The 287,095-nt window shown below is 39.0% G+C and overlaps 21 protein-coding genes, 7 long non-coding RNA genes and 2 pseudogenes across 46 annotated transcripts; 15 read left to right on the top strand and 15 right to left on the bottom strand.

Moving 5' to 3' along the window:
- Positions 1 to 26,580: 26,580 nt before the first annotated feature.
- LOC133741956 (uncharacterized) lies at positions 26,581 to 27,766 on the bottom strand. Its single transcript, XR_009862270.1, has 2 exons — positions 26,832 to 27,766; positions 26,581 to 26,753 (listed from the first exon to the last, which is right to left on the bottom strand). It is a non-coding gene; the product is annotated as an uncharacterized LOC133741956 (long non-coding RNA).
- A 612-nt stretch (positions 27,767 to 28,378) lies between these two features.
- Positions 28,379 to 31,056, bottom strand: LOC133743984 (uncharacterized). Of its 3 annotated transcripts, none has more exons than XR_009863313.1 (5): positions 30,784 to 31,056; positions 30,217 to 30,543; positions 29,886 to 29,992; positions 29,562 to 29,611; positions 28,379 to 28,696 (listed from the first exon to the last, which is right to left on the bottom strand). XR_009863313.1 is itself a non-coding variant. In XM_062172086.1 (5 exons), exons 1-4 carry the CDS (start codon positions 30,880 to 30,882, stop codon positions 29,904 to 29,906), a joined length of 435 nt encoding a protein of 144 aa, XP_062028070.1. In that variant the 5' UTR covers positions 30,883 to 31,055; the 3' UTR covers positions 28,379 to 28,696; positions 29,886 to 29,903. The 3 variants fall into 3 exon arrangements, 1 of the variants encoding a protein (XP_062028070.1); XR_009863314.1 differs by lacking the exon at positions 29,562 to 29,611 and having other exon boundaries at positions 30,217 to 30,346; positions 30,420 to 30,543; positions 30,784 to 31,054; XM_062172086.1 differs by lacking the exon at positions 29,562 to 29,611 and having other exon boundaries at positions 30,217 to 30,339; positions 30,420 to 30,543; positions 30,784 to 31,055.
- Positions 31,057 to 31,177: 121 nt separating this feature from the next.
- On the top strand, positions 31,178 to 37,288 carry LOC133743985 (uncharacterized). Of its 12 annotated transcripts, XR_009863317.1 has the most exons (15): positions 31,178 to 31,534; positions 31,620 to 31,702; positions 31,813 to 31,973; positions 32,114 to 32,170; positions 32,696 to 32,740; positions 33,860 to 33,906; positions 34,112 to 34,272; positions 34,372 to 34,498; positions 34,611 to 34,706; positions 35,398 to 35,457; positions 35,555 to 35,660; positions 35,758 to 35,845; positions 36,030 to 36,088; positions 36,579 to 36,696; positions 36,825 to 37,288. It is a non-coding gene; the product is annotated as an uncharacterized LOC133743985 (long non-coding RNA). The 12 variants fall into 12 exon arrangements; XR_009863327.1 differs by lacking the exon at positions 32,696 to 32,740; XR_009863325.1 differs by lacking the exon at positions 33,860 to 33,906 and having other exon boundaries at positions 35,401 to 35,443.
- Positions 37,289 to 37,741: 453 nt separating this feature from the next.
- LOC133741829 (probable E3 ubiquitin-protein ligase RHC1A) lies at positions 37,742 to 39,146 on the bottom strand. Its single transcript, XM_062169548.1, has 2 exons — positions 38,220 to 39,146; positions 37,742 to 38,101 (listed from the first exon to the last, which is right to left on the bottom strand). The coding sequence occupies exons 1-2, from the start codon at positions 39,097 to 39,099 to the stop codon at positions 38,025 to 38,027; spliced, it is 957 nt and encodes a 318-aa protein (XP_062025532.1). The 5' UTR covers positions 39,100 to 39,146; the 3' UTR covers positions 37,742 to 38,024.
- A 17,126-nt stretch (positions 39,147 to 56,272) lies between these two features.
- On the bottom strand, positions 56,273 to 61,197 carry LOC133743980 (serine hydroxymethyltransferase 3, chloroplastic). Its single transcript, XM_062172080.1, has 12 exons — positions 61,039 to 61,197; positions 60,052 to 60,300; positions 59,540 to 59,735; positions 59,255 to 59,429; positions 59,048 to 59,165; positions 58,820 to 58,932; positions 58,539 to 58,661; positions 57,941 to 58,045; positions 57,768 to 57,854; positions 57,583 to 57,690; positions 56,932 to 57,004; positions 56,273 to 56,808 (listed from the first exon to the last, which is right to left on the bottom strand). Exons 2-12 carry the CDS (start codon positions 60,269 to 60,271, stop codon positions 56,534 to 56,536), a joined length of 1,593 nt encoding a protein of 530 aa, XP_062028064.1. The 5' UTR covers positions 60,272 to 60,300; positions 61,039 to 61,197; the 3' UTR covers positions 56,273 to 56,533.
- A 2,335-nt stretch (positions 61,198 to 63,532) lies between these two features.
- Positions 63,533 to 68,021, bottom strand: LOC133742439 (uncharacterized). The gene is made up of 7 exons (XM_062170095.1): positions 67,218 to 68,021; positions 67,027 to 67,089; positions 65,300 to 65,379; positions 65,148 to 65,190; positions 64,031 to 64,098; positions 63,887 to 63,923; positions 63,533 to 63,792 (listed from the first exon to the last, which is right to left on the bottom strand). Exons 1-7 carry the CDS (start codon positions 67,332 to 67,334, stop codon positions 63,655 to 63,657), a joined length of 546 nt encoding a protein of 181 aa, XP_062026079.1. The 5' UTR covers positions 67,335 to 68,021; the 3' UTR covers positions 63,533 to 63,654.
- Positions 68,022 to 71,975: 3,954 nt separating this feature from the next.
- LOC133742742 (uncharacterized) lies at positions 71,976 to 73,270 on the top strand. The gene is made up of 2 exons (XR_009862702.1): positions 71,976 to 72,162; positions 72,990 to 73,270. It is a non-coding gene; the product is annotated as an uncharacterized LOC133742742 (long non-coding RNA).
- A 9,191-nt stretch (positions 73,271 to 82,461) lies between these two features.
- Positions 82,462 to 85,690, top strand: LOC133741884 (uncharacterized). Its single transcript, XR_009862208.1, has 5 exons — positions 82,462 to 83,809; positions 84,313 to 84,407; positions 84,878 to 84,927; positions 85,254 to 85,360; positions 85,476 to 85,690. It is a non-coding gene; the product is annotated as an uncharacterized LOC133741884 (long non-coding RNA).
- Positions 85,691 to 103,035: 17,345 nt separating this feature from the next.
- On the top strand, positions 103,036 to 109,434 carry LOC133743320 (protein RETICULATA-RELATED 1, chloroplastic). The gene is made up of 8 exons (XM_062171203.1): positions 103,036 to 103,515; positions 104,834 to 104,998; positions 105,113 to 105,205; positions 105,325 to 105,440; positions 106,191 to 106,289; positions 106,374 to 106,679; positions 107,777 to 107,941; positions 108,771 to 109,434. Exons 1-8 carry the CDS (start codon positions 103,171 to 103,173, stop codon positions 109,048 to 109,050), a joined length of 1,569 nt encoding a protein of 522 aa, XP_062027187.1. The 5' UTR covers positions 103,036 to 103,170; the 3' UTR covers positions 109,051 to 109,434.
- Positions 109,435 to 110,700: 1,266 nt separating this feature from the next.
- Positions 110,701 to 111,836, top strand: LOC133745186 (elongation of fatty acids protein 3-like). Its single transcript, XM_062173204.1, has one exon. It carries the CDS (start codon positions 110,777 to 110,779, stop codon positions 111,554 to 111,556), a length of 780 nt encoding a protein of 259 aa, XP_062029188.1. The 5' UTR covers positions 110,701 to 110,776; the 3' UTR covers positions 111,557 to 111,836.
- A 21,225-nt stretch (positions 111,837 to 133,061) lies between these two features.
- LOC133746240 (uncharacterized) lies at positions 133,062 to 134,355 on the top strand. Its single transcript, XM_062174418.1, has one exon. The coding sequence runs from the start codon at positions 133,386 to 133,388 to the stop codon at positions 134,190 to 134,192; it is 807 nt and encodes a 268-aa protein (XP_062030402.1). The 5' UTR covers positions 133,062 to 133,385; the 3' UTR covers positions 134,193 to 134,355.
- Positions 134,356 to 147,544: 13,189 nt separating this feature from the next.
- Positions 147,545 to 157,535, bottom strand: LOC133743053 (uncharacterized). 4 transcript variants are annotated; one of them, XM_062170790.1, is made up of 12 exons: positions 157,141 to 157,535; positions 156,845 to 156,887; positions 156,092 to 156,320; positions 155,512 to 155,659; positions 154,873 to 154,971; positions 152,872 to 153,029; positions 152,076 to 152,241; positions 151,700 to 151,836; positions 150,584 to 151,286; positions 150,259 to 150,371; positions 149,015 to 149,270; positions 147,545 to 148,212 (listed from the first exon to the last, which is right to left on the bottom strand). In XM_062170790.1, exons 1-12 carry the CDS (start codon positions 157,279 to 157,281, stop codon positions 147,916 to 147,918), a joined length of 2,490 nt encoding a protein of 829 aa, XP_062026774.1. In that variant the 5' UTR covers positions 157,282 to 157,535; the 3' UTR covers positions 147,545 to 147,915. The 4 variants fall into 4 exon arrangements, with proteins under 4 accessions (XP_062026774.1, XP_062026775.1, XP_062026773.1 ...); XM_062170791.1 differs by having other exon boundaries at positions 156,845 to 156,884; XM_062170789.1 differs by lacking the exon at positions 156,845 to 156,887 and having other exon boundaries at positions 157,141 to 157,533.
- A 15,031-nt stretch (positions 157,536 to 172,566) lies between these two features.
- On the bottom strand, positions 172,567 to 176,713 carry LOC133744108 (uncharacterized). 2 transcript variants are annotated; one of them, XM_062172238.1, is made up of 4 exons: positions 176,542 to 176,713; positions 175,076 to 176,301; positions 173,731 to 173,885; positions 172,567 to 173,022 (listed from the first exon to the last, which is right to left on the bottom strand). In XM_062172238.1, the coding sequence occupies exons 2-3, from the start codon at positions 176,266 to 176,268 to the stop codon at positions 173,771 to 173,773; spliced, it is 1,308 nt and encodes a 435-aa protein (XP_062028222.1). In that variant the 5' UTR covers positions 176,269 to 176,301; positions 176,542 to 176,713; the 3' UTR covers positions 172,567 to 173,022; positions 173,731 to 173,770. The 2 variants fall into 2 exon arrangements, with proteins under 2 accessions (XP_062028222.1, XP_062028221.1); XM_062172237.1 differs by having other exon boundaries at positions 173,769 to 173,885; positions 176,542 to 176,712.
- A 2,021-nt stretch (positions 176,714 to 178,734) lies between these two features.
- On the bottom strand, positions 178,735 to 182,909 carry LOC133745656 (pentatricopeptide repeat-containing protein At5g64320, mitochondrial). 2 transcript variants are annotated; one of them, XM_062173762.1, is made up of 3 exons: positions 180,141 to 182,909; positions 179,012 to 179,107; positions 178,735 to 178,930 (listed from the first exon to the last, which is right to left on the bottom strand). In XM_062173762.1, exon 1 carries the CDS (start codon positions 182,572 to 182,574, stop codon positions 180,427 to 180,429), a length of 2,148 nt encoding a protein of 715 aa, XP_062029746.1. In that variant the 5' UTR covers positions 182,575 to 182,909; the 3' UTR covers positions 178,735 to 178,930; positions 179,012 to 179,107; positions 180,141 to 180,426. The 2 variants fall into 2 exon arrangements, with proteins under 2 accessions (XP_062029746.1, XP_062029747.1); XM_062173763.1 differs by lacking the exon at positions 179,012 to 179,107.
- Positions 182,910 to 188,833: 5,924 nt separating this feature from the next.
- Positions 188,834 to 190,901, bottom strand: LOC133707213 (uncharacterized). The gene is made up of 4 exons (XR_009845008.1): positions 190,776 to 190,901; positions 190,173 to 190,263; positions 190,011 to 190,065; positions 188,834 to 188,897 (listed from the first exon to the last, which is right to left on the bottom strand). It is a non-coding gene; the product is annotated as an uncharacterized LOC133707213 (long non-coding RNA).
- Positions 190,902 to 206,867: 15,966 nt separating this feature from the next.
- On the bottom strand, positions 206,868 to 208,813 carry LOC133745543 (uncharacterized). Its single transcript, XR_009863665.1, has 5 exons — positions 208,430 to 208,813; positions 208,279 to 208,339; positions 208,078 to 208,160; positions 207,656 to 207,722; positions 206,868 to 207,307 (listed from the first exon to the last, which is right to left on the bottom strand). It is a non-coding gene; the product is annotated as an uncharacterized LOC133745543 (long non-coding RNA).
- A 5,394-nt stretch (positions 208,814 to 214,207) lies between these two features.
- Positions 214,208 to 215,144, bottom strand: LOC133742059 (uncharacterized; annotated as a pseudogene).
- Positions 215,145 to 222,572: 7,428 nt separating this feature from the next.
- LOC133706412 (uncharacterized) lies at positions 222,573 to 223,482 on the top strand. Its single transcript, XM_062131940.1, has one exon. The coding sequence runs from the start codon at positions 222,708 to 222,710 to the stop codon at positions 223,344 to 223,346; it is 639 nt and encodes a 212-aa protein (XP_061987924.1). The 5' UTR covers positions 222,573 to 222,707; the 3' UTR covers positions 223,347 to 223,482.
- A 548-nt stretch (positions 223,483 to 224,030) lies between these two features.
- Positions 224,031 to 251,020, top strand: LOC133743869 (uncharacterized). The gene is made up of 3 exons (XR_009863292.1): positions 224,031 to 224,135; positions 224,214 to 224,285; positions 250,949 to 251,020. It is a non-coding gene; the product is annotated as an uncharacterized LOC133743869 (long non-coding RNA).
- Positions 224,486 to 225,351, bottom strand: LOC133743865 (uncharacterized). The gene has a single exon (XM_062171934.1). It carries the CDS (start codon positions 225,238 to 225,240, stop codon positions 224,605 to 224,607), a length of 636 nt encoding a protein of 211 aa, XP_062027918.1. The 5' UTR covers positions 225,241 to 225,351; the 3' UTR covers positions 224,486 to 224,604.
- On the top strand, positions 227,403 to 228,285 carry LOC133743868 (uncharacterized). The gene has a single exon (XM_062171937.1). It carries the CDS (start codon positions 227,523 to 227,525, stop codon positions 228,153 to 228,155), a length of 633 nt encoding a protein of 210 aa, XP_062027921.1. The 5' UTR covers positions 227,403 to 227,522; the 3' UTR covers positions 228,156 to 228,285.
- LOC133741883 (uncharacterized) lies at positions 233,651 to 234,673 on the top strand. Its single transcript, XM_062169596.1, has one exon. It carries the CDS (start codon positions 233,755 to 233,757, stop codon positions 234,391 to 234,393), a length of 639 nt encoding a protein of 212 aa, XP_062025580.1. The 5' UTR covers positions 233,651 to 233,754; the 3' UTR covers positions 234,394 to 234,673.
- On the top strand, positions 244,283 to 246,827 carry LOC133743864 (uncharacterized). Its single transcript, XM_062171933.1, has 3 exons — positions 244,283 to 244,299; positions 244,378 to 245,089; positions 245,503 to 246,827. The coding sequence occupies exons 2-3, from the start codon at positions 245,031 to 245,033 to the stop codon at positions 246,422 to 246,424; spliced, it is 981 nt and encodes a 326-aa protein (XP_062027917.1). The 5' UTR covers positions 244,283 to 244,299; positions 244,378 to 245,030; the 3' UTR covers positions 246,425 to 246,827.
- Positions 251,021 to 251,144: 124 nt separating the features above from the next.
- On the bottom strand, positions 251,145 to 252,132 carry LOC133743866 (uncharacterized). The gene has a single exon (XM_062171935.1). It carries the CDS (start codon positions 251,897 to 251,899, stop codon positions 251,264 to 251,266), a length of 636 nt encoding a protein of 211 aa, XP_062027919.1. The 5' UTR covers positions 251,900 to 252,132; the 3' UTR covers positions 251,145 to 251,263.
- Positions 252,133 to 252,469: 337 nt separating this feature from the next.
- LOC133745689 (uncharacterized) lies at positions 252,470 to 253,361 on the top strand. Its single transcript, XM_062173799.1, has one exon. It carries the CDS (start codon positions 252,587 to 252,589, stop codon positions 253,217 to 253,219), a length of 633 nt encoding a protein of 210 aa, XP_062029783.1. The 5' UTR covers positions 252,470 to 252,586; the 3' UTR covers positions 253,220 to 253,361.
- Positions 253,362 to 267,918: 14,557 nt separating this feature from the next.
- On the bottom strand, positions 267,919 to 268,860 carry LOC133742084 (uncharacterized; annotated as a pseudogene).
- Positions 268,861 to 269,406: 546 nt separating this feature from the next.
- Positions 269,407 to 270,403, top strand: LOC133706942 (uncharacterized). Its single transcript, XM_062132494.1, has one exon. It carries the CDS (start codon positions 269,629 to 269,631, stop codon positions 270,265 to 270,267), a length of 639 nt encoding a protein of 212 aa, XP_061988478.1. The 5' UTR covers positions 269,407 to 269,628; the 3' UTR covers positions 270,268 to 270,403.
- A 1,047-nt stretch (positions 270,404 to 271,450) lies between these two features.
- LOC133707532 (uncharacterized) lies at positions 271,451 to 272,315 on the bottom strand. Its single transcript, XM_062133181.1, has one exon. It carries the CDS (start codon positions 272,203 to 272,205, stop codon positions 271,570 to 271,572), a length of 636 nt encoding a protein of 211 aa, XP_061989165.1. The 5' UTR covers positions 272,206 to 272,315; the 3' UTR covers positions 271,451 to 271,569.
- A 449-nt stretch (positions 272,316 to 272,764) lies between these two features.
- On the top strand, positions 272,765 to 273,682 carry LOC133707533 (uncharacterized). Its single transcript, XM_062133182.1, has one exon. It carries the CDS (start codon positions 272,909 to 272,911, stop codon positions 273,539 to 273,541), a length of 633 nt encoding a protein of 210 aa, XP_061989166.1. The 5' UTR covers positions 272,765 to 272,908; the 3' UTR covers positions 273,542 to 273,682.
- Positions 273,683 to 281,765: 8,083 nt separating this feature from the next.
- Positions 281,766 to 286,669, top strand: LOC133745700 (probable plastid-lipid-associated protein 4, chloroplastic). Its single transcript, XM_062173817.1, has 6 exons — positions 281,766 to 282,108; positions 282,441 to 282,554; positions 283,557 to 283,652; positions 284,657 to 284,731; positions 285,766 to 285,833; positions 286,213 to 286,669. The coding sequence occupies exons 1-6, from the start codon at positions 281,794 to 281,796 to the stop codon at positions 286,283 to 286,285; spliced, it is 741 nt and encodes a 246-aa protein (XP_062029801.1). The 5' UTR covers positions 281,766 to 281,793; the 3' UTR covers positions 286,286 to 286,669.
- Positions 286,670 to 287,095: the final 426 nt, after the last annotated feature.

Raw genomic sequence — 287,095 nt, 5'->3', positions numbered from 1 at the left:
TGGCTATCATCAATGCAGAGACGGGGAAGGTGGAGAGAGTTTTCTCGATCAACATCGTATCAGTGATGTTCTGTCCACAGAATTCCATCATAGACTTGATACGAAGTGCTTCTGAATTGTAGTCAAGTACAGACTTGAAATCACAGAAGCGGAGGCTATGCCATCTCACTTCTAAGTCTGGAAGCAGGGAATCACGGACGTTGCCAAAACGCTGCTCGAGTTCTACCCATAGTCTTCTTGGGTCTTCCTCATTGAGGTACTCATTTTGGAGCGCGTCATTCATGTGCCTTGTCATGAGAATGATGGCTTTAGCTTCATTCGCCTCTCTCGTAGCTCTATTTGCTTCAAAAACAGCAGCTTGTTGAGGAGTACGCACGTCTTGACTTGGCTCTTGGATCGTACTCAGGATCCCATCAGCCTTAAGATGCTGGCGCACATTACGGACCCACTTGTGGTATCCAGCGCCTGTTGTCTCTAGTGGAGCGAAGCTCAACTTGTTCAGGTTACTCATCCTGAAAAACAACAAGAAAATAGGGTTAGTTTCGGAGCGAAGAAGGCTACCACGAAAAACTATAAAATTCTGAGCGGAGTCGCTTCCAAGAAATTAGGGATTTTTGGATTAGATCGAAATGACGATGTATGTGGTCGATCGTTTTCTTCTCAACAAACTCTAAGTTTGTAGGACTCTACAAGCTCCAAGCTTGGAGTGAGCACGAACCCCCACAGTTCGGCTATTGGTCTCCCCTATGAAGAAGAAAGGGGGGGTAGAAGAAGGGATGTTGGGAGTCCCCGAGAAAAACAAGAAGAAATTGAAAAACTTCAAAAACGGGAACTTTTAGAAAAGTTTACCTTGAAAAGATGCCGGAATTCTTGACCGGAAAAGAAGTTGGTTGGGCTGTGCAGTGATACTGTAGGGTCGCTGCGAGGATGTCGCGAGGACTCTACGGAGATGCCGCGAGGACAGTTATGGGGCCACTGCGGGGATGCGACTGTTGCGGGGATGTCGCGAGGACAGTTGCGGGGCCGATGGGGGGATGTCGCGAGGCCGCGAGGACAGTTGCAGGGATGTTGTGGGGATGCGACTGTTGCGGGGATGTCGCGAGGCCGCAAGGACAGTTGCGGGGATGCTGTGGAGATGCCGCGAGGCTGCTGGTGAGTCGCGGTCGCGAGGGTAGGCGAGCGCGCGCGAAGGTAGAAGGTAAGCAGTGCTTGCGGGCGCTACAGGGGCAGCGAGGCTAACCTGGTAGGGTTAGCGATGAGTTGCGACGCGGGGGCTGCGGGGGCAGTAGTAGCGCAGGCAAGGTAAATCTGGTGGAGCTTGATCAATTTCTGGGGTTTTGGTTTCTAAAGCTAGGGTTAGGGCTCGTGCTGATAACGTGTTTTAGAGAAACTGAAGTTGAGAGAAATTTTACTGTCTATTCTCATTGATAATAGGGGCCTCTTTATATAGAGTATTACAATTCATAGAATCTCAATCGTACAAGGAAAGTAATCGTACATTGAATAGGAATCTAGATCCTTCTAATTTAACCCTATTACCACTAGGTCAAGTAACCTAGAGTTTGGGCCAAACACAAATAGAGATATCCTTAAACAGGTTGTAGATTATTGGTCCAAAGTCAGAAAGAATACTAATATTATTAGAAGGCTTTTACGAGTACTCTAACAAGAGGAATGAAAAATAACTCTGAATCCTCATCAGCACTACTAAATCTTTTTTTTGACAAGAAGCACTACTAAATCTTGATCAGAAAGAATACTAAAAATCTTAAGACTCACCCAACTGCCGCGATCTATTTTTAAAGTAGCTTATGGCTACTGCTATTGCTCCGGTAAGATGGGGAAAAGCCAAGAATTGAAATATCTGACATATTTTTGATATATTTCCGATATCTTTTTTTTTTAAGGGATCGATATATCTTAAGGGGTTAATATTTTATCTTCTATCGTTTCATAGAAATTTCTCTAACATTGTCAAATATCTCGATATATTAGATATTTAGGATATAACCCTAATAAAATGAAGAAATATCTGTAAAATTTGATGGAAAAAAAATAATAAAAAAGAGAAAAATCTCAGTAATTCTCTAAATACAAATCTGTGTGAGGAGATATCTCTTCAAGGCGAATATGTATGAGGAGAGATCCTTAAGGCGAATCTGAATGAGGAGAAATACCCTCAATGTAATTCTAGGTGAGAAGTAATTCTCTAAATTCAAATCTGCGTGAGGATAGATCTCCTTAAGGCGAATATGGGTGAGGACAAATCTCCTCAAAGCGAATTTCGGTGAGGAGTATTCCCTTCGAGGGAAATCCAAGTGAGGATTGAAATCTAGGTGAGGAGAAATTCTTTGAAGACGAATCTGGACAAGATGAATTCATGATGAAGCAATTTCAAAAAGTAACTCATTCCTTCATCTTTCTCAATTATATGCGATCGCCCTTAATAATATTAAAGTTTCAGACAAAGATAACATACTATTAGGTTATAATCCGTACAAGAGTATAAAAAAATGGATTCAGATTTGCTCACCACTTTTATTTTGTGGTGATATCACCACCCTATTAAAATTTGTCACGTCATATAGAATTAATTTAATACTTAAAAAATATATATATTTTTAATAAAACATCATGATTAACTATAATTATGTTTTATAACATATGACAGTTTTATATTGAATGGTGGTATCACCACTAAAGTATTGGTGGTGAGCAAATTTGAATTTGAAAATATGCAGTGCAATTATATGAATCATTTGGTACTGTGTAGTATGTGACTCTATGTAGTTAATAGTTGAACAATAGAAAGAAGATAAAGGCTCAAAAATTATTCAAATGAGGCCAAGTGACTTTGCAGGAACCATATATAGAGATTCATCCTTATTATTCCATTATAAGGGAAACAGTCGGCACCTCTAAAGAAATTTATAACTATCATATTCATTATTAAAATTTGTTCTATATTCGTCATATGTTTTGGTCTGATTATTGCACTTTTGTAAACCAGCGAGCGACTTTTCAACCACCTAGAGTCTCTTTTTGGATGTGGATGAAGTTAATATTCCTATGTATTTATATGTAATTCCAATAAATTGACTATTTGAAAAAAGATACATTTTCCCATATATCCCCGATATTTCCGATATCTCCCTTTTTCAAAGTTCCGATAGATATGAAGATATAGATATTTTAAGCCTGATCTTATGAGTTTTTTTTTTTCCTTTTCTTCTTCGGCACCTTATTTATAGAAAGAGATTTTGTCACTTTATACTAATTCTAGGGATGTCTCAATAAAAAAAAATCTGGGGATGTTTTTTCTTCCTTACGCAACTCATTTATTAATAAGGGCCTTAACGCTCCCTTACAAAAAAAAAAAAAAACAGGATAAAACTACGTTAGCAAGCAATACTTTATGAACAGATTCCAAGGATTTGTTTGGTTATACAAGAGTAAAAACTTATTATTAGATAAAGCAAAAAGGAGGCGTATAGTACGTTGTTTTCTTTGACACTATATGATAAAAAACAAAAGAATTTGAAAATTGCAATAACGCATTTGGAATATCGGCATGTAGTAAAGGCCGCGTTTGGTAGAGTAGACAAGATTGGATTTAAGATTTCAAATTGGATTAGACTAGATTAGATTTGATAGGAGATGCTAACTCCAAACCAATCTTGCATTTGTGTAGTAAGATTGGGAACTGGATAACATTTAAAAAAAAAAAAAAATCTGGAGCACGACGATGACAATTTCAGAAACAACCGATCATTCACTTTGACAATTCTAGACCAAAATTGAATAGATCTGGATCATGATTATGCAGTCATTCATGGCGGCACTCGGGGAGGTGCTGTTGGTGGCGCTCACCGAGGTGGTGACAACGGCGATCAAGGAGGTGGTGGCGGAATATGATCGAACATCTACGAATCGATTAATTCCAAGAGAGATTTACCTGAGAGACAACAACAGGAGGTCAAATGGCCGCAGAGAGCCAGAGAATTGTGACCGAGCATAGGAAGGTGAAGGTTGCAGAGCAAGAGAGAAGTTCTATGTTGTCGATGAGGCTGAAAGACGAAGAAATAAGTAGTAGGATTTAATTTATCACACCATTTCAACAAGATTTTTTATCCATGTCTGATTGGATATAAAATTTCCGATCATAACACATCTAGGCATCCAAACATCTCAAGTGATCTGATTGGATATGTTTTTTCCTATCCAATCCTTATATGAGGCAAAACAAACGCGGCCAAAAAGTGAAGTATGTGGGACGAATGATAAGAAAGCCTAGACTAAAAGGATCCAATTCTTCTAAAAGGATACCAGATATCACAACGTCCGGCCAAAGCCTCAACATGGTCATGACTCATGATCATAACATTGCTATTCCCAAGAACTATTACTAATAAATAGGATCTTTGTCCATTTATCCTAGAGTCCGGATCAAGGGACACCATATTTTACACAAATTTTGACACACCTTATGAGTTATTAGATTTTAAAATATTCAATGGGTCAGATTTATTGTTTAAATAATGTCAACACAACACCAAAGGATGTGGAAAGGATATGACAATACATATTTCTAACCCAAAATTAAACTTTTCTTCATTAAAAGAAAAAACAAAATTAAAATTTAGAAGATCAAAATCAACAGTACACGATAAAAACTAAAAAGAAAAAAAAGAGGAAGAAAAATAATAGAATAACAAGGAGTACTGTTCTTATCAATACTGTGCACGATCAAAAGAAAAAAATAATACTAGAAGAATAAGGACGATGCCAAACGCCAAAAGGAACATCGTCTTCTCTAACTTCAAGCTCTCATCGTCTTTTACAACTCCAAGCTCTCATCTTCATCCTCCCAATTACATCGCTAATTGGAACTAAACAATACTTACAACAAGAATACAGGTACGTATTTATCTTGTTCTTTTGTCGACATCAAAGCAACTAAATTTAGGGTTTAATTAGGCCTAGAATTAGTTGTGAAGTTTATGGTTTTCAATTTCCTACAATTGTCTTCACTACTAGCAAAACAACAATTACCCATAGAATAAAATCTGTGGGTAATAAGACTTTCTCACACAGATTTCAGTGTGATGGCTTCTACCTACGGTACACGCACAGATTGAGTTATCGTGCGGTTTGGAGGGGAGGGGGTAATACTCATCTCACACGAATTATTTTGTCCGTGTGAATATTAGACGTGGGCCCCACTATCTTTCTATAAATATAAATTACCATAATGCAATGCAATCCGTTTGAACAACTCTATTTCACACGGATTTCTGTGCCAAATATGTAAACTCTATTTCATACTAATTTATGTGTAAAATGCAATTTATAATGATTTCTGTGTCAAAACCTATAACCTCATTGACACAGATTTCCGTGTGAAATCCCTATAACTCACACTGATTTCAGTGTGTAAGAGTGACAACATTTTAAAAAAAATTATTTTTACTAATTAATTTGCAACATGAACATAATAATACTTTTATTTCTCTACACTAAATATACTTCAAATATTTACAATAAAATGAACAAATCCCCAACTCATCGAAAATATTAAACTTTACATTCATAGCAAGATGTTCTTTACATTTCTAGCAAAATACATTTCGTATAAAAGTAAATTCTTGGATTACAAATAACAAGGCTGCTTTCTAGAATACATTGTTGTTGAATGTGGGATATCACTAAGATTTCCCCCCTTTAACAACATAATCCAGCAGTAGAAATGGTTCAGAAAACAGAAGGCATGACCGTATGTCATGATCCTATCCCAGCAGTAATACTAGACAGTATCAGATATCTGTCAAATGCAAATGCACCTCAAGTGATGTGGACCCTCCACAGGGGAATACTAATGCACCCTTTCGAAAAGAGATGTCATTTGCTTGGTTGACCTGAATATTGCTATGGCTGCGAACTTTGGTTGTGATAATTTTAAGCTCCACATAATTTTAATTTAGCTTAACCATCAAATATGGAAGGAAGCCAGTGAATAAATATTGATTTGTAACTGAAGCAACAATGAACTGGAAATATTGATTGGACTTGGATAGATCAACTAAACTATGGAGCATAACAACGACTGTTCAATGTAAATGTACTACAGGACAGTGGTATATGTGAATAAGACATGTCAACATTAAATTAATAAGTATGTTGCTCATTTTGATTACAACTAGCATTTTATAATAATTCAACTAAAGTATATAATATCTTAAAATGCAAGCTTGGAATTGTGCCTATAAACTTGAGGCAGAGTACCCAATTCTATGTCAATGGCAGCTGAAGAAACTAAAAAAACCAGAGGTTCCTGCCACTGATAGTGTTGCAGCCATTTTTGGGGCAATTGGGTTAGTTGGGAAAGTACTTGCCAGAAAGTTGATATCAAAACCCAAATGGAAGCTACAATAAATACCAATTAGTCACAATTAAAGGTCAGTCCCTTATTCCCTTCTGTAATGCAATGTATATCATACAAGTGTTTTCGACATAAGTTAACAAGTATAATCCAATAGCAAACGTAAAGTAGAATCCATGTTATTTCAAATTTTCCAAGATAAAGCATAGCAAAGTACCAACAATAACGACAACTGTGAGAACCTCCCCAATCCTTTTGATCACCAACACACCCTTCTTATACTACTTGAATCATCTTAGAGACGGGTCCGCTGCCAAGAGCTGCATAGTTAAACATCTCAGTGCCACACAATGCAAGCAGATAAGCAGAGCCAACTACATTATGAAAACCGCAACATACAGCGATGATGGGTAACCCAAAGAGAAGAGCTCCTAACCCAAATCCCCAGCTTTCCTCTTACTCAATGCTCCCACATTGACCGCAAATCTGCTAACTCCAAATCAAATTGCACATCCACTAAATCAAATTGAGCTTCCTCTATATCTCAGAATTTTCTCCCTCGTATATTTCTAATGCAAGTATCTTGCCACTAACAAAAGCTTCACCTCATACCAATTGATAACCTACAATTTCACCCCAGTAAATTAACCCACCAATTAAGTACAAAGAGGATTTGGGTTGTAGGAATTCAGAACAAAGAATGGTGCATGTTGAATTCAAATCAAGCATAGCAAGATAATCTATACTTCCAAATAAAAAACAAAATAAGAATATTACGGGTGTGGTCGCTGAGTAAAGACTTGCTCGGTAAGAGAAAGCTTCGAGATAGTAGCGACGATGAATTTAAGCCGCTTCTTGAACCGCGATTTCCTCTGGAATTGAAACCAAAACCTAATAGATATCCGTGTGAAATACATTTACATTTGCTATAGATATCCGTGTGTATTTATCTCAATAAACCAATAGCTGTTATGTTAGTTGTCATTCGATTATTTACACGGAAGTCTGTATCTAGTCTTTCTTTTCACACAGAATTCTGTAGTTGATTTTTCTTTTCACACGGATATCTGTGTTTTAATTTCACAAACATATTTTTGTATTACTCATTTCACACAGAAATCTGTATCGAAAACTGCTTGTCACGGAAATCCGTCATTTTATAATTCACATAACATAAAAAATTAACGATTTTTAAATAAACTAATTTATAATAATGTGAATTGACGTTCACACAGATAACCGTGTGAAAATGATTTAGTTTTACACAGACATCTATTACTGTTGTTTATTCACACAGATTTCCGTGTTAACATTTCACACAGGTATTCGTGTGTTACTCATTTTACACAGAATCTGTACCAAAAACTTACTGTAACGGAAATTTGTCCCTCCATAATTCACATAGCATAAAAAATTAATGATTTCTAAATAAATTAATTTATAATACGTACAGAAATCTGTGTGAATTGATATTCACACAGATAACCATGTGAAATTATTTTAGCTTTTACACAGATATCTGTTACTGTTGTTTATTCACACGGATTTCCGTGTTAACATTTCACACAGATATTCATGTGTTACTCATTTCACACAGAAATCTGTACCAAAAACTTATTGTAACAGAAATCTGTCCCTCCATAATTCACATAGAATAAAAAATTACTGATTTCTAAATAAATTAATTTATAATACATATAGAAATCAGTGTGAATTGATATTCACATAGATAACCGTGTGAAAATGTTTTAGTTGTTACACAGACATCTGTTACCGTTGTTTATTCACACGGATTTCCGTGTTAACATTTCACACAGATATTCGTGTGTTACTCATTTCACACAGAAATTTGTACCAAAAACTTATTGTAACGGAAATTTGTCCCTCCATAATTCACATAGCATAAATAATTAACGATTTCTAAATAAATTAATTTATAATACGTATAGAAATCTTTGTGAATTGATATTCACACAGATAACCATGTGAAATTATTTTAGCTTTTACACAGATATCTGTTACTGTTGTTTATTCACACAAATTTCCGTTGATGTTGTTATTGTATAAATTATTGTGGGCCCAATTATGCTCATTTAGCACGGTTATCTGTTAGTATTTCTGTTTCGCACGGATATCTGTGGTTTTTAAATACAGTAAATCCGTGTTATTATTTTGCTAGTAGTGCTTGCTAACCAAACTTGCGCCTGACATTGTTTTCTTAGCTTCTGCCTTTTTTTTTTTTTTTTCCTTTTTCGTGGCTGTTTATGCTCAAAGTCTGGCGGTAGCCAAACTTTCATTTAACGTGGGTCCGGTGGGCGGACCGCTACTCTGTGGATTTGGTGATCTTCGCTAGCTGTCAAACAAAAGACAGGGCGTCAGAGGGAGACCGCGTTGGGCGGTCTTCACTTCTCCGATGCCTAAGTCAGTCAATGCATATAGACAGCATAACAATAAATGAGTAGTAAATGCGTATTTAATGAGGAGAGAGGAGAGAACCTTTTATAGGTGAGGAGGAGGCTGATCTTCTCCTTGTTTTTGATGTGGGACTGATGTGCTTCAGTCCCCAACTTCAGGAGCTTCTGAAGCTATCTTGGCACAGCGCGTGGCGGCGCGTCGGCGGTGATTTGGGGGTGATCCGAGGCTCAGGCTGTAGCTCGCCTGGCTGTGTATATGTATGTTATTCCTTTGGCGGGAATTAGTATCTCTGGCGGTACAATGAGCGTAGCCCATTATAGCTAATTATGCTTGTAAATGTACATGTACGTACAAGTCCCCCAAGTCCCCAGTCAAGGAGGGCAATCTTGGTTGGGGAGTTGTTCAGCGGTTTGAAGCGTTATCTTCCGCTAGACTTGCAACAGCATAATTAGCGTCAGTGCGTTGTCAACCATGGATTTACTGAGCAAACGCTTTATACCCTTTCGGGTGGGCCCCTGCTAGGCCCTCCAGGGAGTCCCCCACTCCCCGGCTAAGATAGACCTCTAGATGGTCTGCAAATTGTTTGTTGAGGGGGAGCCGCACGGAGCAGAGGGTGTTGGGTAGCGAGCCTAATCTTTAGTACACAAGTGACGGGGGTCAACGTGCCTGATCAGGGCCGTCGTAGACTGTTGACAAGTCCCCATGTCCCGTAGGGACGGTCTGACCGTAACGCCGCGTGGCAGTCGTTGTCAGAGTGAGGCGTAGCCTCGGGATCCGCCGCTGGCGGATATCCCCCCGCTGACTGTAGCAGGTAGCAGCGTCCAGTAGACGTGCTTGACGGTATTTTATTGAGCGATATTGCGCTGAACAAAGTACGCAGCTTGCAAGATGAAAAGGGGGTTCCGCTAGAGGTGTGTAGCGGAAGACGCCCCGCTTGCAGGATGACAAGGGAGAAGTTCCGCTGGCGGAGACTCCGTCACTTGGAAGGTGACAGGGGAGAAGTCCCGCTGGCGGGGTTTCGCTCAACGCAGACTCCGTCACTTGGAAGGTGACAGGGGAGAAGTCCCGCTGGCGGGGTTTCGCTCAGCGGAGACTCCGTCACTTGGAAGGTGACAGGGGAGAAGTTCCCGCTGGCGGGGTTTCGTTCAGCGGAGACTTCGGACGGTTGGTGATTTCTTCCCAAGTGGTTACTTCCATTAGACGCTTCGTCTGATGGTGGTTGACACGTGGCCAACTCCTAGAGGGTTAGCGTCTGGAGGCATGTCTCCTAAGCCTGGCCGTCTTCTCGCCATTAATGCAAGTAATTATGGATTCCGTAACCGAGGCGACGCCTCGGTTAATCCGGAGAGTAAGTGGAGACGTGGGACACGTGTACGGCTGGTGTGCGATGTCGTTTTTCAGTGGACGGTTTAGATTTCTTTGACGTTGACATAAAAGGGGGGGAACACAGCGAGATTTGACACTTTGCTAAGGCTTCAAACTCTACTCGTCGTCTTCACGCTTTGCTCGTTCGAGACTGAAGAAAGAGGCTGCTGGAATTTCGTGGAGATATCGTTCCCGGAAAAACGAAGTTTTTCCCCATCGAAGACTATTGTTCACCATAACGCCGGAGTTTTCGCCATTAAGGTTGGTATCTTGATTCTCTTCCCTGTTTCATTGGATCTGTTGGTTTCTGGGTTTTGTTGTTTATGTTTTTGGGGTGCTATCTGCTCTTCTCCGGTGTGCTCTTAGGGTATGAAGTGAGATTTGGGGGTGGGTTATGGTGTTTGGCAGAGGGTTGGTGTTTAGGGATTTCCTCGATGGTCGAATCTGGGTTGAGTGTGTTTGCTCTTGTTTTGGCATTTTCTGGGTAACTGTTCTTGATGTTCTTGGCTATAACTGATGTAGGCGTAGGCTAGATCTTGTTTGCGCTAACTGATTTGGGTTTTAGGGTTTGGGTTGGCTAACGTCGTAGAGATTTCGAGCAGTGAGGATTCCGGGTCTGACGTGTCGTTCAGCGTGGCGGATAGAATATTTATTGACTCGTTGCGTCCGTTTGCCCATGCAGGAACCTCATCAGTCGCTGATAAGTTGCACCGGCGTTCTTCAGACCGAAAGGCATAACATTGTAGCAGTAGAGGCCCTTGTCGGTGGTGAAGGTGGTGCACTCCTGGTCGCCGGGATGCATCTTGATGTGATTATAGCCGGAAAAAGCGTCCATCATGCTAAGGAGCTCATGCCCGGCGGTTACATCAACCAGTTGATCAATGCGGGGTAGCGGGAAACTATCCTTTGGGCATGCCTTGTTGTGATTTTTCAAGTCGACACACATCCGCCACTTTCCGCTGGGCTTTTTTACCATGACCAAGTTGGAAATCCACTGGGGATAGATGACTTGGCGGATGAAGCCAATGCCCTGGAGCTTGGCAACCTCCTCTCCTATTGCCCGGTACTTTTCCTCATCAAAGGCCCTCCGCTTCTGTTTGATGGGATAAAAGGATGGTTTGATGGCCAACTTGTGTGTGATGATTTCAGGATTGATACCTGGCATGTCTGCGTATGACCATGCAAAGACGGTAGCATTGTCAGGTAGGAATTGAGTGAGTTCCGCCGCCACCTCTGGGTCTAGTTGGGCGCCTATGCGGACTGTCCGCTCAGGGTGCTCGTCCAAGATGCAGACAACCCTCAACGATGTTTCCGGGTTGACCGACTCCTTCTTTACATACTTCTTCTCCTCATCCCTAGGGTCCTCGAAGATATTTGGTGGCGGTGCCTGGTTACCCACCGTCAGGATTTCATGGCGGCGCGTTGACCGCGCTATAGTCGTTGAATAGCATTCTCGTGCCAACTGCTGACTTCCCCTCACATAGCCCGTGCCGTTGGGTGATAATGCATTTGAGCTTGTTGAGTGCCGGTCGTCCGATGATGGCGTTATACGAGCTGAAACAATCGACGACTATGAATTCTGTATGTACCTCCGCCATGCATGGACTAGTGCCAATAATCAGCTGCATGTAGTCCGAACCCAGCGGTTGTGTGACGTCACCGGAGAAGCTGAGCAGTGGTTCATGATCCTGGAGTAATTTCCTGTTCCGCTTGAGGTGGTTGTAGCAACCGCTGAAGATGACGTTGACAGTGAACCCGCTATCCACCAGGATTCTCCCCACTGAAAATCTGCCAAGAATGGCGTCGACCAAGAATGCGTCGTCATGGGGTAGATGCACTCCGCGCTCCTCCTCCTCTGAGAAGGTAATTGGTTCCCAACCTGACTTTGGGAGTTTGGCGGATCTCTCGTAGCGGATGTTGCAGACTTCTTTTGGGTGATTAGCGCGTGCATAGCGCTTCCTTGCCCTGTGAGACATGCTAGTGATTGGAGCACCGCCGTCGATGGTATTGATGCGGCCCAAGGTCTCAATGTTGGCGATCACAGGTGGCGGTTGGCGCACCTTGAACTGCTCCATCTTGCCATCACGGTACAAGCTGTTGGTATTGTGACCGCTGTCCTCGTGGTATTTACATCATTTGCCGGTGTTTCTTGGTTTTCCCGTTTTTGGGTATGTTGGTGGGGGTGGCAATGGGATCTGATCCTTGCACTGATTGTATATTTCCTCATACGAGGCTGTGAGGACTGTAAACACTGCATACCGCTGAGAGGACTCCGTTTGTTTGTTGCGGTTATCCCCATGGGATGGGCGGTTGCCCTTGTAGTGTTGGTCTTTCTGCCGCTTGTTCTGGTGGTGGCCCTGCTGCCACTCCCTCTTCTTGTCAGTTGACGGCGCTGCAAGGGTCTTGTTAGCGGTTTCCTGATGACTGGAGGATGGTTGTGTTGACTTTGTTGGTGTTGCTGGTGGCGGTGGGGTTTCTCCATATGTGATGAATTCCGCCTGGGCGTGAATGACCGCCTCACTCATGACGTGGTCATATGCCGCATTTGGATGATTGTAGTTGAGGTGATAGAGGAATGGCCCCTTGAGGAGTCCCTGCTTGAAGGCCGCCGATGCCATTGTTTTGTCTAGATCACGGCACTGAGATGCTGCCGCCCGCCATCTTGTGACGAATGCCTTCAGTGATTCGTCTGCCCCTTGCTTGACGCTGAACAGCTGACTTATGTTGTGATGTCCGGCGGACAATAAGATGAACCGAGAGAGGAAGGCGTGTGATAGTGCATGGAATGAGTCAATGGACCCCGGCGGACACTCAAAGAACCAGTTCATTGCCTCACCATCCAACGTTTCGCTAAACAAGTGGCACAGGGTGGCGTCGTCAAATCCCTTGTTGTTGGTGACCTTCTTGAAGGTGTCCATATGGACGAAGGGGTCAGACATGCCGCTGTAATGTGACATATTTGGGGTTTTTGCGTACGCTGGTCTGATAGCCTGCAGAATCGCAGCGGTGAAGGGCCCAGGTCTAGAAGCGAAAAGCGGATTTTGAGTTGGCGCTGGGGCGCTCGACTCCGCCCGGATTAACCTTTGCTCCAGTTGTTGCATGCTTTCCAGTATCTGGGCGGTTGCATTGCCGGCGGAACCAGCTTGGATATTCCGCTGGACCTGTCTGCGCCTTGGTGCAGGCGGATTGCCTTCAGTCCTCGCCCTAGCCTCTGAGCGGTTGGTGTGCGGCAGTGATTCCGCCTCCTGCTCCAACATTAGTTGGGGTATGGGCGGTGGTCCCTTCCCAAATAGCTCAGGTGGGTCCAGCGGTACCTGCATCTGTATGACAGGCCCTGGTATCAACGTGCCAGTGCCGGGCCGACTACGCCTGGTGCTGCGTGATTGCTCGCTCTGCGCTGGATTGGCGGTGGCTTCCAGCGTCCTCTTTAGTTCATCAAAACGTGACATCAGCGTAGCCACTTGTCTTTGGGCCTCGGCCTTTTCTCTGCGCTCCTCTTCACGCTCTCTGTTTGCCTTGTGAAGGTCCGCCAGTGCCAGCTCGTACATAGTGGTGAGATCTTGACCCAGTGGGCGGCTGCTGCTTGGATTTGCCTCACCGCCGGGGTTGGATGGGGTGTTGAATAGTGCGCGGTTAACGCCTACCGTTGGGTCGGAGGGTTGGGGAATGGCGGATTGGTCCGCCTGCTCTTCAGCGTTTCCCCCGCTACCGTTAGTCATGGTGATTGTGATGGGATGACCTTTTGTTCAAGGATTTCCCACAGACGGCGCCAATGTTAATGCTCAAAGTCTGGCGGTAGCTAAACTTTCGTTTAACGCGGGTCCGGTGGACGGACCGCTACTCTGTGGATTTGGTGATCTTCGCTAGCTGTCAAACGAAAGACAGGGCGTCAGAGGGAGACCGCGTTGGGCGGTCTTCACTTCTCCGATGCCTAAGTCAGTCAATGAATATAGACAGCATAACAATAAATGAGTAGTAAATGCGTATTTAATGAGGAGAGAGGAGATAACCTTTTATAGGTGAGGAGGAGGCTGATCTTCTCCATGTTTTCGATGTGGGACTGATGTGCTTCAGTCCCCAGCTTCAGGAGCTTCTGATGCTATCTTGGCACAGCGCGTGGCGGCGCGTCGGCCGTGATTTGTGGGTGATCCGAGGCTCAGGCTGTAGCTCGCCTGGCTGTGTATATGTATGTTATTCCTTTGGCGGGAATTAGTATCTCTGGCGGTACAATGAGCGTAGCCCATTATAGCTAATTATGCTTGTAAATTTACATGTATGTACAGTGGCAAATCTCCTACCTCAGGGTTGAAAACTTTGATCTTTCTTTCAAACGAGGAAGATTCAGACAGTTACATGAAGAATGTATTCAACTTTATATTAATTTTTTTTTCTCTTAATAACTACTGTTTCATTGAGGGAGTACTGGTTTGTTTTGTTGTTGTTCTTATAAGAGGATTAATTTAGACTGAGGCATATGATTTTTGTTTTTATAAGAGAATGGTATCAATTCATTCTTTGGTTTTCGTATTGAATGGTATCAATGGGAAAGTACGTGAAGCCATTTCAATATTCCAGAATCACATTAATCATGAATTCTGCAGCAGTATGTATATATCCTAATTGCTCAATGTTTTGTCAAGTCTCATAATTACCTTTTGTCTTGTCAGTTGTTACTATTAGTTAGAAATAGAACGACTTGGAGTTACATATAAAAGATGGATCTCGTCTGCAATGGGGAGAATGAAAAAGAAATGCCCCACTTTCATAGATTTCATGTTCACTAATAGAAAAGAGATGTTAATGGTGATACGAAAAGTAAGTTTTTCATCTCACTACTCTTGTGAGAATGAGGAGGAATATAATTGAAGGCCTCCAGAAGTATTATGGGAACTTATTCTTCTGCTCGTTCTTCTTCTTTTTTCTATTTAGTCTTTATCGTGTACAATAGATTTTGATTTTCTAAATTTTAATTTTGTTTTTCTTTTATTGAAGATGAGATTAATTTTAAATTAGAAATATGTAATGCCATGTCATTTTGACATCACTTGTTGTTTTGTTGACATCATTCAAACAATAATTTTGAACCATTGAATATTTTAAAATCTAATGGCTCACAAGGTGTGTCGAAACTTGTGTAAAATATGGTGTCCCTTGATCTGGATCCTTTACCCTAATTCTAGGGATTTTTTTTTCCCACTTATCCCATAAGTTTTTGAATTCCCTCTTTACCCATAAAGATTCTAATAAGGTCATTGTAAATACTAAAATACCCAATTAAGTTTTTTTTAGACTATATATTTAACCCTCACCTCTTTGTTACATAGAGAGAGAGAGAGAGAGAGAGAGAGAGAGAGAGAGAGAGAGAGAAGGCATAGGAGACTTCGCCGGATTCCAGCCATCGATCGCCACCTACCGGATTTTTCTGAATAAATCATTGGAGATCCCTAAAGAGGTCGTCCGAAAGGTTTATTACCCCTTAAATAGACCTCTATTGCCCCCCTAATATGCCTTTATTGGGGGAAAATAGAGGTTTATGAAACCTCGCCGAAAGTCTTCAAGGAGATTGTCGGATATCTCATATATTGATGGAGAGGTTTATTGCCCCCCAATAGACCTTTTAGTCGCTGGAATAGGGACTAAAATAATCATTTGCAGGTAACACATACCTCAAAGCATGACTTATTAGAGAACAATTCTGGAAATGCAAGTATGTACTCTGACAAAAGAAGACTTGATGGCCAAACTGAACACCTACATCAAACAAGCCAATACTAATTGCAGTTAGCATGCTTCATACAACTAAAGAAGAGAACCACTTAATAGATCTAACTAAAATGATTATTTATAAAAACAATGATCTCGGCACCCTAAAAAAAAAAAAATATGTGTCTTGTTGTAGAGAAATTGAAATTGAGAGGAATTTGCTGTATATTCTCATTGATAATAGGGGCCTCTTTATATAGAGGATTACAATGCATAGAATCTCAATCGTACAAGGAAAGTAATCGTACATTGAATAGGAATCTAGATCCTTCTAATTTAACCCTATTACCACTAGGTCAAGTAACCTAGATTTTGGGCCAGACACATAAAAGAGAGATTTCCTTAAACACTCCCCCTTGTGTTGCCCAAACGCGGTGCTTCTCTCGTTGCCTCGTTAAAAACCTTGCCGAGTAACAAAAACCCAGTGGGACAAAAATAACCTCGGTCGAAGGGGAAAAAGAGCACAACACACCCTTCACGTTTCGAGACCATACATGTAGACATCTCCCCCTGATGTCTGCATCTCCCCCTGATGACTACGGTCATGGGAGTTCGGATAACTTCCGTAAACGATGCTACCAACATGTTTCTCGAAAGTGGAATTTAGGCAATGACTTAGTGAGCCAGTCTGCCACACTGTCCTCAGATCGAACCTAGTTCATTTTGATCTTGAGGAGAGTTTGTTGTTACTGATTAAGCTTGGTGTTGTCGCTTTGATGTAGCCTTGCTTCATTTGTTCAAAAACAAGCTGCATTATCCTAAATGCTCGTAGGCTCATCTATGGTAGACTTCAGACCACAATCGTTCGAACATGCGTAATTATGGATCCAATCCATATACATTCACGAATCTCTTCGTGAAGAGCAATAGTCTCTGCATGGTCCGAAGATATAGCGACTAGGGTTTATTCTGTAGACCTCCAAGATATCACAGTCTTTACCCATGGTGAACACTTAACCAGTTTGGGAAGACTTTTGTGTGGGTCAGAGATACCCAGCATTAGCAAAACCTTCCAAAATGCTAACTTCGTTTTGGGATGGGGAGAGCGGACGCAGGCCGGTGTTGGCGGCGTTCCTGGTGTGTGATGGGTCCGAATCCATCATCTCTCTATAGGGATAGAACAAGCCCATATCAATCGTACATCTCAAGTACTGAAAGATATCTTTTACACCAATCCTAATGGCGTCGCGTTGGCGCAAAGCTATATCTTAGTTAACAAGCTTACTGCAAATGAGATTTCTGATCTTATGCATTTAGCTTAGTACAATAATGCGCCTATTGTACTAAGTAAGGCACTTCTGCCTCTAGCACATCTTCGTCATCATCCTTTCGACGAAGAGGATCCTTTTCAGGATCAAGACTACGAACGATCATGGGGGTGCTTGAAGGCTTGACCTTGTCAAAATTCCTAAGCATCTATCGACACGATGCTCAAGTTCCAAACCGAGGCATAATCGTGTTCTCCCAAAATCCTTCATCTCAAACTCGGATTTCAAATGTTCAGCGGTTTCCCTTAACTCTTTAAGGGCTTCTAATGAAGATCATGTCCAACATGAACCGCGATAGAATCCTAAACTTGTTATGGAAACGCGTGGGCATATCCCTTCCCAATCAAGTAGTCACTTTAGTGAGCATTTCAACCTTTTTGTAAACACGCTCCGTGGTCTAGAGCCACTTGACTTGGGTAAATGAAGTTCTCCATGAACCTTCATGTATATTCCGTATCTAGATCCCCATAGAGATACGTAGTGACCACATTTGTAAGCTGCATGTTCAGTTATTCGGAAACTACCAAACTGACAAGGTAGTGGAGTGCAATGACATCCATTACTAGAGAATATGTCTCATCGTAGTCGATTCCAGGGCGTTTTATGAGAAGCCTTGCGCCATAAGGTGAGATTACCATCTCTTTTTCTCACTACGCTTTCTAACGAAGACCCATTAGTCAATAGGTTTTATGTCAGGAGGTGTTGGCATCACTAGCTCAGAAAACCTTCCTATTCGTTAGAGAATCCATCTTAACCTGGATCGCATCTTTCCATTTAGGCCAAATCTCTCTACGTTGGCATTCATTCATCAACGGAGCGTGGTTCGATATCATCTAACTCAACAAACTCATGCGCATGCGCAACTACATCATCATTATGATGGAGTTTCTATCCCACATCTCATGTACACTAGTGTAAGTTTCATAGAGCTCTATATTCTCAGGAATAGGTTTTGACGTTGAGGCGTCCCCCAACGATAACCATAACCCGGAAGATACTCATGAGACGGATTTTGAGTGTCGATGATCAAAGGATCATTCTAACCCACGGGCCTCCCACGCATCCTAGCTGGGGCCATGGCCTGTAACGCCAAAGTGCCACTCTCTATGGCGTTGGCGCCATGCCTACCTCCGTGTAGGGTGGCGCAACGTCCTCTCGTAGGGACGTCCATCCTTGCAGGAATGTTTGCAGCATATTTGTGTGATCTCGTCACTTTAGTAGGGATCGAGATGAGACATAGTGGGGACAGGCCACGACAATTCCTGTCGTTCCTGCTGAACATCTGTGTTCTTATCTCCCCCTAACGACGGGAAGACTGTCTCATCAAAGTGACATCCGCAAATCTAGCGGTAAGGAGATCGCCATGCAAGGGCATTAAGTGGCGGACGATTGTTGGAGTCTCAAATCCAACTGAGTTGCTCATTCGTCTGTAAGGACCCATTATAGAGCGCTGTGGTGGCGCAATTGGCACATAAATGGCACACTCAAAGATGCATAAGTACGATACTTGTACCCAGTCACTAGCTGTAACGCAGAGATACATTGAGTGGCGGTTGGTCGTAGACGAATTAGCATAGCTGTATGCGATATTGCATCACCCCAAGCGGATATAAGGAGATTGGTGCGCATTACCAATGTCCGGACTACCATCGTAGTCATTTCCGCGAGACCATTTGGGTGTGCTCATGGGAATATGATGTCCAACATCAGTCCCAAATGCAATAACTATCGAAAGTCTTCGATGTAAACTCACTAGCATAGTCAAATCCAATTGACTGAATAGGATGATTTGGAGAGTGAGCCCGTTGTCATATGATGTGTGCTAGGAGTGTTTCATAAGCAGCATTACAAGTGGACAATGGCACAACACGTGACCAGCGTGTTTGCATATCAACCAACATCATGAGATATTTAAACGTCCGCAAGTTGGTGGAATCAGTCCACAGAATCCCTACGGATTCTATGTAAGAACATAATGAGTATTTTCATATCCTTTGCATAGGACGGTCTCAGTCCTAATTTTCCTAAGGAAGTGGCTTTGTAAAATGAGCGAGAGGCCTTAGAAGCAACCAAGGAGAGTTTTGGTTGGGCCTGAGCGTTTGGAACGCATATTGAAGCAAAGTTTGTGACTACATCACCCATCATGGTGTCATGACCATGGGAAGTGGCATCCATGGCGTTATAACCATGGGGATTGACATCCATGGCATCATGGCCATGGGTAGCGCCATATATGGCGTTGTCACAAGGGACTTGGGCGGCCATATGGCGCCCCAAGACAGCTGCAGCGCCAGATGCTGCAATTGTTGCGGTCTTACTAAGTCCAGGAACCAATTTTTGATTCTTGCTTCATTTCGCTCGAGGGTGTCCATGTGAAGTCTTTAGTAGACGGATCATCATATCATGACCAGGGTGACTTATCCTGTCGAGACAAAGCCAATATGTGTCTAAATCCAAGAGATTTTCTCTCATAACTTTATTGGATTTAATAGCTCGAATAGTGACATAGAGTCCACTAGAGAGACACATAAACTTCTCTAAGATGCGCCTTTGTTCGCAATCATTAGAGGTATTGCAAAGGAACTCGTTTCCGTTCTCTATATGCGTTTTCGCATGGAATCCGTTGGCTATAGGGTACCATTTGCCCTAAGAGCGTAGAGAGTTTCTGTGACAGTAATCAAGGTGCCATTTGGCAAGTGGAACTTGGGCTATTCCATGTCCTTGAATTAATACTGATGGTCCAGCCATCGTAGTCACAAAGTAACATGCTCATGAATCAAAATGGAGTCATAATGAAAAGAACTCAAAATTTTATTCATAAGCCAACGGAGTACATCATTGTCTCTTAACTATTAGGAGAATCTAATCCAAATGCTTAGCTACTGCAAAACAATGGTAGTCGTCTAACTTCTTTCGGTAATTCCAACGTAAATGTGACCAGGTGAGTAGGGAGATGTCGGTGGAGCAAAGCTCGCTTAATTACAACTTATCTCAAAACCTTCCTAGACGTACATCACATTTACATTGAGTATGCCTACTTTGAACAAAGACTAAACCATAGGCATCTACTACAAAAATAATATGGCAATTGCCTACATCTCTTGGAAAATAAAGACTTAAACAGAATTGGCGATCTATTGATCCCAGCCAGATTCGTAGTCTTCAACCCTTCACTCTAGATCATCTTCTTGATCTTCTTGTTCTACATAGTGAGCTTCTCTTGCTTCACAAATATGCTTTGTAGGCGGTGACAAGTTCTTCACGAGCTCTACAAATGTGTGCCCAATGATTAGACACTCCACATTGAGAACATACATCTCTTTGCTCAAACTCCATTGATTGAGGCGCTTTGAAAGCGTCATTAAGATGGCTCTTAGTGTTGGTGGAGCCACCAACATGGCCAGAGGCGTTGCCTCCCTCTCTCTTTCCACGTTGACCTCTTCGGTTCCATGTTCGCCTATTTTGGCGATTACCTTTCCAAGTAGAGCGATTATATGGACCAGAAAGTCCAGAAGTATCCCTAATGTTAGGGTTTTGCTCTTGGCTCCTTCTCTTAGGGGCACGACTATAATTGGATTCCGGAATATGCTCTATTTCCACGGATCTCGAATTATAGTTCTTCACAAGGATGTTGTCATGCTTTTTAGCGACATTCATAGTTCCAATGAGCTCATGAAACCTTGTGATCCGTCCTGCAGTAACATCAATTCGATAGTTCTTAGCAACCATCAATGCAGAAACGGGGAAGGTAGAGAGAGTCTTCTCAATCAACATCGCATTTGTGATCTCTTTACCACAGAATTCCATTAAGGATTTAATGCGAAGTGCTTCCGAGTTGTAGTCAAGAACTGACTTGAAATCATAGGAGCGGAGGCTATGTCATCTCACTTCTAGGTCAGGAAGCAAGGAAGGAGTCACGGACGTTGCCAAATCTTTCTTCGAGTGAGACCCACAGCCTTCTGGGGTCTTCTTCATTCATACACTCGTACTGGAGCGAATCATCCATATGACGAGTCATTAGGATGATGGCTTTCACCTTATTTGCCTCTAAGGCTGCTCTATTTGCTTCCAAAGCTTGAGCTTGCTCAACAGTTAGCACGTCCTGGCTAGGCTCGAGAATCGTATCCAGGATTCCATCGGCCTTGAGATGCTGGCGGACATCACGAACCCACTTGTGATATTCAGAGCCAGTTGTTCCCAATGGAGCAAAGTCCAATTTGTTCAGGTTACTCATCCTGAAAGAGAACAAGAAATTAGGGTTAGTTTCGGAGCGTGAAAGGCTACCACGAAAACATATAAAATTTCTGAGCGTAGTCGCTTCCAAGAAATTAGGAATTTCCGAGCGTAGTCGCTTCCAAGAAATTCGATTCCAAGAGGGGTTGGATTAGATCGAAACAATGATGTGTAGGGTCGATCGTTTTCTTCTCAACAAACTCTTAAGTTTGGAGGACTCTACAAGCTCCAAGCTTGGAGTGAGCACGAACCCCCACAGTTCGGCTTTTGGTCTCCCCTATGAAGAAGAAAGGGGGGTAGAAGAAGGGAGGTTGAAAGTCCCCGAGAAAAGAAGAGAAATTGAAAAACTTCAAAAACGGGAGCTTTTAGAAAAGTTTACCTTGAAAAGATGCCAGAATTCTTGACCGGAAAAGATGTTGGTTGGGCTGTGCAGTGATACTGCAGGGTCGCTGCGAGGATGTCGCGAGGACGCTACGGAGATGCCGCGAGGACTGTTGCGGGGCCACTGCGGGGAAGCGACTGCTGCGGGGATGTCGCGGGGACAGTTACGGGGCCGCTGCGGGGATGCGACTGCTGTGGGGATGTCGCGAGGCCGCGAGGACAGTTGCGGGGATGCTGTGGAGATGCCGCGAGGCCGCTGGTGAGTCGCAGTCGCGAGGGCAGGCGAGCCCGCGGGAAGGTAGAAGGCAAGCAGGGCTTGCGGGCGCTACAGGGGCAGCGAGGCTAACCTGGTAGGATTAGCGTTGAGTTGCGACGCGGGGGCTGCGGGGGCAGTAGTAGCGCAGGGAAGGCAAATCTGGTGGAGCTTGATCAATTTCTGGGGTTTTGGTTTCTAAAGCTAGGGTTAGGGCTCGTGCTGATAACGTGTTGTAGAGAAACTGAAATTGAGAGGAATTTGCTGTATATTCTCATTGATAATAGGGGCCTCTTTATATAGAGGATTACAATGCATAGAATCTCAATCGTACAAGGAAAGTAATCGTACATTGAATAGGAATCTAGATCTTTCTAATTTAACCCTATTACCACTAGGTCAAGTAACCTAGAGTTTGGGCCAGACACATAAAAGAGAGATTTCCTTAAACATGTCTTGCTTTATTGAGAAAAATGCAGGTTTCATATAGTGTTGACTGTTGAGGGTATATGCTAGTGAAATCTAACGCACCACAGTTTCAGTTAGAGTGTTAACTAAATAGAACTCATATGGTCAGCCCGAGAGTAAAATTTGTTGATCTATTGAACTGGAGCAACTAGTTCATCTTCAAGGGGATTTTTTTTTTTTTTTTTTGAGTAAGTTCACTTTGAGGTTTAGTATATCGGAGAGACAAAGATGGTCTGTCGGAAATCCGACCATAAAACTACCGAAATTTCAAAAAGAAAAACCATAAATAAAAAATAAAAAAAAGTATGTAAAAAATAATTTCATTGGTCGACGGGGATCCCACCCTCAGCGGCTCCGCCCCTGCTTCCTCATAAAGTCATTTTCTATATACTAAAGACGGGCATTGTCTGCAATGAACCAACTGAATTGTAGTCCAACAGATGCTGTCAGGATTTCCGTTAGATTGACCGCGTCAACTCACATAGAACAGGGAAGATGAAACTGTGATTCGAATTGTTACCAGAGGGGCTTTTAAGGGAGAAGGGGAAAGGCATGTGCATCTACAGGAGATCAGTTTGGAAGACTTGAGAAGTCTTCTGGGTCATCCTTCATCTCTACAAAATATCATTGAAGAAACCATAAATGTGCAAACAGAGCTTAGTTGGTGTCGTCGTCTGAAATCACAACACCCTCTCTGCGAGAACCTAGTTTCAGGAGAGCGTCTTCTGTGAACTGTCACCGGAGTCAAATCCTGCCTGTGAGCAACACGACACACCCCCTCACCAGGTTTAATTCCTGATAGTTGTCCAATATGTTAATTTTGCTGGGGTTTTTCTAGCAATTGTAATTCGGATTATCTTTTCCATCCTGGCATTGTTGCTTACTAGTCGTGCGTGCCATGAACCGGTCATGGTGGGTTTATATATTTTAGAATTGCTCTTGCAAAATTATATCCCATTCAATCAATTTCTTATCAACTATTGTCCTCTTATTTCCAACCATAGCATTCTACTTTTCCAAATGGGTTTAGCGACTCTAGCTTATATTTTACAAGTATTTACTATTTAATTATGTTCATTCTATTGCAGAAGTTCTTATCATGGTTGATTGAAGTTCTAGATCACCTTAAATTCATGAATATGAAGTCAACAATTTCAATTCACACCCAATCAAACAGCAATTGTACCCCAATCAATTCTTCCTCCTATCAGGCTATCACATAAGAAATTGATTCTAGCTCTTAAGAGAAATTATCTTTTGAAGATGGAGCTTTATATGTTGAAAACTGACGGAAGACATAGAAAGCTGCATGTATATTATGTTGCTAGAATGAGTGGAATCATTTGTCAACACAAGCTATGTTTTTTTCATTCATTTCTATCAGTTTCAGAACATTTTGTTTCTCCTCAAGTTCTACTTTAGTTAATACTTGGAATTGCACAAGTTAGTTCAAGTTTTCACTTTTCATTACCTGGAATTATACACAATTTAATCTGACCCATTTGTTCATTATACACAGGCTGCTAGAGTCTTTGAAAGTCTATTGGCAGAGTCTATCTTGGAAGGTGAGGACAACTTGCATTTCAAAAGCTTGCAACTACAACACTTGAAAAACTAATGCTGAGGATAGAAGGGAAGGGAACGTTTGATCAGGCAAGGTGGAGGCTAGTGTATGCACCACAGATACCTAGATTGCTTTCTGTTGATCCTACTGTGGATCCTCTCAAATCCCTGGCCAGTAGTATTTCGTTTGGTACAAAAGTTGAAGTCCAACTTGGGAAATGTCTTACAGGAATTCTTATTCTTGTTTTGCTGTTTGTTATTATTTAGAATATTGTGTCGCTAGCTTTAGCAAGGGAGTTGAGATGATTAATTAATTAACCTTTCAGAGGGTTACTTGTATAATATCTTTCATTGTCTTATGTGAACTGAGTTTAGTAGTAGTTTACCTTGTAATCCTATAGTGTGGGTAGAGAGAATGTTGAATAGATGAATACTAACTACATTTTTTCTGTCTTTAAATGATGTTGAACATAGACACTAAGGAGATATTGTTACTTTTTACCTTTGAATGTTGTTTATGATCCTATAGGAGATATTTGTCTCGTCCCGGCCTCAATTGTTCGACAAATGAAAGACTTGGAAATGGCAATGCTGTGGTGACCCGAGAGGGGGGTCCCACAGCGCCGCGACTCCGAGCCAATGAGGAATCGACATGTCACGAATGGCATCTCGATAGCTCATCAACCCGAAACCGCAAGGCCTTTTGAGTTTAGGTTGTTGGTTTACAAAACACTTTCTTGGACAAATCATTCTAGCAACCTAACAACACATTTTCAAAAGCGGAATTCGAAATGGGCTAAGAGTTTTGGGCTTGCAATCGGAGCCCAATTTGGAAAATAAAACTGATCTCTAAGTAACGACAAGTATGGGAGACGCGCCCCAGGGTTACGGGTCTCCCGGAATTTTTGTAAACGAGTAGGAAATAAATAAAAAGTAAATAAACAAGCTACTACAAAATCCGATTAAGGACCAAAACCTTCTTTTGATAAAACTAAAGAGAAATGCGCCAAGCCGTGTCATGTGCCTCCCCTGTACGCTTCCCGACCACATGCTCGAAACCTGCACACTATAGTAGGGGTGAGCTTTCGTCCTCGCATGCCCAGTAGGGGCCGACCCAACCATGCTAGGTTTGAAAAATAATATACTTGAAAATATTTACTACATAATATTGTGCACGTTTATCGAAAAATGCTTTAAGAAAAGTGGCAACCACAAACATTTGTTTTCTTTCATAAAACATGTGCAGTATGCTTCACACACTTGGAGCTCCGAGATACTTACCTGCCGGCTAAAATAATATAAATCAGTGACCGACCTGGTTCGTCCTGAGTACGAGAACCAGCCAACTACTCTGTAGTCTTTGTGACTACAAGTAGCGAAAGTGTCCATTTCCTGGCTCTGAGTCTCCTATGACTGGTTCACTGTCCGTATTTACCTTTCCCCGACAAACATAGGAGCACAGCCCCCTCCGGAGGTTCACGGTTATCGACACCGTGGGATCCCTAGGAATCAACGCGTCTAGGTCCCATTCACTTTCAGGTCACAAACATACAAAGGTACAGTATCTCAACATGCAAGTCTAGCCTCGGTTTTCGCAATCAACAATTATCAGCTCTGAAAACACATGTATCACGAGGCATCGACTGATGAACAACCAAAAACGTTCTTAACAGGCAACATACTATCTTAGTATAGCATTCCGCATATACTGAAAAGTCTCTAACAAGGAAGGGACAGCTCACCCTACCTGGAATTGGAGTGCTTGCCCACATTCGGGTTCGTTCCCGACTTTCGATCCTTTATCCAAATCCAAGTGCACACGCTCGGGTCCTTTATAATAAAATTAAACCAATAAGTAACTTGACTTTATTATAACTCAACTAACCGAGCAACCAAAACATTTACTTAATTTCCTTATAGTCCATCGGATTATCCTTTAATCGAAAAATGATCTAGAACTTGTGTTTATAGAATTTTCCTTTAGTTGATAAATTCTATTATCCATTCCCAAACAATCCAAATCCAAATGATATAGCATTTGAATCATTTAGGATATGGTGATTATACTTAGCACTTTCACCTTCATTTCTTTACCCTTTTTACCTTAAGAAAACAAATGGCAATTTCCATTCCCGAACAATTCATTTAACATAGTAAGCTCATTCGGGATATGGTGATCACACTTCTTCCCATACTAAAATTTCGGTCAACCGGTTTGACCTCATTTTATTTAGCCTTTAAACCCTAAGCTATTAAATAGCAACCACCATTCCCGAATAATTTCATTATACGATAATTCCGGGATATGGTAGGTTTGGAATATTTCTATTCACGGACCTTAAATTGAACATTCCACATATTAATTCACTTATCCAAAACCGGTCCATTCTTATTTATAATTTTTCTCATGCAATTAGCCAAATCACCGCTTTCATAATTAAATCAACAAGGACAATTTCCTATCAATTCCAATCCACTCAACAACATATCCATATCACCATTTTAACACTTTCCCATTCATGAGGCTACAAACAACAGATTACAACCACCACAGTTTCACCAACAATAGATTCAAAACCCAGACCCTTACCATTTCTTCTTTTCCAAACATGGATTCGATTCAAGCCAGCTGCTTTTTCCACCACCATCAATCCATTCAGATTCCCTAGTACGTACGCAAAAATAGGATCAATAATCCATTCTCAATCAATCCATATCCAAAACAAAGTCTCGAGTTTCTTACCAATTCCTCAATACAAATGGAACTGACCCAGCACTTCCCTTCTCCGAAAGCTTGCAGTTCCGCAGACCTCATTTCCTCCATAAAACAACATCCTTAATTAATTAACCTCAATGTCCCAACAACAGTCAAATTCAAAATTCGAAAGCCTGTGTTCCTTACCCATTCTGCCGAGACCACATCCTTCACTACGTGCTGCATCTTGCAGTCGCCATCATCTCTTCATCATTCCTTTAAGAACACATTCGAACTCAAGACCAGTAGCCTTTCCTTCTAATCTGTACTTCTCCGTCTCCTCCGTACCCAATGTTCAAATATCCCCAATCGAAGAACAAAGCATCAGAGACCCATTATTTCGAAATTGGAAACTCAATGGGACAAGGAAAGGGGGCCTCAGGTTGGCTTACCAGAAAGATTGGATATATCGGCGATGTACACGGCGGAGCTACGGCGGTGTGCGGCGGCTCTGGTTGGAGTCAAAGGTCTGGATTAGGGGTTTCGAAGGATAGTGTAGCTCTGACTCCGTTTATGGAAGTGTTGAAGCTCGATTCGAGCTGGAGATCGGAGAATGGAGACATGCAGAACCTCGAGTTCCGGCGAGCTTGCATGGCATTTTTCGGTGGTCGGAGTTTGAGGCTATGGTTCGGGTTTTGCTCTCTAGGGTTTGGTGCTTCAATTTCTGGCATTGGTGGCGTGAATCGGCGACTGGAAATCGGAGGATTAAGGAAAGCAGTGGTGTCGCGGTTTGGGGGCCGGAGGCAGTGCAGGTGGGTGATGAGGCTCGGGCTTGGGTCGGATTTGGATGCTGGTTCGAAGGGTGGAGGCGATGCCAGGAGGTGGTGGCCGGAACCGGTGTTTTCCGGTGGTTGCAGAGGGAAGAAGGGAGAGTGTGCGAGAAGGAGAAGTCGGGGAGAGAGAGAACGCGGCCGAGAGTGAGGGAGAGAAATGAGAGTTTTGGTTTTTAGGGTTTCCAAGTTTTCTATTTATACTTGTGTACGTGAAATACCAATTTTGCCCTTGCGACGAATTACGAAACTCTCCTAGCTAATTTTTTTCGGGTTTTGGGCTCGGGACTTTTCTTTCATTCGCTTTTCGTCTGAAACTTACTTAATTAATTCTTGACTTCATCCTAGGCCCAAAACGAGGAACTCTGGCCCGCACTTAAATCATGAGGCCCAAATCGTAATCTCGATACTAAAATAATTTTCAAAATAAATTCCTTCACTTAAATTACCTTGTGGAAAAATCTTATTGGCGAAAATTACCATCTAAAAATTAAACAAAAATTTTCGGGGGCTCACAAATGCAATGAACATTAATCTACTAGCTTACTAGCCGCATGCACGTTCAAAATGCCTCATTTTTGAATATTCTGCTACAACTTGGGATTAATCTGCTAGCCATTATACTTTTAGTTGTGAACCAGATTAAGTGTTCACTTGTAGATTTTAAATTTCCTCAACTGTCAATTGTACATATGACACTAATTGCTCAAAATTGAATCAGGCCCCTTTGTAAGTTCACAACGTTACTTTGTACATAGTTCAGTAAATCATCAATGAAAGGAGATTACCAATTCTAAGTTCCAATTGCAATACATCAATGACTTCTACTAAAAGGAAGCTCAAATTCTTGCATTTCATCTCTCTCTCTCTCTCTCTCTCTCTCTAAGTCAATGTTTGATTTCTCAGAAGCCCCAATAATGGGAGCCAAAATTTGAATGGTAATAGAATAAAGGTATACAAATTTCTAAAGTTTTGCACTAGTGGGACAATAAATCAAATACAGTCACCAAAATCTCCATGGATCCTTGAATAGAGGAACATAGTTTTCTGTGGGAGGGAGAAGGTGAAATGAATCTACAGTTTCTGCATCACAAAAAATTTCATCATTCATAAGTAACAGTAAATTCAATAGCTGCTTCATAAGTAAATTGGGCATTGGTCTATGTTAACATGTTTCCTCAAAAAATGCTGGAGTCATCAAGCCATAGTACAACAATTAATAATATGCTGCAAACAGAGAGGCTAATGGAGGGCATGACAAGTAAGGCTAACTGTGCATCAAGAACTGAACTCTCAGCCATATACTGAGTTTAGGTAACCCGCTGCAAGAAATTTTAACAGGGCACTGAAATCAGAACACTAGACTTTCGGAGAATAAGGTCAGGGATACCCTATAATGGCCATTGGCCAAGGTTCAGAAGATCACTATTGACATTAATTTTAGTCCTAGTTTAACTTTAAAAGGAAGGAAAAGTCTTCACAACACGATAATCACATCTGTTACTTGTACCATTTCATGTCCATTTCTATGTAGTCAAGAAAAGATGTACGTCTAGTTATCAGCCTTAAAACAAAATGCTTTTAGAAATAAGGTGGAACAACACCAATGTAGACTTGTCAGCCAAAACAGATCAGCAACATCTTTTGCAGTCCATGTACTATTGTCCGGTGATTTTATAATCTTTGAATTTGGGGACCTATCTAAACCAATCGAAACTAGCTACATTACAACCCTTCAATAAAGAACTAGAGAGGATTGCACTAAATAAATAGTGATCTTATCAGGAGTTAATGAAATGGAAATGATGAGATTTCGATAATGTCAACACGCTGAGAAACAATATGCAGGCATGCATCAGCTATATAACATATAAAACACGGTTCAGTAAGTATTAGCATAGGATCAATGTTCAAAGACTTCATTATTCAACTCACAAAGCTGACTTACGAGATAATGGTGCAGCTGATGAATATCATTCTGGCTTTCACAATTCCATCCTTAAATTAGATGAAAAGTGTCAGGTCTCTACACTATATGCCAGCAATAATGACAAGGAATGCAACTAGTTTTCTCTTGTTCTAACAAAAAGGAAACTGAGTCCAACTGAAAAACTCTTTATATCGGAGTTTGTTTCCAAGAAAATGGTAAATGATTCAAAAGGTTCTGAGCACAAATTACTAATTAATATTAAGTTTCCCTTCTTATTCATATTAGTTTCTCCACAACAACCATGCATACACCTTATCAAAATAAAAGGAAACAAATGCTTACCATTTGAAGATAACCTTTTTAGATTGCAGCTCCACTGGGTAAAGATAAATATATATATATTTCATCAGCACATGAAGCCATTTTGACATCTTCTTCTGCAAGGGACCCTGCAATGGTGGTTCACTTGACAATTGTTAATATAAAACGGTAACCTTTACCAAAATCCTTAAATTGTAAACATGTATACTAATTGCATGCAGCATAGTTCCAAAAACATAACAAAAATAAAAAAGATGAAAGATGAAATCTTTTCTATTTTCATGTTTTTTAAACCCCTCCAAAGGGTAAAATCATTCTCAGATTGACCAAAGAATGAAGTGAGAGAATATACCTGCAGATGGCAAAAATGTCAACAGCGGAGAAGAAAGGCCAAACAGCATCTCTTCTGCATATTTTGCAAATTGGGTTTTAAGCAAGTATCCGCTCTGCTCCTCATTTTCTCTGGTGTTCTGTTCTGCTCTCTGAGACACAATACTATATAATATAGGGAGATAAAGTAGAGATATAGAGAATAAGGTCAGGGACACAACAAACCTGGGACCTTCCAACCTGGGACACAACAAACATTTTCCTTTTGGCAACAAGACAGACTAGCATTACGAAGAGAGTTCTGGGATGGAGACTTTGCTATTGGGGATTTTGGGGATTCCGGACCATCCTAGCAAATGAGATAGTATAAAGACTAAGACAACATATTGAGTTACTGCTACCTATTGATGTTAAACCACAGAAGAATAAAAAAAAACTTCGATTTGAGTTTATTAGCTCTGAAATCGCCATCCCAAGAATACAACATTCGAAATCAATACTAACAAATTCCAGATAAATTAATTGATGAATCAATACATGCAATCATCCAAAAGGAAAGGAATTTAGAGAATATGGGGGGGGGGCGAACCCGTGTATCGACGAAATTGCTCTCTGGAATTAGAATGATCGAGAGGAGGTTCACCACATCATTGCATGCAAGGGGAAGGGGAGGTCGCTCGATTCGCATATTGGTCTGACTCGTAATTCACTTCTGACCCCGTCTGAAGCCCAGGGGAGGAGCTGCCAAACGCCCAAACCAGACAAAGTTTTCATGGTTTTGATGAAGAGGATGCCCAACCTAGCTGTAAACCTCATCCCAGATGCCAAAATACCATTAGCCCCCGCTTGTTTCACCATGACGGCAAAACATTTACAGTTAACGGTCAGTTCACGGTCAACACAAAGTAACCAATTCCTGAGGATGTAATCTGTCCACGTCACTGGGCCCCCTTGGTCTACATTTCGGTTGGTTCATTGCCGAGCCGGTCATGGATGAAAATACGATTTTGTCCCTGCTTCATCTCTGTTGCCCGACACCTGTCTACCGTCTCAAAACTCCCGCGTCTTTCTTCTCGACACCTGGTCTGCTGCTCAGTCCTATCGTGTCTTCGCTACTTCGCTGGACAGAGAGGTGGAGAAAGAGAGAGAGATAGCGAAGGAGGTGGTACTGTTTGTTGGCATCTACGATTCGGATTCAATCTTCCCTGTGTAAATCTGGAAGTCTCTATCTACACGGAGAGAGGCGTCTATCTACAGTAATATTTGCTGAGCCAGATTATCGGGTTTACTGATTGATCAAAGCTGGATAGAGTTTGGGTTCTTCTTGATTCATCGAGAAGGTATTAACTGTTGAACTGATCTAATTGAAAACATTGAAATTATATTCTTTCTTTTGTTTGATTCAAGATTTTGTGGGTGTTTCAGAAAGCGGACAGTTCAGCGAAAGAGCCCGGTTTCAATCCCAGTGGCTGCTCTTGACCTTGATAATGAAGAAACTACAAAAGAAGGTACAAACCACTTTGGGTTTTCTTGATTTCTTCCCTATTTTGAAATTTAAATGCTCAATTTTTTCTTTCATTGTTCTTTTTTACTGAAATTTGAGTATTTTGATGGGCAGAGAGTGAGAAAGAGAAGGTAGAGCCTGAAATTGTTGTTGTGAATGAAGAAAAGAAAACATGAGAAGATGAGAAGAAGGGTGAGAGGTCTGGTGCTTCGTGCTCAAGCTTGAATTTTCCTTGCATGGATAAGCTCAGGGATGAGCTTTCGCTTTCTTGAGAGGTATCGACTTATTTTTTTCAAAAAATTTCTTCAAAATTAGTGTAAACTTGATATGTCATTGATTTAGGATATGGGCTCAGAGGTTTTGATTAAACAGAGTATTGATTTTGCTGACAATTTCCATGTTTTTCTCTGACAAGAAATGAGGTTGGGTACTTGCATCTGAGGATTCTCGGCAACATTGGAATGGTTTCAAGGTAAGGTTCTGATCTTTGGCAATTTGAAAAACTTTCATCAAATTGTGTGCTATGTATAATTTTCTTATCAGTTATTGGAATTTTTTGGTTTTGATATGGGGAGGAAGGGGACGAGTTTGGGTGGTGGGTACGAATGATTTTCCGAGTCTCAGCTATTAATAATCTTCTGAAAACAAGGAATAAACTAATTTTTTTCTTGGTTAAATCGATCAAGGGTTGGCGTTTGAGCTTTGTTTTATTTTTAATTGGACATGAAAATATGATCTATGCTCTTTTTGCTTGACAGTGTTTTGATTTGGGAGGGAATGGAACGAATTTGGGTAGTCAGTACATCAGATAATGTGCGTGTATTTTTCTGAAAAGCATGATTTTCTAAATTGTTGGTATGCCTGTAGGTGAACTTATAGGGAGCAAATTTGTTCATAATTTTATCTGCTCACTACTATGATTTTTCATTAAATTCGGAACAAGAGATTGCCAACTTGACTTAGCCCACTGACTTTTATTTGAATGTTAATAATCTAGGTGGAGAGATTCCTCCTGAGATCGGAAAGATGGGTAGCTTGGAAGGTTAACTCTGTTTCTTTTAGCAAGTTTTTTTAATTTTATTTTTTTATTATTATTATTATTTTTTATGATTTTGATTTCTGTACGCATTTGATTAGTATGTTGTTGATTGTGTAGAATGACTTTATGAGCATTTTTATTTAGTTTATAAGCTTTTGTTGTGAAAAGATTTGAACTTTGTTTGTTAGACAAAAAGAGAGACTATTGGATAGTTTCAGAACAATTCAGTTTGCTTTGTTTGGACAATAGGACCTTTTTTTTTTTTTTTTTTGGTTTGTGTTTTCTAGAGAAAGCACAGTTGAGACAGAGAGAGAGAGAGAGAGAGAGAGCGAGAGAGAACCAGAGAGTGGTGATTCGGTTTTGCTGTGAGGAGAAGAAGATCTGCGTTTTGGATAGCTCTGCCGACTACATTTTCGGTTGGTTTTTGATTTGTGTTTTTTGGTTTATAGTTTTCGTTGGGTTTTTTGCTGGGGCTGGTTTTCAATTTACTTGGATTTTGTTTTTATAGGGGTATTGTTCGTGCTCCAGTTTAGGATTCTCTCCTGTTGGTTTCTCTCTTCCTCCCTTCTGCCTCTTTTTTAGCTTTCTCACTCTCTCGCTGTCCAGTTTGGATTTCGATTTTATACTCACCTTTGCTTTTTATTATCATGTGTTATGGATTTTCAGTTTCTCCTGGAAAGATTTTTGTTTTATGGTCAGTAATCAATCCTTTTCTCTTTCAATATGTTTTAAAATAATAAGGTTGATTTTGATAGGATGAGTAAAAAAATGAGATGGTCGACTCCAGCCTACATTTATCAAACTATTTTTGCATATGATAGGGGTAGATATTATCTGGATATTACAAGCTTATAAACAAAATTTATTCTCTTTGGTATTTTTGGATCTATACTTTGGTTATAGGATTCTGAAAAGTGATATATGTCTTTGGTTCCTTTATCAATGAACTTGGTGACTCTGAGCAAAGATATCTTGGAATTATTTCAGTTTCTTTTTACTATGTACTTATATGATGATTGGGGTTTAGTGATTGTAGATCATAGTTGAACCGGGTTATTACATTGTCTATCTTTTAGAAATTATTATTATGTTTAATTTATCTTCTCTATGTTTTTCTTGCAGCCTGGGCATTTCCAACGCAATGATCTGACATAGTATCCGCCTTTTAGGTATGCTTTCTAGGTTGTGGTTAGATTATGATTTTGGGGCTTATGTGTGTGTGTGTGTCCTCATTACCTACTTCATGAATAAGAATAATAGATGGAGACAACATAATCTATACATTTGGTGAAAGAGACTCAAAGGGTACTGTACTGTATATGAATATTTCTTGAAATGTAGTCACATGCTTCTTTTTCTTTATCTTGCTTCCAGATATGCCTGCAATATGCTTCGACAAGGAATGAAACAAATAATAATGAACTCAGAAACCCTTGAAGCTAAAGCGTTGGAGAAGGTGGAGGATAAGTCCAAATGAGAACTCTGAGGCGTTGGCTTTTATCACTGATTAGAGTTCACTCGGTTACACTTTAGAGGTATATGTAGAGCACCTCTTTTATCATTTGTTTGCTTGATCTTTTATAGTATATTGATTTGAGTTGAATTATTTACTGATCTTATATATTGTTATCAAGGCATAAGCGATGGAGGAGGTTTCAGAGAATCTTCAGAAACAATTGAACAAGTCAGTGCTCGATGATGAAATTAAACATCTCCTGTAAAAGATATCGTAAACAGACACAGCAAGGTGCTCCGATAGGGGTAAGTACTATACTTATTCCCCCAGTGAGTTGTATCTCTGCTTTTACTGAGACTCATAAACATTACAACATTTGTTGGCTTTTGATCTCATTACCAACATCATCTTTTGCAGGAAACTGAAGCATATGAGAAGCATAGATATCAACTCCAACTCGAGGAGGCCATTAGTAACAATGGCAACAAAACTTGCGCATTCTTAGCTTACAAGGTATGCCGATCTGTTTCTCTCTCTTCTCTATCCCTCTAGGTTTTCTGTGTCTTTTGATTGCTTTGCTTTTTGATGCGATTAGAAACTAGAACTTGAACAGAAGCTTGAATTTTTGGGTTTTTTTTATTGCTTGATTCAAATCACTATCGCTATCATTATTATCGGGTTCAAATAGTTTTGATTTTTAGGATTGTTTTCATTTGCTACGGCTTTATCTTCGATCTGAGGGATTTGATTGTGTGTGGAGCTCTGTTTGGTTAGTGAGGGAGTGAAATATGCTTCTAATATAGTCTTCTGGTTGTGTGTGTGAATATATTCTTCTTCTCTTAGTTTTGTTTGTGATGGGCTTTGTGGCAAGTAGACTTACAAGTATATGTTGTAATTAGAAGTTGACAGTACAGGGACACTGATGTATTATGTAATAATTGATTAGAAAGGAACATGTGAGCCAGGGATAGGTTTTGGGTGATAGATTTCACTTTTGGACAATAGATTTCGTTTGGACATCTGTAGCCTTTGGTTTGTGGCACAGTTTCTTGCTTTGAAGCAGCTAATATTCTCAATTTTCTTTTTCCTTTTTTATGGTCAGTGAGAATGTCTGTGATGCTATTTGCTATTTTCTGTGTTTATATAAGTATGTTTTTTTCTCATGGGAATTTAGTATGAGAATTGATTGTGCTTCAATTTGCAGCAGACCAGTGATTGAGCAAAGGAGAAGAGGAAGACTTTGGGCTTGGGTTTGTCAGTCATGGTTCCTCACTGAAGTTTTATTTTTTATTTTTTTTTACATACCCATTATTCCTTCTTTCTCTCTTTCTAATTCTGACTCTTTTATGTAAACTCTACAGGTATACAGAATTTCGTGGAGCAGTTCCTACTAGACTTGCACAGGACTTGGCATTTTCAGTTGCAAGGTTTATACAAAATGGTGGTTCTTTTGCCAACTACTACATGGTACTTATTCTCCTCTATATTTCAAAGCTAATTTTATCTTTGCTGATGTTGGTAAAATTATATGATTTAACCATCTTTTACTCTGATTTTGTTACAGTACCATGGAGGAACGAATTTTGGCCGAACAGCTGGCGGTCCCTTCATTGCAACTAGCTATGACTATGATGCACCTCTAGATGAATATGGTATGCAAATAGGGGATTAGGATCTTGACTAGGTTTGTAAATTTTGGCTCATAACCCTTGCTTTACACATTTAACATTTCCCTAATGTTAAATGTGTAAAGTAAGGGAATTGGTTATAAACCTAACATCATTTTACGTGAAGTCTATTACTTATCTAACACATGCTTCTTCCTATTTATTCCAGGACTACCAGGGAACCAAAATATAGCCATTTGAAATATCTGCACAAAGCCATCAAATTAGGTGAGCCAGGTTTAGTGGCTACTGATGAGCTAATAAAATTTATCTATGATAGGTATGTAATTAGCTGAGCCATTGTGGGATAAAGTCCTTTCACTGTTGAGGACTTTATCTCAGATGAGCTAATAAAATTTATCCATGATAGGTATGTAATTTGCTGCCCTTACTAAATGTTTTGGTTTCTTAGCATTAAGCTGCAACTCGGACATGGAATGTTTCATGGTTAATATAATGATCATGTCAACTATATTTTCTATACTTTTGAATTTAGTCCTTAAATAACATTGTGTTAGCTCCAAAACCCGCGGCAAAGCGTGGGCAAAATTTCTAGCTATATACTAAAGGAGAGTTGGTGTTCATGAGCACTGTTCCTAAGGTCCCGAAATGGAATGACACTTTTTCCCCTGGTCTTTGTTGTGAATTACAATTTGCCTATCAATTTAGTGTGTTGTTATTCGATTGTGCTTATCGTCAGGTTGTCATTTTGCAATAGAAGGGCGTGGATCAGCAGAGGAAGGCGGTACAGCTATTACATCGTTGGGATCATCACGGGGAGAAGGGAAGAGCTTGGTTTCTTCTTTCTGTGGATTGTGAAAGCTTTGACATCGAAGGTATTGTCTGGTACATTTCTAGGATTTTTTGGTTTCCCTGGGGGGTTTTTGTTGTTGTTCTGTGTTCAAGTAATTTTTTTTTTCTCATGAGAATTTAGTATGAGAATTGATTTTGCTTCAATTTGCAGCAGACTGGTGATTGAGCAAAGGAGAAAAGAACGGCTTTGGATCTGGGTTTGTGATTGAAATTATGTGCCTGTTAATTCAGACGTTGAATCGATCAGTACCTCAACGTGACATGAGCGTCAAAGCGTTCATCATTAGCAAGCAAACAAACCCGCGGCATCGCGCGGGAGGAATTGCCTAGTAATAAACGAGGAGCTAGTATTTAATTTATTTTATTTTATTCAGTTACACAGGTCAAGCCCCACGGTGCCCTAGCCTCTCCGGCTCTCCGGCATCCCATTAGCCGGTCAGAGTTGGCCACAGCAAACTGCAGGTGCCAAATGTCATCGCCTTGGTGGTCAGTGAGAGATGAGAGAACAGAAAAGTTCGGATATTAAAAAGTTATAAACGTCTCCTAACATTCTGCCCCCATGTAATATTTGGAAAGATCGGCAAAGCAGGGAATGGAAACACAATTTTTTTTTTTTTTTTGATCGGGTTAGTTGTTAGTAACTCACACACCCATGCAGTGGTATCCCAGCGCCAGAACACCTGCACCGACATTGCGGCGAAAGCCAGGCAAAGCCAGACTAATCCACTGCACCGCAGACGCACGAACCCAAAGGGTCCCTCAAATCTGCTGGCCACGGGATGGAGCTGGGATTCGAACGCTAGACCTGGGGGTTCCAGACTAGGCCATTCGACCAACACACCACACCACGTGGTTGGAAACACAATTGAGCAACGTGAAGATAAATTTTTATTTTTATTTTTCCTTTTTTCCATTGATCATTTATGTACAATGCCATTTGAGGGAAGAATTACAATCACAAATCTTTAATGAAAGAAAATCCATCAAACTAATATTAATTGCTCCAAATCGTTCTCATAAAACTGCATTAAAGATACAATGTGGTTAGCCCAAGGAGTGAAGGAAAAATAGAACATAATTAGATCCGAATAGAATAAACGGTAACACCGATTAATGTTAAACCATTCGTTTTAACCATATGCTCTTTAACATAGTTCCACATATATCAAAGATTGTACCCTTTCATGAAAGAAAAAAGAATTTGCATGTAGAACTGATCTAATAAGAAGAAGTACAATCTCTTTCCATTATGTTATAGAGATCATACCTGCAGTAGAACTTTAATGCATCTTTACCTGCCTATGGAGCAACCTTGTATAAAACAAAGCCAATATACATATACACATATTGCTTAATTTACATCACCACTTATTAATTGAGCTATAGAAGTAATAGAACGATCCAAGATCGGGGACCACCAGGTTCTATCTGCAAAACATGATCAATACCTTAATTAGTCAAGTAGGTAGGTTTAATTATAAGATAGAATAATACAATACAATTTGATCAAACAAGCAACAAACTAATATTTAAAGTTGATTATTACCTTGACGCCTTGCTTGGTTATCAAGGTAACTTTGTCTCCAATGAACTAATGCACGAAATGGCCAGAAGGAAAGAAACTGATTCCACCACCAATGTCGTGACGTCACCTCTTCTTCCTCCTCTGCGTAATAATTTTCATTACGATCTCCAAACTGATCGATCCCATTATTTAGTTCATATCGGCAAACTGGACAAGTATTGTGTAAGCTCAGCCAAGGGACTATGCAACCAGAATGATACACATGCTTGCATGGCATTTCTCTTACTTCTCCACCAACCACAAACCCTTCCTTGCAAACCGGGCAACCGGGTTCCTTCACCAACCCCTCTTCCGTGACTTTCACCGTAGGCAATCCATCGATTGCCCAACTGGGCGCTGGTGATGGCCCCCGACGCTCATTCGGAACCTCGTTTATTGTTCCCTCGAAAGTAGCAGCGTTATTAGTATGATCCTCGTCGAGGGTGGCATTTTGTGGTACGGGAACTACAAGTCTTGGCGGTCTCTCGAACTGGAGGGTGATCCAAGACCGTGGATGATCAACTGGCTCATTGTCGGTTTCGATTTGCCATCGAAGTCGTCCGTGGTGCCTCAGAGGGGAAGGATCGAGGACGAGAGCTAGGTTTTGAAGTAAGCGGGCAGCCGGGGAAGCTTCTAGGGCTTGAAGGTGGTTATTGATAGAGGCAGCAGGCCTCAATACATCGAGCTCATGATTGAGCTCATTGGAGCAATAGTGACATTGAAATCCATATGGGTTGGAAGAGGCAATTCTTACAGTATGTTGGCAATGGCGGCACCAGAAGAAACGAAAGGTTCTCATTCTTCTTATTCCATTGACCATAACACGAGGACGAGGACGAGGACGAACCAGTGACGACGACATTGATAAAACTGATGCCAATAAATATTGGCTAGGGTTTGATGATTTGATTTGTCTAGCTTTGGACCTTTTTTAGGAAGAAAACAAGTAAGACTCGTGTTTATATACATAAGTTTGATGAAGAGAAAAGGAGAAAAGGAGAAAAGGATGGCTTTGGGTTGTACAGTAAGAGATTCCTTTTCGCAAAACAGTAGTTTTGGTTTTCTTCTTTCTTCGTGACTTCCTCTTCTACTTTATCTTAACAAAAAAGCAAAGGATGATTGAAGCTTGATGCAAAGTTAAAATTAAGGAGGTATGGTACGTCTTTAACTAGCGACTAAACTTTGTATTAATTAAGCAAGATAGTCTTTTTGGTTGGATAGTAATTAAAAGAGTAAGTTGACCTTATATAAACTAAAGCGAGCCACATAGTCCGGAAATGCAAAAAAAAAAAAGGAAAAAATATCACAAATAGTCATTGAGGTATGACTCATTCGACACTTAACTCACTGTATTTTCAACAATATCACTTAACTCACTCACTTTTACATCCGTCTTTCACTTAACTCACTGTATTTTCAACAATATCACTTAACTCACTCACTTTTACATCCGTCTTTCACTTAACTCACTCACTTTTACATCCGTCTTTCACTTAACTCACTCACTTTTACATCCGTCTTTCACTTAACTCACTGTATTTTCAACAATATCACTTAACTCACTCACTTTTACATCCGTCTTTCACTTAACTCACAGTCGTTAATTCTACCGTTAAAAACCATTATTTGTCTAAACACTAAAAAAATGCATTTCTAACTTAAAAAAAAAATTTGAAAAAAATTGACAAATATTTATTTTCAAATTATATTTAAATTAAAATAAAATCCTTTTTTATTAGAAATTTCAGAAATTAAAAAAAAATTGAAATTTGTTGTAGAGAAACTAAAATTGAGAGAAATTCGCTGTGTATTCTCATTGATAATAGGGGCCTCTTTATATAGAGGATTACAATGCATAGAGTCTGAATCATACAAGGAAAGATAATCTCTAGATTCTTCTAATTAAACCCTATTACCACTAGGTCAAGTAATCTAGAGTTTGGGCCAAACACAAATTAGGGTTTTACTTGAACACTCCCCCTTATGTTGCCCAAACGCGGTGCTTCTCTCGTTGCCTCATTAAAAACCTTGCCGAGTAACAAAAACCCAGTGGGACAAAAATAACCTCGGTCGAAGTCGAAGGGGAAAAAGGGCACAACACACCCTTCACATTTCGAGACGAACATGTAGACATCTCCCCCTGATGTCTGCGCCTCCCCCTGATGACTACGATCATGGGAGTTCAGATAATTTCCGCAAGCCAATTCTTGCCACATGTTTCTCGAACGTGGATTTGGGCAATGACTTAGTAAACAAGTCTGCCACATTGTCCTCAAATCAAACCTGGTTCACTTTGATCTTGAGGAGGTTCTGTTGTTTCTGATTGTAGAAGAATTTGGGCGATATATGCTTGGTGTTGTCGCCTTTGATGTAGCCTTGCTTCATTTGTTCAATGCAAGCAGCATTATCCTCATAAATGCTTGTTGGCTCATCTGTGGTAGACTTCAAACCACAATTGCTTCGAACATGCGTAACTATGGATCGAAGCCATATACATTCACGAACTGCTTCGTGAAGAGCAATAATCTCTGCATGATTCGAAGAGGTAGCGACTAAGGTCTGCTTTGTAGACCTCCAAGATATCGCGGTCTTTCCCATGGTGAAAACATAACCAGTTTGGGAGCGACCTTTGTGTGGGTCAGAGAGGTACCCAGCATCAGCAAAACCTTCCAAAACACTTATATCGTTTTGGGATAGGGAAAGGGAGCGCAGTCCACCATGTGTGGCGTCCCTGGCACTTGATGGGTCCGAATCCATCTTCTCGTTGTAGGGATAGAACAAGCCCATATCGATCGTACTACTTAGGTATCGAAAGATATCTTTAACACCAGTCCAATGGCGTCGTGTAGGCGCAGAGCTATATCTAGCTAGCAAGTTCACAGCGAATGAGATATCCGGTTTTGTGCATTGTGCTAAGTACAATAATGCGCCTATTGCACTTAGGTAGGGCACTTCTGCCTCTAGCACTTCTTCATCGTCATCTTTTGGACGAAATTGATCCTTCCTTGGATCAAGACTACGGACGACCATTGGGGTGCTTGAAGGCTTAATCTTGTCAGTGTTGAAACGCCTAAGCATCTTTTGGGTATAAGCTGATTGATGAATCAGGATACCATCTCTACGGTGCTCAAGTTCTAAACCGAGACAAAACCGTATTTTCCCAAGATCTTTCATCTCAAACTCGGATTTCAAGTGTTCAGCGGTTTCCCTTAACTCTTTAAGGGTGCCAATTATGTTCATGTCATCGACATAAACCGCTACTATTGCAAATCCGGAACTTGTCCTTTTTATGAACACACATGGGCATAGTTCATTGTTGACATAACCCTTTCCAATCAAGTAGTCACTTAGACGGTTATACCACATCCGTCCGGATTGTTTCAATCCATATAGTGAGCGTTTCAATCTAATCGCAAACGCGCTCCGTGGTTTAGAGCCACTTGATTTGGGTAACTGAATTCCGTCTGGAATCTTCATGTATATCTCTGTATCTAGATCCCCATATAGATACGCAGTAACCACATCCATAAGCTGTATGTTCAGTTTTTTGGAAACTACCAAACTGATAAGGTAGCGGAACGTTATGACGTCCATTACGGGAGAATAGGTCTCCTCGTAGTCGATTCCAGGGCGTTGTGAGAAACCTTGCGCCATAAGGCGAGCTTTGTATCTTACAATCTCGTTTTTCTCATTACGCTTTCTAACGAATACCCATTTGTGACCAACTGGTTTGGTGTTGGGCGGTATTGGCACAACTGGTCCGAATACCTTTCTTTTCGCTAGAGAATCAAGTTCTGCCTGGATCGCATCTTTCCATTTTGGCCAATCATCTCTTCGTTGGCATTCATCAACGGAGCGTGGTTCGATGTCATCGGTCTCAATAATCTCACGCGCCGCTGAATACGCGAATACATCATCAATGATGATGGAGTTTCTTTCCCACGTCCCATGTACACTAGTGTAATTAACAGAGATCTCTATGTTCTCAGGGATAGGTTTTAACATTGAGGCGTCCCCCAACGATGTCTCTTGGACATAACCATAATCCGGAACATTCTCATGGGACAGATTTTGAGTATCGATGATTAAAGGATTTGTTTGTGCCTCATTCGCTTTCTTTCTAGGGCGAGTATCCTTCGAACCAATCGGTCTACCGCGTTTTCTTGCGGGACCTGCGTCCATGGATGCCACGTCATTGCCATATTGGGCAATGGAGCCATCTCCTGGTGTCACAGGAGTGGCGTGATGTCCAGTATTTGGGACATCGATCCTTGCAGGCACGTTTGCAGCAGGTATGTGTGATCTCGTCACTTTGGCAACATCAGAAAACGCATCAGGCAGAGTGTCTGCTACGTTCTGGAGCTCGATTATTCTTGGCACTTCAAGTTCGGACTGTGCGGTTCGGGGATCGAGATGAGACATAGTGGGGACAGACCACGACAATTCCTGTCGTTCCTGTTGAACATCTGTGTTCTTATCTCCCCCTAACGATGGGAAGACTGTCTCATCAAAGTGACAATCCGCAAATCTAGCGGTAAAGAGATCGCCTGTTAAGGGTTCAAGGTAGCGGACGATCGTTGGAGATTCATATCCAACATAAATGTCCATTCGTCGTTGTGGACCCATCTTAGTACGCTGTGGCGGCGTAATAGGCACATAAATGCACACCCAAAAATGCGTAGGTGCGAGATATCAGGCTCGTACTCAGTTACTAGCTGTAACACAGCGTAAGATTGGGTTGCAGTGGGTCATAGACGAATTAGCGTCGCTGCATGCAATATGGCATATCCCCAAGCAGAAACAGGGAGATTGGTGCGCATAACCAATGTCTGTGCTATCATCTGTAGTCGTTTGATAGCAGCTTCTGTGAGACCATTTTGGGTATGAACATGGGGAACTGGATGCTCTACATCAATCCCCAGTGACATGCAATAGTCATCGAATGTTTTCGATGTAAACTCCCCAGCATTATCAAGTCGAATTGACTTAATAGGATGGTCAGGGTAGTGAGCCCGTAGACGGATAATCTGGGCGAGGAGTTTATCATAAGCAGCATTTCGAGTGGACAACAGCGCGACATGTGACCAGCGTGTCGACGCATCAACCAATACCATAAAGTATTTAAAAGGTCCGCATGGTGGTTGAATTGGTCCACAGATATCCCCTTGGATTCTCTGTAAGAACAGAATGAGTATTTTGGGAGTATTATGGATTAAATACTTGTTACTCTTCATACTTTTCCCTGAAAAACAGTTTGGTCCCTCGACTTTTAAATTAAACTGAATAGTCCTTATTCTCTCAAATTCTCATATAACAAGTCCAAAATGATCCGAAATGACTATTATGCCCCTAATTTTCTATTTTTATTATTATTTTTATTTTTTTTCTCAATTTTTTTAATTTTTCTCCCCTTTTTTTATATTTTCTCTCTCCCTCGACCTCTCTTCTTCTTCTCTTCCTCTGCAACCACCGGAGAACACCATCTCCGGCCACCATTTCATCACCATCCAAAATTAAACAACACAATTAGGGATTCCTCGACATGAACACCTTCGTAGGTAATCAATCAATCAATCTTCTCTGCTTTTCAATTTTGGTTTGCATCAATCACACTAAGCAAGCTCCTCTCTCGATTCCGATCACAGGTGAGGCGTACGATCAGGTCAGCTTGAAGCCACCCCAGGTCATCTCACCGGTCGGCAAGCTTCCTCTCCTCATCTTCTTTCATCTCAGGTAAGCAATTTGCGTTGGGTAGCCTTGATTTGAGTAAATTTTTGGAGGAATACTGATCGGGGTTTGGAAAATTTCGACTGGGTTTTCGATTTCTGGCGGTCTCCGGCCGGAAATCCTTGTGATTTTGGTTCTTTGTGAAGTGTTAAACATATTTCCAACCTTGTTGATGATGAACAGTGGCGATGAACAGTGGCGATCCGATTTCTTGATTTTGAAGTGAAATTCCGGCTATTTCTGCTTAGAATTGGTAGTTGTTGCAGGTATATATTTTGTTGGGCTTACCTGACGACGAGGTCCTTGGCCACAGTAGGCTCGCTGCCGCTGCTCAAATTACTACTCCATCACTCAAATCACTATTCCACTTTCTTCCACCACTGAACCAAAACGTTTCCAGATTATCCACTTTCTTCCCTTGTCAATTTTTGAATTTGAAATCCACTTCGATCGCATTCTCTTCATCGTCGCTGCCCGCTTCGATTTGATCTTCTTGTTTCGAACTCGAAGCTCCCATTGCTGTTCTGGTTTCGATCATCTGTCTCAGTTGAATGTGTGAGTCGATTGAGACGGTGGCAGCAGGCTGATCGCCGATCTCACCTAACCGGAAGAGAGAACACGAATTGGTAGCCATAGATGGATTTATAGCCCTTTTTGAAAATCCCAATTCTTGATCGAGAAAATTGAATATCTAGATAGCAATTTTGGCTGAAAAGAAGGCGAAGATTAATACCCAGATGATGAATTTGACTGAAAGAAGGCTCGGATTTTGATCGGCTTGTTGCTTGGAGTGGGGAGAGAGAGAAAGTTGAGAGAGAGAAGCAAAAAAATAAGAAATGAAAAGAGAGAGAAAAATAGAAAAAGAGAGAAAATAATTTTAAAAATATAAAAAAGAGAAAGTGAGGGTATAATAGTCATTTTAGACCTGTTATGGACCTTTTTTGTGAGAATTGGAGAGAATAAGGACTATCCAGTTTAATTTAGAAGGCGAGGGACTAAACTGTTTTTCAGGGAAAAGTTTGAGGAGTAACAAGTATTTAATCCTATTATTATTATAGGTTTGAAGAAACAAAAAAATTTCGAGTTAAAATACCAAAGAGATAGAAGTAGAAGTGGTAAAAATCTGTTTTACTTCAAAAAAATAAAAAATAAAACCGAACTCGATCGAACCGAACCGGTCTGTTCGGTTTTTGGTTTCAACTTCCCAAAAACACAAAACTGAACCAAACCAAACCGAAGTCCAAGTTCGGTTCAGTTCTCAATTTCGGCCCAAAACCGAACCGAATCAAACCGAAGCCATCCCTACCAGCAACCAAACTCCTCTAAGGCGCTGGCAAGAACCACGTACCACAAGAAATCATTGAGAAGATTGTTCAACATCTCGACGCAAGTACTGATCGGATACCCTTAAGATTTGTCTCTAGGTCTTAGAGGTCAGTTGCTACTTAAAGAGGCGCTCCACAGCTCCCCTGGTTAGTACACCCTCATGCCCCTAATTCCAAGTTTTCTAGCCACTCCAATGGAAAAGTTCATTAGTTAAGGCTACTTAAGAAAATTCAAGGAGGGTGGTGCTTTGGGTCATCAAAAGGTTGGCTCATCATGGTCAAGGAAGAAGGACTAGACTCAGAAATATTTTTCCTAAATCCAATTTCAGGAGACATAAACAAGCTTCCATATTTCAAAGGGTTTGTTGAACTAACAGGACCTGATCATGAAGCAGGTCTTTTCTTTGATCACATTATATTATCTAGCTCTGATATTTCAAATTGTATGGTCATTGCAGTTATCAATTGTGAATTGGGTTTGTGCAGACCCGGAGACAAAAGCTGGAGTGTCTCCGATATCTTGGATGAAAATGAGTATTTTAGCAACGTATATCATGAAGTGGAATTGAAGTTGGTCTATGACAAGAAAGAAAAAATATGTATGGATCTCGATGACAAAGAACTTTTTATATGTCCTTTGTACAAGACATATTTTTTAGAATCAGCCACAATAAAATTTTGTTGGTCCATCGAGCTTTAGTGTATGGGATTAAGTCAATGATGATATGGAAGACAATGAGGGTGAAGATGAAGGCGACAACAACAATGAAGAAGAAGAAGAAGAGGAGGAGGAGGAGGAGGAGGAGGGTGGTATGGCAAACAATGAATTTTGGATAATAACATGGACATTGATGATGATGATGAGTATGGTAACGATGATGAGGAAAGTGGTAATAGTAATACTAACAATTGAGATATTAATGGGAGATAGGGAGGATGATAATGATGGCAACTATAGTAATGATAATTTACATCTCCCATTCTCCTCGGATTCAGCCCAAATTATACCACTAATACCAATTCGTTAATTTAAAGGTTCCAAAGCAGAACCGAGAGATATCCGACGGTCAGATTCTCGTAATTCGATAATCGAAACCCTAAACTTCAAAAATTCATAATTAATTCCAAGCTTCTCCAAAAATCACCAAACTTCACATACAAGCTCTACAACATTTATAGAATTTAATGGGCTAAAAACTGGAATTAAAACACTGCCCTACACGCCTCCACGCGCCACCCACAGTGGCGGCGCGTGGGGCTCACGCGCCACCCACAGTGGCGGCGCGTGGGGCTCACGCGCCACCCACAGTGGCGGCGCGTGGGGCTCACGCGCCACCCACAGTGGCGGCGCGTGGGGCTCACGCGCCGGTGACCACCACCTCCAATGGCCACCAAATTTTGGCAGCACCACCTACTCATCAGACCCAACGATTTTCATAACTACAACAAGTTCCAATTTTACCTTGAAGAGCTCCAATTCGGCCGGTGAAAAATTTCCAGAAAATTCAAAACCCTAGAATTTGGGTTTCGATCAATTCTCCATCTACACTGCAAATCGTGGCTCAAGGCTAGGGGCAAAATGATCCTTGGCAAAAACCGCGCCTTCGACGGTGGTTTGGTGGCCGGAAACGGTCGGAAATGGCTGAATCGCCGGAAAAGTTCAAACTGTCCCCGTGAGGTTCCTTGCTTCGATCCGGTGTTTTCCGGCCAAATCGCCGAACCACAAGGGCACTAGCGTCAAGAGGAGGAAGAGGCGATCACGTGGTGGCCGGTTGCCCACCGGTTAATGGCCGGACGGCGGCGAATCGAAGGAAAAAGGGCAGAGGGCCGACGCGGGGAAAGAGGGAAGGAGAGAGAAAATCTCGGGAGGGGGGGGGGGGGGGTAGGTTTCCGAAAATGGAAACCTACCACAGTAACTTTCCATATATATAGAAAGTTACCGTGAACAGTAACCATGAACGGTAACTTTAATCTTTCGCTTATAACTTTCGCATACGAACTCCGATTTTTACGTACCACATATGCACGCGCTCGGTTTAACGTCCTCTACAACTTCCATGAAGAACATTTTCCCAAATTTTGACCCGAACAAAAAGTCAACTTTTAGGGCTACTAAAGTTGCTGAAAAAGAGTAAAAGTAAAACAAATTACCGTTTACTGTCCAAATGACTAGTAAACCGGTGAATTTGGGTTCGGGACGTTACATGAGATTAGAACCTTAGTACCCTCCATAGAGACTAATAGATCTAGGATCCAAGATCCAAAATAGAATGGACAAGATTAAGAGGTGGAAACGAAACAAGATAAGATTTGGATGATCACGGCTTGTATGTCAATGAGGTAGTGAGGCAACATTAAATAGTGAAAAACATGAAAGAGGACATTTAGGGTTAGAAGACTATAATTGTAATTATATAAACAGATGTGTTAAAAAATCGTGGGGCCTGGTTCGTAATTTTCGCATTTTCGGCTTCCGTTAAAACAAACCTTAAATAGGTACATTTCCCCTTAATTGCCCTTATTAGGGTTAGTTGAATTCTCAAACATATAGTTTTAAAAAGATTAAATTGGTAATTAAATATCTATATTTTTTTAAATATCTATATAATAAGTAATAAATTTGGTTAATCACATCTCATTTCTATGGATACTCATTATAGAGTCACCTTAATTAGGTCATGTGATAGATTTCTATCGTCATTATTAGGTTTATAACAATTTCTTGAAACTGGATAAGACAACTTGTGGATGACAAAGAATGCAAGGATGATCAAATTTCTTCTTTACATCCCTAATGCTGCAAAAGTTCATATCCCCGCTCCATTCCCGTTTGGGGATAATGAGGATGTTCATCGTCATCCTAACTGAGGAGCGAATTCTCCTTGGGGACCTAAATTTTATGTAATTCTTTTATAATTCAAGTTGACTAGCTAGTTTGATATATGTGATACTATATATATATATATACACACACACACAGATCCTATCCAGAGTGTGGCCTCACTCTGGATAGGACGTGTGAGGTTGGAGTTTAGGGTCACTTTTCGGTCTCATATCTACATCTCAACCGTTCAATTTTTAGATACTAATGTATAAATCATCTTTGCAAAATTTCAGCCAAATTGATGATCTAACTCACTTAAACTAATGGACGAATTGAATCTGTCCACCCTGAACCGTACTAGCTTTCAGGTAGTTATCAATGTCTTAACGACCATCAATTTGACTGAAATTTTGTAAAGATAATCTATACATTAGTATCTAAAAACTGAACGGTCGAGATATGGATATGAGACCGAAAAGTGACCTTAAACTCCAACGTCACACGTTAATTTCAGAGTGAGGCCTCACTCTGGATAGGATCTGTATATCACACACACACACACACACACACACACACAGAGTAACGTTCCAAAGAGGACGTCCGTGAAAAACTTAATTTGCTGATGGAAGCTTCTCAGCCGTTGATTGCTTTAAATGAAAAACAATGGCTCAGATTGGATTCTTCCAAAAACAATCGCGGGTCGAAATACAAGACTCAAACTCCACTGTTGAGTCTCCACTCCCAGCGATGCAACCAAAGTCTCTGGTTCTCCACCCAAAATCCAGGTCTTCTCGTCTCCACGACAAAGCACTCTGATGAGTCTCTTCTCACCCAAAACCATTAACAGCACCGGAGTGATTCCACCGGCGACGCCCGATATCAGTCCCCGCCGAACCTCGTCATCTCCTTAATCCTCCTCACTGCTGCCGTTTGGGTTCGACAATGACGCGGTCACCAGAGTTCATCACTGGTGAAGACCCCAATGAAGTCCCCAAGTCACCATATAAGGTAAAGGTTTGAGTTTTATGAGTTTGAAGATTTGGAACTTTTCAGATTTTGCATCTGATTTGGTCCTTTTGAGGGTTATGGATTTTGTGGTGTGTTTGATTTTTCAAGTTTTGGATTTGCAAGATGATTTCAGGTTGGCTATTAGCTTTATTGATTAGCTTCTGTGCTGGTTTCGACATTGTTGAGAAATTATTGCTGTTATTGGTGATTTAGCTTATGAATTTTGTGGTGTGTTTGATTTTTTAGGATTTGGATTTGCAAGATGATTTCAGGTTGGCTATTAGCTTTGGATGCACCGGCAATGAGTGACGATTTCTATCTGAGCCAGGTGGATTGGTTGCTGCATAATGTATTGGCTGTGGGATAGGAAAACTGTGTTTATTTGTGGAATGCTTGTAGTAGTAAGGTGACCTCTTAACTTTACAAAATCAATGTATAGAACATGTGAATGTAATGTGCATTTGCACTTTGTACCTAGAGCTTTGCTCTTGCTATTCTGCAGAAGGTTCATTTGTTGTACTTCATAGTATTATAGAAGGAATGAAATCCATGTATGTTGTATATTGTATCTGATTAAGAAAGGTTGGTTGTATCAGCTTTGCTTTGGGAGCATTTTGTTTTATTGGTTGTGGTTGTTGTCTACTTTGGCAACATACATTTATTGGAAACAAGGTTGTTTACTTTGGCAATAGACATTTATTGGAACCATTTTGAGTCTAACATTGCATATAGCTCCAGAATTGAACTTTTGATCCCATGGTTCCTCATTCATTTTCTGGAATCATTACATATCAAGTCATGACAACTCTAGAAATTGTTGATGAGCTGATGAAAGAAGTTAAATCTCCCTGGAAACAAAAACAACAACTTTTGAGTATCCAATCTTCCAACAAGACTATCAACTTTTGACCATTCATAATTGAAACAATTACATACAAAATTGACTATCAACAAGACTGCCATATAATCTTGATATGAATTGTATGTCTTCCAAAACATTGAACCTGCAGAATCAAACAGACCACAAAATTCAAGATGTACATCATCAATCATAGCAACATTTTCTCAACAAACTCAAAACCACCACAGTAGCTAATCAATAAAGCAAATACCGAATCTGAAATCATCTTGCAAATCCAAAACCTGAGAAATCAAACGCACCACAAAATCCATAACCCTCAAAAGGACCAAATCATATGCAAAATCTGAAAAAGACCAAATCTTCAAACTCAGAAAACTCAAAGCTTACCTTAGAGAGTATGTTTGGTGATAGTTAACTAATCTGTTTGAGACATTATTCTGCGAAATAAGATGTCAACATGTTTCTGCGATCAGTTATAAAAATAAAACAACTAACCAATTAACCAATTATAAAGGTGTCAACATGTATTGATCAGTTCACCTGTTGATGAACAACTATCCTCATCCATACTAGTGGAACTTGAATCCCCATATTTATCAATAGCAGGTTTACATAAATAAGCAAAAATAAAGTGATAAATATCAATCGATAAAAATGTTGACATTGGACAATTTCTTTTGTCATGTGATTGACCAAATAGTCCACATCCATGGCATTGCCTACCTTGACTCTCCTTTACCTTAACTTTCCTCTTCTCTTTTCCTTTCTTCAACCTTCTCCCACACCCTTTTGCTCTCATTTGATCTGGTTCATTAAAAACATGCTGAATAGTAGCTGTCTTGGTCTCCAAACCTACTGCACTTTGTCCACTTTCATTACCAATTAATGGTTTAATATTCTCCAAAATAGCATCCAATGATTCCATAAAGAGCTGGGTAGCCTCATCACTCACCATTGCCTTATCAGTTGCATATGTAGCATGCCGAAATAGTTTAGTCCTCCTTGCAAGTAAAGCTTTGTTATCTTTTATCTCCATTCCATCAGAATCTAACACAACACTCTGTCTTGCAACTTTAGTCCATTTCTTCAAGATGTACTGAATAGGCAATTTATCAACATCTTGGATCTTAATTAAATATGACAAAACATGCCGACATGGGAGCCCTTCACTGTCAAACTTTCTACAGCTGCATGATGCAAAATCAGAATTCTTTTCGTAAGTTATTGAGTTCACGAGACTTGCAAGTATCAATGTTCTTTCGCATAACCTTAAACTGTGCTTGAGTGACATTTTTTCTTAGAAGTTCTAGTTTATATTTGAAGCTCTTTCTCAACTGTTCTTGAACTTCATAAAATAGTTTACGTGTATAAACCTTGGCCATATGATCTTCTATGTCAAGGGACATGACAGTTTTTGCCTTCTCATCAATATTAATATGATCCTCCTCTAACTCATAATGGCGTTGGTGAAGAAGTCCCCTCTTAAACTGAACCATAAATTCCACTTAGAAACATAATTGTTGAAGAAAGAATGTTGACTCTCTACTCTTTGACTACTTGACATTCCAGCTGAGAAAACATGATTGACATGTGCTGGTATCCATGATGAACGAATTTCGTATATTGACTCCAGCCACTTGTTATCACTCAACCCACTCTTCTCAATAATTTAAATCCATCTTGAGTCAAACTCATCTCTACTACTTGAATTCCATATGCAGCTATGAAAGTCTTGGTAGGAATCCCGATATTTAATCGCATCTAGCTTCTCAAAAAATTTAATAAGAATGTGCCAACTGCAATATCTATGAAATGTTTGTGGGGGTGCTTCTGAAATGGCTTTAGTCATAGCAGGATTTTGGTAAGTAATAATCATCTTGGGGGAATTTTCTGGTGCATCTCCTGGCATAGCATTTAGAAATTTATTAAGAAGAATCTTTTGTTTTCCTCATCTGACTCCATTATATAGAAAAAAGAAGAATCTTTTTCTTTCTCATTCTGAAAATGCATGTACAATAGATCTCCATCATGCCCCTTCTTCTCTTCACAACAAGTTCTTCCATAATTATATAGATCACGCTGTATAAAACCAATATTTTGAATGTCACCTGCCTGAACACCAAAGTATTCAAACTGTTTATGTTTCTGAACATTTACCAAGCTTAGTTGCTGTGATAGAACTGTATTAACTTCTGAAACACGACGGTGAAATCTCAACAAATGTACTCTAGGAAGGCTTGTTAATGGGTGGTTGTGACCCTCAACAAATACAGAGATTGTATATCTTCCAGACTCCTTTCTCACAACTGCAATTCTCGCTTTACAACCTACTTTTGGTAATACTCTCTTACGTTTTTCTCCTTGAATTTTGGAATCTCCTTGCTTATAACAGACATACTTCTTCCTCATAAGTTGGGAATTATCTTTGCTGGTCGCACTAGAATGACTTCTAATACTAAACCCTGCTTCTTTTGCATATCTGTTGTAGAAAGCAGCAACATCATCTATTGTTCCAAACTCTTCGTATAATTTAGGCATTAGCTTTGCCTTTACTTGAGGAATATAAACTTGATCATCCTCTGACTCCATTTAATTGAAACTGAAAAGCACACATACACCCAACTTATGACTAAAATTGAAAAAGATACATAATAAGACAATCAATGAAAACACCATAAGATCAACAAAAGAAAGAAAAAAGAAACCCAGAAACAGAAAGAAGAAAAGTCCCAAATATGGAAAAAAAAAAAAAAAAAACCCTAAATTTTGTAATTGGAAATCAAACAAATCAGAAAATAGAGAGAACCCATACTCTAGATGTGTTTCACTGCTTCCAAGTCTCCACCTTTTGGTGCGAAAACTCCAAGGGAGGTCGGGACCATAAGAGAACTACAATTTTCATGAGAGAAAGGAAAAAAATAAAGCTTCGCTTGCAACAATCGTGTAACCTGAGACGAGTTTCTAGTATCAATAACGAGAAGACCTGGATTTTGGGTGGAGAACCAGAGATTTTGGTTGCATCACTGGGAGTGGAAACTCAACAGTAGGGTTTGAGTCTTGTACTTCGACCCGCAATTGTTTTTGGAAGAATTCAATCTGAGCCATTGCTTTTCATTTAAAGCAATCAACGGCTGAGAAGCTTCTGTCTGCAAATTAAGTTTTTCACGGATGTCCTCTTTGGAACGTTGCTATATATATATATATATATATATATATAGAGAGAGAGAGAGAGAGAGAGAGAGAGAGAGAGAGGCCTTCTATGCTAAGGAGGTCCTTAACTTAGTTTAAGGAACGGATTAATTTCCATATTTTGACTAGTTTTCGGTCGCATTTTCACATCTTAACCGTTTAGTTTTTAGGTATATATGAGTAGATCACTCTGCAAATTTTCAGCCAAATTGATGATCGTTAAAACTGCAATTTACACGAACGGTTCAGGTTGGACAGATTCGGTTTGTTCGTGTAAATTGCAGTTTTGGATGCCTTAACGATCATCAATTTGACTGAAAATTTGCAGAAATGATCTAGAGAAAAATAGAGAGAGAATAGAGAGACGGAATTTATGAGGAAGGTAGAAGTCTGTTATTAATAAAGACATAACTAATTAGTATTTACGTGGACAGTCATATATATATATATATATATATATATATATAAATATATAAACCACGACTCATGTGATTGTTTCACTTTCTTGCCCCATTGCCCATTGATCATTTTGATACAGCCATTGGCTAAGTTCTTCTTATGTGATTACTGATTAGTAATCAAACTATTAGTAAGAAGCTCAAGCAATTTTTAATTATTCAGCTGACTCAAACATTCTAACAAGTGGAATCGGAAAGATCATAAAACTATAAAATGAAGGATTGGCCTTGTATGCTTTAATTTAATCAACTGGGTTGCAATACTCACTCAAAAGTTACTTCATTCTTCATGAAAATTCTCTTAGAAACTTCAGATCTAAAACTGCTCGTAAAAAAAGTGCTTTTCAAATTTTTGAAAAGCTCTTCTAACCCTCACAGGCAATCTCAAATAGGTCCTAAATCATTTAAAGTCAAATTCCTCTCTCTCTCTCTCTCAGACCCATTTCCTTTTTCCCGATCTCAACGGCTACATCTTCCTATCTAGATATATATCCTTGGGTATGATCTCTTCTCTACGTCCTTCATCTACTCACTTGGAGCTGTATTTGCTAGTTTCTCTTTGCTCTTGTAGGAGATCTCGCGAATGGTCTTTGTAGGGTTTGGGTGTCTATGATCCATATTGCTCCCAGTGGCGTTGAAGGGGATTTGATCGACAACAATCTCATGGTCTAAATGATTTATTGTGTTGTGACTCTGGTTCTCCACCTTTCTTTTGGCATGGGTGGTTGTGCAGCCAGTTCTATAACCAATTGCATGTGGTGGTCTGCATGCTAAAGTTTTGGTGTTGCATTGTTCTGGTTTGGTCGACCGGATCTCATGGGGGTCCAATGGTGAACTTGGCAGCGGTGGTCTGTGTGTCGATGTAGATTGGTCAAGTGACAGTCCTTTTGGTGTTGAAGTTCGGTCAGGTGCTAAGGTGGCATTCCGGGTGGTTATGCCACTAGCAGTGGTCTTTGTCTTTAGGTGTCTACTACCCAAGTTGCTTGAACAAATGGAATAGCTTGAACAAGGTTTTAGCTGGTCGGGTTAGAGAGTTTGCTTGGGTCAAGTCTTAATTTTTAGTCTTATGATTTATCGTAGCTTTGGACGAGCTCCTTAGGGTTTTTCTTATTTCCTCTAGTAGGAACGTCGCACAAAGTATGAGGCCCTGAGTTCACAACTTTTAGTATCAATTGAAGGGTTCTCACTCTTTTCAGAGTTCAGACACCATATTTTATAGTTTTACTGTCCTGTAATTAATCGAGTAGGTGCAATTATTTGTGAGTGACTATTTCTGAGCCATTTTTCATAACTTTTTTTTTTTTTTTTTTTTTTTGATCGGGTTAGCTGTTAGTAACTCACACACCCATGCAGTGGTATCCCAGCGCCAGGACACCTGCACCGACATTGCGGCGAAAGCCTGGCAAAGCCAAACTAATCCACTGCACCGCAGACGCACGAACCCAAAGGGTCCCTCAAATCTGCTGGCCACGGGATGGAGCTGGGATTCGAACGCTAGACCTGGGGGTTCCAGACTAGGCCATTCGACCAACACACCACACCACGTGGTTCATTTTTCATAACTTGGCCTCAATTTTTTCACTCAAAAATAAATATCTTTTGTTTTTTTAAGAGAAAAAGTTAAGATACACACCCTTAACTACTTAATACACATCCCTAATATTTTAAATCTCAATCAAATTTTATAGGTAGGTTAAATGACCACAACATACATCTTTTAATAGAAGAAAAAAAAAAGTCATATTTTTCTATTAGTATTCTTTAATTATGTATAAATAGTTAGATAAACAAAATAAAATTTTATACATGGCCTCGCCATTTTTTTTTTTTTTGAAAGTAAAGAATGAATAATGGCCCAGTACATCAGGGGGATAGGTGTCATTACACTTGAAATGGCCTCGCCATTTAATACAAGAATAAAATTAAAAACTATCTAATTAAATTTTTATTTAAGGAGTTGTAATTAAATAGGGTGAGAAATTATATAATTTAGAATTTCAGAATCAGTGGCATTAAATGTTTTTAAAATAGATCGCTTTACTCCCATTTTTTAGTTATTTTTTTTAAATTATGATTAGTCAATTTAATATCTAATATAAAGCAATAAAACAACACAGGTAAAAAACTTTGTAATTATTGATTTGTTTGGCCCATCCAATGACAACTTCGTAGTTCCGCAACTCTAGAGAAACTACTGATATAGTTCTCAATGATTAAAGATAAATGTTGCACAACAACATAAACAAATGCAGATTAGCTTTCCTAGAGGAACTAGGACTCCACCTGGATCTATGTGCACTTTGGAATGTTAAGTCCACATATTCTAACATTATAAGGAGAAATGTTGTACTATATTAATTTAGTTTTAAAATACAATTTAGGTGAAACTATCCAAACAGAAAACCATTCAAATGGATTTTTGAAGCACACGAACAAAAGCTACAACTGACAACTACAGAAAGCTCACTCCTTTGGACTCATCAGAAAAACATCTACCGTAAAACTGCCTCGTCCATCTATATACTGTTTCATGAACGGTAAATACTAGTAGAACTTTGAGCCCGGGGCCAAAGAAAACATCTACCTAAATGACTTGGATCATATGAATGTCAAAAGGGCCAAAGAGAAAGAAAAAAAAAAAGTCGAGGAGAAAGTAATCTGCTTACCATAACTATGTGAATGTTATTGGTCCAACAATGGACCTTTGCCTCATCTTCTTCATACAAAATAGAAGATTTTGTGCACACCAAACAGTGCATACAAGCAGTCTTTCACTCTGCCATGCCATACCAAAGTCAACATCCACCTACTATCTTTAAATAGTTATGCATACAAAACAAGCGACTAATCCTGCAATTCCATCCTCCAGATGAGAAGATTGACCTGCGTATAACTATACCGACTCATACTCCAGGCATCGGGAATTGGGTGGTAAGAGCTTCGACTTTTGTCCGCAGATCTGAAACTCGATCAATTAGAGGGAATTCAGGGGTTGCAACATGCTTTAAAAACTCCTGGAGCTTTGAGCCCGGGGCTTTGCTTTTAGCATCAATCGCTATCCGCACACCCTCGTGAATGTAGTCTGCAGTTGCTATGAAGTCTTTCTCAGTGAATCCTCGTGTCGTCATAGCAGGTGTTCCGATGCGAATACCACCAGGCATTAGAGCACTTTTATCACCTTTTCAAGAGACGTTACATTTTCAGATAAAACAACTTCACAAACACAAAAAGAACAATAGGACCTCACAGCTAGGTGAGCAGCCCTTAACCAAAAACATGGCTTTAAACTCTTAAGACTCACCGGGTACTGAATTCTTGTTAAGAGTAATAGAAGCCATGTCAAGAATTTTCTCCACCCGAGCACCATCAATGCCCTATTAACAAAGGAGAACATTTTCATACACAAAAAAGAAGACAAATAAAGGAATAGGATGTATTCCTTTTTATTAAAAAATAATAATAATGATAATAATAACCACACAAAAGGCACACAAGGGAAAAATGAAACAAGCGAGTCATAAGCCTCTTGGCATGAGCATGTCAATTTGGCTTTTATGTTTTTGGAGTGAAGTTGATTTGTCAGATTTTCAGTTGACTTTTTTCCAAAAGCTTTTTACTTTTTGCTGGGTAACTTTCATTTGGTTAGGAGCATTTTGTTTTTTCACTTTCTTTTCAATTCAAATAGACCCGCTAAAAACCTCCATGGCCACTTTGAAAAAACTTTAAATACATAGCATAATATTTTGAACTCTTGAGAACAAAAACACCTTGCCTTACACTTTGCCTATGAATACACTGATGTATGTGTGACACTATCTAAATGAAAACACTGATAAATGAAATATCTGTCAAATGAAACAGTAGCTAAATATGCCCAAATTTCAGCACAAATTCTCATATAAGGAACAACAGATATGTAATGAAGACTGTATACATAGAAGTATAAACTTACAAAGGGACGCAGATCGACAAGAACCAGGTGGTTATCGCTTCCACCAGAAACCAGTGTGTATTCAAGTTCAACCAATCGGCTTGCAAGAGCCCTGCAATTAGAGACCACCTACAAGAAGAGAGGCCACAAAACCTTCGGACATGACTTGAACCAATTTATACGTCAGGACAGTATAATATCAGTACCTGATTCTGGTAAGCCTTAAATTCTGCAGACTGAGCATGCTTCAAGCAAACTGCAAGGCCCCCAATAGTGTGGTTATGAGGACCACCCTGCATCAAGAAGTCAAGCCTTTTATGTCTACATTCAAAATATAAATGTTGCTTGGAGAGACAAATAACAGAAGAGTTGAACGAACCTGTAAGCCCGGGAATACAGCGTTGTTGATGGCAGTTTCTAAATCAACTCCAAGAACGGGATCCTTCTTGAAGAATATCATTCCACCTCTTGGACCCCTTAGAGACTGAAGAGAAATGTCTGAAATTGTCAGAACATTCGATTGTGGATAACAACAAAAAAAGTATGCGGTTTTCTATTTATGTCAGATTATTTATGAAGCATATCGAGTCTAGGAACAAAATGAAACATGTGTCTATAAACAAGTCTACTCCCATAAACTTTTCAATGTTGGATTAGTTTAGAGAAACTAGTCATTCTACACACATGCTCTGCATGTGCAAGTATTTTTTATTTTATTTTTTCAGAAATAAAAAAGAAAACTGTCATTACAGAGAGAAGATAGTGGGAGTAAAAAGTGGGTTCTGGGTTTTTTATTTTTATTTATTTTTTATAATAAAAGTATATTTTGTAAATGTCATAATTGTCCTTGTGATTTAATTAATTCTCAAAGTTTTTTAATCTTCTAAGGTCATTTCTGTCAAAATTTTTGATTTTGGCTAACAAACCCTCTTCTCTTAATAATAGTATAGATATATATGCATGAGTTTGAACCAGACCTTGTGGGTTGTTGTTGTCACAATATCACAGTAGTCAAAGGGATTGGCAACCACAGAAGCAGCAACAAGCCCACTTATGTGAGCCATATCCATCATAAGAAAAGCACCAGCAGCATCCGCAATCTTCCAATGCAAATTAGATATAATTCATCAGTTTTTATTTGGAAGGCAAAGTACTGTATCAGTTGCCAAAGAAAATCAGAGTACATATGAATGTAATGAATTTCATGTTATGTACTGTACATGAAATTCGTTTATATTAAAGACATCAAACTTCTAACCTTCCTCATGCGAGGATAGTCAAAATCTCGAGGATAAGCACTAGCCCCAACAATAATGAGTTTAGGTCGAAATAGGGTTGCTGTTTTCTCAAGCATGTCATAATCAACCAGACCTGGATATATATATATTTTTTTTGGTGGAAAAAAACAACATTCCAAGAGAATAAGCATTTTATCCTTAGTTAATCTGAAAGACAACATAGTCTAATGGGAAATGTAATGCAGAACCTGTAGATTCATCAAGTCGGTAAGGCATGGACTCAAAATAAATAGATGTTCCTGATACCCGTCTTTTAGGAGTCATGAACCCATGAGACAAATGTCCCCCGTGTGGCAAGTCCAAACCCTAAGTTGCATTCACATAGTGATAATTTAGCATTGCAAGACCAATCACACTTGTAAAAAGGAAAAAATGAAGCCAAGTGGACACCTTACCATGATACGATCATGAGGATTGAGAACTGCTGTATAAACCTCAAAATTAGCTGGAGAACCAGATAATGGTTGAACATTGACGCCCCACTTCTTTCCATCTAGGTGAAATGCATCCAGGGCCCTTTTTTGGCATAGTGTTTCAAGCTCATCAATGTGCTCATTTCCACCATAGTACCTGAAATGTGTATTTGGCTTGTACATCAACAGTAAATATTATAACTAAAGATATCAATTGCAGTTCATTACTCACATTAACGAAGAAAAAACATCACACAAGCTGTGTACCTTTTCCCAGGTAATCCTTCTGAATACTTGTTTGTGAGACATGAGCCAACTGCCTCCATTACTGCCCGTGAAGTGAAATTCTCTGAGGCAATAAGTTCAAGGCTTTTGAACTGCCGCTCTTTCTCCTTGTCAATAATAGCACGCACCTCAGGGTCAGCCTCACTTAAGCCATTATCTACAAAACTGCTTCCAATATCTGCATGGAAAATAATAAAATTGAAGAACAGATCATACACAAGTCCTGCTAGCAGCCATAACATTCAGTGTACACCTCTCACTAGATATCTTTAACCAAATGATGGCTTTGCTGCTTGAGAAGTGTGCTAAATAGAGTAAAATAAATTCACACCGGCTATGCAGAGCATCAAACTCAAGCAAGGTAATGGAAGAGAAAGAAAGTGAACCTGGCATTATAACCGAATTAAAAGTATTCCTACCAAACCGGGATTAAATTTCAATACAGTACCATACAAGAACAGATTATACTAGTTCAATCATTAAAGAACAATTACCTCCAAATTCAGGCACATGCACTGAAGCCGGAGAGGATGGCCTCCCAGCAACCAAGCTTCCTTGGATGTTAGAATAAGATCTAGCAGTCTTTGCAAAATTAAGGTTCACTTGATGTGGAAATCCACTAATGCTAAGTCGTCTATTTGGAAAAGCTGCTCCTCTAAGCCATGTGGGCTGTTGAACAGAACCCATAACTGCAGCTCCACTGCAAGCCTGCATCTTGGCTTTCAGATACTGTTACAAGCTTCCTACAGATTCCATAGAAAATTATGCACGGTGAGCAAAACTAGAAAAGGCGCCAAATACATACATACATGCTCATTATATACAAGTAACCAGCACACAAGCCATGCGTGTGCTTTCGGCATTTAAGCAAAGGTGTCTTAAAAGAAATTGCAAGCCATTATGAGCTTCATTTCTCACTTCCAGTCTGAGCCGGCTCTGAGATTTCCGTGGCTCTAGGCGGGTAAAAAAAAAAAAAAAAAAATGGGGCTCCCTACCTTCTAATATAATCACAATTTTTTTTATTTTTTTTTCAAAAACACAAGGGTAAGGGTTGGATTTGCACGAGCAAGCAATCAAGTTGCCGCTACCAAAGCCCCCATCTTCACCAGCAACAAACAAATTTGCTCACTCAGCCAACTCCAACAGCCAAACATGTTTATGAACAAACAACAATTATCCCACACCCACTTCTCTATCTATGACCCTCTTCTTTCCCAATTCTCTTCATCTTCAATTCCCTTCTCATCCACACTTGAACACCCAATTCTGATATTCCAAAAAAAAAATATATATATTCATTCGTTCGATTCTTTGGCTTTGATTAGTTCTTGGAAAGCTGAGCTCTCCGTTGTGGGTCTTGTTCAAATTCTGGTTTTGGGTTATAATTTATCGCTATATAAACCATCTGGGCTAGATAGATCATCTATCAGACTAGCACAAACAACAGTAACAAATCGAGATTAAAAGGATTTCTTAATTACCTGGACTGCAGACAGAGATTCGGCAGATGATGCTGAAGGAGGCGGCGAGACTGGGTTTGGGGTTTTCACAAGTTACTCCCGTCCCGCCCAACCCATTAAATTAAAGCTTTATTCTTCTATATTCTAGGGTTATTTCTGTCCGTTAACTCTGCCAAACAAAGATTTTGCCAAACAAAAAAATCAACAGAGAATGTGATTCTAACCTAAAACGACAGAGGCTGGTTTAGTCATCGAAGTCAAGTCACGTTGAAAATAAAGATTCTTTTTTTTTTTTTTTTTTTCTCGATTAGATATATTTACACCCCAAATCTAACATATAAAAGTTAATTTAACGTAAAATATATTTAACGGTTGTAATGAAATCTTTTTATTTATTTTTTTAAAGTAATTATTAATTAGTTAAAGTCAATATTATACCACACAACTGACACAAAAGTGAAATTATTATTATTCTAGCATCAGGGATGTATACAATTATGTTTCGCTCGTGTAGAGAGCCTTCTTACTGGATCACAATCTTGGTATATAAGTTTCCTTTGCCATTCTTTTCATTGATAGTTTAGGGTATGGCTTTTATATGTCACCAATGGTCTTTTGGCCGGATAGGCGGTTACAGTAATCAGAGTAAGGTTGTATCAGCGCATCTGTAATCTCTTAGGAACAGTAGTACAGTATGAAGCACCAAATGGAACATAGAACAACAACGTAATGTGGGATTAGTTTCATGGTCTCTTTCTAGTTAAGTGACGGCATTAGCCCCTCGTTTAAAGCCTTTGTTCTCAACTCTAAAGAAATGAAACAATATTGTAGATATCTCTACTAGCAAGGCCATTTGCTACATCACCAAGCATAATTAACACCCTCTTTGGGACACCCACAAGCCATGGTGAGGCCCAACCGAGACATGCATCTTGTAGCCCTATGTTCAAGCTACGCCACGCCACGGTATCCGGAAGTGGCAAATACGTCGCCGGGAAGCCACTTTTCCGGCCTTGCAAAATTACTTTCACAAACATGCTTTCTAGATTAGAATAGTGATTTCTACATCCCACATCTAAGAAAATGTAAAGGAGATGGCTTCCTTCACCTATAAAAGGAACTCTCCTCCCACTTAGAACAACACTCCATTGCATCTCATGTAATCCTCTTGGGCCGCAAGGCCCAAACACACTAGTTAAACATTCAAGTGGACGTAGTCTCCCGCTAAGGCGGGAGACGAACCACTATACTTCTTGTGTGTGTGTGTCTCTCTCTCTCTCTCTTTACTTATCGTTAATTAGATCCCCACGGATCCAAACGTTAACAAATATAAAAGAAGTTGTCAATTCATGATCTCGTCTAACTAGATTTCCTCTTGTCCAACCTTACGTCCATTACAGCTCATAGTTGCAGCAGGAATGGACCCGATTCTAGCTTTGAAGTGAACGATTGGGTGGGCCTATCCTGTCTATTGGGAGCATTGAGCCACAAACAAGAGGCATAGAAAATGAAGTTTCTCCATTATCAATTACTCAAGCCAAGAACAGAAATCCAATTTTTGAACCTTTATTATCAGCTTCACCCTATGCTACGTACACGAAGATCTTTTGGTTCAGGAACACCGTACCTTTTGATTTCTTTCAATCACAGTCCAGATTGTCCATGTCTAACTACTCAAAAAATTGCAAGGACAACTAAGGTTCCCAATAATTTTAGCTGGGAAAAGCTAACAGAACACATTATACGTCGGTGGCACATTTGAACTGTACTATATAATATATATAAGCATAACACCAAGGATTCAGTCACTGCAGCCTCAATTCAAAGAACCACTGACAGGATTAAGAGTTACATGTTCATATATGATCTAGAGCTTTCCGAATTGTTCACAATGTAAATGGAATCCAACACCATACCTCCATCTTGGAACTAAAACCAGACATCAAGCTTTTGTTCACTGCCATCAACCAATCATTTAGAGTAGTAATCTCCTTATATATATGGTACAAGATTAACCTACAAAATATCTAGAATGAAGGCTTACTAAACTAGATTAAAAGTACTTTAGATATAAAATATTTAGATAAGCTTAAGTGAAGCAAACAGTAACGCAAGTGGCTGAAAAATATCTACTCGCAGCTAAGTCTTTCATCGCATCAAAATCTTTCCCCGCAGCGAACTGCGACGAAGTATCCTAGATAGACCAAGAAAGCATTAATTCCAATAGCAGAGAAGTGATAAAAAAAAATTATTATTATTAGTTTTTTTTTTTTTAATTAGAGGTGAAGTTGAATATTTAAAACTACAAAATAGAGAGGTCCAAATACTAGATTTGGAGGTCCAAATACTAGATTTGGAGGTCTTAATTCCAATGCTCTTTTTTTTTAGAAGGAGAAGTGCTTTAAATTAAAGTCTAACGTTACAGAATATGGCCAAACAAAACCTAGATCATTAAGATAACCAAAACAAAAAAAAACAAAAAAGCATTTTCAATCAACTGATTCACCCTTTCACTTTTAACAAGTCCAACCAACAAGTCCTAACGCCTACATATTTTCGCTTGTTAACCTGAGACAAATACAGAATCTGATAACGTAAGACTGGAATACTGATAGGTAGTGATAATGTAACATTCAGTTATACCATCGCGTTATACCATCGCAAGTTACAAATTGTAGTCCCAATAGTAGTCCCAATAAAAAAGACTGAGGCCACCGAACATAATTTCGTCTGATTGTGTATGACTTCAACCTCAGCACCTAGTGCAGCAAGTTCCTGTTGTAAACATATACGTTATTAAAAGAATTCAATCTCTAAGCCAATGCAAACAAATAAAACATTTTTCATCAAGGATATTAATGGTCCTCACTTGACTTATTTTGTTGAATTTCTCGCCAATCTCATCTCTGGTTCAGTAACAAAATTATTAAAAAAACATAAGCCAAAAACACAGTAAAGAAATGATTGAAGCCTCTATAACAGATGAGTTCTTCGGATCGAAAGTTAGACATACCTGATCATGTTTTGGAAGTCTTTCTGAACCTTATCCGATTCAAATTCCATCTTTGAAAACTTATGCTCCTAGATTTATAGAATAAACAAAGTAATGATTCTTTTTTGGTCCCAGAAAAGGATTTACAGTAGAGAACTAGCCAAAACCATGCCACAATATGTCACTTCAAAAGTTCAAATATTGCAAAAAGAAAAAAACAATGCATGGGTTAGCACTTAGCAGGCTCTAACAACACCACAGTATCATTGATATAAATATGTATAAGAATTCAGGTCACGTACTGCTAATTAAAAAAATTTAATAGCTGGATACCTCAATTCTTATGATGGTACCACAAACATGGGTCTGGACTATGTTTCCAGCCGTTGAGTACATGGGGTGGGAATGTTGATTGGTTACAGCCTAGTACTGATGGGGAGTTTTATAACTGACATCTTTGAATATATAATCTACAAGAATTGAACTTGCTCCTCTCCACCCCTTGCAAATTGATTTTGGAATGGATGCACTCATTCTTAAATATATATAGCTAGACCTCGTTTCAATTTATTGAAAAGAAAGTAAAGAATTCAAATTTGTCTATAGACTATGCTGAGTTGCTGATACACACACAGAGAGTAAATTATGCACAGCCCCAACAGCACAAATTTAAATAAATAAAAAAAAAAAAAATTATCCTACCTAACAAACTTTCATTTCAAGATTCAGCCAGCAACCAAGAAAATAATAGTAAATGTTCCGCTGTTAGGGATTACTTACTATAATTGGATCTATAAAACTGATCAATTTTCAGGGTTTAGTCAAATATATAACAAAACTGAGTTACTGTGATCATGAGCAACAGTGCTCAATGAGATTTAGTCACTTGTTAATATATTTAATCTCAGTAATATTGCATGAAGGACTAATAAAAGGTAACAAAAGGAAGAAAAAAGTAGTTATAAAAAAAAAGGAAGAAAAAAGTTTAGAAGGCTCTAGAGACATGAACAGTACGTAAACTAATCTATAAAGACAAGAAAATACCTATAAAATACTTTAATGTACGTTTCAAAAGTGCAGTGAAATGATACATAGGTCATAATAACACTTCAGAGAATATGGATTTGAAAACGAGTACCTGTTGCCGACTTGTATTAGATTTCACTGACTCAGAAATGTGCCTGCAGAAGAACCAATTTTTAGACGTAGAGGATGTAATAGGGCTTTGCCAAAGTCCTAATTGAAGCATTCCCTAGCTAGAAATTGCCATGGATTCTTTAAAAGGCATACCTCACTAATTCACTGTGCATCTTCTTCATCTCAACCCGAAGCTTTTCATATTCAGTTTCCATCAATGAAAGAGGATGCTCCTGAACCCAATTGAGGATTAATAGAATTAAAAAGAAATGAAGGACTACTAGAAATACTAAACAAAACAAAATGATGAGCTATGATACCAAAACCGCCATACCGACTATAATAGATTTTACCAAATCCTACAACCATAATATGCATGTAGGACAATATTCAACTGAAAATCCATCAATATATTAAGGAAAGAAATGCAAGGAGTTAATTGTTCAATTCATTTGAAGTGGCAGTGCCATTGAATGAGCATATGCAAGTATTGCATATCTGGCACAGGAAATGGATACCATAAACTTGGTGCCTTTTAACCAGTATTAAAGTACTGAATGAACATTACTTTAGATCAAACTGAAGTACGTTCCACAGGAAACTAAATAGACAACACATCCCAGAAAGAGATGGTATAAAAAGTAAACAAAATAAAGGCAGAAAACTGTTACTCTAGAGAACTATGAAGTAATAATAATACAGCAAGCCAAATTCACAAACATGATGTGCTGATGGGTACCAGAGCATGATTTGCATTTGGTAAAAACTTGCTCCAGAAACTATCTGCAGTAAAACCCATTGTTATAGGGTGAACGTGCGCATAGAGGCCTAATTGGAACCCTAAAAGAAACAGGCATTTACAAAATCGCCATTGATCCCTATAATTTTTAGGAGGCACCAATCGACTCCAACAGTGAGTAAGTTTTTAAGCTCTTCTGAAACAAAGGTAAAAAGGGATAGAAGAGCCTAAAGACTGTTTTTTATACCCAATATGAGCCTCCCAAATTGAGGAAGTGAGAATCAGAAGCAGTCATCTAAATGCTAGCAACAACACCTCTATGCAGTGCTTATTCTCTGTTAGGAGCACCCCTGTTTATGATTGCTGCTATAAGTGTCTGTATAAATCAGATCCTTTAAAGATATGTTTGCATAAATCAGAAATAGCAGAGTCCATGAGTGAAAAGTAATCCGTAGCCTAGATTAACATGAGATGTTATTTGAACAGTAATGGCCCAATTTGGGATTTATGGGTCGCCCGCTCTAAATACTAAGTAGACCTATGATATAAACCATGGCTCACTTGTGTGGTAAGGCTAATAACCAAGCTAAGTTTAAATAATAATTCTGAACTCCATCCTTATAACTTCACAAAAATTCAGGATATTACAGTCCTTTTGGTCCATGAAGGAACTCAATAAGCAAAGGTTCTGAAACCACAATATGCCTCTCCAAACAAGTCCAGCTGAATCCTAAACCATAATAGAATGCAGAGAATTCATTCAACTCATTTAACGAAAAGGCAATGCACTTAGCTTTTGGGTTTCATAAGGTTAACCAAAATCCGCTTGTTTCGAAATCAATCAGCAGTTATGTGAAAGATAAAACATCATGATCAGCAATGATAAATGTGATTTTCTCACATCTTTACATGATAGCCACCAAAACCCTAACCCACTGCATCATAGCCTAAGTGCATGATCAAGTAATAAGAAAAAAAAAATAGGGGCATGAGACTACCACACTCCTTAAGCTATAAAATAGTGACATCATAATATATTTAATTGATAAAGTAATAGTACTCAGTGATTATGACCAAACAAACCAACTGATTAAAAACAATACCATCTTTTCAAAAATGACATGAACAATTTCATCAGTACCTGTGAACTTCCAGAAGCGGAGGTAGGTTTTAACGACCTTGATCCTCGAAGCCCTTCTTCAGACTGCAAATACCGGAAAAAAGAAAAAAAAAATTAGGCATCAAAATACATAGAAGAATGGCTCTGAATTGAGACCCTAGTCGGTATGAAATTAGTGTATTTGGCAAGGAAACAAGTGTTAAAGCGAGTACCAGAGCACGAGTTCCATGGAGTTTGAGCTGAGGAATCTGCTTGCTCAATAAGCCACTGCGAAACTTTGAACGAGCGCACAGGCCTGGAAGCTTAAGCACACACTTCTGCATTGCCATCGTCTCCTTCAATTCTTCTCACCGACAGAGAGAGAGAGAGGGAGAGGGAGAGAGATTTGTATTGAGGCTTTTGGAAAACGAAGAGACTCAGGAGTTATTGTGTGCCAAAGTTGCTTAACCTAGTTGTAATAGGGCTGATATTGTAGTAGGATTCTACGTACTTGTATTCCAAGCATACATCTATGCAATATCCTCTATATATATGAGAGGTGGACCTGACATGAGGCCTGTGAGTCGGCTGTCTTAGGCCCAGTGTCTCGTCTGGGCCTATTTTTTTTCTTTTTTTTTTTCTAAAAAAATTATTAAGTAAATAAAATATAAGTCTTTTACTAAACAATAAGATTTGTACGTTGCATTCCTTTCTTTTATGTTACTCTTAGCTTAACTTTGAATCCCATTCTGTGAAAGAAATTTAATGAAAGAAAGCATTACGTTAAATAAAGCATGCTTACGGAAAAATTTAACGGAAGTACCCCAGTCTTTTAAATGTGATGCTTTATTTAATTAATTCTATGCATCGTAAATTTTATTGATTCAAGCATGCTTTGTGAATTTCATTTACATTTTTATAATTTCAAAAGTTTGAGCATGTTTTGTAAATTTTATTTTTGCTTTATATATATAATTATGAAATTTTGAGCCTGCTATGTATATTTCATTATGAGAAAAATGCACCATCAGTGCCTTAACTCTTGTGCACCGGCCAGTTTGATACCCACTCTCAATGGTATCAATGTGATACCTGAACTTATATTTTGCTATCAACGGGGTACTTCCGTTAAATTTTTCCGACAGCGACGTGCACGTGGGCCTAAAAAAAAGAGCAAACACGTTTTTTTACCCAAAATGCATCCCTAATCGATCAAAACCTCCACTTTTCCCTCCATTCTCAGAAGCATCCAAAGCAACCAAGTCTTCCAATACCTATCTACACCAGCAAATCAAAAACCTTAGCAAACCCATCAGCAATGGCTCTCAGTCTCTTTAGCACCGACCGATGCAGCAACGTCTTCGACCCATTTTCCCTCGACATCTAGGACCCCTTCCAAGGCATAGGCTTTCTCGTCAACTCCTCCTCCACTGCCGGCGACACCTCCGCCTTCGCCCAGACCCGAATCTACTGGAAGGAGACCTCGGAGGCCCACATCTTCAAGGCGGACCTCCCCGGACTGAAGAAGGAAGAAGTGAAGGTTGAGCGGAGGAAGGGAATGTCCTTCAGATCAGCGGAGAGAGGAGTAGAGAGCATATGGGAACTTTGGATTGAGCGGGGAGTAGATGGGAACTTTGGATTAAGCCTAGCCTGCGAGTCGCCGGCGACGACGACCCAAGATCTGTTGAGTAAATCGGCGGCATCGAATCGGTTGAGCTTCTGGAAGGCGCGGGGGAGACAGAGGAGGAAAAAGTGTCCCAAGCCCAGGACTTGTGGTAATGGAGGGAATTGGGGGAGGGAGTGACGTCCCAAACGAGGTCGTGGAGGTGGGAGAGGCAGGAGTCGCGGCAGTTCTGGAAAACGACGACGGAGGAGAATGGGAAGTTTGGTTGGATTTCTGCTCATTACATGTGGTCTCTTCCAATTTGTTCTTCTAAAGCCATCAACGATTATGGCTTTATCAAAATCTGCGACCATGGCTTCCGATTTGTTCTTCCAAAGCCATCAAGATTTGCTTCATCAAAATCTGATTGATTCCAATTTGTTGGTCTAAAGCCATCAGCGATTATGCGCCGATCATAGTTTTTTTTTTTTTTCTGTCTCTTGCTCTCGTGTTTCCTTCACTAATTTTGTTTTCTTTCTTCCTTGTGGTCTTCCTTTCCTTCATACAGCCCTCTGGGTTGTACAAATTGCGCCATGAATTTACTAGTCATCAACACCAATATATACAAAAAGCAATTAATTGATCGAAGTGGATTTTGCTGTAATTTGGTAAGGAAGAAGGTTTGACTTTCTGAAATTAAAACAAAAAATTTTGGGGTCTTTTAAGTCATTTCATGGCATTTTTGGGGCCCACGTGCTTGCCACGTTAGACCTCTGACGGAGCCGTCAGCGAAATCTAATGGAAGTACCCCGTTGATAGCAAAATATGAGTTCAGGTATCACATTGATACCATTGAGAGTGTGGGTATCAAACTGGCCGGTGCACAAGAGTTGAGGCACTAATGGTGCATTTTTCTCTTTCATTATTGTTTATACTTTATAAACTTGTGAGATTTTGAGTCGAATTGTGGGGGCTCGTGCTACTCTGAATTTTAATTCGTTGAAGCATTGAACATTTTTGTTCCTGACCATTTATAAACATCATTATTTTGATTGGTCTAATCCAACAAATTCTTGGTAGCGATTTACGCTCAGAAATTTATTTTGTTTTTTTTGTGGAAACTTTTGAGCTCCAAAACTAACCAGTTCTTGTTTCCCTTTTCAGGATGTCAAACCTGAACAAGCTCGATTTTGCTCCATTAGACTCAACGGGTGTTGGATATCACAAGTGGGTTTGTAATGTGCAGAATCATTTGACTGCCTACGGGATCTTAGCATTGATCCAAGTGCCTAATCTTGATGTGATTGTGCAAAATGTCCCACAAAAAAATCCCTTCAACTTGAGTACATGAATGAGGATAGTGCTAGAAACCTATAGTTTGCGCTTGAAGAACGTTTTGGGAACGTTCGCGACTCCTTTCTTCCAAATTTGGAGGTGCCATGGCACAATCTCCGTTTTTCTGATTACAAGACTGTTATGGAGTTCAATTCGAAAGCACTCAGCATTAGAGCCTTGATGCACTTTTATACGTGGAAAGACTATCACAAAAGCTCAATTGATTGAGAAGACCCTCTCTAACTTCCCCGTCTCTACACTGATGATTTCTAAGAACTATCGGATTGAAATAAGTGCGAGACGGATCACAAGGTTTCATGAGTTGATCACAGCTATGTGTATTGCTAAAAAATATGACAACATCCTTGTGAAGAATAATAATTCCCAACCTGTTAGCACTAAGGCCATCCCGAAGTCGAATTATAATGGCGCCCTTAAGGAAGGCCGTCGCGAGCGAAACTCTAAACCCAAGGGTAATCAATTTGGACGTCCTAGTCCGTACGATCACTCAGCTCTGGAAGGAAATAGCCGAAATGACCAGAACAATAACCGCCGCCACCGTGGAGGCCGCCGCGAACAGAGAGGGGCTGTTAGCCATGGTGGAGCCACAACCAGTTATGATGGCGCTGCCGCCGCCGGCCCTAGGGGCCATGGTTCTTGCGCATTTGCTCATAATGAAGTGTGTATGCGATGTGGAATATCTTATCATTGGGCCAAAATTTGCAAAGCACCTAAGAATGTAGCTATTGCCTACAAGGCATATAGGACCGTAAGGGAAGCTCATCTCGTGGAATATAAAGATTAAGATGTCGAGCTGAAGGTTGACGACTTCAAATCTGGCAATGAGGGCATGGACATGAATGTTGCAGATTTTGATAAAAGTCTTTTTATTTTCCAAGAACTATTGTGATGGCATTTGCCATAATTTTTTTTAGTTGTCATTGGTATTAAGTATTAACTCTTCTTCAAATAACCTCATCCAAAGTGGATATGATGTTTAGGTTAGAGTTCAAACCAACTTAAGTGAGCCTTGATAGGAGCATTTCAATGCGATGTTTTAATAGTTAATTCCTCATATTTTGCTTAGTTATTTCCTTAACTAAATCAATTTTAACTTTGTTTCTATTTTTAGGTGCATTTGAGAAGATGAAGAAGAAATGAGCTTAAAAGAGCATGAGAAGCAAAGTAGATGTTGAAAATGACAAAGGCAAGGCACAAGGGATGCAGAAATGAGCTGAAATGAAGAAATTGAGTATTCCTGGTCTGACTAGGAATCTAGTCAAAATAGGAATCATGGGTCAACTAGGAAACATGTTTGGAGAAATAAAGAAAAATGGTGAAAAATGCAAAGTCCTAATTGGACTAGGAAACCTACTCCTACCAGGAAAAGAAATCCTAATGACACAAGGAGTCTCAGTTGAACTAGGAAAGCAAAAGAAGATTCTGGAAGGTTCAAGAACATTTCATGTGAAGAGTCCTTGTTTGACTAGGAGTCTTGATGGGGCTAGAAAACCTGAGAGCACTAGGAGACCATGTGACTTCAAGATTATTCAAGAATATTCTAGAAACTTACGATATTGCGGCAAATAAAGAGACCTAAGTATACTAGGGTTTCCTGGACACAAAAGGAAGGAATTTTAAGTAAAATAATTGTTTTTACCGTGAGATATACAAGGGGTTCTAGAAAGTGACATTTTTGGAGTTATCTTGGAGAATTTCAAGGGATTACAACATGCAGAAAGGATGAAATCAAGTCCAGATACATTCCTTGATGCTCGCACTTCTTCTTTGGCCAAAATAAAATAAAAAAATCAGAAAATATTCATGTAAATTCAGCAAAGATTATCTTCCTAGAATCAAGGTGTAATTTCAGAGGCTTCTTATTGGCTGGATGACACCACAATGATGACATGGAATTATTTGATTGGCTAAAATTATGTGGATCAATCAGATAATTCCTAGAAATTAAAAGAAGAATCCAGAAGGCCTAGATGTCTCCTATATATAGATGCATCCCTGGGACATTTCATTGACCAATTCTTTCATTATTTTCTTCACACAAAAATCAGTTCCATTCTCTAGTCTTCAGAAGTTCTGCATCTCAACCAAGGAGGAGAAGAAAAAGAAGCCGTGAGCAAGTCTAGCCACCATCATCCACTCTGTGCTGTATCCCTTGAGGAGCCTTGCTTTCAAGATCTTCAAAGCTTCAACGTCTACAAGTTCTTCATTCATTCCTTCAGGTTGTATTTCATCTTTTTCCTTGTAAACTTTTTAGTTTTTCTTTGGTTTGATTTGTAACTTATGAATTCTAGTTAACAAATAATGTTAAGGGCAAAGTTTAAAGCCCGTTTATATGTTTTGAAATAAAGTTGAAATTTCTTTATAGTTGATTTCTATGTTGCTTATGTGAGATTGCTTAATTGATTTTGAATTACAGAAAACTTTTGCATGTTTATGTTCTTTGTTGGCCAACTTAGGATATATGCATGTAATTGGAGCTAGATTTAGGTAAACAATTTACCTAATAGTTTTATGAACCTATTTCATAAGTAGTAAAGGGTTTGGACAAAAGTAGAAATCAATTAAGGAGGATTGCAAATAGATGAGCTTTCTCATACTAGGTTGTGCACATTGGTTGACATCCTTTCTTTGTTCTTCATACATTGAATGTGTTCTTGATTAGCTAGCTTTCTAGACTATGATTGCATGTTCATTATATAGGATTAATTTAGGTGCTTTCACTTAGATTAATTATTCAAGGAAAGTAAACTATGGGAAATCGTTTGCTTACTAATGTTTCACATGGTCAACTTCTTTCTCATGACATAGATAAACAACTATAAGAATTGTAACCGGATTTCTTGCATATAGATATGGTTTTGATCTTTGTTCCTTGCATTCCACCCTTGTATATGTGTTTGTACATTTTCTTTGTTTTATTTATTTTAATTTATTTTAATCCTAAAAACCCCCATTTACGATTTGTTTATTCTTTTATTCTTTGTTTTATTTTTGTAAATTATACCTTATACATATTTTAATTCTTTAATTGTTTATGCAATTATAGGTGTACCCTCAATCCCCGGCTTGAATGATCCCTACTTATTCTATACTGACAACTATATTTTACAAGGTTAAATTGTGTGCTATTTTTAGCATATCATGCCTCGCTCCACCAACATCTCTTCTTTCTTACCTGGTCGTATTTATCTTGGAGTTACCTAAAGAAGTTGAGTGACTATCTTTGTTTGCATTAATAGTTATTTTTGGATTAGATCTTTTTTTTTAATCAGAATCTTTGATGTAGTTTGTTGACTTATTAATAAAATTTGAGTTTTCTTTCCTCAATTTTATTGTAATCTCGAGTTTTACTCATTTTTGGAAATGTTGCCTACATATTCCTCTGTGACAATGATGGCATGACCATCTGACTTGTTAATTTCAAGGTCATGGAATAGCCCAATTCCCCTTGCCCAACGACACCTTGCTTATTGTCACATATGCCTTCTAGGCTCCTAGAGCTGGCAAAACCCTCTTGAGTTTTAGAGATATTTGAGCCAACGGATATCATGCGGAAACGCATAGTGAAAATGAGAATGAATTCCTTTGCATTACCTTTAATGATTACGGACCTAAACTCATCTTAGATGAACTTATGTGCCTCTCTAGTGGACTTAATGTGACCATTATTTGAGCCATTGAATCTAACAATGTCATAAGCGATGACCTATGGGAGTCGGACACATATGGGCTTTGGCGTGACCGATTGGGACATCTTGGTCGTGATATGATGATTCGTATTTTAAAGACTTCACACGGACATCCATTCTTTCAAGCTACGAGAAGCAAGTATCAAAAGTTGATCCAAGGGAGCTCTCAGACCACCACTGACGTAGTTGCCAACCCCCCTAGGGCTGTGGCCTAACTCCATTTTTGACGCCAAGGTTTGCATCCTCCTTACCTCATATGCTTCCAACGCCAGTAATGGCTTCCCAGCCCAACCAAAATCCTCATTGGTTGCTTCTCAGGCCCATTGCTTGTTCTGCAAATCCCGTTCTTTAGGGAAATTAGGACCGACTGATACCGTCCTTCGCAAAGGATGCTAAAGAACTTGTCCAATTTTCACATAGAATCCAAATAGATATTCGTGAACCTATTTAACCACCTTGCAGACCATTTAGATATTATGGTGTTGGTTGGCGCGTCGACACGCTAGTCACCTGTCGCTCTATTATCCACAGGTAATGCTGCATATGCTAAACTCCTAGCACAAACTATTTGGCTACGAGCTCACCACTCGGATCATCCTATTAAGTAACACGTCTTGACAATGCTGAAGAGTTTAAATCGAAAATTTTTGATGATTATTGCATGTCCATTAGGATCAATGTTAAGCATCTGGTTCCCATGTAACACTTTCAGAACAGTCCCCCTATTTCTACATGGGGTTATGCAATTTTGCACGAAGCTGTACTTATTCATCTACGATCGATCCACCGCCACTCAACCCTTTTCTACGTCATAGTTGATGACTGGTTACGAGGCAAATGTTTCGCACTTACGAATATTTGAGTGCACGGGTTATGTGCTAATTGCGCCTCCACATCACACCAAAATGGGTCCTCAACGACGAATGAGTATTTATGTGTGCTATGAATCTCCAACTATAGTCTGCTATATAGAACCCTTGACAATCGATCTCTTTACCGCTAAAACTTGCTGATTGTCACTTTGATGAGACAATCCTCCTGTCGTTAGGGGGAGACAAGAACGTCAACGTTAAGAATGATAGGAATTGTCGTGGTCTGTCCCCACTTTGTCTCATCTTGATCCCCGAACTGCACAGTTTGATATTGAAGAAGGATTATTGATCTTCAGAACGTAGCAGATGCACTGTCTGATGCGTTTTCTGACAACTACTAAAGCGACGATATCACATATACCTGATGCATTTTCTGACATTGCTAAAGTGACGAGATCACATATATCTGCTGCAAACGTGCCTACAAAGATTGATGTCCTTACAAGAAGACATGGCTCCGCCAGAGATGGTGCCATTGTGGCAACACAGGACACGGGTCCCGCTAGGAAGCATGAGAGACCCATAGGTTCGTGGATTCTTGCCCTAGGAAGAGAGCGAGTCTCGCACAACCCAATCCATTAACTTGAAATCCGTCTCATGCGAATATTCTGGATTATGGTATCATTGGGAACACTTTAACGTCAGAGCCAATTCCTAAGAATAAAGAGATTTCTGCTAATAACACTAGTGTACATGGGATGTGGGATAGAAACTCCATCATCCTTGATGATGTATTCGCGTATTCTGTTGCGCATGAGATTCTTAGTTCAAATGATATTCAACCTTGCTCCATTGATGATTGCCGACGTAGAGAAGGTTGGCCTAAATGGAAATATGTGATCCAGGCTGAATTGGATTCACTAGCAAAGAGGAAAGTTTTCAGGTTTTTGATGTCGACACCTCCTAATATAAAACTCGTTGGACATAAATGAGTCTTTGTTAGAAAGCGTAATGAGAAGAACGAGATTGTAAGCTCACCTAATGGTGTAAGGCTTCTCACAATGCCCTGGACAATACTACTAGGAGACGTAGTCTCCAGTAATGGACGTCATAATATTCCACTACTTTGTTAGCTTAATAGTTTCTGAAAAACTGAATATGCAGCTTATAAATGTGGTTACATCATATCTTTATGACGATCTAGATGCGAAAGTATATACGAAAGTTCCTGATAGACTTCAAATGCCTGAATCAAGTAGCTCTAGACCACGGAGCGCATTTTCAGTTAGATTAAGACGCTCACTATATGGATAAAAACAATCCGGCCGAATGTGGTATAACCGTCTAGGTGATTACTTGATTAGAAGAAGATATGTTAATAATGAATTATGCCTGTACGCGTTCATTAAGAAGACAAGTTCCGGATTTGAAATTGTTGCGGTATATGTCGATGACATTTACTTGATTGGAACTCTAGATGATTTAAAGGAAACCGCAAAGCAATTCAAGTCCCAATTTGAGATGAAGGATCTTGATAAAACACGATTTTGTCTCGGTTTAGAACTTGAGCAACATGGCAATGGAATTCTAAAAGATGCTTAGGTGCTTTAATAAAGATAAAGTCAAGCATGTTAACACTCCCATGGTCGTCCGTAATCTTGACCCTAAAAAGAATTCGTTTTGTCCCAAGGATGATGACGAATATGTATTTGAGGCTGAAGTGCCTTATCTAAGTGCAATAGGTGCATTATTGTACTTAGCACAATGCACAAAACCAGATATCTCATTCGCTATGAACTTGTTAACTAGATATAGCTTTGCGTCTATGCGACGTTATTGGACTGGTGTAAAAATTATCTTTCGATATCTAAAGGGTACGATAGATATGGGCTTATTCTATCCGTAAAGAGAAAAAACAAATGATGATATGATGAAATCGGACTCATCGTACCCTAGAAGTGTTGTCACCGCCATCGCCATGACCGCTGCAACTGCTGCCAGCACCACCATCTGGTGTCGTACTCCCTCTACCAAAATCCAAATGATGTTTCTGGTAAATTTCGCTAATGCTGAGTTCCTTTTTGACCATCATAAAGGTTGTTCCCAAATTGGTTATGTATTCACCATAGGAAATACCGCGATATTTTAGAGGTCTACAAAACAGACCATTGTCGCTACTTCCTCAAATTATGTAGAGATTATAACTCTTCACGAAGCTATTCGTGAATGTATGTGGCTCAGATCCATAATTACACATATTCGAAGTACATATGGTTTGAAGTCTACCACAGATGATGAACCTACGTGCATTTATGAGGATAATACCGTTTTCATTGAACAAATGAAGCAAGATTTCATCAAGGGCGATAACACCAAGCATATATCGCCTATCGCCAAAGTTATTCTACAATTAGCAATAACAATCTCTCCTCAAGTCCGATCTGAGGATGATGTGGTAGATTTATTTACTAAATCAATGCCTAAATCCACATTCAAGAAACATATCTACAGAAATTATTCGAACTTTCATGATTGTAGCAATCAGGGGAAGAAAGTGACATCGGGGGGAGGTTTGATGTCTACATGTTTTGATCTCGAAATGTGAAGGGGATGTTGTGCTCTTTTTCTCCTTCGACTAATGTTATCTTTGTCCCACTGGGTTTTTGACTTGACAAGGTTTTTAATGAGGCAACGTGAGGAGCGCCATCGACGGACATGACGTCATGTTTGGACGGCACAAGGGGGAGTGTTGCAGGAGTTCTAGTGTGCCTAGTTCAAACGAGGTTACTTAACCTAGTTGTAATATGGTTGGAATGTTCTCATAGATATCCTATAAATATCTTAGATTAATGGTAGTAGGATTCTATACTTGTATTCCAAGCAAACATCTATGTAATCCTCTATATATAGATGACCTTATTATGAATGCTTATACACAACAGTTTCTCCCCAAAACATATTCTTTTAAACACGAGGTAAAGAAAATGAAAGGGCCACAAATTCACTTTGTAACCCAAACGGATCCCAAACCAAACACCCACCACTCAAGGCTAGGGCAAAGAAACAATAAATGTTCAACTGATTCGGGAACTCCTTGCATATTGGACATAGAGGGGAATTAAAAACTTTCTTCCAAAACAGACTAGTCTAGTAAGCAGAGATTATTTAAACATGCTTTCCACATAAAATGCAATATTTTGGTAAAGACTTAATGTTCCATATCAATTTCCAAACTGTATTCAATAGAATGAGAACAATGAGGCTGTCGGAGAGAAGGCATAGCACTAACCTCATACAGTTTATGGTAGCCTGATCTCAAAGTGAAATGATTTCCCAGAAGGCCAGTCATCAGAAAAAGTTAATCAAACTAACCTATATAGGCTTTCAATTTTGTCATTTTCTCACTTGTACCTGAGGGTTAATGCTCTTTGGTGCAACGTCAATCAGACATGATGAGAAAATCTATTGTTCTGTTATAGATTCAGGAGAAGAATTCAAATATAGAAACATTAACAATCAAAATTCAAAACCAATCACACCATGACATGAAGGTTATACCAAAAGATAGGAAACTTATATCACTTTAATTTGTAAACAAAGTTAAAGCTCATGAATCATGATCATCGATCACCAACCAAGGTTCTATCGCTAAGCGCTAGTCGAGCGGTTCCTAGGGGACTAGTGCTCAGGCACCTAGTTAGACCATTAGGTGGCACCTAGGCGGTTTTTGTTCTTTTAAATTTTAATTTAACTTTACTTATAATAAACACAAATTGATGAAATAGTTCACATGTTTCTTGATAATTTAATGCCTTAGTTACATTTAAAACTCCATCAATCAAAAATTTCATTAATTACAATCCGTAGAAATTTATGAATGATGGAATCTTTAACTCCATTAACCAAAAATTCCATTAATTGCAATTTCTATTGTTTGGTTGTATCTATCTAGAATCTAGAACGTGTATGACAAAACCTAGCAGAGCCGCTCTGCTAGCTAGGGTTGGGAGTTTGCCACCGTTGGCCTGGCTTCTCAAGAACTGTCCCCCATCCTCGATGGGGCTTGTTTCCGATACCATCACTAGGATTGGATCATTTGTCCTCGTTGTCTGGCAATGCCATGCGAAAAGGGGTGGTCAAGAGATCGGGATTTGTGGATTGCGACCAGGTTTTGGTCAAGGATTGACGTCGCAGGCTGAGATCGGTCGGATCAGAACTTGGGCTGCACGACTGAGGCCTAATTTGAAGGGTACATACAGCGTCCGGCGGTGCCCCATTAAGGCAGTGGCAGATCAGAGTAGCACGGCGAGCGCGGCTTAAAGACAGGGGTGCCGCTCTATTCGACTTTGTGTAGAAGGATCTTTCCCTATGAGTGAAGGCGGTGTTTGCAGGCGACAGCAGTGCGGGTCTCTGGCTTGGGATGGTGAGAAGCCAGTCCGACGTAGATGACGGCTCATAGCGTCAAGCTGATGGGGTCGGAATGGATCTCCGCCAGCGAGAGATGGTAGGGTCGAGCACAACTCTTATCTGGATGCCTAATGGAAATGGGCTTGGGCCTTCGTGGGCTCATGAGGGGCATTTGTTTGGTTCTGGTTTCGTATTTGGGATCCAAGAGACTTATTCTGGGCCTATTTTTCTATTGCATTATGGAATTGGTTTTTCGGCTACTTAGGCTAGGTCAATGACGGAAGGTTACTCGCTACTCGACGCATTTTGATGTGTAGAGGGATGGTGCACCATATCGTTAGTACTTTTTTTAGTTTATTAAATAAGGTCGGTGACGGAAGGTTACCGCTACTCGACGATATATTTTTGGTGGAGGTATGGTGCACCATATCATCAGTATCTTTTTATATAGCCCGGGTTCTGTCCGGTGCTTCATCAAATGCTTAATTGCATATCTTTTTGTTGCTTTTCATACTTTTTTGGTATTTCTTAATTCGGTGTAGTTTCTACATCTATCGGTTGTAATACTTTTATTTAAGGATTAAATTTAGTTTACCCCCCTGAGGTTTGGGGGTAATTTCATGTTAGTCCCTGTCCTCTCAATTTAATCAGTTTACCCCTCAAGCTTTTCAATTTTCCTCAACCGTGTCCATTCCGTCCAATTTGGACGTTAAGTTTGACAAAAAAAGGTCCACTTTAAGGGCTAAAATTGTCATTTCAAGGAAAAAAAACACCATGACAAAAAAAAAACCATGATAAAAAAAATTCTTTTTTTTTTTGTCATGGTTTTTTTTATTTTTTTTATTTCTCTCTCATTGAAGAAGAAGAATTTTTTTTTGGTCATGGTTTTTTTTTTTTTTAATTCTCTCTTATTGAAGAAGAAGAATAATAATTTTTTTTTAGATTGTCATTTCAAGGAAAAAAAAAACACCATGACAAAAAAAAAATTATTTTGTCATGGTTTTTTTAATTTTTTAATTTCTCTCTCATTGAAGAAGAAGAATTTTTTTTTTGGTCATGGTTTTTTTTTTAATTCTCTCTCATTGAAGAAGAAGAAGAATAATAATTTTTTTTTGGTCATGGTTTTTTTTTTTTAATTCTCTTCTTCTTCTTCTTCAATAAGAGAGAATTAAAAAAAAAATTCTTCTTCTTCAATGAGAGAGAAATAAAAAATAAAAAAAAACCATGACCAAAAAAAAAAGAAGAAGAATTTTTTTTTTGTCATATTGTCTTTTTTCCTTGAAATGACAATTTAAAAAAAAAAAATTCTTCTTCTTCAATGAGAGAGAATTAAAAACGAAAACCATGACCAAAAAAAAAATTATTCTTCTTCAATGAGAGGGAAATAAAAAATAAAAAATAACCATGAAAAAAAAAAGAAGAATTTTTTTTGTCATGGTGTTTTTTTTTCCTTGAAATGACAATTTTAGCCCTTAAAGTGACTTTTTTTTTTCAGACTTAACGTCCAAATTGGACGGAATGGACACGGTTGAGGAGAATTGAAAAGCTCGAGGGGTAAACTGATTAAATTAAGAGGACAGAGACTAACATGAAATTACTCCCAAACCTCAAAGGGGTAAACTGAATTTAATCCTTTATTGTCAGTTTGTTTCAAAAAAAAAAAATCTAGAATGTTTAATAAATTAAGAAAGTTAAAAAAAAAACAAAAAAAAACCTTGTTTTGGAAATGAAAATTGAATACTGCAAAGGAATTCGTAAATGACACCTATTTTGGTGGAAATTGAAGTGAGGAATTTAAATAACGAATTCCTTCGTTTTTTTTCCACAGAGAAATTTAAAATTTCCAATCTGATAATGCCAAACGAGGGAATTGGCTTTTAGGAATTATGAAATCCTCACTTTCAATTAAATTCCATCATTTTTTCTCTCATCCAAACACACTCTTAAAGGAATTCGTAAATAACAGTTATTTTGGTGGAAATTGAAGTGGGGAATTTAAATAATGCATTTCTTCAATTCTTTTTCATAGAGAAATTAAAAAATTCCAATCTGACAATGCCGAACAAGGGAATTGGCTTTTAAGAATTATGAAATCCTCACTTTCAATTAAATCCATCACTTTTCCCCTCATCCAAACACACTCTAAAATAACTATTAAATATTATTAGATAATTATTAATCACCTAATAGTATGCATAACTTTTTCTTTTTTTTTAATCAAGGATTATCAGTATTGATAGAACAGCTCAAGGCTAATTATAATCAAATTAGAGGGCATCTAGAAAGCACTCAGGAGCATTCTGAAACCAATACAAATTCTGTCTATCTTCAAAAGCTATGATGGCTAGCCTATGTGCCACTCTATTATAATTTCTAGGAGCAAAAAAAAATTTGTACTCCTGGTATAGTTTTCATCGTATCCTGGATGTTAGCTACAATACCAGCAACATCCAACAGTTCAGAATTCGGATTTGCAATATTAGTTATGGCTTCTAAGTAGTCTGTTTCAATTAGGACATCATGAGCTTGGGAAAGCTGGAGCAGTTTCAATTTTTCTGTAGGAATTCAACCTGTTTAGGAGACGCTACATGATTCACTGATTGTGCAAAAGCATCTTTAAACTATCCAGCTCCATCTCTAAGCACTCCTCCCAGTCCTCCATTATAGTGATTTGGCAAAAAACTCCCATCAACATTTAGTTTCCATTTATTTCCATCAATTGGTTTCCAACTTTTTTTTAGTGGAAGCTTCCTGTTTGTTTTCTTGAGGCCTAGCCTTTCGAAACTCGTCCAACCAGGCACATGAGCTAAATAGAATATAAATAGCAGTTTGAGACGTACCTTGCCATAACATGTTATTTCTATTTCTCCAAATGGCGCACAACACCATGAACAATTTTTCAAACACATCTTGTTTGAGATGCACAACATGCTCAAGCATCCACTCTTTGAGATTAATATGAGGCAGTAAGCTGTTCTGCAATTCAATCAGAGGTGAAGAGAGTATGGCATGAGCAGTGGGGCATTTACAAAAGAGATGCACCCTATCCTCAAACCTGTGTGTACAAATTAGGCACTTTGTGTCTTTCACACTACTAGAAATCTGTTCATAGACATCGCATGTTTTAAATCGGTCAGACTTGCACACGATGTAAAAAAGTAATCTAACATCGTTTTACGAAAATACCGATTTAAATGTATATCATTAACCTCGGGTCTTAAAATGACCGGTGTTAAAAGTTTTGTTTGAAAATTTGCGGGAACCTACTTTTGCAAAACGCGCTAAGTCTTTTAAGTGAAATGAAGAAGCGGGTACTAAAACTCAAAACTTTCACACTTAGAAAAAAATTTGCGCCCGACCCCAAAACTGAAACAGATCGAAACCCTTGAGCTCAGTCTCGAGCTCCTCCCAAACTTGAGCTCCTCCTCCTCCTCCTCCTCCTCACCATCACAATCCTTCCTCCTCCATTTTTGGTGGAATCTAAAGAGCTGAGAGAGTCGAAGAAACCTAGATCCCAACAATGTCGAAGAAACCCGAGCTCCTTCTCGACCTTTCTTCGCCTCCGACTGAGATCAATTAGCTTAATTCTCATCTCATCTCAACGTCTCTCTCCAGATCAGTGTATGAATTTCTAAACCCAGCCCCCTTTTTCTTTTTCGCTCTTCGATGTTTTTTGCTAGTTGCTTTTATTCTATGGATTTGTGCGCTAGAGCCCGGCCTCACATATAAGGAGAATGAGTTATGGGTGAGTCTCAATTTCCTGCTCTTCTTCCACCATGACCGATAAAGTTGAATCGTTCGACCCGTAATCCCTCAGATCCAATTCCTCTTCTTTTCGATTTTGACCTAACTTTTTTGGTTTTCTGCAATCTTTAGGGGCGACACAATCGTCATCAAGGTGTGATTTTGATGTGGGTTTTGTTGGTTTATTCAGAATATTGTTGAAGAAAATTGATGGAATTTTGCTTAATTAGGTTTTGGGTAGTGAGTGAAGGATGGATTTGTAGTTGGGTTGATGGGTTTTGTGTGTTTTGTTTGAGATCTGGTGACTGGGTGTGTTTTGGTGTCCGAAAGTTGAGGTTTTGATGTAAAGTTTTATGCTTTTCTGCTGGCTCTGAACCCTTATACTCTTTTTTAGTTGTCTTAATCACCTTGTTTAAGTTGCACTCGTGTGGTTCCTAATTCTGACATTACAATGTTGTTTTGAATTGGTTCGACCCCGAAACCGATTGTGGTTTCTCCAACGACCGAGCTTCTTCGAGGACGATCGAACTCAGAATCGAGGATGGGGCACAACTGAAGCGCTATTTGATCCCCAAATCTAGAGTGAAATCTGAGAGAAGCAAAACGAAAAGCGAAATCAAAACCAGAGCAAGGTAAAGGTCTGATGCAATTTGATTTGATTATTATGGTGTTGATTATTGGTGAATTCAGTATAATGTGCGTACATAATGTGCTAGTTGCAATTTGAAGTATTATTGGAAAGCTGGACGTAGTACTATGGGATTGTTGTGGTTTTGTTTTTGGGTTGAGCTAAATGGGAAAGAAGAAAGGATGTTGCTTTTAATTTTCTTGTGTCAATTTCAAAACAAGTGATTCAAAACAGAGTTTTTACTTTGGTCCTTTTGAAGACGTAACTCAAAATAAGTTGAATCAATGGCCTCCAGAAGGTATAGAACAACTTTTTCAAATGTTAATTACGATACAAGGAAGACATGATATATTTCTGATACAGAGTGGCATTGTGTCACCTTGATGACGATTTACTTCCTAGCTTTCTATACATAGGTGGTAAAAATTGTTGTTCACCATTGATAATTTATAGTTGTTTACAGTTCCGCCAGGAAAAGATTAGTATCTCTGATTGCCCTGGCTTTGAACCTGGATGAGAATTTTTTTGAGAAAGTTGGGGATCTGAATGGCCACTTTTGCAATTCTTCACCTTTTGCACCATCCAGGTGAACTAGATAGTTCAGCTTCATAGCTGCCTTTTTTATGTTTTAATTACTAGTCTTGTTTATTATTAGTTTTTCCTTGCAGTCACTACTACAAAAACTGGATATAAGGACACCTAATAAGGACACATCTGTATTAAGGTGTCCTAAATAATTTTCAGTCCATTTCATTTCCTTATCAATTGATTCAATTTTGATTCATTCGATTTTTTTATGAACAAAAATCTGAGTTCAGAACTGGATTTTATAGGAGGTTAGGGGTTGAGTGCTCAACTTTGTCTACCTTCATAAGACAATTTTAGTTATTTCCTATCTATGGGTTCAATTTCTGAGTAAGTAGTGGGCCCCCCGGGGCGGGGGAGGTGGTTGTTGTTGTTGGATATATAGAACAAATACATTATCTGCACTAACATGCTTACTTTCCTACTTGTTGTAAAGATAAAAGATAAAAAAATAGGTAGCTATGCAGCTATGTTATTAACAAAGAGGACATACCAATGATGCAGAATTGGTGAATTCCGGTGCTGGATAGTTGGGGATTTAATGACCATTTCTATTGGTGATGCGGAATTGATGGCAAGCCCAGTCATGTTCTATGCAGGTTAGAGTTGTTTCATCATGTTTTGTTCAAATTATTTTATAGCAAGTGATTTATTTCTTATTCATCACTTTTCCTGTGTGTTTGTGGACGATAAACTTGAAAATGGAATCTCTAAACAGCAGCATGACACTGCCTTCATTTATCTGTATTATTTATTGTAGAGCTTTTTTCTCTACATTGGAAGTTTGCGTGTAAAATAGTTTTGTTGATTATTTTTCTTTTTTACTTTGTCTCATTTGTACTTGATAATTATCCCTACTTAATCATACACCTTAAAAGGATTCACGAGCTTAAGTGCTTAATAGAATTCCCTTATTTTTCACTCTTTTTACACTACTAGAATTCCCTTATTGTTGATATTTAAAGTTGAATGGGAAGTGGGGCTGGAAGTGAAATTGTTGACTTCAATATCTTGTTTGGTTTGCATGTAGTCCTCGATCTAAATAGCTCTTTGTAATGTGTGATTGCAGATTTTCCAGAAAGCAATATCAACTTCAAATGCTTACAATGATCAATTCAGGTATTCCTCTGAGTAATTAGATATTCTGTTTCAGGTTGATACAATGGTTGTTCAGGCCATTGTGAAGTGTGTTACTTGTTTTCTTGCTAGATTCTCGCTGCAAATCTTCATCTTCTTCCTCTAGCTTCCTCTAGTCCTTGAAGAATTAAGCTGTACACTTGAGGAGTAGAGATACTTGCTCTCTTTTTTACTAATGTTGTTGTGGGTTGATTGCATGTGTGTAGATTTAGTTATATTTTACTTGCGATTTTAGAAAATCAAATAGTTAATAGTTCATTTAGAGAAGATATGAGTAACATGTGCTCTTAATCTGTCGCCATTTCTAGGACCATAAGCCACAAGAGAGTTAAGCTTGCCAACCTTGGTCGCCGTGGATTAAAGAAAAAATTAAAGGAAGACAATTAAGGACCCCCTTAAGTCTTTCAGTGCTCAGGTTTACTTTAACTTCCTTTTTGCACTTATTTCTTCATGATTATACTTCATTCAGTAGGCAGAGACCAGAAGTTGCTAATTGATTATACTTTACCTACTCTTCTGATATGTTGCAGCTTATTTCCTGGAGGCCTACACCCTAGTGAGGAAGGGTGATCTCTGGATTGTGAGAGGAGGAATGAGGAGTGTCGAGTTCAAGGTTATTGAGACTGATCCTTCTTGAGTATTGTGTTGTTGCTCCAAACACTAAAATATTTCCAATAGGGTTTACTAAAGTGGCTACAGATAAGAATTCTAAAGCTGGATCAAATGTCTAGGCTAGCCTTTATAGGTTTTGAGGTTTTATTTTGTGAATTATGTTGAATCATGAATTTGAAAAGAAATTAATGGAAGCCTCAATTTTTGGATGATGGGAATGCATTTTTTTTCCCAACAGCAGCTAGATGCAAACTTTGCACATTATGCTTGTCAAAATGAAGTGAAGTATATAAAAGCATAACAAAACAGTAATGCCAAGGAAAACGAAGTCACTTGAGAGATTAGAAATCAGTATCAAAATGAAAATTGATGTCTTATGATTATTAATGTATCGAGTTGTGTCCGCAGAACCGATGTACTCAAAACCAGTGCACATCGATTTTACAAAACAAAAGAGATGTCTACAATGAAACAACACATCGGTTCTAGAAAAAGCAAGCGATGTACATAAAACCATTGAGCATCGTTTTGTTTAAATGAAAACGATGTGCTGTGTTAAATGAAACATCAGTCCTTAAAAAAAAACCGATGACGCCTAAAGATACAGACATCGTTCCTAAGAAAATAATGTGCCAAGCTAGGTTGGGACAGGGCTAGAGCGTAATGCTTTTGACGAGTGATCGCTGGAAAAGGACGATGCTGCAGGGCGGGTGTAAAACCGCAGAGGTAGGAGAACAAGTCTCCACTTAGGGCGGAGATCGGGATCGATCGCCAGATTAGAACTCCATAGCCCTGGCGGCTAGGTTTTGGAAAGAGCATTAGAGATTTTTGCAATTGTCGTCAGCTATTGATACTTCCTTAGAGTGTTTTGAGTAATCTTAAATTAAAAAAAAACTTAATGAGGTAAGTGAGAAAAAAATCCCTAAAAATAGGGTAAATAGACAAAAACCCTTTCTATTTTTTGTTAAGCTCTATGTACATGCCCATTGCCGACGTGTAGGCCTCATCAACGGGTCGGGCCGGGCTTTATTGTAAATCGAAGGATCCAAGCCCGTCCATATAAAGAGGGCCTTGCGGGCTTTTTCGGGCTTTTGCGGGCCGGGCCTTGCGGGCTTTATTTACAAATAAATCTTTAAAGATACTAATTTTTTTATAAACTTATATTTATATATCATACACTCCAAAGAGCAACGTCTATCAATTCAAATAAAATAAAAAAACTAACCGTTGGATGTGATCATTACAATAAATTATGAGTGTGGTAAAAAATTTAACCAATTTCACCATATTTTCTAATCCGATCGAATTGGTCAACCGTCGTCACTTCTATGTCTTCTTGGTTGACCGATGGCGTAACAACCGCGAAACGTGCTTATTTTTCTACATCACGTCTATAAATATTCCATTGATGGATATGCATGGACATAAGATACAAATTTCAATTTTAATTATAAAGACGTTGACGTATACCAATTTGCCTCCTAAAGTTGTATGACTTATATGTTGCATTTAAATTGTTGAGGTTCACTCTAAAGCAACTATGAAGTGGAAAATGAATTTAGAGAAGGGTTAGTTCCCGTTTACCCAGAAATCCTTAGTATTTTGCCCACTTGCACCAATAAGTTTGTATTGTGCCCATTTACACAAATCTTAAGGAAAAAGACTCATAAGGGTAGTCTTTTCTAGAGTAGTGTCTAATGTATCCTATGCTGACTTTTGGGTCTAAAATCTACTTTTTCTTAGAAAAACATGTTCAAACCCTTGAAAAAAAACAAAACTAGCCTTCAACATACCCAAGTTTTTCACCTAACGGTTACTTTAACAGGCGGAATCACTACTGCTTGTTTTTAACAAAAGCTGAGGCAGAGCTTTCTTCAAAACAGAAAATCTAGACCTTAGAGATAGTACAGGATTTTAGGCTAAAAACATAATATTCATAAGAACATAAAAACATATTAAACATATTGAAGTATTGACGAAGTGGATAGGCATTCTGAAATTATTTATTCAACCATAAATACAAACTAAAAATTCAGAGCCTCATTCTCAGGAAAACAGCTAAGAAGCTATTTAACAGCTAAGAAGCTATTTAGCTATCCATGAGAATGATTACAGATACTTACTTGAAGGAAAGCACACTACTTCACTCTTAGACAGGAAGGAAAGAGCACACAGCTACTATGGCTTTCTTACTTCTTGAGATAAGACTCTTCTGTTCAATTTTCTGATGCCTTACAACTGAAAGCTCTTTATATAGAGAGCGGAACTCAAACCAGAATTCAAAACATAAAAATGTACAGCACAACTCTATTATTTTCTGCTTCCGTGAGTGCTCCTAATGATGGAGGTCAAGTGGTGAAAAGAAGATTCTTTTAGGTAAAATATTTTTCACCTTGTTTTTCCTGAAAAGCAAAAGCATCTTTAGGAAAAGCCAAAGTTGCTTTCAGTGCTTTTTACACCTGCTGCTTCACATGTTTTCGTCTGTTTCCGAATTGTGGCCTAGGACAAGAGAGTTGTCATCCATCCTGGCTTTCACTTCATTATCTTCTACGTCTGTATCTGCATACATCTTATAGTGGTTGTCATTTTCAAGCTTCTGGATACAGTGCAAGCATGCCAACGTAGAGTCGATTTCCTTTCTCTTGAGAGATAGAAAAAGGTCACTGCTTACCACTTTAGGGTGATCATAGGCAGTGATTAAGATTTTTTCTCCTGCTGCCAGGAATGTATTTTCTTTATCTTCTTCGATGATCTTTTGGATATAGTCTAAGGACATGGCCTTCATCCAAGGGATGCTAGAGTTCGGCTGGCCATTGTATCCCACACATGCAGGTTGCAGATACCTTTCTTGGATAATCCTCACATAATGATATGGAGAAATATATTCAACTTCACCATTTCTATTTTAAATCCATTCTGGAGGCGTTGATCAGAACTTCAACCTGAGGATACAGTCATTCTTTCTGACATTGTTGACTGTATTGACTATGATCGGTGGTAATCCTTTGAGATCATCATTAGTTTTAGTCCAGAGATTATGGACAAAACCATTTTCAACAAGCCAAAACTTGTGTTCTTGAGGATGTTCAATCTGAACATTGACTACATACCTTCCAACATAAGGTCTAGGGACTATGAAGAGGGTTGGAGAGGAGAAGTCAGAATTATGACTTCCAATGAGATTATGAAAGTCAAACCAATCTGGTTCTGTTAGTGCTAAAACAGGGACTCTAGCACTTTCAGGATCTTCAAGATACTGAATTTTTTCATTCTGGACAGCACTCTGCTGTGTATTTTCATGAACTTCTTCAAACTGTGGTTTAGCATTTTCATGAAGCTCTTCAGCTAATGCAAACAGAGTTGGGAACATGATTCCACTATTTCTTTCCTGAAAAGAAAATAAGAGGTTATCTAAGATTGCCTTCTGGTGGTATGCTAGCCTCCTGCCAGTTCTGAACACAGGATCAGCGAAAGTTTTTAGTTCATAATTAAAAACATTTATAACTCCAATTGGAGTTGATTTGCTTTTTGGCAAAGCAACAGCCTTCAACGGTCTTGATGAGCCTTTACCGTCTGCCGTTTGAGATGGCTAGCCAATCCTTTACCCTGAGATTGATCAGTTGTGGCTAGTCCTTTTGGACCTAGCAGAAATCTTTTGAGGATTTTTTCTTTAGGATCCTCAGCAGTTTCATGTTCTTTCCCAGTTCTTCTGTTTCTGGGATTGCGACATTCGTCGTCATCTCTTTGGCTGAACATTGCCATTTCTCTGGTTAGGGCGTCTGGAAGATAATTCTTGTTTCCGGCAATTAATTCAACAGTATAATCATATTGGTTAAGAAATAATTGCCAGTTTGCTAATCTTTCTCTATCAGCAGCTTTATCAAGTTTAAAATTTTTAAAATTCTTTACTCTAGCACAATCGGTGCGTACAGTAAACGGTTTTCCAAGAAAAGCTGGAGAATTTAAAATCGTTTTTTTGACAGCCAAAATTTCTTTTTCTCCTGTAGGATAATTATGTTCTGCAGGGCTGAACTTGCCACTACAAAATTTGCAGATCTTTTCAATGTTAGTTCCAGGCGTTTTTGCCAGAACAACACTGGACTAGTAATTATCACTAGCATCTGTTTGGAGAATGATTTCATCATTTTCCTCTGGTTGTTGAAGAGGAGGGAGATTTTTGCAGAGAGCTTTTATCTGCTTCACAATTTTTTCAACATCTTCTGTAAAGTTCCATTTTCTTTTGGAACTAGTTTTAGGAGATAACATTGCTGTTAGTCCTGAGATTTTGGGAATGAAATCTCTCCCATAATTAATGACTCCTAAGAATCTTTCTAGACTCTTAGCATCTGGAATTTTATCTGGGAATTTCCAGATTTTCTCAAGGATGTGAGGTTGGAGTTTTACTATTCCATTCTTGATGTTTATTCCAAGGAAATCAACTTCATCTAGGATAAAGAAGATTTTCTTTTCTCCTAAGATGATTCCATGCTGAACTATCAGCTTTAGAACCTCATAGAGGTGTTTCATATGTTCTTCTCTGTTTTTGGAGAAGACAAGGATGTCATCAATGTAGACGATGCAGAATTCAGCAACATGTTTGAAGATGTCATCCATCTTTCTTTAGAAGATTGAAGGGGCTTGTTTTAGGCCAAAGGGCATTACTAACCATTCGTAATGTCCTTGTGGTGTTCCAAATGCAGTGAGAGGAACACTATCTGGATGCATCTTGACTTGCCAAAAACCCGACTTTGCATCGAATTTTGAAAAGACTTTAGCTCATCTGAGCTGGTTGATCAGTACTCTTACTTGAGCAATTTGATAACCGTCTTTAACGGTCTTCTTATTGACATCTCTGTAGTCAATTACCATTCTAGCTTTTCCTCTGAGATTTTCTGCATGATTTCTCACTTAGAATGCTGGAGCATGATGAGGGCTAGTGGATGGTTGAATTAATCTCTTGTTCAGGAGATCTTCAATGTCTTTTCTGAATTCCTTTTGGTCTTCCTCTTTGTACTGAGGAATGGCTTTGACATGACAGATGGAATTCATATCATGTAATCTCAATTCACAGACCACTGGGTCTTTTTCCCAAAATTTCTGAGGGTTTACGACGATATTTTGTTCGAGCATTTTCTTGATTTTCTCTAGAGTAGGAATTTTCTGAGACTCAAGCTTATTCTGAATGTGCTTGAGGTTATGCTCATAGATGAAACTAGCTTCTTCATCTTCACTAGTTTCTTCGATAAGCAATTCTTTTTGTTGCTTAATTTGAAGTACAGGTTCTAATTTGAGTTTGTAGGACTTATGATCACCATTATTTTGTTGCGATCTCTGATATTGAGTAGTAAAGTTTGGACCTACTACACTTTTTGCTTGAGTAAGCCGATCTGACCCGTTCTCCTTTTCTAAAGCCTATTGCTTCTTCATCTTGAATAAATCTCTATTGGAGAATAAAATCGTTTCCCAACAAGAAATCAGATCCTTGGCCTTCTGATTGCCAAAGAGTGTTGATAACAAACATTCCTCCACCAATGGTGATGCGAACATTTCTAGCTACTTTGTTCATGGTTAGATGGCTTCCATCAAATTGGACACCGGTAGCTGTTCTTTTCTTATCTTCTTTCCAAAGTTCTTCTGGAATTGCAAATCTCTTTGCAACAGTAAATCCCAATCCATTGTCTACAAATGCATGTAGATGATACTTCTTGTGATCAGGGAATTTTAATCCAATCTCTATGTAGTTGCTGTATCTACTAGTAGAGACGATTTTCGCTTGTTGAAGCTCTTTTTCTTGAGCTTGTTCTTGTGGTATGAATGGTTTGCATTCTTCAGGAATAATTTCTGGTGTTTCAACCAGTTCTATATTTTCATCTATGTTTTCTTCATTGATTTTTTCTTCCTTTATTTTTGAGGAAGAGGATTCTACAATTTCTTGGAACAGAGTTTCTACTTCTTTCTCTTTTTGTTCAGAGAAATATTCTTCATATTCTTGTTCTACCAATTGGCCGATAAGACAATTCTTGGTTTTTGTTCTTGCTTCAGCTATGAAGCATTCTTTGTGATAAGTCTTTTTTTACTCTTCACAAAACATAGGGAGTCCATTCTTTTCATGACATAAGCAGTAGTCACAAACGAATGTACCAGGGTTCACCTGATAGGAAGACATTATTGCTTCTGTCTTACTTTCTTCCCAGTTTTTGACTTTTAGAACATTCATCTGTCTAGATTCTAAATATTCTACTTCATAATCTATTTCAGAATCAGATGACTCTTCTTCTTCAAGCCAGGCAGAGTATATTGACCTGTCATTGTCTTCATCATCAGAATAGGCTATTTCGTAGCCCTTTATATTTGTTGTGTCTACTATTGGCTCATATTCCTCAAATAGAGCTTTAGTAGATCTTTTACCCTTTTCTGGGCATTCATTGGCATAGTGCCCTTCAGCTTTACATAACCAACATCTGCAAGTTTTCTTGCCTGGTTGTTTATTTTGGTGGTTGGATTGATGATTCTTCTTTTTTAGATCTTCATCTTGTTGTTTCCTGAAGTTGGAACTTTTATTGAATTTCCAATCTTTTTTCTTATTACTCTTTCTCGATCTTTTTGAGTAATATTTTTCCTTTCTTTTTCTGTGGAACTTGGATTCATGACATCCCCAGTTAGTTGGCATATCCAGTATTCCATAACAGAATTTTTCAACTCCTTTAAGTTGCTTCTTGGCCATTTTGGCTCTCAGATTTGCTTTGCATTGCTCTTTCAGTAATTGCCTGATTCTGTCGGCAATTCCTCCAACTGAAAATCTTTCAATTGGTTTTTCAGCTATGCTTTCTCTCACAGCTGTTCTCCATGGTTCAGGGAGTTTTCGGTGCAACAGGTTGACTAGATTAGTATTCTCTAGTTCACCTATCGTGCAGTAGTATTCTTGAAATTCGTTCAAGTATTCTTCAAAATATCTTATGTCACAAATTTTGAGAGCATAGATATTTGATTTGGCCGTTTCTTTAGCCTTTTCACTCAAATTTGAAAGATCTCCACAAAATTGATCGTACAGGGGTACTGCAAAATCATACGGAGATTTTGAATTTTTTATTTCTTCTAGCCAGTCTGTTCCTCTGGCAGTCTCCATGAAAGACAAATAGTACTTTTTAGCTACTCCGGTGAGAGTAGTTTCATAATACACCTGAAGATCTGGTGCTTCAAATTTTCCAACGGTAAGAGCAGAGGCCATCATCAGGCTATCTACCCATTGGTCAATAGCTTTTCTTTTATCTAGAGCTTTGTCTAGATTTAGCCATATACCATAGTTGGTGATTGGTACTCTAGGCATGTTGTCCTCTGGGACAAATCTTTGAGAATTTCTTTCTTCTTTTCTGCCTGTAGGGGCTTTCTGTATAAGGAGTTTCAGTTTTCCGTTTTCTCTAATGATGAAAGTTTTGGAGCTTTCTCCATCTTCCATTTCTATATCTTGATAAGGAAGGACTTTTCTTTCCATTCCTGGTTTGAAATTCTTCATTTCTTCGATTAGTTTTTCTAATCGTTCAGGATTTTCGCAGGATTCTGCTTCATCATAGAGTTCATAGAGCTTTGATGCTCTAAGCATATTTACTGGTCTGTTTAGATCAGCTTCTAATTCTTCTTCAGTAATAGGCTCTGTGTGGTGACTCGAGAGAGGGGTCCCACAGCGCCGCGACCCCGAGCCAATGAGAAACCGACATGTCCCGAAAGACATCTCGATAACTCATCAACCCGAAATCGCAAGGCCTTTTGGGTTTAGACTGTTGGTTTACAAAACACTTTCTTGGACAAATCGTTCTAGCAACCGAACAACATATTTTCAAAAGCGGAATTTAAAGTGGGCTAAAGAATTTGGGCTTACAATCGGAGCCCAATTTGGAAAACAAATCACTAAGTAACTAAAAGTGCGAGAGACGCGCCCCAAGGTTACGGGCCTCTCGAAGTTTTGGTAAACAAGTAGGAAATAAATGAAAAGTAAATAAATAAGCTACTTCAAAATCCAATAAGGGGTCAAATCAAAACCTTCTTTTAATAAAATTAAAGAAGAATGCGCCAAGCCGGGCCATGTGCCTCCTCCGTACGCTCCCCGACCACATGCTCGAAACCTGCACACTGTTGTAGGGGTGAGCTTTCGTCCTCGCATGCCCAGTAGGGGCCGACCCAACCATGCTAGGTTTGAAAGATAATATACTTGAAAATATTTACTACATAATATTGTGCACGTCTATCGAAAAATACTCTAAAAAGAGGCAACCACAAACATTTATTTTCTTTTATAAAACATATGCAATATGCTTCACACAACTTGGAGCTCCGAGATACTTACCTGCCGGCTAAACTCAAACAAATCAGTGACCGACTTGGTTCGTCATCATTCGAGAACCGGCCAACTACTCTGTAGTCCTTGTGACTACAAGTAGCGAAAGTGTCCATTTCCTGGCCCTGAGTCTCCTATGACTGGTTCACTGTCTGTACTCACCCTTCCTCAACAAACATAGGAGCACGGCCCCCTCCGGAGGTTCACTGTTATCGACACCGTGGGATCCCTAGGAGTCTACGCGTCTAGGTCCCATTCACTTTCAGGTCACAAGTACAAACATACAATGGGGTACAATATCTCAACAAACAAGTCTAGCCTCGGTTTTCGCAATCAGCAAATATCAGTTATGGAAACACAGGTATCACGAGGCATCTACTAATGAACAACCAAAAACGTATTTACAGGCAACGTACTATTTTACTAGTGCATTCCACACATAGAAAAGCCTCTAACAAGGAATGGACAGCTCACCCTACCTGGAATTGGAGTGCTCGCCCAAACTTAGCTTCGTTTCCGACTTTTGATACTTCTTCCAATTTCATGTGCACACGCTCGAGTCCTTTAACAAAAATTATATCCGATAAGTAACTAATTCATAACTCACTTTAAAATTCACCAAATAACCCATGATCGATACTTATTAATTAGAAACCATTCCCGAACAATTCACTTAGAATAGTAAGCTCATTCGGGATATGGTGATTATACTTCGTTCAATAATATAGTTCGGGTTAAATATTTGATGTCATTGTCTAGCATTCCTTGCTTAAGCAACAAATACACTTACCATTCCCAAATAATCCAAGTGATGTAACATTTGAATCATTTAGGATATGGTGACTATACTTGGCACTTTGACCAAAATTTGTTTAGCAGTTCTACCTTAAGAAAATAAATGACAATTACCATTTCCGTACGATTTCACCTCTCAAAATCATTTCGGGATATGGTAACATTAGAATACTTCGAGTTTCTAACCTTGTTTCATGAACCTCAATTGAATATACAAAATCCATTATTTTCATTATCGGTTTTTCCCCAACTTTGTTCACAACATAACTCATTTTCCATAAATGGTCCATTCTCAATTATCAATTTCTTTCTATGTCAAACATAACCAATCACACATACACCAACTCATTTGCACCAACTCATTCACATTCAACAGAGCACTATAAAGGTAAGCAACTATCCATTTCCGCTCACTTCTTTCGATTTTCAGGGGATACAATACAACCACAGTAAACAGTAACTCATTTCTTTCATCATGCCATTACCTTTCTCATAACCTCTCCAACTCCTTCCTTTGGTAGCCTCGGCTAACCTTCCTTGACCTGGGTATTCATCTCCACCTCAAGACAACATGCTCAATTAATCAATTCCAAAATCCCAACAAAGCTGAAATCATAAGTTTAAGGCTGGGATTTCTTACCCCATACCTGCTCTGCCGAGACCCAAAATCTCCATAACGTGCTACTCCTTGCAGTCCTCTGTGCTTCACCATCCCCTTACAAACTCAAATCGAAGCAATGACTAGAAGCTGCCCCTTTTTCTTCATAATCCCATCGTTTCTTCCATGTTCAACACTCAAGAACACCAACCAAAGAACTCAAAATTATCAACCCATTCCAATCTGGATCAATACTTAATCAATAAACCAAGAGGGCTTTGAGATCGTCTTACCGAAACAAGGAGGGGTTGTCGGCGATACTACACGGCGGCATTAGGGTGCCCACGCGCCAGCAGCGGCGCGTGCAGTGGCTCTGATCGGAGTCGGAGGTCGGGATTTGGGGCTGTGGGTTAAGGATAGGTGCTGACACCATTTATGGTGGTGGTTTCGCTCGTTTCGGACTGGAGATTGGAGAACGAAGGCATGCAGAGCCTCGAGCTCCGTCGATGTTCGTGTGGTGTCGTGTGTTGTCGATCGGTGATGGGATGTTCGGGGCTTGATGGTCGGCGCTCTCTAAGCATCGTTGGTGGGTTGAAATGACGGCCGAAAGTCGGTGAACACAGACGTCGTAGCGTCGTCATTTTCCAGGAGTGCATGCGGCGGTTTTGAGTTCTCGATCGGCGGCGAAATGGCTGGGCTTTGATCAGATATGGGTGCTGGTTCGAAGGGTGGAGGCAGTGTTGTAAGGTGGTGGCCGGAGATGGAGTTCTCCAATGATGGCAGAGAGAAGAAGAGAGAGTGAGGTCGGGGGAGAAAGAGAGAGATGGACGCGGCTGAGGGAGAAAAGGAGAGTTTAGGTTTTATAGGATTTCCAATTTCTTATTTATAGTAGTGTGTGAGAAATACCGAATTTACCCTTGTGACGAATTACTAAACTCTCCTAGCTAATTGCGTTCGGTTTTGGCCTCGTAACATTTTCTTTTATTCGCTTTTCGTCGGAAACTTCCTAAGTTATTTCTCGACTTCGTCCTAGGCCCAAAACTCGATCTCGTAAAAATCCAAAATCCAAAACTTTGTTACAACTCAATTTATCGTCTTCGAAACTTCAACAAACGGTCGCCTCACTAAACTTCTGTAACCTTCTAGGCCCAAATAAAGGAATCTCGGCCCAAACTTATTTCGAATAGCCCAATTGGTAGTCTTGACACCAAATTAATCTCCAAAGTCACTTCCTTCACGTAAATCACCTTGCAGAAAAATCTTATTGGCGAAAAATTACCTTCTAAAAATTAAAGAAAATTTTCGGGGGCTCACACTCTGCTGGTTCTTCCGAGTATTTAGTACCACTAACACTAGCTTCTCTAGTGCTGTAGCTTCTTCTAAGAAGATTTTTGTTTATCCTGATAATCTCAGGACAAGCATCACTTTTTCTGTGATTTTCAAAATTTAGACTGATTTCTCCAGTCTTTCTGCTTTCATAAAATTTTGCTTTCGTATTTTCTAGTGGTTTCTTCGGACTAGATAATTTCCATTCAATAGGAAAAGTTACTTCATTCCAAGTAACCTTATAAATTTGTTGTGAATGATTCTTCTGGCTAGTGAGGAATCCAGTAGTAAGACCTGGGATATTTGATATCCTTGTCTTAGGTTCTACTGTAGTACTCATCAGTTTATAGTATATTCTGTATACTATTGCGAGTTCTTGCATATCTTCTTTCATAGATGTGCCATCTGTCTTGACTCTCAGTCGTAGACAGTGAGCTACATCTTTCAAGCTAGTCGAAAAATTTGGGAAGCAATTGAAATATGCTACTTGGTTGCATAGAGATGCTTCAAGTGTTCCCAGCAGGCTGGCTTGAAAATCTGTCAGTCTATTGTCTTGTAAGACACATAGAACTGAACAGTTTATGCCTTCTCGGGCAAGAAGTTTTATGCCAACTTGGACTGCTCCAATGTGCATAAATTGATAATTCTTTGTTCTTGCTCTAGCAACTTCTGCAGGAGTGATCATCAAGAGATCGGTTTCTCCTGTTGTAGAAGGGGTTGTAAATTCCAATAATTTGAAGTGGTGGCTATCCATCAATTCAAATTTTCCCCTTTTGTAGATTTGTTTAAAATCTAACTTTGGGATTGCGGAGTTTTTTACCTCCTGTTCAATTTCATTGTATTCGAATTCTTCAGTATTTAGGAGTTGTACTCCTTTCTTTTTTCCAAAGATGCTCATCATCTTGACATCTCTTGTTACCAAGTGCTTTGGTTTTTCATACCTGATACTAGTCAGACTAGTAGAAGGTTCTGGAAAAATCATACTTGGCGTAGGATTCTTCTCAGGTTTCTCTAATGGTTTGAATCCATTAGATTTCTTTGGTTTTACTGGAGGCTTTTTCTTATCCTTCAGTATATCTTTCATAGAATCCAGCGTTTTTTGCTGTTCAGTGATTTTTCTGCCAACACTTGTTAGCTGTTCTTCTTCCTTTTTAGGAAGTTCTTTGATATAATCTATTTTGTGCTCCAATTTTTCTAATTGAGCGATTATATCTGGTACTTTTTCTAGATGATTTTGACATCTAGATACTTCGATCTTGTATCAGATTCTGATATTTGTCATCAGAATTTTTTAGTAGAGAATTTAACTTCTCTAATAGTAATTCAGACATTGTCCCCATTGAGGATTCCCTTTTTGAGCTCTTTACAAGCTCTGATACCAGTGATTTGCGGATCTAACCAATGCTCAAATAATTAAGAGGTTTTTGTTCCTCTCGGAGAATATATTCAAGATCTCCGATTGATTTTTCAACTTTATAGATTCTTTTTTGAACTATAAAGATAATATCCCAGTAGTCGGGAGTTTCTCTTTGAAGTCTTGACCGGTAATCTTTTAACTTTCTAAGCTATTCTTTTTCTTCAGCTAATTCTTTGCTTGTATTTTTGCAAATAGCAATCAATTCTAATCTATCTTTGATCGAAATTATAAATAGTAAAACTTATTGTTTTCCTTCGAATAGAGGGTGAATTTTAGCTGTAATTGACGCAGTCGGAATGATAACTAGGTTTACAAGTGATAAACCTAAACAAAGGGTTCTGGAGTCCACCAGAGAATAAAGAGAAAATTCTCTATTTGATTGATAAAAGATGAAAAGATAGGTTCTGCAGCTGCTTAAGGCTGCTTATATATGAGAAAAGAAACCCTAGGGCGACTAACAATGAAACCCTAAAGCCCACGGATTAAAACAAAACAAATCCAAAATAAACTAGAAAACCTAAAATAAAAAGAATGCAAAACTAGCCTAAAAAATATTAAATCACGAATCGGATGATTAAGACGATACATTTTGGCCTAAATCTGATAGGGCCCACTAAAGTGAGTCTTGAAGATCTCGTCGTTCCCATTCTGGAAAGGTATCATGCATCTCAAACGCACATTCTGGCAAAAAGTTAGTCAAATCTGATTCAAAATCAAAACCTGACTTTTTGCACGAGAAACCCGAAAAGTCCAAAACCAAATCTTCTTGAATATTCTAGCGGCTAGTAACCTGATTACGTGTGAGTTACCTATTTTCCAATAACTCTTCTTGATTCTACACCGCTTCTTTACTTTTATGGTTTTTCGGCTAAACTGGGTCAATTCTCGTCCTACATCATTCTCCTCCACTATGAAAGAACTCGCCCTCGAGTTCCTCTTGAATAAAGGACAAGAATATGGAGACAAAAGACCCGAGAAAAAATTAGACAATTGAACCTGTGAGCTATTGGCTTGATCCTCTGCAAACTTTGATGGCACAATCATGAACCCAACGCCAAAGATGAGTCTGTCATATGCATTTTGGCTTTCATAGGCAACCTTTGTAGATTCTTTTCGGCTCTCAAGGTTGCATTCTTGAATGACATCTGGTTCTGAATGATTTATTTCAGGCTCCAAAACTTCTTCATTATTAATAACCATGTCAACACGAGCAATTTCATATTTAATCTCTTCTTCATCATGGATGATTTCTTGTGGGGCTTCTTCTATTGAAAAATTTTCTATCTTCTCTTCAGTTAAACTATTATTCTCAACGGGTAAAGCAAACTCTTTGGACTTTAACTTCTTCTCAAAACTCTTAGGAGGATAATTCTTGAAACAAAAATCTCTAGGCAGAAATTTTCATTAAGAAGACCTTTCATCTTCCGCCATGTCTGAACAGGCACTTTTCTTTGCCTCTTTCTGGCTCCTTGCAATTCATCCCACCAAAAAGCAGCAGTGCTTTTAAGCTTTCGAGATACCATCTTGACTTGCTTATTCTCTGGAATCTCCATAATTTCGAAGAACCTATCCACCTCAACTTGCCAATCCAGAAAATCCTCTACACCCAAGTTGCTCGAAAAGAAAGGAATTTCAGCCTTGACTTTGTAATCCTGGTCAGCCTGTCCTTGTTGTTTAGGTTGCACAATTTCTTCTTCAGACTCAGATTCTGAAGTATTAACAACAACTTCACCACGTGGAGCCCTAATTCGCTGGCCTCCTTCCCCGCCTCTATGCCGATTGTTGTTGTTGTTGTGGTTGTTTCTTTCTCCCAACAGTCCACGAATTTCTCCAATCTGATTGTTCAACTGATTGTTCTGATTGTTCATGGTGTTGATGGCAGTGGTAAACGCTGCGGTAAGAGAAGCGGTAAGAGCATCAAGATCTGATTTCGTAACTTCACCCATTGCTACCAAGGTAAATAAAAGAGACAGGGAAGACTTGCTCTGATACCACCTGATGCAGTCGGAATGATAACTAGGTTTACAAGCGATAAACCTAAACAAAGGGTTCTGGAGTCCACAAGAGAATAAAGAGAAAATTGTCTATTTGATTGATAAAAGATGAAAAGATAGGTTCTGCAGCTGCTTAAGGCTGCTTATATATGAGAAAAGAAACCCTAGGGCGACTAATAATGAAACCCTAAAGCCCACGGATTAAAACAAAATAAATCCAAAATAAACTAGAAAACCTAAAATAAAAAGAATGCAAAACTAGCCTAAAAAATATTAAATCACGAATCGGATGATTAAGACGATACATTTTGGCCTAAATCTGATAGGGCCCACTAAAGTGAGTCTTGAAGATCTCGTCGTTCCCATTCTGGAAAGGTATCATGCGTCTCAAACGCACATTCTGGCCAAAAGTTAGTCAAATCTGATTCAAAATCAAAACCTGACTTTTTGCACGAGAAACCCAAAAAGTCCAAAACCAAATCTTCTTGAATATTCCAGCGGCTAGTAACCTGATTACGCGTGAGTTACCTATTTTCCAATCACTCTTCTTGATTCCACACCGCTTCTTTACTTTTATGGTTTTTCGGCTAAACTGGGTCCATTCTTGTCCTACATCAGTAATTATAGTCTAAACAAATAAATTTAAGATGGGTCCACCACGTTTCATCAAAAGAAAAAAAAAGGGGGAGAAGAATAGTAACTATTTTCAAAATTCTGAGAGAAAAAGGAAAGGAGGGTATTAAAGATATAAATAGTAAGTGGTTTTTTGAAAAGTTGGAAAAAGGTGAAAAGTTTTGTGTGAGTGGGAATAAAAATAAGTTATTGGGGTGTATGAGAAGTATTTTGGTGATTTTGGGGTGTATGAGCATTTCCCCTTTAGAGAAACCAACCGCTTGATAAAGAGATTGTAATGTTTTATGGTGGTTGTAAAAAATCCAGCCTATTTGGTTCTTGTTTCTAATTCAATCAACGAGGTCAAACTTAGTTACTCTTATAAACCTATATTTAGATATCATACACTCCAAAGAGCAACCCCGATCAATTCAATAAAAATGGAAAAACCGACCGTTGGATGAGATTATTACAATAAATTAGGATTAAATTCAGTTTACCCTCCTGAGGTTTGGGGGTAATTTCATGTTAGTCCCTGTCCTTTCAATTTAATCAGTTTACCCCCCAAGCTTGTCAATTCTCCTCAACTGTGTTCATTCCATCCAATTTGGAAGTTAAGTCTGACTTTTGAGAGTTAAAATGGTCATTTCAAGACAAAAAAAAAAGGAATTTTTTTTTATTTTATATATTTTTTTCTGTTTTTTTTTATTTTTATTTTTCATGTTTTTTCGTTTTTTAATTTTTTTCTTCTGTTTTTTCATTTTTTATTATTTTTTATTTTGTCTTCAACCTATACACCACAAGTTATAATATGTTTATAAGAACAAAAATATACTCTAGGTGGTTGAAAGCCGCTCGCTGATCTACGATATTTGTGATATATCTCCGATAAAGTGAAGAATTTTAGGAGATATCCCCAATAAAGTGAAGAAATATATGTAAAAAACGATTTTACACTTTATTTATAAATATCTGTAAAAAATGATTTTACACAGATATTTCTTCACGATTTTACACTTTATCTGTAAATATCTGTAAAAAATAATTTTACACAAACATTTCTTCATTTTATTGGGGATATATCCTAAAATTCTTCTCTTTATCGGAGATATATCATAAATATCGTAGATCAGCGAGAGACTTTCAACCACCTAGAGTATCTTTTTTTTTTTTTTATAAACCTATTATAACTGTGGTGTATAAGTTGAAGACAAAATTTATATATATAAAAAAAAGATGGAAACAAAAAATTTTAAAATGAAAAAAAAAAACAGAAAAAAAGAAAGAAGAAAAAACAGAAAAAAAAAACGAAAAAAAGAAAAAAAAATCCTTTTTTTTATAGTTTTTTTTTGTCTTGAAATGACCATTTTAGCCCTCAAAAGTCAGACTTAATGGTCCAAATTGGACGGAATAGTAGAAATTGGACACGGCTGATTGAAATTGGAAAGCTTGGGGGGTAAACTGATTAAATTGAAAGGACATGGACTAACATGAAATTACCCCCAAACCTTAGGGGGGTAAACTGAATTTAATCCAATAAATTATGAGTGTGATAAAAAATTTAGCCAATTTCACCATATTTTCGAATCCAATCGAATTGGTCAACCGTCGTCATGATATGTAGAATATATATGCACATATTCTATATAGAAGTATGAGAACTTCACACACACACACACACATATATATATATAAACATTCTTATAGATATATATATATATATATATATATATATATATATATATATATATATATATCTATAAGAATGTTTATATATATATATGTGTGTGTGTTTATATATGTGTGGAAGTTCTCATACTTTTATATAGAATATGTATATATATATATATATATATATGTATGTGTGTGTGTGAGTTTATAAATATATATACTTATATTGACATATGTGTGTTTATAAAAAAAAAAAAAAAAAAATATATATATATATATATATATATATATAACACATACATATATAATAGTTTACAGGATTTTAAGGGCCGGGCCTAGCGGGCTTTTGGCGGGCCGGGTTTTTGCGGGCTTTTTGACGGGCCAGCCCTCTACCCACCAAGGCGGGCTTTTTAACGGGCCGGGCCGGATTTTTGGCCCTGCAGGCCTCCATCGGCTCACTTGATCCGCGAGCTTTTTGATGAGGCCTACCCACATGCATAGTGATTGATGACCAACAGGTGATTAATAAGTATGACGAGCCGGTACGAGTCTGTCATCGAAGCAGTGACAACTAACAAGTTGTTAAACCAATCCCAGCAGGCCGGCCGAGTCAAAACCCTCCTTGTCAACTCACCTGGTCACAGCCTTATTTTAATAAATAAAAAAAAAAAAAAAAAAAAAAACTCGCTTTCGGATTGGGTTGTCGTCGGCTATCTCGTTCTCATCAAAACCCCCCAATTCATCTACCCTCTCTCTTCCTCGCTTCACTTCTCTCTCTCTCTCTCTAGCTGTAGAGAGAGAAAATCCGCAGAGAAGAATATCACAAATAAAATAGCAAAGGGTTAGGGTTTTTCTCACAGAGGCGAAAATGTCTCACGCAGTGTTCCACACCGCTCAATTCATGCCCATGAACACGCAGCTCCCCAAGAAGCCCAGGCTGGCGGGACCCTTACAGCCGATGATTGCTCAGCCGCTCAAGCTCCGGCGGGGTCTGGCGGTCAAGGCTTGCTGTGCGTCTCCGTCTACTTCCGACTCGGTGGAGGGGCAGTCGGCCACCTTGTTGGAGCGCTGCTTCGTGGCGCCGTCGTCGTCGCCGGCGGCGAGCCGTGAGTTCGGTCCGGTTATGAAGGGGCAGTACGGTGCTTTTGGTGCCGTGACGCTTGAGAAGGGGAAGCTGGATATGACTCAGAAGCAATCCAAGTCTAGCCCTGAGGTCAGTCTCACTCTCATCTCTTTCCTAAAATACTGAAGATACGCACAGTTTTTAAATTGTTAATTCGAATTCGGTGAGGTCTGGTTTGTAATTTGCTTTGGGATTACTCAAGTTTGATACTCTGGAACAGAAGTTGTGCTAGGATATTGAATATAGGATAGTTAAGTTCAGTGCCGGAAGAAAGGATTTACAAAAGTACCTCTAAGCTAATCTGTTTTCTCCAGTGAAAACGGAAGGAACTGATTAGTCCATTGGTGGCCAGGTGACTTATGAAATTCAGGAGTTTTGTTGTTTTCGTATCGAAATGATTTATGTGAAAACACTTTTTTTGCTGAAATTGGAATTTCAAATTGTTTTAAAGAGAGTTGAGTGTGCTGTGTGATTTAGAATAGAGAAAGAAGGGAGGGAAAAGCGAAACCAGAACACTTATCAGTAGGCAATTAAGTAAAGTTGTGGGAGGGCTATTGGGTGGGAAATACAGATGTCTGTAACTGTTTTCATCATTTATGCAGATTGTCCAATCTTCATAAGGCTCCCATTGTTAGGAGTATGCAGGTCCCCTGCTATCCATTCCATTGATTTAGGAGGCGTAGATTAAAAGGAGTATGATATTTAGGGACCTAGAGGTGAGGAGATAGCTTCTTGGATATGTTTGGGAATCACTTTGGGCGTCATTTTCTTCAGAGTTGGGATAGCTCTACTCAGGCCTTTTCTTCTAATTTCTTAATAAGTCTTTTAGTATAAAAGAACCAAGAACAAAATATCGTAAATATACTTGACACAACTAAAATAAGGCTTATAATGTATGGCTTATGATTAGATCCTCGTACCCTAACAAAGTAAAGAGGCCACTAATTCGTAGACAGAAGTACTTGTAGTTTGTCGCACTTATTAGGCACTGGTCTTCCAAAATTGTTGTTGCCTTCATCCAAAATTGTTGACTGGCATCGGACACTTGTGCGTATACTCTACTCCAGTTGAGGATCTGCTCTCATATAGCAATCTTACCATATATATAAAATGGTATGCATCATTTACTTCCATTTTTGTTGCCAGTCATTCATGGACCAAAACTTGTTGTTCTGTGTTCCACTTATTAGGCATTGGTTATCCAACATGTCTCCTTCCTATCATCCAAATTTGACTGTGTCAGATAGTTGGCTATCTACTTTCGTTCAGTTCAGGACTCTGCTTTGATTAAGCAATTCTTGCCATATCTAAACTGGCATTTGATTTACTTCCCTTTTTTGTGTATAGTTTTTGTTTGTTTGTTTTCGGTTATTTTGTTTTATGAGGATGCTAATGTTTGATTTTGCAGCTGCAAACTGGCGGAGGTGGTGGAGATATTGGAAAGAGGATAAATCATGGAGGTGGTGATGGAGGTGATGATGATGGCGATGATGATGATTATTTTGATGACTTTGATGACGGTGATGAGGGGGATGAGGGTGGCCTTTTTAGAAAACGCATGTTTCTTGAAGAGGTTGGGAATCTAATTTAAACAATATTTTCTCCCCTGCTGGTGTCAATTGAATTTTTTAGACGTACTGACGTCAATTGAATTTTTTAGATGTACTGATGTCAATCTTTTCGCCAGCTGTTTGATCGCAAATTTGTAGATGCAGTTTTGAACGAGTGGCAAAAGACAATGATGGATTTACCTGCCGGCTTTCGGCAAGCTTATGAAATGGTGCAGTATTTCTTATATCACTTTTGGTTGAAAAGATTTAAGCTAGACTATGTGCTACTAATACTTAATAGAAAAAGAAACACTTTCAGCTAAGATACTAACTCAAACATTGCCTCCAGGGATTGGTCAGCTCCGCTCAAATGGTAAGATTCTTAGCAACCAATGCCAGGCCAACCACTACTAGGTTCATTTCTCGTTCACTTCCTGATGGGGTATCAAGGGCATTCATTGGCAGGTGATTTTTGTTATGGCCTACATTCACTGAAATTGTATTGTTTCAATGTTTTTGCTGCCTAATTTTTATTTAGAATTTGGTAATCACTTTGAGCTACAGAATTTCAAGATTTATCTTCTTGGGCCAAATTCACTGATTGGAGGACCAGTTTCTGTTTATAATGTTTTGATTTACAATTTAGGTCCTACTTGTTGGACTAATTTATGTTGCTTATCTACTATAGTTTCAATGGGTGTACTGTTTCAGGTGACAACTTGTCCATTAGAAATTGTACTTAACGACCCGACATCTTTTTTGTTGTTTTACTTTGAACACATGCTTTAATTTTGGACATATAAAAGAAGGATTGTTCACACACCATAGGTATAACTATGGCATCATCTGTTTGGTTGTATTAATTGATATTATAATTGTAGTGTTTGATTTTTGTACTCTCTTAGTTTCACTCCAATAATATTTCGTTTATACAGTAAGCAACCTTGCGTGTATCATCATTTTGGTTGTATTACTTGATTCAAGGCATTCAAGTGAAAGATGGGTGCCTGGAGTTAACTTTCCCTATCAAAATTGTGATGACATTTACTGATTGATGAAATAAGTTTTAGATTATTTATTCAATGAAAATGTTATACCCATAATTCTTGATTTACTCCTAAGGTGCTTATCTTTGTACTGTCCATTGAATTCTTAATAACCATCTGTGGTTATTTTAGTCCTTAGAACTGATGCGTAAACTAATTTTATGTGCAGAATGCTTGCAGATCCTGCTTTCTTGTATAGGTTTCTGTTAGAGCAGGTTGGGACGATTGGTTGCTCAGTTTGGTGGGAAGTAAAGACTCGTAAGGAAAGGTGTGTGTTTGTGTTATGGCAAAGGCATGAAATTAGTTTGAAGCTTTTAAATACTTACTGATAGATTTATGTTCAATTTAATAGGATAAAGCAAGAATGGGATCTGGCACTTATAAATGTGCTCACAGTAGCAGCATGCAATGCTGTTGTTGTCTGGTCACTTGCTCCTTGTCGTTCATATGGGAACACATTCAGGTTTGATTTGCAAAATACATTGCAAAAGCTCCCCAACAATATATTTGAGAAGAGCTACCCAATGAGGGAATTCGACCTGCCAAGGAGAGTTCATTCTTTCTTCTATAAGGCTGCTGAGTTGTGTATGGTTGGACTATCTGCCGGAGCAGTTCAAGGCGCTTTATCAAACTTTTTATCCCATAAAAAGGAGGAAAGGTATGTAGAGGGTTTTGTCATCCATTATTGTTTTCATAACGAAATAAACAGAGATAAAGGAAAATCTGAGATTTTTCATCAAATACTAAAGTCTATAGTAAAGGTTTAACAATTTAGTTTGTTTAATTCATGCCACCTTTTTACCTGATATTTGGCACGTTTGTCTTATTTGTGTTTTTTTTTTTGGTCTTTTTTTTGCCTTTCAACCATTTAAACAGTAGAATCTGTACTATAAAAGCAGGTATAACCTGGTTATAGCTATTTAAATTCAATAAGTGGGTGATGAGCATGTTGAAATTACTTTGATTGAAAAAGAAGTTTCTTTATGAAATTATAAAATAATCCACTAAAAGAAAGTTTATATGACATAAAAAGAATGTAGTCTCAATACTTGGATGTATGGCTCGGTACTTGAGATATTTTTACTTTAGTAACATTGTATGTAATGGCTGCATCTTTTTCCTTTTTCGAAAAAAAGTCCTTGGTTTGAAAATTATTTGAACATTGTTATTTTTATTGCATCTGCAGTAAGAAAGTATCATTTTACAGCTTTTGATTTCGTTGTAAAATAGCTATTTAATTGCATTATGTTTTCTGTGCTGGGTAATTGGGTTCTGTTGCATGTATTGCTTTTTTAAACATGAGAATAAATCCATAAGTTTAGCATTTAAGGGTATGATTTCCAGCAATATATTTTGGGAGTTGCAGGAGTAATTTTTCACTATTATTTTCTATGGTTATAAGTATATATTTTGATTTCAATATAATATTCTCATTTGGAGTTATGGAAGTTTTCTTGTAATAGGTTGTTTAGGTGTTTCATACTCGTGAGAAAAAGTTTTGCAATACTTGGAGAGATATAATGATGTATACATATATTTTGTTTTGAATGGTGAAGGGGTCAGTGACCAAAAAAGATAGTAAAAGTGTTCCACTGAAAGAGTGATTGTTTATAAGAAAAATCCTCTTAAGATGTCCCTTCCCCTCCCTTCGTTTATAAATATTTGGCAGATTTAGAGTCTTAGTTTTCATATGCTTATGCTTTTACTTTTCTTTTTCATCTTTAGTTCCAATGCAATTGTCAACTTGTTTGACAGGTTATCGGTAACGATCCCTAGTGTGAAAGCAAATGCACTTGGTTATGGTGCCTTCCTAGGACTTTATGCGAATCTGAGATATCAGCTGTTATGTGGATTTGATAGAGCTGTGATGAACCATTTTGATGTTATTGGAGTGGCGCTGGTTCTAAGCACGGCATTCAGGTGTGCTTTTCTATATTCGGTACCTTGCATTTAAAGAGTGTTGTCCTTTCATACATAGACATTCTTCCAGTTTTTCATTAGTCTATCTGGCTAAGAAATGCTTTGCTAGAAGAATTTAGATGAGAAGTGCTAGATACTTTCCCTGTGTCCACTTCTACCTTTTTTTTTTCCCCGGACAATCCCTTGCTACCTTTTCCAATGTACTTAGAACTCGTCACTTATATTCTTGTGGCAGCACAAATTGATTAAATAATATTTTTGTTTCCTGTGGTGTTGAGTCTAATGACTCCCTTTTTGAAGAGGATCCCTCTTTCTAAGAAAAGAAATGGACAACATTGTTGTTGTCCACCCAATAATGTGGTCCAATAATATGCGCATTCACTGAATCCTTTATCGAAGTAGTTGACCAAATTATTAGCAGTAATTGTGAGTGTAGAAAATATATTGTTTGGATCATTGGACGCACTATGGAATTGTCCCATAACTGTTTTCAAGAAGTAAATATATATACCCTAGAAACATTCCGATTTTATTTTTTGACAGTGTTGGTGTGCTTTGCTTTGGAATTGATTAAAACTTGGATCATGTCATAGTCACGTTAGGATTCCTAGTTAATTGTGCAGCAATATTACACATGTTTTTTTTTTTTTCCTTCTTCTAATCCTTCCCTATATGCTTGCCCCATCATGAGGGCATCAAGATGAAATGTTTTATTTTGTTTATTTCAGTAATGTGTTTATTAGGTCTTTGCTTTACATTGTTGAATTGGCAAACATATGTCCAAGTATATTTGGTTTGTCATCTGACTCATACTGGGTAATGTACACAGGGTTTTGAATATTCAGTTAGGTGAGAGATCAAGGTTGGCTTGGCTTGGCGTGGAGGCTGATCCGCTGGTTCAGTCGGATGATCTTTTGAAGGCTTACAGTAGGCCTTCTGAGAGTGTTGATCGGTCCTCTCCAAAATGGTTTATATCAAAGAATGCTGTTGTATCTGGACTTGGGCTCCTCGGCATTAAACAAAGGAATGATGACTCTGTTGGTGAGGGGGAATCTTCAGCCCCCAAGACACGTAGAAAGAGGATTGTCCGGAAGAAGGTGGCTGCATAGTTTAACTAATGAATCACCATCAGAGCCCAATTTTGTTGCCTGAGGGGGACACAACAAGCTCGTCAAAGCTTTAAACAAGAGCGTGTAGGAGGTGTTGGTGCAGTGATTTATGACATCTCTGGCAGAGGATTGCTGAATGACGAATACAAGGAGACCGATTTCTCATTTTTGCTTCTATAGTTCCTCTTCATTTCATTGTAATGTGTTGACCTCAGAAGTTTAGTGAATCGCTATATTTCAGTTTTAGGTAGAAAATTTATTTTTGAAAATAAGTGAAATATTTGCAGTTTCTGATTTTAGTAGGGCCATTGTCATATTTCAGAATATCTTGATGACTCCAAATTTTGTGAAAATGGAAATTCGTATTTCCGAGGTGTTCAGTGAGACTGGGATTAATCTGTGCAAATATACTACATATGTGAAACTGGAAATTCATCTGAAACTCAGCTGAGGACAGGCGTGTGCTTTCTGGTTTGTTTTTGAGATCTTCCCTTCTTTTCTTGGAGCCAGAATTAGCAATATCGAAAGTAAAGCTCAAGATTTCTTACCCTACTTCAATCATATGATTACGATGAAATATCATTTAGGCATCTCAAGCGTTTTGTATTTTTCATAACCGTATGCCTTCTCTCCCCAGCTGCGGCTTCCATTGTGTTTTAAAATCTCTGATCAGTTTGGTGATTGGATCAAAGGATTCCAAATTAATCTTGGCATTGGAGGCATCTTAAATGCAGAAGCCTGGGGATTGTTCTATGGTCTCAAACTTGCTGCTGATTGTCAGATAAATAATGTGGAAATTGAAACTGATTCTGCCATTCTGGTAAAGCTGATGCAGGATTACAACCTTGATTATCATCCTCTTGGCTCTTCACTTAATTGCTGCAAAGCTCTTATGGAAAAATTCCAATCTCTCACTTTGAAGCATATCTACAGGGAATCTAATATGGTTGCTGACTCTTTGGCCAAAACTAGCATCAATCATGAATATGGTTTGATAGTTTTTGACCTTCCTCCTATTCATGCTGCTAGTGCTTTTCTTGAAGACCTTGAGGAAACTTTTAGAATTAGAAGATCTTCTGCTAGGCCTAATGGTAGGCTAATTGATTAGTTTGTTTTGCTTTGCTCTTTTGCCGGGCCTTTTTAGGCTCCCTTGTAACCAAAAAAAAAAAAATCTCTCATCTGTTTGGTCCGCTGGTGGCCTTTCCTCTGATGCAAAGGGGATGCATGCATGGTGAACTGGCGATAGATCGGCTCTGGTCGATGTTGGGGATACTATTGCTGCTTGTATGTCGATTTTGGTTACATGTTGTCGAATGTGAAATTGCTTATGTAGTAACTCTAGTATTATTGTTCATATACTCAATGAACTCTCTACTCAATTGTGTTAAGCTGTTGTTAGATTTTAAATTACAAGGTAAAAAATAATTATTTAGTTAAAACTTTTTTTTTTGTTTGTTATTATCCACCATTGAATCTAAAAACGTAACCAGTAGAACGGAGCTCACTTTGTTATCAGTTTAGCTGTTCCATGGCTGCTTTGATACTGGCACCCTTGGATAAGTTTGTGGGTCCTACATTTAAAGATAACGATACGTGGCCAGATCTGAACCGCATTAACCTATTGTTTTTTTAGGTAAATTAAGGTCGTCTATAACCTTTCCCCAGTTGTGCTGCTTTTCGTCACTAGATCAAGCACCAACGACTTTCACGTTGACGGCGGCGCGTGATGAAGTCAAACCTCCAATACTGGCTAGTTGAGCACCCAAGCATCCTCCACTTCTCATGGACGGAGGGTCAAACCCCTGCCTCCACCCCACTCTTCCTCATCCTCGCCCTCCTCTCCTATCTCTCCCTCACTCTCCTCCTCACGCGCCTCCCTCTCTCCCCCCTCAACCCCGCCCTCCTCAAACCAATCTCAGCCCTCCACAACCTCACCCTCCTCCTCCTCTCCCTCATCATGGCCGTCGCTTGCACCCTCTCCATCCTCTCCTCCCCTTCCTCCACCCTCTGCTTCTCCCCCAACACTAATCCCACCGGGCCCCTCTTCTTCTGGGCCTACGTCTTCTACCTCTCCAAGATCCTCGAACTCCTCGACACCCTCTTCATCATCCTCAGTGGCTCCCTCCGCCGCCTCTCCCTCCTCCACGTGTACCACCACGCCACCGTGCTCGTCATGTGCTACCTCTGGCTCCACACTCGCCAGTCCCTGTTCCCGGTGGCGCTCGTGACCAATGCCTCCGTGCACGTGCTCATGTACGCCTACTACTTGCTCTGCGCGGTTGGGATCCGCCCCAGGTGGAAGCGGGCCGTCACGGACTGCCAGATAGTCCAGTTCGTGTTCAGCTTTGCGGTGTCGGGTCGGATGCTCTACCTGCATTTCTCCGGGTCCGGCTGCTCCGGAATATGGGGATGGTGCTTCAATGCCGTCTTCAATGCCTCGCTTTTGGTTCTCTTCCTTGACTTTCATGGGAAGAGCTATGCGGGTCCAAAGGATAAACGCTCATGATCCATATTTTATCTGAATTTTTCCGCGCCCATTTCATAGATGCACCAGAAATTGCAATTTGATTCACTATTTTTTTTCGGGGCTTCTGTTGAGCTTTAGTGTTTGTTTTCATGGATGGTACTAGCATCTTGGCACCTAACATGTTTGCCTGCTGTGGGATAATGTTTCTGCAGTACACAGTACAAACTGTTTTTATCTTTGTCTCTTTGTTATGTGTATTTTTGGAGGTTGAAGTTTTGGTGGAGAATGGAGATACATAGATGTCTCTAACTTGGGTTCATTTCTCGACTCGATGTAATATTTAGGCCTCAAGCATGGAACAAAGGGTAGCAATGGGTATACGATATGGATTTTACCATTATGTAGTCTAATTCTAATCTAATTTTCAGTTTTGTACGATCATTGGACTGTAATAGATAGTAAGGTACATATTTCATATAAAATAGGATACTTTTATGAATTTCTCATACTAAAAATGAGAAATAATTAATTTGAGAAGGACAGTGGCAATACGGTTAGTTGTGTTTGTTTCATAGGACTGTGATGCCCAACCTTAATTTCTATAGGAGTCCAGGACTACTATAACTTGGCTTAAGCTAGATTAGTACCTGACTCATGTTTGGTGCTGAGTGGGACTAAGTAGTAGACCAGCATGGTGTCCCCGAACGATGGCCTCCAACTCTAGGTAGCCGCCGTGCTCTCTCTCTCTCTCTCTCTCTCCAATTTCTCTCTCAAACTAGTAATTGTCCCAGAGAAATGCATGATCCTTCTGAAGCCTTCTCCGAAATCTCGGTGAAGTTCCGCTCCTGAAGCTAATTAAGCATCTCCGACTCCATCGAAACCCTTCCCCAGGATCGCAGTCATCTCAGAAATGGTCTGAATCTGAGCTTCGTCTTCGTCTTCCTCGGTGCTCCCAACCCACATTCTGAGGCCCATCGATTGATCGCCAGAATATTACTGGTCTCGGCCGGCGTTGAGCTGCTGATGTTTCGAATCCGACGCCTAGAAATGTTGCGGCAATAGAGGGAGGAAGAAGAAGAGGCCTCTGGTTTTGGGATTAGGGTTTGGTGAGGAAAGTGAGATCTGCCTAGTGGCCGTTCTGAAATGAAAAAGGGCAGAGAGAGAAAGCGAATGATTATAGAACCCAGATGATGAGAGAATGAGGATGATAAGAGAACGATGAACAGCGTAGAGTAGAAGGAGGCTTCCACAATCCCATGGTTTTTGGTGGGTTTGTGGTAGAAGGTGTTGGGGGTGTTTTTGGGACTGTGGAGTCTCATTAAAAATAGTCCTCATTGCTGCCAAACATCGGATAACTGGGATTAGACTAGATAAGGATGTCCAATCCCATGTAACAAACACCACCTTAAAAGAGTACTCGGATCGTGTTTTAAGTGTGTGAGAGGACATGGGTATTGTACTTACATAGGCATTTGCAAGCATAATTAACCATAATGAGCCATGCTCATACTACCACCAGCGGTACCAACTCCCGCCAAAGGTGTGACCTACGGAAACACAACCAGGCAGGCTACTGCCTGAGCCCTGGCTTACCCCCAGATCACCGCTGACGCGCCGCCACGCGCCGCGCCAAGACAGCGTCAGAAGCTCCAGAAGCTGGGGACTGAAGCATATCAGTCCCACATCGAAAACATGGAGAAGATCAGCTCTTTCCTTACCTATAAAAGGTTCTCTCTTCTCTCCTCATCAATTACGCATTTAGTACTTACCTACTGTTACTTTGTCAACATAAATACATTGACTAACTTAGGCATCGGAGAAGAGAAGACCGCCCAGCGCGGTCTCCCTCTGACGCCCTCTGTATTTTACTTGACAGGTAGCGGAAGCTATGAGAACATCACAAGTAGCGGTCCGCCCATCGAACCAGCGTTAACAAAGGTTTAGCTACCACTGAACTTTAGACATTAACAGGTATGATCATGCCTGAACTATAGAGCAGAAGAGATAGGGAGGGACCAAATAAATGTGAAGTCAACATTAGGTATTGTACCAAAGGAGAGGTAGACAGTGTGTCCCTCTCTCTCTCTCCCCGAGGCTTTTGTGCTTATCTGTTTCACCCTCTTTAAGGAGAGGTAGACAATGTGTCCCTCTCTCTCACTCTCCCCGAGGCTTTTGTGCTCATCTGTTTCACCCTCTTTATTATTAAGTAAAGAGACTTTGTTAGCTGAAATTGAAAAAATGTACTAAACTAATCTTGAAATATTAATAAACTCTAGTACTCATAATATATATGGATAATATAGTCAAATTATAAAAGAAACAGAAAAAAAAGAGAGGGTGAAACAGATAAGTACGTTGGAAACTACCAATTCTATGAAAAACTATCCCACTTAATCAATTTTCTCTACATATAATTTTTGTTTTGTTAAATAATTTTTAAGGAAAATTACAATAGAAAAATTTTCTTACACATGCAGAGCATGTGATTGTGGATTAGTAAAATATTAAAAGAGACATATGCGAAACTCAAATCTAACTTGGCTTTTTCAGCTTACTCAATTAATGGTTGAAGAGAAGAGTCCCACTCAAACAAAGAAACAATGTAACCTGCGTTTTTATGCTACACAACTTCTATTTGCTTGTTAATAGTAGATAACTAATTTCTGAGAGCGTATTTTTTGCCTTGGCTACATACATGTGTAAACCAAAAATATTAATATATGCTCTTTTTAGAAAATATAATCAATGATATACCTTTATTAAAAAATTTGCATTTCTGAAAATCGACTTTGAAGAGATGATGTATTTTGCATGTTATTTTCAGGCTTATCCTTATTCCACATAACAACGATTCTTTGCCAATCCTTTTTTTGGAGAACTGGATAATTCCATTACGAAACGGGAAAACTCAAATAGGCCTAAAGAGACAAGGCCCAATGTCTTACAAGAAAGAAAGAAAGGAAACTCATCTCCACCTCGTTTTGTTAGAACCATTCCCTATTAACCCTAAGGCCATGTTTGGTTGGCGGAAAGGAAATGAATCATTTTCCTTTCCATTGGGAAAGTGAATCCTGGGGGGGGGAATCAATTTCCTCCACTTTTTCCTTTCCTTTGGGAACCAATTTCCCTTCCTTGGCTGTCCCAAACGCAGGAAAGGAAACACTTTCATTTCCCAATGCCCAGATTCTGGGAAACAAACATGGCCTAAGAATATCTTTTGTAGCCCAAGTGAGGCAAGCTCAAGTACTACAATTGTAATAGGTCCAGTTAGCCCAGTAGCTAGATGACAAGTCAGGTGGGTCCCTATAACACGTGGCTCTTGCCAGTTGTAAGTGATGAGATCCTCATCCCTTATATTTTGTAACTGGAACCCAATTGAGGGACATGAATGAATCTCCTTTCAAGTTTATTTCTGTTTCCTTAATCTTTATGCTTCCCTTCTAATCGGTACCTATCATCTGGTATCAGAGGCTTTCGATCTATGAGGGGCCTCCAAGTCTCCTCCCCATCCAACACCCAAACACAGCCACCTCCACCTCCACCTCCACCTCCATCTCCTCCACCACCACGCACAACCACTACCTCTGCTACCCTTCCACCACCACCACCACTCGAAGATGAGCCCCTCACCGTCTTTCAAGCATCTATGGACCTCTTGCAATCCCAGCAGGAGGACACACCTCCATCGATGCCATCACTCGTAGCCAAACTAATATGGCTCATCAGTTCGCAGCACTTCAGTAACTACTCTTCAGCAGACTAGAACCACAATAGCATACCCCACCCAGTTCTTCCTAATCCTATACCACCACATGGCAGCTTCTAACTCCTTCCACCACTGTTTCGACACCAAGCTTCAACCCCTCTAATCCTGCCACTCAACCTCACATTTCATTTGGCTCCATACCAGCCCCCATTACTTCATGGCCAACACTCACCCTACCCACTTCCTCTTCACAACCCCCCACAACTACTGTAGCAAGCCCTTCCCACTCGACACCCATGACACCGAGACCACCTCCTTCCTCCGCCCTTTTGCAATATTCTACCCTTTCCTCACTACTGCCACCGCCCTCCTACGCCACCACGGTGTTCTACACACCATACAATGGCCAAACCTCCTACCCTCCATTCTCCACAATTACTCCGCACAAAACCCTTCCTCCTTATCCGGGACACTAGGAATCCCACCCATATTGACCTCCAAAAATTGACCTTCCGCGCTTCACCGGCGATGATGCGGTCGGTTGGTTAGCCATGGCCGAAAGGTATATCCGGGCCTAACGCATTCCCTTACCGGAACTCGTATCCACCATAGCCTCCCACTTTGGCCCAGACGCCTCCATTTGGATGACGTCCTTTGAGTAGCACCATCCAACGACTACTTGGGATCGCTTTGTGACCGCCTTCCTCGAGCATTTTGGGGCGGGTAACACAACAGATTTCAAGGCGGCGCTCTCCCATTTGCAACACACCTCCTCGGTGGACTCATACATCACCAAATTCACCAAGTTATCCTGCAGGGCTCCAGATTGGTCGGATGAGTAGCTATTACCGATCTTCATTGGTGGTCTCAAGCCGGAGCTCCGACATGACGTCATGGCATTAGAGCCTGACACCTTGGCCAAAGCCCAACGCCTGGCTAGGCGCTATGAGGCCAGATTAACTGATACACGGGTCCACTGTTTCAGTCGCGCGTCACAGTGGTCCTTTCAGACACGGCCAAACAGTGGTCCCTCATTTTAGTCCAGCCAAGCCACATCCAGCCACGCCTCAACGGCTCCTCAATTGCAACAACCCAATCAAAGATCTCCCTCTGCTTCCACTACCCAACAAGTCCACAGACCCGGACCCGAGGCTCCGTCGCTGTTCTACCCCTGCTCAACGAGAACGACGGGCCAGAGGGCTCTGCTTCCACTGTGATGAACCCTATTCTGACACCTATGTGTGCAAGAAGCCCATACTAGCCATATTGGATTGTCCTGACACCTCGGACGACACCCCAAACCTCGATCCCAATTCTATTCCACCAGAAGAGGAAGTTTCAGACAACACGCCTGATTACCCACTCCACGCCATCACCCAATCCTCACTTGGTTAAATGATGTGTTTCCATGGTACAGTCAACGGTCACCCGGTCAGCATTTTTTTCGATTGTGGTTCAGCGACCAACTTCCTCAATCCTGCCATTGCCACGCAACTGGGGGTCCCCATTACTCCTTCCCCCAAATTCCGGTTCGCTACAGCGACCGGCCAGCCCATCCAACCTGCTGGTATTGCAGCAGACCTCACCGTGGCTATTTCGCACACATGATGGTCACTACGAATTTGTGGTAATGCCCTTTGGTCTCTCTAATGCTCCTTCCACATTTCAAGCACTCATGAATCAATTATTTAAACCATTTCTTCGAAATTTTGTATTAGTCTTTTTCGATGATATTTTGGTTTATAGTAAGGATTTAGAGTCACACATTAACCATCTTGACCAAGTATTCAAGCTACTTGAAGCTAATCATCTCAAACTTAAGCTGTCCAAGTGTACCTTTGCTCAAGCTTCGGTCAATTCTGGGCCATGTGATTTCCGGTGAAGGTGTATCTGCTGACCCAGAGAAGGTGCAAAGCCTACTTGATCGGCCCAAACCAACTTCTGTGAAAGCCTTGAGAGGGTTCTTCGGCCTCGCGGGCTATTACAGAAGATTGGTCCGCCATTTTGGGCTTATTGCCAAGCCCCTCACAGACATGCTTAGGGCAAATAATTTCCACTGGACTCCTGAATCAAAAGCTACCTTCTCCAAGCTCAAAGAGGCCGTGACCACTGCACCTGTCCTGGCTCTCCCCGACTTTTCCAAACCATTTACAGTTGAAACCGATGCCAGTGGCTCCGGCATTGGAGCGGTGCTGTCGCAAGACCGCCACCCCGTGGCTTACTTGAGCAAAGCCTTATCCGGAAAGAATCAATCCCTCTTTGTTTACGATAAGGAGATGTTGGCCATCCTCTTTGCCGTGGATAAATGGCGTCCTTATTTGCTGGGTCACCAGTTCACAATTCTCACCGACCATTAGACTCTGAAGCATCTCCTTACTCAGCGGATCACCACTCCTTCCCAGAACAAGTGGCTAGCAAAATTGTTGGGTTATGATTACCGTATTGAGTACTGCCTGTGATTATATACTGCTTATACTTAAAATCCATTCATCCAGTGTTGTTATGCTTTGTGTAGATACTTCCACTAGCATGGCTTATTCTCTATGTCACCAAGCATAAGCAACACTCTCTTGGTGCGTCCACAAGGCATGGTGGGGCCTAACCGCAACATGCACTGTAGCCCGACATACAACCTACCTCGTGGTAGTTGGAGGTGGCCAAGACCTCGCCGGGAAGCAACCTTCCCGGCCTTGCCAAGTTACCTTCACAACATGCTTTTCTACACTAGAATAGTTGTCTTTTGCATCCCACATTGGAAAACATGTAAAGGAGAGTGGCTCCCTTCCTTATAAAAGGGACAACTCCTCCCACTTAGAATCCCACTCCATTACAACACTTGTAATCCTATTGGGCCGCAAGACCCAAACACTAGTTAAAGATTTCAAGTGGATGTAGTCTCTCGCTAAGGCGGGAGGCGAACCACTATACTTCTTGTGTCTCACTTACTCTCTCTCTCTCTCTTCTCTCTAATGTTAACTAGACCCCTCGGTCACACACGTTAACACTTTGTTTGTCAATTCTAAGCCTTAGAGGTGAGCCAAACCATACAAGTTCCATCCGTGGACACAATAGAATGATATGCTCAATTATTTCTTCAAAGACACCACAGATAGGACAAATTGGGGAAGCAGTGATTCTTATCCTTTAGAGATTAAATAGGGTAGGAATAGCACCAGATAAAGCTCTCCAAAATAAATGCTTGATCTTTGGTAGAGTGTCTAAATTCCAAATCAACTTCCAGCAGTGCTTCTTTATAGAATGAGAGGAGTGCTTAGAGCTAGGATTGGATCTGAGTTGTTTGGAATGGTACCAATGGTACCCAGACTTTACTGTATAATCTCCATTTTTGTTCCAAGGCCAGACAAGTCTATCACTACTTTCACCATCTCCAATTGGAATAGCTTGGATCATATTGACCATCCTAGGCTGTAAAAGATGTAGAATAGGACTTAGAGACCAGGAATGAGTATCCCAATCTTTTAAAGAATCCACCCGGACAAGGGGGTTCATGGTAACATCACCAGTAGGGATTAGAGGGCCAAATGATGGTGGGGGGAGCCAGTTATCCCTCCAGATGTTTATTGACCAGCCATTTATCACCTGCTAACAAGAGCCATGGAAGATAATGTCTTTTGCTTCAATCAGGCTAGGCCTCGTCAACGGGCCGGGCCGGGCCCGACTCGGCACATTCATAGCGGGCTTGGGCCAGGCCGGGCTTTATTGTAAATCGAAGGATCCAAGCCTGTCCATATAAAGCGGGCCTTGCGGGCTTTTTCGGGACGGGCCTTGTGGGCTTTATTTATAATAAATATTTAAAGACACTAATTTTTTTATAAATCTATATTTTATATCATACATTTCAAAGAGCAACCTCTATCAATTCAAAGAAAATGGGAAAACCGACCGTTGGATGTGATTATTACAATAAATTATAAGTGTGGTTAAAAATTTAGTCAATTTCACCATAGTTTTGAACCCGATCGGATTGGTCAACCGTAGGCATTTGTATGTTTTCTTGGTTGATCGATGGCGTGACGACTGCGAAACGTGCTTATTTTTTTACATCACATTTGTAAATATTTCATCGATGGATGTGCGTGGACATAAGATAAAAATTTCAATTTTAATTACAAATACGTTGGTCTATACCAATTTGCCTCCTAAAATTGTATAACTTATACATTGCATTTAAATTGTTGAGGTTCATTCCAAAGAAAATATGAAGTGGAAAATGAATTTGGAGAAACCAACCGCTCGATGGAGAGATTGTAATGTTTTATGATGGTTGTAAAAATTTCAGCCAATTTGGTTCTCGTTTCGAATTCGATCAACTAGGTGAAACTTAGTTACTCTTATAAACCTATATTTATATCATATACACTCTAAAGAGCAACCTCTATCAATTCAAAGAAAATGGAAAAACCAACTGTTGGATATGATTATTACAATAAATTATGAGTGTGGTAAAAAATTTAGCCAATTTCACCTTATTTTCGAATCCGATCAAATTGGTCAACCGTCGTCACTTGTATGTCTTCTTAGTTGACCGATGGCATGACGACCGCGAAACGTGCTTATTTTTTCACATCACGTCTGTAAATATTCCATCGATGGATGTGCGTGAACATAAGATAAAAACTTCGATTTTAATTACAAAGACGTTGGCCTATACCAATTTGCCTCTTAAAGTTGTATTGACTTATATATTGCATTTAAATTGTTGAGGTTCATTTTAAAACAACCATGAAATGGAAAATGAATTCGGAGAAACCAACCGCTCGATGGAGAGATTGTAATGTTTTATGGTGGTTGTAGAAAATTCAGCCAATTTGGTTCTCGTTTCGAATTCGATCAACTAGGTCAAACTTAGTTACTCTTATAAACCTATATTTATATATCATACACTCCAAATGACAACCTCTATCAATTCAAATAAAATGGAAAAACCGATTGGATGAGATTATTATAATAAATTATCAGTGTGGTAAAAAATTTAGCTAATTTCACCATATTTTTGAATCCGATCGAATCGGTCAACTGTAGTCATGACATGTGGAATATATATGCACATATTCTATATAGAAGTATGAGAACGTCTAATTTCACCATAAGCCAAATTACAACAAATTCACACTCATACAAAGAGACACACACACACACACACACACATATAATGATGATGAGGCACACTGAAGATTTCCAAATATATGTGTTGGGCCTTCTAGACACTAACTTGTAAAAGATGTTGCAGATTCCCGTCCAAGCTGAACTGCCTTCACTTAAATTGCCATAACTCCTTCTAGAAAAGTCGGAATCGCAAACCGTAAAATTCTTCAGAAACTAGACACATGGGGCTTTCCGTTCATATAAGGTAAAGCTCCTAATTCTATCCGAGCAGTTCCCAGTAATTCAGCGAAGTTTGGTTCTAGACATGAACTTGTAAAAGATGTTGCAGATTCCCGTCCAAGCAGAACTGCCTTCACTTAAATTGCCATAACTCCTTCTAGAAAAGTGAGAATACAAACCGTAAAATTCTTCAGAAACTAGACACATGGGGCTTTCTGTGCATATAGAGTACAGCTATTAATTCCATCCAAGAAATTTCCAGTAATTCAGCGAAGTTAGGTGTTCTGCACAACAGTTTCTGTGTTGCAGATTCTGGTTCAAGTTGAACTGCCTTCACTTAAATTGCCATAACTCCTAGAAAAGTCGGAATTGCAAACCATAAAATTCCTTAGAAACTAGACACATGAGGTTTTCCATGCATATAGGTTAAAGATCCTAATTCCATCCGATCAGTTCCCAGTAATTCATCGAAATTAGGTGTTCTGCACAACAGTTTCTGTGTTATTTATTTAATATTTTTTGTTTGCGGGCTTTTACGGGCCGGGCCTAACGGGCTTTTGGCAGTCCGGGCCGGGTTTCAAACCCCTATACCAAGCCCGGCCCTCTACCCACCTGGCAGGGCCTATGGCGGGCTTTTTGACGGGCCGGGCCGGCGGGCCTCCATCGGCCCACTTGATCCGCGGGCTTTTTGATGAGGCCTAAATCAGGCTAGACCAGCCCCACGATGCCCTATACCCTTTCACAGCATCCTTAAAGTCACAATTGGGAAAATATCTAGCTTTTATGACTCTTGCCCAAAGAGAATGAGGGTCCTGGATAATTCTCCAGCATTGTTTTGCTAGTAGCTAGAGCCATGTTAAAATCCTTTAAGTCTCTAAAACCCATCCCTCCTGGGGCTTGCTCCTGAGTCTTTTGCAAGCCCCAAAGACTCCCAACTCTTCCAATGAGTCTTGTTTCCTGTCTCAGTTGATCTCCACCAGAAGTTCCCCAGCGCAGAATTAATTTCATTGCAGATAGAGGCAGGGAATTTAAAGCAGGTCATAGGATAAGAGGGTATAGCAGTAGCTACCGATTTAATAAGAACCTCTCCACCAGCCATCGATAGAGCTCCTTGTTTCCAACCTTCAATTTTCCAGCCAACTCTCTCCTTTATATAGCCAAGGGCTTCTTTTTTTGACCTTCCCCAAATTGTTGGGAGCCTAAGATACTTTTCAGGATTGTCAACACATCGATACCCAATAGCTCACACATCAATCTACTCATTTGTAGAAGAGTGTTTGGGGAGAAGTATAAACTTGATTTCTCAAAGGTAATCATCTGTCCCAAAGCTAAGCAATATTCTTTAAATAAAGAATTGAGTTGTACACAATTGTGCAGGGTAGCTTTCATAAAGAAGAGAGAATCATCAGCGAAAAATAGATGGGAGACAATTGGACTACCTCTGCATAGCTTCACACCTTTAACTAGACCCACATTTATAGCTTTAGTCAGCCTAAGGGATAAGATCTCACTGACAATAAGGAATAGATAGGGTGACAGGGGATCCCCCTTATTGGAGCCCTCTAGTAGGCTTAAATAAAGAACCCGGGTTTCCATTTAACACAATTGAGAAGGATACTGAGGTAACACAACCCATTACCAGGTTGACCCAACTCCTTGAAAAGCCAAACTTTAGTAACGCTGCCTCTAGGAAGTCCCATTTAACCCTATCGTAGGCTTTGTTCATATCAAGCTTTAGGCCAAGCTCATGATTTCCACCTTCATGTTTCAGCCGAAGATAGTGATAAGTCTCATGTGCAAGCATTATATTGTCTTGTATCTGGCTATCCGGAACAAAGGCATTTTGGTTTGTAGAAATAAGTTGTGGAAGTATAGCCTTAATTTAGACGATTTGCCAGTAGCATCGAAAGAATCTTGTAAGAGTTGTTGCAAAGACTAATGGGCCTAAAGTGAGTGGTCTTCTCTGGGTTTGGGATCTTAGGTATAAGAGCAATGTGGTTTATGTTTAGAGCCTCCAGTCTGACCCTGTTCTCTCCTAAATCCCTTGACGTATCCCAAATGACCTCATTAACAATGTTCTAGAATCTGTGATAAAACAGACTCGGAAAGCCATCAGGGCCACGATTTTTATAAATGCAATTAATATGATTTATTTATTTTTAACCGAAATCGAAACTTTCTCAGAAATTTCCTTAAATTTGAAGTACCGAAATCGAAACCGAAACCAAAATTTGAAACCTTGGGTAAGACTAGTATTGTTACGTCTAGGGGTGGGCAAAAAAACCCGTAAAGCCAAAAAACCGGCCCAGACCGGCCGGTTCGGTCAAGTTTGGTCCGGGTTTTTTTTTAAAATAATGAAAATTTTACGGGCCCGGGCCCTTGTCTATAAGTTTCGGGCCGGTCCCGGTCCTTGATATATGTTTACTTCTAAGCCCGTAAGGCCCGAAAACATGAGATTAGTTCAAACAAAATGACCTTAGGTGTCATCTTCTGAGTGGGTTTGTCTATTGTAGACCTCCATATACCATATAACTCCCTCTAATATATAATTTCTAATTCTACCTTTTCTCTTTTCACTCTGCCGCACGACTTTTCTTCTCTTTTCCCTTCTTCTTCTGAAACTCCTCTCATCTCCTCTCAACTTTTCTTCATTTTTCTTCCTTGTATCTGTTTGTCAGTTCAATTCTTCTTCTTCTAGCTATGGTCTCTGTGGCCAAGCCTTTCAATTTGTTCTCTTTATCAAGATCTCTTAAAGGCTCTGGATAAAACCTGCAAATTCAGAGCCTTCACATCTCGATGTCTCTGGATCAAATCAAACTGGCGACAACCATCGGCGACGTTCTGATATTGACCAATTGATTTTTTATTTTTTATTTTGTAAAAGTCAAATCTGGGATCTGTAATTTTGTTGAAGCAGACGAGGAGGAGGGAGAAGGCTGTGGTGGTGGCGGCGCCGGCGAGTGGGACGAGGAGGTGGGTGCGGTGGCTGAGGGATGAGGGTGACTAGGATTGGGTGATTGGGCGCATCGTGACTTGAGGAAACTACGTGAAAGTTGAGTCTTTGGGTGTTGGGTGTGATGTAAAGGTTGAGTCTTTGGTAATGGTGGGTTGGTTTTAAAGGTTGAGTCTTTGTTAATGGTGGGTTTTTTCAGAGGAGGAAGAAAGAAGAAGAAGAAGAAGGCGGTGAGTTGTTCAGCCGGTTCGTTTTGTGTCATGAAGGAGTGCATGACAGAAACCGAAAGCCCGGATAAACTGGCCCTTTTTGTGTCTGTCCGGGTTTAGGCCGGTCCCTGTTCTCTGCATCTACAAGTCAAGCCCGAAGTAGCTTTGCCGGTCCAGGTCTCAGTCCCTGTAAAAGCAGTACCGGTCTGGGACCGTGCCCAGCCCTAGTTACGTCCCGAACCTAAATTTATCGGTTTACTGGTTATTTTGACGGTAAACGACAATTGCACTAACTTTTTATTTTGTTTCGATACTTTTATTGGACCAAATAGTTGACTTTTTATTCGGGTAAGTTTTTGAGAAAATTTTCTTCATGAAAGTCGTAGAGGACGTTAAACCGAGTCCATGGACATGTGGTACGCTTAAATCAGAGTTCGTATGCTAAAGTTAATGTTTATGGTAATTTTGTATAAAAGGGAAAGTTACTGTGGTAGGTTTCCAATTCCGGAAACCCACCCCGAGTAACTCCCCCTCTCTCTCTTCGGGTTTCTGTTTTCTAGCGTTTCTTTGCCGTCCGACCACTGGTCTCGTTTGGACAGTCTCCTCCTCCTTCACAAGCCTATAGTGGTGGATCACGGCGATTTGGCCGGAAGAGAGGGGATCGAAGCAAAAAATCGATCACTGTAGTAGTTTGATTCCACCGACGATTTCCCCGGATTCCGGCCACGAAACCAGTCTTGTTTGGAAGCCCATTATTTGCTGATGAATCCCTCCAACCCTCTTGAAGCAATTCAAAGCGTGGAGGACTAATCGAAGTTTTGAAAATTTAATTGTTCAAATCGGCCCTCTTTCGATCAAGCTTGATTTCCGGCCAACCAAGGTATTTCTGGGCTTTGTTGTAGTTGAGAAAGTTGTTGGGAATGTTGAGATGATCTTATTGGTGAAATTTGGTGACCCGGACTGGAGTTGGCTGGTAGCGCGTGGAGGCGTGTAGGGCAGTTTTTGACTTGCTGTTTTTGGCTAGATAAATTAATTGGGAGTTGTAGAATTTGTAGATATGATTTTGGTGGAAATTGGAGAAATTTGATATCGATTGTGAATTTTCGAAGTTTGGAGTTTTGGTTGTCGATTTACGGGAATCCGACCATTGAATCTCCCTCATTTCCGCTATGGAACACTTTAATCGACGAACCGATATAAGTGGTGGAGTTTGGAATGAATCCGAGGAAGTTTGGAGGTTTTGGTGCTTATAAGCGATATTTAGAATTCGGTTTATATTTAACATAAATTTAAATTTCGTTCTATGCCTAGTTATTTATGAGTGGTGCATTGTACAGGACGTGAGGATGATCCACACGAGGAGAGTTCGGATCGACGGCAACCTTGGCCGTATACTATGAATGGACTTTTATTTTGAAAGTAAATATGCATGCAACCAGTTTTAAATGTGAACACTTTTATTTATGTTGTTTTATGCATATGTGAGATCTATTCTTAAAGGTCAAATTATTAAGGGTTAAATACTGTTTACCCCCTGAACTTTCAGGGAAAAAACAGTTCAGTCCCTCCCTTTTTAATTTCACACGTTTACTCCCTCATCTCTCAATTTTGGACCAATAGGTCCATTCCGTCCAATTTCTCGGTTAAGTCACTGTTGTGGTTATCCCTTTCGCTGTAAAATGTCTATCCTACCCTCAATTCATTTTTTTAGTTAATTTATTTTTTCCCTCTCTCTCTCTCTCTCTTCCCTTCTGCTTTTTTCTCTCTTCTTCCTCTTCCACCACCGATGGAATTGGGTGGATCCTAAGCCAAAACAAAATCCTTACCAGATGTATCTTCTCTCTCTCTCTGTTAGAACTCAGAATATGTCAAAAACCACAGCACAACAAGAAATCCATGTCTACTTGTTTCGAATTCAACCAAACAACACCATTTCAAGCTTAATTAGTAACTCAAAATTTCAATCACAATCAGCAAAAGTTAAACAATTAATAATTGAGGCTCCATATATCATCTCAAGAAATATTCAAAATCAACAGCCACATGAATTCAGAAAACCCGATTTCAAAATCGGGTATAGGCCGAACACGACAGCTTCGATCCACTCACAAAAACCAACCCACCTTTAGCAACACTTTCCTCATTGAAATGCAAGTCTTCTGTGACCCAAAGGGGAGGGGGCTGAGCGCGAAGAGGACGACACAGTCGTCGAAGTCTGGTTGAAGAGCACGACCGCGTCGACAGCGCAGGAGAATTAACCGCAGACCCAGTAGAAGAGGATGATTAAGAAAACGATCATGAAGATCGGGTGCCATAAGAGGCTGAGGCAGACGATGAAGAGCATAACTCCGCCACCATCGAACTCATCGAGGTGGGATCAGACCAAAAGAAAAAAATTGGGAATTTGTTTATGGAGAGAGAGAAGAGAGGAAAAGAGAAGATTATCACCGGCCGACGTCATCTTCGCTCAGCCGCCACCGAAAAACATCCCCAAGCCCACTGGCCGACGCCGTATTCTCCCTAGATCGGATCAGCTTCTCCCTGGATTGGATCATCTTCTCTCTCAGCCTCGATTTCGGGTTCGAATCGGAGCTCCAAACAGCTGCTCCACCGTAGAGCTGAGGCTGCTGGCAAGACGAGGTCGATTGGGGTTCACAGCTCGGCGAGAATTTGTGAGAGACTAATGGAAGAAGAAGAGATAAATAGAAAAAAGGACAAGGAAAAGCAGAGGGGAAGAGAGAGAGAGAGAGAGAGAGAGAGAGAGAGAGAGAGAGAGAGAGAGAGAGAGAGAGAGAGAGAGAGAGAGAGAGAGAGAGAGAGAGGAAAAAATAAATTAATTAAGAAAAAGAATTTAGGGTAGGATAGACATTTTACAACGAAAGGGATAACCACAACAGTGACTTAACCAAGAAATTGGACGGAATGGACCTATTGGTCCAAAATTGAGAGATGATGGAGTAAACGTATGAAATTAAAAAAGGAGGGACTGAACTGTTTTTTCCCTGAAAGTTCAGGGAGTAAACAGTATTTAACCCAATCATTAATTACGATTGTGATTTTCGGAAGTTGATTTACTTTGTGATTGGATTTGAGATCGAGCTTTCCGAGGAAATTCCGGAATTAGTGGTTAATGATTTTTTGTCATGAGATATTTCTGTTTTTGAATGTGTCTTGGCATGTGGGACATGCCGGTGGTTTATTTGCCTTTTCTTGAGAATTTTCGAGTACGGTTGGGAATCATACTCGTTTTGTTTTCCTTTGCGAGATTTTGGGGAAGTCTTATTGGTTTTCGATTTTGGTATGATTTTACTCCACCATACCTGAGTTGTTTTGTTTTATTGCTAGCTAGCCTATTAGTACTCCTCGCCGCTTACTATGTGTTTGTGGGTGAGTTGAGCCAAGAGCATGGGATGCTCAAGAGCCTAGGAGGCTCCCTTACTCGTATGGTGATAACTTCTTCCCCATACTCTACTATTACTTGACTAGCGGGGCTAGTCCGATTTTGTTTAACTAGCGGGGCTGGTCTTATTTTCTTAAACATCGGAGTTTCAGTCTTTTTACTTGGTTGTTTGTGACTAGCGAGGCTAGTCGGTTTTCTTGAGCTGAACATCATTCGGATTATTTTCCTTAATTGTTGCATGCATCGGGTTTTTCAAGGAATAAACGTGGAAAAGTATAAAATCCATTTTTCTTTACAATTACATATTTTTGTCCACTCATGCTAACGTTTTTCAATGCTTTCCTCTGGGCCCTTTGGTTTCAAATGCCCAGTTTGCAGTGCAACTGTTCGGCATTAGGAGTTGAGGCTTAGCACCACCGCTGCCATCTATCATTTGTAGGTTACTTGCTAACCTACTTAGTGTATTGTTTTTCTATTCTCTTTCCTTAGATTGCTCTGATAACCATGGGATGTTATTTGCTAATATTGTAATTATGGGTTGGATTGAGTACCATTTCTCCAGAGATGGTTGCAAACTTGAATTACTTGGATGTGGTCTTTTAAATTACTAGTTGGACATATTTGGTTTTATGATAATTTGTTTGGTGGAATTGTTGTTTATGGGGAGCAGGGTGGCTCTAGGAATTGAGGGTGTAAATGTTAGAAGTGAGGTTTGACTTCCTTTCACAGGTTTGGGGTTGTCCATTTTTAGGGAAAGTTCTGCCGAATTTTCGGTAGGATTTTATCGAAAAGTGGGCCCCATAGGGCCACCTGGAATTTCAGGGTGAATTTTCGGGTTGGATCCTATCAAGTATTACTCAAACGGTGCTTTTATATCCATTGTCTGAATTCAACTTGTATGCCATTTAGTGTGGAACAATGACAATTCAACTTGTACGCCATTTAGTCAAGGCTGAGTGATCTATATATTGTGGAACAATAACAATTCAACTTGTACGCCATTGACAATTCAACTTATACGCCATTTAGTCAGGTTTGAGCTAGTCAAGGTTGAGTGATTTATATATTGTGGAACAATGACAATTCAACTGGGTTCCAGCCATAAAAAAAATAAAAAGTAAATCTGTTGGAGAGGAAAGATCCCACATTGGAAAAGTGACAAATAAAATATAACTTATAAGTGGGTGGATCTCACCCAATTGTACCGAGGCCTTTTGTGATTAAAACCCAACACCTAACGGGTGGTTAAGTTGGGACAATATCGGTACAATGGTGGGCCACGGGCCACACTTGTCACTGTTTAACATGGTATCAGAGCGGGTCATTCTCCAATTGCGTCTCCACATAGGCACGTATCATGAGCCCAAATTGGGGTTCCTTGTATTGCCATCGAAATTACCAAGTGTCCAATGTGGGCCTTGGATTGTATTGACCAAGTCTCCGAATGAGACTTGTGTCCCAATTTCCAATGTGGAAATTGGATTAATTAATTTCACGTGCAGACCTAGAGTTAGGTTGCACGTGAGGGGGCGTGTTGGAGAGGAAAGATCCCACATTGGAAAAGTGACAAATAAAATATAACTTATAAGTGGGTGGATCTCACCCAATTGTACCGAGGCCTTTTGTGATTAAAACTCAACACCTAACGAGTGGTTAAGTTGGGACAATATTGGTACAATGGTGGGCCACGGGCTACACTTGTCGCTGTTTAACACCATTCACATTATCAATATACAACACAATTATAATTACATATAGATAAAAACACTAGTTTAGCAACCTACTACAGTACTAGTTAATTACTCGTACATATTAAATATCACAATTCTATTATAAATGCAATTAATATGATTTCTTTATTTTTAACAGAAATCAAAACTTTCTCCGAAATTTCTTTAAATTTGAAGTACCGAGATCAAAACCGAAACCGAAATTTAAAACCTTGGGTAAGACTATTATTACTCAAACGGTGTTTTTATATGCATCGTCCGAATTCAACTTGTACGCCATTTAGTCAAGGTTGAGTTAGTCAAGGTTGAGTGATCTATACATTGTGGAACAATGAAAATTACTTGTACGCCATTTAGTCAGGTTTGAGTTTGTCAAGGTTGAGTGATCTATATATTGTGGAAAAATGACAATTCAACTGGGTTCCAGCCATAAAAAAAAAAAAAAAAAGTAAATCACATTCACATTATCAATATACAGCACAATTATAATTACGTATAGATAAAAACACTAGTTTAGCAACCAACTACAGTATTAGTTCATTACTCGTACATATTAAATATCACAATTCTATTATAAATGTATAATTTTAGAGAGGCTACATTGTAAATAGGTTTATTATAGGTTAGTTTAGTCTATGTAAAAAGTTTCATTCAAAAATATCATTTTATAAATGCAATTAATATGATTTCTTTATTTTAAACCGAAACCAAAATTTGAAACCTTGGGTAAGACTAGTATTACTCAAACGGTGCTTTTATATGCATTGTCTGAATTCAACTTCTACGCCATTTAGTGTGGAACAATGACAATTCAACTTGTACGCCATTTAGTCAAGGTTTAGTGATCTATATATTGTGGAACAATGACAATTCAACTTGTACGCCATTTAGTCAAGTTTGAGTTTGTCAAGGTTGAGTGATCTATAAATTGTGGAAAAATGACAATTCAACTGGGTTCCAGCCATCAAAAAAAAAAAAAAAAGTAAATCACATTTACATTATCAATATACAGCACAATTATAATTACATATAGATAAAAAAACACTAGTTTAGCAACCTACTACAGTACTAGTTAATTACTCATACATATTAAATATCACAATTCTATTATAAATGTATAATTTTAGAGAGGCTACATTGTAAATAGATTTATTATAGGTTAATTTAGTCTATGTAAAAGTTTCATTCAAAAATATCATTTTATAAATGCAATTAATATAATTTCTTTATTTTTAACCGAAATTTTCACCGAAATTTCCTTAAATTTGAAGTACCGAAATTTGAAACCTTGGAAATACCTTGAAATCATGACAATGGTGGTTATAACACAAACGTGTGTTTGACTCTAAAAAATTGAGTCCCAATCCAGGAGGTAAAGCTCCAACAAAAAATCTTAACAAACATAGAGATCTAGGGCAGGCTAAACACCATTTGTGGAGGAGCACACCAAAGGATCATTGTCATTACTTAAAGAAATACTAGATAAATGTTTAATATACACACTGAAAGGGCAACGAGAAATTTTATTAACACATTGCAAAATACTAGATACACATCTCCTACTAAATACACCTTCTATTAACTTTATCATTTTAACATTTTACTAGATACACAAGCCCAGACTTCCTAAAGTATCCTCATATTCACTAAATACACATCATTTTTTTTATTTATACCATCTTAACTTGAAAAAATATATATATTACATTCTCGATAAGAACAAGTTCTTCCATATTCGATGTTGAAGATTAGCATTTAATGTCTTACGGCATAAATTTATGCACGCATCTTCTCATTTTCTGTTTCGAGGCTATGGCAAAAACTTTCAAAACAAAGAAATTCGAAGTGAAAACCTTTACAGATTAGGCTGCAAAACCAAAGAGCAACGGACAAATCCAATGCCTATCTCATGTAGATCTGCTTGAAACTTATGGATATCTTCGCCACCCATCTTGATCCTCCCCTTAAACTTCCTGTATTTGCCACTACTCTCACAACAAAATCTTATTTTTGGTTTCCTCTTCTTATTACCCCAATTTGCTAAATCAGACCTCTTAATCACAATCACACAATTGTTTTTCTTTCCCGTTGTATGGATCCATTGAAGTAATGCAACCTTACTTTCAAAAATCTGCACAAAGCAACACATTTAATTTGTAATCCAACCTTAATAAGGTTCATTAATAATTTAAATCAAACTGAATGAAATATTACCTGGTGCGTTGTGAACTCATTGATATAATCACGTGAACAATCTACCCCGATTCCTTTATATCTAGTAGAGGCATCACCATGCTGGACTTCAGCCTGGGATTTACAAAAGTTAAAATAAGTGAAGAGTTTGAATCTTCCTAAGAATGCAAGAATATAGTTTATGACAAGTTGAAAACTCAAAACACGCCACAATTATTGTGTCAGTACTTGAAGCTCATGGTTGACTATCTTGGTTACTCTAATGCTGCTAAACCCTGCTGCTTATTACTGTAGTCTTAGTTACTCGGTTGTTGGTTTCTAGGATAGTATATCTCAATAATAATAGACATTGGAACTGAACGACTATATGAATTGAAAGGCACTTTAATCACATCCTTGTTACTGCACAGAATGTTTGACCATGTAGTGGTCTAGTGGATAGGTATGAGTTATGTATACTTCTTATATAAAACATCCGTAAAGTCATATCAGCAATGAACTATGCACTAAAGATCCAAGACCTGACTTAGAATTAGCTAACATCACGTCTCCTGTACTAATCATTTAAGATAAACTGACCATTATGTGCCATTAACAAAGGAAACTAGAAGAAAATCTCCAAGGACAAGAAATCTCCAATCACACACTTTCTAGAAAGAGAAGACTTGGTATTGCAACCACAAAAAGCATACTTCCAATATCTTGACCATGATGATTGGGTACATCAATTCTCCATCACATAAAAGTTGACCAATAGTCAGAGTACGTGCCTTAGACGTTGGGCAAAGGTATCAAAGACAATTGTTCAGCAACATCTTCCTCCAATGGGCATGTTAATAAAACCCAATGATACTTTCTCAACATCTAAATATAGTTTTCCTATGAGTACAAAGAGGATCAAAGGAAGACTCGTCCACAACATAAGACAAAAGCCAAGGTAAAAGTAAAATCATATTGACTATGTTCGCTTCCTGCAATAGTCACAAAAAGAAGCAAGAAGCTTTCTCGATTTGAGATCGAAAGCACCCAACTCTATGACATCTACATTACTTGCAGGATCATCTAACAAAACAAAGCTCCCATCATTTAACAACAATTGAAATTGAAAACCTAAATTTCGTAGTAGATAAAATTCAATCAAAGGTGAAGAAGGAGAGAAGTCGTACCTCAATTGAGGGTTGAGAAACACCAATATCAGAATCCATTACGTACGTATTGATAATTTTCTTTAGAACTATGGATGTTCATCGATCACTGTCGTTAACTGTCTCTAACTAAGGTTCTAAGTTTGTTCATTCACGTCATTCACGTAAAGGAGAAGAAAACTCTAAAGCGGGATAGTATATTCCAGCTATGTTTCTTTATTTTCGATTTACATGTCTCTTTTGATAATTTAACATACCCATAAAATCTGATGTTAGGTGTATAAAAAAAGAGATGTGTATCTAGTATTTTGCTATTGTGAATAAAATTTCTCAAGGGCAATACCCTTCAAAATAGCATGGAAGCCAATCGTATGAGGAGTGCAACATAAAACAACCGCACGAACCTCATCACGACACAGATCGACCACTGCCTCACGTTCAGAATATTGGTAGATTGTGGGGCATCTTAACCCGGCTTCTTAACTATTAAATCTTTGAAAGGATTGAGCCGGACATCTGTTGTCTTATCACAGAAATAAAAACTAAAAAAAAAAAACACAACAATAACAACAATTAATTAATCTCGCATAAAATGAGTGGTTACTCAACAATCAACATTAAGCAAAACGTGTCCAGTCAATGAGCTAGCAGCTTCTTCATAAAACAAAGGAAGAATGACAATCATTTCATTTCATATTCATAGAAGTACGTTTTACAGTTGCTCACGTGTAGCCCAACGACTTGATGTAAGACTCTTAATTGAAACACGCACGAGGCAGATCAACCTTATAAAGTCCAGCTCCTACTTCCTTAATTACTCGTTGCCCACAACTGGTGCCCGACTTTGAAAAGATAACCGGGTTTTGCGAGCTTGGTAGCTAGAGGAGAAATAATATTGTCCAGCGCTGAGAATTAAATGGAACGGATCAAGCAGTAAATGGAGTGACATGAGGTAGGCGTTGATTCAGTGTTCATTACTTCCAGCTTTAGAGTTCTGAACTGGGCCTTTCGTGGTGGGGACCCGCGCGCATCGACTACTGGTTCTTCTGTTTCTTTAGATAAAGCCCCTTCCATTCCCCCCTCCCCCCCCCCCCACTTCCCAATACTACTACTATTCCTCCATTCTTTTAACCTAGCTACTACTAGTGCTACCACGGCGGCGCGTGTGACTCACCACTCACCACCAATGGAGGGAAACGTGACCATCAAGAGTACCTTCCAATACTGGCTGGTTAAGCACCCAACAATCCTCAACTTCAAGTGGAGCCCGGGGGAAACTCCCTGCTCCACTCCACTCTTCCTGGCTGTCATGGTCATCTCTTACCTCGCCTTGACTCTGCTCCTCTCCAACATCCCTCTCCCGCTCATCAAGCCCCGCCGCCTCAAGCCGATCACGGTCGTCCACAACCTCATCCTGCTGGTGTTGTCATTCATCATGTCCGTGGGTTCGTTGGTCACCATCTTCTCCCACGCGCCCTACCCCTTTTGGATCATCTGCCTGCCGCCCAAAACTCCGCCAACTGGTCCCCTCTTCTTCTGGGCGTACATCTTCTACCTTTCGAAAATCTACGAGTTCGTCGACACCCTCCTCATCATCGTCAGCGGCTCCTTCCACCGTCTCACCTTCCTCCACGTGTACCACCACACCATGGTGCTTGTCATGTGCTACATCTGGCTCCACACCTCCCAGTCTCTCTTCCCGGCCGTCATCGTCGCGAACGCCACCGTCCACGTGGTCATGTACACTTACTACCTGCTGTCGAGTCTCGGAGGGAGGCCCAAGTGGAAGAGGTTTGTGACCGAGTTTCAGATATTCCAGTTCATGAGCAGCTTCATAGGGTTGGTGTGGATGCTCTACTATCATTTCAACAGGGAGTGTGGTTGCTCTGGGATCTGGGGATGGTGCTTCAACATTTTCTTTTATGTTTCTCTTCTGCTTTTGTTCATGGACTTCCATTCCAAGAGTTATGGTACCTCCAAGAAAGATTTCTAGCTCATGTCAGAATAATCAAAGCCATCGTACTTGTGGAGAATTGGAAGAAACAACTTTCATGATCGGTCATGGACTCGCACTTGATATTTTCTAGAGTTTTATGTTATAGATTCACTTCTGTAACATGAAATATTTCTTCAATCTACAATCGAGTAATTTATTATATTAATCCCAGATCATTATGAATATCTCTAACTATAATTGATTGGTCAGGTTGAGTTGTCCACATCAGTTATTGTCACTTAGGTTATCGATTTATGTCAGGCAATGATATCTAACCGTTTAGTTTCTACAGCGACGCTTCCAGATTGTGCTATCTAGAATTGAGATGTTAATTTGTTTCAATTTAAGGAACTTGATTTTGCTTTAATTGATGAATGCATATACTTATTATATACACAATATTGATAACACTAACTTAAATTTTTGGCCTAGCTAGCAAAGCTAGGTAGGTAGGTAGTTGCGCATACAATTGGGAAATAGTACTTTTCGACCAAATTGAAAAGGGTAGTGCTATTCAAACACCTATTTACTCTATTCACACACCTCTCTATTTTTCTATTACTTTAATTCCATTTTTTGTTACAAATTGCCCTAACTACCCTCCCTTGCAATTCTGGTTTTTTTCTTCTTCTTCTATTTGGCAACTCAATCATCCCCAGTTGACGAAGTGGTGTTAGCTCAGTGGTTAGAGCACCCACGACCTAAAATCTAAGTCCTGAGTTCGAGTCACCATGGGGGTAGGAGTGAAAAAAAAGAAGAAAAAAAAGTCAATTATCCCCAGATCCTAAACGGCTAAACCCTTATTTTCCCGTACATGAAGACTTCAAAGCTCTTTGCAATTCCTTCTTTTCTTTTCCGTCAAAAACTTCTTGAGCATAGTCATTTTATCTCTCTAATGTGATGTTTTTGAAGTTCAATTATGGGAGAACAAGTAATTTTAGACTCATTTTTGGAGAAAATTTTACATATAATTTGCAATGGAGACATGGAAGAAAAATATGAATTTAGTGATCATTCGAGCCCCTTTGAATCTATCATCCCTGATAAAATTCTAACTCAAATTATTATTTGGTGTTTTTCAACCCATCACTCTCGGTCAGTTTCTCAAGGATTTGGTGGATCTAGGAGCTTTAAATTTGTGTTTTGTTCGTCTTAATTTGATTTTGGTATAGGCTGCGTTTTTGCAACATTTGAGATATTATTGCATATGATCTACTTGTTACATACTGGAAATAATGTTCCAAAGTCTAGTGTGTTTTTTTTTTTTTTTTTTTTTTTTCCAGCTTAATGTTGAACTTTTATTTATGGGTGAGTGTTCTTTCAATACAGTTAACTAAAATACATTATATTAGATGTTTCATACCATTGATTATGCGTGTGTCAACATTTGTTTAGCCCCTTAGGTAAGTCTTGTTCAAACAATTAGTTTTGAACTATACTCCAATTTTTTTTTTTTTTGTGTACCTAGAAATTTCCCAAATTTGCAGACTTCGTTTGAAAATGACTTGTTGCCAATCTATTTTTTGTAAAAATAAATTGAATTAAAGTAATATAAAATAGATCGGGTGTGTGAATAGCACCACCCAATTGAAAACTGGTTATAACGTTTCGCTTATAACTATTGTTTTCAGAAAAAATAGAAGAAAAAAAAAAGTACCTCATTTAGGTCTGGGGTGAAATTATTTCATTTGCCTACTATTAAGTGGAGAATATGAAACCGGCCAAAATTTTTATTTCAATCTTTATTAAAACTTGAAACATAAGTATGAATTCAAGAACTTTTGTAAAAACATTGATATTTAATAGCATTGTTCCAGCAAGACATTAGGTAGATGCTGTTTCTACTGCTGTTGTATTATCAGTCGTCTTTCATTCTCCGTTCTTTATGATAGCATGTAAGCCATGGTCAAACCTTGAGAGCAAGATTGAGCTTAAAGAAGGAAGAGAATGGAGGAAAGCCTTGTAAGAAATATTTCTGAAACCTCAAAAAATTAATGCAACCCACAATTATTACAGACTATAGCTATTTATAGTTAGGACAATCCCTAACACTTATTACAGACTGGAAAATATGAAAATATCTGGAACTTTCCAAATCAGCTTGTGACGAGTACATGCGTGACAGCTGGAGGACAAGTCATTGGTCAGCTTTGGCTCTCTCCATGCTGACATTATGTTCAGGTCAACACCTCCCCTTAATCTCAGTGGGGGTAACAACACTGAGATTGATACAATGCTCTTTGTAAATAGGACTATGCAGCCCTTTAGTAAACACATCTGCAGTTTGATGCTCAGTGGGAACATATTGAAGAAGCAAGTCTTGTCTTTGCACGTACCCGTTCTCTTACAAAGTGAAAATCATTGTCCAAATGCTTGATTCTTGAATGGAATACAGGATTGGAGCACAATGCTAATGCAGACAAGTTATCACATTTCAACAGAGGAGGGGCAGGAATCCTTACTTGCAGATCTTGCAGGACATGTCTAATCCAGGAAATTTATGTAGCAGTGTTTGCTAATGCTCTATATTCTGCTTCTGTTGAACTTCTTGAAACTGAGCCTTGTTTCTTTGACTGCCAAGAGATAGGACAATGACCAAGATACACAACAAAACCAGTGGTTGACCATCTATTATTGATCTCACCAGCCCAATCAGCATCACAAAATGCCATGATATAGGGAGCAGGGTTGTCAAATCTATATAATAGTCCTTTTGATAAAGTCTCCTGAAGATATCTCAATATTCTTTTAACAGAAACATAATGCACATCAGTAGGACTAGACATAAATTGACAAACTGTATTAACTGCGTATGCAATATCTGGTCTGGTAAAAGTGAGATACTGCAATGCACCAACCAGGCTTCTGTAAAGTGTAGGATTTGCCAATAATGTTCCTTCACTCTTAAGCAGCTGAACATGAGGTAGACAAGGTGAATTACATCCTTTACAAGAATCCAGGCCTGCCTTAAGAATTAACTCTTTAGCATATTTTTCTTGAGACAGAAAAATGCCTTTCTTCTTATACTGCACATTAATGCCAAGAAAGTAGGACAAAGATCCTAAATCTTTCATATCAAATACTTCACTTAGCTCAGATATTACAACATTAATTCCTTCAGTATCTGATCCTGTAACAATAATGTCATCCACATATAACAATAATGCCACAACACCCTTCTCACTGTTCTTGATAAACAAGCTGGGATCTGAGTGAGAGAAATGAAAGCCTAAGGCTGGAAGAAAATTAGAGAACTTCTCATTCCAGGCCCTAGGTGCCTGTTTTAAACCATACAGGGATTTTTTGAGTAGGCACACATACTCAGGATGTACAGGATCAGTAAAACCAATTGGTTGTTGCATGTATACTTCTTCCCTGAGATCACCATGCAGAAATGCATTTTTGACATCCAATTGTCTCAATTCCCACCTATTCATTGCTGTAAGAGCAATCACTAATCTCACAATACTGTGCCTCACTACAGGACTAAATGTTTCATCATAATCCAACCCTTTTTCTTGCCTAAAACCTTGAGCCACAAGCCTGGCCTTATACCTTGAGACAGTCCCATCTGGATTCTTTTTAACTTTGTAAATCCACTTGCTTCCAACAATGTTTTTATCTTTTGGGAGAGGAACAAGTTCCCAAGTGCCTTGTTTCAGTAGAGCATCAATTTATTCATTCATAGCAACATCCCATTCTGGTTTGCCAACAGCAGCCTTAAAGGACTTAGGCTCAACAGGATTATGAACATCAAGAATCGAAGTGAAGCCACTAAAAAATGCCAGTTCATCAAGTAAATTCTGTTGGACAAAACAAGAGAAAGCACAGAAGTCTTGAAATGATTTCTTCTTCACAATGCCATTCTTAGCCCTTGTAAGCATAGAGTGATTATTATATGCCTGAGACTAATCTTCAACAAATTGCAACTCTTGAGGTAGACCAACATTTGAAACCTCATTTTGCATAGCATTGTGACCATTGTCAACTAAAGTAGTTTCAGCTTCTCCTTCATGACTACCACCATCTGAATAATCTGAAGTTGAAGTAGATACCTCACTGTTGCTATTGAAACCACTAACACCACCAGTGTCATTAGAACCACCATTAGAATTAGAATTACCACCATCCCCCCCATCAGCCAAAGGAAGGAAACCTGCAGACGGCTGAGCAGTGTGGTCAAAAGGAAGAACAACCTGTAACTGAGCAGGTGTGAGAATTGGTTGCAGAGGACTGGAAGAAGTAGGTGGTGAATTAGAGTGCACAGACAATGAGTGAGTATCCAAAGTAGGAGGACCTGAATGAGAAGAAACAACGGACATGGAAGAAAATGGGAATATAGCTTCATCATGTATAACATGTCGACACATCCATAGTTTGTTTCTCTCTATACTGAAGCAAAAAACACCTTTATAACCAAGAGCATAGCCTAGAAAAACACACTGAGTAGTCCTAGGATCAAGCTTGTCATGAGAGTAAGGCTTGAGATAGGGGTAGCAAGCAGAACCAAAAATTTTGAGGAAGCTAAGATCAGGTACAGTTCCGAATAGTTCAAAATATGGAGACTGCATGTGAAGAGACCTACATGGCATCCTATTAATGAGATAAGCAGCATGAGCAGCAGCATGGAACCAAAAAAATTTAGGCATGAAGGCAGCAGTCATAAGAGTGATGCAAGTCTCTACAACATGCCTATTCTTCCTTTCAGCAACACCATTTTGCTGAGGAGTATAAGGACAAGTGATGAGATGTAGAATCCCCTTACTGGTCAAGAATTCTTTGAAGGCCTTGCTATTAAATTCTCCCCCACCATCAGTTTGTAAAGATTGAATAACCAAATGGAACTGTGTATGAACAAAATTATAAAACTTGACAAATGAGGAAAACACATTTGATTTATTCACAAGTGGATAGATCCACAAAAACCTTGTACAATCATCAATGATGGTTACATAGTATTTGAAGACTTCAAGAGAAAGACAGGGAGCAGGTCCCCACACATCAGAATGAACCTTTTGAAATGGTCTCACTGACTTAGAAGTGGACTCAGAAAAAGGCAACCTATGCATTTTTCCACTAAGACATGCAGAACAAATATGAGAACTAACATCATTATTAAACTTGACTTGAGACAAAGAGAGCATTTTTGAAGCAACTTCTGAGGTAGGATGACCAAGTCTTTGATGCCAAAGAGAAGATTTGACAGCAGAACCAAGAAAGGCAGTATGTGTATGATGAGCAGGTGGAATGAATCTTGGAGTTTTGAACAAAAACAGTCCTTCCCCATTACTCTTTCCCTTGTACAGTAGAGCCTTTGATGCTTTGTCCTGAACAAAGATGTCAATATCATCCATAGTTATGTAGCAGTGATTATCTTTGCACAATTTATTAAAAATAACAAGTTCACAACTAACCTAGGCACATGAAGCACATTTTTCAGTTTAAATGAGTGTGCAGCAGGTGTAATAGAAGTAGAGCCAATATGTTTGACTTTCAAACCTGCACCATTGCCAATAGTGATTGAATTCTTTGATTCATAAGGATGAACAATAGTGAGATTTTTGAGATCAGAAGTCATATGGTGAGTAGCACCAGTATCACCAATCCATATATCATTGTGATGTGTACCAGATGAGCTAACACCAAAGGAGTGAGCAGTCATTGCAGTTAGAGTGGAAGGAGGCTCAACACCTTTATAGGCATAATTGCTCCTATGATGGCAATCTAATGCAACATGACCCTTAAGTCCACAGATTTGGCATACCACTACACACTGAGATGGATGATTAGCAGGAATGTCAGCCCTGTAGAAGTAGTTCACAGCTGTATGGGCCTTCTTGCTACAGATTTGACATTCAGGAGATGCTCCAATATTATTTCTGTACTCGTTACTGTGACCTCTGAAATCAGGAGATTCAGGATTCTGATAACACTTGCTTGCATGATGGCCCTTTTTGTGACAAAAGCTACACTCAGTGTTCTAATAACAATTGCTAGCAGTATGACCCTTTTTGTTGCATACCTAACACTCAATGCTAGAGTAAGGTCGAAAATTGCTACCAGCATGGGAATCTCCTTGTGAGACATTTTTAGTGTTAGTCTAATTAGACTGTCTGCCATTGTCAGTCCAAGCACTTTTCCCTTTATCGCTGTGATAAGAACCAGCATAGTTCTTGTTTCTGTCATCATTGGGCTTGTATCCAACACCACGTGCAACCATAGCAGACATAGTGCTATGAGTAGTAAACTGAGCTTCAATATCTCTTTCAGCTGCTAAAAGCTGAGCCCTGAAGTCCTTGAGAGAGATAGAACTGTCCCTTGCACGAATAACAGTCTTGATCATAGAGTATTCTTCAGGTAATCCATTGAGAGTAACCACAACTATATCTTCATCAGCTATAGGGACACCAACAGATAAGAGTTGATCTCTAACATGCTTAATACGAAGTAGATACTTATCAATTGTATCTGAACCCTTCTTAATGGTCTGTAGATCAGTTTTCAGCTGAATGATGTTGGCTCTGGACACAGTAGAAAATCTTTCTTGTAAAGCAAGCCATGCTTCACGAGATGAGGAACAACCAACAATTATCTCCATTATATCATCATCAAGTGTAGCCATCAGAAGGCCAAGTAAAGCTTTGTCAGTTTTCTTCCATTGCTTATATGCATTTGTGATTTCAGAAGTAACAGTTCCTTCATCAGTGAGTACAAAGCGAGGTGGACAAAGACAGGTGCCATCAAAAAAACCAAATAGATCATCTCCTTCCAAAACAAACTGGAATTGAAAGCTCCACTTAACAAAGTTGTTCTCACTCAGACGAACAGTTATCATGCTAAAGAGAGAATTGACATCAGATTGTGTAGTAGCCATTGTTACACGTTTGAGTAGAATCTACAAGTTTTTCACACTTTATCAACTTCAAATTATCAATTTTTTCACACTCTATCAACTTCAGATTATCAATTTCTTATCACTGATATAACGAGATCATAGCCATCTATGTTATGAACAGTTATGCTATAACAAATCTCTCAACAGTTTATAACGCTAGGCAGAGATATCATCTATCAATTATCTTCAGTCATCTCAATTTCTAACCACATAAACCAGATCAACATCATATGAGCTAGATCTATGAGTTAAGCAAAACATTCAGCTCAAAAGCAACACATATCAAGGAATTGAGAATACATCTGACTTGAAATCACCAAAGTACAGTAAAGCGCTATGAATCGACCACAATAGAACTATGAATCGACCGATCTAACCACAATAGAGCTCAGGATGAACAGTATTATCAATCTAGGAGTAGATAACAAAACCTTGAATGCTTGAGAGTAAAGAAATGGCGGAAACCACAGATCTAGGGTTTGAGTTGCAGTGAGCTTGAAGATGCGGAAGCGAGAACTACAAACACAAGCAGCAATAGTAAGGTCAAGCTCAAGATCAAGAGCCGTAGCTCTGATACCATGATAGCATGTAAGCCATGGTCAAACCTTGAGGAGCAAGATTGAGCTTAACGAAGGAAGAGAATGGAGGAAAGCCTTGTAAGAAATATTTCTGAAACCTCGAAAAATTAATTCAACCCACAATTATTACAGACTATAGCTATTTATAGTTAGGACAATCCCTAACACTTATTACAGACTAGAAAATATGAAAATATCTGGAGCTTTCCAAATCAGCTTGTGACGAGTACATGCGTGACAGCTAGAGGACAAGTCATTGGTTAGCTTTGGCTCTCTCCATGCTGACATTATGTTCAGGTCAACACTTTAGTGGTGTTCCCCATTTTCTTGTATCTATTGTCATACTCCAACTTGGTCCGAGTTGTTAGCCTTCGGTTACAACATACAGAACAAAGGTCTACACATGCTTTGATCATGCTACTAATCATATATTTATACATCATATGTGTTCGGTTTGATGAACAACCATTATCCTTTGTACAGTTGACTACATCGCCTCTATTCACTTCCTTGCAAGTACGTGGTCATTTGTTTTCACTACTATTATTGTACGTGGCACCACCTCGGATCCTTCCAGCTCCACCAAGGCCACGACCCTTTGGTTCCATTTCGCTACTCCTATCATGGCACCACCTTCAGCCTTATATAATCGATGAGGAGCTACTGGAATGCACTCGAGGTTAAACCTTGAGCCCAAATTTCAGACAATAGGTCTTGAAGCACCGGAATATAGCCCTGATCATGCTATTAGGTTTGAACCACAAATTATGCAATGACAAACCCAGAACCTCTTCCCGAAGTAACTATATACGGACTTATCAGTCAGTATTCTTCTTATAATTATAACCACCAAATAAATTTGATGCAGACAGGCATGGAACCAAGAATTAAATTTGAGGAGAAAATGGGAGAAAAGACAGAGAAGAGGAGAAAAGGGAAGAAAAGGTGAGGAGGGAAGTGGGGGACGACATAACAGGGGAGAAAAGATAGAAAAGAGGGGAAAGGGTAGACCGTAGACAGACAAAGAGTTGTTGCAGTTTTATATATTATATATGTTTGAAGTGCTATAACTTAGGGTGTATATAATCATTTTATTTTTATCCAAAAGTTGGGGTGTGCTGCAGCACACCTTAGCACACCCTTAGTTCGGTGCCTGGATGCAGATGCATGCATGGTTTGAATTTAGAAATACATTTACACAGGGGCGGATCTAGGTTGTGGCTTGGGTGGGCTGGAGCCCGTCCGAGAGTTTTAGGCTTAAAAAAAAAATTAGATGTATACTATAATTGATGTGGGTTTAAATGTTTAATTGATGTGGGTAAGTGGGTTTAATTGATTTCAAAACTTATCAAGGTCGATCAGTGGGTCTTCTTTCTCATGTGCAATTGTTGTGGGTTTAATTGATTTCAATTCTTATCATTTTATCAATTGCTGTGCTATCTCAGTATCTCGGCCAGGAGCTTGGCCTCATTCGAATGCCAAGTCAAACTCCTCTCTGGCTCTCCCATTCTCTCTGTCCATCACAAATTCTTATTCTTCTTGTTCTTCTTCTTCACAAAAAGGCTTAAATTACCGACTAAATTCAATATTTGAACACTTGAACTCTCAGGTTCTCATCTCCCCACTCTTGCATTCGCACACCTGTGTATAATTGTACTAAAAAAATATTTTTGGGCTTCGCCCAAAGGGACACATAAATATGTAGCCCTCCATATTTTCGAATCCTAGATCCGCCACTGCATTTACACGAGTTGTTTACAGTTTTTGGCATTCTTGTTTTGAATGGAATTTTGCTGAATAAACTGTACGTACTGCATCATGTTTTTTCTGGTTCAAATTCGATCAGTATATTCATCTGGGATCGAAGACTCATTACTCAATAATACGACTGACAGGCTTTCGTTTAGCTTATCAAGCTACCACCATCAATCTCCGACCATCACTCTTTATTTCCATTCATTTAATTTCACTGACCTAATATTAATTTAATTGAATGATGGGATAGTACTTGTACCATACACACAGAGAGTTGGGTAAGCAAGTTAAATACGATCGATGAGAAAAATGAGAAAAAGAAAAAGAAGAAGAAGAAGCAGAAAGTTTGCTGCATATGCAGAGCATAGGAGCTGAATATTAATGTACGTTGCAGGTGGGTTACTGGTGAGGAGTAATTGATGTTCTGGGTTAGAAATATATATGTACTCTTTCTTGTGTACGTAATGGTCAATGATGTAGATACTAGATACCTCCTGCTGTTTCGTCTTTTAGTAGGATGGTACACACATCTCCATTTCTTTTTTTGGAATTAACTGACCCTCCATTTTTGGTTGTTATAACTTATTATCAAGTTATCAACATTAACTTTTTTTTTTTTTTTGGAGGATATTATGAACATTATTTGTAGTTGCTAATTCTTCTAGGCTAAATAAAAAAATTTAAACAGGTAAGCAATTAGTTCCTAAACATGGAACTCTCTGGCCTGTTTAAAATTCTCCCATCTATATATCACCACTTGATCTAACCAAGGGTACAATTTCTTCAGTCTAGTGCAATAAGGAGCATTTTTCCAAATCTAATGCACATTACATGTATTGGCTTCAACGTTGTTCTACTAGTGCGTGGACCTATACCTTAGTAAAACTACTGCAAGCAGACAATATAAGGCCTGGAATAACACACATTGAAACCGCCACAATCTGCAATCTATATTGCTCCAGCTGACTGGATTGTTGAATTTGGGTAGTACTAGTTGCAACGATCCGACAAGAATGATAATGGCAGATGCCAAACAGGCTAGGTACGTGACTGTGGCACCACCATCAATTGTACAGACCCCGGCACCCCGCTGGCCTCAATTGCTCATGAGTTTACCCTTGGAGAGATTGATTAATATGATGTTAGCTGGGGATGGCTTTAATTTGCATGTAATAGCTAAACCTAGCTACTAATGGAAAAGAGCAAAACTGCCCACCAGAGCTTGTAACAAACGCCGACAAACAAAAAATCATTGCTTGCCGGAACGCAATTTTTTTTTTTTGGGTCTGAAGGAGTATGGTTATAGAGGGATGTACTGAAATCTTGTAGCATATTTTACCCTCTAGCTAATTATTTTAAGGAGCTACGAACAAGTTTTGCCCTGCAGCAATATAGTTTTGAATATTATGACCCTGCCAGTGTTATAACAAGCTCTGGGGCTGACTTCACTATCACTTTCTGTGCATCAAGGTAAGATTACTTTCGCTTCTAGACACTAAAATTAAACTAGCTAATTTTTATGCTACACATTTTAATAAAATTTACAACAGTCAAGCAAGACATGTTGATCTTATAAAACTTACAGAGAAATACTAATTTATTTTTATTACATTTAATTTAAATATATGGGGCCAAAAGGCCCAAACAACAAATAAAGCTAAGAACTTAGGTAGTAACAGCTACATTTTTTTTTTTTTTTTTTTTTGATAAGAAAATACAGATTGCTTACAAGGAAGTGCCTCTAGGGCACCCTGAACCTAACTGATCAAACAGAGTAGCTCTAGAGATAATAGGGGGAAGATATCTTCCCCATTCTCTTTCTTTGACTGTTGCATGACTTAGATTAGCACAAGCGTCCGCTGTAAAATTGGCTTCCCTTAAAATGTGCTGAAGCTGATTTTCTCAAAACCTTCTGCGATCTTTTTAATGTCTTTGATTATCTATGAGAGTCGCCAACTGCCAAGGGGGATGAATTTTTCCTTTGACTGCTTCAATGACAATCTTCGAATCTCCTTCAACTTGAACTTTCTTAATTAATTCCGGTTTGTTGGGCATGCCAAAGACTCTCTCTTAGCGCTGAAACTTCTCCTACTGGAACTGAAGTGATTCCGGCATTTTTGGAGACAGCAGTTATTATGTTGCTGTACGTCTGAGTCTCTGAGGATGTATCCACAAGCTGCTGAATTGGTGGAAACAGAGCCATCAAAATTGATCTTAACGGTATAGCTGGGGGAAGGGTGCCATTTAATTGCACCTCTGTTGTTTTGAGAGGTTCCCCACCTCTACCGTGTTGTATTGAACGTAGATTTTTAGCATGGCAGCTGCAGCTGTAGCCACTGAACTTGAGTGTATTCTGACATTCCTTAAAGAGGCATCATTTCTAGCTTTCCAAATTTCCCAGCAAATCATTAGAATTTTCTAGGAGTCACAACTACTTTCCTAACTCCAACTGTAGGAGTTTCACACAAGTCATCAATAAGAGCATTGACAACTTGTGGAGGTGATTGCTGAAAGTAACCCCACCCCAATCTTGACTTGGAGAGAATACCAACAACCACATTCATCTCTCCATACACATGCGCAACATCACACACAGAGAGCTTATTCTGCCTCAAGAACAGAACCATCCCCAAACTAGCAAAGTCCAGAAATCCAGTTACCATCACAATCTCTTATGACTTCCCTTTGGTCCAACTAGCACCATCAACATTCAATTTCACCCATCCAGGAGGAGGCTTTGTTCATTTAACAGTCACTGCAAATCTTTCAGTACCATGAGTGTCAGGAGTATGAGCAAGACTCCATTTAGTAGTAGTATCCAATATTTTACTACGTAAAAGGATCAAGAGGACTCCTATTTCCACATAAACCAACATGTGTAAATGCAAACATTTACCCATTTCAAAGTTCAAACCAGCATGACTATTAATTTTTGAAATCAACAATTTAGTTCTGCAATTAACCATCCATTCCAACCTAGGTTCCGAGTTCTTGCGATAAAATCAGGACAAATAATACTATTCCAGATACCTTGAGCCATGAGGCAATCTCTGAGGAGGTGTAATAAAGTTCAGGACATTAACAACTTGGATCAGAACAAGGATGTCTCTTAGCCCTTCCACATTAGACAGGAGCTTACCATGAGTCCATGACAAACTAACCAGAAGAAAGTCCTCAATTGGGGAAGAATAGATAATCTCCAAAGATAGTCCCAAGGAAAAGCTGTGTGATTCTCCAGTTGAATTAAACAAAGGTAAGTACGTAGACTTCACAGTAAATTTTCAATAGAATAATTAGCTCCCCAGATCATCTTATCAGTCCCTTCACCGTCAAAACCAACAGGGATTCTCACAATTTCATTGGTAGTATCTTCATCAAGGACTGATGTAAGAAGTTTATATCCCTCAAAATTCCCGCAGTCCTTGACCTTCAAGAGGAAAATCAATAGAAGTGGTATTAGATATTCTGATTCAGAGGTCCTCTCCCTGACAATTATCAGACCAAAAATGAACGAGAGAGCTATCACCAATCCTCCAAGAAATTTATACATTACATGCATTTACTAATAATAACTACTTTGTCGAAACTGGACATGAACTAAACGGTGTGCTCTTATCATGATAGACAGCTTCTGTGCAATGGATCCAAGGATTTTCACAGTACACACTCAAACATGCTGGTTAAATTTGCTCGCATTAACCCTGATTTTCGACTTGCAGACTAAACTTTAGCAGATTCAGCACATGCTTCATGCATTTCATAATTGTACCTTTTAGTTGATTTATTTTTTATTTTTTATTTTTTTTTCCGTAAGGAGTGTATAAGCAAGAGATGCACTTGAACACAATGCTTTACCCAAACAGTAATTCAGAAGATAGAGCAAACCTGGAAGATGGATCAAGTTGCAAAGATAAACTCTGATGGTCCAGTTTTCATAGATTATATGATTCGTGTGCAGAACAGTACTACATGCTTGAGATGTTATAAGTTAAATCATTTACTCGTTGCTTCATAGGTGGTGAAAAATGGTTGTCAACCTCTGAACATAACCAGAATAAAGTGCCAGACTAGTAATGGATAAAAGTTATAAAAAAAAATAAAAAAAATAAAAAAGAAAGAAAGAAAGAAAGATTACTTCAATAAACACGGGTAATTAGAAGAAATTAATAGTTCCAATTTTGGTGTATATATATACATGTTCAAAGAAATCAAAATGCTCCCCTGTGCATTTAGGTGCATGTAGCATAGCAAGTGACTGTAGCTTAAGTAGCAGATGATTTGGCGGCTTCTTCCTGGAATAGTTACCTTAGGGCCGATACTGATAAAGTCAGAACCATTAACCAATTAACTCAAACTATGCTGCAGTGAAGCATTAGATTGACATTACAAGTGCTTCATTTTCTGTACACTTGATGGTTATTCTTGCTTTCTACATACTTGAGCTATTATTAAAAATGAATTATGAGACTATCACATAGCTATACATATGAATCTATACAGAATTATTGCTTCTATCACTTTTTTCAGATTTTTCTACGTCCTTGTTTCCCTTTCTATCAGCTTCTGGTGTGGACTCATTACTTCCATATGGTAATACAACTACAGGGGCAGCAGGCACTGTGTCCCAACGCTCCTTCAAGAAATCTATGAATCTTTTGACCATCTCCCTCCTGAACTCAAGCTCCCGCGTGAAGAGATCGAAGATAAGAAAGGCAAGAACAAATTTGAATGGCACAGTAAGGAGAACTGTTGCAGAAGTTAACAGCACCAGTGCAACCTCAGTCGTAATCTGATAAAAGTCCAAATCAATATGATATGTTACCGGCAGCCAAACTTAAAACCACTAAACTAACTTTTACTCTTTAAAAATCAAAACAAACCAATTTTACAGGACAACTTACTGTAGGAAACATATATTTACTATAGGAACATCAGCCATGGCACTAACAAGGACCACTCCGAATTATATAAAATAAAAAATTCAGGAAAAAAAAAAACCATGTTCTCTCTTTCATTTTGTAACGAGTCAAGGAGACAACCTAGAGTATCTGTCAAATCAAACTACCTTATAGCCTATCACCACAGATTTTACCAAGCATTCTTCCTAAAGCACCTAGAGAATGGTAGAATCTACAATTCATCTTTAAAACTGTTAATCAGAATGGTTTGTGTGTGTACATACGAATACGACCAGCTTGAGCAGTCTGTTAATCTGTTTTGATTTTTCGCATTTTGATCTTCTATATCTTTTGTTCTGGTTATGGCACTGTTGATTTACATAGGGTGGATAATCACCACTTTGGGTTTAGGGTTTTGCTCCAATATCGGAGAGCCAAATTTCCAAGCCTAAACAGTGAATGGGTGGATTGACAAATTATGAAAGGTCTATCAAGCAGATGTTCATCGGATTGGCATCTGCTCAAGTGGAGTATAAAAGTCTTTACCTCTGTATATATATACACACACATACTAGATATATATAAAATATAGAATAAGTTTTGCTAAAAGACACACTGACAGCAGCAATGCACCAGAGAGTTTAAGTGACAACAAAATATTAAGAGTCACAAAATAAAATGAGGAATTCATACCTGCGGCTGACCAGAAAGGATAATTGTATGTATTTTCAGAAGTGTGACATTCAGACTCTGCAAATAATTTTCCACATCACGCATGCCATCTTTTACAGCTATAATTTTTTCGATAGTATTTGAAGGAGGCTGGTCACGGAGAGTAATCATTCCAAACGATCTCCCAAGACGGCCTTGTTCCTTTAGCCCCTTCAGTGTTAGCATACCAGTTGCCAATATTATCAATGCTGTTGGGAATATATATGACAGCAAATTCCTGACAAAGTATCTCAGTGAATTAGCTGAAATCACTCACTATGTGAAAAAGTTAGGGAAACAATAGGAATTTATGACAGATACTACACAATAGATTAAGCTGAAGGAAGAAAGATAGGAAAGAGGTTTTATAATATACATTTTCGGATTATATGAAGAACGTCCACTTTCATTTGGAATTGAAATGACAGATACTACACAATACTATGTCTTAGCATCCAACTCAGAAGCAATTTGCAATACAGGATAGGTTCTTGAGTAATCTGGGATTTCTATTTCCTCATCATGGTGACTGGACCAAGCCAATAGATGCACTTTGAAAACTACCCTGAACAGTTTACAGGAAACCTATATTTAGCGTTCTCTCTATTTTCTCACTTCTCTCAACAGGACCCTAAATAGTTGGCAAGAAAGCTTTGAGACATAAACTCTACAGAAGATATTCTACAGCCAATGTATGTGTTTCACTGTCAACTTTAAGAATCATGTAGATTTTTCAAAACTACAATAAGTTATGTAGCCATTACGAAAACATTTTTAATAAGATATGGTAGCAATTACAAAAAGGAAATAAGGCACCAGCACATTGTGTTTAAGTTTCTTATCAGTAGTATATGAATATAATAGTGATTGCAACTGTAGCATATTTTAGGAATGCAATATATTGATTTCTTAAATATACTTGTACTTAAGCAATGGATCAGTGACAAGATTTGTGAGAGGTCAGATTGGACACCTCTGAAGAGCAGTGGTTTAGTAACAAAGAATTGAAAAACTGAAACTAATTTAATGACCAACTTAAAAGATCACAACAAAAAAATATTATAGACACAAGGAACCAAGTGATTCATAAAAAGAAAACCATTTAACATGTAAAGAGTATATGATTACTTGATTAGTATCTCTGGGGTAAGCACTATCACTACATATATCCCGTGGCGTTTTTAGGGGTAGCGTAGACATTAGCTATTCTAAAACGACAAACCTACCTGAAAATGATTGTATATGAAAATGCAAGAAAAGAAATAGTCAAGTGTGGCTCCTCCCAGTGCCTAAGTTTTTCAAATCTTGTGGCAATTATGGTCAGAGGAAGAAGAAGTTCCTGCAAAGAGGAAACAATGGATACATTATTAATCTTACTCTTAAATTATAGTTGAAGCATAAGAATTTCACAGCGAAAAGAAATGTCAACTGAAACCTTAGATGATATGCTGGAAGACTTCAGAAAATAGAAGCATGAACATATAAACAGAAAACAAAATGCTAAGATCAAGTACTTCGGACCAAATGATGCTTATTGTGTGGAGAACAAACCTCAGAACCAACCTTGAATAGATCAATGTTACTGGGTATCCCTTTAAGCATTGCAGCATCAATTGTCGCTTGAGTTTTTTCAGCTGCCTGCGATTTTTGTTTGCATGTTCCTGCAGCTCTTTCCACTAGAGCTGAATGAGCAACAAGAAGATTTTTACTTAATACCACCCCCTGCCTTATTGATGCATTCTTCCAAAAGCTCACAGAAGCACTTGAAGCCCAAGATGGAGAGGTCTTCCACTTGTGTAAGTAGACACTGCCATCAACGTCAAACACATGATTACTGCTTTCAATCATTTCACTAGAAGGCCTTGCTCCTTGAGCTGGTGGGTTGTGTTCCTCTATAAACTTAGATATCAGTGGTCCACCCCAATAGTTTACAGCTAGAGCCTGAGAAACAATATCACCATATGGTGCATATTGTAGATATGTGAACTGAACTAGTTTGGTCGGATCATCTAGCAACTTCCTCATAAATTGAAGAGCCTGTAGTCTAGCTATACTATTAATGGCACTGGTGATAGCTCTTTCCTTTCCTTTGTGAGCACCATAAACATGAAATAACGATTCATCATCTTCCTTTGGACCATACTCCCCGATAAACTTGTGTAACACAATAATCTCACTAATAAACGCATGCCAGACATCTCGCCTCATTTCTCCACCCAAGTCAACGAATTCCAGCAACCACGTGTCTTTTGACCTGTATCAAATTGTTTAGAAAACAGCCCTTTGTGCATATTTAGAGTGAGGAAAAAAGCATCAGTTAAGAAATTAGAGAGACAATTCTCTTACTGCATACATAATTACTTGAATCCTGAATGTGTCTGACTGAGTCGGGGAAAATTATTTAGGAGATCTGACTCACAGTTTGATGACACATAAGTGAATTAGTTTAAGATCCCTAGTTTTCTCTTTTTGTTGATGGTGCTTCTTTTTTTCTTTTCTTTTCTTTTCTGGGGGTTTGGAGGGACTGAGTAACATCCTTCCGACTTATTTGCAACATAACAATTAGCTTTTCATCTCAACCTAACAAGTCACACCATAGAATAGTTGGAAACAGAAATGAATAAGATAGGTTTATATAATTATACGAGTCCGAAGAAGCTTACTCACTCGGGACCATAAGATATACAGACCGCAGAATCAAAGAGAACAGAACCAAAAGGTCCAACTTTTGCTTTTTCTACTCGCAATCCAGGTCTTGTCAAATCCAACTTCATAGAATCATTCTGTCCAAATAAGCCAGCTGCCTGCAATAGAGAAACATATGAATGATTTGACATGAAAAATGCTCCAACAATGAAATAAGGACACTCATAGAAAGAAATTCAAAGGTTGACAATCACCAATCAAGAAAAGTGATCAAATTAATCAAAAATAAAATTTCAGAATGCACCATACTGCCTATTCCTAATAAAAAGCCCTTAATAATTTATAAAAACACTTAACAGATATAGTTGTTGATGGCTGAACAGAGAAATTTAGCTACCTCAAAATAAATAGCTTTATCAGTTAGAGTAACTTTTCCAGGCCAGGCCATATTGTTCTCCCATTTTAGGACAGGACGTTTCCTGCTGGAACCAATGCATAAGATTCTCTCCTCAGAAAGGTTCGGGGATTCTCGTATCTGATATAATTTTCTTCCTTCGTGAACCCTACATGACACCAGTACGACATGAGCTTCCTAGAACGTATAAAAACAACTGTAAAACCTAAAACTCTATGCAGGCAATTGAACATAGTATAATGATTGTTTTCCCTACTATTTCTATTTTCTACAGAAGAAACTTTTCTTGATTCATAAGCATGCAAATTGCAAATCACTATACTATAACAAAACATTTATTGAAAGCATGCAAATATCCTATAATAGTGTCCATAAACTAATCATCAAATTCTGTTTCTATCTTAGACAGGTAAGCAATGCAATTTGACATCAAACTTCCTTCAGCTCTTAGTAGTTTCATTCAATACTTGAACTATTTCACAACTAACTGGTTCCATTTAACATAGCTAAGAAAGTTCATAATATCACCGGCTCGTATATCCACTGGTATAGAACAAATAAAAAGAGACAAGACCTCATGAAGTGCCATAAGAGCAAACATAGAGAAAAGAACAATAAACTCTCACACTACTCCCACAATCTGTAAAATGTTGTGTGCAGTAAAAAGTTGCAGCCTAGCCCGCACCAAAAACATATTGAATGATTAGCACGCAATTATTTCAAGTACCAAAACTGTATAAAAAAGCAAAGTTCCTAAAATAGCAAACAATGAACTCACTTGAGAAGTTCATCAACATAAGTCAACCACAAGCTCAAAGAGATGCCTTGTTCATCACCAGCTAGAGCCTTAAATAGATTATGCACTGTGGACCTATCAGCCACACCAGAAATTGCAGGAGCCAAACGTACAAAAGCCTCTTCCCTGACAAGTTTTCTCTGCAATGCCAGCAATGAATAGAGTTAACAGACCACTTTAAAAATTACAATATAATGTGTAGAAAAAGGAACAAAATGTTTTCCTACAATGTTTTCATACAAGAAAAAGTTCGGCAAAGTCAGTAGGTACACTATGACATGAGAGAATACAAAGGCACTCCAAGTCCAAGATGCAACACAGATACGTGGATACCATACCATCATGTGATGGAAATTTCAAATATTTCTTGACGCAAATATCCTGCTTTCCTAAGTAATGACCCCCTATATTTTCACTGCCAATGCAATCTACTAGGACGGCAAGAAACTATTGATATGGGATAAAAGATGAATAAACTCTGCCGTTTTTTGTTATTCAAGCTACATGTAAATGCCAATTAGATGGGAATGAAAAAGCAACAGAAGAGATCACAGTAAACTGGTTTTTGGACACCTGATATAAATGAGGAAATAAATATTCAAAGGAAGCTATCTCATCAGCCAAAAATCTTCCCACTATCTAATTGTACTTTAATGCTTGGATGAGAGAAGGATATACCTGGGACATGAATTTCTCAGGACTACAATACCAAAGACATGTCAAATACTGGAATCCCACCCCACTAATCTTCAAACCAAGAACTTTGAATAACAGAACACGGTGTGAATCCTACTGGGGGAAATCTCAACTCTCATTCATACAAAAAGCCTTCTTGGTAATTCTCTTTTTGTTTCTCTTTTCACCCCCCTCTCCCTCCCCCTAATCCCTAGTCAGCTTCTACAGGGTTTTGGCCACTGTAGTTGTTAGTCTAAACATAGACAAGAAATAAGCATGAATACTACTTAAGAGTGACTAAATGAAACCGATTCTACCACCTCTAGAACCGCAACTCTGGCTCCAGCCATCCAGATTTTTCCTGACTACTTGACTAGCCTCCTATTAATAATAACTGAAAAATTGGTTGAGCTCAAAACCCGCTAACAGTGTTCCAGATTATGATGACTCGAGATTAACCTTGAAAAAAGTTATGTGGTAGATTAATAAACATTGGAAATTCTCTCAGTACTTTACTCAGCGTGTATACTGCCTCATCGCAAAGTGCAAAATCTCAGAAGAAAATCAATTAATCAATAGTGTTCACCATTGATGAGTTCCATGTAAAGTCGTGACCTATCCTAACTATCTCATAGAGCATTATATCATTCATCTGTATTGTAAATATGACCTACTAACAAATCATATATGGAGAAAATATCCGTTCACCTCTGAGAAATCCCAATGTAAAGTCATGACCTATCCTAACTATCTCATAGTGCATTATATCATTCATATCATCTGTATCTAAATAGGACAAACTAACAAATCATATATGCAAAAAATATTGGTTCACCGTTGAGACAATTTCATGTCCTTCTCTTCATAGGAAAACTGTTAGATTCAATGTGCCTTGTAACTTAAATTTGTGCACTTCTGGTTCAGAAACCCAAATGAGAAAGAGAGAGGACAATAATGTGAAATCTTTGTCAAGAACTTTTGGGATCTAGATCCCATGTAGAAGAAATTGATGGACCTCCTCGCGAAGTGCAAAATTTCAAAATAAAATATCAATAATCAAGATTGTTTGCCATAAAGCATTATATCACTCATATCATCTGTATTCTAAACAGGTCATGCTAACCATTCATATATGCAAAATATCGGTACCAAAGGCACATAATCAGGTCTCTATGTTCATAATCACATTACCATGAAGTTTTAAACAAAGTAAAATACAACTAATTATAAGAGAGCTGCTATAAGATAAAGAAGATTTGCTATTTTCTAAAGGTTGATATAAATAATTAAATATTTGAATAAATGAACCTGAAAAGAAGCTTTCTCCGAACCACTGGCAAGATGTTCTTGATAAGGATTCTCCCATGCAAGCATTGTTATGAATATCAGTCTTTGGAATGCAGGTTCCTGTTAATGTTCCAACATTTTCCAGAAACAACAGTAAATTACTAGTTGTACTAAGTTCCTGACCAGAATATAAGTAAAGAAAAAATAAAATAAAAAATATTTCTGTTCAACTACAACATCAGCTCACTGACAAATTTCAGAAACTCCAAGGACTACATCAGGTTTATAGGTCAAAGACACACACAAAAGAAAAAGAAAAAAGACTCGGGGAAGAAAGTTTCAGAGACTTCACTATGAAGGATATTACCTACACAATTGCTAAAAATTTGAGACAAGGAAACAGAGAACATAAAGCAAAGGAAAGCAAGTAATATTTACAGAATAAAATTCCAAGAATATCATTTCAGAAAACACCAATCATCCACTTCACTGTAAAACAGAATGAATCAAAATATAGAAGGTGAACAGGTTATCGTGTTTGCTCAAATATAGAAAAATCCACATCTCATATGAAATGCTCAACAAAGGGACATGGACAAATAAATTCTTATTTAGTGCACAAATCAGGTATAAGTTGAACTTGCACCAAGTACTATTAACCTTCAGGGAAGGATGAATATCAGAAGCATCCCTTGACAAAAACCTAAAGCAGCAATATTCAACCAAATTACGAGCATCATTATATGTAGATTCAGGAACAAGCGCTTTGAATATTTTCTGCATTTTCCGCCCCGTCAATCCATTCATCCTGTAAAAAGCCAAATGATAATGTTATAAAATGTACTAGGTATATGAAACAACGGAAGCTCTTGCATAATAATAGATGCTCTAAAGGAAGCAACATCCACAAGCCTTGCATATTAAAATATCATCATTTATGGCATTGCTGTTAATTCCAGGTTGCTGGTTTGTCAGTACATTTGAGTAGGAGTTTTTATTCTTCTGATAAAAAAAAAAATTTAAAAAAAATTGAGAAATCTCTCTTCTTCCATTTGTAATTTCTATTCCAATCTTGCAATAAACAGCATTTCTTTTAACCAAAAGAGAAACAGACAATCATAATTTTAAAACAATCCAACCAACAGAATGAACATATTGCCGTTGAAGAACACCCAAGTCACACAGGAGAAAAAGATGCAAAATTTTCAAGTCAAAATACTTGACTGAAAAATAATCTCACCTGCTAAACTGCTCTACAGATACAATAGCAGCCAAAGAGAGAATTCCATTTGGTGTTCTGCTATTAATAGTTTGTTCAGCCATAAATATGTCATCCATATCTTGTGTCTCAAAAGCATCTCTGGTGACAGGTTTTCCAGTCTGACTAGTTCTTACTAGTGGAGAAGTAACTTCATTTAAAAAGCTTTGGGTCTTCAGTAGCCATGAATTCAACTTTTCTTGCACCGCATCTATCATGAAACAAGAGTTCAGGGAAAAAAAAAATGCAACTGTGTTTTGACAGTTGTTTCATGATGCTTTGGAGCTTATGAGCAAATTAGTAATTCATTCTGATTAGCCAAAAAGAATGGGAGAGAGAAGCGGTGCACCGTGTTCCTCATACTTCCATTTTCCTCAATCCAGACATATAGATTGTATCTGTTTTATATTTACAGTTGCATTTCTAAACTATTTTAACAGGAATCAACAGTCTTATGTATTTTGCACTATGTTTTCCAAAATAGAACAACAAGGAATGAAAGTATACAGTTGAGAACTATATTATATGAATCCAGAAGGTTCATGGAACCTATGCCTCAAAGATCAACGGCCGAGGAATTACCATTCAAATTACCCGAATCATGTCCCCTAAGAGACATGCTCGATGTGGTGCTAAAAATACAAAAGAGAACCACTGTAAATTCTATCCATAAAGGAACTAGGAATGCATCAAGTTTTCTTCTAATGCATGAAATGAAAGGTGTAGTTAACTGACCACAGACACTCAACAGATCCACCAAAAATGGTTGCGCAATCTGCTATCAAAAGGTAAAAGTCCTATTAATAAACTTTCACTAATCATTCTCAACAGGAATCTAAACACTTATGGTATTGATGTAAGAAAATAATGCATGGGAATGCTACGGTTTGTTTCTAGATTTATGATTGCCATAACAATACAAACAATAGGAAAGTTGAGTGAAGCCCACAATCTTCTAGGAATACGATTTATTAAGATGTAACAAAAACTCAGCTTCACTAGTTAAAAAAAGAAGAGGAAGGAAAACTGACTGGCATCAACGTCGTTGAGCTTCCACCTATCCCCCAGAGATTGCCCCACAATCCTGAACCGAGGCTTGTCATAATACTCTGAAGATTTCCTTGAAGCATACCCAAAACGACATAGAGGATGATTCCCATTCCCATTCCCATGCCCACAAAATCGGGAACTGGGTGATGATGCACACAACTTGGAGAGCATTTTGTGTTGAACTTGTTGTTGAGAGGTTGTGGGTCTCTCTGCCTATCTCTATACACTTGAAGACACAAGTTCAGAAAGTAGCAGAAACTTTGTTGGGGTTGGCCGACTTGGTTGATGAGTGGGACAGAGAGTGACAGACAGAAGAAAAGCAAAGAGAGAGAGAGAGAGAGAGCTTAATCTGTTGCTGCTGCGTTCAACTTCATGGCATGTGGCATCACATTTTGTGTGGTTGGCCAAGTGTTGGACATTATTTTGGCTTAATGAAAGAGTTTGCCACGTAGCTACAATTGAGATTGTCCATTGCGTTAGGCGACCCTCAACTCAACTCAATTGGGTGAATTGGCCTTTTGCTATTTGGTCTCGATAACTACGTTTTCTTTCTTTCTTTTTCTTTTTTATGCAAAAATGTGCCCTCTGTTTAGGCCGAATTCAGGACTTCTAGTTCATAATAAAAAATAAAAACAAATAATTTTTTTAAAAAAAAAAATTGAAATTTACACTCCCTAATTTGTAATCCACACTATCTCTTTTTGAGTAGTACTAGGGATCCCAAAACTTTGTACCAAAATTACTTACCAAATGACATGGCACATGCCATATCATCAATTTAAATGTTGACATGGATTTCCTTGTTGGATATAAAATAAATTTCATGTTTTTTTTAAGAATTAAGAAAATTTATATTAAATAAAAGTCACGATTAAACAAAATACCAAATTAATTTAGAAAATGAATAGATGGAGTTGTTATAGCAATCTAGCTCTCTGCAAGTCTGCAACCTTGATACCCAGATCAAAATATATATTAGAAAAAAAAAAAAAAACAATTCCCACATGAAAGATTATAACTGGGTCTTTGATGTTTGAGTTTTGAATCGATCTCTGCGAGTTTTCTTAATGTCTTTCTTTATTTCTTTCTTACCTAAAACTTTTGCAGGTTAATGAGGCCTTGAAACCATGCCTTATTCCGGTAGTCATTGGATAAATAGAACTGAGCAGGGATGAGATCAACTAGCTTGTCCATAAATTGAGAATGCTGATGGATAATAGACTTCAAATAAAGAATTGGATAAGAATCAATATTGGTCTCTCTATCTGTTTTATTCTTCATCCTTTTCCCCATTTATAATCAATTAACGAATCAATTGGCTGCTCTTCACGAGAAGCAGTGTAATTATATTTGTAATTGCTTTGATTTTTGTAAAACATTAGAGTTTTGATAATGTAATTGCTTGATTTGAAGATGAACATCTTCTATAAGGGAAATATACAAAACATTAATTTTTTGCAATATTTTAATATTATATACTATATATGTCTGGACCCCCCCCCCTGATGTCAAATCCTGGTTCCGCCCCTGCTTGTAGTAGTTGTTTGGCTCCAAAATCAGTCTGGTTGTAAACAGTCTCTTTTGAGCGTGCGCAGGCGTGCCAGCACCGTGGGGTGCAGTCATCGGGATGTCCCTTGACCTGACTTCTGAATCAAACGTTGTGGACGAGGAGAGCACCAACCTTGTCACAAGGTTCTTTTCACCTTCCGGAAAAGGACTTTTGCCTTACGGATAAGGACTTTGGTTGTGATCTCTTGCGTTCACCGAATCGATACTTAGTATTGTAGACTAAGCAGAGCAATCACTGGGAAGTTTGGAGAAAGCACGGGTTGCGCTAAAGCATGACTTTAGCTTCGCTGGGTTGCGAGGGCGTTACCCTTGCTTCGCTGACAGTAACGGTGGCGGTTGCGCTCGCAGTCGGCTCGCTGGGAGACTGGGACTGGAAGTACGGTCGCCGGGTTGGTCTGGTGATGCTGACAGTCGGCTCTTGGAGAGACTAGGACTGGCGGGCGGTCACCGGGTTTCAACAAGGTTGAAGGTTTGCTCCGGGGAGGCTTTGTAATCGCTAGGATTGATTGATATGATAGAGGGTCCTTAATTCTTCCTTGAAACCTGGTATATATACCTAGGGTTTTGACTGCTCCTTGTTGTAGAAGGACTATTGATTGAAGTTTCCTAGTCAATCCCTGCTACTTGATTCCAATAAGGTTTCGTTTTCCTCATGGATTCCGGAATGGGCGAAGCTGTAACCCAAATCCCAGTAGGCTTATTTTTGGGCCGCAGGTATCGGCCCGCTGTGCTAGATCCACTAAAGGATATTGCCAAAATTACTTTTGGGCTCAAACAAATTGAAGGAATGGATGGATTTCAAAACTTTTTAATTAGTGCGGAATTAGTTTAACCATTAAACTACTAACTAAACATATAATCCATTCCTTTAACCCATGATCTTGGCTTATTGTGATATGTATATAAACATAGCATGCATAGTAAGGAAGAACAAAAAGGGAGTTTATGTTCTACTCACCCTTGGAGCGTGATTTTAATCCGATCCAAGTGAACCACCAAAGTTCCTCTCCTTGATCTCTCCTTGTGTGTGTTTCCTCCACCTTGAAGCACCTTGAATTAAGAACTCCTTCTTGTACTCCTTGTGCTTGTAATCTCCTCCTTGATGTAACAAGTAAAGCCACAAAAATATATGGCCTCTAAGGATCTTCACCAAGTGAATCAAGAGATGAAGAAAGATGAAAGAAAAGAAGAAATTATGCAAGTGTTCTTCTTTCCTTTAATTTCTGAAAAATGGACCAAGAGAGAACTCTTTCTCTCTCTCTCTCTCAAAAAAAATAGTGTGGAGACACACTTATACTCTTTGTCCATGCTTTCACTTTTATATAATAGGAAATAACTCCAATTACTAAAAGAAAATATTGACTTTCATAAAGCCAATATTTTGGCTGGTCCATACTTGTTATTGGGCACTAAAAATGTGTCTTGGGCTTTCATTTAAATCTCATTTAGTGAAGCCCAAGTCCACACGAAAAGCCCGACAATCGTTTAGGCCCAATAGGTTCGGTTTTACCCGAAAAACCTAATTATGTCCAAATAATAAATCTAATTAATTATTTGGTCATAACCAACTCTTGTTTAATCTTCTTCATATACAATCTCAAGGATCCACTTATATGGTGTGCGATCTCTTAGGTTCTAATTAACAAGGCAGTGAAGTTTATAGAAACCATTTTATTTTGTTTACGAATCAAAAACTCCATTTTTGATTCTCCCTTGTTATTAGGATTATAAATGTTTATTAATCCTCGGGGACTTCACAAGTCATGAGTGACGTCTTGCAACATATCATGACTACCCTAGTTAATGTAGAATGACAAAGAACCTATTCAATTGGAATTACAATACAATACGGTCCTTCTCTAACACTATGTTCTAAATCACATCATCGGGGTATGGAATTGATATGTCAATCCCCTAATGTGATTTTCATTCTTATGTGATTCTTAGAATGTGATTAAAAACTCCTTTTTAATCTCATTCAATGCTTTGGCCAAAGACTCATTGAATCACATCTTTGAACATACACCTTATTTACTTAAGGATAGAGATTCCTTATTGTACACTCACATGTCTCCATGACCGAATTGATTATACCAATGAATGCATCTATTATATCCATTAAGGGACACAATGTTATTGCATCATCAAGAGATAATCCATTCACTCATAAGACAACTATGGTGTCTCAGGTCAAAGGACTAATTTGTATTATTGCAATTTAGAGTTCAAGTTTGACATGTAAGTAAGACTCCATACAAGAACTCTAATGATCGCGTTCAGTGTACTTTTTAAGTTAAGAGCACCCACATACTTGTATTAGTGTCTCTACACAAATGACAAGAGACATATCATCCTCCATATTGAGCATACATAGTATGTGCTAGTCTTTCCGGATTATCAATGTCCAAGTGATAATCCTATGACTAGGAACCTTTTAGGATAAGAGTGTGAAAGAGTAAAGGTCTCACACATCTAACTCTTTAGATTACTTTCTCTTTAACTCATATTCCTTGGACATTGTTCAATCAAATATTAAATATAAGCAATGAACAATAAACTTGCCCTTTTGATTAATAATAATTACAATAATAATTACATCAAAATGATTGTTTTAGGACATAATTCCTTCAATCTCCCACTTGTACTAAACCCAATCACCCATGAAACGTACACCCATCTTCTCAAGATGTTGTTCTAGCTTTGCTTGTGATAAAGGCTTAGTGAATGGATCCGATATGTTATCAACAGATGCTACTTTGAGAATGTTAACGTCTCCACGATTAACAATCTCCCTTATGATATGGAAACGTCTTTCGATGTGTTTGGATTTTTGATGAGACCTTGGTTCCTTGGCTTGAGCAATTGCCCCATTGTTGTCACAGTAAAGTGGAATCGGTGACTCAATGGTAGGAACCACATCAAGTTCATTGATGAACTTTTTCATCCAAACTGCTTCCTTTGCAGCCTCTGCAGCTGCAATGTATTCTGCCTCAGTAGTGGAATCTGCAGTAACGCTTTGTTTGCAGCTTCTCCAATTTACTGCACCTCCATTCAAGGTGAAGACAAACCCTGATGTGGATTTTCTGTCATTCACATCAGATTGAAAATCTGAGTCTGTGTATGCTTCCACTTGCAACTCTGATTGCAAATCACCACCTCCATAAACGAGGAATAAATCTTTAGTCCTTCTCAAGTACTTAAGGATATTCTTAACAGCATTCCAGTGTTCTAAACCTGGATTGGACTGATATCGACTAGTTATGCTTACGCCATAACTGATATCAGGTCTTGTGCATAGCATCGCATACATGAGGCTCCCTATTGCAGATGCATATGGGATCTTGCTCATCTTTTGCACTTCCTCAATCGTTTGTGGGCACATTTTCTTAGAAAGGTGAATGCCATGTCTGACAGGCAGAAAACCCTTCCTAGATTGTTCCATGTGAAATCTATTCAGCACTTTGTCTATGTACAAGGATTGAGATAATCCAATTAATCTTTTTGATCTATCTCTATAGATCTTTATTCCTAATACATAGGCAGCTTCTCCAAGATCCTTCATAAGGAAGGTCTTGGACAACCAAACTTTAATTGAAGATAACATTCCTACATCATTCCCAAAGAGTAGGATGTCATTTACATAAAGTACAAGGAACACAACAGCACTCCCACTGACCTTCTTGTAAACACAAGGTTCATCCATGTTTTGTGTGAAACCAAAAGACTTGACTGTATCATCAAAACGGATGTTCCAACTCCTTGAAGCTTGCTTATATCCGAATAGATTTAACCATGGCAATAGGAGAGAACACATCTTCATAGTCAATGCCCTCTCTTTGCTTATAGCCCTTTGCCACCAACCTAGCTTTGTAGGTTTCTATTTTACCATCTGAGCCTAACTTTTTTTTTTTTTTTTTTTGAAGACCCATTTGTTTCCAATTGGTCTAATACCAGGTGGAGGGTCAACGAGAGTCCAGACTTGATTGGTATGCATAGAGTCAATCTCGGATTCCATGGCTTCTTGCCATTTCTTTGAGTCAACGTTTGACATTGCTTCATTATAACTAGAAGGATCATGCAGGTTTTCATTGTCACCAAGGAGATTTAACTCCCCAAGGCTTTCATGACACAAACCATACCTCTTGAGAGGTATTCGGATCCTACTAGATATTCTTGGAGTTTGTGTTATAGTTGGTTCAGGAAGTTGTTCAACGGGAAATGAAGTGTTAGTTTGTGGCTTGTTGGACACTTCCTTGAGTTCTACCATTTGCTCAACATTTCCATCAAGGACATAGTCCCTTTCAAGGAAAGTGGCATTCCTGCTAACAAACACCTTTTGTTCTTCAGGTTGATAGAAATAATATCCTAAACTATCTTTAGGATATCCACAAATAAACACTTGCTTGATCTAGCTTCAAGCTTGCCTGCTTCTAGTCTTTTGACATAAGCTGGACAACCCCAAATCTTAATATGATTGAGACTTGGTTTCTTCCCATGCCACATCTCATATGGTGTAAGAGGGACGGATTTGGAAGGCACTCTATTCAACAAATAAATTGCTGTTTGAAGTGCATATCCCCAAAAGGATATAGGTAAATCAGTATAGCTCATCATGGAACGAACCATGTCCAACAAAGTTCGATTTCTCCTTTCAGAGACACCATTGAGTTGCGGTGTTCCAGGAGGAGCTAGTGAAGAAACAATGCCTTCTTGTTTGAGATAATCAATAAACTCATTGCTTAAGTATTCGCCTCCTCGATCAGATCTTAGAGCCTTAATACTTCTGTCGGTTTGTTTCTCAACTTCATTCTTAAATTCTTTGAACTTTTCAAAGGCTTCAGATTTGTGCTTCATAAGGTATATATAACCAAACCGAGAGTAGTCATCGGTAAAGGTTATGAAGTATGAGAATCCTCCTTTACTAATAGTGGACATGGGACCACATACATCGGTATGTATTAGGCCTAAGAGTTCTTTAACTCTTGTTCTTTGTCCACCATAATGTGACTTGGTCATTTTTCCTTTTAGACAAGACTCACAAGTAGGCATAGGATCAGATCCTAATGACTCTAAGTATCCATTTTTGGATCATTTGTGAATTCTATCTTGGATAATATGACCAAGTTTAAGGTGCCACATCTTAATGGGGTTAACCGTTTCTCGAGTTCTCTTAGATCCCAAAGCATTTTCCTTCATACAGTTAATACTACCATCTAAAGCTAGATGAAAGAGACCATCAATAATATTAGCATGACATATCATGCGTTCATTAATAGATACAAAACCACTTAGTTTATCAAAAACTACTCTATAACCATCCTTCAAAAGCATGGAGATAGAGATAAGGTTCTTTATACATATAGGAAGATAAAGACAATTATTTAACTCCAATGTATCTCCTGATGGTAACTTCAAAATATAAGTCCCCACGGCTTTGGCATCAACTCTTGTGCCATTTCCTACACGTAGGGAAATTTCTCCAGCTTTAAGCTTCCTTACTCCCACTAGGTCCTGCAACGAAGTGCAAACATGGTGGGATGCACCTGAATCAATTATCCAAGTGGAAGTATTATTAACTGTAAATATTGATTCAATCACATTGATCATACCTTCTGTTGAAGACTTGTTCTTCAAGGATGCAAGATAAGCTTTGCAATTCCTCTTCCAGTGCCCATCTTTGTTGCAAAAGAAACAAATACCTTTTGGTTCCTTTTGTTCCTTCTTCTTCTTCTTTTGCACTACTCCCTTAGGCTTTATCACTTGTTTCTTCTTCCCTTTGCCTTTACATTTGGACTTACTGGATGAAGAAGAAGCGATAATAGCCGCACTCCCACTCTCTTTCTTAATTTGCTTCTCAGCTGTTACCAGCATATTGAGAAGATCAGAAAGAGTATGATCCATTTGTTGCATATTATAGTTCATTATGAACTGAGAAAATGAATCATCTAGGGAGGAAAGAAGAAGATCTTGAGCTAGCTCCGCATCAAGTGCAAATCCAAGGTCTTGAATTTGCTCAATAAGGCCTATCATTTTTAGACCATGTTGATGAACAGGTGCACCCCTCACATGCTTTGTCTTAACAAGCTCATTGACTACTGTGAAGCGCACATTTCTATTTCTCTCACCAAACAATTCAGTGAGATGAAGTAATATAGAACTGGCGCTATCCATATTCTCATGTTGCTTCTGAAGTTGTGAGTTCATGGATGCAAGCATAACACATTTAGCTTGGGTGTCATCATCCTTATGCTTTTGATAAGCAACATGTTGCTCATCGGTTGCATCTTGAGCCAATGGAATGTGAGGAGGTGCATTTTGTAAGACATAAGCGATCTTATCGAATGTCAATACAATTTTCAAATTGCGGAGCCAGTCATTGAAGTTTGGGCCCTCAAGACGATTTTCATTGAGAATTTTGGTGATAGGATGTCCTGACATATTGCAGTCTACATAACATAAAATAAAAGAAGTGAGATTGATTTTAAAACCAAATGACTCGGGTCTTAAGAATCAAATGGCACCCTCTCACTATTTTAACAAATTCCAAATCCCTCAAAGGAATTCGAGAGTATAAATTAAAACTCTTAGTGAGTATGGAAGACTCATTTTCATTAAGCCAACCGCATCATAATAGAACTATAAGTCAACTTAATTTCCATGAGAGGATACTCTTATCCAATCACATCAAATGTGAATATCCATAACTTTGGCCTCTAAAGTAATTAAGTCTCACCATAATAGGATATTGATAAATTACTCTAGTTAAGCTATACCCAACATCTCATGTAAGTATAGAGATCAAAAATTAAATCTCATCATAATAGAATATTGACCAAGATTTGTCCCTACCTTACAACATCAAATGTTGAATAACCTCTATTTAATGCTCCTAGCAAGAAATACCTCCGTTCGGAATGATATTCACATGCAAGAACATCTACTAGGAGATTACAATGTTGGAAGGCCACAAAGAAGCATTCATAATGACTTCTTCGTTTTTCAACTTAATATCACTTTGAGGGAATTTTAAGGTCTCATCTTTAATAATCTCATTAATAACAATCACATTGCATTTGCTTTGATCCTAATGCAATCACACATTCATTATACTTGATCTATAATAAAATACTCCCACTAATTGTTTTCAGAAAACAATTTGATTTCATCAAAAACATTTTTCAAATGGAATCATGGGAAATATAAAATTACTTGATCAAGTGCAATGAACATGCAATTATAATAGGTCACATAGGATGATTATGGACTTGTTGTTTGATCCAACATGAGCCAATATGTTGGATCAAGGTTATGTTTGGGTGGTTGATTTTAATTACGCGTAACGATTACGAGAATTAAATTACTAAGCTAAGCTATTACACTTTGCACTTGAACTCCTTTCAAGGCTTGATGACTTCAAACTTCTTCTTTGGATCATCCTCATGTGCCTCCATCTTCGATTACAAGAGTGGATGAGGGGCATACAAGCTCCCATTTAATTTAATCAAACTTGAATAAATTAAATAAGCTACTTAGTTACACAACCAAATGAATTAACTACTTTAATTACATAGCCCAAATGAATTAACTACTTTAATTACATAACCACATTCATTCAAAATGAATAGTCGGCCAATCTCATGCTCAATTATATTAGGCCATAGTCCATAATCATCCTTTAATTAACCAAGATTAATAAGGTTAATTAAACAAGCATAATTAACTTATTCAAAATAAATTAACCACTAAATTACTTTAATTTAATGCAAGTAAATTAATTGAGTGATTTAGGGGATGATGTCTTACATCATGCAACACTAACTTTTGGTGAGTAATTTAGGGGATGATGTCTCACATCACTTTTGATGAGTGATTTAGGGAATGATGTTTTACATCATGCATCACCAACTTTTGGTGAGTGATTTAGGGGATGATGTTTTACATCATGATTCACCAACTTTTGGTGAGTGATTTAGGGAGACATGTCTTTTATCTCATAATTTAGGGAGACATGTCTTTTATCTCATTCCAACTTTTGGTGAGTAATTTAGAGAAACTAATAGTAAAGATGACTAACTCTACCAACTATTTGGTGAGGGAAACATGGAAATGATTTTATATCATCATTAACTATTAGGTATATTTCAATTCATGAATTTATGGATCAAAAGTGAAAGCAAACACCATGAAAAATTAGCTAGTTCATAACTAGTTTAGACATGTTCCAAAGCTGGAAATAAAATTCCAGTTTAGTGTTCTTCCATTGAACATTTGTTTACTTCATCTTTGAAGCCAAAAATCATGCATACCCTAAGGCATATATAATCTAATATGTTTCTAAGATTAACACCTTAATTAAGAAACATATAGAATCCCTTAATACATATCTCATATGCATCAAAGTTTCATAAAACTTAAACCACTTCTTACATGTAATTTCCAGAAAACTTTTTCTAGCTATCATAAAATCTACCTTACATCACATGCTTCATAACTTTTATGATAAAGCAAATTTTATGATCTAAATTACATATTACTCTAAGCTTAAGAAAATCACATCAACCAACATACTTAGCCATGTTTATAACATATCAAAATTAAGCCAATGGCTCTGATACCAATTGAAGGAATGGATGGATTTCAAAACTTTTTAATTAGTGCGGAATTAGTTTAACCATTAAACTACTAACTAAACATATAATCCATTCCTTTAACCCATGATCTTGGCTTATTGTGATATGTATATAAACATAGCATGCATAGTAAGGAAGAACAAAGAGGGAGTTTATGTTCTACTCACCCTTGGAGCGTGATTTTAATCCGATCCAAGTGAACCACCAAAGTTCCTCTCCTTGATCTCTCCTTGTGTGTGTTTCCTCCACCTTGAAGCACCTTGAATTAAGAACTCCTTCTTGTACTCCTTGTGCTTGTAATCTCCTCCTTGATGTAACAAGTAAAGCCACAAAAATATATGGCCTCTAAGGATCTTCACCAAGTGAATCAAGAGATGAAGAAAGATGAAAGAAAAGAAGAAATTATGCAAGTGTTCTTCTTTCCTTTAATTTCTGAAAAATGGACCAAGAGAGAACTCTTTCTCTCTCTCTCTCTCAAAAAAAATAGTGTGGAGACACACTTATACTCTTTGTCCATGCTTTCACTTTTATATAATAGGAAATAACTCCAATTACTAAAAGAAAATATTGACTTTCATAAAGCCAATATTTTGGCTGGTCCATACTTGTTATTGGGCACTAAAAATGTGTCTTGGGCTTTCATTTAAATCTCATTTAGTGAAGCCCAAGTCCACACGAAAAGCCCGACAATCGTTTAGGCCCAATAGGTTCGGTTTTACCCGAAAAACCTAATTATGTCCAAATAATAAATCTAATTAATTATTTGGTCATAACCAACTCTTGTTTAAACTTCTTCATATACAATCTCAAGGATCCACTTATATGGTGTGCGATCTCTTAGGTTCTAATTAACAAGGCAGTGAAGTTTATAGAAACCATTCTATTTTGTTTACGAATCAAAAACTCCATTTTTGATTCTCCCTTGTTATTAGGATTATAAATGTTTATTAATCCTCGGGGACTTCACAAGTCATGAGTGACGTCTTGCAACATATCATGACTACCCTAGTTAATGTAGAATGACAAAGAACCTATTCAATTGGAATTACAATACAATACGGTCCTTCTCTAACACTATGTTCTAAATCACATCATCGGGGTATGGAATTGATATGTCAATCCCCTAATGTGATTTTCATTCTTATGTGATTCTTAGAATGTGATTAAAAACTCCTTTTTAATCTCATTCAATGCTTTGGCCAAAGACTCATTGAATCACATCTTTGAACATACACCTTATTTACTTAAGGATAGAGATTCCTTATTGTACACTCACATGTCTCCATGACCGAATTGATTATACCAATGAATGCATCTATTATATCCATTAAGGGACACAATGTTATTGCATCATCAAGAGATAATCCATTCACTCATAAGACAACTATGGTGTCTCAGGTCAAAGGACTAATTTGTATTATTGCAATTTAGAGTTCAAGTTTGACATGTAAGTAAGACTCCATACAAGAACTCTAATGATCGCGTTCAGTGTACTTTTTAAGTTAAGAGCACCCACATACTTGTATTAGTGTCTCTACACAAATGACAAGAGACATATCATCCTCCATATTGAGCATACATAGTATGTGCTAGTCTTTCCGGATTATCAATGTCCAAGTGATAATCCTATGACTAGGAACCTTTTAGGATAAGAGTGTGAAAGAGTAAAGGTCTCACACATCTAACTCTTTAGATTACTTTCTCTTTAACTCATATTCCTTGGACATTGTTCAATCAAATATTAAATATAAGCAATGAACAATAAACTTGCCCTTTTGATTAATAATAATTACAATAATAATTACATCAAAATGATTGTTTTAGGACATAATTCCTTCACAAATACGATTCAAATCGTACATGAGGGCATCCAGTAAGAAGGCTGGAGCATTAACAAACCATTCATGGTTTACATTGGACTCAAAACCATAACTAGCTAACCTATGAGCTACTGTATTGGCCTGCCGAGATACAAACCTAAGGCTGATACCTGCGTGGACATTTAACAAGTCTTTCACTTCTGCAACGAGAACACGGAGTGGGGATAAATCAGCCACTTCACTATGAATAGCGCCCACTGCTACTTGGCAGTCACTCTCAACCACAGCACTAGTGACACCCATGGAATGTAAAAGCTGCAAACCATGCTTGAGGGCCACCAGCTCGGACTGCAGAGCTGAACTGACAAATTCCACCCTATGCGCAAAAGCAGCCAGGAAATGCCCTTGTGCATCCCGGAGAACTCCTCCCGTACCCCCGTATGGAACATTGGGTAAAAAGGCTCCGTCGACGTTCATTTTCAAGATAGTCCCCCCAGGAGGATCCCACTGATGTCGGACCTTCTGTCTACCTCGAACCGGACTCACGGTCAGATTAGCCTGAAGGTACTCCTCGTACCATGCAAGAGCAGATGCCACTAGACCTGAACTAGATTGGGTCCGGTTCCTCCACAGAGTATCATTCCTGTTGTTCCATAGACTCCATAGAAGAATGAGCATCTTGTCAAAGAGAGGTGAAGTCAAAGAATTGGCTCGCTCCGATAACCATTCCTTCCATGGCAAACTGGCAGAAGAGATAGAAAAGGGAGGACTATACCATATACTGCGAGCAACGGGATACTCACAAAACAGATGGTCAATAGTTTCAGTAGCCTGAGAGCACACAACGCAGTGTAACTCTTCATTGATAAAAATGGGAGGATGATAAAAATGGGACCAAAATTGATCAAATCTTCATTCATGATTCAGATATGCAATAGTGAGAGACTCAAGCTTGTTCCTGCAAGTTCCTGGAAGAAATAAAACTGCCATTTGATAGGCATAATCTTTTTGTGGATATGGTCGACAATGCTACTGATGCTAAGTGAATTTAGGTTTTCCTTTTGATAATCAACATGGTAACGTCAGAGTTAGGTGGTTGCAAAGTTGATAGGGTATGGTATGATAGATTTTGCCGGGTTTTGATTGTGCCTCTGCAAATCTCAAGAGATCTCTTCATATTTTCAAAAGAATAATAATAATAATAATATATATATATATATATATATATATATATATATATATATATAAAAGAGAGAGAGAGAAAGAGATCTTCATATTTCTTAAGTTTTCTTGTCAATCTTTCTATTTTAAATGACAAATAATAAAAGGGTTTTTGTCCATTTACACCATTTTTAGAGATTTTTTTCTCACTTACCCCATTAAGTTTTTTTAATTCCCTCTTACCTAAAATACTCTAAGGAGGTCTTCCCTAATACCCCATTAAGATTTTTTTTTTGTTTTTTAATTTTTTTTAATACCATTTTACCCTTACCCTTTTGTTACTTAGAAGAGAGAGAGAGAGAGAGAGAAAATGGAAGAGAGAGAAATCATGGGAGACTTTGCCGAAGCCCGGTCACTGGCCGCCGGAGTCCGGTCACCGGCCGCCGAAATTCAGTCAACTTTCGCCAGATTCTGGTCACCGACTGCCGCCCACCGGAATTTGCTGAAAATCTCACCGGAAAGTTTTTTTTGCCCCCAATAGCTAGACATCTATTGCCCCCTAATAAATGGGCAATAGAGGTCTATTGCCCCCTAATAGACGTCTATTGCCCCCCCAATAGACGACTATCAGCCATGTATTACCCCCCAATAGACGTCTATTGCCCCTCAAGGCCTCAATATGACTTTCAGTTGCTAGAATGAGAACTAATCTCCCTAAATTTAGACAAACAAAACTTTGATTACAGAAAAAAAAACAAGAAGATTACATCAATTCAAAACGTCTATTGCCCCCCAATAGCCGTCTATTGCCCTCCAATAGAGGGGTAATAGGCATCTATTAGAGGGCAATAGACATCTGAACGACCCAAAAAGAAGCCAAAACATAATAATTCCATAGAGCAACAACTTCAATATCAGCAACAATTCTTACAGATTAGATGCTCCATGCAAGCACACACTTTTTTTGTTTTGGCTAAACATATACCGTTAAAAAAAAAAGGAAGAAAATTCATGGTAAGATGGAAAAGTCTATGAACGCCAGACCTATACTTCTCAAGCAAAAAGATGAACAATCAAGAATCAAAATTATGGTCTAGCATTTCTGACATGCAATCATGCTACAAGTTTATCGAACCTATTGAATGGTAAAAGGTGCAGGTGTGTTCAATTGTCAGATTTCAAGAATGCTTCTATCGAGACAAGTCTAAATGTATGCAGCTCCAAAACAAAAAAAGAGCATCGCACATAATGAAACCAAAAAAAAAAAAAACCAACGTCCGCTCACTGCTCTGCAACTCGGACCGAAATGTGGATTTGGATTTGAGCCTCCAGAAGCTTGGGTCCAGATTGTTGGTGCTTAAAGGCGACCTGAGCAATGTCAATATTCACCGGTATCGAAGATGACAGGTGAGAGAGATAAAGTACAAACGTGGAACATGACGTCGGCGATGCCGAAGATGATGACGACGACGTCGGTGTTGGAAAACGACGGGGAAAAGGGCCGACGGAGGGATGAGTGCGGGGGGTCGGGATCGAACTCGGAGTTTTTGTAATTAAGATCCTCCTCGTCGTCGTCGATGACGTCCTTGCACACACAGAGAGAGACGGATCCTCGTCGTCGGCGTCAGCGTTGGGGTCCTCGTCCTTGCAGAGAAAGAGATCGGTGATGAGAGAGAGTCGTCCACGTCTTCCTTGTAGAGAGAGATCGCCGGATCGGTTATGAGAGATAGACTCGTCGAACTTGCAGAGATGTGAGAGAAAGACGGCGAGAGAGATAAAGTGGTCGAGATGTAATTATTAATTTAGAGCCCAAAATCGTCATTTAGCTATTAAATTGGGTTAGTGGGAACCAAATTTTCTTAGTGGTGTAAGTTGGCTAATTTTAATCTATTTTAGTGCTATAGGTCAAGAACCCTTTTATAATAGGAAGACATACTAGAAATTATTAGGATTAAGATGATGACGTGGCACATGCCACATTATTTGGGATAGGTTTTTTGTATAACTTTTCCTTTTTGAGATCTCAAACATTTTCCCACAATTTAAGTTATCAAAAAAGGAAAGAGGGAGTGTGGATTGTAAAATAAAAAGTGAATTTCACTCCCTAAACAAAATGATGAGGCAATAACCATGATGGGAAATCTTTCATCTATGTAGATGTCGTTTGACACTTAGTAACTACTGTAGCTAATTAGTGTGCAAATTGTAGTAATGAGGTATATAACAATAAGAACAAAAAATAGGAGAGTTCCGTGCCCACCTGAGTTTTAATTTTTTATCTTTCTAAAAGTTTAGAAAAAATAGGTTATATAGTAGGGAAAATGTTCCTTCATATCAATACACAACTTATCTAGCGCAGTGGTCTTGCATGCACACCACTAGCACCGGAAGATGCTGTCATCTTGGGGCAGCCCAGAGTTAATTACCCACAGAAAAGGACTTGTGCCGTGAGAGCTGGCCAAAGCCTTGAGAAGATACGCTCCACAAAGGAGGTGGCGAGCTGTTGGCCTGATGACAAGTTCATACTTACCATCCTCTGGCACGAGGAGGGTCAAGATGGATGACCAAATTCTAAAGGGACATGGTGTTCAATAGGCTTCTGTACAATGTTATACATTTTGATTGCGAGAAGCTGCCTGATATTTCCTCAAACGGTACTGACTCCCAACATTTATAATGAATCCTGCATATGAATATGAGAAAAACTTCACCAACGCTAGTTTATCAAAATATATAAGGTAAATGATTCGAGCCATGGTGCTCCTGTGCTTAACTCCTACAAAATAGTGCCCTATTAACACTAAATGCGCAAGAACCATGCAAACCAGATGTTGAATTTAGCAACTATTAGCTCCACAACAAGAGTATCAACAGAACATTAGGAGAGATAACTAGACAACCACCTGGATGCAAGAGGATATGGATGGAATCAATAGATTCAAAACCATGAGTAGAGATGGGTGCAACACGACTTGTACTCAAGAACTAGTATGAAAAAATTCGGTTTTGGTTCCCTTTGAACAACGGTAACTTAGCAATTCTGGGATTGTTTTTTATAACTTCGGTTGATGATTAGATTGCTTTCTCTAGTAAGTCTAGGGGAATAATCATATTGTTGATTTCTACCTATCTATGAAAAGGGTTTACCAAGAAAATAAAATAAAAATACACACAAAAGAACAAGTACGAAAATTAACTAGGACATAAGAGGTAAAATTTTCAGAAATCATTCTACAGTTGTAATTCTAATCTCGAGTTACACAAAAATACTATTATGGACGGGGATTAATACACCCCTGTGCTCGGACTAGGAAGTCCTACAATGTCAAGATTCATGCACTATCACCGCCTGAAGCATGTATATCATTCAAGAAAACATTAAAACAGAAACCTGGTTTCTAGCACCCAGATGAGACAGAGAGTCATTACCCTCAATGATACTCCCGATCCTTCAATTTCTTGCTTCCTCTGGGTTTTTCTATAGGTGCATTCATTCCGGCCATTTTAGCATTATACTTTGCCCGAAGAGGATCATTGTAGGTCCACCTGAAATGCAAAAAGCAGTAAACTCAACCTCGGACCCAAAGTGAAACCCACAGAAAATTCAACAGAACACCATGCATAGCATTTGAAAGTTTCCCTTATTACCAAAGAAACCCGAGACATAACAGAGCACAGCTAAGACTCCAAACATAATTAAATCTCTAAACTACCGAGTCTGACGATGCTCTGTCATTGAAATAACAATATTGCAAAAAAATGAAAATAAATGTAACAATATCAATATGGCCAGAAGACATTGTCATAAGTAAAAAACAAAACAAAAAACAATATATGATCAATAAATTAGAAGCATGACAAGCAGTAGGGATCTTTACAATGTGAGGTTCAAATATACAGAACAGCTAACCTACATTTAGAATCTTCTAGGGTTTAGTTGCTAAAACGTGCACTAGCTTCAGAGTTTGACATCAGAGTAAAGGTTTCTTAAAATCACTTCAAGATTGACATTAAATAATTTTCTGGCATCACACTGTATGTGTCTTGATGCCTCATACATTAGTGGGAATCACAAGAACTTTTACACTCCACTAGATTTATATTTCTTAGTTAACATACTTGTTTTCAAGTAAATCAAATGAAATGCTTTAATCTTCCATAGTTAAGAAGGTACTCACTCCATTTTAATTATCATGGAAGTTGATTTGCTTTACATATATGATGTCATAATCAATATTGTTTTGTCTCCCATAATGCAATTGATACGAACATTTTTTTTATTTAATTTTTTTTTTGGGGGTTAAAAGGAGGCCTAGAAACGCCCAAAACGAAAAAGCAACAGAAAAGAAAACTATCTATTCAGCCTATTAAGAAGGATCAGCAGCAGTTCTTCTAGCATGATACGAAGACTTTTTCATCAATGAATAATTGAATATGCTAGTTTTTTCAAACAATAAATCCTTTAGTACTCTAAATTAAGTGACAACTCATTAATTTTATACTTGTATCACATTTCCTAAGCTAATCTCCAAACGTACTAGTAAATCACCACATTCATATCAAGACATAGGATTCAATAATGTTATGCTACAGTACCACCATGGATGCCTCCATATCTGAGCATTCTCTAACCCATAGAATCTTAAGTGAACAGTGCATACAGTAAACACATGAGCATAGCAAGATAGTGAAGTGAAAAACAGAATGGATAATTTCATTTAGGAAAGTCAACTTACGGATTGTTCCAGTCAGTAGTATCCTCATTGACAAGATGGGTCCATTTTGTCCTTCCACTACGACCAAAATGCTTGACCTGCATGACCTTCGGCAATATAGTTTTGTCCATTTTATCTTCTCCAGTTGGAGCAGAGAAATCACGAGTGAAAATTCCATCTGTTCCCACAGTTGCAGCATGGTCATCTGCGTCTGACTGGAAGAAAGCACCTTTGTGGTGGTACTTCTGCATGAACCTCCACTTTTGCTTTGGTTTTGGTGCAGGTTTAGGATTCTTCCTCTCCCATTCCCTCCTCTCTTCCTCTGTCATATTTCTTACTCTTTCAATCTCTTCCTTTTCCTTCAACATTGCTTCTCTTTCCTCCCTATCCCTCTTGATCCTGGCAATCTCTCTTGCCTTCCAAGCTTCATACTCCTCTGCCTCGTTAAGTTCATCATCAGTATCAATATCAGCAATGTTAGCGTCCTGTTCCATACTTTTCTGTATCTCTTCATCCTTTCGGATTTCCTCAACCACAATCTGCTTTGTCTCTCTCTTCCTCTCTTCCAATTTTTTCTTCCTTGCTTCCTCAAGGGCCAGTTCTTCTGCCTCAATTCGCTCACGTTCAGCGATGGTATCTCTCTCAGCCTTGGGAACAAAGACTGGCTTGAGCATCATCATACCACCATGCTCATCTTCTGAGTCAGTTGAATACTCCGATTCCTCTTCCTCCTCCTCTTCTTCCTTATCTTCTTCCTCATCTTCGGAGGGGAGGAGTGCAGCTTCTTCTTGCTCCCTCTCACGCAACCTTTCCTTAATCCTTCTTCTCCTTTCCTCTAAAGCATCAGGATCCTCTTCTTCGGCATCTATCCCTTCCTGCCTCCTGGCTTCCTCTTCAATAGTTGAAACAATTTCAGCCTGGCGGATACGCCTGTGATCAGCCCTAACATCCTCGCGATTATCTATCCTGCTCTCAGCCAAACGACGCAGCCTAGGATCATCTTTCCTTGCAATATCGGAATAATCCTGAGTGGGGAAGGCTTTCTCCAGGGAGGCAGCCGCGGACACCCTAATATCGCCATCTTCGTCGGCATCATCTCCCCACTCAGGAGCTTTTCCAGGCCAATACCTTTTAACTTTAGTCTGTCCAATTTTACCTCTCAGCTTATCCCTAATGGCAATCACAGTGTCACTAACACCTGCAGTCACCGACATTGCTCCTATCTAGTATGTTGAACCAAAATTTCACTGAAACAAAAAAACAAAGCAAGTCTTAGCGTTCCAAGTTGAGGTCAGAAACCCTAACCCTAACCCTAACCCTAAAAGTAAAACAAAGCGGGTACGAATTAATTGATCGAAATAGAATTATTAAGCCAAGGGGAAATCTAACATTGGAACAAGTCGCATTCAATATAAACTATCGAAAAACGCGAACGAATAATCGGAAAAATCAGAAAGCCGAAAACAAAATTCAAACGAAAAGCTCACATAATAGCTATGGCGGCGGGGCGGGGAGTGGCTCATCCGAGTTCTGCGGCGGTTTGCAGCGTAGGATTGGCAAAGCCTGGTCTCCGTTTCTTGGAGCCTCTTTTTCTTTTCCTTATAGAGAGAGACAAAGGAGGGAGCACTAGTAGAGGAGGAGGTCGTGAAAGAGAGAGACGCCAACAGCCCGATAAGGATACTTTAGGTATTTCGCCAACAGCCTCCTCTCAAACTAGAGCCGATTACTGTATTTACTTGGATGAATACCTTCTACGGTATTATACAATTTACCAAACCTACTAATCTTCTTTCTTCAACGGTATCATACTATTTGATACTTAATCTTCTTTCGAAGATATTTTCATTTTTCAAAGATTAGGTATCAAATTGTATAAGTAATAAGTGGTACCTGAAAAAATACTTAGTCGAACAACTTTGTACGTCCATTCATTATTCCGTTAACTCCTTTTTCTTGATGAACCAAAAGCCCTTATCCGGAATGCTTGATATTCCTTTTATCTTTCGGACGATTCAAGCTGGTCAAGGTCCGATTTGTTATTGGGATTGATATTTGATTCCCCTTGCAGAGTTTGAGCTTGAGCTTGAGCTCAGAGTTCCATCTAGGCCTGGGCACGGGCCGAGCCCATTTCGTATTTCACTGGGCCCGGGACCGAGCCCGAACAGTTCGGGCCGGGCCCATATTAAGTTTTCAACATCCAGGGACCGGGAAGGCCCGGACCGTTAACAAACGGGCCGGTCCTTCAGGCTTTTCGGGCCCAACTATGAATTTATGGAAAAACTATGAATTTCTGGAAAAAAAAAAGCCTGAAACTATGAATTTTTGGAAAAACTATGAATTTCTGGAATGGAGAACTTGTTAAGAATCAAATCACAAAGCAGTAAAAACTTCCAGAAAAAGCCATAAATAATCAAATATAAGCCATCAGAAGCTATCACCATCTGAAATTGGGGGTTTTACTGTTTTAGGGTTCGAAAAAGCTTAAGTAGGATTGGAAATCTGAAATTGAAATTGGGATTAGGGTTCGAAGAAAAGAGAGGCAGAGAGTGAGAGAGATGAGGGTTCGAAGAAAAGAATTTCCAGAGAGATGAGGTCGTTTAGCTAAGTGGGGGTTGTTTGAAATTGGGATTGGAAATCTTGTTTTAGGGTTCGAAGAAAATAGAGGCAGAGGCCAGAGAGTGAGAGAGATGAGGGTTCGAGGTGGAGAGTGAGAGAGATGAGGGTTCGAGGCGGAGAGTGCGAGAGATGAGGAGTGGGGGTTGTGATCACCTGTGGTCAATTTCACGGTATACTCAAATAAATGACCTATCACAGAGGGACATATGACAGTAATGGGACTAAGGGCTTATACGGGCTGTAATCCGGGCTTTTACGCATTAGAGATACCAGGCCCGGGACCGGCCCGTTTTATTCATAAACGGTCCGGGCCTCAAATTTTCATCTTTTTTTTTTCTCAAAGCCCGGCCCGAACTTGGCGGTCCGGACCGGTCCGGTCCGGTTTTTCGGGTTTTCGGGTCAAAACGCCCAGCCCTAGTTCCAGCAATGAGGGAGGAGCGGCTTCTAACTTCATTGAAATATGCTTCTCTCTCTACCTTTTTTTTACTCATAAGTCATAACAACATATAATTCATGATGGGGTTTAGGTTTACTTGGATCATTGCAATCAATATGTAAACATAAGCATTCTTTTTCTTTTGGTAAAAAAAACATGAGCATAGTCAAATCCATGACAATGTATGGAAATCAACTTGAGCGCTACATCAGAACAGAAAGTTAAACTCTCATGTCTACCAACTTAACAAATTTGGAAGATCAAGTGCTATAGCTAAAAACAGAGAACCGATGCAAAATTACTTCATTGAATCTATAAGAAATTGGTTTACAGTCTAGTTTATCAACCAAATAATTGGTTTTACCAAGAAGAAAAAAATACATATGGGAATAAAACAGATCATCACTAAAAGATGTCAGCATACTACTATCTCACCACCGCAATGCAATCGGTTTAATCGAGATCATCTGAAATGAAATCCGACTCTAAAGTAGGTAGGATCGAATGGAATATCAAAGTCATGGTGATGAAAAAATAATCAGATCATCGCCAAGGACCTTCTGCTTATGAAATGAGAGGGAGAGGGAGCTGCTTTGCAGTTGTGAAGAACCTGCATTTTGATTTCATAAACACTCCTGTATGACACCCAGACATGTGCCATCAACAGAAGGATACTTGCATTCCCTCCTGTAATTAGATGTTCATATATTTCATTGACCATTTCACCTGCAAGTGTGAAATTTTTGTACCATTTTGAACTGATTCTCCACAAAATAGAGCGCGCGCACAGTTGAATACATCTGTTCTATATATCCAGCTGTTTTCTGTCCAATAAATCATGGATATAATTCAAAACTATCCAGGCATAAGGATTATATGCAACAATACGCTTCACATACATGTACCTTATCTAATGTGCATGCTTCTAGCTAAGAAAGGCGCTTATCTTGAATCCACAACATAATATAGGTCAAAAACAATTAGCTCCACCTTTAACGCGACTGAAATAACAAAAATTGAGACACGATCAGACGCCAGACAAAGATTTAAATCAAAGTTAGGAAATACTTGGATGATTAAGTAATTTGGGCAGACACAATATCTCTTACATTCCTTTAAACATATTAAATCAGACAAACTGGCTCTGAATAACAAACATATTTGACCTATCTAGAATCATCATCAACACTAATCTACTAGTTATCGTCTTAACAAACGTGACACATAAATCTGTCACATACTTTTAAACATATTAAATCAGACAAGCTGACTCCCAATAACATATTAGATCAATCTGGAATTATCATCAACCCTAATTTACTCAGTCTCTAGAATTATCATGCTTAAGTTTGCCTGAATTATTTGTTTCAATTCATGGCAACAAGGTGACAGTATGTTGGAGTCTAAGCTGAGAGAATCAGACGGCAAGTCCTGAAGTTAGCAAACAATAAATTCCATAGTCTCAAAGATAAGCAGAATTATTTACAATATCAAACTAGTGACAACGTAAGATAAGTAGCATTCATTAGATGCAAACCAGACAAGTATATCTCCTGTTTTATGAATTAGCTTTCTGATAAAAAAATAAAAAAAGAACTAGACAGGTATTTAAATCCTACAAAGCAAGAGTCAAAGTGTCTATCTGGTGCCTGGCGGTAAGTTGAGTGGTAACATGTCTAGATATATAGCTCATGAAAGTGTTGTTAAACCTTTTCCATAAAGCATTCAACAGTGGATAAGGAACATATCTATTCACAACTGATTAGAGGGCAACTTTTATTTGTGAAAATAACATTAACCCTAATATGACAAGATCATAAATTCAAACAATGAGGCAATAATAATCTAAAAGTTGTCATAGTAGGCTTCATTGATGGCCACTGCCTCTGATGCAAACTATGAAACTACTACTTCTCCAAATAGGGATGTAAGTCTATGGAAGTATGCATTAAACATAAAGTTACAATAGGCTACTAGAAGGTTTCCATGTACAGAATGAAGAAACAAGCTCAGGTTGCCCATGATTATATTTACCTCAACAATCAACACAAAGCATCATGTAGTTTGTTCTGCCTCAACCAGCAGAAAACTCAGCCAAGTATTCCAGAGAGCCAGCCGGATTTCTCCCCAATCACCAACCAACAAATCAAACTGGCAGGTGCAAAATCCTTATAATTTAAAAGCACTCAAAAATCAGGATTACCACCAACTAAAAATCAAAACGTGTGCCTTCATATCCACCTCCAATCACCATCAGCATAAATGCTTTCAGAAATACCATGAGAATCCTTAGTGCGCTCCGGAGAAAAATAAACTAGGCTTAAATAAAGCCCTGATGGACATAACCTCTTTCTTTAGACAGGTTGCTGACCAATATATACCATGTCACATGATTTGGTATGAATCCATTAGTCACACCTCTATGTAGAAGCAAACAAGCATCATTAATCATGCCCTCTTTGCAATGCCAACTGATCAAAGTGTTATAAGTAATAGCATCAGGGCATACCCCTTCAGCTTGTAATCTGTCAAAGAGATTCAAAGCTTCCCAAATGTGTCCCATCTTGCACATACCATTTATCAGGCTATTATAAGTGACTATATCGGGCATTAAACCACGATGAATCATATCCCTTAGGAACTCAAGGGCTTCATATACTTTGCCACTTTTACAGAGGCCATTAATCAAAATATTGCATGAGATACTATCTGGATGAAGTCCTGTCCTCATCATTTCTTCAAACAATCCCCTTGCTTTTTCAACAGCCCCAGCTCTGCAGAGTGCCTTTACTAACCCATTATAGGTTATTTTGTCAAGAGGGCATCCTCTAGACACCATTTCATTTACAAGCTTCAGTGCTTCTTGGATCGCACCTCCAGTCAGAAAACCATGAATTAATGTGTTATAAGTTACAGTGTTGGCAATAACACCCTCCAATAACATATCATGGTACAATCCCAATGCCTCTTCCATCCTATCAACCTTGCACAATCCAAATATCAAAGAATTAAAGGTAAATATGTCTGCCTTACATCCTTTGCTTGAGATTTCACTGAACAACTTTAAAGCTTCATGGACCTTTCCATCCTTGCAGAGAGCAGATATTAGACAATTGTATCCCACGATATTCGGACCAAGACCCTTGTATGACATCTCATTTAAAACATCACCAGCTTCCTGCAGTTGACCTTCCTTGCATAACCCATCAACCAATATCGTGTAAGTTATCACATTGGGCTTGCAGCCCTTAGTTTCCATCTCACTGATCAATTCACGAGCAGAAGCCAAACTGCCCTTCTTGCAAAGTCCACGAATCAGAATGTTAAATGTATAAACATCAAGGTCACAGCTGCTACCCAGCATGCCATCACAGTAGACAACTTTGGCTTCATCAAAGCGTCCACTGGTAACATAACCATTAATCAAGGTATTGAAAAGCACAGCATTCGGGCTAGGCACTTTATTTAACAATGCCCTTGCTTCATCAACTTGCCCTGTTCTACATAATCCGTTCATTAAAACTCCATAAGTTATCTCATCAGGAGAAAAACCCCGCAAAAGCATCCGATCAACCAACTTTGCTGCCTCCTGAATCCGATTGACCTTGCAGAGACCATGGATAATATCATTAAAAGTCTGAACATCAGGAGTGCAACCCATCAAGAACATTTCCTCCAAAAGTCTCAATGCTTCATTCACTCGCTCATTTCTGGCGAGGGCATGTATAAGAGTCTGGTAAACCACAGAATTCGGCACACACCCATGCTTCGTCATGTCTCTAAGAAGCGAGCATGCAGAATCCACCTCATTAACCATACAAAATGCCTTCAAAACCAGCCCAAATGTGTAAACATTGGGAGAGATGCCCCTACTCAACATGTCATAGAACACATTGGGTGCCACCTTGGGGCAATTCCCAGCCACCAGTATATCCAAAACAGCATTGTAAGATTTGAAAGTAGGTTCAAAAGAATAAACCCCTCTCATATCCAGAAGCAGCCTAGTCGCCTGACCAGGCAAGCCCGCTCTGCCATAATGTTTCATGATCATAATGAAAATGGACTCTCTAAAAACCATCCCTTCATCTTTAATCTGCATCAACAACCTATCCATGACCTTAAACTCCCCCGCCGCGCCAAGCTTATCAATCAACATATAGTACACATCAAATGAATGGCTATATCCCCTCTGGGCACCCACCAATTCGAACATTTCCATTGACGTGGGCACGTCAAGTGGGAGTTCAAGTAACTTACAAAGCTGAACTGGGGTAATTTGAACGAGTGATTTCCGAAGTTCATTGAGGTCAAATGGCTTAAGCAACCTCTCCCACTCATTCTCTGACTCAAAACCATTGTCATTGCTACCCTTAACATACCCAGCTGAGAAAATCCCAAAACGGTGAGTATTGATCAAAGATTGCAACTTTTTGGTCAGAGGATGCCAAAGTTTTGGAATTTTTAACATTACTCTAAATGGGTATAGCAGAACTCTCAGAAACTAAGCAGAAAACCTGGAACGAAAACTCAAATGGGGTTCCCAAGTTCCTATGCAATTTGGTATTTACAAGAAAGGGTGATGTTACCTGAGTGAGGATTATTCAACTGAGCAATTCCAGCAGTGGCAGAGATGAGACGATTGGGAAAACCCAATTGGATGCAGATGAAATTGAACAATCTGGTTAGGTTTGAGAGAGTAGCAAAACCTTCCCATTTCAGCGGGTTTAACTAGCCGATGCATTTTCCTCAAGCTGCTCCTGCACTCCAAATTTAGCTCACGCTATTTGAGCCTCTCTTACGTCCTTTTTTTTTTTTTTTATTCCTCCCTTACCACAAAACAAAACAAAAAAAATCATTTTTGTTTAAGGATATTCATGCCTTACAAACGAGAGTTACTTTTCATTGTTGTAATAGAATCATTGTTCTAAATTTCTAGTCTTAATTAGAATAGGATTCCATGTACTCAAAGAAATTGTACTTGTTTCATCTATATATAAAGGCTCCTATTATCAATGAAATATATAACCATTCTCTCCACTACTCTCTATGCATGTATCATTTATTTTTTAAACACGTTATCAGCACGAAGTTCTCACCATGTTTTCAATAGTCAAAATCCCAAAACTAGTTTTCCTTTAGTAGCCTAGCTAGCATGCGCACCTCTGTGCCCTTGCACCCCTTGTAGCATGCGCACACCTCTTGCACACCTATGCAAACTCTGATCAGCCTCGCACTCCTGCATCAACACACACGTGCATCAACTTCGCTAAGCAAGATCAAGTACCAAGAAAACACCAAGTAAGCTTTTATAAAAGTTTCTGCTTTCTTTTATGTTTACTCATACTCGAGGATTCTGATAGGAGTATTTTAATGCGATGTTTTAATAATTATTTCCTCATATTTTACTTAGTTATTTCCTTAAATAAATGAATTTTAATTTAGTTTTTATTTTTTAGGTACATCGGAGAGATGAGGAAAAATGAAGAGAAATGGCAAAAAATGAGGAGTCCTGATGACAATATGATAAGAGAGCCCAAGAACAAGCTCAAAACGTCATCTACAAAGGTGATATGGATTGGGAGTCATTTTTGGCAAGAAAATATGGTTAAAAATCAGATTTTGGGTCCGTATTAGATGCAAACTGATTTTGGCCGAATTTCAAGAATATATATGGATAATGACATCTCAATTAAATCCTAAATGCATGATTATGGCCAAAGGGAGATTTCAACAGATAAGGAAGGAGAATTTCAAGGGAGCAAAACAAGCAGAAAGGTTGAAAACAGGTCCAGAACTCCAGATACATTCCTTGATGTCCGCACTCCATCCTTGGCCAAAATTGAGGAGATAAATCAGAAAATAATCATGCAATTAATTGAAAAATAATCTCCCTAAATCAAGGTGTTAAATTGGAGGTTTCTCATTGGTTGGATGACATAGCAGAGCTGACGTGGCATTATCTGATTGGTTAATGCTGTGTGGATCAATCTTGAAGACTTGGAGACTAAGTTGCCATCCTCCTATAAATAGGAGCATTCTCTACACACAACAACACCAACACACCACAACACATCTTCATTCAGAAAAATTCTCTCCATTCTCTAGTTGCAAAGTTCTGCGTTTTCAAGCAAGGAGAGGAAGAAGAAGAAGGAGCCGTGAAGATCATATCCTCCATCATCCACCTTGAAGGCTTGCTTCCAAGATTCAAGATCCAACCATCAAGCTATCCATCTCCATCTCCACTCACGGTGTAATTCGTTCCTTTTCCTTGTAACCTTTTTGGTTTCCTTGTTTGATTTCGTATGAACTTGTTTCTAGTTAACAATAACGTTTAGGGAAAAGTTTAAGCCCAATTTCTATGTTTAAATAAAGTTTTCAAATTCTATGATAGTGATTCTAAGTTGCTTATGTGAGTTTGTTCGATTGAATTTGCTTTACAGAAAACTTTTATATGTTTATCTTATTTGAGTCAACACTTATAGGATTTGCATGTAATTGGTGCTAGATTTAGGCAAACGATTCATCTAATAGTTTTGTGAACCTAAATCACAAGTAGTAAAGGCTTTGGACAAAGGTCGAATTCAATTGAAGAGGATTGCAAATAGGTGAACTTATTCATACTAGGTTGTGCACTTAAGTTGATAACCTTTCTCTATGCTTCTTGCGTTGAACATGTTTTGATTAGCTAGCTTTCTAGACTTTGATTGCATGTTTAATAGGATTGATCTAGGTGCTTTCACTTAGGTTAATTAGTAAAGGAAAGTAAAATATGAGAAATCATTTGCTTCGAATGTTTCACATGATCAACTTCTTTCTTATGACTTGGAAGAACAATTATAGGGTTTGAATCGAATTTGATTACATGGAATTGGTTTTGATCTTTGTTCCTTGCGTTCCACCCTTGTATATATGTTTTTACGTTTTCTTTATTTTATTTATTTTAACTTTTGATTTTATAATTCTTAAACCCCCCTTTTATTTCGTTATTTGTATATATTCTTTTTGTAAATTTTTACTTTATACTTTTATTAATTCTTTATTTGTTTTTACAATTACAGGTGTACCCTCAATACCTGGTTAGAATGATCCCTATTTACCATATACTAACAACTACATGCAGGGTTAAATTGCGCGCTTGCTTTTAGCGCTATCAGATTCTAATATTCATTCTTCTACCTCCCACCTTTCTTATAACGTGGGATTTGATAAAAGCTGAACTGTGGGGGTTCATGCTTCTCCCGAACAAGAGGTTCATGAAAGCTCTAGAGACATTCTGATTTGGAATAAAGATGGAGTTGGAATTCGAATTAAATATGAATTGCTTTGGCCGTGAGTTTCATGAAGGTTCTAGAGACATTCTTTGATGTCAAGACTTCAACAAAGGCAAGAAAAACACGGATTAGAAGATATGATGTCATCTTGATGATGTGGAATTAATTTATTGGTCAAGGGATGTGTCAACCAATCAGAAAATTCAAAGGAAAACCCGAATCAACACAAACTTGGAGAATTCAAGTGGGAACGAATTGGGAGAAGTCTTGAACGTCACAATATAAATAGAGGATACTTTTGACGTTTCAGGGTTCACTACTTTCTCCACAATTTCGATTCCTCACTTTTGTGCTCTTGAGTTTCAGGTTTCCACATCTTCAAGTTCCTAGCCATGCCATCCTCCATCCTTGTTGTGAATTCCACCTTGTGCCACCACCTTGGAGCTGCTTTGGATCTTTGGGACGTGACTAAGGGTTGTTCATACCATCTTCCCGGTTTAGTGTTCTTTTAGATAGAATTTCTGCTTTTGATTTAATTTCTTTGTGTAAAACCGAAACCATGAGTATACAATCTGATATTTGGATGAAATTTTGATGTTCTTTTCAATGTTTAATTTGTTTAAGTGTTCTTGAATATCATTGGTTTCCGAAACTATGGAATGATAATCTGATTTTGTTTTATTGATATCTTTTATATGCTTTTGTTCTTTGGTTGGAAACAATGAGTAAATGCAAGTAATTGGAGTTACACTACACCAATTTTTCAATCAGACGACAGTAAAACTGTCGTCTGATAATAGGCGCTGCTGTTGTCTATCTCAATGCCGTCTGATACATGAATCAGACAATACCACAAAACTGTCGTCTGACAAAGTTTACTACAACAGCAGCTACTACACCGTCTGTTGTCTGAATACCATGAAGAACAACAACAATTGGTATCAGAACTCTTGTGCAAAGTAATTTCAGATGGCAGACCTTGGAAGAATGTTGACGTGTAATGAATATTTAGAGAACATTGATTTGTACAAAAACTGTTGTCTGAATGAAGCTTGTAGATCAGCAATGTAATTGAATACTATTGACTGACTTTGAACAAGACAACAGGAAAACTATTAAAGCTATTGTGTGTCATTGCTTCAGACAACAGTTTTTTCTTTCTTTTTTCTTTATGTTCATTTGTTAGACAATGGTTTGCGATTGGTATTGAATTGTCTAAGATAGAAAAGAATATATACATCCTGTACAATTGAACAACATATCCTTGATTCCAAAAACCATTTCATTCCATCAACAGTATTCATCCTAACATTTACACAGGAATTAAGCTTGCCCAAGTGCCTATATCTATTTCATTAGCTTAACAAGCTTTCAAGTTTCATGAGCTTTACATGATAATAAAAAAGAATACAATTTGCTCGATCTCCCAAGATAGTTGTAAGCAAAATCACTGCAAGGAAAGAAAAGTAGATCAATTAATAAACTGTCAAGACAAGTTACAAATGTAGATCATAATCAATTTCCACCTCTTGCCAACTGTTATCATGTAGAAGAGATGTAATAGTTGCAAATATGCACTAGTTTATAACATTTCTAAGCGTACAAATGCAGCAGATACAATTTGATGTACCAATTCTCTTGTTCTCCAGCTAGAGTTCTCACATCCAAAAATCCTACACATAATAAATTGCAGCTTATAAATGACATAATCTTAACAGGAAATTGAGACAGCTAAATTATGTGCCTGAACCAATATATAAAAGTCAATGAAACTAGGATAAAAAATAGAATCCACACACACAAATTTGTTTTAGTTTCAGTAGTTTCATAAATGATGTGCCATACTATATCCCTCAACAAAAACATAAACACAGAGCCCGAGCAAAGCCTTAAAAAAATCAGAAGCATTCCAGTATCAAAACTAGGAAAAAAAGAGGGAGTAGCACAAGTGCGAGTGGGAGCAGCTAACAGGTGCTTCTGCCTTGATATCTACTTTGATAATTACAAGAAAAAAAAAAGGTGCTGATGTCAGAACCCAATAAGACTATTGAATAATAACAAATATATGAATAGAAAGTCATAACAACAAAAATGCATCTTTGGTTTAATGTATAAATGAATTTATGAATGCAATGAAATTAATCTATGATCTCATCAACAATATCTAGTTTGGTCAGAGAAGGTATCTATATAACAATTATTATGCAATGCATCATGCACTAACAAAGAATGGCTTCCTCATAAAACAGATTTCAATGAACTAAATTGTCTCGAAAGAAAAATATGAAACCAGCAGATAGAATAGCTTTAGTGTCCGTCTTAGACCAGAAGGCAACTTCTATTCACAGAAATTATAAATCATCAAGGTTGGCAACTTCAGTACATCCGCATGATCCTGCATATGTGTAATTATGCATGCATTATCTAGCATTAAAACTTGGTTATATAGTATTCAAGCTTGTTAGCTTCAGTAGATTCCCAGGCATTTCTATATGCATTCACATAGATGAACATGCATGAGCTACATTTATGTAAACTAATATGCACGTATACCTGCGAGACATCAATTATCTACCTTCATGTTAAAACCAGCCTCTTATATCCACTAGCAATGGTACCCGCGCTTTGCTGCGGGATTTGTTGTTTGGTAATAAAAATTTACAATAATGAAAGATATAATTGAAAATGACTTTATTATCGATCAAACTAATAACATACCATATATTGCATTAATCAGAATAGTGTTTTTGTGAAGAGACACAAACTGTTCATTTTTTTTACCACAATTCATTATTTCATTGAAACACATTAGACAAAATTTACAGCTAATTAATATGGATGAAAACAATCATGAATGCAAAAGTTACCGAGTATACATGCATTTCAAAGAAAATGACATATGCTTTTGCTTTTCAAAAATCAAAGGCCAGCTTTAACTCACATGATACAGATATGATGATACAATATGACATGAATTGCAAAGTAAAAATGATGGAATTGGAACTCAACCAACACAAAGCGATAACATTCTTGGCAAAAGAGAAAAGAGGACAATGTGCATAGATTTCATTGTTTTCTGTGGTTAATCACTTACACAATATTTGGTTAAAAAAAGAAACCCCAGCAAAATACTAATACAAAGGAAGAGTCAAAGCAGTGTTTTGTTTCCACTCCTATAGTCAACAAAACCCAATAAATTCCAAATCTTCAGCTCTCTCTAGCACATAGTATGAGAATATGGAGCATCCTAGCATCAAATCTTTCCCTCCTTTGGGTGAAAACTAAACCAACATCTTCAGAAACTCAAGACAAAGGAAAAAAAAAAAAAAAAAAAATCCAAACAGTCAATATGTACATAAATGAAGTCGTGTATAGAGAATCAAAGTAAAATTTTGGAGGAAAAGTATGTCGGAACTGAAATCTAGTGAACAGAGTGAGAATGGAATCAATACCAGACCTTCAAAATTGGATTTTCAAAGACTCTGGTTTCAGCTTTAGGTTCTTCAAGAGTAAGTCTCACCTGCAAAACCAACATAGAGAAACGGAGGCTTGATATATCAGTGTGGATTTTGATCTTGATGAAATTCTGCTCTTGAAGGTTTACAAATTAACAAATCTTATTAGCCCTCATAGCTTCAAGGAATATTAGAAATTGAGCAAAGCAGATAAAGTTGAATGGAACAACCGGTAAATATCTTCCACAAATGTATATGTGCATAATCTTTTACCACACTAAAGACTGAGTTTTATGATATTCCTATTAACTTAAGTATTGATGCCTTTTTCCCCCTTCTGTACAGGGGGTTCTCAACTGTTCACGCTATTGCTGTAGCAGTCGTGTCTTTTTACCTTGTACTCTTATCAGATCCATTTCATAAGGGTTATAGTGATACCTGATCATTAGTAGTAGATCTACTTTTTCAAATACAACATTGACATGGCTACATGACATGAGCCATAAACTTTATTAATGTTGTAATATATGTTAATGGCCTCATGACGGTATCTCCGTCTATTCATATTCTGTGGATATCCATAAACTTGGCCAGGATGTAGATCACAACCAAATAATTCCCTTGATGAATAAGGATGAACAAAATTACACATTTTGCTTCTTTGCTTTTTTACTCAAATCACTTCCTTTGAGCCATGTTCTAGAAGAGCACATTGCCTTTTTCTCCTAGACCATTTGAAACATACCTGATATTGTTTTGAAGTTTATTTGATTTACTCCTTTTTGTTTTGGACTCTATAATGTAAGGCTAACCTTCCTATCTTATGCTTGGAGGCATTTACTTTGAGACATACCAGATCTACACTTTCTAAAGCATAAACCAAAATTGATACATTAGAAAACTAAATCAAACAGCAGCATAACAACATGGGTAACTGAAACTTATACATTGAGATACATTCCTTCCTTCCTTCCCAAATCAAAACCCAATAATACCTCAATAAGTTCTTATCAAATTAGAACCCCAGATACTTCCAACAACAACAACAACAACAACAACGAAAAACATTTGAATACTCTAGACCCCAGAATCAATCAAAATTTTCAAATGATCAAACACTACAATTTTACCTGAAAAAACTAAGCAAAAATAAAACTCTAAGTCAGCAACCAACTCACCTCAAACCAATCCAATCAATCAGTAAGATGTCAGACCCCAACACAAACAAAACCCCTAAAAACACCAAAACCCTAATCAATTCAAAAGCAACAGAAACAGAAAACAAAATCAAAATCAAAACCATCGCCCAAAATTCAAGCTAATAAAAACCAAACCATTACCTTAAATGACCGATTATGCAAAGGCTTTGTACCAATATCTTCCTATTCCTGCAGCGAAGCTTTTGTGCCAACCCCAACACAAACAGAACCCCTAAAAACATCAAAACCCCAATCAGTTCAAAACAACAGAAACAGAAAATCCGTATTCCAACAATAAGCAAATTTCACTAACTCGACTCTAAAAATAGACCAAATTCAGAACCACAAAACAACATATAGCTGTCCTATTCTTTCAAATTCCCTTCAAGCCTCTCAATTTACATGAGAAAAAGACTCGATTTTTGGTCAGCCAGACACACAGCCCATTTTAACCAACAACAGAAAATCCATTTGTTCAAATTCCCATCAATCCCCTCAATTTACATGAGAAAAGAATCAATCTTTATTCTTTCACAAACTCAAGAACCCAAGAACCAATCTTTGGTCAGAATGACACAGTCTATTTTAATCAACAGAGAAACCCAAATTACTCAAGCACATTTCATTTGGATTCTAAAAACAAATCAAAATTCACAAACCCAAATCAAATTTCTCAAGCTATATTAAACCAAGCTAACCAAACAGCAAAGTGGAGAAGCAAAAACGTAGCAAGGAATTCATTACCTGATTGTTGTGAAGTCTGATGAATCTGAAAAGTAAGAGAATTGACTTCTAGAGTTTTGTAGCTTCACCGTCAAATCAATTGATTGTTTTGTAAAGTTGGGAGCGAGAGCTGCAGCTGCTGCTGTTCGGTTTAGGAGGCAGAAAGAGGAAAAGAGAAAGGAAACAACTCGGTCTGGGAGAAGGAGGAAAAAATAGGTCAGTGGCAGAGCCGTAAAAACAATTCAAATAGGTCGGTGTATATAAGAATTGTCTCGGCTCCAGCCGACACAACAAAACAGCTTACAAACAGTAAACGGCTTATGAACAGTTAACTGACGTTTTATATATAGTAAATTAGACTATTGTTTCATTTAGCATACTTAAGGCTGAGATTGTCCTTTTTCGACATAACAAAAGTCCATGGAACAGCAAGGCCACTTGCTATCATTACTGGGCACCTCCATACAAACCCATCTAAGTCATGAAACAAGTAACATGCCTCTGAGTTTAAACAGAAAAGAAAATCAAATAGACAAAGTTTCTAAACCACAAACCAAAATATCTGGAGAAAACCAATATTTGAACCAAACAATAAGAACAAAAATCTTCTGCTGATGAGACAACCAGTACACTTTATGAATTCCTAACTTTTCTTTCTTTTGGGCCAGACATACTTACATACTTTTGACTATTATTTCACGTGAATCTGGCAGCAATTGACTCTCCAATCGACATTGTGCATTGAGGGTTCTCCACCTTGAGGAGGCCTCTCATTATCGATCCTAATATCCAACAAACCTAACCAACAAAACAACAAAGTTGAATTGCAAAACCAGATAAAAGTGGAAAGTGCAAGAATTTTTCAATTAAGACCAAAATTAAATCATCCAAAGGATTAGATCACCATGGACTGAACTGGGCATCAGAAAAAAGAATCTGAGGTGTAAGCAACCAAAACAAAGTTGAGTGCTTCCCTTGAACAAGAGATGGGTGAGAAGTTGTACCTTGGATTTTACCAACTTCTGAGTTTAGTTTACTTCTTTTTCCATAATTACAGACATGTATCCTAGATTCTACTATTATACAATGGATTAGACTTCTCTGAAATAACGACATGATTCTAATCCTAAAACAGGGAAAAAAAAATGGTGGTCTACACATCTATTTCGTGTGAGGTGAAAAAGCTGCTAACGAGGTTAATTTATTTGATTTCTATTCTGTTAGTAGGGTTTAGAAATTAAGCAGGCAATACATATATTTCTTTCTGTTTTGTTGATAGAAGACCAAGTGTTCAATCCTTTGCCTGAGAACTAAATACAAGACACAGCAAAAGAATTCCAGTCGAGTTGCATGAAATAGGAGAACATCATTTGTTGGTGTTTTTACACAAACCCTCCCTTTGTGAATCAAGTTTTGATGGATGATATTGATGGCCTGGTGAGGCCTAGGATGGTTGTAACAGCTTCGGTTGAGTAGTAGTAGTAGTTTCTTTTCCTCTTTTTCTAGGCTTAATGCCCCCATGTAACCAAAAAAAAAAGAATGGCTTCCTCATAAACCTCCACAAACCAAAGTCAAGAGCATACTAGGAGCACACACTCCTGATAATTAGTGCCCGCCATTGTTTCTGGAGCCTTCACCGTTTCTATTTGCAGTAAACAATTACATTCATATTAGCTTTCGTCATGCAACTAGCCTCATGCTTCAATCATTTGACTAAGACAAAACCCAAGAATAAACAGAAACAATGAAACTTCATAGTCTAAGCTAACAATCAGCCAAGTATCTATTGTCAACTAAGCAATCAACAGAACCAAATCGAGTCATAAACCCTAACCAAAATCCAATAAAATTAATTAACAACAAAATAAAGTGACAAAATCAAGTAAATTAAACTACCTTGGTACGTGGTTACTCGGTAGGAGAAGTAGGCCTGCACGCCATTGCCCAATTACACAGAAATAGTAACAGAGACTGACAAGAACGGCTGTGATGACGGCGATCCAAGGGCTCCCCAATATACTTGTCTGCTACTCCATTCAACCCAATTGCAATTAAGATCAGCCCAAACTCAAATTTACAAACAAATTCATAAAATCAAGGCCAAATTGGGGAAGGGAGAGTGGTAGATTGTAATTACCGTGACAAACGCGAGCTTCGGGATCGAGGCCAAACCTTTGAAAGGGTTCGATGATGAACTGCTTCTTGCCGGGCTGAGGGGGCTGGGTCTTTTTGAGGGACAAATTGTTGGGCTGGCACGGCGGATGTCGTCGTAAATGTCAGAGTGGTTGTGGTAGCGTTGGGAGAGCCAGAGGCTGTCCATTTCACCAAAATTTGGTCGAACGGAGGGAAGTGAAATTTGAAAATTTAATAAAGTGTTAAAAGCCAATTCTTGGGCGCCAACATATATATTGAATCCTAAAACTCACACAACATAAACTCAAGTGCATTGTCTGAAAAAGAGTGGCACAACAGAAAACTAAAAACTGTTGTGTGAATCAAAACAATCACACAACATCTTTCAGCAGGCATTGACTTAAAAGATATCAGACAACAGACAACTAATAACAGTTGTGTGATTGAAAATAATCAGACAACAACAAAAATCAACCATTGTATAAATGAACCTTGGACAACATCATATAATAACTGTTGTCTGAATTAATTCATTCAGACAACATCAAAAAATTCAACCATTGTCTGAAATGCTATTGCACAAGAGCCAAGAAAAAACTGTTGTTGGATTCGAAAACTTAGACGACATAATATTTCTTGCTGTCGTCTGATTATTTCAGACGACAGTTAAAATGTTTGCTGTCGTCTGATATGTGTTGTCTGATTCCGAAATTGGTGTAGTGTTAGTAATTAAGTTTATGCTTCGTAATCCTAATTCGAATGAGTAGTAAAGGCTTAGGACATAAGTCAAAATCAGATTGTTTGTGCATTGAATTGACTTGCTTTGAGTACTTGAATTTGTATGATTATCAACTAAACTTTCACATGAACTTAATGATTTGAAACTTGAGTTTGGATGGTTTCTTTGATTGTGTAAAACCTATTTTCGAAATATATTGGTTAAGTGCTTTGCTTGATTAATTGTGTAAAGGTAAGTAATATAAAGGACATTGTTTGCTTTTAACTTTGTTTCTTGGTTGATAACATTCCATTGTAACTAATAAGACTAAAGGATGCATGAACGAATTGATCTTGAATTGTGTTGATGAATTGTTTTCCAAAGATTCTTCTTTTCCCACCTTTGTAAATAAAAATGTTTTATTTTGTTTTAACTTTATGAAAATTGCGATTTCAATCTTTAAAACCCTCCCCCATTCTTTTACGTTTTGTGCTCTTGTATATGTGTAATCGTTTTAGGTTTTTAGGATGTATAGAAAACGTAAATAATACATTATATAATCTGAAAATATACTTTAAAATCGTAAAACATTGTTTTGTGTAGTGTTTTTGATTTTTTTTTATATTTTGTTTCTTAGGAATTAGGTTGGTGTTTTTTAGGAATGTCTTTGGTGTTTTTTAGGGATTTTAGTTAGAGTTTGTTTTGTATTTGGATTCCTTCACCCACCCCTTGTTGTTTGATTATTTCATCTTCCAGCATTGTCTGGTTGAATATTGCTATTGTAGTGGCTTCCACGAAGCCAGGCAGAGAAGAAGCATAATCTTTGAGCATAACAGCCAGGACTTGTGCAGTTTTTGACACAATGAGAAAGAGCTTGAGAAATCCTCTAGTGAGCCAACGCCCCAGTTTGTTAGCAGTATCCCTCAAATAATAGAAATAATGATAATCATTACTGCTTTGATCATTCTCTATGAACCACTGAACAACACGTTCTCTTACCTCCAGGTTTGCTCTTTGTTGATCCATAACCTTTCAGAAATGATACCACAATCTTTGTACCATCATCAGTTGCTCTCTTAACCTCAGTGATTTTCCTGCTAATCTCTTGAGGTAATTTCAGAATCATACATGTCAATTTCTTCATCATCTTCATCGTCGCTAGAAAAGCTCTTAAGTTCCACTCCGCCGCACCTTTCCATCCAAGCATCAAAGTCAACATCCAAAGCATCTCTCTAACGTTCCTTAGCCTTCTTTTCCTCTGCTAGCTCCCCATAGATATCCATGATGTGCTACGTCAACGTCCTCGACGATTCTTCAAGCTGTTCTTGCAGGATCTGGTCCATGGCTTGCTCATTATAGCCAGCATCAAAATCCTCATCATTTGCCATGGTTCTCCACGTACACTATTTCTTGATTCAGCTCATCATAGAGAGAGCTTAGTGTGACAAGGAGTCCCTGTTGGATCAGGAATTAATAAGACTAAAGGATGCATGAACGAATGTATCTTGAACTGTGTTGATGAATTGTTTTCCAAACATTCTTCTTTTCCCACCTTTGTAAATAAAAATGTTTTCTTTTGTTTTACGTTTCTGAAAATTGCGATTTCAATCTTTAAAACCCTCCCCCATTCTTTTACGTTTTGTGCTCTTGTATATGTGTAATCGTTTTAGGTTTTTGAGGGTGTATAGAAAACATAAATAATACATCATCTAATATGAAAATATACTTTAAAATCATAAAACATTGTTTTGTGTAGTGTTTTTGACCTTTTTTTATGTTGTTTCTTAGGAATTAAGTTGGTGTTTTTTAGGAATGTCTTTGGTGGTTTTTAGGGATTTTAGTTAGAGTTTGTTTTGTATTTGGACTCCTTCACCCACTCCTTGTTGTTCGCTTTTTTCATCTTCCAACATTGCCTGGTTGAATATTGCCATTGTAGTGGCTCCCACGAAGCCAGGCAGAGAAGAAGCATAGTCTTTGAGCATAACAACCAAGACTGGTGCAGTTTCTGACACAATGAGAAAGAGCTTGAGAAATCCTTTAGTGTGCCGACGCCCCAATTTGTTAGCAGTATCCTTCAAATAATAGAAATAATGATAATCATTACTGTTCTGATCATTCTCTATGAACCACTAAACAACACGTTCTCTTACCTCCAGGTTTGCTCTTTGTTGATCCATAACCTTTCCGAAATGATACCACAATCTTTGTACCATCATCAGTTGCTCTTTTAATCTCAGTGATTTTCCTGCTAATCTCTTGGGGTAATTTCATAATCATACATGTCAATTTCTTCATCATCTTCATCGTCGCTAGAAAAGCTCTTAAGTTCCACTCTGCCACGCCTTTCCATCCAAGCATCAAAGTTAGCATCCAAAGCAGCTCTCTGACGCTCCTTAGCCTTCTTTTCCTCTGCTGGCTCCCCATAGATATCCATGATGTGCTGTCTCAACGTCCTCGACGATTCTTCCAGCTGTTCTTGCAGGATCTGGTTCATGGCTTGCTCATTATAGCCAGCATCGAAATCCTCATCATCTGCCATGATAAACTTTCACATGAACTTAATGATTTGAAACTTGAGTTTGTATGGTTGCTTTGATTGTGTAAAACCTGTTTTCGAAATATATTGGTTAGGTGCTTTGCTTGATCAATTGTGTAAAGGGAACTAAAAGAAGGGACATTATTTACTTTTAACTTTGTTTCTTGGTTGATAACATTCCATAGTAACTAATAAGACTAAAGGATGCATGAATGAATTGATCTTGAATTGTGTTGATGAATTATTTTCCAAAGATTTTTCTTTTCCCACCTTTGTAAATAAAAACGTTTTCTTTTGTTTTAAGTTTTTGAAAATTGCAATTTCAATCTTTAGACCCCCCCCCCAAAAAAAAAAATTTCTTTTACGTTTTGTGCTCTGTATGTGTAATCGTTTTAGGTTTTTAGGATGTATAGAAAACGTAAATAATACATTATATAATCTGAAAATATACTTTAAAATCGTAAAACATTGTTTTGTGTAGTGTTTTTGACATTTTTTTATGCTTAGTTTTTCTTAGGAATTAGTTTGGCGATTTTTAGGTGTTTTTTAGGGATTTTAATTAGAGTTTGTTTTTTATTTGGATTCCTTGTTTGACTAGGATTAGAATTTGTCTCCTACTTGTATTTATATTCCTAATTTATGTATGACTAGTATTCCTTGTTTGACTTGGATTCCTAATTTGACCATGACTCATAAATTGTATTCTAATAGGAGTAGGATTCATAGTTTAATTCTAACTTGTGTTCCCTTCTAATTTTCGAAACATATGTCTATATATGATACACTAAAAGCAAGCGCATAATTTAACCCTAAAAATATCATTAGTAGTATAAGCAAGTATGGATCGTTCTATTCCGGGGATTGAGGGTACACCTGTCAATGTAGGACTATTAAACAATTAAAATTAGAACAAAGTAAAATATTTACAAAGATATTTACAAATATAAACATTTTGCACGAAAAAGGGGGGATTTTGTTTTGGTTTTCGAAAATTAAACTAAGTAAAGAAAAAAACAATTAAAACGCAAAAACATAAATAAAAGGATGGAATGAGAGAAACAAAGATCAAAACCAAAACTATAATCAAATTCGATTCAACCCTAATATTGTTCATCTAAGTCATGAGAAAGGAGTTGATCATGTGAAACGTTAGAAAGCAAACGATTTCCCATATTTTACTTTTCAATGCTAATTAACCTAAGTGAAAGCACCTAGATCAATCCTATCAAACATGTATTCAAGCTCTAGAAAGTTAGATAATCATAACATGTTTAACGCATTACACATAGAGAAAGGCTATCAACTCAAGTGTACAACTTAGTATGGAAAAGTCCACCTAATTGCAATCCTCTTCAATTAAACTCGATCTTTGTCCAAAACCTTTACTACTTTGATTCAAGTTTACACAAAACAAAAAGTTGATTTATGTTCTTAAACCTAGCAACAATTATGCATAAACCCTATATGTTTCGAACCACACAAGATTAACACACAAAGGATATCTATCAAGCAAATTTAATCAAACAAACTCACAAAAGCAACCAAGAATCACAATATAGGAATCGAAAATTCTCATTTAATCATAAAAATTCCAGAAATAATAACTTTGTTCAAACATATATGTCAACTAGTTCATAACCAACGAATTCAAAACAAGGTTTACAAAGGAGAATCGGATTACACCGTGGATGATGATGAACACGAATGATTAACGTGTGGTCTCTTGAATCTCGAAAGCAAGCTTCAAGGATGGTGATGGATGATGGATGCTCACGGCTCTTCTTCTCCCTTGGCCTTGCTTGAACCCGTGGAGATGACTAGAGGATGGAGAGAGGGAGAGAGATGCTCACGGCAACAAAGGGATTTTCTGATTTTTTTTCTAAAATGTATGGAGAGTCTAAGGTCCCCTCAACGTCACAATGGAAGAGTATATATAGGAGCACGGCCTTCTTGCTCTCCAAGCCGTGTACTTTCTGAATTTCTCACGGAATTAATGTGTTAATTCCACATAGCTTCCTCCAATGCTTGCTTGCCACATAACCCCTATGAGGTGGTCCAACCAATCACAAAATTCTCTAAAATATCTCCCTATTATTTAGTTGCCGAAATTCCTTGATAATATTCTGATTTTATCTTTTATTTCGGCCAACTACCTTTAGGGATTTTAGGAATGTATCTAGACGTCATTTAGCACTTTTCTTGGTCTCCACTCTTTTGCTTTCCTTAAAAGTCTCATCTCTTGCCGTCAAATGCTAGGGTTTCACGTTGCTTCCTTCCTCCTTCATAGTTTCTCACGGCAAATCCCCAAGATAAGTCTCCAAGTATATTTTCTTTCCATAGAAATTGCCCTAGAAAATCTCTTACCGAAATCTTCTTTATTCTTGCTTGGTTTTCACGCCAATTCCTTGTTTATCTCTTGGCTTTGGACGGCAACACTTCTCTAGGGTTTAATCTTTGCGTCACAAACCCTAATTTCATGGGCTTTTATGGGCCTTGATCCATTTTGCCGAAAATCCACAAAGTCTTGAGAGTTCTTGGGCCTTGTTGCGTCAACTTCAAGCCTTGCCACCTTCCAACGTCATGACACTTCATTTGTCCATTTCCTTTTCATGGTTGCGTTGGAAACTTGCTTGGTAAGCTCTCCTCCTTTTCACAGGGTTTCCTAGTTGAAGCAGGAAAACTTCTTTTCTTCATTTCTGCTCATTTCTGTGGCCCTTTGTGTCTCATTTTTGCTCCCCTTAACGTTTGCAAGCTCCTCTTTCATTTCGTGAGTTCATTTCCACTTTTTAGCTCCGAGGTCCTGAAAATAGAAATCGTTAATGAAAAATAGAAACTTTCCTAAAATGAAAAATGGCAACTTTCCTAAACTGAAAATGGAAACTTTCCAAAAATGAAAAATAGAAACTACAACATAGAAACTTTCTACAAATAGGAACTTTCCCAATCGAAGAATGGAAACTTTCCTAAACAGAGTTTTATTAAGGAAATAACGCAGAAAATGTAGGGAAATGCAGTTAAAACGTCGCATTAAAATGCTCCTATCAATATATACTTATATTTTCGTGTGAAATGTATGATTGACTCTTTATTTTTGTGTTACATGTAAGTACCCTCAATCCCCGATTTTGAACGATCTCTGTTTGCTCTATACTAATGACATTTCTTTTCAGGGTTTAAATTGACACTTGTTATGAATGTATCACTTTCAAATCCCACTTCCTCCGGACGTGGATGGTGGAGAAGGAATTTAAGATCCAGGAACGAGCGGATTGCCGTTTCCTGTTTTCCTTTGATTCTCTCTGTGATCAGAACAAGGTGCTCAAGGGTGGTGTGTGGTGCTTTGATAGGGCTCCGGTTTGTTTGGAGGAATATGACGGAGTCCTCCCCATTGCTGACATCCCTATGAAGCATGTCAGAGTTTGGGTTAGGGTTTCTGGCATCCCTCCTGTCTATGAGGAACCTGACAACTTCACACTCGATCATAGGGAATTTTCTGGGAGGCTATTTGGATTATGACAAGAAGGAATTTCAGAAAGGTACCATCCGTATTTTGTTCTCTCATGACATTTTCAAGCCTGTTCTTCTGGAGCATCGAGTTTTCTTGGTGCCAGGTATTGAACCTATACTACAGTTTCAATTTGAACATCTCAAGGGTTGATGCCCTTAGTGTGGACTGATCATTCACTCTGGAGCGAAGTGTGAGGAACCCAATGCTGTAGTTTCTACTCCTAGGGTTTTGAAGTTTGGTGGTAGCCCTTCTACATCCGGCAGTGCTTTCTCATTCTCGGCTTAGAATAGCCGAGATTTACCTATGACCTCTTATACCTTGCTGAAGAAGAAGAAGCCGTTCATTCGGCGTTTAGAATGTTTGACTTCTAGTTCTGCTGCGAAGGAGGATACCGTGCTCACCACGGTAGAACTAGAAGGTATGGATCAAGAGACTGTCTTGCAGGATCTAACCTCTAACTTAGTTTTGGTGGTTTCATTTGAACCCGGATCAGAAAACCTAGCTGCTGCCCCTGTCATGCAAGGTGAGTAGAAGACAACTCTAACCTATAAGAAGAGAGGTCGACTGGAAGCAAGTGTTCCTTCGCCGAAGAAGTTCAAAACTATACTTGGTGGCAAGCTTCTATTGCTTCATGCTGATGCTCTTAGCTTGGTTGAAGCTGAGGATGATGCTGCAATTGTGACACTGAAAAAGAAGATGGGTAGGCCGTTTGGGAGTAAGAACAAGGGCCCTCGGACTCAAAAGAAGGTGGGGATGACTCCTTTACGCCTCACTTATCCATCTGCTACTACTTCCCAGGCAGCTGGCCCTAAAGGTAAGGGCAATGGGAAACTTTAAAAGTCTCATGCTTGTGTGTCTAGCATTTGAGGTAGAGTTTGGTGCTATGTAGGTTAGCTTTTCTTATCGTACACCAATTGAAGTCTCTAGGTGGTTAGGGTTGCTATGGCAAGAACTTAGATAGTTTGGAGTTTGTTTCACTTAGCTAGGCACATCAATAATTGTGCGTATTATGTTTACAATGAGGTCACCTGTCATATGTTTGGCGGCTTGTGCCATTCAAAACTCTTGGTATGAGACAATTTATGATGTACGTGCCTCATGGTCATGGATAAGTAATGAAGTTATCTATTTCTCAAAAAAAAAAAAAAAGGAATTGTACTTGTATCATAAATACTTCTATTATCAATAAAAGACACAACTATTCTCTCAAATTTTCTCTTTACTTTCAGTATTCTAAAACACATCGGTTTTATGGACCAGATATAAACACATCGATAGAAGAAGTGCCAAATACAAGAAGGGTCCGGATCATGGGACACCATATTTTACACAATTTTTTACACATCTTATGAGCCATTAGATTTAAAAACTTTTAATGGTCCGGATTTGTTGTTTGAATGATGTCAACAGAACACCAAGTGATGTGGAATATGACATGGCATTACATATTTATAAGAAAAAATTATAATTAGATTAAACATTTCTTTAATAAAAGAAAAAACAAAACATATTGCTTGTAACGTCCCGAACCTAAAGTTACCGGTTTACTGGTCTCTCGGGCAGTAAACGACATAAATCTTTTACTTTTAACTCTATTTCGATCTTTTAGAGGGCCCTAAAAAGTGACTTTTTTGTTAGAGTAAGTTTTTTAGGAAACTTTCTTCATGGAAGTTGTAGAGGACGTTAAACCGAATTTGTGGACATGTGGCATGCTAAAATCAGAGTTGTAACGAACGAGTTATGAGGGTTGAAACACAGTGGCAATTTTGTAAATTTGGGAGATTATGTGGTATATTTGGGTGTTTCCCAAAGGGGAAGTTACTATTTTTTTCGGGGCTTCCATTTTGGGAAGTCGAAGAGAGAGAGAGAACCCGAAGAGAGAGAATGGGGCAGATCGGCACTGTGCTTCCCGACCTCGCTGGCGGCGATTCGGGCCACCTCCGGCCGTGGAACCGGACTTTCCCGGACCACCTCGCCTTCCTCTTGCAACCCATGTAATTTTTTCATCTTGGGTAGCTTTGATTTTGGAGATTCGAAGAGAAGTTTCCAGAAATGGGAAATCGGAGATTTGCTTCGATCTTCGGTTTCCAGCAATTTTCGGCCGGATTTCTTTGGGGTTTTGGTAGCTAGGACGATGCTGACCTTCATCCCTAACCTCTTGCAGCTTCTCACGACCGGTGGAGGAAAAATTGAAGGTGTTTGAGAGCGTGAACAGTAACTGACGAAATCTTGATTTTGGGATTGAACTTCCGGCTATTTCTACTTGAAATTGGTTGTTGTTGCAGGTATAAAGATTGTTGGGTTTGTTGTGGAGATGATTTTGAGCTAGATAGGTTGACCGGAATTGGGGATTGGTGTGGTGGTGCGTGAAGCCACACGTTGCCGCTGTTGATGGTGGTGAGGAGGCTCAGTCAGCCCCTCCAAAACCCATTAATTTAATCTTTGAGCTATGTTTTAGACTTGAGGTTGTTTGGGCATTGAGATTTCTTGGAAATTTGATGTTGGACATAGTTTAAATCCCTTGGTTAAATGCTATTGGTTATATTTTAGAGAGAATTTGAAATTGTTAGAAAGGATTTTATTTTATAAAGTGGTGCTTAATTATGGTTAAGGAATCGGATTTAAATCGGTTACGTTATTGAACGATCCTTGTGAAGGTTAAAGATTAATCAAGGACGTGGAAATCGTTAAGAAAATTCCGAATTCGAGAATTGAAATCCTAAATTGAAGAGAAGGATTTTTATAGGAATTTACGAATAACAAGTATTAGTTTTCCGAAGGAATGAGTTTTGATTTTTAGATTATCTCCTTATTACGGTTAATTATATCCTGCCAATTATTACAGGACGTAATGAGCCCTCGAGCGAGGAGGAGACGGGCAGGCAGCAGGATTAGCTGCGAGATTCACCTGTGAGTGGACATTTATTTTAAATTAATTGTGCATGCAGTATATTATTATTTTCCGGTTGAGGTTTAATTTATTATTTGAATTATTGAGTTTTATGATTTTATGAGTTTGATTTCTTGAGAGTTATTATGCTCTATGAGTTACGGGATTATTAGTGGATTTCCTTCCCGAGGGCTTTTAGCAGATTTTCGAGATAGTTATTTATGAGTTATTGAGTTGGGAAATGATTTTCGGGAAGTGATTAATTAAGAAAATACTATGAGAATTATTGATTTCGATTATCGATTTATATGATGATATACCAATACGAATGATTTATCAAATATTAGAGCACGATGGAATTATCGAGATTTCTTGAGTTTTGAGCTCCGCAATTATCAGTTTTGAAGTTATGTTGAGATTCTTTCCGAAAGCATTTATTGATTTACCGAGGATTTATGCTTTCGAGGATTTATTGAGATATTGAGCTTTGACTTTGAGTTATCGAGATATTCTTAAGTTATGCTTTCGGTGAATTATTGATGATTTATTGAAGTAATATCGAGTTCCTTTCCGGAAGCAATGATTTGAAAGAGGTTGATTCCAGTTTATTGAGGAGGTAAATAAGTTAGCGCATGCATGCATTACCCGGTCGGCAGTCCCCTCCAGGTAAGTCTGGTCGGCAGTCCCCTCCAGACAATATTCTGGTCGGCAGTCCCCTTCAGAATATTTCGGTCGGCAGTCCTCTCCGACGCGTCATCTGGTCGGCAGTTCCCTCTAAATAGCATGAGGTAGTTAGTCGGCAGTCCCCTCTAACTACCTATGGTTAGTCGGCAGTCTCCTCTAACCATTACCTTCTCGTCCGGTCGGCAGTCCCCTCTGATGCGTCACTGGTCGGCAATCCCCTCCAGGTGGCATGAGATGACTAATCGGCAGTCCCCGTTAGTCATCGTCTATTTTGAGATGTGATTTTAGATATGACTAATTTAACGAGATGTTTGGAATATCATTATGTATTTGAGGGATTTGAGATTTTAAAGAGATTTCGAGATGATCGACATTACATAATTGAGATTTCAATAAAGATGATGATTAAGAGTGTTTCTAAGATTTTTTTTTACTGCATGCGAGGTTTTAGAGAATAACTTGGGAAAACATTAAGTTTCACTTGTTTATTCGAAATTACTTATTTTTCGTCCACTCACTCTAAAGATTTTCAAATGTTTTTCCCCTGGGCCCTTCGGTTTCAAATGCCCAATTTGCAGGCCAATTTAGATTGAGGTCGAGCGTACATGGGGTTGAGGCATAGCTGTCATAGCTTCCGCATTATAAAAGTATCGGACCTTTATCTTGTATTCTATCTTCTTGTACGCCTGTGTATTAGATTGCTCTGATAACCGGCCATGAGATTAATATTCTTAAGTTCAAAATTGTTTTGTGAAATGGGAGATGTTGTGATTTAGGGAGCAGGGTGGATTATTTTAGAAGTGTAAATGTCTTTCTACAGGTTTTGGGTAGTCCACTTTTAGAGGAAGTTCCGCCAAATTTTTGGTAGAATTTCTTCTAAGGTGGGCCCCACAGGGCCACTTTGGATATCAAGGTGAAATCCGGAGCGGGTCCTGTCATTGCTCATATAAGAGTAGTACAGAACACGATCAAAAGAAAGAAAAAAGAAGAAGAGTAGAAGAACAAATGTCAAATGCTAAAATCTTCATCTCCTAAAGAAGACCCGAAGTCACGAGTCAATTGGTGCTGGTTCTTCATAGTTTCAATTACTGGGAATCGCAAATAGAATCTCTCAAGAGATGTGCTAATCTGAAACATCTTGTATTGAAAAATTAAGTAAGAATGCATGTCTTTAATTCTCATTTTGATTTTCAGTTACTGGGATTTCCTAATATCCTAATATCTATGTAGCTGTTAGAAGGATTCTACTAAATATAATCGTATTAAATTTCTTATTTATTTGCAGTCCTTTGTTTTCATTCATAGTACACGCTTTTGTACATCTTTTGGAATATTTTTCAACCAAAATGCTTGAAGTAGCTTGGGAATTTGTTTCCTGTGCCATTTTCCTAAACTGAATTTTTTGAATTGTTTAATGAATTTGTAGAACATTACCAGTACAACCGTGGATTCTTCTCTCCATGTATCCTCTTGGTAATAAATAAAGAAATATTGGAACCCTAGCTGACCTCCAAATCCCTGCCTTTTCCTCCAAAATTTTCTGACAGCCTCCATCCTTGATTGACTTTAATTACCAACACTCAATATTTTATCGAAACAAATATCAAAGCTCCAAGCCATGAAAATATCGCATTTGATGATAGTGTTTGGAGAAGATGATATTCTTTTTAGTCTTTGGTGTATGGTTTTCTGCAATTTTTTTCCTTTATTTTTTAATCTTCTTCTACTGTTCTTGTATGAGCAATAGATCGATTTTGTTTTTTCCTTTAATAAAGAAAAGTTCAATTTAATTATAATATTTGATCGAAAATATATAATGCCATGTCATTTTACACAGCACTTGGTATTGTGTTGACATCATTCAAACAACAAATCCGGACCATTAAAAGTTTTTAAATCTAATGGCTCATAAGATGTGTAAAAAATTATGTAAAATATGGTGTCCCATGATCCAGACCCATATAAGAATGACAAAACCATATGGGGTGAATGGGCAAACTGGCCCAAATATTATGGACCAAATGTGGAGTTCCGGTTGTTCCGGCGTTTTGAATATTCAGAAATAGTCCACCTTGCCTCTCTATCGCTATGAGCTAATTAGGGCTTCTAGAGAGAAAAGGGGAATCATCAAATTAGGCATCACATCTAGCTTTCTCTTAACTTACAATCGCAATGGCAAGGGAACTTCTGATTTTAAAGGTATATCTAAGCTTAATTCGTTATCTATATCAATCAGTTAATTTCACATGAATTTTGTTTTGGATTAACTATTAGACCTAGTTATTTTATGCGTGGAGAAAGTTGAAAACTATATAGTTATGAATTTACAATTTTTTGTTCAAATTCTGAACACTAGCTCTCAAACAAAATCAGGGTGAAGAACACCAATTTTAGTTCAAACATTGTCATATTTCAATGTCAGGGTGGGTCGTCTTCTGCAAAACTATCATTCCCCATAAAAATTTTAAGCTTACTCTACATTTAAAAGCATTAAGCATCTCTCTTTCTATATTCAATAATGTAAAGGAAAACAATTTGAAAAACATTAGACAGAAAAAATAAAGAATGAATAAAAAAATTAACAGATCAAGAACTAGTCTTGATCAATGCTGAAGATGCAGCCTTTAGCTCACTTGCATTGTAAAGTTTGGACCGCTTTGGAGGACAGATCACGTGTAATCGCACGGGCCCAACCTGTTATGAATTTTGCAGGGACAAGGACCAGGAAGGCCCGGACTGAAAATAAACGGGCCAGTTCATGGGGTTTTTTCGGGCCCATTACCAGTTTTGGGATTTCTGGATAGAACACTGCATTTTGCAGATTAGGTTTGATTCAAAAACATCATTCTCCAACAAGAAGCTGCGATGATAGATTGGCTTTGACTTTCACTGGAGAATAAAGCAACCGTTGTCTTCCACAACTATGTAACGCTCACTAGCATTCATTTCTAGCCATTTTGTGGCCTGCGTAATCATCTTCAAGGGTGCCGGGAACCCAGCGCGTCTCATTCTCCATAGAGAAATTGATTAACCCTTTCATGCTGCTTTACTCTTGCAGCTCCCTCGCAAAACTGGGAGTTTACACTAGTACAAAATCGAAAATAGATAACGGTTCCGCACCGTTGTCTGAAAAAATATATTTTCGTTGTCTAGGTGAGTGTTGTCTTTTTACGCTTCACTCCACAACGGTACTTCACCGATGTTGAACATAATAAAGTACAACGGTTTTTAATCAGAAATTGTTGTAGATATACTTAGCACATACCGTTAGCACTAAATACACCGTTGTGTATTTAATTATTCAATAACGGTTTTCACTCAGATACCGATGAGGTAATATAATTAACACATCACTTTTGGCCTTCAACAACTTTCATACACAACGGTTGTTACTAAAAAAATGTTAGACTTCGAGGATTGTATACATCGGTTTTTAGTTGAAAAATACTTTCCAACTTCATTAGACAACAGTTTCTCGTCAAAAACGTTGGCGTTGAGAAACTGTTACATTAGTTTATAAATTGACAACGTTGTCAATGATGATGAAGATAGTAAATTACAATGATTTCTAGAATAAATCCATTGTCTCCTAGCCAGAGAGAGGACGATTTTTTTTCAACCATGATCTAGCGCATCAATTCATCAAATTGAAATGAAATTGCAATATATTAATATATAGAGAAGTATTTCAAGTAATCACATTTACAATGCTTTCTCAATTGAAATTTTTTGAGTGAAGTTTGCAAAAGTAAAAGAAACTTAAATAGTACTAGCTGTCATAAAGGTACTTAGCTCTCATATAAAGGAAAAGGTAAATTTTGCCCAAGTAATTTTGCCACCACCAATCTGGATTAAAATCCACATCTAAACATTCCTCCACCATATAATTAAAGCTCCCAGGTAGGCTACCTGCTGTCTGCAACTGGTTAGGGAGACTATGCAGCTCAGTGCCATATGTTTCATCAAGAGATCTACTATGCATGTAGCCAAGTTTCTTGTCAATCTGTTTCTGCATTTCAGTATCTTTTGAAGGCCTCATGCCAGATCTTGGACTGTAGGCCACATCTATATGTTCATCATGTACCTGCAAGCAAGTATTATTATCACTGAAGCCATTACGAACATTTAATTTCTGTTCTCAAAAGGAAAAAATAAATGCAAAACAGTATTATAGGGCATCAGAAAATAAACAACAAAAAGCAAAACAAATTGAACGTATTGAAAATTTGCAAAATTGCAATCACCATAGTTATCTAAAACTTCCCCACTACTTTCCTTACTTTTTCTCAAGCTTATGATCTCATCCGTCTAAATTTAGATGAGTAAATTCAGTCTAAAAAGAGAACTAAACTTAATTTCAAGCTCTTGCATGGCAAGAATCTAAACCAACTACAAACTCATGGAATCACTTAATCCTAGTAAGTCAATTTACCTCAACAAAAAGAGTGGACTCTGCAAACTGAAGTTTGGAAGTCACTTGTTGCAATCCACCAGTATCCCTGAAAATAATGAAAATTCAAGCATTATGATTAACCAAACAAATCATGCTAAGTTGAAACCCATCTGAACTAAAATTCAAAACTAAAGAATTGATGTTTCAAAAGTGCTCATAATCATACTATACGTCCATTTGATTGTAGAGTGATACAATAGAAAGCAAGTTCAAAATCCAAAATTGAAATCAATAACAATAAGCCTATTACACGTCTACTGCCAAACTTAAGTACAAAAGAAATACAACATTATAGAGATGTATAATACTGCAGTTAATACAGTTGAACAGGTGATTCCTAAACAGGGTCATTTATAGAACAGATGGGAAAAGAAAGAAAGAAAAAAATTCAAAGGATTTACCATGCACTTCCTGCGCCTTTGGCCTTTGCTTCCAAGTATGTGCGATCTTACAGTTTCAATCTCATTCTCAAATAGTACCTACTCTGCTTGATAGCGACGAAAAACAAAAACAAAAACAAAAACTGTGAGATTGCTTCCCACCCAAATTGCATACAGATTGATTACTTGAAGAAAAACGAACAGAGGAGACTGAAACACTACCTGGATCCAATATTAACAAACACCAACTTTCACGTTATTCAGAAATTTCTGATATTTTTACCTGCAAAAATTGAAAGAAAACCAAATGGAAAATCCAAAACAATAGAAAACGGAAGCCCAAAATCACCCAATGACAGTTAAGTAGTCTCACCGTTTCGTAGATTTGTGAACTCTGAATTGATTATGATATTATTCTTTTCGGGTTTGTTTTCCCGCTCCACCTTTTTGGATTCACTTTCAAAAAGGGAATGGTAAATAGAGATAAGAGTGAATGGCGGTGAAGCCATATCCACCTCTCACGCCGTCGACAGTTTCTATTCCTCTTCAGGTCGTGCGCCTTGGCAGTTCATCTTGCTTCTGGATATTGGGGTAGCTTTTTTCTCTGTTTTTCTTTCATGGAATACCCATATCCCTGTTTATATGGGATATGATACCCATATCCCTATTTATGATTGTTTCATATTGTTTCAAGAGATCTACAGTAAGGATAGCTGCTAGGCCCGGCGGCAACCAAAGCATAATAAATTTTTTTTTTTGTCGGAATAATAATTATGCCTTATCTTTTGTTGATGAATTCAGGCCTAGCTAATTAAACCGCGCCTTATTTTTTACTTTTTGGTGGATCAAAAGCCCAGCTAAAGCTTAAATAAACGCAACATGCAGCTTGGGATCTTTTTTTTTTTTTTTTTTTTTTTTTTTTTTTTTTTTTTTAATAACAGCTTGGGATTGATCTTGTTGGGATCTTGTTTCTCACCTCCTAGATTTGATGAATTAGAATAAAATCCTTTAAATAAATAAATTTTTAATCATGGATTAACACTTCTAATATTTACAAATTGATAACAATGTTGACCGTACTGTTGTATATTAAATTTACAAATTATATTTCTAAGTAACTAAGGGACCAACACTTTTAATATTTGTAAATCAATAACGGTTTTGACCGTACCGTTGTATAAGTTAAATTTACAAATTTCTAACCAATGGATCAACACTTTTAATATTTGTAGATCGATAATGGTTTTGACCGTACCGTTGTATAAGTTCAAATCACAAATTTCTACCAAGGGGCCAACACTTTGTTACTATCTATAGATAACGGTTTCAACCACACCGTTGTGCAAGTTAAATGAGAAAACTTCTAACCAAGGGACCAACACTTTTCTAATATCTATAGATAACGGTTTTGACTATACCGTTGTAAAAAAAAAAACCACAACGTTTTTTAGTAAACCGTTATCTAGGTAACGTTGTCTATTTTCGATTTTGTACTAGTGTTAGGCTTCTATTTCGGGATTTTTCGATTTTGAAGGTTTGGGTTTAGTATCATTGTATTAGAAATTTAGGAACCCCAAACTGGGATTGAGGTTTACATGAAGTCACAAACTGATGAAGGCATGGAATTTACGAATTGGGAAGTCTTGAAATTGTAGGGTTTTTCTTCTCTTCGAAGAACAGAGAGAGTGAGAAATTGAAGAAAATTTTAGGGGTTTCTAAACATAGAATCAAGTTGGGAAGTCGGTGGAATATATATATATATATATATATATATATATATATATATATATATATACTATTATTAAGAGAGGAGGCTTTGTTAGCCAAAACTAAAAAATTTGACAGAAATGACCCTGAAATATTAAAAAACTTTGAGAATTAATTAAATTACAAGGGCAATTAGGACAATTACAAATTATATTTTTATTAAAAAAATATAAAAAAAATCTCATAACCCACTTTTGTCTCTCACTAACTTCTCTCTACAATAACTGTTTTAATCCATTATCTTTTTTTCTTTCTAAAAAAATAAAAATAAAAATACTTGCACATGCAGAGCATGTGTGGAGGAAGACTAGTATATATATATATAGACACACACACACACAGATCCTATCAAGAGCGGAACTCCGCTTTGAAATTAACGTGTGAAGTTTGAGTTTTTGGTCACTTTTCGGTCGCATATCTACATCTCGACCGTTCAGTTTTTAGGTACTAGTGTATAGATCATCTCTGTAAATTTTATGCCAAATTGATGATCGTTAAGGCATTGATAACTGCTTTAAAGCTAGTACGGTTCAGGTTGACAGATTTAGTCCGTCCATTGGTTTAAGCGAGATAGATACCTAACGATCATCAATTTGGCTGAAAATTTGTAGAGATGATCTATACAGTAGTACCTAAAAACTGAACGGTAGAGATGTTGATAAGCGACCGCAAAGTGACCAAAAACTCGAACTTCACACTTTAATTTCAAAGCGGAGCTCCGCTCTGGGTAAAATCTGTATATCAGATCCTATCCACTAAGGGATCCCTTTTGTGTGTGTGTGTGTCTATATATATATATATATCGTAGGAGGTACCTATCTAATCTTTCATCTTTTCTGTGAAATTTCTCCGTTATCGTCATTATCCTCGTTATATTAGATATTTGAGATAATCCCCAATAAAATGAAGAAATATCTGTAAAATCTAATAAAAAAATAGAAAATAAAATTTAGTTATTCGCAGAGAAACATACATTATGGAATATTGAGATTATATAAGGGTGTAAAATTTTAACAACAATTTCTAGTCAAGATATGGCCTAATAAAGAGGCAAATTAACCTGTTTGGGAAAAATATCTAGAAGTGAAACCTCTTAAGGCAGATTTTGGTGAAGTGAAATTCCTTTAAGATGAATCTGGGTGAGGAGAAATCCTCTCAAGGTGATTCTGGGTGAGAAGTAATTCTCTAAATGCAAATCATTGTGAGGAGAGATCTCCTCAAGACGAATCTGGGTTAGGAGAAATCCCCTCAAAGCGAATCTGGATGAGGAATATTCCGTTCGAGGGAAATCCAAGTGAGCAGTGGAATCTAGGTGGGGAGAAATTCCCTAAAGACGAATCTGGGCGAGGAGAATCCATGATGAAGTAATTTCAGCAAAAGAAAACAAATTTGATGGAGCCATGATTCAAAAAGTAACTCATTCACTTCATATTTCTCAATTATATGGGATTGGCCTAAATTATGTTAAAGTTTCAGAAAAAGTAAACAGATTGTTGGGTTATGATCCGCACAAGAGTGTAAAATGATATGGTACAATTATATGAATCATTTAGTACTGTGTAGTCTATGACTCTATGTAATCTGTAGTCTGTAGTGGACTTTATGTAGTCTATGTAGTCTGTTCGTAGACCAGTGAGCGACTTTTCAACCACTTAGAGTCTCTTTTTGGATTTAGATGAAGTTGACATTTATATGTATTTATATGTAATTCCAATAAATTGACTATTTCGAAAAAGATATGTTTTTTTCGGATATCCCGAATGTTTCCAATATCTCTTTTTTTCAAAGTTGCAATAGATATGTATAAACCGATATTTTTATCCTTGCTCTAGATTCCTAGTCTTTTATTTATTTATTTATTTTAGGAAGAGATAATTATATTACTTATCCATGACCAGAATGCACGTACATCATATGTTGTCTTACACCAAATAAAACCTAGATGGTCTAAGCTACCAAGCACATGACAGGTAACCCTCATTGTAAACAGAATGAGCACAATAATTAGAACTAGCCATATGAAGACAAATCCAACACTACCTAAATCCTTGCTAGAGTAACCCTAATCGCCTAAAGACCTCAATTGGTGTACAATTAGAGACACTAAACTTAAGAATGACAGAATCATATGGGGTGAATGGGCAAACTGGCCTAAATATTATGGACCAAATGTGGCGTTCCGGCTGTTCCCGCGTTTTCAATATTCAAAAATAGAGAGCAAGGTTCCACCAATTGTCTCTCATAGCGGTAGTGATTGAGCTAAGGGTGCAGCTATTGCCACCCTACTATTTTCTTAGTTCACCCTACAAACATTTGAATTATAGAAAGACTATATTACCCAAGTACAAAATGACTAATAAGTACACAGATTTTCTAAAATCCAAATCTGTAAGAAAAATAAATAGATAACCAATTAATTAAATACAAAAACTACTTAATTCCTCATTGGATAACAATAATCTTCATATTCTCCACTCAAATTTGAATTTATTACTATTTTTTTTTGTCTTTTTGTTGCATCCTCATTGTTAGTTCGTTATTCAATTCACAAAACTATTAATGTTCATCAAAATCTTTGCAATACCTTTTGTGAACAACGAAAGTAAAATTTAAAACACGAAAAAAAAATCAATCTTTTTTGTCATTGTTCATAATTGTTAATTTACTAACCTTTTGACATAGATTAAAATAGAGGAACATCGAAACAAAACAAAAAATTTACTTAGAGAAAACTTGAATATATTTTAGTGTTTTTATTGGAATAAATTAAATAAGAGATTTTTCTTAAAAAAATATATTTTTTAATTGGGTATGTCATATAAGGATACTCTTGGAAAGAGAAATGGGTTAGATAAGTAATTTTAATAATTGAAATTAAAATGTAGGGTGTAATGAGTAAAGTATGGTGAACAAAGAAAATAATAGGGTAGGAAGAAAACCTAGCCGTTTTTGCACTCATCTGGCAGCCCTCCGCCTCAGCGTCGTCATTGACCTCGTCGGCGCGTTGTGGGTGCAGCCGGACGGGTCTGATTGTCCGTCCATCGGGGACGGGTCAAAGGTGAGTTGTTCGGCTCTCAATCAGAGTGGATCTGGTCTGGATCGCTGGCATTTGAGAGACGTGGCTGAGGTGATCGTGTCTGATGGCAAGCGGTGGTCTGGTGCTCTTTGGCGGGGTCAGCGGATGAAGCTGCTGTAGCGGGGCTGGCCGGAAGTCACTGGTTTGGGAGCACGGTCGGGATCGTGCGCAGTCAATAGCAGAGGGACGATGGATTACCTGCTTTGGGTTGGATCGATGGGTGATCCCAGATCTGATTTGGGTAGAAAGATGGCCAGAAGCCTCGGTTGGGAGGCTGGTGGATTGCTGATGACGGCGGCGACCCGAAATAGGTGGAGGTGCGACGGAGGTGCCAGGATATCAGCGGTGGCTAAAATAGTATTGGGCCGAGCTTGTCATGTTGGCTCTGATCCTCTAGCTATATGGGCTTGGGCTCAGTTTCTGGGCCCTGCCATATGTCTAAGTTTATTTTATGTTTTAGTTTATTTATGTTGGTTAGCTATTTGTTGCTTTATGCGAGCAATAAATCCCTACATTAGTTGTGTAGGACTAATCGGTGTGCCTGTGTATGCACTCTACGTGCCTTGTCTGCTCTAGGTCGGCGGCGAGTTATTTACTTTGTCAAATGGGCGCTACCGCCTAGTGGCAGGATGAGACCAAGTGTCGTCGGATTTCTTTTTCGGCGGCAACATAGGAGGAAAGCTGTGCTAAAGCTAGTAATTATGCTATGTTGTAATCGGGTTACATATCCAGTTATCTTTCTGCTATGTCACTGCTATGTTAAAGCAAATAGAGTAGCTAATTGTGCACTCTTTGCTAGTTGGTGCTTCTTCGAATACATGTCTTATGTAGAGATTCTTGATATTATTTCAGGACATACTTTAGATGCTTATTGTAATCAGGGATTTAGGCTTCATGTCCCCCCTTTGTATTCGACAGTTTCATTAATAGAGGCTTGAGGGCAGCCGCACTAGCCCTTTATTCAAATAATAATAATAATAATAATAATAGGGTGTCAATAGCCACACCCTTGAGCTAATTAGGGCTTCTAGAGACAGAAGGGGAATCATCAAATTAGGCTACAATCGCGATGGCAAGGGAACTTCTGATTTTGAAGGTATATCTAAGCTTAATTGGTCATCAATCAGTTAATTTCACATGAATTTTGTTCTGGATTAACTATTAGACCTAGTTGTTTTATGCGTGGAGAAAGTTGAAAACTATATAGTTCTGAGGTTACAATTTTGTGTCCAAATTCTGAACACTAGCTCTCAAACAAAATCAGGGGTGAAGAACACCAATTTTAGTTCAAACATTGTCCTCTTTCAATGTCAGGGTGGGTCATCTTCTGCAAAACTATCATTCCCCCTAAAAATTTTAATCTCACTCTACATTTAAAAGCATCTCTCTTTCAACAATTTGAAAAACATTAGACAGAAAAAATAAAGAATGAATTAAAAAATTAACAGATCAAGAACTAGTCTTGATCAATGCTGAAGATGCAGCCTTTAGCTTACTTGCATTGTAAAGTTTGGACCGCCTTGGAGGACAGATCAAATGCTATGGTACAGTCCATATTAGTCGACTTCTTTTTCTTCATGATGAACATGAGTTCAACCTTTCCGGTCAATTTAGCTTGGCTGCTGAGGGTCAAGATCCCACCATTCAAATCACTTCCGAGATTTGAGCTTGGCAATACATTGGAATTCAAACTCACTGTGACATCAATCTTTTTGGTGGAACGCATGCCAGCCTTGCTCTTAGGAATACTAATAACTTGCCCCACAGCCATGCCTTGGTACATGAACATTGCAATGCTTGCATCGAACTTATAGGGTCCCCAGTTTGTGTTCTTGACCCTGATTTGGGTTGTGAAGGTTGTGTCAAATGAAGGTGTGGCAGGGACAGAGTTAAGGCTTCGGACGTTGATGGCACCTAACCTGACTTTTGGGGTCTTAACTTTCATCACAGTGAGACCAAATACGGTCATCACTATGATCTGAAACACAATGAAACCACCAATATACATAGCCAATTTGATTCTCTTTTGGCGTTTGAGCTCATCTTCGGATTGCAAGGTGGCAGATTCTTCATCCTTTCTGGAGTAGCCATTTTCCTATGCAAACATCTGTTGGTTCTTCTCAGCCATATTTCTTTTCTTCAGAAGTCTTGAAAGAAAATGTTCTGTTTTTCCTGTTTCAAAAGAATGTTTTGAAAGTACAAGAGGAAATGAGCAAGTGTAGTATCTGTGAAGTTGTTTGTGAAAATGTTGGTACTACAATGTGCTATATTTAGTATTTGATAGATGACTTCTGAAAAGATGAAGGGGGTAGTTAAGCATCCAGGAAAGTATAGTCAAACTTGCAGCATAGTATAGACGTTTTGACTTGATATAGTATTCTAGACTTTTGGTCCTATTTTAGGTGCTTGCTTGCTGGAAGACAAAGTCTAGGACTTTATATGACTTGTTAAGCATCCTTTTGTTTCCAGGCTAAGTCTTTGTTCCATTCTAATATTCTACAATGCGTTTCTTTTCTTTTATCAGTTTAATATCTAGGAATAAAGTCAATAAACCATGCCTCACAGTACCTCTTTTAGAATATAAGAATCTGGTTTGAGTAATTCAAAATAGCAGTTTGTATAATAGCTAGGTTCGCCTTTCCGTTCACTTTCTCCACCAAAATTAAAATAGTAGTATGCCCTGATCACCACATGTCAAATTAGATATTAATTATCTCTAAATGATTATATTAAGTGTTTAAGGAAAAAGAGATTTGAGAGAAATTGTAGAGAGAATTGTAATCATATTATTGAGAATAGGAGCCCTATATATAGGGATTACAAAGTACTAGTTCTAATGTTACAAGGAATACCAATCCGTGTAGGATTGGGAAATCTAGAACATTCTCCCCTATTCCTATTCCTAGTTTGATAAGGCACACTAAACTTGATTTTCCTTCAACACTCCCCCTTGTGCCGCTCAAACTTGGTGGTGACGCTTCATCCGTTGCCTCGTTAAAAACCTTGCCAGGTAACAAAAACCCTGTGGGATAAAAATAACCCTGGTCGAAGGACAAAAAGAGCACAACACGTCCTTCACTCTTCGAGATCGAACATGTAGACATCATAACTCCCCCTGATGTCGATGTCTCCCCCTGATTGCTACAATCGTGGGAGTTCGGATAACTTTCTCAATCCGATGCTCTTCACATGTTTCTCGAAGGTGGATTTAGGTAACGACTTAGTGAATAAGTCCGCTACATTATCTTCTGATCGGATTTGATTCACTTCAATCTTTAGAAGTGATTGTTGTTGCTGATTATAAAAGAACTTAGGCGATATAGGCTTGGTGTTGTCGCCCTTGATGAAACCTAACTTCATTTGTTCAATACAAGCTGCATTATCCTCATAAATGCATGTAGGTTCATCCGTGGTAGACTTCAAACCACAACTTCCTTGAATGTGTCGAATTACAGACCTTAGCCATACACATTCACGTACAGCTTCATGTAGAGCAATAATCTCTGCATGATTTGAGGAAGTAGCAACGAGGGTCTGTTTCGTAGACCTCCAAGATATCGCAGTGCTTCCCATGGTAAAGACATAACCTGTTTGGGAGCGACCTTTGTGAGGGTCAGAGAGGTACCCTGTATCAGCAAAACCCATCAAGACATCATTGTCGTTTTGATGGAGGGAGATAGGAGGACGCCGGTCACCATGAGCGGCGGCGGCGCCGGCGGCGGCAACATGGCCGGCGGCCATTCCATGGACGGGGGCGTTTTGCCTTTTGGGGTCCGATCCCAACTTTCCGTCATTCCTTTTCTCTCTGTAGGGATAGAATAGGCCCATATCAATCGTACCTCTTAGGTATCGAAAGATGGTCTTTACACCAATCCAATGGCGGCGTGTTGGCGCAGAGCTATGTCGAGCTAACAAGTTCACTGCGAATGAGATATCCGGTCTTGTGCATTGAGCTAAGTACAATAATGCGCCTATTGCACTCAAATAGGGCACTTCGGCCTCTAATGGTTCTTCGTCCTCATCCCTTGGACGAAACGGATCTTTTCCGGGCTCAAGACTACGGCCGATCATGGGAGTACTCGCAGGCTTCGCTTTATCTTCATTAAAGCGCCTTAAGACCTTCTGAGTATATGCAGACTGATGGATCAAAATCCCATCACTACGGTGCTCGAGTTCTAAACCGAGACAAAACCGTGTTTTCCCAAGATCTTTCATCTCAAATTCGGATTTCAAGTGTTTAGCAGTTTCCTTCAACTCATCTAGAGTTCCAATTAGGTTCATGTCATCAACATAAACTGCTACGATTGCAAATCCGGAACTTGTTCTTTTAATGAACACGCATGGGCATATTTCATTGTTAATATATCCCTTCCCAATCAAGTAGTCACTTAGACGGTTATACCACATCCGCCCGGATTGTTTTAATCCATATAGTGAGCGTTTTAACCTTATTGAAAACGCGCTCCGTGGTTTAGAGCCACTTGATTTGGGTAATTGAAGTCCATCTGGAACCTTCATATATATCTCTGAATCTAGATCCCCATAGAGATATGCTGTAACCACATCCATAAGCTGCATGTCAAGTTTTTCGGAAACTACCAAACTGACAAGGTAGCGGAACGTTATAACGTCCATTACGGGAGAATATGTCTCCTCGTAGTCGATTCCAGGGCGTTGTGAGAAACCTTGCGCCACGAGACGGGCTTTATACCTAACCACCTCGTTTTTCTCATTACGCTTTCTAACAAAGACCCATTTATGGCCAACAGGCTTTACACTTGGGGGTGTCTGCGTTACAGGCCCAAATACCTGTCTCTTTGTTAGTGAATCCAATTCAACCTGGATCGCATCTTTCCATTTAGGCCAATCTGCTCTTCGTTGACATTCTTCAACAGAGCGAGGTTCGATATCATCATATTCTATAATTCCTTTTGCAATATGATATGCAAATGCATCATCAATCGCCATAGAATTTCTATCCATCATCTCATGTACACTAGTGTAATTTATGGAGATCTCTCTATTCTCTGGAGTTGGTTCTGACATTGGAGCGTCCCCCAATGATGTCTCTTGGACATAACCATAATCCGGAATATTCTCATGAGATGGATTATTTACATCGATGATTAATGGATTATTTTGTGCCAAACTCGCTTTCTTTCTTGGGCGAGAATCCATCGAACCTATGGGCCTCCCGCGCTTCCTGACGGGAGCCGTGGGCCTAGCCACAACGTCACCATCACTAGGGACGTTGGCGCCATGCTCAAGTACTCTTGAGGTGGCGTCATGTCCTCTAATTTTAGGGACATCAATCCTTGCAGGCACGTTTGCAGCAGGTATATGTGATCTCGTCACTTTAGCGATATCAGAAAACGCATCAGGCATCGATTCTGCTACGTTCTGAAGATCGAGAATTCTCCGCACTTCAATTTCGGACTGTGCGGTTCGGGGATCAAGATGAGACAGAGTGGGGACAGACCACGACAATTCCTGTCGTTCCTGTTGAACATTGATGTTCTTATCTCCCCCTAACGACGGGAAGACTGTCTCATTGAAGTGACAATCCGCAAATCTAGCGGTAAAGAGATCGCCTGTCAAGGGTTCTATGTAGCGGATAATCGTTGGAGAATCATATCCAACATAAATGCCTAATCGTCTTTGAGGACCCATTTTGGTGCGCTGTGGTGGCGCAATTGGCACATAAACTGCACACCCAAATATGCGTAAGTGCGAGACATTAGGCTCATACCCAGTAACCATCTGGGACGCAGAGAAGGGTTGAGTGGCAGTGGGCCTCAGACGAATAAGCACTGCTGCATGCAATATTGCATAGCCCCAAGCAGAAATAGGGAGATTGGTGCGCATTACCAATGCCCTAGCGACCATTTGTAGTCGTTTAATGGCGGCTTCTGCGAGACCATTTTGGGTGTGAACATGAGGAACAGGATGTTCAACATCAATCCCAATGGACATGCAATAATCATCAAAAGTCTTTGATGTAAACTCTCCAGCATTGTCTAATCTTATAGACTTAATAGGATGATCAGGGTGGTGAGCCCTTAACTTAATTATTTGTGCTAGGAGTTTAGCAAATGCAGCGTTCCTTGTGGACAATAGCATGACATGTGACCAGCGTGTCGATGCATCAACCAATACCATAAAATATCGAAATGGTCCGCATGATGGTTGAATAGGTCCACAAATATCACCTTGGATTCTTTGCAAGAATGGTATATTTTCTTTAGTGTCCTTTGCATAGGATGGTCTCGATCCTAACTTTGCTAAAGAGCAGGCTTTGCAGAACGAATAATGGGCTTTAGAAATAACCAATGAGGATTTTGGTTGAGCCATGAAGTCACAATTGACTTTAGAAGTAGAAATTTGAGTCAGGGGAGCAGAGGTGGCGTCAAAGCCACCCTTGAGCCGCAGGGGGATGGCGGCGCCGGCTAGTGGTGGCCGGACTTGGAGGGGGAAGGCGCCGTGAGGCGCAGGTGCTCCTCCTTGATCCAAATTTCGAGTTTTACTTCCTTTCGTTCGGAAAAAGGGATGTCCGTGTGAAGTCTTTAATATACGGATCATCATGTCACGACCTGGGTGTCCCAAACGGTCGTGCCAAAGCCTATATGTGTCGGAATCCCATAAATCATCTCTCATGACATGGTTGGATTCAATGACTCGAATAGTGGTTGCATACAACCCACTAGAGCGACACATAAGTTTCTCTAAGACTCGTTTATGTCCGTAGTCATTAGAGGTGATGCAAAGGAACTCTTGTCCATTCTCACAATGTGTTTCCACATGAAAACCATTGGCTCTTATATCTTTAAAACTCAATAGGGTTCTTCCTGCCCTAGGAGCATAAAGAGCTTCGGTGACATTTAAAATTGTGCCATTTGGCAACATAAATTGGGCTGGACCTCTACCATGAATCAATTGAGATGATCCAGCCATCGTAGTCACGGAAGATCGAGATGGCGTCATCCATAGAAATAGTTGCCTATTTCGAAGGATGGTATGTGTAGTTGCACTGTCCACGAGGCATTCTAGCTCTCCGGGAAACATACTGAAAAATAAAGTTCGAAATTAAAATATGTCCAAGACATTGAATTTAAAATAAATCGATACTTTATTAATAATAGCCAATGATTACATCAAAGTTTCGTGACCAAAATCTAATCCAACATAAGAATCAAATCGTAGTCACTCTATCCGTTTGGTAACTCCAATCAAATAGGACCAGAGAAGTAGAGAAAGATGTCGGTGGAGCAAAGCTCTCTTAAGTGCCACTAATCTTAATTACTTTCCTAGACATCATATTTAATTAGATGCGCCACATAAGATAGAATTTATACCAAATGTCTTTTATTGACTAAGGCATATTGCCATTACATAATTCTTGGAAATAAAAATAAGGACTAAACTAATCAAAATCTGCAGCATCCTTGTGCAATTCTTTGTCAGATTTGAAGTCCGCTATGGTGAGATTGACGTTGGCATCATCACCATCTTCTTCTTCTCCTTCGGCCAAATAGGCTTCATGCTCTTTGAAGTCTCTATATGCCTTGTAATGTGCAGCTAATTGTTTGCTTGCATTGCATTGCTTGAACCAATGTTCAATAGATCCACATCTATGGCATGCATCATTACGATTTCCTCCCTTGAATTGAGATGCATCTTGTGCATGAGGACGAGATTGACGTCCTTGATGGACAATGGCGCCACCCCTATGGCCGGCGGCCTTGTGTCCCCCTCTCCCACGTTGGCCTTTGTTGCCACGTGCTCCCGCTCCATTTTGGCGGTTTCCTTCCTTTGTAGAGCGGTTGTATGGACCAAAACATCCGTTGTGTCCCTTAAATTTAGGGTTCCGCTCCTTGCGCCCTCCTTTGGGTGCATGATTATAATTCGCCTCTTGAACGCTCTTAGTTCCTATAGGCCTTGAATTATAATTCCTCACGAGGATATTATCATGTTTTTCAGCTACAGACATGATATTAATTAGCTGATGAAACCTCGTGATCCGTCCAGTATTGAATTCAGTTCGATATTGCTTTGATAGCAAAATAGCTGAGACGGGGAAGGTGGAGAGAGTTTTCTCAATTAGTTCTTGCTCTGTGACAGGTTGTCCACAGAACCCCAACATGGTTTTGAGGCGTAGAACTTCTGAATTATATTCAGCTACAGACTTGAAGTCGGCGAATCGTAGATTGCCCCATCGAACTTTCAAGTCGGGGAGGAGGGTATCCTGAATATTACCAAAACGCTCTTCTAGCGCAACCCATAATTCCCTAGCATCCTTGATTGCCATGTACTCCAATCGGAGTGATTTATCCATGTGGCGTCTCATCAAGATGAGAGCGGTGGCATTATTTGTAGCCGTACGCTCAAATATGAGGTCGGGATTTGGTGCTTGAATTACGGGTAGGATCCCTTTTGAAGTGAGGTGGTTCTCAACATCTGTGACCCAACTATGATATTCCGAGCCAGTTGAGTCAAGTATAGGAAAGTCAAGCTTTGGCTTCGACATCCTGAAATAAGAAGAAGAAATATATTAGTTTCGGAGTTTAAAACTTCCACGACAACTAATAATAAGATTTCCGAGCTATGCTACCAAGAAATCGATTTCCAAGAATAATTGGATTAGACCGAAACAATGATGTTTATATGGTCAAAATTCGATGCTTACGGACGCTCTTAGTCCGAAGTCTTACGAACGCTCTTAGTTCGTTAATTGCGTGAATCCCCACGATTCCGCTTTTCAATGATCGAACCCACGTTATAAGAAAGGTGGGATGTAGAAGAAGGGAGGTTTTTAAGTCCCCGAGAAAAGAAGGAGGAATTTAAATTCGGAAAACGGGAACTTTAATATAAATACTTACTTGGTTAATTGAAGCTTGAAACTTTAAAGTCTTGTACTTGGAAGCGATGTAGCTAGGTTGGTTCGGTGATGCTAGGCTCGTGTGATGATGGAAGGGGCCGAGAGTGTGGCTGGTTAGCTGGCCGAGAAGGCTGCAGTGGCAGCAGAATACACGTGCAGCAGGGGCTGCTGCTGGTGGAGTCGCTGCAAAGGCAGCAGGCGCACGGGCGCGCTGGGAGGGCTGCGGGGGCAGCAGGCAGCGACGCAGGGGTGCGGGGCTGCAGGGCAGCGAGCAGGGCGCGGGGGCGCGCAGGTGGGCAGCAGGGGCTGCGGTGCAAGGCTTGGCCGAGAGGGCTGCAGGAGCAGGCGGGCTAGCAAGGGGCTAGGTGCTGCGGCAGTTTTGATGAAAAAAGATTTCGGGTTTTGTTTTTGGTTTTTGCTTTGTGGCTAGAGTCGTGCTGATAACGTGTTTAAGGAAAAAGAGATTTGAGAGAAATTGTAGAGAGAATTGTAATCATATTATTGAGAATAGGAGCCCTATATATAGGGATTACAAAGTACTAGTTCTAATGTTACAAGGAATACCAATCCGTGTAGGATTGGGAAATCTAGAACATTCTCCCCTATTCCTATTCCTAGTTTGATAAGGCACACTAAACTTGATTTTCCTTCAACATTAAGCTCCTTATGAAGCTCATTTATGCGACCAATATATAGAAGACTAGAAGTCAAAAGTTCGAATGTATGTGTGTGCACTGGTTCCATTTCAAAGAAGTTTACACCAACCATACTCAAATTCGTTCATCAATTTTCCTAAGCAGCACTATATATATGGGGCAGCATTGATATCATTCCCACAAACAATACACTTGCTCAGTTCATAATTTAGAGAGGCAAACCAAAAAAGAGATCTTTTTCTTTTGTTTCTTTCAAAGCTTTCCACGCAACTAGAGAATGATGTCTGAGAATACCAACCAGGCTTATCCTTTGGCCCCTGCATATGGTTACACAAGAAGTGATGGAGAATCTTTGGTATCCGAAGATGAGCTGAAACGCCAAAAAAGAATGAAATTGTTTATGTACATTGGTATCTTCATTGTCTTTCAAATCATAGTGATGACCGTATTTGGTCTTACTGTGATGAAAGTGAAGGCCCCTAAGGTAAGATTGGGCCAAATCAATGTCAAAAGCTTCAACTCTGTTCCCGCATCACCTTCATTTGACACAACCTTTACCACCCAGATAAGGGTGAAGAACACAAACTGGGGTCCTTACAAGTTTGATGCAAGCACTGCAACATTCATGTACCAAGGTGTGACAGTGGGGCAAGTATCTATTCCCAAGAGCAAGGCTGGAATGCGTTCCACCAAGAAGATCAATGTCGCAGTGAGTTTGAATACTGATGGAATTCCAAGTAGTTCTACCCTTGGCAGTGAATTGAACAGCGAGATCCTTACTCTGACCAGCCAAGCTAAATTGACCGGAAAGGTAGAATTGATGCTCATCATGAAGAAGAAGAAGTCTGCCAATATGGACTGCACCATAGCATTTGATCTTTCCACAAAGATGGTTAAAAGCTTGCAATGCAAGTGATATATCAGTTCGTCACTGACATTTGATTTATTCTTTTTTGTCAGTCGTATCACCTCTTGGTTTGGTGTTGATCAATTTATTCTGTATACTATATATCTGAATGGTTTTAGTACTTTTAAGCACCAGAGCTCATATTTTTTTGTCTTTCTGTTGTTTAATTAATATAGAAACAGATGCTTGATTTCTATGACAGCAAGAATACCTGCCTTACATAAATTCATTCCAGAACTCTAGGAGAAAACGAGTCTTGTAGGAATAGCTAGTCAAATGAAGTAAAAATATATCAATCCTAATTATATAATGCCCTTGTAGAAACGCATGATATATAGCAACAAGAAAAGAGGCAATAAATTGTCAAAAGACGGGATCATTACAAGGTCACCATCTTACAATTAGAGAAGATTATCTTTTGTGTGGCACTACTTTCTGGACTGAATTAGACCATTTATATGATTCATGATTGCATCGCAGGGTCTGAATAGAGCCATAATTATCATGCTTATTGCTATAGCATTCTTCTTGTTTAGTATTGGCCGGTGACTAATTTCATACACCAATCATAGGCACCTGTTATAAGTTAGTCCCAAGTCAACTTAGGACAAATTAGTTTCATTCTGCAGCTGTAACAGAAATTAAGTGATAGAGATGGCATATGCATCATGTGATCCCTTCGATACCTGAATTGATGAAAAATAAATGCTATTATTGATCTCACTATGACTTGATTGTGAGAACGATCGAACCACATGTGTGCTGTTGCCTAATTATGCATGCATTCCGTTGAAAGTTGTAAGTGGTCCATGAGCTCTGTATTTAGACTCTTGAATATTATTTTCCTAATGTTCCCTTTCACATTATCGATTGCAGGCTTCCTCATGTCGGACGAACAGCCAACCACGTTTTCAGTTTCTCAGCTTGTACTTTTAGAAATATGTTGAGGTATATATTCTTAGAGTAATGATTACCAATGACTTTCATCTGTATATTCCCCTTAATTGATTTTCCCCTTTGAACGTTACTGATGGATCTAGTTGTTAGATTAATTTCTGAGCTGCCTCTTATGTGGGTTTCGGTATTTTCTTAATTTTCTTTCATTTCCTTGATATTCTAGGAGCTCAAAGGCAAGAAGAGGATCATACTAACAACAAATATGAATATTTATTTAGCATTATGTATAAACCTTTACAACAAACCTAAGCGTCACAAATAAAAAGAATGAATGAAAAAATAACAAATCAAGAACTAGCTTGTCACATTATCACTTGCATTGTAAACTTTGGACGGTCTTTGTGGACAGATCAATTGCCATGGTGCAGTCCATCGTGGCAGATTTCTTTTTCTTCATTATAAGCATCAATTCCACCTTTCCGGTCAATTTGGCTTGGCTAGTCAGCGTCACCACCCCACTGCTCAATTCATTACCAAGAGTAGAACTGCTCGTCAATGCATTCGAGTTCAAACTCACCTCAACATTGATCTTCTTGGTGGAACGCATTCCAGCTTTGCTCTTAGGTACTGCCACTGTCCCCACAGGCTCGCCCTGGTACATGAACGTTACGGTGCTTGCATCAAATTTGTAAGGACCCCAGTTGGTGTTCTTTACCCTGATTTGGGTGTTGAATGTAGTGTCAAATGAAGGCGTTGCAGTTGCTGTGTTCAAGTTTGTGATGCTAACTTCGCCCAATCTCACCTTCGGGGTCTTAACTTTCATCACAGTAAGACCAAACACAGTCATCACTATGATCTGAAAAAATATGAAGATACCAATATAGGTAAACAACTTGATTCTCTTCTGGCGTTTGAGCTCCTCATTGGTTTGCAAAGTGGCAGATTCTTCGTCTTTTCTGGCGTATCCTTTCACTGATGCCAAAGCCTGTTTGATCTTCTCAGCCATTTTCTTTAATTACTCGGAAAAGCTTAAAATGTGTTTTCTCTCTTTCTGTCTGGCTTTCTTTTGGCGAGTGTTGTTTGTGGGAATGTTGGCTTCAGCTGCGTGCTATATATAGTCAGCCGCCTCGGAGTTCAAGTAGGCTTCCAGGAGATATTTCTAGGCAATGTGCTATATATTTCTTTTATTCTTTAATTACTTCGTTTTTTTTTTTTTTTTTTTTGTTCTTTCATGACTTTAAAACGTGGGAATGGTCAATGCAGGCATGAATTTAATATCCAGATGAGATGCTGCTGCAGTCATCGATCATCTAGAAGATAATTGATAATTAATTCCAGATCTGGACGCGTTTTGTGTCTGGAATGAAATACACGTTCCAGGAAACTCATTCGCGCAATTAACTTACTGAAATTGTCCAAATCTCCTAACACTATATATACAGAGACTCCTACTTTCTATTTCATCATCAACACAAACAAGTTCCTTCATTTCCTATAGTTTCATCATCATCGCAACATAAACCCACAACTTCCTTCATTTCCTATTCGTTTGCATCAGAAAAGAAAAACAAACATGGCTGAGAAGACACACCAGGCTTATCCTTTGGCTCCGGCAAATGGTTACACAAGAAGCGATGGGGAGTCTTTGTCCGAGGACGAGCTCAAGCGCAAGAAGAGAATCAAGTGTTTTGCTTATATTGGTATTTTCATTGTGTTCCAGATCGCAGTCATGACTGTCTTTGGTCTCACTGTGATGAAAGTCAAGACCCCCAAGGTTAGACTCGGCACAAGCACCCTGAGAGACTTCACCTCTTCCACTACAGCACCTTCGTTCAGCACAACCTTCAACACCCAAATCAGGGTCAAGAACACCAACTGGGGTCCTTACAAGTTCGACCAAGGTATCGTGACATTCATGTACCAGGGTACACCTGTGGGGACAGTCGTTATACCCAAGGGCAAGGCTGGGATGCGTGGCACCAAGAAGATCAACGTGAATGTGAGCTTGAACACTGCTGCATTGCCGAGCAGCTCTACTCTCGGCGGCGAATTGAGCGGTGGGGTGTTGACGCTGACCAGCGAAGCAAAATTGACCGGAAAGGTGGAGTTGATGTTGATCATGAAGAAGAAAAAGTCAGCTAGTATGAACTGCACCATACAAATTGATGTGTCCGGGCAGACCGTCAAAAGCTTAGAATGCAAGTGATATACTAGAAATGCTGATTAGCTAGCTCTTCATATTGCTGTAATTTTTTTATTTTTTATTTTTTCTCTATGTGACGCCTTTGGTTTGTTGTGGATATATAAATGTATTTTTTATATAGTGTTTGACCACGCGTTATTTTTCTCTCTTTATTTGACATGATCAGGGCAACAGATCCCACCTAGTTGCACTAAAGTTAGAAACTGAAAGTGTTTTTGGAGCCGTGTGCATGAGACGTGTGATCAAGTCTCCATCATCCTTGATGATGTATTCACTTATTCTGTAGCGTGTGAGATTACTGAGATCGATGGTATTGAACCTGGCTCCGTTGAAGAATGTCAACGTAGAGAAAATTGGCCTAAATGGAAAGATGCGATTCAGGTTAAATTAGATTCACTAATGAAGAGGAAGGATTTCGGCATGAGATGCTGACACCTTCTAACATGAAATCTGTTGACATAAATGGGTCTTCTTTAGAAAGCGTGATGAGAAAAAAGAGATTGTAGATTTGCCTCACGGTGCAAGGCTTCTCACAAATGCCCTGGAATCGACTACGAGGAGACATGTTCTCCAGTAAAGGACGTTATTACGTTCAGCTACCTTTTTTAGTTTGGTAGTTTCCGAATAATTGAACATGCAGCTTATGAATGTGGTCAGACAGCTAGGAGATATCCTTTGATTCTGTTCTAGGCAATGTGCTATAATTTCTTTTATTCTTTACTTCGTTTTTTTTTTTTTCTTTCATGAGTTTAAAACGTGGGAATGGTCAACGCAGGCATGAATTTAATATCCCGATGAGATGCTGCTGCAGTCATCGATCAACTAGAAGATAATTGATAATTAATTCCAGATTTGGACGCGTTTTGTGTCTGGAATGAAATACACATTCCAGGAAACTCATTCTCGCAATTAACTTGCTGAAATTGTCCAAATCTCCAAACACTATATATACAGAGACTCCTACTTTCTATTTCATCATCAACACAAACAAATTCCTTCATTTCCTATAGTTTCATCATTATCACATCATAAACCCACAACTTCCTTCATTTCCTATTCGTTTGCATCAGAAAAGAAAAACAAACATGGCTGAGAAGACACACCAGGCTTATCCTTTGGCTCCGGCAAATGGTTACACAAGAAGCGATGGGGAGTCTTTGTCCGAGGACGAGCTCAAGCGCAAGAAGAGAATCAAGTGTTTTGCTTATATTGGTATTTTCATTGTGTTCCAGATCGCAGTCATGACTGTCTTTGGTCTCACTGTGATGAAAGTCAAGACCCCCAAGGTTAGACTCGGCACAAGCACCCTGAGAGACTTCACCTCTTCCACTACAGCACCTTCGTTCAGCACAACCTTCAACACCCAAATCAGGGTCAAGAACACCAACTGGGGTCCTTACAAGTTCGACCAAGGTATCGTGACATTCATGTACCAGGGTACACCTGTAGGGACAGTCGTTGTACCCAAGGGCAAGGCTGGGATGCGTGGCACCAAGAAGATCAACGTGAATGTGAGCTTGAACACTGCTGCATTGCCGAGCAGCTCTACTCTTGGCAGCGAATTGAGCGGTGGGGTGTTGACGCTGACCAGCGAAGCAAAATTGACCGGAAAGGTGGAGTTGATGTTGATCATGAAGAAGAAAAAGTCAGCTAGTATGAACTGCACCATACAAATTGATGTGTCCGGACAGACCGTCAAAAGCTTAGAATGCAAGTGATATACTAGAAATGCTGATTAGCTAGCTCTTCATTTTGCTGTAATTTTTTTATTCTTTTTTTTTTTCTCTGTGTGACGCCTTTGGTTTGTTGCGGATGCATAAATGGTATTTTTTATATAGTGTTTGAATATGCGTTATTTTTTTCTCTTTATTTGACATAATCAGGGCAACGGATCCCACCTAGTTGCACTAAACTCAGAAACTTAAAATTGTTTTTGGAGCCGTGTGCATGAGATGTGTGATAGAGTCTCTATCATCCTTGATGATGTATTCACTTATTCGGTAGCGTGTGAGATTACTGAGATCGATGGTATCGAACTTCGCTCCGTTGAAAAATGTCAACGTAGAGAAATTGGCCTAAATGGAAAAATGTGATTCAGGTTAAATTGAATTCACTAATGAAGAGGAATGATTTCGGCCTGAGATGCCGACACCTTCTTACATGAAATTTAATGACATAAATGGGTCTTCTTTAGAAAGCATGATGAGAAAAAGGAGATTGTAGACTCACCTCATGGTGCAAGGCTTCTCACAAACGCCCTGGAATTGACTACGAGGAGACATGTTCTCCCGTAATGGACGTTATTACGTTCCGCTATACCTTTTTCAGTTTGGTAGTTTCCGAATAATTGAACATGCAGCTTATGAATGTGGTCACAATGTATCTTTGTGGGGATCTAGATACGGAGTTATAATTGAAGGTTCTCGATGGACTTCATTTATCCAAGTCAAGTGGCTCTAGACCACGGAGTGCGTTTGCAATGAGATTGAAATGCTCACTAAGTGACTACTTGATTGGGAAGGTATATGTACGTCAATTATGAACTATACCCGTGCGTTCCATGACAAGTTCTGGATTTGAAATTGTCCCGGTTTATGTTGATGGACATAATTGGAACATTTGATGAGTTAAAGGGAACTGCTGAAAACCTAAAATCCGAGTTTGAAATGAAGGACCTTGGGAGAACACGGTTTTGTCTTGTTTTAGAACTTGAGCACAGTGTCAATGGATGCTTAGGCATTTTGATAAAGTTAAACCTGTAAGGACTCCCATGGTCGTCTGTAGTCTTGACCCTAAGAGGGATCCATTTCATCCCAGAGATGATGACGAAGACGTGTTAGTGGCAGGAGTGCTCTACCTAAGTGCAATAGGCGCATTACTATACTTAGCTCAATGCAAGACCAGACATCTCATTTATTGTGAACTTGTTTGCTAAATATAGTTCTAAGCCAACACGACGCCATTAGACTGGTGTAAAGACAATCTTTCGATACTTAAAAGGTATGATAGATTTAGGCTTGTTCTATCCCTACAAAGAGAAAAGAAAAGATGCCATGATAGAATCAGACTCCATAGGCCATAGGGCCGTCACCACCACCATGCACGGCGTCGCCGCCACCTCCACTTGCATGCGTCCCTCCTTCTTTCATCAAAACCATGATGATGTTTTGATGGGCATAGAAATGCGTGTAATCGCACGGGCCCAACCTGTTATGAATTTTGCAGGGACAAGGACCAGGAAGGCCCGGACTGAAAATAAACGGGCCGGTTCATGGGGTTTTTTCGAGCCCATTACCAGTTTTGGGATTTCTTGACAGAACACTGCATTTTGCAGATTTTAACAAGGTTTGATTCAAAAACAGCATTCTCCAACAAGAAGCGGCGATGATAGGCTTTGACTTTCACTGTAGAATAAAGCAACTGTTGTCTTCCACAACTATCTAACGCTCACTAGCATTCATTTCTAGCCATTTTTTGGACTGCGTAATCATCTTCAAGGGTGCCGGGAACCCAGTGTGTCTCATTCTCCATAGAGAAATTGATCAACCCTTTCATGATGCTTCACTCTCGCAGGTCCCTCGCAAAAGTGGGAGTTTAGGCTTCTATTTCGGGATTTTTCGATTTTGAAGGTTTGGGTTTAGTATCATTGTATTAGGAATTTAGGAACCCCAAACTCGGATTGGGGTTTACATATATGAAGTCACAAACTGATGAACGCATGGAATTTACGAATTGGGAAATCTTGAAATTGTAGGGTTTTCTTCTCTTCGAAGAACAGACATAGTGAGAAATCGAAGAAAATTTTAGGGGTTTGATTCTATGTTTAGAACTTGAGAAGTCCGTGGAATATATATATATATATATATATATATATATATACAGATCCTATCCAGAGCGGAACTCGATCCGCTTCGAAATTAACGTGTGAAGTTCGAGTTTTGGGTTACTTTTGGGTCGCATATCTACATCTCGACCGTTCAGTTTTTAGGTACTAGTGTATAGATCATCTCTGCAAATTTTCTGCCAAATTGATCATCGTTAAGGCATTGATAACTGCTTTAAAGCTAGTACGGTTCCGGTTGACAGATTTAGTCCGTCCATTGGTTTAAGCGAGATAGATACCTTAACGATCATCAATTTGGCTGAAAATTTGTAGAGATGATCTATACAGTAGTACCTAAAAACTGAAAGGTAGAGATGTTGATATGCGACCGAAAAGTGACCAAAAACTCGAACTTCACACGTTAATTTAAAAGCGGAGCTCCGCTCTGGGTAAAATCTGTATATCAGATCCTATCCACTAAGGGATCCCTTTTGTGCGTGTGTGTGTGTTTATATATATATATATATATACAGGGGTTCTTGGGTGCGGACCTCCGTACCTAAGGATTAGGTACGAATTTCTCATTTTTCCCTACATTCCGATCATAGTTTCACATATTAACCGTTTAATTTTTAGGTCCTAATGTATAGATCACATTTGCAAAATTTCAGCCAATTTGGTGATCGTTAAGGCATCAAAAACTGCAATTTAGCACTATAAATACAAACGGTTCCGGTTCGACAGATTCGGTCCGTTCGTGTAAATTGCACTTTTGGATGACTTAACGATCACCAAATTGGCTGAAATTTTGCAGAGGTGATCTATACATTAGGACCAAAAAACTGAACGGTTAAGATGTAAAGATGTGGCAGGAAAGTGGTCGAAAACAGGAAATCCGTAACGAAATTTCCGTACGGACGTCCGCACCTGAGAAAAATCCTATATATATATATATATATAGGGCCCTTCCACTAAGGGATCCCTTTTTTGGTTTTTTGAGGGATAGGGTATTAGACCAACTTTTCGATTATATTTTGCAATCTCAACCGTTCAGTTTTTAGGTCTGAATGTGCAGATAACTTTTGCAAATTTTCTGTCAAATCAGTGATCGTTAAGGTATCGAACTAGATTAAATCAATGGACGAACCGAATCTTTCCAACCTGAACCGTTCATACATATAATTGTAAATAGCAGTTTTGAATGCCTTAACGATAATCAATTTGGCTGAAAATTTGCATAGGTGATCTACACATTAGGACCTAAAAACTGAACGGTTGAGATGCCAAAATATGATTGAAAAGTTGGTCTAATGCCCTATCCCTAAAAAAGACCAAAAAAAGGGATCCCTAACTAGGATTACTTGCATTGTTGCAATAAGAGAACATTACTCTAGATCAAGGATTGAAATATCTGCGATATTTGATATTTCCGATATATCTCCTGATATCTCTATTTTTCGAGGGACCGATATATCGTAGGAGGAAACTATCTAATCTTTCACCTTTTCTGTGAAATTTCTCCGTTATCGTCATTATCCTCGTTATATTAGATATTTGAGATAATCCCCAATAAAATGAAGAAATATCTGTAAAATCTAATAAAAAATAGAAAATAAAATTTAGTTATTCACAGAGAAACATACATTATGGAATATTGAGATTATATAAGGGTGTAAAATTTTAACAACAATTTCTAGTCAAGATATAGCCTAATAAAGAGGCAAACTAACCTGTTTGGGAAAAATATCTAGAAGTGAAACCTCTTAAGGCAGATTTTGGTGAAGTGAAATTCCTTTAAGATGAATCTGGGTGAGGAGAAATCCTCTCAAGGTGATTCTGGGTGAGAAGTAATTCTCTAAATGCAAATCATTGTGAGGAGAGATCTCCTCAAGACGAATCTGGGTGAGGACAAATCCCCTCAAAGCGAATCTGGATGAGGAATATTCCGTTCGAGGGGAATCCAAGTGAGCAGTGGAATCTAGGTGAGGAGAAATTCCCTAAAGACGAATCTGGGCGAGGAGAATCCATGATGAAGTCATTTCAGCAAAAGAAAACAAATTTGATGGAGCCATGATTCAAAAAGTAACTCATTCACTTCATATTTCTCAATTATATGGGATTGGCCTAAATTATGTGAAAGTTTCAGAAAAAGTAAATAGATTGTTAGGTTATGATCCGCACAAGAGTGTAAAATGATATGGTACAATTATATGAATCATTTAGTACTGTGTAGTCTATGACTCTATGTAATCTGTAGTCTGTAGTGGACTTTATGTAGTCTATGTAGTCTGTTCGTAGACCAGTGAGCGACTTTTCAACCACTTAGAGTCTCTTTTTGGATTTAGATGAAGTTGACATTTATATGTATTTATATGTAATTCCAATAAATTGACTATTTCAAAAAAGATATGTTTTTTCGGATATCCCGAATGTTTCCAATATCTCTTTTTTTCAAAGTTGCAATAGATATGTATAAACCGATATTTTTATCCTTGCTCTAGATTCCTAGTCTTTTATTTATTTATTTATTTTAGGAAGAGATAATTATATTACTTATCCATGGCCAGAAGACAAGTACATCATATGTGTCTTACACCAAATAAAACCTAGATGGTCTAAGCTACCAAGCACATGACATGTAACCCTCATTGTAAACAGAATAAACACAATAATTAGAACTAGCCATATGAAGACAAATCCAACACTACCTAAATCCTTGCTAGAGTAACCCTAATCGCCTAAAGACCTCAATTGGTGTACAATTAGAGACACTAAACTTAAGAATGACAGAATCATATGGGGTGAATGGGCAAACTGGCCTAAATATTATGGACCAAATGTGGCGTTCCGGCTGTTCCCGCGTTTTCAATATTCAAAAATAGAGAGCAAGGTTCCACCAATTGTCTCTCATAGCGGTAGTGATTGAGCTAAGGGTGCGGCTATTGCCACCCTACTATTTTCTTATTTCACCCTACAAACATTTGAATTATAGAAAGACTATATTACCCAAGTACAAACATCTATTGGTTCTTCTCAGCCATATTTCTTTTCTTCAGAAGTCTTGAAAGAAAATGTTCTGTTTTTCCTGTTTCAAAAGAATGTTTTGAAAGTACAAGAGGAAGTGAGCAAGTGTAGTATCTGTGAAGTTGTTTGTGAAAATGTTGGTACTACAATGTGGTATATTTAGTATTTGATAGATGACTTCTGAAAAGATGAAGGGGGTAGTTAAGCATCCAGGAAAGTATAGTCAAACTTGCAGCATAGTATAGACGTTTTGACTTGATATAGTATTCTAGACTTTTGGTCCTATTTTAGGTGCTTGCTTGCTGGAAGACAAAGTCTAGGACTTTATATGACTTGTTAAGAGATATGGGGCAGCATTGATATCATTCCCATAAACAATACACTTGCTCAGTTCATAATTTAGAGAGCCAAACCGAAAATAAGAGATCTTTTTCTTTTGTTTCTTTCAAAGCTTTCCACGAAACTAGAGAATGATGTCTGAGAATACCAACCAGGCTTATCCTTTGGCCCCTGCAAATGGTTACAAAAGAAGTGATGGAGAATCTTTGGTATCCGAAGATGAGCTGAAACGCCAAAAAAGAATGAAATTGTTTATGTACATTGGTATCTTCATTGTCTTTCAAATCATCGTGATGACCGTATTTGGTCTTACTGTGATGAAAGTGAAGACCCCTAAGGTAAGATTGGGTCAAATCAATGTCAAAAGCTTCAACTCTGTTCCCTCAACACCTTCATTTGACACAACCTTTACCACCCAGATAAGGGTGAAGAACACAAACTGGGGTCCTTACAAGTTTGATGCAAGCACTGCAACATTCATGTACCAAGGTGTGGCAGTGGGGCAAGTATCTATTCCCAAGAGCAAGGCTGGAATGCGTTCCACCAAGAAGATCAATGTCGCAGTGAGTTTGAATACTGATGGAATTCCAAGTAGTTCAACCCTTGGCAGTGAATTGAACAGCGAGATCCTTACTCTGACCAGCCAAGCTAAATTGACCGGAAAGGTAGAATTGATGCTCATCATGAAGAAGAAGAAGTCTGCCAATATGGACTGCACCATAGCATTTGATCTTTCCACAAAGATGGTTAAAAGCTTGCAATGCAAGTGATATATCAGTTCGTCACTGACATTTGATCGATTTATTCTTTTTTGTCAGTATCACCTCTTGGGTTTGGTGTTGATCAATTTATTCTGTATACTATATATCTGAATGGTTTTAGTACTTTTAAGCACCAGAGCACATATTTTTTTGTCTTTCTGTTGTTTAATATAGAAACAGATGCTGGATTTCTATGACAGCAAGAATACCTGCCTTACATAAATTCATTCCTGTTGTAGAAGAATTGTAATTGTGTGTATTATTGATAATAGGAGCCCTTTAAATAGGGAGTTACAAGGTATACAAAAGGTAATAGAATCCGAATACAATTGAATACCTAGAACATTTTCCTATTACAACTCTAAACCCTAGTTTGTAGAGGCACACACTATGTCGACATCCTTCAACACTCCCCCTTGTGCCGCTCAAACTTGGCGATGACGCTTTGATTGTTGCCTCGTTAAAAACCTTTCCAGGTAACAAAAACCCTGTGGGACAAAAATAACCCTGGTCGAAGGACAAAAAGAGCACAACACGTCCTTCACTCTTCAAGATCTAACATGTAGACATCATACCTCCCCCTGATGTCCATATCTCCCCCTGATTGCTACAATCATGGGAGTTCGGATAACTTCCTTAATCCGATGCTCTTCACATGTTTCTCGAAGGTGGATTTTGGTAACGACTTAGTAAATAAGTCCGCTACATTATCCTCAGATCGGATTTGGTTCACTTCAATATTTAGAAGTGCCTGTTGTTGCTGATTGTAAAAGAACTTAGGCGATATATGCTTGGTGTTGTTGCCCTTGATGAAGCCTAATTTCATTTGTTCAATACAAGCTACATTATCCTCATAAATGCATGTAGGTTCATCTGTGGTAGACTTCAAACCACAAGTTCCTCGAATATGTCTAACTATAGACCTTAGCCATATGCATTCTCGTACAGCTTCATGTAGAGCAATAATCTCTGCATGATTTGAGGAAGTAGCAACAAGGGTCTGTTTAATAGACCTCCAAGATATCGCAGTGCTTCCCATGGTAAAGACATAACCCGTTTGGGAGCGACCTTTGTGAGGGTCAGAGAGATACCCTGCATCAGCAAAACCCATCAAGACATCGTTGTCATTTTGATGGAGGGGAGGAGGAGCACGGAAGGTGGCGTTTTGCCTTGTGGAGTCTGATCCCACACTTCCGTTATTTCTTTTCTCTCTGTAGGGATAGAACAAGCCCATATCAATCGTACCTCTCAAGTATCGAAGGATTGTCTTTATGCTAATCCAATGACGTTGCGTTGGCGCGGGGCTATATCTAGCCAACAAGTTCATAATAATTGAGGTGTCCGGTCTTGTATTGTGCTAAGTACAATAATGCGCCTATTGTACATAAGTAAGCACTTCTGCTATTAACACGTCTTCGTCATCATCCCTGGGACGAAACGGATCCCTTTTAGGGCCAAGACGACGGACGACCATGGGAGTGCATCTTTGACTTTATCAAAATGCCTAAGCATCTATTGACACGGTATACAAAACAGTGTTCTCCCAAGGTCCTTCCTCTCAAACTCGAATTTCAGGTGTTCAGCAGTTTTCCTTAACTCACAAGGGTTCCAATTATGTTTATCAACATAAACCGTGACAATTGCAAATCCGAAACTTGTCATGGAAACGCGTGGGCATAGTTCATCATATCCCTTCCCAATTAAGTAGTCACTTTAGTGAGCGTTTCAACCTCGTTGCAAATGTGCTCCGTGGTCTAGAGCCACTTGACTTGGGTAAATGAAGTTCACAAGAACCTTCATTATATTCCATATCTAGATCCCCATAAAGATATGTAGTGACCACATTTGTAAGCTGCATGTTCAGTTATTTGGAAACTACCAAACTGACAAGGTAGTGGAGTGCAATGACATCCATTACGAGAGAATATGTCTTCTCGTAGTCGATTCCAGGGCGTTGTGAGAAACCTTGCGCCATAAGGTGAGATTACCATCTCTTTTTCTCGTCACGCTATCTAACGAAGACCTATTAATGTCAATAAGTTTTATGTTAGGAGGTGTTAGCATCTCAGGCCCGAAATCCTTCCTCTTCGTTAGTGAATCCAATTCAACCTGGATCGCATCTTTCCATTTAGGCCAATTTTCTCTACGTTGGCATTCTTCAACGGAGTAAGGTTCGATGTCATTGTTCTCAACAATTCCACGTCCTCATGTACACTAGTGTAGTTCGTAGAGATCTCTATATTCTCAGGAATTGGTTCTAACATTGAGGCGTCCCCCAACGATGGCTCTTGGACATAACCACAATCCAAAATATTCTCATGAGACGGATTTTGAGTATCAATGATCAATGGATCAAGTTGTGCCAAACTCGCTCTCTTCTTAGGGCGAGAATCCATCGAACCTATGGGTCTCCTATGCTCTCTAGCGGAACCCATGGCCTATGACGCCATTATGCCACCTTGTGGCGTCACCATCCCACCATCCATGGTGGTGGTGCCGTACCCATCTTCTCTGGGTGGCACCATGTCCTCTTATGGGGACATCAATCCTTGCAGGCATGTTTGCAGCAGGTATATGTGATCTCGTCACTTTTAGGGGATCAAGATGAGACATAGTGGGGACAACACAAATGCCTATGTCCAACACAAATATATATATGCATTCATTGCAATGACTCATGTTGATGCGCTGTGGCGGCGCAATTGGCACATAAACCGCACACTCAAATATGCATAAGTACGAGATATTAGACTCGAACTCAGTCACTAGCTGTAACGCAAATAAAAGTTGAGTGACTGCTATAAGTCGTAGACGAATTAGCATAGCTGCATGCGATATTGCATAACCCAAGCGGAAATATTGGTGCGCATTACCAAAGTCTGGGCTACCATCGTAGTCTTTTAATGGTGACTTTTCCGCCAGACCAATTGGGTGTGTACATGGGAATATGATACTTGATATCAATACCCAATGATATGCAATAGTCATCAAAAATTTTCGATGTAAACTCTCTAGCATTATCAAGTCAAATTGACTGAATGGGATGATCTCGGTAGTGAGTCCGTAGCCATATGTTATGTGCTAGGAGTGTAGTATAAGCAGCATTACGAGTGGATAATGGCACAACACGTGACCAGCGTGTTTGCGTATCAACCAACACCATAAAACATCTATACGGTCCGTAAGTTGGTAGATCAAATCCACACAATTCCCTTAGATTCTTTGTAAGAATGGAATTATTTCCTCAATCTCCTTTGCATAGGATGGTCTCAATCCTAAAGAACAGGCTTTACAGAACGAAACATGGGCCTTATAATCAACCAATGAAGGTTTTGGTTAAGCCACAATGTCAAAATGGACTTGAGAAGTAGATAGAGGAGTTTATGGCGTCAATGCCATGTATTTGCCGCAGGGGGTAGGCGGCGCCAGCTATGTGTGGCCGGTCTTGCACAATCATGGCGCCCTGGGGCGCATGTGCAGCTCCTCGAACCAATTCTTGGTTCTTACTTTTCTTCGTTCTAAAAATGGATGTCCGTGTGAAGTCTTTTAATACACGGATCATCATGTCACGACTTGGGTGTCCCAAACGGTCATGCCAAAGCCTATATGTGTCAGAATCCCATAAGTCGTCTCTCATGACATGGTTGGATTCAATAACTCGAATACTGGTTGCATACAATCCACTAGAGCGACACATAAGTTTCTTTAATACTCGTTTATGTCCGTAGTCATTAGAGGTAATGCAAAGGAAATCTGTCCATTCTCATAATGTGTTTCCACATGAAAAACCATTGGCTCTTATGTAATAAAGTTTGAATTAAATAAGGTATGTCCAAGACATTAAGTAAAAGAATCGACACTTTATTAATAGCCAATGATTACATCAAAGTTTCCAAAGTCTAATCCATAATAAAAATCAAACTTAGAAAAATTGTAGTCACTCAATCCGTTTGGTAACTCCAATCAAATATGACCAGGGAAGTAGAGAGAGATGTTAGTGGAGCGAGGCTCTCTTAAGTACCACATCTCAATTACTTTCCTAGACGTCATAGTTCATTGGATGCGCTACATGAGAAAGAGTTAATGCAATTGTCATTTATTGACTAAGGCATATTGCCATTACATATTTCTTGGAAAATAAAAGGACTATTCTAATCAAAGTCTGCGGCATCCTTGTGCATTTCATCTTCAGCTTTGAAGTCCTCTATGGTGAGATCGACATCTACACCATCTTCTTCTTCTTCTTCTGCAAGGTACACTTCTTGCTCCCTTCGGTCTTTATACTCCTTGTAGCGTGCAGCTAGTTGGGCGCTTGCCTTGCATTGCATGAACCAATGCTCACTTGATCCACATCGATGACATACGTCATTGTGGTTGCCTCCCTTCAATTGAGGTGCACGTTGTGGACGCTCCCTAGGAGGGTTGGCGTCACCACCACGACTAATGGCGCCATGTCCACCTCTCCCACGTGTGGCTTTGCCACCACGTGTATCCGTACCAAACTTGAGGTTTCCTTCCTTGTTAGGGCGGTTATATGGACCCATACGTCCCTCATATCCCTTATTAGGGTTCCGCTCCTTACGCCCTCCTCTTGGTGCATTATAATTCGCCTCATGAACGCTCTTAGTTTCAATGGGTCTTGAATTATAATTCCTCACGAGTATGTTATCATGTTTCTCAGCTACAGATATGATATTGATAAGCTGATGAAACCTCGTGATCCGTCCAGCATTGACTTCAGTACGGTATTGCTTTGATACCACAATGGCTGAAACGGGGAAGGTGGAGAGAGTTTTCTCAATTAGCTCTTGCTCTGTGACAGGTTGTCCACAAAATCTCAACATGGATTGTATGCGAAGAGCTTCTGAATTATATTCAGCAACAGACTTGAAGTCAGCAAAGCGCAGATTGTTCCATTGAACCTTCAAGTCAGGGAGGAGGGAATCTTGGACATTGCCAAAGCGCTCTTCTAGCGCTACCCATAGCTCTCTTGCATCCTTGATCGACATATACTCCAATCTGAGTGCTTTGTCCATATGACGTCGCATCAAGATGACTGCTTGAGCATGCTTTGCAGGTGTTCGGACGAACACAAGATCCGGGTTAGGTGCTTGGATTATGGGTAATATTCCCTTTGAAGTGAGATGGTTCTCAACATCGGTTACCCAGCTATGGTAATCCGAGCCTGTTAAGTCAAGCATGGGAAAGTCGAGTCTAGGTTCATTCGACATTCTGAAAATAAGAAGAGAAGATATATTAGTTTCGGAGCTAAACTTCCACGAAAACAAAAATAATAAGATTTCCGAGCTATGCTACCAAGAAATCAATTTCCAAGAATCTCTTTTGGATTAGACCAAACAATGATGTTTATAATATGGTCACAATTTGATGCTTACGGACGCTCTTAGTCCAAGCATTATGAACAGTCTTAGTTCATACAAACGCTCTTAGTTCGTTTAATTATGAACACTCTTAGTTCGTTAAGTGTGAATCCCCACAATTCCGCTTTGTTAAATACTTAAAATCATTTGGCAACATATATTCCAATATTCTGCAGAAAATAAAAAGGAATTTAAATACAAGAAAGCAGCAACTTTAATTACAAAAACTTACGTGATGATTTTGGGCTTGAGAACATGCGCGTGTTGGAGCAGGCGTGTTTTGGGGCAGCAGCAAGCAAGCAACAGCAAGCACGGCAGCAGGCAGGCAGCAGCCACGGTAGCAGGTTAGGGCCTGCGGAAGGTGGAGCAGCAGCGTGGATGCGTAGGTGGTGTGCAGGGGCTGCGGGGGCAGCAGCAGTGCGGGTGCGCAGGCGGTGTGCAGGTCTGCGAGGGCTGGTGCGCGGACTGGAGGCTGGAGGCTGCGGGGATGCTGCGGCAGGTGGGCTGGGAGGGTGCAGGAACGCTGCAGGAAGGCTGCGGTGATGACTGGAGGCTGCAAGGACGCTGCAGGAAGGCTGCGGTGGTGACTGCGGCAGTTGGGCTGCAGCTAGGGTTTTCTGCAAGGCAAGGTGAGGGAAGCTTTTTGTAACGTCCCGTATCTCAATTTACCCGTTTACTAGTCATTCGGACGGTAAACGACACTTACTCTCACTTTTTACTTTGTTTCGATACTTTTAGTGGCCCTAAAAGTTGACTTTTGGTTCGGGTCAAAATTTGAGAAAATTTCCTTCCTGAAAGTTGTAGAGGACGTTAAACCGAGCGCGTGCATACGTGGTACGTAAAAATCGGAGTTGTAACGAAGAAGTTATAAAGGTTTTATTTTAGTGGCAGTTTTGTAATTTTGTGAAATTTATGTCTATAAATAGAAATTTGGACTTTCCATTTCGGGAAAGCCCCGAAAATTTCCAGCTTTCTTCCTCTCTCGCCGATGTAACTTCCCGGCGTTACCGCCGCCTTGTCCGGCCACCTATGGCCATGAAATTGGTGTCCATCTCTTCGTCTTGAAACAAGGTTTCTATCCATATATGCCTTGCACCTTATCATTCACCATAGACGACGAATCGAAGCAAAGAAGATTACTGTAGCAGTTCGGCATTTCCGGAGTTTTCTTCCGATTCCGGCCGTCTCCGGCCACCAAACCGGTGTCGAAGGTTCGATTTTTGCCAAGGATCATTTTGCCCCTAGCCTTAAGCCACGATTTGCACCGTGGGGGAAGAATCGAAGAGATGAATTTCTGGGTTACTATTCACCGATCGGGTTCAACATTCTCCTTAATTGTTGAGGGCGACGTGCCGAGCTCCTGCTCGACGTAGGAAACCGGTAGCGTGGTCGCCTAAATAGTACTGTGAGTGGACATTTATTTTGAATTAAATGTGCATGCAGTATATTATTATTTTCCGATTGAGGTTTATTATTTGAATTATTGAGTATTATGATTTATGAGCTTGATTTCTTGAGATTTATTATGCGCTATGAGTTACGGGATTTTTAGTGGATTTCCTTCCCGAGGGCTTTCAATAGATTTTTTTTCAAGCTATAAGAGTTGGGAAACAATTTTCGGGAAGTGATTGATTAAGAAAATATTATGAGAATTATTGATTTCGAATATCAGTTTATATGATGATATACGAGTACGAAGGATTTAGCAAATATTTGAGCATGGTTGAATTATCGAGATTTATTGAGTTTTGAGCTCCGCACTTATCAGCCTTGAAGTTAGATTGAGATTTCTTTCCGAAAGCATTTATTGATTTACAGAGTATTTGACTTATGCTTTCGAGGATTTATTGAGATATTGAGATTTGAGTTAGCGAGATAATCCTGAGTTATGCTTTCGGTGAATTATTAATGTTTTATTGAAGTAACAACAAGTTTCTTTCCGAAAGCAATTAACTGAAATAGGTTGTTTCTAGTTTATTGAGGAGGCTATTCAGTTTATTGAGGAGGCTATTTACGGCGCATGAGCATATTACCTAGTTGGCAGTCCGTTCTATGTAATAATCTGGTTGGCAGTCCCTTCCAGACTATATTCTGGTTGGCAGTCCCTTCCGATGCGTCATCTGGGTGGCAGTCCCTCCCAGATGGCATGAGATGGTTAGTTGGCAGTCCCTTCTATCCACCGCCTCCTATTCCGGTTGGCAGTCCCTTCCGATGCGTCATCTGGGTGGCAGTCCCTTCCAGATGACATGAGGTAGTTAGTCGGCAGTCCCGTCTACTACCTGTGGTTAGTTGGCAGTCCCTTCTACCACCGCCTCCTATTCCGGTTGGCAGTCCCTTCCGATGCGTCATCTGGGTGGCAGTCCCTCCCAGATGGCATGAGATGACTAGACAGCAGTCCTTTCTAGTTATCAAGCAAGCCTCTTGAAAAGGATGTTTTTATAAGGATTGAGGATGAGATTTTAAGAGATTTCAAGATGTTCTATTTCTACGTGATTAAGATTGCAGTAAAGATGATGATTAAAAGTATTTTTCAAGATTGTTACTGCATGCGAGATTTTAGAGAATAACTTGGGAAAGCATATATTAAGTTTTACTTATTCATTCGAAATTACTTATTTTTCGTCCGCTCACTCTAACGGTTTTTAAATGTTTTCCCCTGGGCCCTTCGGTTTCAAATGCCCAGTTTGCAGGCTAGTTTAGCTTGAGGTCGAGCGTACTTGGGTTTGAGGCATAGCTGTCATAGCTTCCGCATTATAAAAGTATCGGTCCTTTATCTTGTATTCTACCTTCTTGTACGCCTAAGAAATAGATTGATCTGATAACTCTTGAGATTAATATTCTTAAGTTCAGAATTGTTTGATTTAGGGAGCATGGTGGCTTAACAAGATTAAGGGTGGATTATTTTTAGAAGTGTAAATGTCTTTCTACAGGTTTTTGGGTAGTCCACTTTTAGAGGGAGTTCCGTCAAATTTTTGGTAAAATTTCTTCTAAGGTGGGCCCCGCAGGGCCACTGAAATCTGGGGCGGGTCTTGTCACTTTTAGGGTTTTTTTTTCAGCTAGGGTTAAAGCTCGTGCTGATAACGTGTTGTAGAAGAATTGTAATTGGGTGTATTATTGATAATAGGAGCCCTTTAAATAGGGAGTTACAAGGTATACAAAAGGTAATAGAATCCGAATACAATTGAATACCTAGAACACTTTCCTATTACAACTCTAAACCCTAGTTTGTAGAGGCACACATTATGTCGACATCCTTCAACAATTCCAGAACTTTAGGAGAAAACTAGTCTTGTAGGTAAAGTAGATTTGGGTAAAGTGTTTTCCACACTTTTCTCATTGATGTATGTCAATCATATATGCAAGGTTGCTGATCAGTTTTGTTCCTAAAGATCAGCCATTACAATGAATACAATTAAAGGACAGCTGATCAGTTTACATCTTAACGTCCTAAGATCAAGCAATGTACAATCAAGGCAATCAGATATCAAATAATGTACAATCAATACAGAAAGAGAATTCAAAATTAGTTTCATTGCTTATCAGTAGGAATAGCTAGTCAAATGAAGTAAAAATATATCAATCCTAATTATATAATGCCCTTGTAGAAACGCATGATATATAGCAACAAGAAAAGTGGCAATAAATTGGCAAAAGACCATCTTACAATCAGTGGCGGAACTAGGATTTATAACTTGGGGGGGTCGGGATATAAACTAAGTTCGAGCATATGCCAGTAATTTTTTATACTATTTTCATTTTAATGCAAGATACAATTATTATTTTGAAAAATCTTGAGAACTATATATAGTATTATAGAAAAATTATTCGTCCACACATAAAAACTATATATTGACTGGGTAGGTACACTATAATTTGAAAAATAAGTGAAGAATAATCAACCAAGAGTATATTATTTATTAAGTTTGCTGTTATTGTTATTTATTAAGTTTACTCATGTGGTTAATTGTAGGTTTCCTTCATAGTAACCAGTAAGTGAGCTCATAAATGTTTATGGGGGTTCATTACCAGTTTCTTTGTTTATTTCATATATACTAGTTAGCTATCTAATTAATATGGGTATGTGTTGGAATCATGGGGGCGGGGGAGGTGTGTCTGGACCCCTTCAGACCCTCAAATTTACAATTAGAGAAGATTATCTTTTGTGTGGCACTAATTTCTGGACTGAATTAGACCATTTATATGATTCATGAGCGCATAGCAGGGTCTGAATAGAGCCATAATTATCATGCTTATTGCTATAGCATTCTTCTTGTTTAGTGTTGGTGACTAATTTCATACACCAATCATAGGCACCTGTTATAAGTTAGTCCTAAGTCAACTTAGGACAAATTAGTTTCATTCTGTAACAGAAATTAAGTGATAGAGATGGCATATGCATCATGTGATCCCTTCGATACCTGAATTGATGAAAAATAAATGCTATTATTGATCTCACTATGACTTGATTGTGAGAACGATCGAACCACATGCATGTGTGCTGTTGCCTAATTATGCATGCATTCCGTTGAAAGTTGTAAGTGGTCCATAAGCTCTGTGTTTAGACTCTTGAATATTATTTTCCTAATGTTCCCTTTCACATTATCGATTGCAGGCTTCCTCATGTCGGACGAACAGCCAACCTCGTTTTCAGTTTCTCAGCTTGTACTTTTAGAAATATGTTGATGTTGAAGGAATATCGATTTAGTGTGCCTTATCAAACTAGGAGTAGCAATAGGAGAGAAGGTTCTAGATTTCCCAATCCTACACGGATTGGTATTCCTTGTAACATTAGAACTAGTACTTTGTAATCCCTATATATAGGGCTCCTATTCTCAATAATATGATTACAATTCTCTCTACAATTTCTCTCAAATCTCTTTTTCCTTAAACACGTTATCAGCACGACTCTAACCACAAAACAGAAAACCAAAACTCATTCACAAAGCAGCCCCTAGCCCGAGCTAGCCGAGCCTTCGCTGCAGCCCGCGCGCCCGTGCGTTTGCAACCTTGCACAGCAGCTCCTGCTGTCCCCTCCCTGCAGCCCTGCGTTCCAGCTTGCTGTCACCGAAGCATCCCTGCTGCGCAAACAAGCCAACGCACACCCACTGCATCTTTTTCCCGTTCCTGTGCACATCCGTCCTCCTGAAAGCCTCTAAACATCTAGTTCGGAAGCTCAGATCGAAAAACTTTCTTCATTAAAGTTGTTCGTCTCTGTCTCTTCCATCTAACCTCCGAATTTCAGCCTTATCGGAGTTATATTGAGATATGTACACCAATCGAAGTACAACCTGTTCAGAACAGAATCTGCTCCGAAATTTCAACAAGTAAGTTTTTAAATTAAAGTTCCTGTTTTCCGAAGTTTAAATTCTCCTTCTTTTTCTTCGGGACTTGCAACCTCCCTTCTTCTACATCCCACCTTTCTTATAACGTGGGTTCGATTCTTGAAAAGCGGAATCGTGGGGATTCACGCAATTAACGAACTAAGAGCTAGCGTTCGTAAGACTTCGGACTAAGAGCGTCCGTAAGCATCGATTTAACGAACTAAGAGCGTTCGTATGCTACTGACTAAGAGCATTCGTGAGCATCTATTTTGACCATACAAACATCATTGTTTCGGTCTAATCCAATTATTCTTGGAAATCGATTTCTTGGTAGCATAGCTCGGAAATCTTATTTATATTAGTTTTCGTGGAAGCATTGACTCCGAAACTAACTTGTTCTTGTTTTCATCTTTCAGGATGTCAAACATGAACAAACTCGATTTTGTTCCATTGGATTATGCAGGCAAAAGGTACTTATTTTGGGTCACTGATGTCGAGATCCACCTTATTGCCCGTGATTTATTGCATACTATCCAAGAGCTTTGTCCTATAGAAACAGCTCCAGACCCTCAAACTGAGAAAGATAATTCCAAGGCACTTGCCTTCATGAAATGTCACATGGATAGTGACCTACAGTTTGAGTTCATAAATGAGGATAGCGCCATAAAGCTTTGGCATGCGCTTCGCGAACGATATGGCAATATTCGTGACTCCATACTTCCGAATACAGAAGCAGAATGGAAAAATCTTCGGTTCTCTGAATTTGACACGGTCATGCTGTTTTATTCGGAAGCCCTCCGCATCAAAGTAATGATGCGTCTCTGTGGAAAGATGATCACAGAAGACCAGTTGATTGAGAAAACCCTCAATACCTTCCCCGCCTGTGCTATGAGGTCCTCTGACTTATTCCGGACTCATGTAAATGCAAGATGGATCACAAGTTTTCAACAGCTTATTGAAGCTACTACTGAAAGACATGGCAATGAACTTGTGCAAAGAAGATTTGATAGGCTTCAAGATAGCTATCAAGAGCATCGTCCTATGGCTAGAGAAAGTCGCCATCGACGTCATGATCCATACGATCGAAATGCTCAAGAAGGTAATCGCTCAAGGCGACAATCACACGACCGTAGGAGGCGTGATTTTGAGGGAAATAGGGTTGGAAACCATGGAGCCAACGTTGGCCATGGGCACCACTTTCCAACGCCACCAGTCCTAGGGACTATGTATATTGCGCCAATGCGCCTCAATCAAGGGAGAATCCTCTTTATGGTGTCTATTTCTGATATGGAACGTCTGATCAATGGACCTGAATTTGCAATGCACCTACGAAGGTAGCCGCATCATGGTGATCAAGACATCGAGTTCACAAAGACTTTAAATCTGGCGATGAAGACAAAATGCCGCAGATTTTTATTTAGAATAGTCTTTTAATTTCCAAGAATTATGTAATGGCAATTATGCCTTAATCAATAAAATGACTTATTGGATTATCTCTTTTCCTCTAGGCGTACTCAATTAAGTATGATGTCTAGGAAAGTAATTGAGATTAGTGGTACTTAAGAGAGCTTTGCTCCACCGACATCTCTCTCTACTTCCCTGGTCATATTTAATTGGAATTACCGAACGAATTGAGTGACTACAATTTGTCTAAAGTTTGATTTTTACATTGGATTAGACTATGGTCACGAAACTTTGATGTAATCATTGGCTATTATTAATAAAATATCGATTTATTTTATCTCATGTCGTAGACATATTTTTCGAACTTTATTACTTCAAATATATAAGAGCCAATGGTTTTTCATGCGGAAACGCATTGTGAGAATGGACAAGAGTTCCTTTGCATCACCTCTAATGACTACAGATATAAAAGAGTCTTAGAGAAACTTATGTGTCGATCTAGTGGGTTGTATGCAACCACTATTCGAGTAATTGAATCCAATCATGTTATGAGAGATGATTTATGGGATTCTGACACATATAGGCTTTGGCATGACTGTTTGGGACACCCAGGTCGTGATATGATGATCCGTATATTAAAGACTTCACACGGACATCCATTTTTCAGAACGAAAAGAAGTAAAACTCAGTTTTTGGACACTGAAGGAGCCCATGCGCCTCACGGCGCCGTTCCCCCCCAAATCCGGCCATCCTTGGCCGGCGCCGCCTTCCCCCTGCGGCCTCAGGGTGGCATTGACGCCACCAAGGCTCCTTTGTCTCCAAAATTTACTTCTAACGTCTATTGTGACTTCATGGCTCAACCAAAATCCTCATTGGTTGTTTCTAAAGCCCATCATTCGTTCTGCAAAGCCTGCTCTTTAGCAAAATTAGGATCGAGACCATCCTATGCAAAGGACACTAAAGAAAATATTCCATTCTTGCAAAGAATCCAAGGTGATATTTGTGGACCTATTCAACCACCATGCGGACCATTTAGATATTTTATGGTGTTGGTTGATGCATCGACACGCTGGTCACATGTCATGCTATTGTCCACTAAGAACGCTGCATTTGCTAAACTCCTAGCACAAATTATTAAGTTAAGGGCTCACCACCCTGATCATCCTATTAAGTCTATAAGGTTAGACAATGCTGGGGAGTTTACATCAAAAACTTTTGATGATTATTGCATGTCCATTGGGATTGAAGTTGAACATCCAGTTCCTCATGTTCACACCCAAAATGGTCTCGCAGAAGCCGCCATTAAACGACTACAAATGGTCGTTAGGGCATTGGTAATGCGCACCAATCTCCCTATTTCTGCTTGGGGCTATGCAATATTGCATGCAGCTGTGCTTATTCGTCGGAGGCCCACTGCCACTCAACCCTTTTCTGCGTCCCAGATGGTGACTGGGTATGAACCTCATGTCTCACACTTACGCATATTTGAGTGTGCAGTATATGTGCCTATTGCGCCGCCACAGCGCACCAAAATGGGTCCTCAAAGACGATTAGGCATTTATGTTGGATATGATTCTCCAACGATTATCCGCTATATAGAACCCTTGACAGGCGATCTCTTTACCGCTAGATTTGCGGATTGTCACTTCGATGAGACAGTCTTCCCATCGTTAGGGGGAGATAAGAACATCAATGTTCAACAGGAACGACAGGAATTGTCGTGGTCTGTCCCCACTCTGTCTCATCTTGATCCCCGAACCGCACAGTCCGAAATTGAGGTGCGAAGAATTCTCGATCTTCAGAACGTAGCAGAATCGATGCCTGATGCGTTTTCTGATATCGCTAAAGTGACGAGATCACACATACCTGCTGCAAACGTGCCTGCAAGGATTGATGTCCCTAAAATCAGAGGACATGACGCCATCTCAAGGGCATTTGAGCATGGCGCCAACGTCCCTAGTGATGGTGACGTTGTGGCTAGGCCCACGGCTCCTGCCAGGAAGCGCGGGAGGCCCATAGGTTCGATGGATTCTCGCCCAAGAAAGAAAGCGAGTTTGACACAAAATAATCCATTAATCATCGATGTGAATAATCCATCTCATGAGAATATTCCGGATTATGGTTATGTCCAAGAGACATCATTGGGGGACGCTCCAATGTCAGAACCAACTCCAGAGAATAGAGAGATCTCCATAAATTACACTAGTGTACATGAGATGATGGATAGAAATTCTATGGCAATTGATGATGCGTTTGCATATCATGTTGCAAAAGGAATCATAGAATATGATGATATCGAACCTCGCTCTGTTGAAGAATGTCAACGAAGAGCGGATTGGCCTAAATGGAAAGATGCGATCTAGGTTGAACTGGATTCACTAACAAAGAGACAGGTATTTGGGCCTATAACGCAGACACCCCCAAGTGTAAAGCCTGTTGGCCATAAATTGGTCTTTGTTAGAAAGCGTAATGAGAAAAATGAGGTGGTTAGATATAAAGCCCGCCTCATGGCGCAAGGTTTCTCACAACGCCCTGGAATCGACTACGAGGAGACATATTCTCCTGTAATGGACGTTATAACGTTCCGCTACCTTGTCAGTTTGGTAGTTTCCGAAAAACTTGACATGCAGCTTATGGATGTGGTTACAGCATATCTCTATGGGGATCTAGATTCAGAGATATATATGAAGGTTCCTGATGGACTTCAATTACCCAAATCAAGTGGCTCTAAACCACGGAGCGCGTTTTCAATAAGATTAAAACGCTCACTATATGGATTAAAACAATCCGGAAGGATGTGGTATAACCGTCTAAGTGACTACTTGATTGGGAAGGGATATATTAACAACGACATATGCCCATGCGTGTTCATTAAGAGAACAAGTTCCGGATTTGCAATCGTAGCAGTTTATGTCGATGACATGAACCTAATTGGAACTCTAGACGAGTTGAAGGAAACTGCTAAATACTTGAAATCCGAATTTGAGATGAAAGATCTTGGGAAAACACGGTTTTGTCTCGGTTTAGAACTCGAGCACCGTAGTGATGAGATTTTGATCCATCAGTCTGCATATACTCAGAAAATCCTAAGGCGCTTTAATGAAGATAAAGCAAAGCCTGTGAGTACTCCCATGATTGGTCGTAGTCTTGAGCCCGGAAAAGATCCTTTTCGTCCAAAGGATGAGGACGAAGAACCATTAGAGGCCGAAGTGCCCTATTTAAGTGCAATAGGCGCATTATTGTACTTAGCTCAATGCACAAGACCAGATATCTCATTCGCAGTGAACTTGTTAGCTCGACATAGCTTCGCGCCAACACGCCGCCATTGGATTGGTGTAAAGACAATCTTTCGATACCTAGGAGGTACGATTGATATGGGCCTATTTTATCCCTACAGAGAGAAGAGGAATGACGGAAGAATGGGATCGGACCCCATTAGGCATGGAGCCGCCGTCCACCATGACAAAGTGACCGGCCATATAGCCGCCAACGCCGCCACCATCACCAAGGGTGGCCGGCCTCACTCTATCCCCCTCCATCAAAACGACAATGATGTTTTGATGGGTTTTGCTGATGCAGGGTACCTCTCTGACCCTCACAAAGGTCGCTCCCAAACAGGTTATGTCTTTACCATGGGAAGCACTGCGATATCTTGGAGGTCTACAAAGCAGACCCTTGTCGCTACTTCCTCGAATCATGCAGAGATTATTGCTCTACATGAAGCCGTTCGTGAATGTATATGGCTAAGATCAGTGATTCGACATATTCAAGGAAGTTGTGGTTTGAAGTCTACCACAGATGAACCTACATGCATTTATGAGGATAATGCAGCTTGTATTGAGCAAATGAAGTTAGGTTTCATCAAGGGCGACAACACCAAGCATATATCGCCTAAGTTCTTTTATAATCAGCAACAACAATCACTTCTAAAGATTGAAGAGAATCAAATCCGATCAGAGGATAATGTAGCGGACTTATTCACTAAGTCGTTACCTAAATCCACCTTCGAGAAACATGTGAAGAGCATCGGATTGAGAAAGTTATCCGAACTCCCACGATTGTAGCAATCAGGGGGAGATATGATGTCTACATGTTCGATCTCGAAGAGTGAATGACGTGTTGTGCTCTTTTTGTCCTTCGACCAGGGTTATTTTTATCCCACAGGGTTTTTGTTACCTGGCAAGGTTTTTAACGAGGCAACGGATGAAGCGTCACCACCAAGTTTGAAGCGGCACAAGGGGGAGTGTTGAAGGAATATCGATTTAGTGTGCCTTATCAAACTAGGAGTAGCAATAGGAGAGAAGGTTCTAGATTTCCCAATCCTACACGGATTGGTATTCCTTGTAACATTAGAACTAGTACTTTGTAATCCCTATATATAGGGCTCCTATTCTCAATAATATGATTACAATTCTCTCTACAATTTCTCTCAAATCTCTTTTTCCTTAAACAGTTGAGGTATTCTTAGAGTAATGATTACCAATGACTTTCATCTGTATATTCCCCTTAATTGATTTTCCCCTTTGAACGTTACTGTTGGATCTAGTTGTTAGATTAATTTCTGAGCTGCCTCTTATGTGGGTTTCGGTATTTTCTTAATTTTCTTTCATTTCCTTGATATTCTAGGAGCTCAAAGGCAAGAAGAGGATCATACTAACAACAAATATGAATATTTATTTAGCATTATGTATAAACCTTTACAATAAACTTAAGCGTCACAAATAAAAAGAATGAATGAAAAAATAACAAATCAAGAACTAGCTTGTCACATTATCACTTGCATTGTAAACTTTGGACGGTCTTTGTGGACAGATCAATTGCCATGGTGCAGTCCATCGTGGCAGATTTCTTTTTCTTCATTATAAGCATCAATTCCACCTTTCCGGTCAATTTGGCTTGGCTAGTCAGCGTCACCACCCCACTGCTCAATTCATTACCAAGAGTAGAACTACTCGTCAATGCATTCGAGTTCAAACTCACCTCAACATTGATCTTCTTGGTGGAACGCATTCCAGCTTTGCTCTTAGGTACTGCCACTGTCCCCACAGGCTCGCCCTGGTACATGAACGTTACGGTGCTTGCATCAAATTTGTAAGGACCCCAGTTGGTGTTCTTTACCCTGATTTGGGTGTTGAATGTAGTGTCAAATGAAGGCGTTGCAGTTGCTGTGTTCAAGTTTGTGATGCTAACTTCGCCCAATCTCACCTTCGGGGTCTTAACTTTCATCACAGTAAGACCAAACACAGTCATCACTATGATCTGAAAAAATATGAAGATACCGATATAGGTAAACAACTTGATTCTCTTCTGGAGTTTGAGCTCCTCATTGGTTTGCAAAGTGGCAGATTCTTCGTCTTTTCTGGTGTAGCCTTTCACTGATGCCAAAGCCTGTTTGATCTTCTCAGCCATTTTCTTTAATTACTCGGAAAAGCTTAAAATGTGTTTCCTCTCTTTCTTTTGGCTAGTGTTGTTTGTGGGAATGTTGGCTTCAGCTGCGTGCTATATATAGTCAGCCGCCTCGGAGTTCAAGTAGGCTTCCAGGAAATGCTAAAGTGTAACGCGCATAGTATAGAGTAGTTGATAAGTTTTCTAGTCTTCTAGAACGAATTGGACCTTAATTATAGATTTTTGCAGCAAGACAAAGTCTTTGTTAGCTTTGCTTACAATAATCAGACAGCTAGGAGATATCCTTTGGTTCTGTTCTAGGCAATGTGCTATATATTTCTTTTATTCTTTAGTTCGTTTTTTTCTTTTTTCTTTCATGAGTTTAAAACGTGGGAATGGTCAACGCAGGCATGAATTTAATATCCCGATGAGATGCTGCTGCAGTCATCGATCATCTAGAAGATAATTAATTCCAGATTTGGACGCGTTCTGTGTCTGGAATGAAATACACATTCCAGGAAACTCATTCGCGCAATTAACTTACTGAAATTGTCCAAATCTCCAAACACTATATATACAGAGACTCCTACTTTCTATTTCATCATCAACACAAACAAGTTCCTTCATTTCCTATAGTTTCATCATCATCACATCATAAACCCACAACTTCCTTCATTTCCTATTCGTTTGCATCAGAAAAGAAAAACAAACATGGCTGAGAAGACACACCAGGCTTATCCTTTGGCTCCGGCAAATGGTTACACAAGAAGCGATGGGGAGTCTTTGTCCGAGGACGAGCTCAAGCGCAAGAAGAGAATCAAGTGTTTTGCTTATATTGGTATTTTCATTGTGTTCCAGATAGCAGTCATGACTGTCTTTGGTCTCACTGTGATGAAAGTCAAGACCCCCAAGGTTAGACTCGGCACAAGCACCCTCAGAGACTTCACCTCTTCCACTACAGCACCTTCGTTCAGCACAACCTTCAACACCCAAATCAGGGTCAAGAACACCAACTGGGGTCCTTACAAGTTCGACCAAGGTATCGTGACATTCATGTACCAGGGTACACCTGTGGGGACAGTCGTTGTACCCAAGGGCAAGGCTGGGATGCGTGGCACCAAGAAGATCAACGTGAATGTGAGCTTGAACACTGCTGCATTGCAGAGCAGCTCTACTCTCGGCGGCGAATTGAGCGGTGGGGTGTTGACGCTGACCAGCGAAGCAAAATTGACCGGAAAGGTGGAGTTGATGTTGATCATGAAGAAGAAAAAGTCAGCTAGTATGAACTGCACCATACAAATTGATGTGTCCGGACAGACCGTCAAAAGCTTAGAATGCAAGTGATATACTAGAAATGCTGATTAGCTAGCTCTTCATTTTGCTGTAATTTTTTTGTTCTTTTTTTTTTCTCTGTGTGACGTCTTTGGTTTGTTGCGGATGTATAAATTGTATTTTTTATATAGTGTTTGACCACGCGTTATTTTTCTTTCTTTATTTGACATAATCAGGGCAACGGATCCCACCTAGTTGCACTAAAGTCAGAAACATAAAATTGTTTTTGGAGCCGTGTGCATGAGACATGTGATAGAGTCTCTATCATCCTTGATGATATATTCACTTATTTGGTAGCGTGTAAGATTACTGAGATCGATGGTATCGAACCTCGCTCCGTTGAAAAATGCAAACGTAGAGAAAATTGGCCTAAATGGAAAAATGTGATTCAGGTTAAATTGAATTCACTAACGAAGAGGAATGATTTCGGCCTGAGATGCCGACACCTTCTTACATGAAATTTAATGACATAAATGGGTCTTCTTTAGAAAGAATGATGAGAAAAAAGAGATTGTAGACTCGCCTCATGGTGCAAGGCTTCTCACAAACGCCCTGGAATTGACAATGAGGAGACATGTTCTCCCGTAATGGACGTTATTACGTTCCGCTATACCTTTTTCAGTTTGGTAGTTTCTGAATAATTGAACATGCAGCTTATGAATGTGGTCACAATGTATCTTTGTGGGGATCTAGATACGGAGTTATAATTGAAGGTTCTTGATGGACTTCATTTATCCAAGTCAAGTGGCTCTAGACCACGGAGTGCGTTTGCAATGAGATTGAAATGCTCACTAAGTGACTACTTGATTGGGAAGGTATATGTACGTCAATTATGAATTATACCCGTGCGTTCCATGACAAGTTCTGGATTTGAAATTGTCGCGGTTTATGTTGATGGACATAATTGGAACATTTGATGAGCTAAAGGGAACTGCTGAAAACCTAAAATCCGAGTTTGAAATGAAGGAATTGGGAGAACACGGTTTTGTCTTGTTTTAGAACTTGAGCACAGTGTCAATGTATGCTTAGGCATTTTGATAAAGTTAAACCTGTAAGGACTCCCATGGTCGTCCGTAGTCTTGACCCTAAGAGGGATCCATTTCATCACAGAGATGATGACGAAGACGTGTTAGTGGCAGGAGTGCTCTACCTAAGTGCAATAGGCGCATTACTATACTTAGCTCAATGCAAGACCAGACATATCATTTATTGTGAACTTGTTTGCTAAATATAGTTCTAAGCCAACACGACGCCATTAGACTGGTGTAAAGACAATCTTTCGATACTTAAAATGTATGATATATTTAGGCTTGTTCTATCCCTACAAAGAGAAAAGAAAAGATGCCATGATAGAATCGGACTCCATAGGCCATAGGGCCGTCACCACCACCATGCACGGCGTCACCGCCACCTCCACTTGCATGCGTCCCTCCTTCTTTCATCAAAACCATAATGATGTTTTGATGGGCGTAGAAATGCGTATAATCGCACGGGCCCAACCTGTTATGAATTTTGCAGGGACAAGGACCAGGAAGGCCCGGACTGAAAATAAACGGGCCAGTTCATGGGGTTTTTTGGGGCCCATTACCAGTTTTGGGATTTCTGGACAGAACACTGCATTTTGCAGATTTTAACATCATTCTCCAACAAGAAGCTGCGATGATAGGCTTTGACTTTCACTGGAGAATAAAGCAACCGTTGTCTTCCACAACTATCTAACGCTCACTAGCATTCATTTCTAGCCATTTTGTGGCCTGCGTAATCATCTTCAAGGGTGCCGGTAACCCAGGGCGTCTCATTCTCCATAGAGAAATTGATCAACCCTTTCGTGCTGCTTCACTCTCGCAGGTCCCTCGCAAAAGTGGGAGTTTAGGCTTCTATTTCGGGATTTTTTCGATTTTGAAGGTTTGGGTTTAGTATCATTGTATTAGGAATTTAGGAACCCCAAACTGGGATTGGGGTTTACATATATGAAGTCACAAACTGATGAACGCATGGAATTTACGAATTGGGAAATCTTGAAATTGTAGGGTTTTCTTCTCTTCGAAGAACAGACATAGTGAGAAATCGAAGAAAATTTTAGGGGTTTGATTCTATGTTTAGAAGTTGAGAAGTCCGTGGAATATATATATATATATATATATATATATATATATATATATATATATATACACAGATCCTATCCAGAGCGGAACTCGATCCGCTTCGAAATTAACGTGTGAAGTTCGAGTTTTGGGTTACTTTTCGGTCGCATATCTACATCTCGACCGTTCAGTTTTTAGGTACTAGTGTATAGATCATCTCTGCAAATTTTCTGCCAAATTGATCATCGTTAAGGCATTCATAACTGCTTTAAAGCTAGTACGGTTCCGGTTAACAGATTTAGTCCGTCCATTGGTTTAAGCGAGATAGATACCTTAACGATCATCAATTTGGCTGAAAATTTGTAGAGATGATCTATACAGTAGTACCTAAAAACTGAACGGTAGAGATGTTGATATGCGACCGAAAAGTGACCAAAAACTCGAACTTCACACGTTAATTTAAAAGCGGAGCTCCGCTCTGGGTAAAATCTGTATATCAGATCCTATCCACTAAGGGATCCCTTTTGTGCGTGTGTGTGTGTTTATATATATATATATACAGGGGTTCTTGGGTGCGGACCTCCGTACCTAAGGATTAGGTACGAATTTCTCATTTTTCCCTACTTTCCGATCATAGTTTCACATATTAACCGTTCAATTTTTAGGTCCTAATGTATAGATCACCTTTGCAAAATTTCAGCCAATTTGGTGATCGTTAAGGCATCAAAAACTGCAATTTAGCACTATAAATACGAACGGTTCCGGTTCGACAGATTCGGTCCGTTCGTGTAAATTGCACTTTTGGATGACTTAACGATCACCAAATTGGCTGAAATTTTGCAGAGGTGATCTATACATTAGGACCAAAAAACTGAACGGTTAAGATGTAAAGATGTGGCAGGAAAGTGGTCGAAAACAGGAAATCCGTAACGAAATTTCCGTACGGACGTCCGCACCTGAGAAAAATCCTATATATATATATATATAGGGCCCTTCCACTAAGGGATCCCTTTTTTGGTTTTTTGAGGGATAGGGTATTAGACCAACTTTTCGATTATATTTTGCAATCTCAACCGTTCAGTTTTTAGGTCTGAATGTGCAGATAACTTTTGCAAATTTTCTGTCAAATCAGTGATCGTTAAGGTATCGAACTAGATTAAATCAATGGACGAACCGAATCTTTCCAACCTGAACCGTTCATACATATAATTGTAAATAGCAGTTTTGAATGCCTTAACGATAATCAATTTGGCTGAAAATTTGCATAGGTGATCTACACATTAGGACCTAAAAACTGAACGGTTGAGATGCCAAAATATGATTGAAAAGTTGGTCTAATGCCCTATCCCTAAAAAAGACCAAAAAAAGGGATCCCTAACTAGGATTACTTGCATTGTTGCAATAAGAGAACATTACTCTAGATCAAGGATTGAAATATCTGCGATATTTGATATTTCCGATATATCTCCTGATATCTCCATTTTTCGAGGGACCGATATATCGTAGGAGGAAACTATCTAATCTTTCACCTTTTCTGTGAAATTTCTTCGTTATCGTCATTATCCTCGTTATATTAGATATTTGAGATAATCCCCAATAAAATGAAGAAATATCTGTAAAATCTAATAAAAAATAGAAAATAAAATTTAGTTATTCACAGAGAAACATACATTATGGAATATTGAGATTATATAAGGGTGTAAAATTTTAACAACAATTTCTAGTCAAGATGTGGCCTAATAAAGAGGCAAATTAACCTGTTTGGGAAAAATATCTAGAATTGAAACCTCTTAAGGCAGATTTTGGTGAAGTGAAATTCATTTAAGATGAATCTGGGTGAGGAGAAATCCTCTCAAGGTGATTCTGGGTGAGAAGTAATTCTCTAAATGCAAATCATTGTGAGGAGAGATGTCCTCAAGACGAATCTGGGTGAGGAGAAATCCCCTCAAAGCGAATCTGGATGAGGAATATTCCGTTCGAGGGAAATCCAAGTGAGCAGTGGAATCTAGGTGAGGAGAAATTCCCTAAAGACGAATCTGGGCGAGGAGAATCCATGATGAAGTAATTTCAGCAAAAGAAAACAAATTTGATGGAGCCATGATTCAAAAAGTAACTCATTCACTTCATATTTCTCAATTATATGGGATTGGCCTAAATTATGTTAAACTTTAAGAAAAGTAAACAGATTGTTGGGTTATGATTCGCACAAGAGTGTAAAACGATATGGTACAATTATATGAATCATTTAGTACTGTGTAGTCTATGACTCTATGTAATCTGTAGTCTGTAGTGGACTTTTTGTAGTTTATGTAGTCTGTTCGTAGACCAGTGAGTGACTTTTCAACCACTTAGAATCTCTTTTTGGATTTAGATGAAATTGACATTTATATGTATTTATATGTACTTCCAATAAATTGACTATTTCAAAAAAGATATGTTTTTTCGGATATCCCGAATGTTTCCAATATCTCTTTTTTTCAAAGTTGCAATAGATATGTAAAAACCAATATTTTTATCCTTGCTCTAGATTCCTAGTCTTTTATTTATTTATTTATTTATTTATTTTAGGAAGAGATAATTATATTACTTATCCATGGCCAGAAGGCACGTACATCATATGTTGTCTTACACCAAATAAAACCTAGATGGTCTAAGCTACCAAGCACATGACAGGTAACCCTCATTGTAAACAGAATGAGCACAATAATTAGAACTAGCCATATGAAGACAAATCCAACACTACCTAAATCCTTGCTAGAGTAACCCTAATCGCCTAAAGACCTCAATTGGTGTACAATTAGAGAAACTAAACTTAAGAATGACAGAACCATATGGGGTGAATGGGCAAACTGGCCTAAATATTATGGACCAAATGTGGCGTTCCGGCTGTTCTCGCGTTTTCAATATTCAAAAATAGAGAGCAAGGTTCCACCAATTGTCTCTCATAGCGGTAGTGATTGAGCTAAGGGTGCGGCTATTGCCACCCTACTATTTTCTTAGTTCACCCTACAAATATTTGAATTATAGAAAGACTATATTACCCAAGTACAAAATGACTAATAAGTACACTGATTTTCTAAAATCCAAATCTGTAAGAAAAATAAATAGATAACCAATTAATTATATACAAAAACTACTTAATTCCTCATTGGATAACAATAATGACAGGACCCGCCCCGAATTTCATCCTGAAATCCGAGGTGGCCCTGCGGGGCCCACCTTAGAGATAACTCTACCAAGAACTGGTCGAGTCACCCCTAAAGTGGACTACCCAAAATAGTAACCCACAATAGATCAGAGCCAAACAAAGAAGTGCGGAAGCTATTCGTCAACTATGCCTCGATCCATGTACGCCCGACCTCAACTAATAGCGCCTGCAAACTGGGCATTAGAAACCGAAAGGCCCAGGGGAAAGTAGACGAAAAACGTTAGCGTGAGTGGACAAAAATAAACAATTTAAAATAAGAAGGACTTCATACTTTCCCACATTTATTCCTTTAAAAACTCGATGCATGCACAAATGGTAAAACACATTTAGCTTTAAAACCAAGAATTTCAAAACGATAAACCGACTAGCCTCGCTAGTCACCACATTCGAAAAATATATCGTAAAACCGAAATCTCGTTTCTCATAAAGATAAGACCAGCCCCGCTGGCTACAGTGAAAATCGGACTAGCCCCGCTAGTCAAGCAACGATAAAATATGGGGAAGAAGTTTCACCATACGAAAGAAGGGAGCCTTCCAGGCTCGGGTCGGAGTGTCCCACACTCTGGAGCATCCCATGCTCTGCTCTTACTCACCCACAAACACATAGTAAGCAGGGAGGAGTACTAATAGGCTAGCTAGCAATAAATATGATGACCCAGGTATGGCGGGTGTTTCTGTTGAAGAATACGGAACGGGAACTAAGTGTGGATCATGATGGGGAGAGAGAGAGAGAGAGACAAGCATGTATAGTGGTTCACCTTGCCCTTGAGGAAAAGCTACGTCCACTTAGAGATTCTACTAGTAGTGAGGCCAAGTAGCCTTTGTAATGATACAAGTATAGGGATCATGGATCCATCCCTTCTAAGAAGGGGAGGACTTCCCTTTATAGCTAAGGGAAGTCCCCATCTATTCTATATTTCCGATGTGGGATACAATGTACATATTGCTTCTCTTGAAGCCTCTTGGAGAGCATGGGAGGGTGGCCTCCCTATGAGGTACCGGCCGACTTCCACCATAGCGAGGTAGCTCGGGTGTCGGAGTACCGGATGCATGTTGTAGGCGGGACTAGCTATGCCGCGGGGCCCACCTAAGAGGTCGTTGCTTATGCTTGGCGGTATGTAGTATAAGTGATATCAACAAGTCCCCCAAGTCCCCGAGTAAGAGGCGCTTCTTGGTTGGGGAGTTTAAATGTGATGCCGCCAAGTATGAGTGATGACCTCGTTGAACGCTATACCCATACTAGTTCCCCAACTCCGTAAGTAAGAAGGGACTCTACGGGTATGTTGGTGCCACGGGGCCCTCATCACGCTAGTACCTGCAAATAAGATAAGAGTGTACAAAATACATATTGATTGCGCTAGGGCAATCTAAGTGACATTTGAGTCAAATGCATCGAGGTGCATGAATGTTTATGTGAGATGCATGTTACACAATGTGTGTATGCACATATTATGTAATGTTTGACATACGACGTATAAGTCGAAAAATGTATGTGTTATGATAGTATAACGAAGTGCATATGATGCAAAGATGTGTGATGAACACGATGACACATAATGATATGTAATGTTGTATGCACGTGATACATATGTGTTAGGACCGAGAGTGTAGTTACTCGCCGAGTCCCCCAAGTCACGTAGTAAAACAGGAATTTGGATTTAGGCTATGGTAGACGAAGCCGGTAAGGCTAAGAATGAAGCTCCGGTATCGAAGTAACCATTGACAATACTAGCGAGACTATGGCGTGACCATGATAGTCCCCCAAGTATAGGCTAGAGGAAGGAACTCTAACTTACTTAACCCGAACGTATAAGCCATAACCTGATTGTTTGGCTCATGTGTATCGGGAACGTAAGAGATGAGCTCGCTCATGTTAAGCGGGTGTGAGTTTTGTCCTATGGTCTTATTAATGGGATGTAAAAGAAATTTAATTGTTGCGATCAACAATAGGTGAAAAATTTCAATATTTCCATTAATAGACCGTAGCACGAAAAGTGAGCGTGAAGCTCAATGATAGTCCCGGTCGGGAACTACCTCCACTTGTGATAAGTGGTACGAATAAGTCCCCCAGGTATAGAGAATGCTCGGGAGGTGAGATGACTCAAAAGCAAGGGACTGGACCTTGGCTTACCCCGCCTTCGGTACCAAGTGGGGTTTTCTGAGGGCTTGAGTCTATGGTTCCCGATGAGGTAGGATGAGGATTTGGGTCTCTGATACCCGGAAGGGTAAATGAGGACTTGAGCCTCTGATACCCGGAAGGGTAAATTGAGGACTTGGTCCGGGTATTGGGTCTCTTATACCCGGAAGGGTAGAATGAGGACTTGAGCCTCTGATACTCGGAAGGGTAGATTGAGGACTTGAGCCTCTGATACCCGGAAGGGTAGAATGAGGACTTGGGCCTCTGATACCCGGAAGGGTAGAATGAGGACTTGGGCCTCTGATACCCGGAAGGGTAGAATGAGGACTTGAGCCTCTGATACCCGGAAGGGTAGATTGAGGACTTGAGCCTCTGATACCCGGAATGGTAGAGTGAGGACTTGGGCCTCTGATACCCGGAAGGGTAGAATGAGGACTTGAGCCTCTGATACCCGGAAGGGTAGAATGAGGACTTGATGCCTCTAGTACTCGATAGGGTAGCATGAGGGTTTGATGCCTCTGGTACCCGATGGGGTAGCATGAGGGCTTGATGCCTCTCATACCCGATGGGGTAGCATGAGGACTCGATGCCTCTCGTACCCGATGGGGTAGCATGAGGGTTTGATGCCTCTGGTACCCGATAGGGTAGCATGAGGACTTGATGCCTCTGGTACCCGATGGGGTAGCATGAGGGCTTGATGCCTCTGGTACCCGATGGGGTAGCATGAGGGCTTGATGCCTCTCGTACCCGATGGGGTAGCATGAGGACTTGATGCCTCTCGTACCCGATGGGGTAGCATGAGGGCTTGATGCCTCTGGTACCCGATAGGGTAGCATGAGGGCTTGATGCCTCTGATACCCGATAGGGTAGCATGAGGACTTGATGCCTCTCGTACCCGATGGGGTAGCATGAGGGCTTGATGCCTCTCGTACCCGATGGGGTAGCATGAGGGCTTGATGCCTCTGGTACCCGATAGGGTAGCATGAGGGCTTGATGCCTCTGATACCCGATAGGGTAGCATGAGGACTTGATGCCTCTCGTACCCGATGGGGTAGCATGAGGGCTTGATGCCTCTGGTACCCGATAGGGTAGCATGAGGACTTGATGCCTCTGGTACCCGATGGGGTAGCATGAGGGCTTGATGCCTCTCGTACCCGATGGGGTAGCATGAGGACTTGATGCCTCTCTTACCCGATGGGGTAGCATGAGGACTTGATGCCTCTGGTACCCGATGGGGTAGCATGAGGGCTTGATGCCTCTGGTACCCGATAGGGTAGCATGAGGGCTTGTACAGCGTGGCCCGGTGGAGTCACGTGAGGACTTGAGCCTCCTTAACCCAATGGGGTTGAATGAGGGCCGGTAGGCCTCCTTTACCCGGTGGCGTGGCCCCGGGTAGAATGATGGCATTGGCCTTGTAACCCCGTTGGGGTATCTCGCCGATTGGAGAGGGTTTATGTAATGATATGACCTTGACTTACCCCTTGGGGGTACCGCGCTCGGGGCGAGGATTTATGAGATGCATGTTGCATTTATTTTAGTGAGTGTCACATGTATATATGTAGCAATTTAATTGGATTGCAATTAAATTAACGTTTGACATTAATACATTGGCATAATGTATATGATACCGAAATTATCAAATATCGTAGGCATGCTTAGATTATAGAAATCGTTATTTGAAGCATGTAAACCATTGCATTAGCTCAAATTTAAAAGTGTAAATGAGAACTTATCTTTTGTCGATTGGAGAAGTTGAAAATTGGGATTGACCCGAATACCAAATCATGTTGGAGTTATCCAAGTATAACGCTCCACGTCGGCGAGCGGGTGCCGATAATTTGTTTGACTTTTTGAAGTTGTTGACCGGGGGTATATTTTCGAAAGGTAGCAGCTCAAATCAGTTCAGAGAGTAATGACCGGGGTCAAATGACTCTAGAGCTGAGGCAAAGCACCGGTAGCTGGAGAATCCCAAACAGGTCATCAATCAGACGTATGTTTCAATCAACCAGGCAAAAATGAAATTTCACACGTGATTTATTATAATCACAAGCACTTGCCGTGTGAGTATTATATAAGGTTAATTATGCATTTATGATAAATGAATTATCAAGGCACATGTGTACATATGAATGTGTACAAGCGTAGCAAGTTAATTATGCCTGCCATTATGACAAATTGTGCATGAGTAACATGAGTAACAAGTGCCTTGGCTGATCATGTGTAAATAGACCAAGAGTGCACTATTCACAAACAATAGTTCGGCCAGTGTGCCTTGGCAAGGGTGAAAATAAAGTCAAAATTTGATCCTATTCTCAAGAAGCATATGTACATGGATTGCATTTAGGACTGAGTATGGATGAATACGCAATTGATAGCACATGAATCCTATTGATCATGGACATGCACGCAAGAATGCAATGTCAGATTCTTGTTATTGATGACAATGAATTCAACAAATAAAACGTAGAGTTCGGTAGTCATTAAATATTGACTGAAACAAGACTTTGAACTAGTAGAAATAAGCAGTTAAGTATTGTGATGCCAGCAAGTTTGTGCAGATACCTAGGTAACACGTATCAGATGCCTAGATAGTAATTGAATAAATAATTGACTGAATATCTCATGCTTGTCCACATACAGAAGCAAGTATAAATATATAATGTGTGGCTCTTTGCAGTAAGTACACGTGGGCATATATATTAATTGCATGATGACTATCATGGATCGATCAGGCAAAATAGAGGTACAGAGAGTAGCTATTAGTTTTGAAGACTTAGCTCAGTGGTCAGCTGCGTTGAGCAGCGTCCTCGACTCTGATATGAAGATCTTGAATTCAGACTGATTCTATTGAAAATTGTAGTGGGTGAGAGTAGGATCACTGTTCGAAGAGAACCATCAGAATGAGCCCAAGCGACTCATCGGTGCCGGGACGAGGGTTGAAGCTGCCGAGATGGGTCATGTACCGGAGGGGCTGCGATGACAAGCTATGGGAATGGAAAATGTTTCCGGGTATCGCTGCCTGAGTTGGTTGGGTTGAGTGCATGGGTGCACAAAGTAGAAAGTTTCGACGGCGGGACGGGTGCTTTTCCGAGGACTAGCTTGCCGGGAGAGCTCGCCGAGAGGGAAGCAGTGGGACGAGTGTCTGAGTCCCGGAAAGTAGAGTTGGTGGAGGACTAGCAGGTATCGGAACTTGTGGGTTCGCTAGCTGGTACTGATGATGGTTGTCATGGCAGAGTACCGATGGAGGCAGGGGGTGCCGGTAGGAAGCATGCTTCGGGTATGCGGAGCGAAGAACTTCTCAAGTGTTGGGGCCCAGTGTCGGTGCTCGGTGAGTCACCAAGATGCCGGCCTGAGAAGAGTACCGGCCGGGATGAGCCTCCACTGGCCCGAAGCCGGATTTGGAGTGGTGGACTGAGGTCAGCGGTACCGATCAGGTGTCCAAAGCAAAATTCCCCCCTTTTTTTTTTTTTTTTTGAACCCGGACGAGTTTCTCTGAGCCTCCCTGACGGCCTGATCCCCGAGACCGAGTCGATACCCGGATAGAGATTGTTGGGTGGGCTGAGATGTGGAGATTGCCGGATAGTAGCTGCTCATGTGCCGGAGAGACCAAGTGGTTCTGGTCTCGGTGAGATTACCGGGTGCCCAAATCGATTTGTTGCTGATGAAGCTCCAGATTTTGAGGATTGATCACAGGGATGTCGAGTTGTGAGCAAGTGATAGTGACTGGTGGTGATCACCGGGAGGTGAGGATATCATGGAGGAGGCTTGGTCCCTAGATCAATTTTTGAAATACCGGGCGGGTTGTGTAATGGTACCCGTACGTGATTCTTGTTAAAAGATCCAAGGTAAATGCCACCGAGACTAGGGTTGCTCAAGCTGCCGCCGACTCATGCATGAGGAAAGTCCCGCTGACTCAAGTACCCGGAAGCTAAGCTCATGTACCTGGAAGCTTATAGTACCTGTTGGCTCAAAGGCTTGGGTGAGGTTGAGGGTGGGTGTCCTGCATGTACCCATGTACCCGGAAGCTTATGTACCCGTACATGACCCTTACTCAAGGTCGGAGGCTCGTACCCTAACTCCTAGGGACCCTCTTCTAGCGCCAATGTTTCTGTTGAAGAATACGGAACGGGAACTAAGTGTGGATCATGATGGGGAGAGAGAGAGAGAGAGACAAGCATGTATAGTGGTTCACCTTGCCCTTGAGGCAAAGCTACGTCCACTTAGAGATTCTACTAGTAGTGAGGCCAAGTAGCCTTTGTAATGATACAAGTATAGGGATCATGGATCCATCCCTTCTAAGAAGGGGAGGACTTCCCTTTATAGCTAAGGGAAGTCCCCATCTATTCTATATTTCCGATGTGGGATACAATATACATATTGCTTCTCTTGAAGCCTCTTGGAGAGCATGGGAGGGTGGCCTCCCTCTGAGGTACCGGCCGACTTCCACCATAGCGAGGTAGCTCGGGTGTCGGAGTACCGGATGCATGTTGTAGGCGGGACTAGCTATGCCGCGGGGCCCACCTAAGAGGTCGTTGCTTATGCTTGGCGGTATGTAGTATAAGTGATATCAACAGCGGGTAAAAACTAATAAAATCCAATAAATCCTTAAGGCTTCCCCATGTCCCACGAATAAAGAAAAACGCGGGTATGATTCCCAACCGTACCCGGAAATTCTCGTAAAACGTCGTATAAATCGACAGCGTGTCCCACACGCTAAGAAAATAATTAGATCAATTATAAATCGCAGTTCCGAAACAAAACTGAATCCAGAATCATCAATGAGGCATTCCCAATGCCAAAACTATAAATCGATAAATAAATAAGAAATAACTGCATCGAAATCCCATTTCGAAATGCTTTCCAGAAATCTCAAAACAACGAATAGAAACATAATTAATTCCGGAAATCACCTCGGAAAAAATAATTCGTCGAAATTCAACATCAATTATAAATTCGAATCCGAGCATAACAAATTAATAACCGAAATTCACAACCAGTATAAATCATAATTACTTCATGAAAATCATTATTGAAAGCAAATCCACGAGATAAATCGAAATCAAATTCCAAAATCAACTCATATGCTCGGAAAATAATATGTTAATTAAATAAAGTATACTTTAATAAATAAATGCATGCATCACTTATTTGAAAACAAAAGTCCACTCACTGTACTAATGGGCGACCACGCAACCGAGTTCCTTCGTCAAGCGGTAGCTCAATATATCGTCCTGTACACAAGTACACTTCCATAAACGACAATTCGAATAAAATAAATACGAACCTAAACGAAACCCGAAAATCTCTATCTCCAATACTTCTCAAATTCCACCCAAATCTCTTCCACAACACCAATTCCTCAATCTACATATTCCACAATGAAAACGAGGGAAATCCAACGGCCGGATTTCCCACAATTCCATCACAAAACTTCAAACTTCGGAAATTCACAAATAATTCCAAACCCCTCCAAAATTCACCAAACTTCACATACAAGCTCTACTCAAATTATAGGATTTAATGGGCTAAAAATTGGAATTAAATGTCAGCCCTACGCGCCACCACGCGCCACCCACAGTGGCGGCGAGTGGGGCCCACGCGCCGGCGGCTACCACCTCCGATGGCCACCAAATTTTGGCAGCACCACCTACTCAACAAGCCTAATATCTTTCTCAACTACAACGTAATCCAATTTTACCTCGAAGTGGTCGAATCAAGCCGGTGAAGAAAAGCCCGAAACTTCAAGAACCCTAGAAATGAAAAATTGTCAATTCAACATCTACAATGCAAATTGAAATGAAAGACCTTAGGGGAAATGATCTATGTCAAAAACCGAACCTTCGATGGTGGTTGGGTGGCCGGAGAAGGCCGGAATCGCCGGAGATCAACGAAAGTTCTGATCGGCTACAGTAAACTTCACGGCTCCTGATCGAGCTCCTCCGGCCGAGTTACCGAAAAATGCCACCGCAGGCGTGACAAGGAGGAGGAGGCGAGCCTGCCGGTGCCCGGATTCCGTGGTGGGTTGGCCGGAAAAGGAAGAACTCGGAGGAAGAAGAAACCGACCGAAGAGGAAGAAAGAGTCAGGGGAGAGGAGAGAGAAAAAGCTGGGGTAGGTTTCCAAAAATGGAAACTTACCACAGTAACTCGCTATTTATAGAAAGTTATCATGAACAGTAACCATGAATAGTAACTTTAATCTTTCGCTTATAACTTTTGCATACGAGCTCCGATTTTTACGTACCACACATCCACGCGCTCGGTTTAACGTCCTCTACAACTTTTATGCAGAACATTTTCTCAAATTTTGACCCGAATAAAAAGTCAACTTTTAGGGCCACTAAAAGTACTAAACCGACAGTAAAAGTGAAAGTAAAGGTCGTTTACCGTCCAAATGACTAGTAAACCGGTAAATTCAGGTTCGGGACGTTACAAATAATCTTCATATTCTCCACCCAAATTTGAATTTATTACTATTTGTTTTTTGTCTTTTTGTTGCATCCTCATTGTTAATTCGTTATTCAATTCACAAAACTATTAATGTTAACTTCATCAAAATCTTTGCAATACCTTTTGTGAACAACGAAAGTAAAATTTAAAAGACGAAAAAAAAAAATCAATTTTTTTTGTCATTGCTCATAATTGTTAATTTACTAACCTTTTGACATAGATTAAAGTAGAGGAACATCGAAACAAAACAAAAAATTTACTTAGAAAACTTGAATATATTTTAGTGTTTTTATTGGTATAAATTAAATAAGATTTACTTAGAAAACTTGAATATATTTTAGTGTTTTTATTGGAATAAATTAAATAAGAGATTTTTCTTAAAAAAATATTTTTTTAATTGGATATGTCATATAGGGATACTCATGGAAAGAGAAATGGGTTAGATAAGTAATTTTAAAAATTGAAATTAAAATGTAGGGTGTAATGAGTAAAGTATGGTGAACAAAGAAAATAATAGGGTGGCAATAGCCACACCCTTGAGCTAATTAGGGCTTCTAGAGACAGAAGGGGAATCATCAAATTAGGGTACAATCGCGATGGCAAGGGAACTTATGATTTTGAAGGTATATCTAAGCTTAATTGGTTATCCATATCAATCAGTTAATTTCACATGAATTTTGTTCTGGATTAACTATTAGACCTAGTTGTTTTATGCGTGGAGAAAGTTGAAAACTATATAGTTCTGAGGTTACAATTTTGTGTCCAAATTCTGAACACTAGCTCTCAAACAAAATCAGGGGTGAAGAACACCAATTTTAGTTCAAACATTGTCCTATTTCAATGTCAGGGTAGATCATCTTCTGCAAAACTATCATTCCCCCTAAAAATTTTAATCTCACTCTACATTTAAAAGCATCTCTCTTTCAACAATTTGAAAAACATTAGACAGAAAAAATAAAGAATGAATTAAAAAATTAACAGATCAAGAACTAGTCTTGATCAATGCTGAAGATGCAGCCTTTAGCTCACTTGCATTGTAAAGTTTGGACCGCCTTGGAGGACAGATCAAATGCTATGGTACAGTCCATATTAGTCGACTTCTTTTCTTCATGATGAACATGAGTTCAACCATTCCGGTCAATTTAGCTTGGCTGCTGAGGGTCAAGATCCCACCATTCAAATCACTTCCGAGATTTGAGCTTGGCAATACACTGGAATTCAAACTCACTGTGACATCAATCTTTTTGGTGGAACGCATGCCAGCCTTGCTCTTAGGAATACTAACTTGCCCCACAGCCATGGCTTGGTACATGAACATTGCAATGCTTGCATCGAACTTATAGGGTCCCCAGTTTGTGTTCTTGATCGACCCTGATTTGGGTTGTGAAGGATGTGTCAAATGAAGGTGTGGCAGGGACAGAGTTGAGGCTTCGGACGTTGATGGCACCTAACCTGACTTTTGGGGTCTTAACTTTCATCACAGTGAGACCAAATACGGTCATCACTATGATCTGAAACACAATGAAACCACCAATATACATAGCCAATTTGATTCTCTTTTGGCGTTTGAGCTCATCTTCGGATTGCAAGGTGGCAGATTCTTCATCCTTTCTGGAGTAGCCATTTGCCGATGCAAACATCTGTTGGTTCTTCTCAGCCATATTTCTTTTCTTCAGAAGTCTTGAAAGAAAATGTTCTGTTTTTCCTGTTTCAAAAGAATGTTTTGAAAGTACAAGAGGAAATGAGCAAGTGTAGTATCTGTGAAGTTGTTTGTGAAAATGTTGGTACTACAATGTGGTATATTTAGTATTTGATAGATGACTTCTGAAAAGATGAAGGGGGTAGTTAAGCATCCAGGAAAGTATAGTCAAACTTGCAGCATAGTATAGACGTTTTGACTTGATATAGTATTCTAGACTTTTGGTCCTATTTTAGGTGCTTGCTTGCTGGAAGACAAAGTCTAGGACTTTATATGACTTGTTAAGCATCCTTTTGTTTCCAGGCTAAGTCTTTGTTCCATTCTAATATTCTACAATGCGTTTCTTTTCTTTTATCAGTTTAATATCTAGGAATAAGTCAATAAACCATGCCTCACAGTACCTCTTTTAGAATATAAGAATCTGGTTTGAGTAATTCAAAATAGCAGTTTGTATAATAGGTTCGCCTTTCCATTCACTTTCTCCACCAAAATTAAAATAGTAGTATGCCCTGATCACCACATGTCAAATTAGATATTAATTACCTCTAAATGATTATATTAAGCTCCTTATGAAGCTCATTTATGCGACATTGCGACCAATATATAGAAGACTAGAAGTCACAAGTTCGAATGTATGTGTGTGCACTGGTTCCATTTCAAAGAAGTTTACACCAACCATACTCAAATTCGTTCATCAATTTTCCTAAGCAGCACTATATATATGGGGCAGCATTGATATCATTCCCATAAACAATACACTTGCTCAGTTCATAATTTAGAGAGCCAAACCGAAAATAAGAGATCTTTTTCTTTTGTTTCTTTCAAAGCTTTCCACGAAACTAGAGAATGATGTCTGAGAACACCAACCAGGCTTATCCTTTGGCCCCTGCAAATGGTTACACAAGAAGTGATGGAGAATCTTTGGTATCCGAAGATGAGCTGAAACGCCAAAAAAGAATGAAATTGTTTATGTACATTGGTATCTTCATTGTCTTTCAAATCATAGTGATGACCGTATTTGGTCTTACTGTGATGAAAGTGAAGGCCCCTAAGGTAAGATTGGGCCAAATCAATGTCAAAAGCTTCAACTCTGTTCCCGCAACACCTTCAATTGACACAACCTTTACCACCCAGATAAGGGTGAAGAACACAAACTGGGGTCCTTACAAGTTTGATGCAAGCACTGCAACATTCATGTACCAAGGTGTGGCAGTGGGGCAAGTATCTATTCCCAAGAGCAAGGCTGGAATGCGTTCCACCAAGAAGATCAATGTCGCAGTGAGTTTGAATACTGATGGAATTCCAAGTAGTTCTACCCTTGGCAGTGAATTGAACAGCGAGATCCTTACTCTGACCAGCCAAGCTAAATTGACCGGAAAGGTAGAATTGATGCTCATCATGAAGAAGAAGAAGTCTGCCAATATGGACTGCACCATAGCATTTGATCTTTCCACAAAGATGGTTAAAAGCTTGCAATGCAAGTGATATATCAGTTCGTCACTGACATTTGATTTATTCTTTTTTGTCAGTCGTATCACCTCTTGGTTTGGTGTTGATCAATTTATTCTGTATACTATATATCTGAATGGTTTTAGTACTTTTAAGCACCAGAGCTCATATTTTTTTGTCTTTCTGTTGTTTAATTAATATAGAAAGTTAGAAACAGATGCTTGATTTCTATGACAGCAAGAATACCTGCCTTAACATAAATTCATTCCAGAACTCTAGGAGAAAACGAGTCTTGTAGGAATAGCTAGTCAAATGAAGTAAAAATATATCAATCCTAATTATATAATGCCCTTGTAGAAACGCATGATATATAGCAACAAGAAAAGAGGCAATAAATTGTCAAAAGACGGGGATCATTACAAGGTCACCATCTTACAATTAGAGAAGATTATCTTTTGTGTGGCACTACTTTCTGGACTGAATTAGACCATTTATATGATTCATGAGCGCATCGCAGGGTCTGAATAGAGCCATAATTATCATGCTTATTGCTATAGCATTCTTCTTGTTTAGTATTGGCCGGTGACTAATTTCATACACCAATCATAGGCACCTGTTATAAGTTAGTCCCAAGTCAACTTAGGACAAATTAGTTTCATTCTGCAGCTGTAACAGAAATTAAGTGATAGAGATGGCATATGCATCATGTGATCCCTTCGATACCTGAATTGACGAAAAATAAAATTGGTTCTAAGATTGTCAACAAATGCTAAACAAAAGGTATTATTGATCTCACTATGACTTGATTGTGAGAACGATCGAACCACATGTGTGCTGTTGCCTAATTATGCATGCATTCCGTTGAAAGTTGTAAGTGGTCCATGAGCTCTGTGTTTAGACTCTTGAATATTATTTTCCTAATGTTCCCTTTCACATTATCGATTGCAGGCTTCCTCATGTCGGACGAACAGCCAACCTCGTTTTCAGTTTCTTAGCTTGTACTTTTAGAAATATGCTGAGGTATTGTTAGAGTACGTAATGATTACCGATGACTTTCATCTGTATATTCCCCTTATTGATTTTCCCCTTTGAACGTTACTGTTGGATCTAGTTGTTAGATTAATTTCTCAGCTGCCTCTTATGTGGGTTTCGGTATTTTCTTAATTTTCTTTCATTTCCTTGATATTCTAGGAGCTCAAAGGCAAGAAGAGGATCATACTAACAACAAATATGAATATTTATTTAGCATTATGTATAAACCTTTACAATAAACTTAAGCGTCACAAATAAAAAGAATGAATGAAAAAATAACAAATCAAGAACTAGCTTGTCACATTATCACTTGCATTGTAAACTTTGGACGGTCTTTGTCGACAGATCAATTGCCATGGTGCAGTCCATCGTGGCAGATTTCTTTTTCTTCATTATAAGCATCAATTCCACCTTTCCGGTCAATTTGGCTTGGCTAGTCAGCGTCACCACCCCACTGCTCAATTCATTACCCAGAGTAGAACTGCTAGTCAATGCATTCGAGTTCAAACTCACCTCAACATTGATCTTCTTGGTGGAACGCATTCCAGCTTTGCTCTTAGGTACTGCCACTGTCCCCACAGGCTCGCCCTGGTACATGAACGTTACGGTGCTTGCATCAAATTTGTAAGGACCCCAGTTGGTGTTCTTTACCCTGATTTGGGTGTTGAATGTAGTGTCAAATGAAGGCGTTGCAGTTGCTGTGTTCAAATTTGTGATGCTAACTTCGCCCAATCTCACCTTCGGGGTCTTAACCTTCATCACAGTAAGACCAAACACAGTCATCACTATGATCTGAAAAAATATGAAGATACCAATATAGGTAAAGAACTTGATTCGCTTCTGGCGTTTGAGCTCCTCATTGGTTTGCAAAGTGGCAGATTCTTCGTCTTTTCTGGTGTAGCCTTTCACTGATGCCAAAGCCTGTTTGATCTTCTCAGCCATTTTCTTTAATTACTCCGAAAAGCTTAAAATGTGTTTTCTCTCTTTCTTTTGGCTAGTGTTGTTTGTGGGAATGTTGGCTTCAGCTGCGTGCTATATATAGTCAGCCGCCTCGGAGTTCAAGTAGGCTTCCAGGAAATGCTAAAGTGTAACGCGCACAGTATAGAGTAGTTGATAAGTTTTCTAGTCTTCTAGAACGAATTGGACCTTAATTATAGATTTTTGCAGCAAGACAAAGTCTTTGTTAGCTTTGCTTACAATAATCAGACAGCTAGGAGATATCCTTTGGTTCTGTTCTAGGCAATGTGCTATATATTTCTTTTATTCTTTACTTCGTTTTTTTTTTTTTTTTTTTCTTTCATGAGTTTAAAACGTGGGAATGGTCAATGCAGGCATGAATTTAATATCCATATAAGATGCTGCTGCAGTCATCGATCATCTAGAAGATAATTGATAATTAATTCCAGATTTGGACGCGTTTTGTGTCTAGCTTGAATGAAATAGACGTTCCAGGAAACTCATTCGCGCAATTAACTTACTGAAATTGTCCAAATCTCCAAACACTATATATACAGAGACTCCTACTTTCTATTTCATCATCAACACAAACAAGTTCCTTCATTTCCTATAGTTTCATCATCATCGCAACATAAACCCACAACTTCCTTCATTTCCTATTCGTTTACATCAGAAAAGAAAAACAAACATGGCTGAGAAGACACACCAGGCTTATCCTTTGGCTCCGGCAAATGGTTACACAAGAAGCGATGGGGAGTCTTTGTCCGAGGACGAGATCAAGCGCAAGAAGAGAATCAAGTGTTTTGCTTATATTGGTATTTTCATTGTGTTCCAGATCGCAGTCATGACTGTCTTTGGTCTCACTGTGATGAAAGTCAAGACCCCCAAGGTTAGACTCGGCACAAGCACCCTCAGAGACTTCACCTCTTCCACTACAGCGCCTTCGTTCAGCACAACCTTCAACACCCAAATCAGGGTCAAGAACACCAACTGGGGTCCTTACAAGTTCGACCAAGGTATCGTGACATTCATGTACCAGGGTACACCTGTGGGGACAGTCGTTGTACCCAAGGGCAAGGCTGGGATGCGTGGCACCAAGAAGATCAACGTGAATGTGAGCTTGAACACTGCTGCATTGCCGAGCAGCTCTACTCTCGGCGGCGAATTGAGCGGTGGGGTGTTGACGCTGACCAGCGAAGCAAAATTGACCGGAAAGGTGGAGTTGATGTTGATCATGAAGAAGAAAAAGTCAGCTAGTATGAACTGCACCATACAAATTGATGTGTCCGGACAGACCGTCAAAAGCTTAGAATGCAAGTGATATACTAGACATGCTGATTAGGCAATTTTTTTATTCTTTTATTTATTTTATTTTTTTTGCTCTGCGTGACGCCTTTGGTTTGTTGTGGATATATAGATGGTATTTTTTATATAGTGTTTGACCACGTGTTATTTTTCTCTCTTTATTTGACACTAGCAAATGTTGCCCGCGCCTTGCTGCGGGAGTTGTTCAATTCCTGTTAAATGACTCAAAATGTAGAAATGAAGAAACAGAAAATTTGAGATGTATACTAAAGAAACTGAAATTCAATACAGTTGACATCAAATTGAGAATGAGAGAGCAGAAAGGAAAGTGTAAATATTTTGTACATATGAACATAACTCGCTGGCTTGGTTTGTCTGTCATCTTTAACTTATTTGGGAAGAAAGTTATGAACAATATTTGTTCCAGAGTAATGTAGGTGGCTTAACTGTAGCAAAAGCACTTCAAATTTGTTCTAGTGTAATCATATGAACATAGCTCAGTGTAGGGCTGGGATTTGGAACCGTAAAACCAGAGCCGGCCCTGAGATTTCCGGGGCTCTAGGCGAAAAAAAAATTGCGGCTCCCTACCAATATAAACCCATTTTCAATTGAAATATTGCCATACAAATGATACAATACCATTATCATAATATTAAACTCAATTTCAATTGACAGTTAGCAAATCAAAATAATTTTCTTTAATCTCAACTATAAAATTGGAGTCAGTCAACTAGTCCAGTTGGTTGTTTGCTTAATTCATTGTTTTGCAGTCTCAGACTACTAAGACTAGCACAAACAAATAACTCGAGATTAAAAGGACAACGAGAGACTTAATTACCTCTCCCACCCAAACACAAACTTAACATAAAATTATCATCACCCAAATACAAAATTGAAGAACTCGTCCCCTTCTACCCAACTGAAAAAGAACTCGTCTCCTGCTACAGATAATCAGATAAAACAAGACTTCAATAATGGATCAAGAACTCACAACAGGCTTCCGTTTCTACCCAACTGAAGAAGAACTCGTCTCCTTCTACCTCCTCAATAGGAGAAAGAGCCGAAGAGGCATGGTATTGGAGCAAGATAGACTTAATTATCTGGACAAGTTTCGTTTGAGAAGTGAGAACGTGAGAGATTCAACAGTAGAGAAGAACAAAAGTCACGTATAGAGCTACAGGCGTACAACGATGAAACAATAAAATACATTCCATATATTTTTTTATTTTTTACATATATATATTAATAGAAGTTATATTTTTTTGGGGCCCTTGAAACTGGGGGCCCTAGGCCTGTGCCCAGGGCCGGCTCTGCGTAAAACCGGAGGAACCGCACCGAAAGTCTCGGTTCGGTTCGGTTCTACGACATATGTGTTTGCATTTTTTCTCGGTTCGGTTCCTGGAGTTGTCTATTCGGTTCGGTTTCGGTTCTTGGTTTTAAAACCTCTTTGGAACCGAAATACACATGTCATTGTATAATTGGATAGGCCGAGCTTATTTCTATAAAATAGACCCTTTCTCATGTGATCAGGTCTTCCAAATGCGATCAGAACCTTCCATTTTATCTCATAATCTCCTATCCATTCGATCAAAACCCTAAATTATCTCTTCCCTCAAACTCAATTTAGTTGGGTTTTTTCATCATTGGCTGAATCAAGCTCAATTGTTTGTATTACTGTGCTATATTGATTCATTAGGATTTCTGATTTTGTTTGTAAATGTTAAGTATTTTGTTTTCGTAAACTTTTGATGCAAAAATGAATCTTACTGATACATATTGCATTACTTTCCATGATATAGGGGGTATAAGACTACAAGTAGTCAGTTTTTTACTTATGACATTAATTCACAATACGGAAGTTGCATGACCAATATTATCAAATTGGTGTTGTCTTTTGTACCAAATATTTGAGTGATTCAAGGGTAACTGAATGTGGCTTCATGTCTATCTGTTTGCAGGGAGGAGATTGAAAAACAAAAGGCTCATGAGCGATACATGTGGGTGCACCGTTGCAGGAGCAGGGAAAAACTGAACAAGCAAAGAAAGATTTAGGTAATATGCAAAGAAGGCAAATTATAGCTTCATTTTTGTGAAATTTGCGTTTGCGTTTGTGTTTCGCATCCTATTCTATTGTGATTTCAAGTGTTGGTGGATTGATATTGTATCTGTTTCTTGCAAGATCTAAGCATATGTTTATTCCAAAATGACTAATGAATTTGTCATCAAAAGATTCAAAAACTCAATAGCATGCAAAACCAAACTGTAGATGTGAGAGATATGGAGAGACTATACAGTAATGTTTCATCATCCACCTCTCATTGTATGGAACATTTCATTGTCATTTTCGTAGTTTGACTGAACCAGAACATGTCATTGTCATTTTCGTATTATAGTAGGAATATATGTTTCTTGATATTGCTCTTCTTGATGACCTGACCTCCAGAACCCTAAAATTGACAAATTATAGTCTATGACTCTATAACAGAACTGTTTGGATTTTTCATACAGATTGCTTCTTGCTTATTGCCTTAGAGATCTACTACCATGTCGGAAGCATCTGCTAGCTCCTCTGACCCTACTGCTTCCAATTCTGAACCATCCGCTTGAAGTTGTGCACTTTGATGAAATGTTGATGAACTATTTTAATTTTAAGTTATTTGTTTCCGTTTGAGACTTTCAATTCATTTTAGTTTACTGCAAATTGATGCAGCTGCATTGTTCTGGATGGACTATGGACAATCTATTGCTTATTTTTATTTGTTGTAGTTTGTTGGAATATGTATAATTGTATATTGTTGCATACTTGCAGCTTTGCATTGTTCTACAGTTTTGCAGTTTGTTACTTGGTTCTATTGAACTGTTGTTTGACAGTTAGTTGCTTTCATGAGTTTCATGCTTTGATAGTTTGAGAATTGTTGGAAATTGCTGATTTGCAATTATGATGTTGAATTGTTGATTGTTGAATATGTAGATAATGTTGAGCATGAATGAGTGAATAGATTGTGGCATTGTGCAATGTTGAGTGTGTGTCTGAAAAACAGGAAACAGGAAACTAAAAATGGCTGGAAAGTAAGTATTTCATGCCAAACTGACAATTTGGTTAACATAGGAACCGAGGAACCGAACTTGGATCCGAGGAACCGAACTTGGAACCGAGGAACCGTAGAACTGAAGAACTGAACTAGGAACCGAAAACCGACCCGAACATAGTCGGTTCGGTTCTACCTCGGTTCTTGATCCCAAAAATAGCAAATCCGAACCGATAAGCAATAGTCGGTTTCGGTTCCGGGTTGAGTACTGCAAACTGCAGAACCGACCCGAGGCCAGCCCTAGCTCAGTGTAATGTAGGTGGCTTAACTGTTGCAAAAGCACTTGAAATTTGTTCCAGCGTTCCTGTAGTTGTTTTTCTAGTGTTTTTCTGTAGTGATATACATATATGATGGTATCAAGTAGTTGTGTAATTCGTTGTACATGAAAATACAGAGAAAGAAAATTGTAATTCCCTTAAAACTAATTTGAAATCGATGCTTGCTTGGTCATTTTGCAGTTATCGATTGAAACATTTCAGCTTAGGAGCACTTGAATAGGTCGTCATACAGTTACGCTGGAAAGTCAAAGGAGTGGTATTAGCTGCAAGTGAAGTTTACTGTAACTTAACACAATGTAAAAAAAAAAATTAAAGAATCAAAGAAAGGAGGCAAAGAATACCAAAGTTTCCTCTATTTTGTACAAAGGTTAACTCAATTTAAATGCTGAATTTATGGAAGTTTTGAGGTGTACAGAAATTAAAGCTTCTGCTATGAAGAAAAGTTAAAATTTTGTTAATTGTAGAAGGAGTCAAGACTGCAACTTCTGCTAAGGTCTTGTTTGGATTGATTAAAGCATGTACAGAAATCTTTTATGTACACCCGTTGATCGAACCGAAGAAGACCCCAGCAGGAATTCATAATATATTGAATTATATCAAAGCAGCTAACGTTGACAACATTTATCTTTTTCCTTGGATTAAGTTTTTTTTTTTTTTTTTTGGCTATGGGAGGATTTTTATTCAACAAGAAGCAACATTACAAGCGAAAGACCCAAACCGGGCCCAAAGAAAAAGAACAAACAAACGAAAACAAACAGCCCAACAAGCTTCAAACATAGTGCAGATCGACCAGGAGAGAGATGAGGCAGTGACGTCGCCGCCACCAGCCAAACCCAAGGGTGACACAGAAACGTCACCAGATCGGCGGGCGAAACTTGGAGTCCAACCAACAATCCCATACAAAAATAGCAACACAGAACCCATCGAAATATTTCCATAACCCAAATCTCTAAACCATACAAAACAACTTCCGAAACAAACATAGGAACCAACAAAGAAGAAAAAAATAAACGATCCGCAGAGGGATCAAAGGGATAGATGGCCAAAGACCATGCAGACCCTTGTTGCACTACCGAATTCATCGGATGTACACGCGATAAGGGGACAACCCCGTTGAAAGAGACGATCCAAACGACGCCGACGTCGGAGCTCCAGAGGACCAACGAGCTATCAGTGAAGTGGAGTCTGAAAGGTGAGGAAGATGTGCACCTTGACCATGAAGAATCAGAGATTTGAGATATTGAGGAAAAGGAAGGAAAAAGAGAAGAGAGGACTGAGGGAAAGGACTTGAGAAGGAAGAGGGATGGTAGGGATGGGTAAACTGGAATTGATAAATTAGGAACGGTTGGGAGAAGGGATCTGGGGATGAAAGGAAAACAAAAGCAGAAGGGAAATCATACCGGCCACCGCCGTGGCAGAGAGCTACCACGAGAAGGGTAGGGAAAAAGCCTCACGAAGAGGGAGGGTATCTCCCCCGACTTTCAAGCCAAAGATCCAGATCAAAGAGATCTAGATCTGGCAAGAAAGGGGGGAGGAGGGGGAAAGCTATGTCGGCTAGGTTTTTTTTTAGAGTTCCTTTGATTAAGTTTGAAGTGATCATTCTTTCAACCAAACGTCAACATCATATACAGTTAGAATTCACTGTTTAAGTTACAGGATTAGAAGATATGCACAAGGGAGAGAGGAACTTGTTAGCTGCTTTAATTTCTTAACAAATGAAAAACTACCACATGGCTGAGTGTCACACTCATGACTCACCTCAATGTGTATATAGCACTCCCCTAATTTTATACAGATTAGTTTTTGTTATTGTTTTTGTCCAAGGTCATGATTTTTTTATTTTTTTTAGAAGAATGAAATTTTATTAATCATTAAAAAACCTACAACGCATTGGAATGACTGGTTGTGGATTTGAAACCAATGTTTTAAAATGCTGAGGAGTACCTCGAGGCATTTTGGGGAGAGCCTCAATAAGGAGTAAACCTCACGGTATAAACAATCTATACTTATACATGTAGTTATTATTCTTATATATAGAACATTAAGAGTAAACAAAAAACATTATTAATTGTCATCCATTCATAATAAGTAAAATACTAGAACCATATGATCCAACAAAATTACCAAACCATAAAATGAAATTAAAGATTCGAAGTTGAAATTTCGAATGACGTAGTTTTGAGTTTAAAAAAAAAAATAAAAAATTTGCTAGGTGTGCGCCTTTGGCTCCTTAGGCAGCGCTTTTTGCGCCTCATCGACTTGGCATCAAAACTTACTCATTTTAAAGTGCCAGTAGAGCGCTCTTTGCTAGTTGGTGCTTTGTTGAGTACAAGCTTTTAGTAGAGACTTATGATAGTATTTCAGGATATTCTCTAGCTACTTATTGTAATCAGGGGTTTAGGCTCAATGTCCCCCCCTTGTATTCGACAGTTTCTTTAATCAAGGCTATCAAGGCTTGAGGGCTGCCGCACCGCCCTTTTTCAAAAAAAAAAAAAAAAGTGAGTTTTATGCCTTTTGAGCCTCAAGGCGCGTTTTTTTTTAGGGTTCTTGACCAAAAGCCCCAAAATGAGCCAAAATTATCCCACTTACCCCAGCAACAGATTTTTATTCCCACTAACCCAATTTAAAGAAAAATGACTATTTTACCCTCTGCTTAATTAATAAATTACATACTGCCACTCGGTAATCTCTTTCTCATCCCCGATCTAGCTCTCTCTCTCTCTCTCTCCCCCCAACTGATTTCCAGCTCCGGCAAAGTTCCAGGCCCTCCGGCGCTCGACCCAGCCCCGCCGACGCTCCACCCAGTCCCGCCGACGCTCCACTAGCCCTTCCGGCGTCTTCAAACTGCTCCTTGTGACCTTCGATTGATCGTCGTCAGCGTACTGGTTGTCGTTGTGGGGAATGTGGTCCTCCGGAACCAGTGGGTCCGGCGTCAGATGTCGTCGTACCAGAGGTGGAAAACTGTCCGGCGACTCAGAGCGGTATCCTGGAATCATGTCACGGTCGTCGGGTTCATAGCGTTCAATTCCGGCAACCGGCGCAGGTTGGTTCACTTGGTTGTTCTGAGCTTGGATTAGAAGTTCAAACATTTCCTCGGTGAGAGCAAGAGGATCGTGCTTCTGCTGGCGAGGGTGACGCCGATCGGTAACGTGCCATCCTGCCGTCACTCGCGTAGCGCCTTGCGTTTCTTGGAGGGCAGTAGAAGCGACGTCGTTGGAAGGATTCTTCTTCTGGCTGTAGCACGGGGTTTCGTCAGAAACACAGGAATGAACGGGAAATGAGGTGCACCGTCGTCAGCCATGGCTCTTGCTTTCTTGAGAGTGGAAGAAGAAAAGACTACTGTGCGTGACTGAGGGAGAGAGAGTGACTGGAGTGGTGGGTGCCCAAATCAGATTTTTTTTTTTTTTTTTTTTTTTTTTAAGTAATGGGACAGAAGGAAAGAAAAAACAAGTTTTGAATATCTATTGGGGGGCAATAGATGTCTATTGGAGGGCAATAGACGTTTTTAAATTAATGCAATCCCTTCTTTTTTTTCTTTAATTAAAGTTTTATTTGTCTAATTTTAGGAAGATTAGTTCTCATTTCGGTAACCGAAACGTCTATTGGTGGGCAATATACGTCTATTGGGGGGCAATAGACGTTTTGAATTGATGTAATCTCCTCGTTTTTTTTCTTTAATCAAAGTTTTATTTGTGTAGTTTTAGGAAAATTAATTACCATTTCGGTAATCTAAACGTCTATTGGGGGGTAATAGATGTCTACTGGGGGCAATACAAGGCTGATAGTCGTCTATTAGGGGGCAATACATGGCTGATAGTCGTCTATTGGGGGCCAATAGACGTCTATTAGGGGGCAATAGACTATCTATTGCCCCTCTATTAGGGGGCAATAGATGTCTATTGGGGGCAAAAAAAACTTTCCGGTGAGATTTTCAGCAAATTCCGGTGGGCGGCAGCCGATGACCGGAATCCGACGGCCGGTGACCGGATTCCGGCGGCCGGTGACCGGATTCCGGCGGCCGGTGACGGGCTCCGCGCGAAGTCTCCTATGGTTTCTCTCTCTTCCATTTTCTCTATCTCTCTCTCTAAGTAACAAAGGGGTGAGGGGTAAAATGGTATTAAAAAAAAATTAAAAACAAAAAAAAAATCTTAATGGGGTATTAGGGAAGACTCCCTTAGAGTGTATTGGGTAAGAGAGAATTAAAAAAACTTAATGGGGTAAGTGGGAAAAAAATCCCTAGAAATGGGGTAAATGGACAAAACCCCTTTTTTTTAAAACATTGCTTGAAACCACAAGACATATTCTTACTAGGATATATGTAGTTATGGGTTTGTCGCTATTACTGACATCCATGATTTGATGAATCCCACCCCTAACCAAATTTTATGCTCAATGCTGCGGACAACAATGAACGGTGGGACAAATCTCGAGTGTCACATTACAGCCTTGCCACTAATATTAAAATGAATAACTTCATCCACTTAATACGATGTTTAAATACTACTAGACTACGTGACTGAGCAATTTATCATCATGTTGATAAGCATACCGAAATTAGAATACATACACATGGTAAAATCCTACGCTACATTAATGTATCAATATATCAACTAGACTAGATTTGATATAGAGATAGACTGTAGACTAGCTTGCTGTAATCTCAAATTAGTCTACATCTGCATCGAACTAGTCTACTTGATGTATCAATATATTTATTTTCCGTAGATGAACCCGTTCACATGAATAAAGCCATAGAAATGGTACCACAAAATCAAGTTTGAGCAAAAATAAAAATTGAAGTCTAAAAGGTCAGATAGTCCCAATCGATTTTCCAGCTTTACCCTTTTGCAAACCTTTATAAACTCTTGGAGAGTGACCCAACCCCAACCAGTGCGAGTGATATGAACCTGAGCATGGCATTATCTTCTTCCTGGTCACCTACGCTCCTTACAACCACCCAATCCTCCTCACCTCCCAAACTTGTCGATTCTCATTCCCCGCTCACCTCCTTGGCCTTCCCTTCCAAACCCACCACCACCACCCACACCATTGTTCCCGCGCTTTCCCACAAATGGAGAGCCAGAATTTCCTTCTTTCCTGCGTTTTTGAGCAAAGGCAAAGACGCCAAAACTCTCAAGGAGGAGCTTCTCGATGCCATTGCTTCGCTCGATCGAGGCGCCGACGCCACTCCAGAGGACCAGCAAGCTGTTGATCAGGTCGGTTTACCTGTAGTGTTTCCTATCCTCTGCTTTTCGTGATCTTAGGAAGCTTATTCTCAAGAAAACAGTTAACCTTGAATGGGATTATCTATGTGGGGAACGGTGCCAACAACGTGGTCTGATAAATAGAGGCTTTTAGCAGATAATGGTTCCAAATGGGTAGCTATTTTGGAATGTCCACAAGCCTGTAATAGTGTCTCCTTCTAGGAATCTAGGCTGAGGTTGTTTCTAATATGTCATTTGTGTTTTACTAAAGGACTGAAGGACATTAGTTTCTGATGTCTATGTGCATCTTTTTATTGTGTTTCTTGGAATTTATTTCTAAATAGATTGCACGCAAACTTGAAGCAGTTACTCCAGTAAAGGAGCCACTCAAATCTGGTCTACTCGATGGAAAATGGGAGCTTCTCTATACTACTTCAAAATCTATTCTCCAAACTGGGGTGAAGTGAAATTTTCATTTTGTTTACTTTAAATTTTAATTTCCCCTTTACTGTTGATATATGCCTGTCAAATGTCGGAACTCTGTCAAGACAATATGCCGTCATATTATAAGTTGACGTTCTGGCTTTAATGGAATCTTGATTATATGCTAGTTAACAACCCTTATTAAGGGGATTTCACAAAAATCCTATTACATTGAGAAATATTTTGAAGTAAATGACTATAACTTCATCTCTTAAAATAAGCCACATCATTTGGTTACTACTCAAGTACTTCCTATATATGACAAAATTCTCCTTGCTGTTGAGAAGTTCCTTTTGTTGGCGTTTCAATCTATGTTGGACTCAGGCAATTGTTTCTTTTCCATTTCTACTTGTAAAAGTCTCATTGGCAATTAAGTTGTTGCCAGTTTAACAGTTAAAGAGCATCCTGATGAGATCAGATAGTCTCAAAACTTTGCAATTTGCATTGCCACTTGAGACTTTCCATAGAGGGTGAGGTAGCAGACTTCTTACTTGTTCACTGCACAATTCAGGTAGCAGCCTCTTTTCCCATAAGGGAATAAGTAGCATGCATGCTAGCTACTTACAATCATGACCCCTAATTTATTATTTATAGGATCTTTGCAGAAGCCTGTATAGTGAGTGTTTTTTGAGAAGTTAACTGTTAAGATTTGTCAGATGACTCGACATTTCACTTTCTGGATAAAGTGCAAATACATATGTAGATATGTATGAGTATACTATTTGTATCTATATATCAGCTATCATGCAAACCCTTTTTTGTTGGGAATTAATGGATGTTCAACAGTCTCAAAACCAGTGTTGAAACAGTCAAAAAACCAGAAGTCCATTAAAAAATTATGTATCCATGCCACGTTTTTTTTTGGTAGTTTTTCTCTAACAAAGAAATGTTGTATTGGCTTTCCAACCCCTGTCTGAAGCTGCCAGTTTTAATTAGCTCCTATGTATTGCATTCACTGATATGTAATATCATGACAGAGACCCAAGTTTTTAAGATCGAGAGTAAACTACCAAGCAATCAATGTGGACACTCTCAGGGCCCAAAATATGGAGTCTTGGCCAACTTTCAATCAGGTTTATTCTGTTCATTTTGTACTGTCATGTTTAACTTTGTTTTGAACTTTTAATGAACCATAATTGTGAATAGAAGCATTAATGTTTCGTTTATATTCCACTCTGTTACTAGCCTTACGTAAAATTTTGAACACGATCTCTCTATTCCTGCTAAACCATTCTTATTCCTCTTCAAAACCAGTATTACAACCAAATTCTTTGAAGAGTATTCATGACTATTTGTAATCAAATCTATATGAACGATAATTACTCCTTGGTTGGTGACTCATCAGTCATGAGTCATGACTCATTAGTCATGTGCTAGGGTACAACATGTAGAAGATTCGGAGTTATAGATATTGGTTTGAGGCTTTAGGTTTTCCTGAGCATTTTGGTTGTCAGTGCTAAACTTAATTTTTGACTCTAATTAAATAGTGGACAACTGCCTTTGCGCCTCTGTAGTTGAATGTAATTTCACTTTGGTTGTTGATGCCTTCGATTGCATCAGATCAAGCATTCTATTGCTATTAAACTTCCAGTTAGTATCTAGTATCTACATTAACTCAACTAGATCAGCGACGATATAGCTAACCAAAACGTAACATCAGCTAAACTGTAAAGGGATGATGTAGCAGGTGTGTGCAGTATCCCTCCGGTGGTGATATTGCAGCTACTGTGTGTCATGTGTGTGTGTGTGTGTGTGTTTTTTCATGGAGGAATATATTGTTGTTCATTAAAATGTTTGTCATGTGCGGGTACTCTGTCTGACTTGTGTAAAATTTTAAAGTGTTTTGCTATAAATTAGTCAAATTTATACTTCATCCACCAAGGTGAAATCTGACTCAAGGGACAGCTGTGCAAAGTGTAATTGAATCTTAATATTTGTTCAGACTTTAGGGGAACATGTGATACATACTACACCTCCAAAGGAAAAATAAGCGGAAGTACTAGTGAACTGATGTGTATATCCGTGCAAAATTTGACCTATATTATGCTGATATTTCATTTAAAATTTTTATCTGTAGGTAACAGCCGATCTAACACCTCTGAATGCAAGAAAAGTGGCTGTAAAATTCGACTATTTCAAGATTGCAGGCCTGGTAAGTTTTTTATTGATATGTTGAATGGTAAGATTTTGGTCCCAGGGAAAGGTTGGTTGGACCATTGAGCTACAAATAATAATCATTCAGTCCTTAACAAAGTAGGAAGTGGTCATGTTGTCCCCTGAACAATGCTTAAGGTTCTCACATTCATTTAATAATATGCAAAAAGATCGAGTTTCAAATGGAAACAAAGGTCAGTCGGTGTGAACATGCCAATCATGCCATATGTTGTGTAAAACCAATTGTGCAAAATTCAAAGGCACCTGATATGGCACTAGTCAATGATGATGGGGAGGAGGAACGATATTGGACTAGCACCCCCCAAAAATTTTAAATTTCCTCCTTGCTCTGTTTTAGTTTCTTCAGAGTAAGTCTTGGACTGCCCTCGGCATTGAACATGTCTAAGGTACGAATTTGGAAGCATCAGGATGATTTTAGATTAATTTCTTCAATAATATAGAAACTTATTCTTTCTGTTGTTCATATACTCACGAACGGCAATTAAGTTCCCTTTATCAAATGCAGAAACATATATCTGCCACCAAAACTCATCCTAGTACAAGATGAACATGCTAGAGAAAAAGGGACAATCAAAAGAAAGATTTTTTTATTGAGTTTGTCTTGCGCATATATCCATTAGTTAGAAGAATGGAAAGTGGACGTCTATGCAACTCAAAATTTAGATGTGGGTTCCTGAATATTCAGGATTTTATTTAATCTGAAGGTTTGAGTCTCTCATCTGAAGCAAAGATGAAGAATTTATGTAGTGAGATGGGAAAAAAAGACTTGGAAACCATAAGATCTGCTATTTATCACTGGCCAGCATATGCACAAACCATTCCCTAGTATAACCTAAAGAAATTTAGGATCACACATAAGTTCAGCAAACAGAACCTGTCCTGTCTTGTTCACTCTTTGTTCTTTTATGTTTGTTATATACATATACTGATCTGTGAGTTCTATTCTTGAGAAAATGTAGATATCTTATGAAGCTTACGCTTAAGATTGACTTATGCCACCATGATATACAGATTCCTGTTAAGGCACCTGACAGAGCCCGTGGTGCACTGGAAATTACATATTTGGATGAAGAGTTGCGGTGAGTTTAATTGTAATTTCAATTGGATGAAGGATTGAGATTACTGCTCGCAAAATTAGGAGTTGACAGCTAAACTTGTTGATTACTCTCTCCTTGGTGAAACAAATTTAAAAAAAAAAAAAAAAGGTTGTATGTTTTACTTTAAGGATACAAGAATGACACATGCAACTTTGGAGAAACAGCCCCCCAACTGCCTTACATTATAGACAAGTTTGATAAAGTTTGGAATTGGATAGAGCTACATATGATCTTGTCGCAAGGTTATATACACTGTAAATGAGTTCTGTTATTAGATTAGTTGATGTTTGCTGCCTTTTCTTGTAGAATTTCTGTTTCATCTACATTTACTGACAACTTGTTCGGTCATTACTATTGACAGTGTCTCAAGAGGTGATAAAGGAAACCTGTTCATCTTGAAATTGGTTGATCCATCCTATCAAGTACCTGTCTGATGCGTACAATTATATTGTAGAATGTGCAACTATCTGGTCATCACAAGAGAATTCATGACAATGGACTGAAGCATGCCAGTTTTTGTATATCTGATCATATATGGAGATTGTTGCCTCTGTCATGCACAGGCATCTCCTAACTTTTTTTTTTTTTTTAATATCATGTGAAAATTGCACAATTTGATCCAGTTCGAGTTGTTATATTTTTTTGTGACCCACTTTAACAACAGAATTGTATCATTGGAAATAATATAGTCACAGGTCAAAGTATGTACATCTGTTGGTAGTAAAGTATCGTACGCCATGTCCTCAAGGTTGTAACTTGTAAGTGCAAAATATTGAACAATTTATATGTTTGTATAGAAAAGGATTGACATTTGTATTTCTGTTTCTTCAAAAACTCCTATGCGAAGTAATTGATGGTTGGAAATCATTGGTCCACCCTATTTCTCAGAGACGACTGCAATTGATGAACATTGGTTTGATAAGTTCTTGCTTCTGATATTCAAGGTGACAGCAATATTCTTCATAGAACTTTTATCAGTGTGCCACTGCTGTTGATTACCATAAAGCCCTTCAATCTTATTTCTTCTTCTTCTAACAAGAGTAGTAAGGTGAAAGGGTATGTTCACATATCTCAAGGCTGTAGGCATCTCCTCTCGCGCATCTTTGTTGTAAATCCAGCAAGGGTATGTTGCTGCCTTGGAACTTTGAATAAATTTTTGCTTAAAGTTCTTGGGAATATGTATAAAAATGGAAATTGGTGTATGTTTTGTGAAGACTGAATAACCCCTCAAATTATTGTGCATA

The sequence above is a fragment of the Rosa rugosa genome, chromosome 4, assembly GCF_958449725.1.
Source record: "Rosa rugosa chromosome 4, drRosRugo1.1, whole genome shotgun sequence".
NCBI classification, from domain to species: domain Eukaryota; kingdom Viridiplantae; phylum Streptophyta; class Magnoliopsida; order Rosales; family Rosaceae; genus Rosa; species Rosa rugosa.
The sequence above is the reverse complement of the archived record's forward strand: the minus strand, read 5'-3'. Positions and strand labels throughout refer to the sequence as shown.

What these genes read in the sequence shown, in the direction of transcription:
- LOC133743320 (XM_062171203.1), top strand. Translation starts at nt 103,171, where the DNA reads ATGTCTCACGCAGTGTTCCACACCGCTCAATTCATGCCCATGAACACG. An exon ending in AATCCAAGTCTAGCCCTGAG is followed by an intron (nt 103,516 to 104,833) that starts GTCAGTCTCACT and finishes TTGATTTTGCAG; the next exon opens with CTGCAAACTGGCGGAGGTGG. An exon ending in TCAAGGGCATTCATTGGCAG is followed by an intron (nt 105,441 to 106,190) that starts GTGATTTTTGTT and finishes TTTTATGTGCAG; the next exon opens with AATGCTTGCAGATCCTGCTT.
- LOC133706412 (XM_062131940.1), top strand. Translation starts at nt 222,708, where the DNA reads ATGATGTCTGAGAATACCAACCAGGCTTATCCTTTGGCCCCTGCATAT.
- LOC133745656 (XM_062173762.1), bottom strand. Translation starts at nt 182,574, where the DNA reads ATGTTAAAAATTCCAAAACTTTGGCATCCTCTGACCAAAAAGTTGCAA.
- LOC133706942 (XM_062132494.1), top strand. Translation starts at nt 269,629, where the DNA reads ATGATGTCTGAGAACACCAACCAGGCTTATCCTTTGGCCCCTGCAAAT.
- LOC133745700 (XM_062173817.1), top strand. Translation starts at nt 281,794, where the DNA reads ATGAACCTGAGCATGGCATTATCTTCTTCCTGGTCACCTACGCTCCTT. An exon ending in AATCTATTCTCCAAACTGGG is followed by an intron (nt 282,555 to 283,556) that starts GTGAAGTGAAAT and finishes ATATCATGACAG; the next exon opens with AGACCCAAGTTTTTAAGATC. An exon ending in ATTTCAAGATTGCAGGCCTG is followed by an intron (nt 284,732 to 285,765) that starts GTAAGTTTTTTA and finishes CATGATATACAG; the next exon opens with ATTCCTGTTAAGGCACCTGA.
- LOC133743866 (XM_062171935.1), bottom strand. Translation starts at nt 251,899, where the DNA reads ATGGCTGAGAAGATCAAACAGGCTTTGGCATCAGTGAAAGGCTACACC.
- LOC133742439 (XM_062170095.1), bottom strand. Translation starts at nt 67,334, where the DNA reads ATGGCAATGCAGAAGTGTGTGCTTAAGCTTCCAGGCCTGTGCGCTCGT. An exon ending in TCCATGGAACTCGTGCTCTG is followed by an intron (nt 67,090 to 67,217) that starts GTACTCGCTTTA and finishes CGGTATTTGCAG; the next exon opens with TCTGAAGAAGGGCTTCGAGG. An exon ending in GACTTCCAAAACATGATCAG is followed by an intron (nt 63,924 to 64,030) that starts GTATGTCTAACT and finishes TTACTGAACCAG; the next exon opens with AGATGAGATTGGCGAGAAAT.
- LOC133743984 (XM_062172086.1), bottom strand. Translation starts at nt 30,882, where the DNA reads ATGCGAATCGAGCGACCTCCCCTTCCCCTTGCATGCAATGATGTGGTG. An exon ending in CCCAGGTTGGAAGGTCCCAG is followed by an intron (nt 30,340 to 30,419) that starts GTTTGTTGTGTC and finishes CTCAGAGAGCAG; the next exon opens with AACAGAACACCAGAGAAAAT. An exon ending in GACATTTTTGCCATCTGCAG is followed by an intron (nt 29,993 to 30,216) that starts GTATATTCTCTC and finishes CCACCATTGCAG; the next exon opens with GGTCCCTTGCAGAAGAAGAT.
- LOC133743980 (XM_062172080.1), bottom strand. Translation starts at nt 60,271, where the DNA reads ATGCAGGCTTGCAGTGGAGCTGCAGTTATGGGTTCTGTTCAACAGCCC. An exon ending in TTAAGGCTTACCAGAATCAG is followed by an intron (nt 57,691 to 57,767) that starts GTACTGATATTA and finishes CTCTTCTTGTAG; the next exon opens with GTGGTCTCTAATTGCAGGGC. An exon ending in TAACAAGAATTCAGTACCCG is followed by an intron (nt 56,809 to 56,931) that starts GTGAGTCTTAAG and finishes TCTCTTGAAAAG; the next exon opens with GTGATAAAAGTGCTCTAATG.
- LOC133743053 (XM_062170789.1), bottom strand. Translation starts at nt 157,330, where the DNA reads ATGCTCTCCAAGTTGTGTGCATCATCACCCAGTTCCCGATTTTGTGGG. An exon ending in ATATTCATCCTTCCCTGAAG is followed by an intron (nt 154,972 to 155,511) that starts GTTAATAGTACT and finishes GAACATTAACAG; the next exon opens with GAACCTGCATTCCAAAGACT. An exon ending in TCCTTTCTGGTCAGCCGCAG is followed by an intron (nt 148,213 to 149,014) that starts GTATGAATTCCT and finishes GACTTTTATCAG; the next exon opens with ATTACGACTGAGGTTGCACT.
- LOC133743868 (XM_062171937.1), top strand. Translation starts at nt 227,523, where the DNA reads ATGGCTGAGAAGACACACCAGGCTTATCCTTTGGCTCCGGCAAATGGT.
- LOC133741883 (XM_062169596.1), top strand. Translation starts at nt 233,755, where the DNA reads ATGATGTCTGAGAATACCAACCAGGCTTATCCTTTGGCCCCTGCAAAT.
- LOC133743865 (XM_062171934.1), bottom strand. Translation starts at nt 225,240, where the DNA reads ATGGCTGAGAAGATCAAACAGGCTTTGGCATCAGTGAAAGGATACGCC.
- LOC133741829 (XM_062169548.1), bottom strand. Translation starts at nt 39,099, where the DNA reads ATGTCGTCGTCACTGGTTCGTCCTCGTCCTCGTCCTCGTGTTATGGTC. An exon ending in TAACCAAGCAAGGCGTCAAG is followed by an intron (nt 38,102 to 38,219) that starts GTAATAATCAAC and finishes CATGTTTTGCAG; the next exon opens with ATAGAACCTGGTGGTCCCCG.
- LOC133743864 (XM_062171933.1), top strand. Translation starts at nt 245,031, where the DNA reads ATGTACACCAATCGAAGTACAACCTGTTCAGAACAGAATCTGCTCCGA. An exon ending in CTGCTCCGAAATTTCAACAA is followed by an intron (nt 245,090 to 245,502) that starts GTAAGTTTTTAA and finishes TTCATCTTTCAG; the next exon opens with GATGTCAAACATGAACAAAC.
- LOC133707533 (XM_062133182.1), top strand. Translation starts at nt 272,909, where the DNA reads ATGGCTGAGAAGACACACCAGGCTTATCCTTTGGCTCCGGCAAATGGT.
- LOC133746240 (XM_062174418.1), top strand. Translation starts at nt 133,386, where the DNA reads ATGGAGGGAAACGTGACCATCAAGAGTACCTTCCAATACTGGCTGGTT.
- LOC133707532 (XM_062133181.1), bottom strand. Translation starts at nt 272,205, where the DNA reads ATGGCTGAGAAGATCAAACAGGCTTTGGCATCAGTGAAAGGCTACACC.
- LOC133745186 (XM_062173204.1), top strand. Translation starts at nt 110,777, where the DNA reads ATGAAGTCAAACCTCCAATACTGGCTAGTTGAGCACCCAAGCATCCTC.
- LOC133744108 (XM_062172238.1), bottom strand. Translation starts at nt 176,268, where the DNA reads ATGTCGGTGACTGCAGGTGTTAGTGACACTGTGATTGCCATTAGGGAT. An exon ending in ACTACTGACTGGAACAATCC is followed by an intron (nt 173,886 to 175,075) that starts GTAAGTTGACTT and finishes TTTGCATTTCAG; the next exon opens with GTGGACCTACAATGATCCTC.
- LOC133745689 (XM_062173799.1), top strand. Translation starts at nt 252,587, where the DNA reads ATGGCTGAGAAGACACACCAGGCTTATCCTTTGGCTCCGGCAAATGGT.